At 33.0% G+C, this 285,145-nt stretch overlaps 12 protein-coding genes and 1 long non-coding RNA gene across 25 annotated transcripts; 6 read left to right on the top strand and 7 right to left on the bottom strand.

Annotated features, from left to right (window-relative positions):
• Window positions 1-16,047: 16,047 nt before the first annotated feature.
• LOC123704088 (dihydrofolate reductase) lies at window positions 16,048-26,611 on the top strand. Its single transcript, XM_045652356.1, has 4 exons — window positions 16,048-16,310; window positions 17,320-17,491; window positions 25,144-25,254; window positions 26,367-26,611. The coding sequence occupies exons 1-4, from the start codon at window positions 16,225-16,227 to the stop codon at window positions 26,556-26,558; spliced, it is 561 nt and encodes a 186-aa protein (XP_045508312.1). The 5' UTR covers window positions 16,048-16,224; the 3' UTR covers window positions 26,559-26,611.
• A 1,212-nt stretch (window positions 26,612-27,823) lies between these two features.
• LOC123704087 lies at window positions 27,824-29,370 on the bottom strand. The gene is made up of 3 exons (XM_045652355.1): window positions 29,212-29,370; window positions 28,276-29,134; window positions 27,824-28,100 (listed from the first exon to the last, which is right to left on the bottom strand). The coding sequence occupies exons 1-2, from the start codon at window positions 29,346-29,348 to the stop codon at window positions 28,363-28,365; spliced, it is 909 nt and encodes a 302-aa protein (XP_045508311.1). The 5' UTR covers window positions 29,349-29,370; the 3' UTR covers window positions 27,824-28,100; window positions 28,276-28,362.
• A 12,880-nt stretch (window positions 29,371-42,250) lies between these two features.
• Window positions 42,251-59,716, bottom strand: LOC123704086 (3-hydroxy-3-methylglutaryl-coenzyme A reductase). Its single transcript, XM_045652354.1, has 2 exons — window positions 59,489-59,716; window positions 42,251-48,242 (listed from the first exon to the last, which is right to left on the bottom strand). The coding sequence occupies exon 2, from the start codon at window positions 48,233-48,235 to the stop codon at window positions 45,740-45,742; it is 2,496 nt and encodes an 831-aa protein (XP_045508310.1). The 5' UTR covers window positions 48,236-48,242; window positions 59,489-59,716; the 3' UTR covers window positions 42,251-45,739.
• Window positions 59,717-61,348: 1,632 nt separating this feature from the next.
• LOC123704044 (chaoptin-like) lies at window positions 61,349-79,973 on the top strand. The gene is made up of 19 exons (XM_045652300.1): window positions 61,349-61,505; window positions 64,389-64,653; window positions 65,052-65,221; window positions 65,975-66,127; window positions 67,210-67,313; window positions 67,748-67,846; window positions 68,353-68,454; window positions 68,743-68,887; window positions 70,170-70,424; window positions 71,236-71,408; window positions 71,718-71,921; window positions 72,574-72,808; window positions 73,632-73,831; window positions 74,454-74,538; window positions 75,179-75,374; window positions 76,118-76,195; window positions 76,834-77,031; window positions 78,197-78,461; window positions 79,002-79,973. The coding sequence occupies exons 2-19, from the start codon at window positions 64,395-64,397 to the stop codon at window positions 79,441-79,443; spliced, it is 3,363 nt and encodes a 1,120-aa protein (XP_045508256.1). The 5' UTR covers window positions 61,349-61,505; window positions 64,389-64,394; the 3' UTR covers window positions 79,444-79,973.
• Window positions 79,974-93,286: 13,313 nt separating this feature from the next.
• Window positions 93,287-112,882, bottom strand: LOC123704135 (angiotensin-converting enzyme-like). 2 transcript variants are annotated; one of them, XM_045652429.1, is made up of 16 exons: window positions 112,618-112,882; window positions 109,526-109,602; window positions 106,673-106,892; window positions 105,593-105,950; window positions 104,836-105,024; window positions 104,004-104,118; window positions 103,323-103,472; window positions 101,618-101,742; window positions 100,602-100,686; window positions 99,760-99,853; window positions 99,379-99,453; window positions 97,775-97,849; window positions 96,905-97,038; window positions 96,324-96,422; window positions 94,005-94,084; window positions 93,287-93,402 (listed from the first exon to the last, which is right to left on the bottom strand). In XM_045652429.1, exons 1-16 carry the CDS (start codon window positions 112,693-112,695, stop codon window positions 93,302-93,304), a joined length of 2,055 nt encoding a protein of 684 aa, XP_045508385.1. In that variant the 5' UTR covers window positions 112,696-112,882; the 3' UTR covers window positions 93,287-93,301. The 2 variants fall into 2 exon arrangements, with proteins under 2 accessions (XP_045508385.1, XP_045508384.1); XM_045652428.1 differs by lacking the exon at window positions 93,287-93,402 and having other exon boundaries at window positions 93,890-94,084.
• Window positions 112,883-116,420: 3,538 nt separating this feature from the next.
• On the bottom strand, window positions 116,421-118,190 carry LOC123704138 (zinc finger protein 714-like). Its single transcript, XM_045652430.1, has one exon. The coding sequence runs from the start codon at window positions 118,107-118,109 to the stop codon at window positions 116,514-116,516; it is 1,596 nt and encodes a 531-aa protein (XP_045508386.1). The 5' UTR covers window positions 118,110-118,190; the 3' UTR covers window positions 116,421-116,513.
• Window positions 118,191-128,025: 9,835 nt separating this feature from the next.
• LOC123704092 lies at window positions 128,026-131,042 on the top strand. The gene is made up of 4 exons (XM_045652359.1): window positions 128,026-128,122; window positions 128,620-128,705; window positions 129,289-129,436; window positions 130,545-131,042. Exons 1-4 carry the CDS (start codon window positions 128,036-128,038, stop codon window positions 131,016-131,018), a joined length of 795 nt encoding a protein of 264 aa, XP_045508315.1. The 5' UTR covers window positions 128,026-128,035; the 3' UTR covers window positions 131,019-131,042.
• A 1,664-nt stretch (window positions 131,043-132,706) lies between these two features.
• Window positions 132,707-135,998, top strand: LOC123704157. Its single transcript, XM_045652456.1, has 4 exons — window positions 132,707-132,938; window positions 133,316-134,222; window positions 134,783-135,107; window positions 135,698-135,998. The coding sequence occupies exons 1-4, from the start codon at window positions 132,794-132,796 to the stop codon at window positions 135,986-135,988; spliced, it is 1,668 nt and encodes a 555-aa protein (XP_045508412.1). The 5' UTR covers window positions 132,707-132,793; the 3' UTR covers window positions 135,989-135,998.
• Window positions 135,999-137,029: 1,031 nt separating this feature from the next.
• Window positions 137,030-150,966, bottom strand: LOC123704024. Its single transcript, XM_045652270.1, has 6 exons — window positions 150,794-150,966; window positions 145,921-146,018; window positions 140,689-140,791; window positions 139,919-140,156; window positions 138,031-138,116; window positions 137,030-137,287 (listed from the first exon to the last, which is right to left on the bottom strand). The coding sequence occupies exons 2-6, from the start codon at window positions 145,972-145,974 to the stop codon at window positions 137,193-137,195; spliced, it is 576 nt and encodes a 191-aa protein (XP_045508226.1). The 5' UTR covers window positions 145,975-146,018; window positions 150,794-150,966; the 3' UTR covers window positions 137,030-137,192.
• A 12,049-nt stretch (window positions 150,967-163,015) lies between these two features.
• On the top strand, window positions 163,016-179,599 carry LOC123704130 (U-scoloptoxin(01)-Cw1a-like). The gene is made up of 5 exons (XM_045652424.1): window positions 163,016-163,108; window positions 175,025-175,131; window positions 176,185-176,307; window positions 177,260-177,370; window positions 178,543-179,599. Exons 2-5 carry the CDS (start codon window positions 175,045-175,047, stop codon window positions 178,630-178,632), a joined length of 411 nt encoding a protein of 136 aa, XP_045508380.1. The 5' UTR covers window positions 163,016-163,108; window positions 175,025-175,044; the 3' UTR covers window positions 178,633-179,599.
• A 3,152-nt stretch (window positions 179,600-182,751) lies between these two features.
• On the top strand, window positions 182,752-248,149 carry LOC123704171 (zinc finger CCCH domain-containing protein 13-like). 5 transcript variants are annotated; one of them, XM_045652472.1, is made up of 9 exons: window positions 182,752-182,847; window positions 205,822-206,055; window positions 232,857-232,910; window positions 239,558-239,685; window positions 242,760-242,978; window positions 243,694-243,827; window positions 244,598-244,786; window positions 245,242-245,313; window positions 245,660-248,149. In XM_045652472.1, the coding sequence occupies exons 3-9, from the start codon at window positions 232,868-232,870 to the stop codon at window positions 247,959-247,961; spliced, it is 3,087 nt and encodes a 1,028-aa protein (XP_045508428.1). In that variant the 5' UTR covers window positions 182,752-182,847; window positions 205,822-206,055; window positions 232,857-232,867; the 3' UTR covers window positions 247,962-248,149. The 5 variants fall into 5 exon arrangements, with proteins under 5 accessions (XP_045508428.1, XP_045508431.1, XP_045508430.1 ...); XM_045652475.1 differs by having other exon boundaries at window positions 182,832-182,847; window positions 205,973-206,055; XM_045652474.1 differs by lacking the exon at window positions 182,752-182,847 and adding an exon at window positions 202,185-202,244.
• LOC123704173 lies at window positions 211,973-217,314 on the bottom strand. Of its 6 annotated transcripts, none has more exons than XR_006753094.1 (2): window positions 216,928-217,314; window positions 211,973-212,337 (listed from the first exon to the last, which is right to left on the bottom strand). It is a non-coding gene; the product is annotated as an uncharacterized LOC123704173 (long non-coding RNA). The 6 variants fall into 6 exon arrangements; XR_006753095.1 differs by having other exon boundaries at window positions 211,973-212,334; XR_006753090.1 differs by lacking the exon at window positions 216,928-217,314 and adding an exon at window positions 216,832-216,900.
• A 2,295-nt stretch (window positions 248,150-250,444) lies between the features above and the next one.
• LOC123703991 (androgen-dependent TFPI-regulating protein-like) lies at window positions 250,445-281,841 on the bottom strand. 3 transcript variants are annotated; one of them, XM_045652220.1, is made up of 4 exons: window positions 281,652-281,841; window positions 253,674-253,814; window positions 252,891-253,111; window positions 250,445-251,651 (listed from the first exon to the last, which is right to left on the bottom strand). In XM_045652220.1, the coding sequence occupies exons 1-4, from the start codon at window positions 281,790-281,792 to the stop codon at window positions 251,306-251,308; spliced, it is 849 nt and encodes a 282-aa protein (XP_045508176.1). In that variant the 5' UTR covers window positions 281,793-281,841; the 3' UTR covers window positions 250,445-251,305. The 3 variants fall into 3 exon arrangements, with proteins under 3 accessions (XP_045508176.1, XP_045508174.1, XP_045508173.1); XM_045652218.1 differs by lacking the exon at window positions 281,652-281,841 and adding an exon at window positions 278,564-278,975 and having other exon boundaries at window positions 250,446-251,651; XM_045652217.1 differs by lacking the exon at window positions 281,652-281,841 and adding an exon at window positions 258,230-258,539 and having other exon boundaries at window positions 250,446-251,651.
• Between the last annotated feature and the right edge of the window lie 3,304 nt (window positions 281,842-285,145).

The raw sequence follows: 285,145 nt of genomic DNA, 5'->3' as shown, positions 1-285,145 counted from the left end.
AATCGCAAAATGTGTTGGTAAGCGCATAACTCGAGAACGGCTGAACCGATTTCGATGATTCTTTTTTATTATATTCCTTGAAGTACGAGGATGGTTCTTATGGAGAGAAAACGTAAACATGTACCTACCACGGGCGAAGCCGGGGCGGACCGCTAGTTTTCAATATTAATAGATATACGTCAAATTTCATTTAAAAAATACCTACGACTACGAGCAACTTACGAGACATTAGAAAAATTGTGTGAACGCGGTACCGCAATATTTTCAAATTAAATTGAATAAAAATTATTTTTGCATTTATTTTGTTTTGCATGTTTTATATTTTCACTTATTAATACGTTGGAATAAACACCTATGACGTCACAACATGGCGCTGATTCGATACTATTCCTAGTTGAATCGCATAGGATCGTAAAGAATCTTAATGATTTAAGTAAAGAATACATGTACCTACATAATATTACACACACACACACACTTACACAAACACACGCACACACATACACATACACACACAAATATATATATTCATAAGATACAGTTTCATTCGCCACACCCGCATTCTCTTATACTCCTTAAATTTTACACATATTTTTTTTTTTTTCTCTTACTCCCTATTGTAACCAATTTTAATTTATAATAATTAAGTACTTGCTAAGAGGCTTTTTGTGTATTTATTTTAGAGGCAAGCTGTTTCTCCTAAACACAGGTTGCCCAGTAACCTAGCTAGGGAAACATTGGCTTGTATAAATAATTGTTTTGGTAGCCTTTTTATTTATATACTTTTACATGAATTTTAATTGTATACCTATTGTAATAAATTGTAATTGTAATTATTGTATGTATGTATGTTTAATAATAATAAATAAATTTGAATTTGAAAAAAAAAAAAAAAAATATTGTAGTCTTACCACAATATGATATATTAATAAGTCCATTTATAATAATAGCCCCGAAAAATAGCGGAGCCACGCGGGTGAAACCGTGGAGCGTAGCTAGTTTATAATAATAGTAGGATTTTCAGACAGACATACAAACACGTACCTACATACATTCACCATATGGCTAATTTATGGGTTAATGACGGTACCAGCTTCGTGGGTCATTAACAAAATTTACGAGAACATTGTATTAGAGATTTTACGTACGGTGGGGGTTAATAAAACCTTTTATTGTGCCCGAAGGAGACATCAACTTGAACATAGATTTACTAGTGGATTATTGATTAAACCAACTTTACAAATGATGCGTTTTACTAGTCACTAGATATCATAAATAAAACAAAGTCATTTCCCGCTGCCTGTCTGTCTCGTATGTAATACATAGAGACAGACAGATATACTATGTATGTAACCAACGTAGGTAACTACCATCTTTGCAACTACGCAATGGATTTTGATGCGATTTTTTAAATAGATAGTTGTTGTCGAGCATAATTATATTTTTCGTACGACTGTTTATTTTTTTATCATTCCCTTTAACAGATTAATATTGGTACATTTATTTTCCTGTTATCATAAGCATATATGTATTATAAATTAAAGAAAGCGTATTCAAACGAATGTTAATCTATACATCTATACATATATATATTATTAATTAATAATATAATAAATCTGTAGAAGGGTCAATTCTGTACATTGAAAATATTGAAAAAATAAATAGCAGGGGGTGTTTAACTGGAACGATACCAAACCCAAATATGTGATTAAAAAAATTTTTGTCTGTTTGTCTGTCTGTATGTTCAGGCATCACGTGAAAACTAACGGTTCGATTTCGATGAAACTTGGTATAATTATACCTTATTATCCTGGGCATAAAATAGGATACTTTTTATCCCGCAAAAATACATAGAAAAAATAAATCTTCATTTTTCCGCGCGGACGGAGTCGCGGGTGGAAGCTAGTAAAAAAATAATTTATTTGATATTTTTGAAATGAAACTTCTATAACGGGGTTGGAAAAAAATTTAGTGTAACATTTTTTCGTTACGCGTGACATTTTTCCGTTACGCGCCATCTTTTTCTTATCCCTACCACGCGCGATTGTGTTTCTGTAAAGTTGCTTATATGTATAGTAAATAATTTTTTGAAAAATAAGGTCGTAAAGAAGTTTCAAGTCTTATGTGTGTACACTAGTACACGCACACATTTTTTTGTTATCTTTTAACAGTACACAATACACAAAATTTCAAACTCCGACAGGAAATATTATTCAAATTCTATTGTTCTCGTAAATTACACAACAAAGACAAAGCTACGATACAATACAAATGTAATTTATCAGTAGATATTAAAGCAACAATAACTTTCCGTATTTTATAATCAGTTCAACAACTCAGATGAATTTGATCAAGTGATAGATAAGGAACTTTTGTAATTATAATTCTTGGGAACTCAGAATAATAGCATATTTTATAAAACCTCTCAATGTTGAGCGCCTTACAAGGAAACAATTATACTTTTTTAATCGTTTTTGCTATTAAAATTTTATAGGCGTAATTTTTTTATTTGCTGTATTATAAATAATTTTCCACTTTTTTTATTAATGCAATGAAAATTTTTATACACTTGAAAGATATTATTTTAATTATTACTACGTAAGAGATTTAATCGCGTATCCATCGGGATATACTTTAATTTGAATAGGCTTTTATGGTAATTTTCAGATGCTTTTACAGACAGCATGTACATCTATTAGCTATGCTCCGTGATTTTACCCACATTATTCTGTTCTTTTTGGTCTTAGTGGTAATATTTTATAGATTATAGGCTATAGCTTTCCTCGATAAATAGGCTATCTAGCTTTATAACATTAGTAATTAGAGCTTGACAATAATTATTATTTTTTTATTTTTTATTTACTCCTTTACTTGAAAGGGATACTCATTACACGCGGGCCTAGGCCAAGCGTGCAACGGAATACTTTATATTGTGTATGTTGATGATATAGTGGATGATGTTAAGAACTTCCGCGTTATTCGGCATGTGTTAAGGATGGTTGCTTTCTGTAGCATGTTTAATGTGTGTGATGGTAATTCTAGAGTATTTAAATTGTGTATAAGTGTTTTAGGGATTATACCGGTGGCTGATAGAACTATCGGTACTATGTGAACTGTTTTCACATTCCATTGTGTTTTGATTTCTATGGCTAGATCCTGATACTTTCTTAATTTTTCTGATATAGTGGATTGTATATTATGTGTGTTAGGTATAGCTATATCTATTAAGTAAACATTTTGTTGAAATTTATCGTGTACAGTGATATCCGGTCTATTGTAATGAATTGTTTTATCGGTTATGATTGTCCTATCCCAGTATATTTTATAATTACTATTGTCTAATATGATTTCGGGTTTATATTTATAGTATGGCTCTATTTTTTTGATGAAATTGTACTTATGAGCTAAGAATTGATGAATAATTGCTGCTACTTGGTCATGACGATGCTTATAATCAGTTTGCGCTAATGATTTACATGCTCCGGTAATGTGTTGAATATTTTCTATGCCTGCATTACAATGTCTGCACTGGTCTGAAGTCTGATGAGAATCCTTTATGATGTGTTTAATGTAATTTCGTGTGGCAATAACCTCATCCTGGATGGCTAGCATAAAACCCTCAGTTTCTGGGAATAAATCTCCTCTTCTTATCCATTCATTCGACTTTTCTTTATCAACATGAGCCTGGCACAAATGAGATCGATGTCTACCATGTAGGGCCTTACTAGACCATTCCAAGAGCTTCTGCTGTATGCTTACGCTGTGTTCGTTTTGCTGAGGGTTAGTGTCGTGAAGGTTGAGTGGAGTTAGTTTTTTGTCTAGCTGGGTTGCGTGTTTGTGTAGTAGTGAGTGTTCCGATTTCGTGTGGAAATAGCTTCTAAGTGACCGGATCTGTTGATTGTGAAGGTTTTGTATATCTATCAATCCTCTCCCTCCTTCTGAGCGCGGCAACGTTAATCTCTGTACGCAAGATTTCGGGTGGTGTTTCCTGTATTTTGTTAAATTTGTATTTACGGTCCTCTGTAAGCTTTGTAAATCTGTTCTCGACCAATTTATAATACCAAATGAATACGTCAAAATAGGTATGGCAAAAGTATTAATGGCTTTGATTGTATTTTTAGAATTAAGATGGGTTTTTAATATTAGTCTTAGGCGGTGTGTGAATTTTGTTTTTAAATCTAATATGGTTTCCTTATGAGCTATCTGTTTTAATTGTTTAAATCCTAGATATTTATAGCTATTATGTTCTGTCATCGGTTCAATAACTTCTCCATTTTCTAATTTATAGTTATCCTCCATTATTTTACCTTTAGATATGGATAATATTTTACATTTATCCACTCCGAATTGCATTCTTATATCTTGTGAAAAAGTTTGTGTGATATCTGCTAATTTAAATAATGTTCTCTTATCTGCTGCGAATAACTTTATGTCATCCATATACATAAGGTGACTTAATTTATAATGGGTATTGCTGTTTTCTAATAAAAACCCTTCATTTGATTTGTCTAATAGTTGGGAAAGGGGGTTCAGGGCTAAACAAAACCACAAAGGACTAAGGGCATCCCCTTGAAAGATGCCACGTTGAATTTGAATAGGTTCAGTAGTTAGAGTTTCACAAGAAGATTTTATTTTAAGTGCAGTTTGCCAATTTTTCATAGATGTTTTTAGAAAATTTGTGAGTACTGGATGTATTTTATATAAATTTAAGACTTCTAATAACCAGCTATGTGGTACGGAATCAAAGGCTTTCTGGTAATCAATAAACATAGAATATATATCTTTTTTTTGGTTTGTTGCAGTCTTCATAGCAATAGCATCGATTGTTAATTGCTCCTTACACCCTTGACTATCCTTTCTGCAACCCTTCTGTTGCTCTGCCAGAATATTATATTTAGTTAAATGTTGGTTAATAACTCGGCTTATGCACGCGGTTAATATTTTGTAGAATGTTTGCAGACAAGTGATTGGTCGATACTTGGCTGGGTTACAAGTGTCATCAGGATCTTTGGGCAGCATGTATGTAATTCCGTGTGTTATAAATGTTGGTAATGTATGTGGTGACTGGATGAATGCATTTATATGATTGTGTATATAAGGGTATAAGCAAGTAAACTTTTTGTACCAATAATTATGTATGTGATCTGTACCGGGTGCTTTCCAATTGTGTGTTCCTTGGATAACGTCTATGAATATATCTGCTGGTATGAATTCAAACTCCATGTCGCAAATCCCACTAGTTTCTTGTTGCAGTTCTTTAATCCATTCTGCATTGTCGCTATGTTGTTCAGGATTCTCCCAGATATTCGCCCAAAATTCACGTAATGCTTCTTGAGAAGGTATATTATTATTACGATTTATTGTGTTATTTTCCGATGAATTCAAAGTTCTATAGAAGCCTTTTTCATTACTTATAAATATTGCGTTTTGTTTTTTACGTGCTGTACATTTAAGATATCGTTTAAGTCTAGCTGATTTTGCGCTTAATTTTTGTTTTAGTGTATCCAAGAAGTGTTTAGGATCTGAGTTGCTATTTTCGTGCTGAGCGTGTGTTGCATATTTCAATTTAATTGTTTCTACTGTTGATATTATTCTTCGGTTTCTATTGCCATTTATAAATTGTGTAACTCTACCTATACTTGCCCGCAAATCTGCAATCTGTTTTTCAAGTCTTTTTTGCCATGATGGGATTTTTTTAGTTTGTGTGTGCTGAATCTCTTGCAACTGCTGTCCTATTTTTGTCCCGTTACATTTAGCCGCAGTCCACGCCGCACAGTACAGTATGTTGTGCAAAGTGTTAAACTCTATATCTGGGTGCAATTTCGTGGGTAATATCGTTGTATTAATGTATTGTACTATAGTTGAGAACTTTTTGGTTAGCTTTTGTCGTCGGATGAAGGGTCTACTTGTAGGGTCAGTGTTAGCAAAGAGTTGTTCTGCTTCATGAAAGGTGCTTTCTATTTTTTGGTTCAGGTCAACAGTAGTTTCAGTAGTATTATAAATCGGGGCAGTAAGTTCCTGTAAAGTATTGTCCCCAGACAAGGCTTGTTCTTCGGTGTGAATGTTTTCTTCCTCGTGGCTCGTGTATGTATTGTTTATATTTGCTGCTTCTAATTGTTGCTGTGGCTGTGTACCTAATGACTGTGAGTGATTGTTTTCTCTATTTTGGATCTTTAATTCATTGGAGATTTCTTGTTTGATTTCTGCTATTCTGTTGTCCGTTATATACTTATTGTTAATGATGGCTCTTCTTTGATCCGCTATTCGTTGTTCTGATAAGTGACCTAATTCCGGGTGTGTAGCTATAAATTCTTCATGTAGTAATTTTCTATACGCTGTCTTATTAGATTCCAATTGTGTAATTCTTAAGTATATTTTCAATATTGACTCGTTGTACTCCTTCGTCCATTTCATGCGTTGCCCTATTTGTGTACCCGTGTTCGATAATAGTTGCGCGGAGTGATAATTATTGTTCGTTTGTAGTTCTATTCTAACTTCTTCGTAAATCCTATCTATAGTAGTTTTTGGTAATAAATTTTTTTGAATGATTGCTCTTCGCTGATCTCCAATTCTCTGTCTGCTTACTTCCATATAAGGATACTTTTCTAAAAATTTAGTGTGTAGTGGTGGTAAGTATGCATTGGTGTCCGATTCCATATTTGTGAGTAGAAGATATGTGCGCAAGATGAACTCATTCATTTCTTTACTCCATCTTTTACGCACCTCTGCAGCACTAACGTTGGGCACAGGTACTTGGACAGATTCTGTCTCCTGTGCAACATCCGTTAGCCCTAAGTTGGATGATGATGATGATGATGATATGGTTGGAGATCGGAAGTATGATGATGATGATGATGAATACAATGATAATTGTGATTTTGATGATGAAGAAGATGGGGATGTAACGTGTTTATATCCAGCATCTTCACTTTCTATTCTTTGCGCGGTCCTTTTTGATTTGGACCTGGTTATCATGTTGTATTTTTAGAAGCTAGGGACATAATCGTCAACCGCGGCAGAGCCCTGCGTTCACCGCGGTAAGGGTAATTAAAACGGAAGATTCCCTGGTATTCCGAGTTCGCATACTAACGACTAAACACTCCTTTAGCCATGCAGCCATTGGCGTATGCTGTTCCACCGTGGCTTGGGTGAATGGATGAAGAAGAGAATCATACAGTAATAGAGTATGTTGGGAAGATAGAAAGAAATATGATATAAGGAAAGAGTTAAGTAGTAACTAAAAATGGTTAAAGAGGAAGAAGGAAGAAATACCTTTGGCCTGTGACTGGGTCAAAGGCATTGGTGTATCCTTCTTGGTCTGTCCTTTCACCCTAAACCTGTCCGGCATGAGTAACTCTACCGGCGTAGCTCTAGCGCTCATTAAGGCTCACAAGCCCCACCACGACGGCAACGTAAGGATACGACGGGGGGTAATTATTATTATTATTATAAAACTTATTAGTTATTATTTATTACCTATTTAGAAAATAAGACGTACATTAACAATATTAAAAATATTTCGATTATTTTTTTGCTCTTTTAAGTTTTAGGTATTTAAGGTGAAAATCCCGTCAAAATCGGTTCAGCCGTTCCTGAGATTAGCCGGAACAAACTGACAGACAAATTTGTAAAAAATGCTATTTTGGTACCTTTACATTGTACACTGTACAGTACATAACTACATCTATAATAAGCATAGTAGAAGTCGGTTATTTGAATATTAAAAACAGACACCCCAAATTTTATTATTGGTTATAGATGAAATTATCGAATCTTGTACCTAAATATAATAGAATTAACTGTAACTCCATTAACCCCTTACCTCATGCCTTACCAATTTTCATAGAGTGAACAATTTTATAAGTTGTTACCAATAATAAAACACATAATATATTTCTCGTTTATACCACAAATTCCCCATGGAAATATTTCAAATGGCAATTAGATTAGAGTGCTTTTCTATGAAATATCTTTTTAACAATTAAAGTTGCCATTTTTATAAATTGAGTGGAATATGGTTATTTTATTCGTATCAAACGAACGACCTTTGACCCACCTTATCAAAGCCCTTGAGACCTTTTAAGTTTATTCTACTGTTATATCTATTATATTATAAACTAGCTTCCCATCGTCGGCTTCATCCGCTGTTTCATTTAATAAATTATAAACACTATATCCATTATTAGAAAGAATGAAAATCGATGCAGTAGTTTTTGAGTTTTTTGTTTTATAAGATGTAATAACAAAAAACCTATAAAAAGTTATTCTTATAGTATACAGTGCATCGGTAAAAAAGATTACTGTGTTCATATTAAAATAAAGACTGATGCGAAACAGACTTCAATAGTCTGTAAGTCAGTAATTAATTTCTACTAATTAAGTAAAATTTAAGGTGCTAGCGTCCAGGCTTCTGAGCAAAAACACCAAATTGCGTATATACAAAACGGTCATAAGACCAATACTTATGTATGGGTGTGAAGCCTGGACCCTGACCCAGAATGAAGAACGCAAGCTTTTAGTCACCGAAAGAAGGCTTCTTCACAAGATCTATAATAATAAGATCTATAATTATGCACCACAGAATAAGCGAATTTCTAAAAAAATTTAACATCATTAAAACTGAACAATGTGGCTTTCAAAAAAATAAAACTACCACACTAGCTGCATTTTCTTTGGTGAAATCCATTGTGGAACAGGTGGATAAACATAATCGGGTAACTGCTGTATTTTTTGACATGACCCGGGCTTTCGATTTTGTAAATCATGACTTACTTCTCTACAAATGCAACCATTACGGTATACGAGGTCTCGCCTTAGAGTGGTTAGAAAGTTACTTACGAAATCGTAAACAAAGAGTTGAAATTTCTCATACCTCAGGTCACAACACAGAGATTTATAAGTCAGATTATAAATATAATGGGAATTGAGTACCGCAAGGGAGCATATTTGGGACCTCTTTTGTTCCTATTATATATCAATGACCTACCTAATGTAATTGTGAATGAGTCTGTTTTATATGCTGATGACGTTTCGGTTATTATTTCGGAAAAGAATGGAGTTGACTTTGAATTTTCAATAAATCATACTATAATAAAGGTAATCCAATGGTTAGAGGATAATGGTTTAAACGTAAACCTAGCAAAAACAAACTACATCCAATTTTATAATAAAAACAAAAACAATATGACTCATCTTAATATACACTATGATGGTAAAACGATTCAAGAAGTTAGGCTTAGTTCTCGACTAAAGATGTAGTTGGAAGTCACAGGTTGAATGTGTTAGCACGCGTTTGAATAAATTCGTGTTTGCACTACGGCGTATCCGTAAGACTGTATCTGAAAAAGCTGCTATAGTGGCATATCACGGTTACGTAGCATCAATATTGCGATACGGAATACTCTTAAAAATACTCTTTGTTTCCACCAGACGAGAGGACGGAAGCTGGAAAGTCCGAACAAATTTATTTATTTATTTATTTATTCAGGGCCACTTACAAAACATACACCAATAAAATAACAGATATACAAGATACCAATATATATAGCTAAGTGTTGTTTTACTTAAAAGTTGCCACGGCTTGTTAACGGACAAAAATAAAAGAAAAATATACAATTTATTCAAATGACTAAATGACTATTTTGATAATTAACAAAATAAATCTTAGTAATGCTAATGCCGAACTAGAAAAACTAATGGCTGAGCCAAATATACTTGGAGAAATCAAAGCACAACGGCTCCGTTGGCTCGGTCATGTAGAAAGAATGGGTGAGGAACGAGGACTGAAGAGGGCATACTTGGGGCGACCCCTGGGCCGACGCGCGACGGCCGGTTGGACGACCTAAGTATCGCTGGCGCGATCGAGTAGAGGCGGACCTGCGCGTGCTACGAGCCAATAATAATTGGCAAGAGACCGCTCAGGACCGGGGAAGATGGAGAGTTCTCGTCTCAGAGGCCAAGACCCACTTTGGGGTTTCAGCGCCAGAGGAGTAAGTAAGTAAGTAGTAAGTAAAATTATTTGCAGCCGATTAATTATAACATACACAGGCCTATCAGGCATAATAAGTTAATCCTACTGTTGAAATATCATTACATTTATCCAAAGTAAACTTAGAGTAAAATAATAAACAGTCATTTATTTATTTTTTTATTTATTTATGTACAGGTACCTTACAGCTAATCTTACACTAGATATAACATTAACATTTCAATACGCCAATTAAAAGGTACACCAATAACAATCATAATACTGTGAGTGAGCAAAGTAAAGAAAGATATATAAACGATTACAAACCCTATATTATATCTATAATTATAGCTAAATAAAAGGTAACAATTGGTAACAATATATGAGTACAAGTGTGAGTGAAAGTGTGTGTGTGTGAGTGTGTGCGTGTTGTTTGTGATTTTCTTTACAATTTTTGGTCAATAAGCTGCAGTATTACTTTTTTAAACTTAGAGCGAGATAATTGAAAGGGATCTGCAAAGGAGAATTTATTATTATAATTATTCGGAATTCTCAGAAAGGGTGAATGTTTGAGATAATTGGTAGAGGTTGCTGGCACACTAAAGAGAGGCGTATGACGAGTACGTTGTGATGGCACACGATATTGTAAGTATTCTAAAGCAACAGGAAAATCAAAGTTATTATTGACAATATCATACAATAACATAAGGTCGATTACGTCTCTACGATCCTCCAAGGTATTGATTTTATAGTAAGAGCAAGCTTGTGAATAGGTTAAATCATATTGTTTATTTTTATATTTCATTCTATTCACAAATAATTTTTGAAGCTTTTCCAATTTAGTTATATGACATTTATAACTTGGACGCCAAATGACGCTGGCGAACTCTAGAATACTACGTACATACGCGTAGTACAAAACTTTCAAACATGCCGAATCATCAAAGGGTTCCGCCTGCCTCAAAACAAATCCTAAATTTTTATAGGCTTTTTGAGATATTAATTCAATGTGCATGCGGTAACTAAGCTTGTCATCGAGGATCACACCTAGGTCCCTTACTGACGTAACGGATGGAATAATTTCGTTGCTAATTTTATAGTCAAAACATATAATTTTATTGGCCTTATTTCGAGAAAAAGTTATTTTTTGGCATTTATTTGTGTTTACTGATATTTTGTTTAATTTATAATAATTGGTAAGCCTATTAAGATCGTCCTGAAGCAAGAGGCAGTCCTGAGGGGTTGAGATTTTTCTAAAAATTTTCTTGTCATCTGCATAAAGCAGAAAATATGAATTTTTAAAACAAGTATCGATATCAAATAAATAAATATTGTACAATAAGGGACCGAGGTGCGAGCCTTGGGGGACTCCGGAAGTAACATCAACAAAGTCAGATCTATAGCCTCCCAAGATAACAGACTGACTACGATTTCGAATGTACGACTCTAACCACCTAAGAAGATTCCCTCTGATGCCAACCGCGTATAGCTTGCGAATTAATATATTATAACTGACTCTATCGAACGCCTTCTCAAAATCCGTATAAAGCACGTCCACCTGCACACCTTCATTCATGCTACGATTCACAAATTGTGTTAACTCTAATAAATTCGTTGTGACATTACGTGACTTAACAAAACCATGTTGGTTGGAAGGGATGCAATTAATCGTTGAGCTATATAGGTGTTTATGTACAATTTTTTCTAACATTTTCGCAAATATGTTAAGTAAAGATATACCTCTATAATTCGTTATTTCATTTTTAGATTCTTTTTTGTGTATAGGTATGATTAAAGCTTCCTTCCAGCATTTAGGAAAGACTCCTTCGTTTAAAGAACGCTGGAAGAGTAAACGTAAGGGTATAACTAAACTAGACTGACATTTTTTGACAAAAATTGCAGGTATTCCATCAGACCCGGCACCCTTCTGACCATCAAGCTCTCTAAATAATGCTTTTATTTCCTTGTCAGTAATCAAGATAGAACATATACAGTCGGCCAGGTTTGACTCAACAATAGGATTCACAAGATCAGAAGAAACGTCTGATCGAAAAACAGATTGAAAGAAATCGCTAAATGCCGAGCACATATCTTTTCCCGAAGTTAACATATGACCACGATAAGACATACAACATGGATAGCTAGAATTCATACGTTTGTTATTGATATAAGTCCAAAATTCCTTAGGAGAAGATTTAATAGAATTTTGACATCGTAAGAGATAATTTGAGTGTGCTTCTACTTTTAATTCTTTTACTCTAGCTCTGAGTAGTGAAAAGGTTGAATAATCGATAGGATTCTTGTATTTTTTCCATTTAGAGTGAAATTTAAATTTTTCTTTTATGATATTTATCAAAGCCGGAGTGTACCATTTAGGATAACGCCGACGCGAAGAAATACGAACTGAAGGCACATATCTATCTATTAATGAGCTTATAATAGCATAAAAACTACTGGTAGCATCATCAACTGAGCCAGAATTTAAAATTTCATCCCAGTTAAATTTCCTTAATTCTAAGTTGATAGCATCGTAATCCGCTTTAAAAAACTTTTTTATTCTACCAAACTGCGGTCGTAACTGCTTATTATTAATGTCGTAAATTGTAATGAATAGTGGACTATGAAATCTATCCATGTTGATTAAGAAATTAGAGGTAATGTCCTGACAGTTAATACTTAAATTAGAAAAAACTAGATCTAAAATATTTCCACAAAAGTTTGGTGTATGGTTAAACTGACCCATACCCATTAAATTAGTTAGATTTAAAAAACCCAAAGTGGCTTCTAAAAGATCTGGATTGCAATAATTGTTAATGCTATAGTTAAATTTATCCACCCAAGAAATAAAGGGTAAATTAAAATCACCAATAACTAAATAATTATTATTGGGGTAATTGTCATAAATTGAAAGCAACGTAGAACTGAGAGATCTTAAGAGATTAGGCAGATCTGACGAAGGAGGCAGGTAAGCGGCAATAATGTGAAGATCCACCTTACCCTCAAACATCTCACCTGACATTGAGAGCCATAAACTTTCTACATTACCACACTGAACATTTTGAGTGATGAGAGCATTGTAATTTTTTTTAATGCAGATCAATACGCCACCGCCTTTCCTATTGTGTTTTCTATCGCATCTAAAAACCTCGTAGCGGGAATCGCAAATTTCCGAGTCTAAAATACCGTCACATAACCAACTTTCTGTGATAATAATTAAATCATAATTGTTCAACAAAATGTTTCTGTGCAACTCCGGTAATTTAGTACGTAAACCGCGAGCGTTTTGATAATAAATAATTATATCCTTATTTCTGGAAGCCATTGAAATATAATGAAATAAACAAAATAATAAACGATCCTAATAAATGCAACTATAAGAATAACAATATGATAAATGAAAATTTTAATTACAATAGAAACAAATAACTCGGTAATGCGAAACATATTGATTACTAATACGGCTTTTATTATACTATACGAATTAAAACTAATCAAATATTCGCGACAAAGAAATGCAAGATCGTTACAAAAAATATCAAAATTCTCGCGGGCAGTTCTAAAAAATGTCGTCAAGGTCAATGTCCATTGCGCACGAACATTGTAAATCAGGGGAGAGGAACCATTTAAAGATCGTAAGTAAACATGGTTATGCAAAATTATGTATTTACACAGAAAATCCAAATATTTCTACATCAAATTATGGGCAAGTACACACATTATATAATATCACAATAATAGAACATACTACAAATAAACATATATACAAACATAATAATTATATTCTAAAGAATAATTATCATACCTAGATAAGCGTAATATTTAATAAATATGTGTAATTCGCATTGAGATAATATTAATATGGAGCAGACACCACGAACAAAATCTGTGCGCCAAGCGCGGCGGCGCGGGGCGCGCGAATGACGGCTAGACAGTCATAGATTATGCGATGTCACTGACTCACCGCTATAGAGGCGACACTTTGTTTCATTCTGTCTATTTTATTGGGTGCCACTCCTTACATGCACGTTGACTTGAAATTTTCTTTGTACTTACTTAATATTTATTTTAGGTATAAACTGGCTTTACTACGCGGGGCTAACAATATCTGGCATATAATATAGGATGATGTAAATAGTGACGTCATATGGAATAATTTAATTTTTTTCGTGTTTTAGGTTCAGTCAGGGCTATGGGAAGTTTTATTCCTTACAAATTGAGCCTTTTTTAGAAAAAAAATAATTTTTCCCTTTCTTCACGGCCCAGACATGGAAACCTTGAATAGAAAAAATATTAATTACTTATCTCTGAACTAGCGGTCCGCCCCGGCTTCGCCCGTGGCACATATTTCGCAATAAAAAGTAGCCTATGTTCTTTCTCAGGGTCTTAAGATTGTCTGTGCCAAAGGAGAATGCCCATGAAAGTATGGACCACAGTACAGTGTTGCGTCAATGCCAGAGTGGTTTTGGAGGGTTCTTCGATATTCAAAAGATTTTTACCAATTGATTTTTTTGTGATAAAAACAGGGGTTTTCAAGATATTGAGAAAAATGTGAAATAACCTCAAAACTTAAGTAACCCCGATTTAGTTAGGTTTATGTGTGATTTAGGTAACATTTTATCGTCCAAAGGTTATTTTTCGATTAACATATTTAATCTATGCGTAGAGCTTATGCTTTCAGACAAAGTCTATCTGTTCATCGGCTAGTGTAGGTAGGCACCAGAAATCTTCCGGGACGGATTTCAAGAAAACCTAAATATATACTTAAAAAATGCCAATTGAGTTTTTATTCGGTTTACATGTTGTTGTTGTTGTTGTTGTTGTTTGAATCATTTTTTCACTACATATTCGAAGAAAGAAACAAATAAGAAATAACTGGTTACCTACCAAGCTATGTCATAATATTTTTTTTTTTATATATATACATATTTATATTATTTTACTTCACTATCTTTGTTAAAACAACCTACAGTGTATAAACAATACCTTAAAGAGTGATTTTATGTTAATTGATTTTTTTTGTAATTCAATGAAAGCAATAATCGATATTAATACATTTAGCTATTTACTATAGTAAATGTAATAACCAATAAGTTACCGCTTGGTTACCGTGGTAACCGGTAATGGTCACTAAATCTATATTAACGGATCTAAACAATTACATGTCTTATTAGATTTTACAAAACATTCCCTGTTCAAAATATATTTTCCGATGGTAAGAAGGCCTCTAAATTGCCGAGATTTTTTTTAATAGTATTGTTGTCTTGATGCATGAGAAAAACCAGTACCAAAAATTGGCATTCTCCTTTCATCAAAATCGGTCCAGTAGTTTATGAGCCTATTAATTACAATCAAACAAACAAACAAAGTTTTCCTCTTTATAATATTAGTGCAGATAAATAAATAATAATTCAATTATACGTTCAAGTCAGTAGCTTATACAATATCAATTAAAAACTTGATTAAAATCAATTAACAAAAAAAATTGGTGATTGAGTAATTGATTTTCATATTTCATGATTTCACCTTTTTTCAATTAACAACCAGTCTATGCTTTTCTAAATATTATGTAAAATTATTATTTTATACTATAAAAATATACGCCAGCAAATATTACTAACAACACTTATTTCATGCCCAATGTCATATCTTAAATTTTTAATCTATGACAAAATGTCGCCCGCCAAAAATTTTGCTCTAACTAAGTTTTAAAAATTATTATCTAGTTACTTACTGATGAAAAGTTATTCCTTTGCACTTTTCCGTATTCTTTGTATTATTTGTGCAATATCGTAACACACACGTAGGCATATTTGATGCGTTTCACTTTAAAACAAATAAAAAATGAGCGTGACGTTCGCGCCAATGAGCGAGCAAGCGACTGAGTGCAGTTACGCCACATGACGTATGTTGAGTGGAACATAAGTGATGTAGGCGGTATCGTCTCCATATTAATATTATCTCAATGGTAATTCGTTATCATTTCGCGACGAATCAGTATAAATAAGAGTGCTAGCAACATTTCTGAATTGTCATTGTGGATTGACAGCGCCTAATGCATTTTTTTTTTTTTTTTTTATTTCTTTATTTGCATGTTTTGCCGGGAAAGTTTCAAGTTGCGTTATTCATTGCGATTTCACTATAAATTACTGTAAAGTGTAAAGTAATAAATAAATAATGTAAAGTGATTAAACCTCATTGTAAACTAGTTAAGAACGGAATATTTTGTAGTATTATTTGCCTAAAAGTTTATTGTTACGATGTCAAAGGTTAAATTGAACTTAATAGCTGCCGCCTGCGATAATATGGGGATTGGAGTAAACGGGACCCTTCCTTGGAGATTAAAGTAGGTAACCACATCTATGAATATTAAATTTTAACTATTTTTACACTTTATTAATATTTGATAAGATTTTTTCCGTTTTTCCGTCCAGCGAGTATTATAAACTAAATGCGTCCTTGGAATTGAACAACTTTCTAATGTGTTTCTATTTTCTAATCAGGATTCAGGACAACGTGAACGACAAGTTTAAAATAAGAACTGCAGGCTTAAAAAAAAATCTTAACAAATTCCTAAGTTTTGTAGTTACATTTTATTGTTAATGAATATAATTAAGTCACAGAATAATAGTAGCTAATAATACCATGAATAAATGTGTATACTATATAATAATATGAAGCTAAAGAGTGTTTGTTTCACCATGCTAAGGCATAAAATAATCCATCCAGGATTTCAAAAATTATTTCATCATTGGATATTTACATGATTCCTGAGTGACATTTATATATTATGTACTCAAATTAATAACTCAGGCCCCGGAATCACAGACACAATAGAAAATCTATTGTGTCGTGGACCAATCGGGCCGCTCGGGCTCTATGGGTTAAAATCAATGCCACTTGCCATTGTTATTTTATTACTCAAGAAGTGGCTCACCTATCCATATCAAATGTTAAGTCTTTGTTTGGAATATTTAATAATGGTTTATGTGAAGTTTGTACAAAATCGGTAGAGTAGTTCATTTATCACATGTTTATTAAATACTAGCGGTCCGCCCCAGCTACGCCCGTAGTACATATTTCGCAATAAAAGGTAGCTTATGTTCTTTCTCAGGGTCAAAAGATTGTCTGTGCCAAATTTCATCAAAATCGGTCTTGTAGTTTATGCCTGAAAACCATACATACATACAAACCTTTCCTCTTTATAATATTAGTGTAGATTTCACTTTATAAGTAGCGAAGCACATACCGGGGCTCTTAGTAGGCTATAATTAATATGTCTCATGGTGAAGCCAGGCAGACTGCTAGTATCAACTAATATACCATGGCTAAAGTTCTACAATTTCTCTTTCCAGAAATGAAATGGCCTACTTCACCTCCATGACTTCAAATGTTGAAGACAACGCTAAAAAGAATGCAGTAATCATGGGACGAGTGACATGGGACTGTATACCTCTGAAATACAGGCCTCTGGTTGGCAGAATCAATATTGTACTTACAAGCAATGTGGATAAGTTGAAAACGCAAGTAATGTTTATTTTGTGTGACTTTTATGGACTTGTAATTACTAGTGATGTGCCGATTATGACTTTTGCCGACTAGCCGACTAGCCGATTAGTCGGTTGTAATAATACCGACTAGTCGGCTAAGCCGATTACGGTTTCGGGGATTTCCGTAACGCTTCGTTTACGGCTGATTCGCGCACAATCGCATACACCGCCTGCGAGCGTGTCGGAACATGTTTTGTTTACTTCGCATTTTTCCTTCATTTTTGCTTGTGTAATGGTCGAGAGCGGTGTTTTAGGGTAAAAAAATATTTTCTTGCTTTAATACATATAACTGAGTTTGTTAATTTATTAAATCTACTTTTTATTTAAATAATAAGAAAAACTTATAAATGTTCATTGAAGATAAGAAGATATTATGTTGTTTTTTATGTTAATTAGGATAGGAACTAATTTTGTTCAATAAATGTCATAATTATGTTTTTTTTTACAAGCAAGTAATTTTAAAAACTGATTACCAAAGGAAAGATTGCTTTACATTTTATAATGTATAAGACTGATTATAAAATAAAAATAAAATAATATATAATTAAGGTTTTTATTTCATGTAGTTATTTTTCATTGAGAAATACATACTACGTAAAAAGCCGGATAGTCGGCGCTCTTTGCCAATTAGTCGCCGACTAATCGACGACTACAATAGTGGCCGGATAGTCGGCTTTACCGACTAGTCGCCGACTAGTCGGGACATCTCTAGTAATTACCAATCTATAGGGCTTTTTTTGTTAATTTTTTTTTTTTTTTTTTTTTTTCTTTTTCATTTTATCTGCAATCAGCGGTTTTCGCTATGAGCGGATGTGTTGTCAGGCAAGGTTTGGCATTTAGAGCGAGCCCTCCAGTGAGGACAACTTCTCTTCAAGTAAGTAGTAAAGCTAGATTATATCTTTTCTTTTCAGTCGATTGTGGTAGGACTTTTTTATCAGTTGGCTAGCTAGTTTGTTCGGATGTTTCTCCAGTCTGGCAACATAAGACTTAGTATGTGTATTAATTTCCTCTTTTATGGAACATATGTTAGTGTGGCTATGAATTTCAGCATTAGTAGTAAACCAGGGGGCATTGCTGAGAGTTCGCAGTATAGTATTTTGCTGTCGTTGCAGTAGCGAGATAGATGAATTACTGGCACTACCCCATAGTTGAATGCCGTATGTCCAAATAGGTTTTATTACACTTTTATATATCAGTAGTTTGTTGTCCAGTGACAGGCGACTTTTCCGGCCCAGTATCCAGTACAAGCTGCGGTAGCGAATGTTTATTTCTTCTCTTTTTGCTTTGATGTGGTAGTTCCAGGTCAAACGTCGATCCAAGTGTAGCCCGAGGTAGCGGACTCTGTCAGTGTGTGGTAGTGTAGAATCTTTAAGCTTTACAGGCGGGCAATCTTCTTTTCGAAGCGTAAAGGTGACGTGTACCGATTTTGAGGGGCTCGGTTTAATTTTCCACCTCTCCATCCAGTCCGTGATCGCGTTGAGACCTTTTTGTAGGTTTTTTGGTGCAATTGCCGGATCCTTACTACTTGCTAGTATTGCTGTGTCATCAGCGAATGTTGCTGTAGTAACGTTTTCAGTAAGCGGTAAGTCAGCTGTAAAAAGTGTCTATAGTACTGGTCCAAGCACTGAACCTTGTGGCACACCTGCTCTGATGCTGTAGATGTTTGATGTCTTTCCACTTTCCAGAATTTGAAAGCGACGTTCACTAAGATAGGATTTTATAAGTGGATAAAAGCTGTGAGGTAGATTTTTCCTTAATTTGTATAGCAAACCTTCGTGCCACACTTTGTCAAAAGCTTGCTGGATATCCAAAAACACCGATGAACAGTATTCCCTTTCTTCTAGTGACTTCCGGACTCTTTCAACTACTCTATGAACTTGTTCAATAGTGGAATGTTCCTGTCTGAAGCCAAATTGATGATCTGGAATAGCATTGTTCACTGTAAGGCAGGTAAGCATTCTGGATAACAAAATCTTTTCGAAAACTTTTGACAGTATCGGTAATAGGCTAATGGGTCTATATTATGATGATACTTCATTAGCCGGTTTGCCAGGCTTATGTATCATCTGGATGTTTGATAATTTCCAGACATTAGGAAAATGTTGAACCCTTATAATTCCATTATAAAGGACTGTCAGGAATACTATAACCTTGCGGGGCATCTGCTTTAAAATTTCCTTGGTTATAAGATCTAAACCAGGCGCTTTTTTATCTTTAAGATCTTTTATCTTCCTCCATACTTCGGCGGTAGTTACTGGTTTTGGCGGGAGAGACATTTGCATATCCTCTTTGAGGGCATTGATGATTTCTTCGTCGTGTCCAGTGAATGTCTCTTTGTTGGGACGGAAAACTTTTTCTAGATGTTCGGCAAAGCAGGTTGCTTTTTCCTCTAGTGTCCTCGCCCAGCCTTGCGTTCCTTTTATTGGCGGTTTAGCATTCTGTGGACGGTCATAATTTTTTGTAAACCAGAGCGAGTAATTCGTCGAGGCATTTGCAGTCAGCGATTGGAGCTGTGTTTCGAGAGTTTTATTTCGCCAGTTATGAAGCATATCTTTCAGTTTTCTTGCCTCTCTGTTGAATTTTGTTTTATCTGTACTCAACCTGCTGTCGTGCCAGATGCGCCTTGCTCTTCTTTTATTTACTATAGCCCTTTTTATATCGCGAGGATAATTATCAGGTATTTTTAAGGTCCTACTTTCTAGAGTGTTTAGGATACAGGCTTTTTGAATAAGCGATGTTACATATTTTGTAGATTCTTCTATGTCATCGGGCGTCTTCAGGGAAACTTTTAGGTCAATATTGTTATTCAGATATTCTCTAACGGAATCCCAATCTGTAGATTTATTATGAAGTGTCTTTATGTTTTCTTCTTCTATTAGTAGGGTGCTAGCTGTTAGTAGAACTGGAGTGTGATCGGAAGAACCATCGTAGCAAGATTCTATTTTAAAGTAATATGTTGACATACCCTTTGCAATGAAAAAGTCGAGTAGATCCGGGATTTTATTCTTATCTGAAGGCCAATACGTTGGCTCGCAAGTAGTAATGACACGCATGTTATTATTGTCTATACAAGTTTTTAGTTGCCTGCCCCTTGTAGTTGTTAACCGTGATCCCCAGTGAATGTTCTTTGCATTCCAATCGCCTCCTGTAATAAAGCGACTTCCTAGACTGCTGAAGAATTCGGAGAACATTTCACAGCTAATTTTATGTCTTATTAGTAGTGATGTGCCGATTATGACTTTTGCCGACTAGCCGACTAGCCGATTAGTCGGTTGTAATAATACCGACTAGTCGGCTAAGCCGATTACGGTTTCGGGGATTTCCGTAACGCTTCGTTTACGGCTGATTCGCGCACAATCGCATACACCGCCTGCGAGCGTGTCGGAACATGTTTTGTTTACTTCGCATTTTTCCTTCATTTTTGCTTGTGTAATGGTCGAGAGCGGTGTTTTAGGGTAAAAAAATATTTTCTTGCTTTAATACATATAACTGAGTTTGTTAATTTATTAAATCTACTTTTTATTTAAATAATAAGAAAAACTTATAAATGTTCATTGAAGATAAGAAGATATTATGTTGTTTTTTATGTTAATTAGGATAGGAACTAATTTTGTTCAATAAATGTCATAATTATGTTTTTTTTTACAAGCAAGTAATTTTAAAAACTGATTACCAAAGGAAAGATTGCTTTACATTTTATAATGTATAAGACTGATTATAAAATAAAAATAAAATAATATATAATTAAGGTTTTTATTTCATGTAGTTATTTTTCATTGAGAAATACATACTACGTAAAAAGCCGGATAGTCGGCGCTCTTTGCCAATTAGTCGCCGACTAATCGACGACTACAATAGTGGCCGGATAGTCGGCTTTACCGACTAGTCGCCGACTAGTCGGGACATCTCTACTTATTAGTAATTTTAGGGCAATATACCGCCGAGACTTTGATATAGCCGGTCCTATCTTCTATAGCTATTGTAGTAGCTTGGATGTAGTCGGTTTTAAATTCTGGTAAGATATGATGTTTAACTGTCTTTCTCACAACAATTGCAGACCCAGCGTGGCCAGTTCCGTCGAGGTGGAGTGTAACATAGCATTGATATTTATTAAATTTTATGTTTGAAGCTGAGGTACAGTGTGCTTCAGATACCAGCAGTAAGTCTAAATTATGTTCGTTAAGAATCAGTTCAATTTCATTTCTATTAGGCGCTAAACCATTTGTGTTCCAGGCTAGCTTCAAAGCTGTCATTTTGACATTTTTTCGACTAGCTTTGTTATGAGTACAATTATAGTCGAGCCAATTTAATAGGCAACATTTGACGTCTATCAATTTTATCTTCGAAGAGAGGTAACCTGCTTAAAAACATCGATTAAAGTTGTGATTAAAGTGTATTAATCGATACGGATTTGAAACATTTGTCAATCGAATTTATTAATTTATGATGATTTTTATTCACAAGTAATCAATGCATTCGATTCTAGATGTCAGATTTCGATTTTTAGAGTAACGTCTCTAGTATTTAAAAAGAAAAAAGGTTTATTGACACAAAATTGTAGCGACGTCAGTTCTTCAATTCAGAAATTGTTTATTATGTTTAGGATGGTTTATCAGTAAAATGAAATCTTAAAATAACTTGTATCGGTCATTATTATTATAAATATGTAATCGTAATTGTAAAAAGTTAAGCAAATGTGCAGTTCTAACAAAACGAAATATCATGTTATTCTATGTCGTCGTTACTAGGTTACGTTGTTGAATTTTGTTGAACTGTCAAATGTTGCCTATTAAAATGGCTCTACTATAGATTACTCATTTGTTGTAAGATTTGATCGAACTTTTCGTTTTGTTTTATAACTATTTGTTCAAGTAGAGAGTTATCCGCTTGCTTTGTTTCAGTCTTCTGTTCATTATTCTTCTGTCTTAGTATATCTGAGTAAATAAGATAAAGAGAGTTTTTGTCTTAGATTACAAAATAAAGTACAGATGGAGCATGACAACCGCCCGTCGCCCTTGTCAAAGAAAATACGAAATCAAAAACAAATACGTCGCTGCACCAGTGCTATAGCGCATAAAGTGTCATGCAATACGTCAAAAAGGGTTTGCAATTTTAGTAAAAAAATGCCGTCTTGTGATAATAAAACGCTGTAAAATTTGTTCCCGAAAACAAAAAAAAAGATAAAACATCGTTTCACAGGTTTTCTGTAGATTATTTGGCTGATTTATTTCTTTAATACGAATAATAATTTTACAGATATGAAGGAATACAAAACTTCAACGTATGTTGCCAGTATTTTGAAAATGAATTTGCCATTTTTATTGGTAAAACGGTAAAATGGTTAAAAGATCTTCTGTGTCTTCAGGGTAATGCTGTTGGATTTTTCGATCGTGAATGTGATTATTTGTATAGTGCACTAAAGGTTCATGATAATTATTAGATTATTTTAATAAGCATAATACATTATTTTGTTACTTTTATAAAGCTTCAAAACGTCATAGTCGTTTTCGCAAGCGATTTAATTTATGTGAACTCCATGATGGATATATGATGAAAATAAAATGTCCCGTATTCTCGACTAAAAACTACCGCTATTCGTATTCATATATTATGAAAAATAAAAAATAATATAATTATTATAGTTAATATTGAAACTTTTTTTTTTTTGTAATTTATTTAATAAAAAATTGAATACAATTATTTTGTCCATATATAACTTTAGTAGGCAGGTACTTTATTTAATAAAAGAATTTAAATAAAAATTAAAACTTGACTTCTCATTTATGTATATAGCCTACGTCACTACCGCCAATAACATAATAATTCAGATCATTGCAATGAAACCTCACAACTCAAAATCGGTCCAACGGTTTATACTGCAGGGCGTGTCAAACAAATATTATACATACATCCATAAACGAAAAACATCACCCTCTTTTTTCCGTAGTCGGGGAAAAATTTAGGAAATTTTTCAATATCTGGCAGCATTACACGCACACAGAAGCACCATGTACGTACAGTGCAGCGGCGAAATGACAGCACACATAGCTTTATTGAAAATGACGATAAATTATTCGGTTTAGTTCGGCAACGCTCCATCTGTCTTTTATTTTGTAATCTAAGGTTTTTGTTAAATTGAAAAGGAAAGTTATGTGTATAGTTTTTTAATTTTGCTATTGCATAGCTTCTGTCGCGGGCCTTGAGCGCGGGGACCGAATCGAGAAATTCCGTAACGAAAAAACCTCACGCTTCCCACTCCGACGGGCTCGGAGGTGTGGCTTGAGGGCATGCTATGCAATAGCTTTACCGCGGCAGTCCCCGAGTGGCACATGTCTTTTTAATTTAGTTGAGAATATTTGGTTATTAATACACTATTACATATTGTTATTATATATGCACATGCATACACTATACATATATTCTTATTTAGTTTAGAATATTTAGTTAATATACTTTTGAATATGCACAGTGCTCATATCCTAATAGCTAATCCTTTAGATAGTAATAAGTATTACAAAATACAATTTTTGAAGAAATGTTTTCACTCCGAACAATTTAGTGCTTTATTATATTAAAGCAACTAGCTTACCGCCCGCGGCTTCGCCCGCTTTGTCTAAAACCTATAAAATTATATACTAAAATCTTCCTTTTGAATCACTCTATCTATTAAAAAAAAACCGCATCAAAATCCGTTGCGTAGTTTTAAAGATTTAAGCATACTAAGGGACATAGGGACAGAGAAAGCGACTTTGTTTTATACTATGTAGTGATGATAGATTTTGAATGCAAGACATAATGGCTAACATTTATTTATTAAATTAGACTTATTTTTTATGCTTTTGAATTAAATTTAACGGACACATAAGTAAAGAACACAATATCTGGAAAATGATGAATTCAGAAACATCATAAATGTTTGTATTTTGCACAAACTTGATATCCTAGTACTTTGTTTTCTCTGTGAAATGAATAGGCTCTAGATTTCACTTTTATAGAAATACTCGCTGTGCCCCGCGGTTTCACCCGCGTGGCTCTGCTCCTGTTGGTCTCAAACTCAAACTCAAACATTTATTTATTCAATTCGACTTTTTATAAAAAAAATTTATGACTTTTTAACATTGAGGTCTTGTCATGATGATATATATTATAGCCTTCCTTGATAAATGGGCTCTCTAACACCGAAAGAATTTTTCAAATCGGTCCAGGAGTTCCTGAGATTGGTATTAGATAGTCCATTTATTAAGGAAGGCTATACGCTAAGACTAGCATGAGCGAAGCAATGCGGCTAAAACCGCGGGGCACAGCTAGTTAATAAGACAATAATCACTTTCATATTAAAACTAAGGAAAAGGAAAGAAAAAGTCAGTTTGATTGTTTTAAAAAGTTTAATAGATTTTGATAGATTACAATCTATACTAATATTATAAAGCTGAAGAGTTTGTTTGTTTGAACGCGCTAATATCGGGTCTACTGGTCCGATTTGAAAAATTCTTTCAGTGTTAGATAGCCCATTTATCGAGGAAGGCTATATAGACTATATATAATCACGCTAAGACCAACAGGCGCGGAGCAATGCGGGTGAAACCGCGTAGCACAACTAGTAATAACTAAAATCCAATTCGTTTCCAGGTGCCAGATGGTGTTGAAGTAGTAAGAAATCTCGATAAAGCGATCGAACTTATTGAGAGTCGATCAGATATTGAATCTGCCTGGGTTATAGGCGGCTCTTCTATATATAAGGTAATATTTAAAAATCGAAAAAAGGTAAGATTAAGTTTTTTGTTTCCGGACCGATTTTTATGAGTTTTTCACTAATAGAAAGCTAACATTATCAGGAAGTGACATCACTACATCCATACTTAATATCATAAATACGAAAGTAACTCTGTCTGTCTGTCTGTAACTCAATCACGCCTTAACTACTGAACCAATTTGCATGAAATTTGGTATAGAGATATTTTGATACCCAAGAAAGGACATAGCAACACGCAAAACCCATAGTTCCCGTTCCCGTGGGATTTCCGGGACACAACCTATTTATTTTTTATATTAATTTACCCTCAATATGTGTGATAAATTTTATTGTAATCGGTTCATTAGTATTTGCGTGAAAGAGTAACAAACATACATACACACACATACATCCATACTCACAAACTTTCGCATTTATAATATTAGTAGGATATTACTAGCTGTCCCTGCCTCACTCATCACTTATGGGTATGAAAAATAGATGTTGTCCTATTCCTACCTGATATGCACACACAATTTCATGAGAATCGGTCCAGTCGTTTCGGAGGAGTATGGTACCTAACAATGTGACCCAAGAATTGTGTATATATAGAAAAAGAGCCAAGAATTTTATATATATGCTGAAATAATCCTTACTAATGTTGTGTGTTTGTCTTTCACGTGGCAACGGAGAGATTTTTTGGTATGAATTTTGAGTCTATTGATAGTTGGGAGGCTAGAGAATGATATAGGCTACTTTTTAGTGCGGGAAAACATTTCATTTCCAATATTATTGTGAAGCGTTTATATGCTATATAGTTTGAATTTGTGTGTTCGAAAACTTTCGTTTTTGTATTTATATTAATTGTCTGTTAATAAAACTAGATGGCGCTGTATCTGCTAATATTTATTTAATAAAATTTGTTAAATCTAGTAGGTAGGTATATTTAAAAAAAAACAAAGTTTAATTTTAACTTCTTTTTATCAAAATCCGTTCTGTAGTTCTGGCGTGCTAGATCTTTCGTATAATAATAGAGTGTAGGAATTTAGATTTATAAGAAATAATAGATAAATAGAGATAATTATTTGTCATAACTTGGTATACAATTTGTTTTTTCCAGGCCGCCATAGAGCATCCGAACTGTGACAAGATATATTTGACAGAAATACAGAAATCTTTTATCTGTGACACGTTTTTTCCCGCCTTCGACAAGAAGCAGTTCAAGCAAATACAAGAAGATGGCGTTAATAATGAAAAACAATCTGAAAATGGCATAGATTATTACACTAGAGTTTATAAGAAAGTTTTATAATAAAATGTTTTGGTTGTATAACGTTGCACAAATATATAATAAGGTTTAATGGATCATTTTTTTTATTGCTTAGACAGCTGCTGTACCTCAAATTTTCGATTTATTTTAATTAGTAATTACTAATTAGTGACTATAAATTATTACATTTAAATCCTATCTGGCATTTTTTCACCTCATAGTTATTATGTATTATGTACTTAGAGCGTTTGATAGCAGATATTATAATGCTGAAATAAAAAAAAAGTTTGCAGTTACTAACCAGTTATGTACTTGAATCGAAATTTAGTATTACAATAAATATTTATCTAACAAGAATTCGCATTTTGTTTATCTATGTTGTATATTAAAGGGCTGATAGACGTACGAACTTTAAAGTCGCGGTTTTAAAGTTCGCGTACTTACTCGGCTCGCGGCGGTGACAGACGTGCGAGCCAAGGCGGGCTTCGAGTAAGATTTCAAACATGTTGGATCGTCAACGAACTTACTCGACGGTTTTTAAGTACGCGTACTTGGGGTGACACACGAGCGAAAAAGGTCGTCGAGCCACAAGTTCGCGTACTTACTCGTACGTCTGTCACCCCTTTTACGCTCTGTCACGTTTCCCGCTAGCTAGCGCACTGACTTGGCACTGACAAAGAGTAAAGTAATATAGGGGGCGCACTGACATGCTCGCCTAGTGGAAACGCGTCTCATATTCTTATCAAATCGATCTGTGATAGGCAATAAATAAAACGAGCGGCGGATTTTACAATATTTTTTTTATTCTGGCAATTGGTGAAAAATTTGCCACCAAAGAAGTCCCGTAGATCTTATGACGGGACTTCTTTATTGGCAAATCTTTGCACCTGAAATCTAAGCTTTGATGCTGCAAATATTAATTCATTAAAATGCCCCAAGAGCTAGAGAAATTGGTATTTTATTGAAACCTTCAAATAAACTTTATATGCAATTTAATACAAATCCATACTAATATTATAAATGCGAAAGTCTGTCTGTTACTCAATCACGCCTTAACTAGGTACTGAACCAATTTGCATGAAATTTGGTATAGAGATATTTTGATACCCGAGAAAGGACATAGGATAGGTTTTATCCCGGAAATCCCACGGGAACTATACGGGTTTTTCTTTGACTGCGCGGACGATGCCGCGGGTGGAAAGCTAGTATTATTATAATGTATGTTTTATTAGCGTAGTGGTTATTCTCTGGAATAAAAGGTTTGGTAGGTAAGATCTTTTGGTTACGATTTAAATAAAAACTTCTAGACTGGTTTTACAATTTATTTTACATAGCTACTAAACTACTACTACCTACTAACTACTACCAAAGAGTTTTGATTGACTTTTTACAAACAGATATAAGGCCGCGTTTCCATCTGCAAGAAAACTTCCGCAAGAAATGTCCAACAGTCTGTCTGACAGCAGCTTGCAAGTCTACTTGCAGGTGGAAACCCGGCCTTACGACTTGCAAGCTGCTGTCAGACAGATAAGAGACATCAGACACAGACAGTAGTATTTAATACCAATTTAATACTATAGCATACTAGCGGTCCGCCCCGGCTTCGCCCGTGGTACATATTAACGTTTTCTCTACATAAGAACCATCCTCGTACTTCAAGGAATATAATAAAAAAAGAATTATCGAAATCGGTTCAGCCGTTCTCGAGTTATGGAATTACAACGAAAAGTGGCATTGATTTTTATATTACTATAGCATATAAGTCCATGATACTATTTACTAATATGTATTATATTCCTGAAGAGTTTGTATTTTTTTTTTGGTTTAATTAATGATTAAACAATGTTCAATTATTTAATTTTAGATCTTGTAGAATATGATAAAATATTCTTGAGATTGTGGTTCTATGTATGCCAAACAATACACTTAATGCTGAAAATGACAGTCCAGTTTTGAATTTCATCAAAAAAATTAAAAGCCGGTCCTTTTTGGAAACTGCATATTTCCCATTTGTCATTCTTCTTAATAAAATATCAAAACTTTTGAATGACACACCAGCGAGATCTAGTAGTTGTTGGTCATTCTTAATTGATGAAATACCAACAAAATCTTGACTACTTGTAGATGTTGATTGGGTACTATATGTTACTTTAGTAGTGCAACAACCTATATCTTTAGTTTTTGGAGTATTTGTGGTGACAATTTTGGAAATAGTTGGTATTTCTACTTGGATCTCAGCATCACAGTTATTATTTTGAATGTACCTATTACAAATAAATGTTGTTTCTTTCAACTTGAACTGATTATAAATATCTGCTTGGCATCCTTTATCGGCCATCATAGTAAATTCCCTTTCATTTACTTTAGTAACTGTTTCGATTGGTAACTGATTGTGTTCGTATTTTCCAATAAATTGTTGATCCTGATATCTTCGTGTCATAAAACGATTATATCTGGCAGCGACCTGAGAATGGTCAATTTTCTTACACCGATACTTTGACGGGAATATTGTTGGAATATAGCTAGGGCTCGCCTCTGCGTCTGACTTTTTGCCTCCAATAAAATGTTCACTGCATATTGTATCATGTCGTTTTGGCTGCCATGGGGACCCATCAGCACTAAAACAAATAAAAAAGGACTGTAATTTTGGAACGCTTATTATTGTTATTATAGTGTACTAGGTTACATTTCTTACTTTTTTCTCTTCACAGCAGCTATCCATTTTTGTCTTTGCTGTATTGTCCACTTTGATGTTGGAAACGAATAAAACTTGCATGAACTGTTTTTCCCATTGTTTTTACAATTTACGACACAGCATGTACTATGACCCATATCGCAAATTTTTACGCTTTTCCATAAGAAATTTATAAAGAAAGTTCAATTCAATTCAATATTATGATTTATGAAAATAAAGGAATTTGACATAATATGACAATTGACAGCCCAGAATTAATTCACATTTCTGCCACGTCATGCGCTACGATCGATTTGCCATTCCCCACCACCCACTTCGCACATAGACAATGGATTTTATAGAAGAACTAGCTGCGCTCGGCGGTTTCACCCGCGCGGCTCCGCTCCTGTTGGTCTTAAGCTGGGTATCGACTTCGCGCTCCTGGCGCGCGCGCCATGAATGACCGCGCCGAGAGTGCGTTCCGCGGAGCGCGTTCCAAATAATTGAAGTATATCAACTAAGCGCGCCTGGCGCGCGTGGCAACCGTTCCAGTGTTTGACCGTTCATCATGGAAGCTAGTCGTGTACGAGCAGCAGCAGCTTTTGTAATTATACACAGCATAATAAGAAAGAAAAAACAGAAACGAAAAGTGCGTTGGTGGATTAAAGAGTTGTACCGAAAAAGAATGCAGTATGGAGTGACACTTATAAGAGATATGCAGTTCGAAGTGATAGAAGACACAATAAAAAACTTCACTTCACTTTGGTTATCCATAATTATTACTCGGAGCGCAAAAACACAAAAAATACGACAAACCCGTCTCCATTGGCGCGCGCGCCACGATTGATGCGCGGTAAAAAACCGACACCCGACGGAACGGACCGCTCCGCGTTCGACCGCTCCAACTAACATTTTGGCGCGCGTTCCAAACAGGTATCCATTTCACGCGGCTGGAGCGCGCGCCAATGTTCGATCTCTTGGAGCGCGAAGTCGATACTCACCTGCATTCCTCGGTGAATGGGCTATCTAACACCGAAAGAATTTTTTAAATCGGACCAGTAGTTCCTGAGATTAGCGCGTTCAAACAAACAAACAAACTCTTCAGCTTTATTATATTAGTATAGATTACGTCATAATAATATTATAGTATTAATTTTCAATATTAGTTCAAGTAATTTTACATAATGTAGACCGTACTTACCTTAGGTTTTTTACAGACATTTTCATATCACGTAAAATGACATTACAAAGATTTAAAAAACATTTATATAAAATTTAGGTAGGTACACAATTTTATATTAAAAAAGCCTTTTCCAAGAAAGAGATAGGATAGGATAGAAAGGGATATTTCCTAGTTTAAGAAAGATAATATTAGGAAATAATATTGTAATGCTGCGATTTAGTGTAGGCTGATATTATTAACTAGGTGATTTAATTTTTCGTTCGTTAGTGTGTTCTGGTTTAACGCTAAAACGCTCGATTTAAAGAATACTTAACCATTACCATAGGAAACCTCAGAGCATACATCTTTAACCTGAGTAACATACAGAACAACACAACAGCATTTTATTGTATTATTTCTATGTGCATATACATATACCTAATACCTACTCGCATATATACAGGTGTCCCAACGTCGGTATACTAAGCTTAAAGGAGGTTGTAGTTTTGCATACGCTGAGTACCTACTTACTACCTATCTACCTACGTAAAAATACTTATAAAATTCCATTCGCATTTTTTTTCAAATAGATGAATTCTTAAAACTATGTGTACATGATGTGTACAGTCACTGTACAGTTTTTAAAATGTTAAAAACACAGATCACAGAATATGGTTAAAAATAAAAGGATCTTATAATTTTAATTGTTGTTCTTGCATAACTAACGACTATAGTTATTTCAAAATTAAAAATACCAATAATTTATATGATTACAATTTTCTTTATTATTTATTTATTTAATAATTATTAACACGATTTTAACTTCTGGCTCAGTATATTTTATTGCACAGAAATGACGACGTTTATTTTTTTTTTGAAATATTATATTAAAAAATTTAATGCAAAATTTCATACTTATTCATTGTAAATAGTTATAGTTACCTACATAAACAATTTTTTTTAAAATTTGCATTTGCAAGAGCATTGGTCGTTATTTTATGGTATTTTCTAAACATTTTAGCTAGATTGAATTAGCGTCCCTGAAACCCCATTCTAAATTTCATGAAAATCGTTGCAGCCGTTTACGAAATTCTGATTGCTCAAATAGGTACCTAGGTACCTATTATCAACTATGGTTAAGTTGAGAATGAATTTATGACTCTCACGTGAAAGCAGCTGAAGATGGTAAATGTAAACTTTTGTTTCTGATATTTAAACTTTGTCTTTGTCGTGTCTAAATTACATTTTTTACACTATCTAATGTAAAGAAAAGAACATTTGCCAATTGCTATGCTTGCAGCTTTCTTGTAAGTTTATGTTCAACTAGCTTTCCGCCCGCGGCTTCGCCGGCGTTTTCTAAGAAAATCCCCCATACTTCCCGTTCCCGTGGGATTTCCGGAATAAAACCTATCCTATGTGTTAATCCAAGTTACCCTCTATATGTGTGATTAATTTCATTGTAATCGGTTCAGTAGTATTTGCGTGAAAGAGTAACAAACACACACATCCGCACAAACTTTCGCATTTATAATTTTGGTAAGATAGGATAGGATAGGACTACTTGTGCCAAGGCCTGGCTGTTAACCCCTGCCGCCGAAGGTGATCGGTGGCCACCGTTGGGTTTTAGTGGGTATGGCTTTTGCGAGTCCCACATACCTCCTCACGCAGGAAAACTGCAGAGGGGGATGCGTAAATGCATTTCCCAACGTTAAAAAAAAAAAAAAAAAAAGGACTACTTGTGTGAAATGTGAATGAAGTTCGTTGAATTCTGATTGACAAAAGATTATTTTTTCAAATCAATGTAGATTGAATAAAATAGATACTTAGTGAATTTCCTTGCTTTCTTGTGGTATTATGGACTTCGTAAAATTATGGAAACAATAAATGTAGTTGAAATGGAACCTGTGAATACCTAATTTTTTTTTTTTATATCTAACTAGCTGCTCCGCGCGGTTTCACACGCGTGGCTCCGCTCCTGTTGGTCGTAGCGTGATGATATATAGCCTATAACCTTCCTCGATAAATGGGCTATCTAACACCGAAAGAATTTTTCAAATCGGACCAGTAGTTCCCGAGATTAGCACGTTCAAACAAACAAACAAACTCTTCAGCTTTATAATATTAGATGATATTAGTATAGAATATAGATGCAAGCAAAAATAGGCAATACATAATTATTGTATTCTGTTAATTAATGTATTCTCTATAAAAAAGTTAAACAAGTTTGGGGGCCGAGTCACCTTCGTCCGTAGGAGTTTACCCGGAGTATGGATACCCTACACGTGGCCCCTGGGTGGTGCTAAACAGGTGACATGGTGGGAGACAGTCGTCGCGGCTATAATGACCACCCATCAGCTGAAGACGTGTCGCCAAGCGTCCGTGTTCCGACACGATGAAGCTGATGTAGCCTTGGTGAAGACGGGTCGAATCAGTTGCGCCTATACAACCTCGACGATTTGATGCACACTTACGTTGTTGCGCCTGGGGACTAGTCATGGAGGGTAGCGGGATCCGAGGCACGGTTCACCGCTGGCCGACCGCTAGTCAGTAGGGGGCCCAAGTAGCGTGCTAGCCACATGTGAAAGGCTGCCCCGCCAACTAGCGAAAAATCCCAAGATGCGCCTTAGTGCCGGTTGGCGACCGGACGAGAGGGCCCTATGGACATCCTTGGGGGGGCTCGGGCGTCCCCGCAGTCTCCAGACTAGTCCCCATAAGTGTAGCTTCTGAATGTGCGTCTCAGGTCTAGAAGTATAGCGCCTCGATTCACTGCCGTCTTCACACCTACTTCACTCTCCATTAAAATAATGAAAAAGACAAGGTACAAGAAAAACGTTGTACAGCGGCAGCACTCCCTCTCGCTGAAAGTAGACCTCACTAACATCAGAGGTCTACACTCCAACCTCGTTGCAGTCCACTTCCATCTAGAGACTAGCAAGCCTTGTATCTTGTTCCTCACGGAGACGCAGATTAGATGTCCGTCTGATCAGGCGTACCTATCGTATCCCGGCTACACCCTGGAGCATAACTTTAAAGCTCGGTCAGGTGTGTGCGCGTACGTACGTGACGACATCTGCTGTCGGCGTCTCCGTTACCTTGAAGACCCCCATTTCTCTGTACTTTGGATGCTGGTGGACACAGGCCTAGAGAAACTCATCTATGCTTGTGTCTACCGAGCGCACAGCGGAGACCAGGAGACGATCAGGCTCACAGAGTACCTAAGTGAGGCAGCGGATGCTGCTCAACACAAATACCCTTCCGCTCAGCTAGTGCTTCTGGGGGATTTTAATGCCCACCACCAGGAGTGGCTATACCCATACCAGTGCACTGACCTCGCTGGGAGAGAGACGCGTAAACTCGCTATAGCGTTAAATCTCACCCAGCTGGTTCAAGGAGCGACGCGGGTTCCTGATGTTGAGAGCCATACAGCCAATTGCTTGGATCTTCTGCTGACAACCGATCCAGACCGTTACTCGGTAGCGATTTCATCGCCGCTTGGCAGCTCCGACCACTGTCTGGTGAAATCTGTATCTGTCTACTCGCCGCCCGACCCCAGTCCCAGGGGCTCGCGGCGCGTGTGGCGATACAAGTCAGCAGATTGGGACGAGATGCGTTCTTTCTTTGCATCTTATCCCTGGCGGCCTGTTTGCTTTTCTTCTGAAGACCCTTCAACCTGTGCGGATGCTGTGACTGATGTGCTGCGGCAGGGAATGGAATACTACATTCCATTCTCCGATGTAGCCACGTCCAGCAAAGCTCAACCCTGGTTCAGAGCTGAATGTAGACGCGCTGAAGCGTTTAAACATGAGGCATATCTAGCCTGGGCTGATGCTCGACACCGCAAGGCCAAGGACGTATCTGAGAAGAAGAAAGCCTTCAACCGGGCCGCCAAGTCCTGCAAAAAGGCTCTACGGAAAGCACGATTTGACCACGTCAGCCGTATAGGGAACAAACTGGCTTCTTACCCTTCTGGTAGCAAAGCGTTTTGGTCCCTGGCAAAGTCGGTTGAATCGAATTTCTGCCGCCCCTCACTTCCTCCACTGCTGAAACCAGATGGGTCGCTAGCTCACACTGCCACGGAGAAAGCAAACCTACTAGCTACTCTGTTCGCAGAAAATTCACGTCTGGATCCCGCAAGCGCCAAACCTCCCAGTCTACCTGGATGCGAGGTGAGCATGCCAGAAATTCGCATCCGTCAGACTGAGGTTCTGAAAACGCTGCGAAATCTTGACGTGAACAAAGCTAGTGGCCCTGATGGAATACCAGCCATAGTGCTTAAAACCTGTGCGCCTGAGCTCGCTCCTGTCTTGACACGCCTCTTTCGCCTTTCGATGATGACTGGAAAAGTACCGAAATCATGGAAACTTGCCAACGTGCAGCCTGTGCCCAAAAAAGGCAGTCGTGCCGACCCCTCCAATTATAGGCCAATTTCAGTCACGTCCATACTCTGCAAGACTATGGAGCGTGTACTGAACAGCAGGCTAATGGCACACCTAGAAGCGAACGATCTACTCAGTGACCGCCAATACGGATTTCGCCGAAATCGGTGCACTGGGGATCTTCTAGCGTGTGCCACCTATATCTGGAGTGAGGCCATCGAGAATCATGGTGAGGCACTCGCAGTCTCCCTCGATATCTCGAAGGCCTTCGATAGGGTCTGGCATGATAGTCTTATCGGCAAGCTTCCATCGTACGGTCTGCCTACTGGTTTTTGCGCATGGATCTCAGATTTCTTGAGAGACCGGTCGATTCGAGTAGTCGTCGACGGTTGCTCGTCCGACCAATTGGCTATTAATGCCGGGGTCCCTCAGGGATCAGTTCTCTCCGCAACACTATTCCTGCTACACATTAACGATCTGCTGAAACCCGGTATCTATGGGTACGCAGACGATAGCACCGTTGTGGATAGATACGCATCCAGCGCGCGAGCCAGTACGGCACAAATCCAGTCTCTACGAGAGGCGATGGTCGAACGCATGAACTTGTCCTTACAGGCAGTCTCCGAATGGGGCGAGGCCAATCTGGTCAAGTTCAATGCGACCAAGACCCAGGCGTGTCTATTCACCGCTAAACGGAGTCCATTCAACCTAACTCCGTCCTTCCAAAGTGTATCCATACCGATAACTGACCACCTCGAGCTTCTTGGTATCACCTTAACGCCTACTCTCAACTTTGGTTCATACATCGAATCAAAAGCCCAAGTAGCCTCAAAAAAGCTTGGTATACTGGCAAAGGTGAGGCAGTATTTCAGCCCGGGACAGTTGCTCAACCTCTATCAAGCACAGGTCCGTTCGTGCATGGAATACTGCTCTCACCTCTGGGATGGATCTGCCAAATACCAGCTGGAGACACTTGAGGCGATAGAGAGGCGTGCCAAGAGGCTAATAAACGACGATGAGCTAGTAGGCAAAAAACTCCAGAGCCTCGCCCACCGTCGCAGAGTGGCAAGTTTATCGGTTTTTTACCGGATACACTTTGGAGAGTGCGCTGCGGAATTGCACGACCTAATTCCGCCATCCCCATTTTTCCATCGTTCGTCGAGGCGCACAGATTCCAGGCATCGCCACATGGTTGACGTTCCATGTACCCGGACAAAGCGGTTCGGATCGTCATTCTTTATTCGAACCGCTAGGGACTGGAACATGCTTCCTGAATCTGTGTTCCCCGACGAGTACAATTTGGAGGTCTTCAAGAGGAGAGTGAACAGGTACATTTTAGGGAAGCGCGCTCCATCTTAGGCCACATCTCAGCTTACCATCAGGCGAGATTGTGGCCAAGCGCTCCCCTATTATACAATAAAAAAAAAAAAAAAAAAAAAAAAAAAAAACAATTGAATTCATAAGTTAATTACAGAAATAATTTAAATATACACAATTAATTATATGTATTAAATTATTCTATTGTTGATTTGTCATATGTTTTAATTAGTTATTATGCTAATCAAGGTAGATAAATCAAACAAATTAAATACTTATCACAAAACCGGTTCAGCCGTTCTTGAGTAAAAGATGGTGTAACTATAAATGCGATTACGATATTTTATATATATATATATTTTTTTATAGATAAGAAAGTCGTATTATGTGGTAGGTTTATATCACTTATCACTTAAGAATTGCTGAACTGATTTTAATGTTTTTTGATTTGTCGGATTCGTGTCTACTTAATTGTATATAAACTTGATATTATTTTAAACTAGGTTTCCGTCCGCGGCTTCGCCCGCGTTTTCAAAGGAAAACACGCATAGTTCCCGTTACCGTGGGATTTCCGGGGTAAAACCTATTCTATGTGATAATCCGAGTTACCCTCAATATGTGTGCTAAATTTCATTGTAATCGGTTCAGTAGTATTTGCTTGAAAGAGTAACAAACACACACACATCCTCACAAACTTTCGCATTTATAATATTAAGTAGGATCCTAGTAGGATAAATCTGAAGGAATTCAAAACGTTGCAGTAGTTTAGGATATCAAGATTTATTTATTTTTTTATTTTTTATACACCTTTTTACTGTCATTTGAGAATATATGGAGTTATTATCTATACTAATATTATGAAGCTGAAGAGTTTGTTTGTTTGAACGCGCTAATCTCAGGAACTACTGGTCCGATTTGAAAAATTATTTCGGTGTCAGATAGCCCATTTATCGAGTAAGGTTATAGGCTATATATCATCACGCTACGACCAACAGGAGTGGAGCCACGGGGGTGAAACCGCGCGGAGCAGCTAGTATCTGATATGACTAGTTTTAATTGACCATTTTCGATAATTATTATGTTATTAATCCAACTGTGAAATACTTTTATTGGTTCAGGCGTTTCTGACAGTAGTTCGTTTTACTATAATAGTACTTAGTAGGTTAGTATAGATCTACTTAATCTTGAATAGGTTTCATTTTTTTATGTCAGAGCAAGCAAAGGAGACCTGCCCCTGATGTTATATGGACACTACCGCCAATGATTTTGCATAGAAATAAAATACAAATTATTAAAATATTCTTTATTATAATAATTTAAGTTTAATGACTGCCTCACCCGTTTACACAAGGATACAATAAAATAAATTACAACAACCATATTATAATCTTAAAACAGCTTTAACTAAAACATATCAGTCTACATTGATTAAATTTTAAAACATTTTTAGTGTTTTGGGCTAATTTCGAAATTATTAATTTTTCAAAAATTAACTTAAGTAACTAAGGCAGAAATCACTGCATAGTGATAAGGCCGCCTTCTGTGGTTTTGTTTATTGTAAATTGTTATTTTATGTGTCTGATTTATTGCACAATAAAGAGTTAAATAAATAAAATTTTTTTTCTTGTTAACATTACGTATATAGTTTTAATTTAAAGAAAGTCTTCTTATTCATTAAAAAACCAGAAACTACTTCAAAATTATCCCAAAACACTAATTTTCAAACAAATGTCTCTAAATGCTATACATAAGTTTCCCTTTAACAGATTTTTCCCATCTTAGTTTCAAAATTATACATAAAAAGGGCTTAGATTTACTCGTTGTACATAATACAGAAAAAATTAAACTAGGTTCAAATAACAATATCTAGTTTTTTATTTAGAAAGTGGGAAAAAGGCATGCTGTTTAAAAACAAAAAAATACATAGAAAACAGACAAAAAAACACATTACAATTTTTTTAAGATAAATTTCACCTTATTTTATTTAAAAAAACGCTTCCACATTAAATATTCTGATAATACATAAACAGACAGTACATTTCATAAACTTGCATTTTTAATTTATACAAAAAATATGCTAACAGCTTAGTCTAAAATATCTTGTGACCTCATTTCATTCATAATTTCCGAATTTTCATTCGCGTAAAAATCATTTGCTTTCTTCATAATATTTATTGAAATGTATAATTTATTTAAATTAACTTTACGCTCTACAAATATATGGAAAGGAAAAGTTAATTAATTTGGTTTAAAACCCGAACATGTGATCTTATAAAAAAAAACTGTAAAGGTGTCATTATTTTTCTAAAAAACACTGTTATTTGGTTGAGCATTTGATTTTTTAAAGAATATAACTTGAAAACAATTGGTCCTTTTTTACAATTACAATAAAACAGGCTACATTTTTAATGTTGGGTTAGTTAAATAATTCATACAGAAATCTATGTGTTACTACATACAAGAATAAATTTTAATTTAGAAACGAAATACGCAACCTTTATTGGCCAGCTGCATACAGATACAAAATTAATTTATAATACATTTAAAACCTTCTTTGTCAGTTGACGTCTATGATTTTACAAAATGTCAAAAGTTCAATGTCAAATCGTTTGGTTCACATGTCATGTGTCAAGGTCAATGCATGAATGGTGTTATATATAGAAAGTTTTTTTTTCAGCGCCTCCTAAATTAGTACAAATCTTGTTGGAAACTAAATATATTATGTATTATATCGACTATAATATTTAAGCCGAGTCATTAGAGTCCAATGTATGTTTTAAAAAAGGCGGCATATTAAAAAAAATGTGCGCGTGTACTAGTCTACAGTCTACACACGAAAGAAGTGAAACTTCTTTATGACCCTATTTTTCAAAAAATAATTTACTATATGCAACTTTACAGAAATACGTCGAATCACGCGTGGTATGGATAAGAAAAAGATGGCTCGTAACGGAAAAATGTCACGCGTAACGAAAAAATGTTACACTAAATTTTTTCCAACCCCGATTAAGAAGTTTCACTTCAAAAATCTGGGTCTTATTTTCGGTTTTCGTTATATTTTTTTAATAACTAACAACATAAGTAACATGACAAATATCGAATTTGCCGCCTTTTCTACGAACTTATACCGAAAAGCCACCATTATACTTTTTAATCTGTCCTCAAGCCTACCCATTTCCTACTATAAAAACGATTTTCCTTATTCATTACTTCGATATACGGAACGTGTTAATCAAGTGTTAATGATGAATACCATAAACAAAAATAATTGTTATTTACGGCATGAACGTTTACGCATCCTTAGTCAGATAATTATTTATAACTTCAACATCAACAAGTAGCTTTCTGGACCACATCGATGTTTGTATTTCTTAACACGCGTTTAATAGCTCCACCTAGGTAGGTATATGCTGTTTGTATGTGTGTGAAATCCCATGTCCCGTAGTGGGGTAAGGAGCAGATGCATTATTCATACATCTGTTTCACTGATCGATTTTATTTAGGGACAAGTAGGTGATCAGCCTTCTGTGTCCTACCAGATCGAGACATTTTTTTTTCTTCGTCTCCACCGGGAATCGAACCCGGTGTCCCTTCGTCCAGCATACTCACCATGGAATCCTGATATTTCATGAATGTCAAAATCCTGTTCTGAAATAGTGCTAAATAGTGCCCAAAGGAAAAAAATAGTGCTCTTGTACTTGCGAAGTTATAGCCATAGTTCGATGAGTATGCTGGACGAAGGTTTCGCCCAGCATACTCACCTCCGTCCGGAGAATCTGTATACGCTTCAAACATAATTCATACTTCAAAAAATAGTTCCCAAATAGTGCCAAACGGTGCCCAAAAAGAAAAAACAGTGCTCGAATAACTTCGGAGTTATAGGCTTCGTTCAGTGAGTATGCTGGGCGTAGGTTCTACGCCCAGCATACTCACCTCAGTGCGCGAATATCGAACGAGCTATAGGTATAATTTACGTCTCAAAAAATTGTGCTTGAAATAGTGCCCAATATCAGTCCAATTTTTGCTTGACTTTTGACTTAGAAAACCATTAAATTTTAATGTAAACTTCTACATACTAACGTAAAATGGGGTACAGTCGTCGACACATGTTTTTGGACAAAAATATTAAACTTTCTAATTGTAGACTTCATGTTATTGGAAATAATTATGGTATTTTCTCACATGTCAAAAACTTTCGATTAAATGCATTATTATATATTTTATAAATAATAATAAATGAATGAAACTTTAAGCGTAAATGAAGTCTATTACTTCATTGCATTGTGTGTTTGTCTGAATAAAAACAGTCATTTGCAGCCAATAAAATTAATATCTTGAAAAATCCGGATGACAATCGGTAATAGTCTTCACTTCACGTCATATTATCTAAAAAATACATCTGTGTTAATTCTATAGTTACGTTTATACTTACTACCGACGCTCGCGCTGACTGATTCTACCTATTTCGATATTGAAATGTAACTAACGTGAACTTAAGACGAGAACAGATCCTGACGGGTAACGAGGACAAGCTTGTAATAAAAAAATTGAAGAAAAGTAAATTATATCCTAGCAAATAAGACAGTGTTTCATTTCCAGTAGAATTGGAGGATAAAACCAGGCCTCCGCAGAAGTAGGTATATAAATAGGTATTTGAGATCCAATTAGATAAACAAACAAGTTACATTACGTTATTATGTGTGTACCTACCTACATCAAACCTTTAAAAAAGTAACTAAGTAGGTACCCATTTTTAAAACTTCTTAAGCATGTCCTTAATTTTAAGTGTACAGTGTCATATTCAACGAAAAAATGAACGTGTTTTTGTAAAAAACAACTCGCTTGCTACCTAGTTTTACAGTGCAATTAATGAATGAGTGTAAAATCAATTTAGTTGAATGCCACTATTATAAATTGAAATATACTTACTGATTTGGGTGCAGCTCCTATATTGATTACGTACTAGATACACAATTTTATATAGGTAAATAATGACATCACCAACACATTGTTTGGTTTTGCAACCCACTATGTAGTCAAACTCAAAAGCCGGCGTTATTATAATGATGTGCGACGAAGTAAACAAACAAAGAAACTGAGAAGCGCTTGTTCGTTTCGATTGCTTTGTGACACAAAATGGACCCTTATCACCTTCAAAATACAGATCAGTCTTGTCTAATAATCGTAAGATGTTAGGGCAGCGCCATCTAGTATTTAAACATAAACATATATTCATTTGCGTCGCGGGCGCCGCGCGTCGTAAGCCCCATACCTATTGACCGTACGTGCATCCATTACTGCCACACTATATTGAACTTTATCACATGAGGAATACAGGTCAATTCCGTAAACGTTGTGGTACCGTCCTTGATCCGGAAAATGATTATTTTGAATAATTTTGTCAGTTGTAATGTAAGCATTAATAACAGCAACTTTATTTTTCATGCATGATTTACTTCATTTGATATCTTAATCCTTCAAGCGCCGTGATCTAGACAAAATATATAAAATCATTGTTCCTAGCTACCGGGGTCCCATGCGACGCGCGAAGGCTTAATCATATTATTATAAAGTATTATTAAAATAATGTGTAATTAATAATATTGCGATTCTAAAGTAAATACTCCCTTACATAGACAATTAATAATTTACACAAGACAAAAATTGTTAGAAAGAAAGTTAATAATATTGTATTCGACTGTACTCAATGTAACGTATGTAGAAGTTTACAATCAAATTTAATGGTTTTCTAGGTCAAAAGTCAAGCAAAAATTGGACTGATATTGGGCACTATTTCAAGCACAATTTTTTGAGACGTAAATTGTACCTATAGCTCGTTCGATATTCGCGCACTGAGGTGAGTATGCTGGGCGTAGAACCTACGCCCAGCATACTCACTGAACGAAGCCTGTAACTCCGAAGTTATTCGAGCACTGTTTTTTCTTTTTGGGCACCGTTTGGCACTATTTGGGAACTATTTTTTGAAGTATGAATTATGTTTGAAGCGTATACAGATTCTCCGGACGGAGGTGAGTATGCTGGGCGAAACCTTCGTCCAGCATACTCATCGAACTATGGCTATAACTTCGCAAGTACAAGAGCACTATTTTTTTCCTTTGGGCACTATTTAGCACTATTTCAGAACAGTTTTTTGACATTCATGAAATATCAGGATTCCATGGTGAGTATGCTGGACGAAGGGACACCGAACCCGGCCAGGACCCATCGGTACTACGCTAGCGCGTCAACCACTGTACCAAGGAGGCGGTCTGTTTGTATGTCCAACTCCTATAGATTTTGACCCACTTCAAACGGACAGATTTAATTTAAACTTTGTCTACTCATCAAGGATCGGGGACAATACAATTATGAGTTTTTTTCACATCTTATTAGTTATTGAATCGAATTTCTATTCTTAATAATTATAAATATCTAGAAAGGTTAAAACCTTCACCGTGAAAACTTTTTAACGTCATAAATTGCCATAAATTTTACCACCATGTCACGCATTGGTAACATTAATTTAAATTATCTTAATGCTTTCGCCATTAACTTTATATTGTCTTTTTATGTTCAAGTCATTTTACACGTTCATGCTAGATATAAATATGCATAAAATGCATAAAAGCATAAAAATGATTATAAACCGTGCTTTCCAAGTATAATTTTCGATGATAATAACAGACGTCAGATAAACTTGTCATAAAAAAAAGATCACAAAAAAAAATTAAGGATTATATTTTATCTGTTAATTAATCACCGTAAAACCTCTTTCACTGTCGCATTTAGTTTAAGGGCCTGTATCAAAAAAAAAAACAAAAACTGAAATGTCACCTTTCCCGCCAGAATGATTAAAAAGCCATTGTAAATTGTAGGTTTTTCGTAAGAGACCTTGTGCTTAACTGCAGTAGGAATACGCAATCTTAGCAATGATTTTCAAGGTTTGATGTTTCGAAAGATACACATATTAATATGTGACGTATTTCCAAGATCTACAATCTATTGGACGAGTCGAACAATAAAATTTGTAACATCCTCTTTTGACGGTCGAGCTTTCGCGCCAAAATTGCACAGATAAAAAATCACATTCCGTTCTAAAATAAAAATGTTCTCAGGCAAAATATCAAAGTACATTTTTGCACTTTGTTTATACATTTACTAGCTTACCGCCCGCGGCTTCGCCCGCTTTGTCTAAAACCTAATAAATTATACCTATACTAAAACCTTCCTCTTGAATCACTCTATCTATTAAAAAAACCGCATCAAAATCCGTTGCGTAGTTTTAAAGATTTAAGCATACAAAGGGACATAGGGACAGAGAAAGCGACTTTGTTCTAAACTATGTAGTGATTGACGAATTACAGATTAGTAACAAGTCAAGTACTTAAATGCAGCGTTGAGTCATGTTAGAATGTATCACAGGATATAATTAAGGTCTACATCATCTCATTAAGTAAATAAGTTACGATTTTATTTGCGTATATTTTAAATCATCGCATGAAAGCCGTTGAACCCACATTTTAACTTTAACAAAAATTATCAAAACAAAACTAGTTTTTTTATCGAGTTTAAAATCCGTTCGATAATGGCGTTTAAGTTTAACAAAATATATAGTAATTAGTATTAGTACTTCAAGTATTGATTATACTAACGCATTCTAAAAGTCCGAACTATAAAGCCAAATGCTGTCAGTGATAAACCTACGAAACGGGTGAATTTATTTTTATTAGATATAGTAGTATAGTATATAGTAGCTGGAGATAGAAAGCCAGGTACTTTATGTAAATTAATTTAGTAATATTCAATGTAAATCAATGCGAATGTCACGGAAGAATACTTTATTCCAACAATCCACAAGAAATTTCAACAAAATATAATATTGTATGCAAGAATGTTTTTCAAAATAAACGACGGTACAATGAAAACATTCTCGGGTATTATTTGAAAACATGACCTTGCTACACGTTGTGCGTTACAAAAATAGACTTTCATTCATATTTATTTTAATAATTTCAACTCTTGTTACCATACAGAGGCAGACATTGGTGCTCAGACGGGAAACCATTTTGAAAGATGTGCGTATCATTTTATTTACCTACATTTTATCGACGATTTCATTATAATACATTTATTGATACTAGCATAGACAATAGACGTTTCAACAAGGAACTGTCATTGAAAAATCCCGCTAAAAATTCAAATTATTATGACATTTAATGACTAAAGACAACGGTCACGTCAAATGAACGATATCAGAATACATATGAAGTGATAATTGACAATACATTGTTATGTATTGCTGACGTAATAACGCATATTTACGCAAGGCTAACCTTATTAGATGTTATATAAACCAACGTGATTTGGATACTAACGAATCGAAGATTTATATGGCTGGGAATTCGAGATTCTTAATTAGTTTTCGTAGTCGATTAGAATTATAATTCTGAATTATAATAATCTATGTATAATCCTTTTTTACATAAGAACTATGAATACTGAGAAAGGCTCTTGGTTATTTGACGATGTGTACTTGTTTAAAAATTGTACACAGATTATTATTAATCTTCATTTTTACGTCAGTTATATTAATAGAATTTTTTATCGACTTATCTACAGAAGCATCCAAACCACACTGAACTTGATAATAACTTGAAGATTCATAAAAAAATTCATTCCATATCATATTAAAATGGTCGACGATTTGGCCAGCGTGGATTGGCTTGAACCCTCATTGTCAACTCGTGTCCCAGCAGTGGGATCATATAATAATGATCATAGAGTAAGTCAAGTCAAAAGCAACAATGTCTGTTCTCTGCATTTATCATGCTGCATGTAAAACCCTATATATAATAAACTACATCCCTTGATGATTGCATAATCTAGTTCCTTCTTTGTATGCCTTCAGCAGATAATTGGGTTATAAAAACTAAGGTTGATATTTAAGAATACGCTGATGCTGTTAACATGAGGTAAAGCCGGATTTAAAAATATTCATTCATGCATAGATAAAACAAATACCCACTCGTTCGTTCGTTTATCCTGTTAAATATTTAACGATTTGTGCGTATTTGACTGCCAGTCCTTTGTTGGTTCAATAATTATTGAATGAATTACGCAACACTTCAACTCGAATGTTTTTTGGTACATATTCTATTTCTAGTATTAATTAACAAGTGCGATGCAAGTGGCAGAACTTAACCTTGTTTTACAAGTTTCGCTTTGAAGCCAAACCATTGCATACTTGTTTCGATGATAAGAGGTAATCGCCATGACGATAGGAAAGTATTAAGTTATACTTATTTATTGTAATAATACCCTTAATCCCACTGTCCCTAATATAATTGGTCTGCCTTAAAACAAATAGAAATGGAAGCACACATTTAAGTCTTATTATAATAAATTAGAAACACTGGGATGCCACAGGGAGCTATGCTGAGCCTCTAATCATTGTTAAGCTATAACACTGCTCTTTTACAGCGTTGAATGTAAAATTTTCCTAAGTTAAATTAAACTGCTAATAAAGCTTAATCGACGTATAAAAGTTCTACTTAATACTATGCCTAATAAATTTCTTCGTAGCTAAACGTATTTTGAAACACTTAACAACGTAACATTTATAATTCGCGGACTACATCTAACATTCGAGCTCCAAGGCGTTCTCTACAGCTAATATCTCAAACAAGAGGTTACGTTATAATTTCGGCACTTTTAATGTCATATCGTTTGCGGAGCCTTGCACGTTAACTGTGGATCTATTGTGTCGCATGTGTGATTTCACCAAATCGGAATTAACGAGTGCAGCCATGAGACTTAATTCACCCGCTAAAACAGTCGCACAGATCAAGGATGCTAGTCTAGCCGAGTTTTCTGCCGGTCTGGCACCCGCGCCTTTCACCCCGAGAATCTCTAAGCAAGCGCTTTGTCCGGTCAATACTGTTCCACCACCGACCGTACCAACTTCTAGACAAGGCATGGTACATGTGACGTATAACTCGTCTCTATTCTCTCCGCACACTTCCATGCTTGTAGAACAATTGCTACTCGTGACGTTCTGAGCAGGATCTTGTCCTGTAGCAATGAAAATAGCAGTGACCATGTTAGCTGCATGAGCATTATTACCACCGATCGAACCAGCCAATGCTGAACCGGAGAGATTTTTGATCTTGTTACAACGTGCTAGCGTTTTTGCATCAGATTTTAAAACCGTTCTTAAGCTCTCCGCTGATAAAGTCGTTTCGCAAACAACACGCTTACCGCGACCTTTGACCCAGTTAATAGATGCAGCTTTCTTATCCGAACAGTAATTACCAGAGAGACTGATCACTTCCATGTCTGGGAAGAAGTTTTTGAGGATTTTAAGCGCGTTTTCTGCGCCCTTTGATACCATGTTCATTCCCATAGCGTCACCGGTGGTTGCTCTGAATCTCAAATATAAAGTGGCTCCATCAACACCTATATGTACTTCTTGAAGACGAGCGAACCTTGAAGTCGAATCAAACGCTTCTTTGATAAGCGCGTAATTATCTTTATTGTCCATCCATTGGCGGCATTCGAGTGCTCGAACGACATTTGGAAGTTTAACAGCCGGTGCTCTTGTCATACCGATATCTTCTACAACACTGGTCACTCCTCTTGTACCGATCGCTTTAGCACCTCTGTTTGTAGAAGCAACAAGCGCGCCTTCAGTCGTTGCCATGGGTATCATATACGCTTTACCATCAACAACTAAGGGACCAGCGTAACCAACTGGAATACCTACAAATCCAATAACATTTTCGCAGCACGCATTCATAACTCTGCTGTAATCGTAGTTCAAGTATGGCAACGATTTGATTGCGGATTCAGTTTGGAATCTGGAAGAAATAATTTTTCTGCGCAGTCTCACACCGCGTACTGGATCGCATAATACAGTTTCCAGTCTATGCATCGGTATATGAGATTGTTCTACAAGCATTATGACTTCTTCGTCACTTAACGACGTACAGTCGCCTTCCGAACGGTATATTTCCAAACATTCAGCCATCGGTCGTTTCTTAGCATTCATTCTAGCAACTGATGAACTGGGCGATAGTGTTGGCCACTCGGCTTCATCATAACCATCTGTCTGCATTATAGCATCAGTTTTAGTGTCTTCTCCGAGTGTAAACACGGGTTTCTCGTTATGCACTACTTCTTTTACAGTTAAATCGTTCATATCGATAACCCAATTCCTTGTTTCTTCAAAGAAAACGAACTTGATTATCAGAGCGCATAATAGCGTTGCTATCACGATATAATCGGCAGATACCGAAAACCATTTTACGTAAGAGTGTAACAGAACGTTATCTTGCGATGACGGTTTGAAATTGTGACTCAAAGATCCATCTATCATGCCACTATCTCTCGCCCAAGGCCACCGGCTCGTGAGATGAACGCACAACAGTCCAGCCGCCATAATCATCTTAACTCTTTGCACCACTGGGTTAGGTTTCAAATCAGCTTCCATAAACGGGTTGTCAGTCGAAATCTCCTTCTTGCCAGATGCAAAATCTGACACTAGAGACAGGCAAGCAGGGTAAAACGTGACGAAAACTAGATAGTCGACCATCAGGGCCAAACAGGCGAAAGTGCACATGTGTTCCAGTCTAGGCACACCAGACACGCCACCAACACCGACCAGGAGAACCGCTAGAAGTGTATCTAACGTTGCTGTCGGTCCGAGCAGGGACAGCGCCCTGCCTACTCTTTTCCCTTGATCTTCACCCGCACACCAACCGGCTTTAGCCATACGCGCGCCTCTAGCGACATCCGCAACCAACAAAAACAGGAACGGCGCGTCTTTGATACTTGCCAATTCCGTCCAGAACAAACTAGCCAACGCGGACGTGAAAATAAAGCTAGCGAACGTCGAAAACACGCCGGCTATTATCAACAAATACTTCGACGCGATCTTCTGCAGGTTGGAGACTTGGTAATACGCGTAGAGTAGAGCTGAACAGCGAACTATGGTCATGATGACGGCATCTGCTGCTTGGTATTCTGCTTCTAAGCCAGGGCATGCTCTAGCCCAGCCGGCACAGCGTTCAGAGCGCTGGCCCGTAGCGTGGCGCTCCACGCTCGCGGCGCACGCTAGGAGAGCTAGCGTGGCCACTATCACCTCCCATTGGTGCCTCGCGCAGAACTCCCCGTGTGCTCCCCAAACCTTCATGGTGTACCTGCAAAGATAGAAATTTAAATTAGCTTTATTATATTCCAAACGATAGATAATAAACTTATGTTTTCTTAGTACATATTTAACATTTAATTAAAGAAAATAGTAACTGAAACATATTTTTTAATGGTAAGATGACTTTCCTGTTGATATTATAATTTTTAAATTAAATGCAAGGAGTAATCATAATTCTTATAAAATTATAAAACATTCATTCATTGACGCGTGAGAAATATACATCACAGATAATGAAAGCAATAAACAAGGTACTTCCGATTCCTATAAAGAGCTGTAAACACAATAAGTATCTAAAAAATAAGTAATAAAGTGATTTTAATATCACTTACGTGATAAGTATAAAACAATTGATAAATGTTTCTTGTGATTGTTTAGTTATGCAACGTTATATCCACGTGTATTTCATATTTCCACAAAAAAAGGACATTGCATAACACAACTTTTTTTGTACAAATTAAAACCATTCTCTTTAAACGATAAATAATAATACTTACGTAAAAAATAACACGATCAATTATTATTATTAAGAATTTACTAGAAGAGCTTAACGCGAGTTTTATAATGCTCTTAAGTATGTATATGATTAACTGCACCGGCCGAGGCCTGTTGCTAGACGGACGTTTCGCTTATTTTTTTTCGCCAGAAATGTTTGTTTTTGTTGTAGAATCAATGAAAAATGAAAATGAAGCAAAATAAATGTAAAATTAAATTAAGGTAAATTCATCAGGAAATAGACGTTTATCTAATGCAAAGATTGAAAATTCATTGTTTCTGTTATTGTTAATTTTAATTGTTAGCATTTATAACGTTTAGGGCTGATTTTTCAATACTTGATTAAAACTTATTCATCGAATAACGTATTAAACTACCATTTCAAAAATGTATTCTAATTTTCCGTATTTGACAGTTTACAGGTGACATTTTAAAATGTTCGTGTAGTTATTTAACTTATTGGACGGATAAATTTTAACCAAGGATTGAACAATCGGCCCTTAGTAATAGAAATGTAATTTATATGTTCGATAATTATATTACTTCTAGAAAATAATTGTGAAATGTATTGCTAATAAATAATTATTAATGGTGAAACAACATTGCTAAATGGTAATTCATAATATAATATTATGTTATCTAGATTCTAGAGTATTCGTATCCTACTAATTATATTATCCTAATAATTATAAATGCGAAAGTTTGTGTGTGTGTGTTCGTTACTCTTTCACGCAAATTCTACTGAACAGATTTTTGTCTGTTATTCCTAATTTTTAGCAATAAATAAAATATTCAATTCAATTAAGTAGGTTAATGACCTTAACCTACACATAGTACCGTTTCGTCTATGTAAATGAACAAAAAAATCATAATTTCTATGTGCTATCAAAACCTACATTCAAAAACAGGTTACGAACGGGCCAGGCCGTTAATCGAAAACGAAATTTATTGAGAAAAACCTATACATATATGTGTATTACATAATAGAACCTTGAAATAAGTTTCACAAAAATTTACACATACCATAACTATGTTAACTCGACCATTTTGTATTGACATATTCATGGGATATTTACCAATTGTCATCTATACTAATATTATAAAGCTGAAGAGTTTGTTTGTTTGTTTGAACGCGCTAATCTCGGGAATTACTGGTCCGATTTGAAAAAATATTTCGGTTTAAGTTAGCCCATTTATCGAGGAATGCCATAAGGGTATAATATATTATCATCTCGCTAAGACCAACACGAGCGGAGCACTGCGGATAAAACCACGGGACACAGCTTGTTAGTAAATATACTTAAATTAAAATGAAGGTCGATTCATCCTACTAATATTATAAATACAAAAGTTTGTGAGTATGTTTATTACTCTTTCACGAAATACATATTATGAACCGATTGCTTTGGTATAGGTAGCTGAAGACCCAGAATATGACATAGGCTACCTTTTATCCCGGAAATTCCAAAGGAACGGGAACTATGTCTGGTTTTCTTTGACAACGCGTGCGAAGCTGCGAGCGCAAATCTAGTAAAGAAATGGATAAATTATTATTTACGCCCATTTAGGGCTGATTTTTCAATCGTTGGTTAAAACTTATTAGTCAAATAACGTATTAAACTACCATATCAAAAATGTTTTCTAATTGTCCGTATTTGACAGTTTACAGGTGACATTTTAAAATGTTCGTGTTAATACTTTATTGGACGGACAAATTTTAACCAAGGATTGAAAAATCGGCCCTTAGTCCAAAAAAATTGCCATGGAAATGAGATGTTTCATCAGGGTAAATAATTTATTTAGATTGCATAAAAAGACCGAGCACACGTGTCCGAAGTGAAACTTCTTTGACAAGACACCAAAATCGTCGCGTTACTCCATGACGAGACGGTAGGTATTGCCATGACGCGACCTTGAAATTTTACTCTCAACGTGCCTAAAAGAAGTTTCACTTAAAAAAATCTTTTACCATTGGGAAGCTTTACCTAGGTTACATTTTTTTCTTTTCTAGGTCTTTCCGTGCGGAGCCGAGGCAAGCGTCTAGATGCATAATGACACTGTACAGACAATCTACATGTATTATATTTGTCAATTTCTTATAGATAACTTTTTGAAGTGAAACTTCTTTAGGCGCGTTGAGAGTAAAATTTCAATCATGGCAATACCGTCACGTCATGGAGTAAGACGACGATTTTGGTATCTTCGAATCTTACCAAAGAAGTTTCAGTTCTGATACGTGTGCTCGGCACACGCTCTTTAGTCTTTATTGATAAATTTATTTTGTACTAGCTTCCGCCCGCGACTCCGTCCGCGCGGATGTCGGTCTTCGCGTGGATGGTTTATTTCTCCATTTTGAGTAATTCTGACAATGACATCTTTTATATAATTATCTATTGGACCCAAATACGGCTAGGCCTATAATAATACACGTGTGTTCACGGTTCTACAGAACGTCTATGAATAAAACTGAAAAATTAAGATAATTTTTTTTCTACGTATTTTTCCAGGATAAAAAGTATCCTATTTTACGCCCAGGATAATAAGGTATAATTATACCAAGTTTCATCGAAATCGAACCGTTAGTTTTCACGTGATGCCTTCACATACAGACAGACAGACAGACAGACAGACAGACAGACAAAAATTTTTTAAATCACATATTTGGGTTTGGTATCGATCCAGTAACACCCCCTGCTATTTATTTTTTCAATATTTTCAATGTACAGAATTGACCCTTCTACAGATTTATTATATGTATAGATAGAATCATTCTTACGTGAAGTATGTTCACTTCTGTTTTTTTATATTAATAAAGTTTAATTTTGACATTTGCTGTGTGTTTCATTTTTAATTACCACTGTTTAATTAGAGCTATGAACGGTACATTGTTTTTTATTTTAACTGTATCACCCACAAAACAATAGCTGACCTACTGAACTACAAATTAAAAAAAAAAATCTTTTTGCGAAGGTTTTTTTCTCATACATATCGAGAAAACCTTTTTAATATTATTTTAATGCATGTATCATATACAGGTAAATTATTAAAAAAGAATACTTATTTAAGGAAATAATCCAGTTTCGAAAGGTATCTAACATTCTGATGAGATAATTATATTTATATACATCTTCTTAATATATATAAATCTCGTGTCACAATGTTTGTCCTCAATGGACTCCTAAACCACTAAACCGATTATAATAAAATTCGCACACCATGTGCAGTTCGATCCAACTTGAGAGATAGGATAGGTTTTATCCCGGAAATCCCTCGGGAACGGGAACTATGCGGATTTTTCGAAAACGCGGGCGAAGCCGCGGGCGGAAAGCTAGTATAGGTATATATAGGTATAATGTACGATATATATAAATCTCGTGTCACAATGTTTGTCCTCAATGGACTCCTAAACCACTAAACCGATTATAATAAAATTCGCACACCATGTGCAGTTCGATCCAACTTGAGAGATAGGATAGGTTTTATCCCGGAAATCCCTCGGGAACGGGAACTATGCGGATTTTTCGAAAACGCGGGCGAAGCCGCGGGCGGAAAGCTAGTATAGGTATATATAGGTATAATGTACGATATATATAAATCTCGTGTCACAATGTTTGTCCTCAATGGACTCCTAAACCACTAAACCGATTATAATAAAATTCGCACACCATGTGCAGTTCGATCCAACTTGAGAGATAGGATAGGTTTTATCCCGGAAATCCCTCGGGAACGGGAACTATGCGGGTTTTTCTTTGAAAACGCGGGCGAAGCCGCGGGCGGAAAGCTAGTATAGGTATATATAGGTATAATGTACGAATATAAATTAAGTAGACCAATTGTTTTGTTTATCCTCATTTAAAATTATATTTAAATCACGTCGCGTGTACCATTGTGTGCTCTACCAAGAATCTGTCACAATGAGGAAAATCGCTCCAAAAATATACAGCAATTTGTGCGGTACATTCACCTTTATTTGTTTTATATTTGGATCAAACAAAAATAGTGATTAATACATGCAAAAATTAATATGTCTGTATGTTTATTGCTCTTGAAGTTCAAGACTTGAACTATCGAACCGATTTCGCACGCATTTTTTTACAATTTTTTTAACATTGGATAACAACATTTTTTACATTGGATAACAATCATATAAATTATTTAGGTAATAAGCTACGTATGCACAAAATATTCATCGTAAGTAATAATTAAAATAAGGTACTTAAATCCACTATTTAAAATTTTTCCTATTTGTATAACAAAAATGAATCGCCAAATGAGTTGCTAAGCGTAAAACTCGAGAACGGCTCGACCAATTCGGAAATTTTTTAACATTTATTGTTTTTATGGAGATGAAACACGAAAAGTAGAAATAGTACTTTATATTTTCAACTAGCTTTCCACCCGCGGCATCGCCCGCGCAGTCAAAGAAAAACCCGCATAGTTCCCGTTCCCGTGGGATTTCCGGAATAGAACCTATCCTATGTCCCGGGGATCAAAATATCTCTACAAAACCAAATTTTATGCAAATTGGTTCAGTAGTTAGGAGTTACTTTCGCATTTATAATATAAGTATTGATATATTCTATGTAACTCTCACTCATATAACCGTACAAACATACACAAGTACACAAAAAACATTACCCTCATTGCCACAGTCGGTTAAAACACATACAAACTTCCCACTAATCATCCTTACAGGAAACATATCATGATTCAGTTGATCTTTAAGATCCTCTCGGTTTTTCCCAGACCAGTGCGTGTTGGTATTCCGAATACATGAATATTAAGCTTAAGATTCATCCAAGTTTTATCTATTACTTTTTGAAGTGAAACTTCTTTATCGGGGTTGGAAAAAAAATTAAGTGTAATATTTTTGATTTTTTCGTTACACGTGACATTTTGCCGTTACGCGCCATCCTTTATTTATCCCAACCACGCGTGATTCGACGTATTTCTGTAAAGTTGCATATTATAGTAAATTATTTTAGAAAGAAAAAGAAGTTTCACTTCTTACGTGTGTACACTAGTACACGCACACATTTTTTTATATTTTATATTTTGACTGTAAGATAAATTAAATGCAAAGTTATATCAAAATACTAGCTTACCGCCCGCTTTGTCTAAATCCTAATAAATTATATACTAAAACCTTCCTCTTGAATAACTATCTATTGAAAAAAAACCGCATCAAAATCCATTGCGTAGTTTTATAGATTTAAGCATACAAAGGGACATAGGGACAGAGAAAGCGACTTTGTTTTATAATATTATGTAGTGATAGTGATTACAGTTGTTAAAAATAACTTGGGTGAAGACGTTCTCAGCTTCAATATTACATTAATTACATACCTAGTTATATGTATTTTAAATCAAAATTTAATTAGTTAAAATTAAAATCTATATCTACTAATATTATAAAGCTGAAAGTTAGTTAGTTTGAACGCGCTAATCGCGGGAACTACTGGTCCGATTTGAAAAATTCTTTCGGTGTTAGATAGCCCATTTATCGAGGAAGGTTATAAGGCTATATATCATCACGCTACGACCAACAGGAGTGAAGCCACGAGGGTGAAACCGCGCGGAGCAGCTAGTAGTTAATAAACTAAAATATTAAGTGGAACTTAGAATACCCTCCTATTTTGTTTGAAGTCTCATAGTAATTGTTTTTATAACAATACATAAATACTACACCACAATCCTATCCTCCTACTAATATTATAAAGCGATGGTTTGTATGTATGTTTGTTACTCTTTCACGCCAATACTACTGAACAGATTGCAATGACATTTGGCACACACATCGAAGGATAGCTTGAATTAACACGTAGGGTAGCATTTATCCCGGAAATACGGGAATAACGGGAACTTAAAAACGCGGGCGAAGCCGCGGGCGGCAAGCTAGTTCCTAATATTTTCGTATATTTTAATGTAAACCTTGATTCACGACAGATTTATTTACGATGTAGTCTTGCGGTTGTATCAATTACTCAATAAGAATGCAGCCGCAAATAAATTTATGTTTGTGTAACGGTGCATTTACATCAAACGATCATAGAGCTAGAGCAAGAGCATTCTTTCGTGATATTTTAGTGTACACGAAAACTCGTATTCAGTGTTGTTCAGTATTAGAACTTCGCATAGAATTTTTCCGAACGCACTAATGAACAACGAAAGAATGCTCTACGCGCGCCTGTTCCCGTCCGATTAGGGCCCTTCTGGCCTCCTCCACTCAAGCGACAGCTCAAGCCGAGGTTCGTGGTCCCCGTCAAGGGGGGACGCCCTTGTGCATGTCGCTACCAGGGTGAACCTTCAGTTCACCCCCGCGTCCGCGTTAAAATGTAGAAGCCCTTCTGGCTAACATTGAGAAACACCTTACAAAAAAAAAAAAAAAGCGCGCCTGTTTACACTAAAACAATTTGACATAGTGGGGTTAGAATGAGCAATCGCATGTTTGCAGTTTGATGTAAATGCACCGTAACATGTTTCTGAGCGCTACGCTTTTACGCAAAAAAGATGATTGGGTAGACCCACCCAAATCTGCTTTGCGTGAATAAAAAACAGCTGATCGAATCTGTATGAAATTTGGTACGATAGATATTATACGAATATTATAAATCATTTTTCAAATCGGACCAGTAGTTCTTGAGAAACGCGCATTCAAACAAACAAACAAACTCTTTAGCTTTATAATATTAGTATAGATACTGAACCGAATTGGTCAAGCCGTTCTCGAGTAGCAACACATTTGGCGATAAATTTTTTATTATATAGATCGTATAGGCACAGGCCACAGTATACTCCAATGGAACCCCAAAAAGCGACACCACAACCCATTGTCACCGAAGTTATTTATAACCAGCTCAGCGTAGATGACGCAAAACATTATTATTCGAAGTATTGACGGCGTATCAAACGATCTATATGCAACAGGAAACTGTTTTTAAAACGATTTAATATTATGAGAGGCGAAACGAAAATATTTGAGGTAAGAAGGGTAAGTATTAGGTAGGTATGTATTTATATATTTATAAGAAAGACTAGCTTTCCACCCGCAGCTTCGCCCGCGCAGTCAAAGAAAAATCCGCATAGTTCCCGTTCCCGTGGGATTTCCGGGATAAAACCTATCCTATTTCCAGGGGTAAAAAGTAGCCTATGTCCTTTCTCGGGTATCGAAATATCTCTATACCAAATTTCAAGCGAATTGGTTCAGTAGTTAAGGCGTGATTGAGTAACAGACAGACAGACAGACAGAGTTACTTTCGCATTTATAATATTAGTATGGATTAATGTTTGTAAAACATCTTATAGCTCACTAGATTTCCGCCCGCGGCTTCGCCCGCGTTTTCAAAGGAAAACCCGCGTAGTTCCCGTTCCCTTGGGATTTCCAGGATAAAACCTACATACATAGGATATTATGTGTTTATACCCATCCTTGAAAATATTCAATGCTATCCTATTTTCTTACCTATCCACAGTTTGAAAATCAATTGATTTCGCTATGTAAAATCCACCCAATCGAAAGTTCTCGAGGTAACAAACTAAAAAAAAAATCTAATTGAGAACCTCTCTCTTTCGATTTATTACGACTGACTAGTTGGCTTGGTTGGTAGTGGCCCTGCCTTCCAAGCCAGAGGTCGTGGGTTCGATTCCCACCCGGGGCAAATATTTGTGTGATGAACATAGATGTTTGCTCTGTGTCTGGGTGTTAATTATCTATATAAGTATTTATTTAAAATTATATATTTATGTTTATCAGCCATCTGGATTCCATAACACAAGCGAAAGCTTAGTATGGGATCAGATCGTGCCGTGTGTGAAAATTGTCCCGAAATATTTATTTATTTATTTATTTATTTATTTATTTATTAAAATGCCTGAAAACTTAAAACGATATTTCTAGGCTTTCTTTTGAAACGTACCAACACATTCGAAATCGATTTGAATTAATATCACATAAAATGCAGGAAGACAATATTTACGTATTATTTTATGCGTCGTCTTTCATCATGCCAACTTCATGCAAAGACCGAATTCTTCTGTAAACAACATTGCTAAATAATAACAATATGGATACATTCCTAAATTTGATATTCAAAAACAAATAGGAACAAAAAAAGAGAACTATTTCAATTATTTTGTGGATAATACACACACACACATATTATGCAAACACAAACGCACGTAGACTCATACGCGCACGCACACCCACACACACACTCTCTCTCTCTCACACTCACCTGTGTATGTTTTTTAATTTCGATGTCGTTTTCTTAATATAAAAAGAAAAAACCTAGGTACACAATAACTATCCTTAACTATAACAGAAGTTATCTATTTAGTTATTGTTGAATTTAAAATAATTTCAATAAATAAAACAACATGCTTCCTATTGTGAAACATCGCAATAATAATAATTATTATAAGAATTCTATAACAATTCTAGAATATCCTACTAAAATAATCTATACTAATATTATAAAGCTGAAGAGTTTGTTTGTTTGCACGCGTTAATCTCAGGAGCTTCTGTTCGGATTTGAAAAATTCTTTCGATAAATATATATTATAAATATAGAGTAGATAGCCCATTTATCGAGGAAGGTATATATGTATCTATATATCATTACACTAAGACCAACAGGAGCGGAATCACGCGGGTGAAACCGCGAAGCGCAGCTAGTTACAAATAAATTATTCTACTAGTTGCCTGATCTAGATACCTAGATTCAAAAATTCTTCCTCTTCCTGTCCTATATATTATAATGATCCTATATCCCAGTTTAAACATCCCCATCCAATATTTTAAACAACAATTGACCTACTCCAAATCATTCAAGATACAAATTGTTTATATTATCAATCATAAAAACAAAAAGATTGCTATAACAGGTCAATTGTCAGTTTAAAATGGGATTCAGGAAGTTATTATGGTATAAAGAAAGCACACACAGACAAGCACATGTGTCAGAAGTGAAACTTCTTTGGCAACATTCAGAGATCCCAAAATCGTAGCCTTACTCCATGATATGACGGTATTGCCATGACACGACCTTGAATATTACTCTCAACGCACATAAAGTTTCACTTCAAAAAAATTATTACCTACATAACTATAATCAATAAGGCTTAGTTTGTTTGATTGTGCTAATCTCAGGAACAACTAGTTCAAACTGATGAATTGTTTGTGTTAAATAATCCATTGCTGTCACAAATATTGGACCAAATCTTGCAAAAAACAGCAATGGCAATCTCTAGACTGGGCATGGATCAATATTAAATTATCCCTTACCTGTATCTGTGCCCTGGCAAGGCTATTGTAAACGCCAAAAAAAATATTATTTTTTATTTTATTCATTTAGTTAACTCAAACCCAAACATTATTTATTCAATTAAGAAACACTTTTTAATTGTCATAATATAATATAATCACTTGTTTGGAAAGCAGTTTCGACAAAAAACTAATGGTGAAAGAATTTTTGAAATCGGTCCAGTACTTTATGCGTGAAAACCATACATACATACATAATTACAAACCTTTCCTCTTTATTAGTATAGATAATTGGTCACATGAATATTACAGTTACATTTTCCAATTATTTTCATAATATCCATTTAATTGCATTCAACATTGTACGAAGATAATTTTAATATTCATTTATCATGCAATTGTTGGTGTAAGAAACGAATGTATTGAATTATAGTTGTTAACACAAACCCATACATTTATTTATTCAATTAGACTTCTTCTAGAAGTACTTGTAGTGTACTTGTAGTGACACTACATAGTATAAAACAAAGTCGCTTTCTCTGTCCCTATGTCCCTTTGTATGCTTAAATCTTCAAAACTATGCATCGGATTTAGATGCGGTTTTTTTAATAGATAGAGTGATTCAATAGGAAGGTTTTAGTACATATATAACTTATTAGATTTTAGATATAGCTGGCGAAGCCAAAACACAACAAAAATTACTTTGTTTTCATAACAACATAGTTATCATAAATGAGTGACTTTTTTTTTGTTGTGATACACATCCTTTAAATAATGACACAAACTTGACTAATAATAATAATCATAAATATCTAAAATTAATAATGATGAAATGATAAACTATGCGATGAAACCAAAACTGTCATCTAACATGTAACATATTAAATATTGCCTGCTGTTTGAAAACCATGCATAAGCAAGGAATAATATTTTGTATGAATTTTATACTTTCTTTTTCATTTTATTTTGTTTTAAACTACTAAAGCATAGAATTATGTCTTTGGAATTATTTTCAGCAAGGAGATACAAAAACGATGCAGATTTTTCTAATTTCCAATTGGAATTTCTATACATACCTATATTTATTTTTCGCACAAAAAAGTTATGAGTAAAAATATTATATCAATAAGCCACGCATCTTTCGTTCAAAAATCGGTGCCAAAAAAATCAAGGTCACTAAGAGAGAGTGGAATGACATAGAAAGTTTACGTACGTATATAGGAATTTCACTTTTATAAACGGAAGTATTAAAACAATACAATTGAAAATAAAACTGATTAACACGCAACTTTATTAGATAATATATTGAATTTTATATTATTTTATTGGAATTGAACAAATTTATCAACGTATACACACTAGGTTAGATTTAGTTTATTTTTCAAATATATCAATTTATATTCGATCAATTGTAATTTAATTCTTATTTGAAATTTCTCCTGCGTTACGTGAAATTCTCACATAAATAGTTTACTTACCAATTGACTTTCCTGAATTATTATGTGGTAGCGAACTATATTATCAACTTGTCACAACTGTTTTAAACACCAGATTTAAATTGCGCTATTAAATCTGATAATAAATCGTTGAATTCGTAAATTGTGAAATAAAAATTACTTTGACACACTTTCCGACATTTTTCTGACGTCCGTCGCACACAGATTATTAATTTTATCTGTTTGATGAGCGACGTTTCGCTATCACGTCTAAATTCCGACTGACGCAGAAATCAGAATTCAGAATTGAAAAACGGAAAACCGTGAACCCAATGTTATAGGTACCAAGAGCTAATCACGTATGCGAATAAAATTGCTATAAATTAAATCATGAAAATTTTAATTTTACCATAAGTAATATATTATGTAATGTATATTTTAATATGTAATATATTTAATTATACCAACACATTGCAATAATAACTAAGTTAAGTTTTGTAATAAACTTTTAATACTTTGTTGATAAACATTTTTGCCGTAAAGTAGAAGCAAATTATTATTAAATATTGATATTATTCATAAATAAATGAATTACAAAAGTGAATATCGATGTATGATAATTGAAATTCAAATTAGCTGAACTATCCATAGAGCTGTCAAATATTTCACTTTTCCTGAAGCAATATCTTCTAAATGATAACCTTGAAGTGTTTGCCACAGGTGCGTCTTCGTCTTCAGTGATAGCAACATAAAAAGCATGAAAATAAGGTATAATAATGCTTTTCCCGAACCAAATCCAAAGCATAATAAAAAATAGAGTGAGTAGTACAACCTGGCAGAACATATAAAAATAATAAGGAAACATAATGGGATCTGGGGTCGTGATTCTCGTTATTTTACATACAACCCATTGTATCATCATCCAGTACACTAGACATTGGTTAGTGCCTGAGCAGAGAGCTACAAAGCAGTCCCATAGCCTTCCACAGAGTATATATGGGAAACAAAAGACTTCCCACCAGTTATGCTGGAAAACCTCCTCAGTTGGCGCGTGGAATCTTTCCCCTTGGACTTCATCGCAACGAAATTTTGGCGGCGGTTTTCGTATTTTCTTTTTCGGCGACATTGTGATTTAATGCGATTGTAATTATTTATATTAGGTACAATTTTATCATTAAAATTTTACATAATTTACCTATCTAGTGTATATTCTTTAAATTAAATATAACGATTGATTATTGTATAGAAAATGTTATCAAATATTATTTAGAATGTCACTTCTGAAAAAGTCATAGCAAAGTTTATGATAACGTAGATAATAAAGTAACAATGCCAAAAAAAAATTAAAGATAAATTAATCTAATAAAAAACTCACTTTGTTGAATACATAGTCGAAATAATGTTAAATCCCTTGCTCTTAGAGCAAATGCCCCTATCTTTTTTTTCTCAGCTATATTCACGGAATACAGGTATAAAAAATCAGGCGCACAAAAAGTCGAAATCATATTTACAGTTTACACGTTTAGGTACTAAGATTTTATTACAAGTCAAATTATAAGTTGATTCATAAAATATCATAATTTTTAAAGTACATATATTTATAAACTGTGCGTTTATTGATTAAACGTCTCAATTCAAATAAAATTTATGTGAATTATTAATTTTAGAACGTAGAATTGAAATAAACTAGACTATAATTCTCAATCTTTTCTCAATATATTGTTAAGTTTTGGATTTAAATTGAATGAAAAACGTTTCGTTTTTAGGAGGGTTTTCACGACTAAAATGACTTGTATTCGTTCGATACTTTTTTAAATAGACATATGTCACTGTCAAATTTGACAATCATCGAATTCGTGATTGACGGTGTGCGTCAAAAAAGTTTTCTTGCAAAGTTTTTTTTTTAGTGATCTGATAGAAGCTATGGAGAGGGGTATTTAGTTTTGTGATCTAATTATTATTGATAAAATACGAATTAATATTATGTCTGGTGATTAAGAAATAATAAAATTAGTTCAAAGATTTATAAAACCACCGAAACGTCAAAGGATTTCCACTGGTAAGTTTATTTTTACGTAAAAACCAGAAGTGAAAGTTTTTTCAAGTACATGCGAAGTTAGAAACTTGCATTATGACATATTATTTATTTCTTTGTCATAGAATCTAGGAATTTACAAGCAATGCCATTAGTAAATTGCATGGATATCGACAAATGGTATTTCAAATTATACTAGTATATAAACAGGTTTTTTAGCCTTGTAATAATAATATTTTCGATTTATACTTCCTATTCTGTGGTGTAGCCTTCGACTTGTTATTTACCTGCGAGCTTTATTTATGTTACTTATAATATTTTTATTTTTTTTCATATTATTCGGTAATGCCCAAGGTCACTTGCAAGATCTTGATAGTGGGAGAAGTAGGGGTTTTCCTTAGACGCAAAATATTTTGTAACTGCATCGTAAGGAAAGTGATATAATATTGGACTTTCCTAAGTTGTCCAAATAATGTGAAAGGTCATTTGTCCGACTTTTGGAAATTCCTACAAACCAATATTATTGATTGAAATTATCTTATGAAAGTAAAAGCTTTTTTTTGTTTAACTTTTACAAATATTTATGTGCATGATAATTAAAATTAAAAATAATATGATTGGTTTGTACACATCATCATCTAAAGGTGATCATGGAAGCTATTAAAATAGTGAAAGTAAATTTGAGAATGATTAATGATTTGATGTGTTTTGATTGTCATTTTTTTTATGGGTTTATGATTTATATTAATTAGGAAATATATTTTACTATCTTACCGCCCGCGTCTTCGCCCACTTTGTATAAAACCTAATAAATTATATACTAAAACCTTCCTCTTGATTCACTCTATCTATTAAAAAAAACCACATCAAAATCCGTTGCATAGTTATAAAGCATACAAAGGGACATAGGGACAGAGAAAGCGACTTTGTTTTATACTATGTAGTAATTTGTTGGGCATAAATAATGTTAAAAATATTATATGTGTTAAGCTTTTTATGTAGTACTAGCTGTGCCCCGTGGTTTTACCCATATTGCTCTGCTTCTGTTGGTCGTATCGTGATAATATAATTATAGCCTATAGCCTTCCTCATAAATGGACTATCTAACAGTAAAATAACTTTTCAAATCGGTCCCATGTTTCCTGATATTAGCACATTCAAGCAAACAAACTCTTCAGCTTTATAATATCATATAGATTTCTTAAGGAAAAATAAATACATACATACCCTGAAATTACATAACTCTTTTTATGTCGCAGTTGAGTAATGCTTAAACAAATCCTTTGTTATTAATAACTTAAGCTTCCTTACATAATGTAGTTACATAATGTAATAACAATGACACTATAATTATACTGTTTATCTTTTTAAATAATAATCTTTAATAATTAGAACTTAATAAATAATCTTGTATTATTAATAAAAAAAAAACATTAATATGCTATTTGACTAATCCATACTATATTAATATTATAAATGCGAAAGTAACTCTGTCTGTCTGTCTGTTACTCAATCAAGCCTAAACTACTGAACCAATTTTAATGAAATTTGGTATGGAATATTTTGATAACCGAGATTAAGGACATAGGCTTCTTTTTATCCCGGGAAAATGACGCAATCCCGGAAATCCCACGGGAACGGGAACTATGCGGGTTTTTCTTTGACTGCGCGGGTGAAGCTGCGGGCGGAAACTAGTTTTTTGTAAAATTTTGATGTTAATTAATTATTAATGTTGCAGTCAAATAGTATTATATACTCAGCATTTTACAAAATGCCGATTAATTTGCCTGTGATATTAATACAGCCGCCGCGGCCGCCGCGTTGTCTAAACCCTAATCCTACTAATATTATAAATGCGAAAGTTTGTGAGGATGTGTGTGTGTGTGTGTTTGTTTTCACGCAATGACTACTGAACCGATTACAATGACATTTAGCACACATATAGAGGGTAACTTGGATTAACACATAGGATAGGTGTTATGCCGGAAATCCCACGGGAACGGGAACTATGCGGGTTTTCCTTTGAAAACGCGGTCGAAGCCGCGGGCGGAAAGCTAGTAAATAATCAACCAAAACCTTCATTCTATTAAAAAAAAAACACTATAATATCTTGTAAACTTTGGTCGTTTATTTATTAATTCACTAGCTTCGGCTTTGGCTTCGCCCGCTTTGTCTAAAACCCTTATAATTTGTATACCAAAAGCTTCTTCAAGAATCTATCTATTAAAAAAAACAGCATCAAAATCTGTTGCGTAGTTTTAAATATTAAAGCATACATAGGGAGAGACAGACAGCAACTTTGTTTTATACTATGTAGTGATTATTAAAAACGTAAAATAATAAAAGAACAAGTGGGTAGTTGAATTTTAAGTACTTTAAACATTAAAAAGTTTTACTTTTGTCAAACTAAGTTAAACTAAGTAGGTAACTTTAGATTGTGACAAATCATAACATGAATCATTTAGTTACAAAGTATACCTTGACCAATTTATTGCTAAACCTGTCCCAGATGATTTTTCTTTATGTATAGTAAAACTTCATACCGCGTCATTATCAAGGATTATTATTATTCTAAGCTTTCATCAAAATTGTTGTAATTTTTTTTACTTCAAAACTAGTAACTATGTACCCTTATCACTATCACTATCACTACATAGTGTAAAACAAAGTCGCTTTCTCTGTCCCTATGTCCCTTTGTATGCTTAAATCTTTAAAACTACGCAATGGATTTGTATGCGGTTTTTTTTAAATAGATAGAGTGATTCAAGAGATATCATTACGCTAAGACCAACAGGAGCGGAGTCGCGCGGGTGAAACCGCGAAGCGCAGCTAGCTACCTACATAATACATTCCTACAGTTGCGTATTTTTCTTCAAGATTTTTTTTCACAATTTTTTTTTCTTCCAGGTCACAATGATAGTCACACTACTATTCCTGTCTAGTTTAGTTCCGATCCTAAATTCAGAATACATTCCCCCGGGACCAGCGTACACATGTCCGAAAGAGACAGAAAGCCACTTGCTGTATCCCTGCGTGTGCGAGAAAGGGACGGATGATGGATTGTTTATCAAATGTTCGAACACAGGGCTGTCTGTGATGAGCGTTGGTTTGGGGAATCTAGCTGGATTAGGGTTGCCGATTGAACGATTGTTGTTGCAGGAATGTAAAATATGTGAGTTAATTTTATTATATGGAAAAATCATAACGTATTTTATAACTTAGGTAGTTTTCTAAATTGTCTAATTTTGCTGAAGTATAGGGTAGATGGTTGAACTATTTTCATCGAATATAATTTATAAATACATATTTAAGAGAACTTTATACTAATTTTTGAGGAATATAAAAATTGTTTAATATATAAAAAAAGACGTGAGGCACTCGGGGATTGGGGCGGTAAAGCTATTGCATGCTATGCCTTCAAGCCACACCTCCGCCCGTCGGAGTGGGGAGCGTGAGGTTTTTTCGTTATGGAATTTCTCGATTCGGTCCCCGCGCTCAAGGCCCGCGATAGAAGCTATGCAATAGCTTAAAAAATAACCTTAATAACTAAATAAAAATATTGAATTCCAGCCCATCTCTTCGGACCCCTGCTCCATAGGTCTTCTGTTAGAGTACTGCAAATTATCGATACGCCCATAAAGTCGATAGACGAATATGCATTTGCCGGAGTTAATAGAACGCTGCAAGAATTGTATATGGTCAATACTAGGATTGACGAGTTTCCTAAAGAGGCTTTTAGGGTAAGTTTCAATGAACATTTGATTAATAAAACAAATTATCCATACTAATATTATAAATGCGAAAGTAACTCTGTCTGTCTGTCTGTCTGTTACTCAATCACGCCTAAACTACTGAACCAATTTGCATGAAATTTGGTATGGAGATATTTTGATACCCGAGAAAGGACATAGGCTACCTTTTATTGCGAAATATGTACCACGGGCGAAGCCGGGGTGGACCTCTAGTATCTCTATATATGAAACACTAGCTGCGGTTTCACCCCCGTGGCTCCGCTCCTGTTGGTCGTAGCATGATGATATATAGCCTATAGCCTTCCTCGATAAATGGGCTATCTAACACTGAAAGAATTTTTCAAATTGGTCCACTAGTTCCCGAGATTAGCGCGTTCAAACAAACAAACAAACTCTTCAGCTTTATAATATTAGTATAGATTATTTTAATGAGAATTTGTAAAACCACATTTATGCAAATAAAGATTATTATATTTATTTTAATGATAACAGCGTATCGATGGAACGCGGCCTATGTTGAATTTAATAATTATGTAGATAGCATGCATTTGCAAAAAAAAAAAAAAATAAATGGAAAAAGTCGATCACGAGGTGGGATTCGAACCCGCGTCTTTTTGCCAAACCGGAGCAACGCCTAGCTTCTCTGCTCTCGGCCACCCTTATTCTCTTCTCATCTCTTCCAATGTCTTATTCTCTTCTCTTTTTAATAACATTATTAAATTTATTGTTTTACAATTCCAGATTCTAGGCAACCTATCAATTCTGTCGATAGACGGGCACAAAATGAAGACTTTGAATAAAGATATATTTGCGGGTAGTTTGGCGGTTGGTAAATTGGAAAGGGTGCATTTGATAAATGGCCTCATTTCTGATATATCCCCTGATGCTTTTATGGTAAGTCAGTATATACCAATAATAAAATTGGAGTGTCTGTTTTTAATATAGAAATGATTTAAACTTAATGCACATGGATGTATATACTGTACATATACCATAATTGAAATTTTTGTCTGTCTGTTTGTTCCGGATAATCTAAAGAACGGCTGGACCGATTTTGACAGGAATTTCACTGACAGATAGCTGGAGCTATTTTTTATATCGATATTCCCGCAGTAGTATATCATTTAAAAACTCCTTCACGCGCGCGGGTAAAGCCGCGGGGCGCAGCTAGTATAATAATAAATTTTTATGTCAAGGAAATTATTAAGGAAGTTGCCATTTTACAGAATAAAATGATATGATCTATGGGATATGAATCACTAATACTTATTAATTTCACTTAAAAAAAGAGCTTGTGTGCCGAGCAAACACACGTGTCAGAAGTGAAACCTCTTTGGCAAGATACAAAAATACCAAAATCGTCGCTTTACTCCATGACGTGATGGTATTGCCATGACGCGACTGAAAGAAGTTACACTTCAAAAATATTAAATAATAGATTTGTCTTTACAAATTGAACATAACTGTAATTTAAGATACTTACAAACTTATTTTATATATAAGTTTTCATACTTGCTTAGCCTTGTGCTGCTTACAACCACACAATAATGTATTTAGTTACATAATAGTAAAACAATCCTACTTCACTACATAGTATAAAACAAAGTCGCTGTCTCTGTCCCTATGTCCCTTTGTATGCTTAAATCTTTAAAACTACGCAACGGATTTTGATGCGGTTTTTTTAAATACATAAAGTGATTCAAGAGGAAGGTTTTAGTATATAATAAATAAAGGTTTTAGGCAAAGCGGGCGAAGCCGCGGGCGGTAAGCTAGTATATTATAAATGCGAAAGTTTGTATGTTTGTTTGTTACTATTTCACTCAAAAACTGGAATTAACACATGGGACAGTCTTTATCCCGGAAATCCCACGGGAACGGGAACTATGCGGGTTTTTCTTTGATTGCGGGGGCGAAGCCGCGGGCGGAAAGCTAGTATATAATATTATTGTTACCTATATATATCTATTTTTTTGCAGAATTTGAAAAAACTACGCACATTAGATTTACATGGTAACAGACTGGTCACATTGAAAAGGAGTCAATTCAAAGGTCTCAGAGAAACTGAGGTTTTAGATCTTAGGTATGTATACTTTTAATTATTTTTTGTAGTACAAAGCTAAAGAGTTTGTTTGTTTGTCTCTCTCGTATCACGTTACTAGTGTATTTGAATAATAATTTTAAATTATTAACGTTATTATAATATTATGTATCTACCTACCTAATATTATTATGTCTAAAGGTAAAATTGTATTTATTTTTCGGTGAACCTTGTGTTTATAGTATTGTTTCCTTATATGTCAAATTTAAAATTTAATAAAAGAGTTGAATATAATCATAATAACATATTATATTAAAAAAAATCGAAATTCTCAAAATGGCGACATTTCGAAGTAGCTTGTTGTTCCCCACTTGGACATATTTTATGAAACTTTTTTTTAGTTTGGTTTTTTATTTTAAAAGACAATTTTGTTTATTGATATAAAGCATTTTTAAGTATTTTCTTATTTATTACAGTTACAATAACCTAACAAAATTAGACGGCAGTCATATAGGAGATCTGACTAAATTGGGTTGGTGTAACGCGAGCCATAATCAATTGCCTGATATTCCAAGGTGAGTTTATTTAACCGACTTAGAAAAGGGTTATTTTAAGCTATTGCATAGCTTCTATCGCGGGCCTTGAGCGCGGGGGCCAAATCGAGAAATTCCGTAACGATAAAACCTCACGCTCCCCACTCCTTGGGGCGGAGGTGTGGCTTGCAGGCATGTCATGCAATAGCGCAACCGCCCCAGTCCCCGAGTGACATACGACTTTTTTTTGTAATTTATGTGTGTTTACGTGAGTTTTTATATATTATCTATACTTAATATAATAAAGCTGAAGAGTTTGTTTGTTTGAACGCGCTAATCTCAGGAACTACTGGTCCGATTTGAAAATTTTTTTCAGTGTTAGATAGCACATTTATCGAGGAAGGCTATATATCATCACGCTAAGACCAACAGGAGCAGAGCAATGCGGGTGAAACCGCGGAGAGCAGCTAGTGATGAATAAATCGCGTTTAAAATCCGTTAAAAATGTGCAAGTTATTAGTGCTGTAATATCTTATTTATTATTTCAGAGGTATGTTCGCAAGAAATACAGTTATAAAAGTGGTTCATTTGGACAATAATAAAATAAAGAAATTGGACACGAACAGTTTTAGAGGGATGCGGTTTTTGAGGTAAGGATGTTTTAAAATATTTTTGTAATATATTTGTGTGATGTTTATACATCTTTATATATAAAAATGAAACCCGTTTCGCGTTGTCACGGCATAACGCGTGAACGGGTGGACCGACTTCGATATTCTTTTTTTATTAAACTCCTTGAAGTACGAGGATGGTTCTTATGAAGAGAAAACGTAAACATGTACCACGAGCGAAGCTGGGGCCGATCGCTAGTTTAAAATATAAATATAAAAATAATTAATTTTACTACCAATGATATAACCTATAATATTATTTTTCAGGCGTCTCTACCTCCAAGATAATCAAATATCCGATATTGGTCGTGGAACATTCTCAGCGGTGACCAGAATTGGCACGGTCGATTTGGCCCGGAATAAAATCACTAAAGTCGACTTTCAAATGTTCCAAGCTGTTAAATATGCTGAGGTGAGTTTAAGATAAACAAAGAAAGATAGATAAAAAGATAGGTTTATTGTTTACTAGCTTTCCTCCTGCGGCTTCACCCGCTTTGTCTAAAACCTAATAAATTATATACTAAAACCTTCCTCGAGACCCATTCTATCTATTGAAAAAAACCGCATCAAAATCCGTTGCGTAGTTTTAAAGATTTAAGCATACATAGGGACATAGGGACAGAGAAAGTGACTTTGTTTTATACTATGTAGTGATTTATTATGTAGATATTTTGTACAATTAAATTATGAGACTGAGTTAGTAAGGGAGAGTTCTAAGAAAGATCAAGAAACTGACAATCATGATCAAAATTGTCCGAAGCAAAACTATGCCTTCGCCTATTGGGCAGAGTTTTCTAATGAGCGATAAAATATACTGTGAACATTACGATTATCGTTTCGTCACTTTTTTGTCGACCTTTTAGTGGGTAAATATATATAGAGTCTACACTTAAGCGTAGTGTAAAAAGATAACATTTGGAAAACATTAAAATATGTATATACTTAGCATTTTTTTTAATTTAATTCTTTTCTTAAGGCGACTACACCACCGAAACTAGCGCCCCCCCAACATTTTATTTTTTTACTCCTAAACCAGATCAAATTTAAAAAATCTAGCTCGGTACTTTGCTAGTATATTACTTGTAGTATTTTTGGTATTACTTTTCATTATTTTGCATTCGGTAAATTAGGAGAACTTTTGATTACCGCCAAAAGTGGCCACTTTTGGCGGTAATCAAAAGTTCTCTAGAATAATGAACAGTTAGAATAGTGAAAAGTAATACCAAAAATACTACAAGTAATATACTAGCAAAGTACCGAGCTAGATTTTTTAAATTTGATCTGGTTAAGGAGTAAAAAAATAAAATGTTCGGTGGCGCTAGTTTCGGTGGTGTAGGCCTCTTAAATTGTATGTTTAAAAAGGGATGAAAATTCTTACAACTATTATTTCCTTCTATTATATTAATTTGGTTTAACTATAACCTATATATCCTATCCTACTAATATTATTAATGCGAAAAATTGTGAGGATGTGTATGTGTGTGTTTGTTACTCTTTCACGCAAATACTACTGAACCGATTACAATGAAATTAGGCACACTTATAGAGGGTAACTTGGATTAACACATAGGATAGGTTTTATCCCGGAAATCCCACGGGAACGGGAACTATGCGGGTAAAGCTAAAACGGGAAAAGCTAGTGTTTATCTAAAATATAGATTCTATATGGTGTATATTGTATTTTTTAATTACAGATAATAAATCTAGCAGAAAACAAGATAACATTAATAGAAAAACAGGCGTTCACAGATCTCTATCTAGCCACAGTGAATATATCACACAATCAACTCACTAAAATAGAATCTGGAGCTTTCCAAAATTGTAATAACATGACGTTATTGGATCTTAGTTATAATAACTTAACCGACATTGAAAAAAGTGCGTTCGATGAGAACACGTACGCGTCAGAGTTTCAAGTTTCATACAATGCGTTCACGGATTTTGGTCAGGTGAGTTTTTTTTTTATTTATTGAAGTGAAACTTCTTTATCGGAGTTGGAAAAAAATTTAGTGTAACATTTTTTCGTTACGCGTGACATTTTTCCGTTACGCGCCATCTTTTTCTTATCCCTACCACGCGTGATTCGACGTATTTCTGTATAGTAAATTATTTTTTGAAAAATAAGGTCATAAAGAAGTTTCACTTCTTATGTGTGTGTGTACACTAGTACACGCACACATTTTTTTTTGTTATTTTAGTTTTTATAGTGTTAAATGCTTTATATTATTTTTTATTAACCTTAATTAATCTTTTGAACTACTTACCTACTCAAAATATTATCGAAACTGAACTTATTAAAGCGTGTTTTATTTTAAATATATAAATATATTTATATTATTGACTGACCGGTTGGGTTGGTTGGTAGTGGCCCTGCCTTCCAAGCCAGAGGTCGTGGGTTCGATTCCCACCCGGGGCAAATATTTGTGTGATGAACATAGATGTTTGCTCTGTGTCTGGGTGTTGATTATCTATATGAGTATTTATTTTTACATGTATGTTTATGAGCGATCTGGTTTCCATAACACAAGCGAAAGCTTAGTATGGGATCAGATCGTGCCGTGTGTGAAAATTACCCTGAAATATTAATACTACTTGAGGGTAACTTGGATTAACACATAGGATAGTTTTTATCCCGGAAATCCCACGGGAACTGGAACTATGCGGGTTTTCCGTGGCAAACCCGAGCGAAGCCGCGGGCGGAAATCTAGTATATAATACTCGCGTAAAATGAAACACTAGATAATACTATATTTATTTCAGATACCAATCCAAAACATGACAGGCATACGTGTTTTAAACGCGTCGCACAATCAAATAACTGTTATACCAAAGAATGCGTTCCCGAAGTTATACGAATTGCATACAGTCGATGTATCTTATAATAAATTGGTGGAAATATCAAGTGCTGTGTTCCAGAATCTGTTTTCTTTGAGGTGAGTTGGTTAGTGAGTGTGTGGGTTAGTGAGTGAGTTGGTTAGTGAGTGTGTAAGTTAGTAAGTCAGTTAGTGAGTGCGAAAGTTAGTTTATGTAGGAGTTTAATGAGTGAATTGGTGATTGAACTAGTAAAGTACCTAGATAATTAAAAAAAAATGCATTTTCTAAACTTTAATTTTAAAATAAATTCATTAAAAACTAGCAAAGCAATTCTGTTTTTTTTCTTAAGGTGTAAAATTGCAAAGTATGGTGTTTTAATATAATTTTCAGTTTTATGTGTATAGATAAAATATTATTATATCTTCCAGATACCTAAATCTAAGCCACAATTCGCTAGAACAAATAAAAACATCAACTTTCGGCACGATACCGACAGTGTTGGAACTCGACTTGTCGCACAACAAGTTGACCGATGTGTCGCGCGGGAGTCTGGCGAAGTTGGCCAGTTGTCGCTTATTGGATATAAGCTTTAATAGCTTGGAGAAGATCTTTCAAATACCTATTAGTTTGGGGTGAGTAATCGATATTAATAATTGTAAAACTGTTTAGATTTTTTGTGCTTACAATTACTAATAGATTAGATTTTTTAGTTGTTCCTTAAATTTTAACTCTAAATTTCAATTTAAAAAAAATATTTCGATAAAGATTTTCCAAGTAACTTAGGCTACAAAATATGTAATAGTTAATATTAGCAAAACACGAATTTTATAATCATCCACATTTTTCTTATTCTATTTGTAAAATTTTTAATAAAAATGTAGTTAGTTACTTTACAGACTAATACCTATATATAATATGATATAATATTATGTATTTTAATTCCAACATTATCATTATTGTAAATAAATTAACAAAAAATCATAGATAATACAAAAAAAATGTGTGCGTGTACTAGTGTAAACACGTAAGAAGTGAAACTTCTTTATGACCTTATTTTTAATAAAATAATTTACTATATGAAACTTTACAGAAATACATCGAATCACGCGTGGTAGGGATAAGAAAAAGATGGCGCGTAACGGAAAAATGTCACGCGTAACGAAAAAATGTTACACTAAATTCTTTTCCAACCCCGATAAAGAAGTTTCACTTCAAAAACGAAACATCATGTATCTCTATATTTATTAATATTGATCCAATCTAAAAAATACCTTACATTTTCAGCGAATTAAACATAGCCTACAACAATCTAACCGAATTACGCGCGAACACGTGGCCGTCCATGAACGCGCTACTCCGTCTCAACTTGTCGCACAACATGTTGGCCGATCAGTTGACCGATTCGTCCTTTAGTGGGTTACTAACGCTACAAGTGTTGGATTTGTCGGCCAACATGTTGACGAGATCACCCTGGGAGGCGTTGAATACGTTGACAAGCTTGCAGTATCTGTATTTACAGGTTAGTTTTTTTAAAGGAATCGTTTATCTATATATATAAAACTCAAAGGTGACTGATATAGTGATCTATCAACGCACACCCTAAACCACTGGACGTATCGGGCTGAAATTTGGCATGCAGGTAGATGTCATAACGTAGGCGTCCTCTAAGAAAGGATTTCCCGAAATTCTTGCGGGAACTGGGAAAAACAGGGATGCACGTACAAAGTCGTGGGCGGAAGCTAGTTTAATAATAAATTTGCAGGTGAGATTTTTGTTTAATAATTAGTTGAGCAACTTATCGCGCAATATGTTGGTCGATCAGTTGACGGATTCGTCTATATGTCGGTCAACATGTTGACAAGCTTGCTGTATCTGTATTTGCTGATGAGATTTTTAAAGGATTTAGATGGAGTACGGACGAGAAAAATATGTAGATATTCATTTATTTTCATTTAATCGAAATGTTAACATCACGTAGGTATATTCAGTTTTTCAGTACAACAAATAAAGTAAACCTTAATATAATATCATATTGTTAGACGTAACTTTTGATTTAATATTTTTGTGGATGAATAGTTGTCAATGTAGTTGTCAATGTACCTTGTCGTTGACTTGCTGCGATTTATTATCAACTGTCTACATCAATTAGGTAGCTGTGTAGAATCGCAGTACATTCTTATATAACTTATTACATTCAAACTAATATTTAACCCGGCCTCGCGTGTAATTTCTTATATTATAGAATTTAAATTCTATGAATATAATAAAATGATTATTACTTTAAATTTCCCAGTCTACATTCTACATCATTACACAATCTCATCTAAATTTTTCCCTCACAGAACAACGAACTAACATCCCTCACTAAATCCGCGTTCGGAAACCTGCCAACAACATTCACGCTCGATCTATCGCACAACAAGTTGGCCAACATCGAGCGACGCTCGTTCGAGGGCATGCAACAGTTGCTCGACTTGTCGCTAAGGGGTAATGAGTTAAAGAGGATACCGAATGAAGCGTTTAAAGGATTGGTCGCTTTGAGGTGAGATTTTTCAGAGAAAAATTAAAAAAAAAGGAATAATAACCTCCAGGGCCCATCGAAAATTTCCACATTGTATTATATAGTGTATGTATTAAATTTTTATGTATTCAGGTTTTGTAGAATTTTTGTTTTTGTTTGTCTGTAGGCGCAGCAAAATATATATATACAGGGTGTCCCACTATTGGTATACTAAGCGCGAAGGGACTTGTAGTTTTGCACACACTGATCATGAAAAAAATACTTAAACAACAAAATTACGTCAAAAATTTTTTGCTAATTTTTTCTGAAAATACATGTTTTCTTCTCTAGCTTCGCGCAGCCGGCATATACCGCTTCTCTAATGTGAGCATTTTGTATATGAAAACATAATCTTAAACGATAGCTCACGTGCCGGTGGCAAAGTTGGGTGGGTTGCTTGTTATGGGTGTACACATAGTTTTAAGAATTCATCTATTTGAAAAAAAAAATGCGTCTGCAATTTTATAAGTATTTTTCCTTACTTAGCGTATGCAAAACTATAACCTCCTTTGAGCTTAGTATACCAACAGTGGGACACCCTGTATATTTAAAAAAAATAAGCAATAAATGAAAACATATTATAAAATGTATTATTTTGTTACAGACGTCTGGATCTTTCTCATAACTTTTTGGAAAAGATCGACAATAAAACTAATGGGCTGTTGGATGATTGTCTTTCACTTGAAATGGTAAGTCTATAATATGTATTATTACTAGTTGTGCCCCGCGGTTTCACCCGCATTGCTCCGCTCCTGTTAGTCTTAGCGTGATGATATACTAAGCCTTCCTCGATAAATGGACTATCTAACACCGAAATAATTTTTCAAATCGGACAAGTAGTTCCTGAGATTAGCGCGTTCAAACAAACAAACTATTCAGCTTTATAATATTAGTATAGATATTAAATGTATTAATAAATTATTAATAAATTGAAATGTTAAGTGTTCTAAAATGTGTTTGTTATTTCATATTTCTATCATCAGGAATTCACCATCACTACATAGTATAAAACAAAGTCGCTTTCTCTGTCCCTATGTCCCTTTGTACGCTTAAATCTTTAAATGTACGCAACGGATTTTGATGCGTTTTTTTAATAGATAGAGTGATTCAAGAGGAAGGTTTTAGTATATAATTTATTAGGTTTTAGACAAAGCGGGCGAAGCCGCGGGCGGTAAGCTAGTGAAAATATATTTGAATTATGTACGCCTTATCGTATTTTCTGCTATGGATGTTAAAATGGAATTTAATTCATCATAAAAAAAATAAAAATAATCACAATAAAACAAATATTTGTGTCTCAATGCTCAATAATATTAATTTTATTTACAGGTGAACCTAAGTCACAATCGCATAGGGTTCCTAACGAAAAAAATGTTCCCCGCCAGTCCGTGGATACCGTACAGACTGATGGAGATCGACCTGAGTCACAACGAGATACCCGTTGTGACGTTCGATTTGACGTATGGCGCGAAAGAAGTGAAAAAGTTAAATTTGGCGGCAAATTACATAAATGACATTAGGAGCAGTGAGTGATGTTTTTTATTTTGTGCATTGAGTTAATATTACTACGTATGGAGGAGACACCAACAAAATCTGTGCGCCATTTTATTGCTCTAATTAAGTTTTAAAAATTATTATCTAGTTAGGTACTTACCGATGAAAGTTATTCCTTTGCACTTTTCCGTATTATTTGTATTATTTGTGCAATATCGTAACACACACGAAGGCTTATTTGATGCGTTGGCGTATGTTGAGCGGAACATAAGTGATGTAGGCGGTGTCGTCTCCATATGTATATCTCAATGATTTTGTGTTAGATTTTTGGTTTTGGTGTAAAAATGATGTTTTTGTGAATTAAAAAAAATAGGTATATTTTAATATAGTTCATTTCACAGAATTAGAAATATTATTGTTTTCGATTTTGGAATTATTTTGACATTCGAAGATTTAAACAGATCTGTTCAATCACTCCATACTAATATTATAAATGCGAAAGTAACTTTGTCTGTCTGTCTGTTACTCAATCACGCCTAAATTACTGAACCAATTTGCATGAAATTTGGTATGGAGATATTTTGATGCCCGAGAAAGGACATAGGCTACCTTTTATTGCGAAATATGTACCACAGGCGTAGCCGGGGTGGACCACTAGTAAATAATAAATAATGTGAATATTTGTTTGAAAATTGATCTTTTCTTATACATGCTTTATTTGAAAAATTGACAGTTTATACATGAAACATTATATTATGTGTTAATTTATTCCAGATGTCCTAGGTAACCTGACATCTTTAGAAGTTTTGGATCTATCGAACAATCAAATAAAAGACTTGGTGTCTAGAAATGGTAAGTGTAAATTGTAATTATACTTTACTTATATAGTTTATTTAAGACTAGTTGTGCGACGCGGTTTTACCCGCATTACTCCGCTCCTGTTGGTCTTAGCGTGATGATATTATAAGCCTTCCTCGATAAATGGGCTATCTAACACCGAAAAATTTTTTCAAATCGGACCGGGAGTTCTTGGTATTAGCGCGTTGAAACAAACAAACACTTCATCTTTACAATATTGGTATATAGATTTTTTTTAAATTAATGGATTTCAAGAAATTGACCAATTTCCCACAAAGTAACTATTCTAATTGAAATTTACACTTTATTTGATCATCCTATCCTATCCTACTAATATTATAAATGCGAAAGTTTGTGAGGATGTGTGTGTGTTTGTTACTCTTTCACGCAAATACTACTGAACCGATTACAATGAAATTTAGCACACATATATAGGGTAACTTGGATGAACACATAGGATAGTTGTTATCCCGGAAATCCCACGGAAACGGGAATTTTGCGAGTTATTCTTTGAAAACACGAGCGAAGCCGCGTGCGGAAATCTAGTTATTAATCATAAATAATTTAAATAAATCTATCTTCTCTTTATCAAACGAAGCAAAGAAATATTAATTTTACGATTTCTTTTCTAGCGGACACAAAATTCAATCTACCAGAGAATATAACACATCTATACTTACAAAATAACTCTTTGGAAGTGTTGCCAATTGAGAATATAGAGAAATCAAAATATTTAAAAGTATTAGACGTAAGGCATAATGTGTTGAATAGTTTCTACCCGCAATTGGTGAAGAAAATCATGGATCAGGGATTGGAAGTTTATTTTGAAGGTATTTTTTTTATTTAATTTAATTTTTGGAGTAAAATGTATTATATTATTAACCGACTTCAAAAATAGGAGGAGGTAATATCAATTCGGCCGGTATGTTTTTTTTTTATTAATTCTTTACTCCGAGGTTTCTGAACCGATTTACGTGATTCTTTTTTTGTTCGATGCGGGATGGTGTCGAATTGGTCCCATAAAAATTTTATTCGGATAGGCCCAGTAGTTTTTGTTTTATGAGCATTTTTGTCTGTATTTGTAAATGTTGCAAGTGCAAGTTTGAAGTCGGTTGTTTTTAACGCAGTTATCACTTGTGTAATACTAGCTTTAATCTCGCTTCGTCTAAAACCTAATAAATTGTATACTAAAAGTTTCCTCTTGAATCATTCTATCTATTAAAAAAACGCATCAAAATCCGTTGCGTAGTTTTAAAGATTTAAACATACAAAGGGACATAGGGACAGAGAAAGCGACTTTGTTTTATAGTTTATACTATGTACTTTTAGTAGATAAGTAGGTGAATTAAATATGTGAAAAATTGTATCGAAATGTGTGTAGCTGTTTTTGTGAGACTAAAAGTCTCTGTTGTATTGTATTTACAAGATATTCTTATAGATTTAAATCGCGATTTATTCATCCATTTATTTTTGACTTATGTATTAGTGTTTACTTGAACCCAGAATCTTCTAAATCGAAGTTATAAAAATGTGAATTTTTGCAGTAAAATAGAATATGTACTAGGTATCAATTCCTGTGTTTTTTTTTTTATTTAATAATCACTTTTTACATAATATAAAAAACAATAAGAATAAACTTGAATAAATCCAAAGGCTTCTTTCAATCCATTATAAATTATTTATATATAATTATTATGTATTTGTATTATCAAGCCATTTCTCTCAAATATTCAAATTAATTATATATTGTTATATTACTTGACCTTAATATACTTTGACCGCCTCCCTTGTACAGTGGGGTCCTGGGTTCGATTCCCGGTGGAGACGAAGAAAAAAAATGTCTCGGTCTGGCAGGACACAGAAGGCTGAATCGATCGACGACAATCGATCAGTGAAACAAATGTATGCATAATGCATCTGCCCCTTACCCCACTAGGGGACATGGGACTTCACTTATATTACCTTGTGCTCCTTTAATTTTATCATTTTTTTCAGATAACAAACTAACATGCGATTGTTTCACACGTCCTTTAAAACACTACATCAATAAATTGCCCAAGCAACAGCAAATGGATATAAAATATAATAAATTGATTTGTTCTGAACCCCCCACTTTATTCAATACGTCGTTTATTGATATTGATGAAGAGAGATTATTGTGTGCTGGCAACATTGGGTTGGAAGATAAAATTAAGGAATATGGCAATACTGAGTATATGTTCACAGCGGAACCGGATTTGGCGTTTAGGGATATACAGTTGTGAGTTTTTTTTGTATTTTAATACTTGACTAGACTTAAATAGATTTAGAATGTTAGTTTTTAACTTCAAATAGCTGAAAAGTGTATTAGCGTAAGATAGACTTAGGCTGGTTGCAGAGCTTGACCGACCATCAGTGCGTACGTCAGTCGCGCTTGTCATATGTATGGAAATTCATAAAACCGTTCATAGCTAGACCGACCATACGCACGCGTATTGTCATGCGCATTAGTGTCATATCATACACATTGTTGATGCGTATCGTCAGGACCGACGGTTCGCACTGACGGTCGGTCAAGCTCTGCAACCAGCCATATTAATATTAGAATTTTTTTTCAAAAGTAACATTTCATTTTTGTCTATGAGATATAAATAATTTTCTACTGGTTAAACACTTTCAAAATTGGTTCGGTAACTTGAGTTTATTTATTACAAATTATATTCCCTCAGTTTACACTTTACACTTGTATTGGAAAATATATTTTGCCTATTAATAAAAACAGGCAACTCCATTCTAACTTAATTTTTATTTCATTTTTCAGCTCCCAACCAGCAATCTACGTTCACTGGTACATACTTACCATAGAAGATTTAGCCGATTTCTACATTTACATACGCGACAAAAACAACACACTTTATTATAGCAAAGACGTCTCATACAATTTACGATCCCTAACAATACAAGTCGATACGAGTATCCGAACGGCATTGCAAAATGGCGTCCAACTTGACATTTGTGTTCAAGCGAAAACGTCAAACGGATTCGCGCGGAAATATTTTGACAGTCAGTGTAAAAACGTAATTTCTAATTACGAGTCGTGGCCGAAAAAATTGAATGTTGATAAACGCAGATTGTCGCGGAAAAAAGTTAATTATGGCTGGTTTTCTAATAGTGTGCTGGGTTTAGTTAGTGACTCCATATTGATTACGTTGTGTATATTCCTCGGTGTATGTTTTAGGAGATTCGCGGATTTAGATATATGAAGTGTTTTGTTTTTGTTTAGTGGTTCTTGTTTGCCAAAGGCGAGACGTGAGATGAAATTAGTTACGGTGAAAAAGATACATAGAAGAAGTGATTTTTTGAAGTGAAACTTCTTTATCGGGGTTGGAAAAAAATTTAGTGTAACATTTTTTTTTACGTTACGTGTGACATTTTCCCGTTACGCGCGATCTTTTTCTTATCCCTACCACGCGTAATTCGACGTATTTCTGTACAGTTGCATATAGTAAATTATTTTTTTGAAAAATAAGGTCATAATGAAGTTTCACTTCTTACGTGTACTAGTACACGCACACAATTTTTTTTCTTATTTTTGTAATTTTTTTGATAAATCAATCCGCCTATAAAATTTTCCTGCATATAGCAATGAATATTGAAAAGGGAATAAATAATATTATGTGATGTTAAATTTGTTCCTTTTACTATTAACTTGTCTTTTACAAGCTTAGATAGCAACACAAGAAAAAGCTGTGTCATTTTTGAGTAGTTGATGGTGTTGACGAAATAACAAAATTGAGGGTAGATATGTTTTTTTTTAATATTGACGAAAGGTTCAGTGTGGACATACCATTTTTATATTCTTAAATACATTCCGTCCTATATGTGATACTCATATTTTTATAATAAATATATAATAACATATTTTTGTATATAATAATTATGTTCTATTTATCAATTTTATACAATATAGTGATGAAAAGTAATATGTTACCATTTTTTTACTTGTACGAAAAACTACTAAAAATGCGGGTAGTTTGACATTTCGGAAATTTTGAAATAACCATATCTTTGTTTTTATAATAATGTTCTATGTGATAAAAATAATAAATATAGAGAACCTCATGCACAATGTAGAAAAGAAAAATGGAAATAAGTCAAACATATTGTGATATAGTCTTGGTTTTAATTTTATGCTCTGTTTATTATAAAAAATTTTACGACAACAAATTGTACAAATTATTGTCGAAATTATTGAAGTTATACTTCTTTTGGCGCGATGGAGAAAAATGATGAGAGTGAATTGTTACGATGCGCGCGCACACCGACACCTAAATTTAACAGCATGAAGTTAGTTCTAGGTGGTATGGAAATTGATAACTATGTTCAAGTTGTATAGAAGTATAACTTCTAACGCGTGTACATAAGTACACACACTCTTTTTTTAAGACAACAAATTGTACAAATTATTGTCGAAATTATTTTTTTAACACAGTGCCAATTTTATTATATATGCTTGAAAATATTTGATCTGATTTTTTTTTATCTATGTCTGTATATTGTATAAAAACATGTGTTAACGTTTTAGAATAAAAAACTACACATTGTAAACAATATTTATTTATTTGTAATGTTTTTTATGTTCTAAAATCTAAATATTTAATCAAACAAAATACTCTGTTATTTATCCATAATTAAGGAAAATGTTTTTTGAAGTGAAACTTCTTTGAGAGTTAAATTTCAAGGTCGCGTCACGGCAATACCGTCACATCATGGAGCCAGGCGACGATTTTGGTATCTTTGAATCTTGCCAAAGAAGTTTCACTTCTGACACATGTGTGACACACACTGTTTATATTTATATTTATTTTATTTTTGTTTATATTTATTTTATTTAAATACAAATGACTGTAAGGCTAAATGAAATCCGTCCATATTATGTAAAAATTTATTAATTAAATTATACAAAATTCATTTATGCATTTTTATTTACCTTTTTATATTTAAAAATAAGACTATTGACTCATAATCCCTACTTAATATTATAAATGCGTAAGTACTGTCTGTCTGTCTGTTACGCTTTCCCGCTTAAACCTCTCAACCGGTTTTGATGAAACTTGGCACAGACCTTTGCGAAATATGTACCACGGGCGAAGTTATACAAAAGATAAACAGGAAAAGATAATATTTTCAAAATAAATCTTTCTTTACAATTATTAAGAAAAGAAAAGTAATAGACTAATTAAAAGGTACTTGGACCTACGTTCTTATTAAAATATCTGGCCATTATATATTTAAAATATTGTTATTATAATAAAGTAAATAAACAATATGCTAAATATATTTTTATTTTTTGAGGGCCTGTTAAACTTAGTTAATTCTTATAGTTACTTACTAAAATAAATTCCTAACTTAAAATTAATTGTTACATTATCTATACTAATATTATAAAGCTGAAGAGTTTGTTTGTTTGAACGCGCTAATCTCACGAACTAGGTACTGATCTAATCTCCGATTTGAAAAGTTCTTTCGGTGTTAGCTGATAGAGTTGATAGCACATTTACCAAGGAAGGCTATCACTACGCTAAGACCAACAGCAGCGGAGCATTGCGGGTAAAACCGCAGGGCACAGCTAGTATTATAATATATAAATGCAGTTGTAAGTCTTATAATAAAAATAAACAGCTTAAAACTAAAAATTTTAACGTATAAATCATCGCGTTTTCAAAGATTTTTCAATGTTCGCTTCACTGTGCTCGTGTTCTATGTTATATTCTAGGGTTTTGTAAGAACTCTCTGGACTCCAAGAGTAGGAGAGTTCGTAAGAAGGTCCTGGACCTGAAACAAAATAATAATTATAATTACTAATAAAGCAAACAGTTTGTATTATCATTTTATACCTGAAAATATACCGGCCGAATTGAGAACCTCCTTGTTTTTGAAGTCGGTTAAAAATACGATTAATTACTACAGTTAAATTACTTATATGAAATATATTTTTTACGATTTTTTAAAGTAGGTAACTAGGTACTTACTACTTAGTGAGTAGTGACCTGTCAATAAAAGACGTAACTTAAAAGAAAACTGATCGTGCTTTAAATCCGTTAAAATGTTATTTGAATACTTTAACTAAAACCGTAGTATATTATTATTAGTCTGTGCTAAAACGAAACGTTTTATCAAGACTTTTTCAATATTATTGCATTACTGCTTTTAGTAGGTAGGTAGGTAAGTAAACTTTTTGATAATATTGAAAAAATATTAAAGTAAAGAGATTTAGGTATTCTTACCCTTATTCGAGAGACTTCTTCGGTAACCTGTAACAATGCAGATTACTGAATATTAATATTTATTTATTTATCTACATACATTTTATAGATAGTAGTTCAGGATACATCGCCCATTTTTGCAAGTGACTACTATCAAGCTAATTTTCCGTTTGTAGCTTTATTTTGATGAGACACCGAATAATTTCGTGTACGAAACTCTCGATTGTGGTAGCTAACAGAGATAACAAGGATAAAATTTTTTGATTTGATGGTTCTCAAATATAGGTAGGTAAGTATCAACATACACAAGTGATAACTGCGTTAAAAACAACCGACTTCAAACTTGCACTTGCAAAATTTACAAATACCTACAGACAAAAATGCTCATAAAATAAAAACTACTAGGCCTATCCGAATAAAATTTTTATGGGACCAATTCGACACCATCCCGCATCGAATAAAAAAAGAATCACGTAAATCGGTTTAGAAACCTCGGAGTAATCGGTGTACATACATAAAAAAAAATAAAAAAATATATACCGGCCGAATTGATAACCTCCTCCTTTTTTTTGAAGTCGGTTAAAAATGAAAGGAAATCGTATTTTTAAATTTTAATACCTACAGACAACCTACAGATTAACATTGTAAAAATATACTTACAAAGTCCAAAATCTGTTGTCCTTAAAAAAGCTAAGGCTAATTAATTAATTATTATTAATTACTGGACTGAATTTATTTTATAACTACTATTATGTATTTCAAAAATAATTATTATTATTAAAATAATTAAAATTATTAAAATAATTTAATTATAATTTTAACGGATTTAAAACACATTCAATGATAACATTTTTTTTAATTAGTGCATTTTCTTTCGCAATTTTAATTCACAAAACGATAACCAAAATCATTTCTTTAGCGCTTATTTATTTATTTAGCATACATAGATATAATAAATCTGTAGAAGGGTCAATTCTGTACATTGAAAATATTAAAAAAATAAATAGCAGGGGGTGTGCTAGCAATGGATCGATACCAAACCCAAATATGTGATTAAAAATTTTTTTGTCTGTCTGTCTGTCTCTATGTGAAGGCATCACGTGAAAACTAACGGTTCGATTTCGATGAAACTTGGTATAATTATACCTTATTATCCTGGGCATAAAATAGAATACTTTTTATCCCGGAAAAATACGTAGAAAAAAAAATCTTAATTTTTCTTAATTTTTCCGCGCGGACGTAGTCGCGGGTGGAAGCTAGTTTAGCATAAATATTCGGATATCGCATATCCATTTGTTAGTAAAAAATAAAAAAAAAACCTAAGTATTAAATGTTAGTAGGGTAAACGCAGGTATTAACGACCCCTCTAAGGCAATTTCAAAATCAACCATATTTTTTAAGTATACTGGTTCTTCTAAAGATTTATAATTTCATTTTATATGCTAGTGTTATGTATAAAAAATGTATTTATTGAAGCAAATACATTCTAATAAAGGATTATCTTGTAAAAAATAATTTACAATGTGACTTAGTCGATTGTTGCTATTACCGACCCATAAAAACGGCTGTGAAGCTATTAACGATTTTTATGCAGCTATTCCCGATCGTATGTGAGAGGAAGCCTTTTTCCAGCAATGGAATGTATAGAAGCTAGTGATGATGATGATTACCGATCTTAATAAAATGAAATAAAAATGCAAATATATTCGTATTTTTTTATTGTAGTTATTTTTAATAAAACAAATGAGTACTTTTTAGTAATGAACTAAATAATTACAAACTTTTAAATTAATCAACATAATACTATTAATATATGTACATATATTAAATTAAGGATTTCAAACTCTAGGATATTTCGTTATGCTATTTGATTGATTGCTTCGGCGAGTTGTGTTTTACTGAATACTTTTCGCCGCTTTCGTGGCTCCATATTTCTGGAAAAAATATACCTAATTATATGTTTTATGTTAATTGAACCTAAAAAAAATATAATTTTTAATAGGCACCTATTATGTCATAAAAGTAATAAAAATATATTTGCACGCTCAATTACGAGCGGAATGTTTAAGGATCAATATTATCTGTATATACAAACATCTTTATTCTACATTCTGCAAATAAAGCAATTTGAATTTGAATTTGTAGATGAGAAACTAAACAATCTATATTCGATCGGTAATAGCTTCCTATAGTTGCTATTGCCGACCCACATGGGTCGGTATTAAAGTATGTAAGTATAAACCTAAATTGTATTACCGACCCATAAAAAAATGGTTATTTTAATTCATTTGACCATCAGACTATAAAATAGATTATAATTGATTAATGTCATACAAAATATGAACAAATGCATATTGTTTAAACAAAAAAAAACAATGATTTACTACTGTAACTATTCGATAGGGATCCTCGAAAATATCATAACTTTGTATAAATTGACAACGCTAAAAGACACAACACTAGACAAAAAAGTTTAGTCGCTAATAGATTTTTATGAAGACTCATAGCTTAGATTTAAACTGGTCCATAAGACCACTTGTGTTAGTGTGATATAATAACATAAAAGAAAATAAAACAAAAAGTTACGTTGCTGCCATTGCCGACTTACGGGTCGTTGATACCTGCCACGACTTAAACTGGTGAAGCTAACACCGTCCCATTTTAATTTTAAGTTTTATCGTTTCAAATTACTTTTTATTAATAAAATGTTGTAAGAAATGAAAAGTTGACACTTAAATGCATTGACATTTAGTAATATAAATTAAAGTATAGATGTCATTTGTTTGTAAATGTCTTAAAAAGATACTCACAGTACCTACCCGAAGGAACAACGGAACAGTACGACACGTCCTGCTTCCACGCTACCCCGCAGCAACTTACGCATTTTAACTCTTTTTTGCTCAGTTACTCACTCTAACGTTAAAGTATACGATGCTCAATTAATACATTCGTGTATAACTTTGCCTACCTATAGCTAGAATAGTTCTGGAAACGTTTAAATTTCGAATTACTTTTATAGGTCGGTAATACCTTCAGATTTTCGATGGGTCGTTGATAGCTGCGTTTACCTTAATTACATCTAAGAACTAAAAAACTAAGAACTAAAAACTAAGTCCACCATAGGACACGTAGACATAATGTCGCTTTGATGCAACAAGTGTGCGCACAAAGTGTCCCATGATGGGCGCACTTACATCCTCCGCAATGGTCCTTATAATACTGCTCAACAGCTTAGACCTTAGTAGGATACTAAGATTTCCTAAGTAGTTATGTATTTTTCTGTGTATTTTTCTATAAAAAATGCTTACCATGATGTTCAGCGTGAGGGGACCACGACCAATCGTGATGATGTTTTGATTGACCTTTCAATGCTGTGAAAAATGATGCTACCTAAGAAAAAAACACAAAAAATATCAATAAGTAAATGAATAAGGTTTTGTAGTTTGCTATCAAACAAACAAAAAATGCTGACCCTTAAAATATTGTGACCTTAGAAGATAGAGTCATTTAGTTCTCTGAAATTTTCTTAATTTTCCGGCTGATTTTTTCACAATATAGCTTTCAGTAAAGAACCTTTCCTCGTTACCTATTCCTGATGAAAACAGTTGCTTCGACTTTGAGATATACTTGTTTAAATGATACATAGACAAACATTTAAATTAAGTAAGTATATCTATTACTAGCTGCGCCCCGCGGTTTCACCCGCGTGAATCCGCATCTATTGATCCTAGCGTGATGATATATTATAGCCTATAGCCTTCCTCGATAAATGGGCTATCTAATATCGAAATAATTTTCAAATCGGACCAGTAGTTCCTGAGATTAGCGCGTTCAAACAAACTACAGCTTTATAATATTATAGTATAGATTCATAGGCTATTTGAAAAATTTAAAGGTTCTGAAGCATATAAATACATAAATCAATAATTATTACAAACCTTAGCAGAACTGACTGCAATCTTAAACACCAATAAAATGATACCAATGAACACAGCCTTCGCAGCCAGTATCGTGGTCAGAGCCATCCACGTTGAAGTCGCTCCTACGTGGAAGACCAGCGGCATTAAACCCATCGCCATTTTCTTCATGCCACGAGATTCTGGACAAAAAAACATATTTAAATTAAGAAATATATCAGGAAAATATGGTATGGTATTACCACAAAACAATTTAAACACAGTCTAACTTTAAACCAGGGATCTGTCACTGTCTATGTGAAATGCGACAAAACCAGATTAAAGAGATCCCGCGCTTAAAGTTAAACCCTGTCTAAAGTTTTTTGTGGTAAGACATACATATAATGTACTAGCTTTCCGCCTGCGGCTTCCCCCGCGTTTTCAAAGAAAAACCCGCATAGTTCCCGTTCCCGTGGGATTTCCGGGATAAAACCTAGCCTATGTTACTCGTGGATAATGTAGCTTTCGAATGGTGAAAGAATTTTTAAAATTGGTCCAGTAGTTTATGAGCCTATTCATTACAATCAAACAAACAAACAAAGTTTTCCTCTTTATAATATTAGTGTAGATAACACAATGTTAAAATTCAATTTACAGTAATGTAGAGCCGCTATCATATATTTTTTTCTATTGTATAATTTTCATTCAGTTTGGAGAGAATTATGGTAGTTATGTTATTTTGTGAAGATAGTAATGAGGCATTTTTACTGCAGTGCAACCTAACAGAGGAATTTCCTTCGATAACACAAGCGAAGACGCGGTAGAAAGCGAGTTTAAAATATACCTTCCGATATATTTCTCAATAAGAAGCATTAGCCAAGGCCAGACTATACTTAATTATTTTTTCTTTTTAAAATTATAATGGAAAGGCGCGTAGCGAGCGCTACAAAAAACTATGATATTTTTTCACATCTTCACGGTTGAATTACGTACAGAAATACAATATGTATCTTTTGGATGTTACAATTGATTTTTTGTATCAATTCGTTACTTTCTATGTCGATAACAAGGTTCTTTGTAGTCTTAATAACCGCACGTGGAGCTGCGTGTTTTAATACCTAAACTTATGTTTTAAAATATGCGTAACTAAGTAATTATAATTTTATTTTGCATACATTAATAAATTCTTTAATTGGTTCCCAATTGTCGAAAATATTATATAGGTAGTAAAAAACAAAACATACAGACGAACATAACATCCATTTTTTGCAATTCGGTTAAAAAGAGATTAGTTTTTTAAATTGATAAGCCATTAAGGTGTGCAATAAGGTTAAATTATTCTTGATATAAAAACCTTTAAACTTACTAGGAGGACTCATCCATTTTCTGTATTTGAAAATTGTGTGTATGAAATAAATATATTTTTCATTTTCATAAACTAAAATCTTTGTGAAATTTCGTAAACTTCCGATTCATCATCCAGTACTTTTGGAGCCTATTCAATACAAAAAAATAACAATAAAAACAAATCTACCCTGTTTATAATATTATAGTTAGGTAAACTAGCTTTGCCTCGCCGCGGCCGTACGCGGTTATTTATAATATATACCTATAGGTACCTGCAGATAAAACTACAGGTAGAAGCAATTATTTTTACAGATAAAGTGTTATCCTGGGGGCTGGAACATAAGGTAGAATACTGCTAAGTATCATCAAAATTCATTCAATCGTTTCTACATAATAGAGTAACAATATTTAATATACCTACCTCACAAATTTTTGCGTTTATTATAAAAGGTAGTAGAAATTTATACAGTGGTTACTGAAGCGTAATTCCTTCGTTTTGATACGCAATTTTTTTTAGCTTTTGTCAAAATGTATGGTGATTATAATGATGTTAAATTAGGCACTATAAAACCGCAATTCGGCACTCGTTTGCTCCTAAAATGGTGAATTTATTCATTATGTTGACCACAACAATGGTTAAAGCTTTTTGGAGCAGTTTTGCTTCGATTCCCGTTCAAAATGACAAAAAATTGAAAAACAACTGTAAAATAATGTTCTCTGATATTTTATGTTGCATCCATAACTGTCAAGGTCTTTGGGTATTAACTTTTTTATAATAAATTTGATAGTTTGCAAATTTGTGAAGATGGTTATCGCTTTTTCATGAAAAACGTATGATCTACTTAGTTGTAAATTGCTTTCTTCCGATGCGACATTGAAAGTTTTCAGCAGACTAAGACAGACAGACAGACGGACAACAAAGATTCGGTCTACTATTTTTTTTTTGAAAATTTTGTATTTGACCGGCTCTTCCGTATAGAAAGAAAGAAATATAATATGAAAAAGAAGAGCCTGTGTGCCGAGCACACGTTTCAGAAGTGAAACTTCTTTGGCAAGATACAAAGATACCAAAAGCATCGCCTTACTCCATGACGTGATGGTATTGCCATGACGTGATCTTGAAATTTTACTCTCAACTCGCCTAAAGAAGTTCAAAATGAAAATTTCGATTTTTTTAAACGATCTGTTTTTATGTATTAGCATTGTTAGCTGCAATTTTTTCAGGCATGTTCGTATTTTTTTATATTTAATTTTATTTCATCATAATAAATTTATTTATTACTCACCCTCTAACTCAGCGGTATCCAATTTAGGTTTAATTTTCTCATAATTAATATATTTCCCAAAATCACTCTTCCCAAAACGTTCATCATTAAAACCCTCCAAGTATTTAGTAACATATACAACCAAGTCGCCAACACGATTCTCAATATTATTTGGCATTATAAAACCTCCTTTGACTTCGTTTCCCGCGCGCGCCAACGCGAGCCGAATTAAAAAAAATAACGTCAATGTCAAATTTCGCGCCATTTCGTGCTGTCACTTCGAATACGGTTCAAAGACTGAATATTAGAATGACCGGTGGCCGAAAGTTGATGCTCATTATCGACTTTGAAAGTATTCAGTAAAGGTTTTATGAACTTTTTCTATAGAGCTTGATGAGATTCAAAATTGAGGTGACGGAAATATAAAATCGCTTTTTGACGAGTTTTGAATTTCCACCATCGATTGTCGTTAAGTTTTAGGGTCCCGTAGAGCATGTGTGAATTTAGAAATATATTTGTATCGCTGTTTCTTTGAAGAACATTCGTACGTATAAAACTGCTGAACAAGTTTGATTGAAATTATAAAGGAGGATAAACTGGCTATTTTATTTATTTAAAACAAAAAACGTCAATCATTGTTTTCATTGCCACTGTACCCTTTCAATGAAATAAAATGTATAGCGACTAGCGAGTATCTACGCGCCCCGCCTCCTGAAATACGTGGATAGGTAGGTATATAATATTATATGAATACATATCATATTATAGAATACAAAATAATAAATATACTCTACTCTACATAAAAAAGCTTCCTGTTGAATAACTCTATCTATTAAAAACCCGCATCATCATCATCCGTAAATTTAATAAAAATTTGACAGCAGGCATCGGGAAGCGTCTTCACTACATAGTATAAAACAAAGTCGCTTTCTCTGTCCCTATGTCCCTTTGTACGCTTAAATCTTTAAAACTAGGCAACGGAATTTGATGCGGTTTTTTTAATAGATAGAGTTATTCAAGAGGAAAGTTTCAGTATATTATTTTTTAGGTTATAGACAAAGCGGGCGAAGCCGCGGGCGGAAAGCTAGTTGTTTTATATAGTTTAAGATAAAGTACAAACTTACTAACTAAATGAAATAAAAATATTTCAATACCTTAAAAAATACTCTATTTTCAACCATAACTGTTTTTTTTTCAAAAAAATCAATCATCAAATGTAATGAATCAATATACAATATTCGCACTCGCATAAAATTTGATATCTCACAAAAAAGCGGCAAAAAACATCTAATGTTTCAGAGAAAGTAAGTAGGTACGTCAAAAATAAAAAATAAAAGTAATGTAGTCTAGAAAAGATCTTATAACTTAACTAGTGCTGTTTCGCTTCATTGCAAGTTACAATTTACTTATACTTAACTAGCTTTCCGCCCGCGGCTTCGTTTGCTTCGTCTAAAACCTAAATTATACTTTTACTAAAACCTTCCTCTTGAATAATTACTCTATCTATTAAAAAAAACGGCATCAAAATCCGTTGCGTAGTTTTAAAGATTAAAGCATACGTCATAGGGATGGTACTACTTATATGTAGTAGAAAATCTTGTTCAACAAGCATTTATTTCTTGTTTTATTTCTATGCTCTTTACTTGTAACATAATCAGGCGATAAAAACTATACATTTTGCTTCGTTTGAAGCGAAAGTTAATCTCAAATCCACCAAAAACAGTTAACGCCGTTATTTCAAATGAACGAGCTTACAAAACAATATCCCTACGTGACGCTTTATCTGTAGACTCTTTGTGTGCATAGTTAGTTCTACCACAGAACATAATTATTATAATCTCTCTTTATAGGTTCTGTGAGTTCTACCATTGTATAGAATATCATAAAATACCTAAAGATTAGTTTAGCCTAAACTATTCATGCAGAGATGTTGAAATATTTATTAATTAACACTGTTTATGAGAATATTTCGATTTTTGTTAAATATTTTAATTTCTCTCCAATTTTCGAAATTCGTATTATGTGTGTGTGTAATATTTTTTTTTTAATTTGTAAACCGAAATAATAAATTTATGAACTTTTGCAATAAAGTTTCTATAAAAGTTTCTGTACTTAAATGTTACTATGTACCTAAGTAGGAACTACGTAGTTAGTAGTGTACATAGTAACTCAATGAGTGAAAAGAAATGTTTCTGTCAAAGTTGTATATAATATGTATATGGGAGTGTTTAATGTAACTTTTTTGGATATTTCCCGTTTTATTTTTTAAAAGTTATTATTGTCATTTTACTCATTAGGCTTTCGATATCAGTATAAAGTTTTTTGATATCTGCAATAGTTACGGAATAATCGCATGTGCACACTTAACGATTACACCCTGTATAGCCTATAGCTTTCCTCGATAAAATGGATATCTAAAAATGAAATAATTTTTCAAATCGGACCTCTAGTTTAAATAAGTTCTTTCAATATTTATATTTTCCTGTAGGTAGGTACAGATAGATTGAAATCTAAACATCTCAAATCTAGCTTACTAAAGTTAGTTTCTATAATTAGCATAGCGTAATGACTACCTATGCATTCGATTCTAAGTAGGTAAGTATCTTGAAGCATCTCTTTTTACTCTTTTCTTATACAGACGGCATAATTTTCGTAGCTAAATAAAGAGCTTTGAATACAGAGATGAAAAAAACTCTTCAGACCATTTGCGTGGCCTGTATTTAGTTTTTTAGAAAAATTAAAAATGAAAGTGCTAGCACGGCCTATCGTTAATTTTTTGTATTGAAAAGTAAAAGTGCTTAGCAATTTTATTACTGTGTCATTATTGATAGAGTTTTGTGCTCTACATTTTAAACAAGTAACTAGTTAATAATATAATCTATATTGATTATTGTAATGGTATTCAAATGGAAGATTAGTTTTTTGTGATTGTAATTAAACTTAGAAACTAGGTATTTAATGTAACTTTTAATAGGAATTGAAAATAATTAATGAAACAATATTATGTAATCAACAGATAGAGTTTATATTATAAAGGGAGACTTTTTTAAGTGAAACTTCTTTATCGGGGTTGGAAAAAAAAATTATTGTAACATTTTTCCGTTACGCGCGACATTTTTCCGTTACGCGCTATCTTATTCGTATCCCTACCACGCGTGATTCGACATACTTATTTCTGTAAAGTTGCATATAGTAAATTATTTTTTGAAAAATAAGGTCATAAAGAAGTTTCACTTCTTACGTGAGTACATTAATACACGCACACATTTTTTTTCTGTTTCTCATCAATGAAAATTATTTCGCTATGGGAAATTTAGCATTAGCTGAGTCATCGGCTTAGAAGTTTTAATCGATTTATAAATCACTAGCAGTTCCGCACGGTTTCACCCGCATTGTTCCATTCCTGTTGGTTACGGTGATGATATATAGCATATAACCATCCTCGATAAATGGGCTATCTAACACCGAAATAATTTTTCAAATCGGACCAGTAGTCCCTGAGATTAGCGCGTTCAAACAAACAAACAAACTCTTCAGCTTTATAATATTAGTTGATTTTAATTCTCACGCATTTAGCACTGAACTAAGACGGTCAGTGATACATACCTATTCTATTACGAATAATACAATGGATATCATTTACGATTTTTTTTATCGATTCGATTGCGAATTTTCAATTATCTTATTTCTTTGTGCTAAATTAATTGGCAAGGGAAAGTTAATAGTTTCAGTTTTGTATGTTCCCTTGGCCTCTGGTATCATAATACAAAATACAAATTAAAATTTAAATCTGTTTTCCTTGTGGTTTTCCTGATTGACTTTCGATTTTCTTTATAAATAAGTTGGTTGTTGTATTGTGCCAAGTCTCATTGTTTTCAGTCCCCTGAGGAATAAAACATTTATGATCCTAATAGTTAGGTAGATACTATGTTTATTCAGGTTTACTTTCGTTATTCGTACATAATATAGCGTAAAATCTAATATATAAAAATCAATGCCACTTTTCGTTGTAATTCCATAACTCGAGAACGGCTGAACCGATTTCGATAATTCTTTTTTTATTATATTCCTTGAAGTACGAGGATGGTTCTTATGTAGAGAAAACGTAAACATGTACCACGGGCGAAGCCGGGGCGGACCGCTAGTAATATCATATTTTTGACAAGTCTACTAATAATTTAGAAATAAGTTGACTTGAAATCAAATACCTAAGGTAATTTTTTTTTAATTTGTTATTTTACAACCGTGTGGAATAAAAATAATTCTTTATTTCTAATATGCAATATTTCCTCTCTGTATGTATTCATTATAAATAAATAAATAAAACACAACCAACAATAAACCTCTTTATAAAACAAGCCACAAACAAATTAAAAAAACAAAAACGAAAACATTTGACATTCCATTTGAAATTCCCGCGCTTTTCTGCGGCGCGAACATAGCCACATCTAGATGATTCGTATGAAATGTATGGAAATATCGACTTTATTTAGTATGGGTAAAGTCGATTTTTGAACGATTTATTGTATGTCTTATGTTAGCTTGTTCGAGAGATTTGAATGATTAAAGAAAACTAAATGTAAAGAATAATGAATATCGACTTTATTAGTATGGAGCGAAGTTCGAAAATCGAACGAATTCATTAAAGTGTTGTATGTAATTCAATCCATACTAATATTATAAATGCGAAAGTAACTCTGTCTGTCTGTCTGTCTGTTACTCAATCAAGCCTTAACTACTGAACCAATTTGCATGAAATTTGGTATAGAGATATTTTGATACCCGAGAAAGGACATAGGCTATTTTTTACCCCGGGAAATAGGATAGGTTTTATCCCAGAAATCCCACGGGAACGGGAACTATGCGGGTTTTTCTTTGACTGCGCGGGCGAAGCTGCGGGTGGAAAGCTAGTTTTGTAATAAATAAAACACAACCAACAATAAACCTTTTTATTTAACAAGCCACAAACAAATTAAAAAAACAAGAACGAAAACATTTGGCATTCCATTTGAAATTCCCGCGCTTTTCTGCGGCGCGAACAGAGCCACATCTAGATGATTCGAATTCCAACCGATGAGTCTTTCGTCGCGGTTCTGTACTCGCAGCCATAGTTCTAAAGGACGGAAGTACCTGGAAAGTGTATGGGAATACAGACTTTATTTAGTATAGCCTCGTAACGCCCAGATACCTATTAAAAGGCATGCAGCTCGATAGTGGTACCGGCCCAAGCTGTTATCCAACTTTATGACATAAACGCCCACGGTACCTTTTTAAAGGTATCTGACAGTATCTGATTTGAAAACGCCGTAACATTTTAAAATACGCGCCAAATCTAATTACTGTTTTTTATCCGGCTACTGGAAAGTATGTTTTTGTCTATGGTTAAGCAATAGTGCCAATAGAAAAATAATATATATGTAATTTCCGGCGAAAAGTTTGGCCATCTTGACTGACTAGAGGACGTGGTAAGTTCAATCCATGATTATTGATGCAATCTTAGGTTTTTAACTGAGAGTATCTTACTCTACTTGTTGACAAATAAGTAAATATTATAATTACATTTAGATTTACGCGAAAATAAAGAATATGCGTGTAAAATAACCTCGTAAAATCTGGATACCTTTTAGAAGGTATAAGAGTATTAACATATTATTGGATTTTAAAAGGTATAAGGGAATAAACCACTAATCAATTTGATTTGCTTTTGCAACTTATGATTTAGACCGTTTTCTCTTTCATAATATAAAGTAAATTATTTAGTCTGTTACAGAATATTTTAGTACCTATCCTTTTCAGGTAACCCAATGAGAGATGAGCAAATCGATGAAGCTTAAATCAGTCAGATATAGAAGAGTATGAACTATTTGGAGATGAGGATTACAACATAAATCAAAACCAAGAAAGCTCTTCCAGTTCTGAAGAATCTGAAAATAATAGTTTTTTTAATAAAAACCAACTCTTATTTGCAAAATTTAGTATTTAAAAGTTCTATAGAAATATTATATCAATTTACCTACTATCATTCTGATTTTAAAAGGTATATGGGTTGCTATTATATAGTGTTTTTGGGTCCAATTAAGAAACTTGTTAATTTTTGCTTCTGTCATCTGTTGGAAGTGGATTTCTTCTGATAGAAATCCTAAGACACGTGATAAACTAGCCTTTAAAAATAATAAGTACAGAAAATAATGATCATATTGTTCAAAAAATGATATTTTTTTCACAGATTGTAAGTGTGAGATATGTTTTTGGTCATTAAAATTTTGGAAGGCATGTATTAATCCAAATATTTATGTTCATTGTTTTTTGTAATATAAAATAAACCCTATATTATCTACCGCTAATCAATAATTTCAAAAATACGAATTTTGTGAAATCGGGTTTTGTAATACATTAAAGCCCATATTATGCCTAAATAAAGAATAACGAATTTGAGGTTATTTAGTGTCTCAGAACCTTCCACTGACATACATTTACATGCAGAAAAAATCCCACGCTCACGGAAATAATAAGGCACTTTTTTAGATTTCATCACCTCTGGGTCCGCACCATGTGAACCTTTTAAAAGGTTGGGCTGCAAGCCAATGTTTGGTAAAAATAGCCTGGGCGTTACGAGGATAGGATAAGGTTGATTTTTGCACGATGTGAGGTGTGTCTTATGTAAGGAAATATCGACTTTATTTAGTAAAGGATAAGGTTGATTTTTGCACGATGTGAGGTGTGTCTTATGTAAGGAAATATCGACTTTATTTAGTATAGGATAAGGTTGATTTTTGAACGATTTGAGGTGAGTCTTATGTAAGGAAATATCGACTTTATTTAGTAAAGGATAAGGTTGATTTTTGCACGATGTGAGGTGTGTCTTATGTAAGGAAATATCGACTTTATTTAGTATGGAGTAAGGTTGAATTTTGAACGATTTGAGGTGTGTCTTATGTAAGGAAATATCGACTTTATTTAGTATGGGGTTAGGTCTATTTTTGAACGATTTGAGGTGTGTCTTATGTAAGGAAATATCGACTTTATTTAGTATGGGGTTAGGTCTATTTTTGAACGATTTGAGGTGTGTCTTATGTAAGGAAATATCGACTTTATTTAGTATGCGGTAAGGTCGATTTTTAAACGATTTGAGGTGTGTCTTATGTAAGGAAATATCGACTTTATTTAGTATGGGGTTAGGTCTATTTTTGAACGATTTGAGGTTTGTCTTATGTAAGGAAATATCGACTTTATTTAATATGGGGTAAGGTCGATTTTTGAGCGATTTGATGTATTTGTCTTATGTTAAAAATATTCGATAAAATAATGTAAATGATGTGAGGAGGAATTTTTTTTGTATATTTTCCTAAAAAAATAAATAAATACATACTTAACAAGTGCTTCTGGTGATATTCTGTTGGTCCGTCCGCGCGTCATACTTCTTATTATTTCAGATGCTGGTTTCGAAGATCCCGGCTGCATTATTTCACTAAAAATAAGTTTTATTAAGTATTATAATTATTAAATATTTTTAAAGTGAAACTTCTTTAGGCGTTGAGTGTAAAATTTCAAGGTCGCGTCATGGCAATACCGTCACGTCATGATATAAGGCGACGATTATGTTATCTTTGAATCTTGGAAGTTTCACTTCTGACACGTGTGCTCGGCACGCACGCTCCTTTATAACAATTTTTTGTTTTCTTTAGTATAAGTGACAACTGACTGTAATCTGTTTAGATTTAAGTCTAAGTTTTTCAATATACAATTAAAAAAGAGCGTGTGATCCCAGCACACGTGTCAGAAGTGAAACTTCCAAGATTCAAAGATACCAAAATCTTCGCTTTACTCCTTGACGTGACGGTATTGCCATGACGCTACCTTGAAATTTTACTCTCAACGCGCCTACACTTCAAAACTGTAAAAATATACATTTTTTTATATTTTTTCGTATTTTTCCCCATTTTTCCTCACCTCAAAAGCCTCCCAGCATCTCTACTCCTGTAGACATCACACTCATGCAAATGGCCGATATGTCCCGAAGCGATACACAGTTGTTCGAATATTTGGAACTCTAGTATTGTAGCTAGAAAGTATTTTATGTATTCCTGGAAAGAAAAATATTTGTAACTAGCCGTCCGCCCCGGCTTCGCCCGTGGTATTTCGCAATAAAAGGTAGCCTATGTTCTTTTTCAGGGTCTAAAGATTGTCTGTGCCAAATTTCATCAAAATCGGTTGAGTGGTTTAAGCGGGAAAGCGTTACAGACAGACAGAGTTACTTTCGCATTTATAATATTATAGTAGGGATTAAAAACTTATTTAGTCTTAAAAAAATATTTATAATAAAAAAAATATTACAATAGGAAAGTATAGATTTGTTACTAGCTGCGCCCGGCGGTTTCACCCGCATTGCTCCGCTCATGTTGGTCTTAGCTTAGCGTGATGATATATAGCCTACTAGCTTTCCACCCGCGGCATCGCCCGCGCAGAAGAAAGAAAAACCCGCATAGTTCCCGTTCCCGTGGGATTTCCGGGATAAAACCTATCCTATGTCCTTTCTCGGGTATCAAAATATCTCTATACCAAATTTCATGCAAATTGGTTCAGTAGTTAAGGCGGGATTGAGTAACAGACAGACAGACAGAGTTACTTTCGCATTTATAATATTAGTATGGATAGCCCTCCTCGATAAATGGGATTGGATGGGAAAGAATTTTTCAAATCGGACCAGTAGTTCCTGAGATTAGCGCGTTCAAACAAACAAACTCTTCAGCTTTATTATATTAAGTATAGATTTAAACTGTCAAAAAATATTAAATGTTGTTATTATAAAAATAAAAATACCTGATCAGAAATGATATGATATTTGGATCCGGGATCGAAATCAGCTTCTGTTCTTGGTATTGGTGGAGTTACACCCTGGAATGAGAAATATGAAATTTACTTTATTTAAGGGATGTTTAAGGGGTGTGTGAATTCAGCTACCTAAGGCCTGAGCCCTGAGGTAAGGGGTGAGGTAAAGGTAAGGTCCGCGTTTAGTATGGAATCAACGTGCTCGAAACTAAAAATCGTAAGCGCCATTCACATTTTTATCAAAAGTGAATGAAAATATTTAGTATTTTCTAAATCTAAAACAGTCACGAAATCGAGAAGGTAAATATAACCTATGTATTTGTGATTTTATACGAATTAAATTAATAAATAAATAGATTTGACAATAGAAAAAATATACATGTACATGCAATTATGGGATAACTTACATTATAAGTAAAACATAAACCGTAGGTCTATGATATATAAAAGAGCTAGATACGTTACCCGCTCTCTATTTTGGCAAGAAAAAACTCAGGTAAGTGCCCGAGTTTCACTTAGTCACGCACCATTCAGCGTCGTGGCTGGACGTTCTTTTTGTATTTTAATCGGCAGTTGTTATTACGAAGTACATGAGTGAGACATGTATTATGTCTCGTGCGTGAGAGTGAAAGAGAGAACAACTGTATTGGTGATAATGCGTTAGTAAGTATTAATACGCTGTTTTTAGTGCAATGATGTTGGCGTATGCCGCGTCTACTAGTATAATAGGTCATTGCCGTAGGTACAGTTAATTGCGCTATTTAAACAATGTCTCCTATACTAGGGAATGTCCTGTGTTACAGGAGACATTTATCCATCCGTTGGTACCAGTTATATACCTGAATATTATAACAATCATACAACAACAAATAAAATTACGTAAAAGTTAGTCTCTCCCATCAATTCTTTTATTTATTTTTATTTATAACACTTTTGTACAAAACAATATAGGAAATGTGATACAAATTAATGAGGTACAAAAATTTTGCACAATAGGCGGCCTTATTGTTACACAGCAATCTCTGCCAGGCAACCTGGTAGGAAATAAGGAAATGTGAGAAGAATAAGAGAAGAACAACTCTATGGGTCGCTACGTCTGCGCACTTTCTTACTAGCCCATAGAGTTGATAAGTGAAGTCCCATGTCCCCTAGTGGGGTAAGGGGCAGATGCATTATACATCTGTTTCACTGATCGATTTTCATTAGGGCCAAGTAGGTGATCAGCCTTCTGTGTCCTGCCAGACCGAGACATTATTTTTTCGTCTCCACCGGGAATCGAACCCAGGACCCCTCGGTATTACGCTCACACGTCAACCACTGTACCAAGGAGGCGGTCACGAAGAGTTGATAGGAATAAATAGTTGCGGAGACAAAAGTTGCTCTTGCGTGTTAGCTCTTATATGATACTAGCTGTGTCCCGCGGTTTCACCCGCAGTACTCCGCTCCTGTTGGTCTATAATATAGTCTATAGCCTTCCTCGATAAATGGGCTATCTAACACCGAAATAATTTTTCAAATCGGACCAGTAGTTCCTGAGATTAGCGCGTTCAAACAAATAAACTCTTCAGGTTTATAATATTAGTATAGATATTTACCTGATATCTTAATTTCATTTGCCACCATCTTGCGTTCATATTTTCGACGCCATCTTCAAATACTGACCAACGCCACTTGAAAAAATAAATGTAATTACTTTAATAAGTTACCTAATTCGATTTTTTTTATTTCTCAGTGTGTGATAATAATTTGATCTTAAATATTTTTAGTGCTAATAATTTGAAATTTCGCGTAAATAATTTCAAATAATCAGTATAAAATATATTATAATAAACTCTGTTATGATTTCAAAAAACTCATTATCCAGATTATCTGCAAAACAGCTTTACCGATTTTGATGAGATTTTTATTAGATGATAGATTAGTTGAAAATTAATCACCGAGAACAGAAAACATGGTGCAAAATAAATATATATTACCTGATCAACCATGAAAGCGAATGGTAAATAAGCAACTTTCTCAAGAGCCATCGCCATCAGAAAATTCATTGTCACTTCATAAGGGTCGTGGGTTCTGAAAAATTGTTATTTATTATGAAAAAAGCATTTTTTAATTAAATATATAAATATTTCAGGACAATTTTCACACACGGCACGATCTGATCCCATACTAAGCTTTCGCTTGTGTTATGGAAACCAGATGGCTGATAAACATACATATATAATTTTAAATAAATACTTATATAGATAATTAACACCCAGACACAGAGCAAACATCTATGTTCATCACACAAATATTTGCCCCGGGTGGGAATCGAACCCGCGACCTCCGGCTTGGAAGGCAGGGCCAACCAAGCCAACCGGTCAGTCGAATAATATAGAATTTAAAGAAAAGAAAAAAGAACAATCACGAGGCGGGATTCGAACCCTCTTCTTTCGCCTATTACCTAATAGACTTTAAAAAATTTGAATATTATAAAATTCAACATTAAAATCAATTAACATTCGCGTTTCTTTTCATTTCATAACCTAACTAGCTTACCGCCCGCGGCTTTGCCCGCTTTCTCTATAACGATTTGAGATTTAAACTATCCTATCTCTCAAGTTGGATCGAACTGCACATGGTGTGCGAATTTTATTATAATCGGTTAAGTGGTTTAGGAGTCTATTGAGGACAAACATTGTGACACGAGATTTATATATATTAAGATTAAATTAAAAAAAATCATTTCATTCATTTTAAAGAAAAATTCGATCACTCAGCGGGAATCGAACCCGCGTCTTTAAAAAAACCCACTAAGTTTATAAGTTGAAGTACTAACTTATTCTGGTATAAACCCACTCGTTGCAAATGTGGTAAGTTGTAAACTGACAGTGTTGCCGCATTAGCTACAGCTTCGTGGAATGCTGAAAAATAAAAAAATAAAAAATACTAATCCATACTATAATCACTACATAGTATAAAACAAAGTCGCTTTCTCTGTCCCTATATCCCTATGTATGCTTAAATCTTTAAAACTACGCAACGGATTTTGATGCGGTTTTTTAATAGATAGAGTGATTCAAGAGGAAGGTTTTAGTATATAATTTATTAGGTTTTTGACAAAGCGGGCGAAGCCGCGGGCGAGAAGCTAGTATAATATTATAAATGCGAAAGTAACTCTGTCTGTCTGTCTGTTACTCAATCACGCCTAAACTACTTAACCAATTTTCATGAAATTTGGTATGGAGATATTTTGATACCCGAGAAAGGACATAGGCTAATTTTATCCCGGGAAAATGACGCAATTCCGGAAATCCCAGGCAAACGGGAACTATGCGGGTTTTTCTTTGACTGCGCGGGCGAAGCCGCGGGCGGAAACCTAGTAATAAATAAAAGTAAATAATAAAGTATTTAAATTTAAAAAATAAAAAAGAGCGTGTGTGCTGAGCACACGTGTCAGAAGTGAAACTTTGCCACATTCAAAGATACCAAATTCTTTTACTCCATGACGTGACGGTATTGCCATGACGCGACCTTGAAATTTTACTCTCAACGTTTGATATTATAATATTTAAACTATATTCTACGTTTAAAAAATATGATTTGAAAATATGTTTTTAATTCGAGAATTTTTATAAATCGGTTATTTTTTTGATAAAAAATAATTATTATTAACTAAGTAGGTGCGCCCCGCGGTTTTACCCGCATAGTCTATTGCCTATAATTAAATAGCCTTCCTCGATAAATGGGCTATCTAACACCGAAATAATTTTTCAAATCGGACCAGTAGTTCTTGAGATAAGCGCGTTCAAACAAACAAACTCTTCAGCTTTATTATATAGAATAGTAACTCACCCGGATTCGCTCCATCCCTAAACAATTGCGGTTGGTCGGAATATTGTAAGTAATATTGTATGTGCGCCATTTCGTGATGGGTTGAAATTAGATCTTGCATCGTCACTTCTGTGCATTGTTTTATTCTGTAATTTAATAATTATAAATTATTAAAAATAAAGAAACAAAAATAACAGAACTATATAACTTTTTGCGTGGAAACATGTCTTGATTTGTGTGTGTGTGTATGTTTGTTAAATTTATTACATAATATACATACCTATGTACATTGTACGTGTTTGTTTCTGTACATCTAGGTATATGTTTGTGTGTGTGCACAGAACAGTAAAAACTAATAGAAGTGTGATGTGGGCGTGGCCCACGTGTCACTAGTAAGGTAAGATCACCTAACTTGCTCTCAGTTGTGCGCAGAAAAATATTCGAGTCGGTTGTCAGCTGTCAAACCTTTTTTCCATATTTATTCATTAATAAGGACGTGTTGTTTTGTATTAGAGACCAAAAATGATAGCAGACACAATAATATCAGCAATGGAGGCATTTCATACCATCGGTAAGTCTTATTTTAATTTATTTTAAATATATTTTATGTTATAAATTCGCTTGTCGTAATTTGTCAAAAATTTATAAAAATATTAAGTCAAAATGAACCTTAATCCATAAGAAATTAGTACTAATATAGATTGAACAGCAAACAAGACTTTCTGGAATATTATTGCAATAAACAAACGAATGTCGGATTAGTGATGCATGTGGCGCATATCGACAGTATCGATACTTTAGAAAAGACAATCACTATAAAATATTAAATTTTATTTTATTTTTCCTTAGCTTTCATTAGTCCTATTTATTTATAGATTTTCCAAAGAGGCTAATTTAAAAGAGAAATGGATAAATGCAACGTGACGAGTTAACTGGATGCCGTACAGCACTAAGCAGTCTAACAAAGGCCACCGATACATCAAACCTACGGCAGTTCCAAGATTTAAAATAATGCATAATTTCTGTTTGTATTTTGTAAATATAGATTTATACTATTCTATTCCGTTTTTTATTAAAATATAATAATATGAAAAGACGTACTTAGTAGTTATAAACATACTCCAAAATGTGACACACTCATATAATAGAAAGCAAAAAAAATGCACAAAAAAATATTTATTTGTGAATTATCGATAACAAGGCTGACATCCCTTAGAGCATAGCATCAAGTTAATGTCATTAATGTAGAGTGATACAAATTTCAACCTTATCTTTATGTGTTTAGGTTCAAAGTCATATGTATCGAAAACTAACGCCCTCTGTTGTGGAGTAGCTGAATGTTTTCGAATTTGGAATTTCTGAGCAAAGAGAAACAAAACAGCTAATATGCCTAGAGATGTTATATTAAAATAAACCGTAACAGGGTGCGTTAGGGTACATATTGAAATGCTGAATTTATAACCTAAGTCAGTTTTTACTCAAATTAAGCTGTCCAATCAAAGGCATAGTTTACTTGTAGTGTTCTGTATAACTATCGATTTAAATGTGTGGGTTTGGCGACACTGGTTTTCATACTAATTATGACATTATAGCACTTCTATTAGTTTTTACTGTTCTGTGTGTGTGTGTGTGTATATATAGTGAGTATGCATATTTGTCTCTGTATGTGTAATGTGTATGTGTGTGTATCTACACATGCGTATATACACAGTGTGTGTGTGTATACCTATAATCAATCCGATTACAAAAGTCCCAAGCGCTAGCAGTACACTGAGCAGCTCGTGTAGGTCGAGCTAGTAAAGATCCGCGCCAGAACTCAGGTGGTACTGGTTTTAGACCCATAGAGGTGTAGAATTCTTCAGCCATTTGGAACATTCTGGAATTTAAAACATCTATTTTCAACAATTTGGAAAATATAACGCGAAATAATCATCCTTATATTGACTGAACGGTTGGCTTGATTGGTAGTGAACCTGCCTTCCAAGCCAGAGGTCGTGGGTTCGATTCCCACCCAGGACAAATCATTGTATGATGAACATAGAAATTAAAGACTTTTTAACGTTTTAAACGCGATTTATTCATTATATTATTTTCCCGACGTTTCGAACACTTTACAGCGAGCGTGGTCACGAACATAGAACATAGAAGTTAGCTCTGTGTCTGGGTGTTAATTATCTATATGAGTATTTATTTAAAATTATATATGTATGTTTATCAGCCATCTGGTTTCCATAACACAAGCGAAAGCTTAGTATTGGATCAGATCGTGCCGTGTATGAAAATTGTCCTGAAATATTTATTTATTTAATAACTCAGCCCCCGGAATCACCGACACAATAGAAAATCTTATTGTGTCGTGGACCGATCGGGCCGCTCGGGGCTCAATGGATTAAATAATAAACCTCACCTCAATGGAGTGAAGCCTTGTCTTAACATTTCAGCAGTAACATCAACATTGGGAGATTGTGGAAACGGCATCACTAAATCCATGATTGACTTCCAATTTTGAGCCCACATGTTACCTGGAAAGTTTAAGTTTTTTTTAAAGAAAATAGCTAGCTTATTGTTTATTTGACTTATTTATTTTACTTTTCATTTTAAAAGAAAATTTTTATTATTTTTGAAGTGAAACTACTTTATCGGGGTTGGAAAAAAAAATAGTGTAACATTTTTTCTTTACGCACGACATTCTTCCGTTACGCGCCATCTTTTTCTTACCTACCACGCGTGATTCGACGTATTTCTGTAAAGTTGCATATAGTAATTTTTTTTTTGAAAAAGAAGGTCATAAAGAAGTTTCACTTCTTACGTACACTAGTACACGCACACATGTTTTTTTTTCATTATTATTGGCAAGAAATAAAGAGCCTGGACGACGAAGCGTGGGACGACCACCCACAAGATGGACATACGACCTGGTCCGAGTGGCTGGATGCAGGCCGCCGGTGACCGGTCGTACTGAAAATCCTTGAGGGAGGCCTTTGTCCAGCAGTGGACGTCCCACGGCTGACACGACGAAAGAGCCTTTGAATGCCTTTTAATAAAATAGCAACTATTTACCTTATCTTAAGCAACTATGGCACCTTACTACTTACCCAACAATACGCAGCTATCACAGGACGCTCACTACTTACCCATTACTTTTTATGTCTCACCAACTTCTGACCAACTACTTGCCAACTTCTTACCAACTTCTTACCCACATCTTAAGACCTACTTACCAACTTCTAACTACTTACCCAACAAATGCGCAGGTATAGGCCCATCACTTCTCACACTACCCCCATATCTTTGCACTAAACGTTTTCTCACATAAGTGAATAATTGCTTGTAAAGTGGGGCCACTTGGTTGTATATCTCTTCAACGCTAGTGCGGAAGGAGGGATCGTCGTACGGAGCACGCATTTGGTCACCTGCGTCTTTGTATCCTGGTTGTAAATGTATGAATATTTAGCTTAATATATAATGTTAATTTTAATATCTTTACTTAATATTATAAAGCTGAAGAGTTTGTTTATTTGTATGTTTTTTTGAACGCGCTAATCTCAGGAACTACTGAACCGAGGCTGAAAATTGGTGACAGGCAAAAACAAGAGATGGAAATAGGATAAATGTTAAAAATATGTAATGACGATTCAAAAATGCTTCTAGAAGAAGTCTAATTGAATAAATAAATGTTTGAGTTTCATACTTTTTACCCCAAAAATTTTGAAAGGTAATTACCGGGGCGAGCAGGCAGTTTTAATAAAAAAATGACAGACCCAATCTTAGACCGAACCGGATAATGCCCAGTAAATATTTTAGGTAAAAACAGTAAAAATTACAGAATTATCTTAGATGAAATGTTTGATGTTTCCTAATTAATATTCTAATTGCTTATCATAATTGCAATACAAAACATTAAAAAATACTTACCTTATTGCAACAATCAATCAATAATTAATTAATACAATCAAAACATCAATCAATCAATCAATCAACTAATAATTAACTCACCAGTACTAACAGCCGCTTGGTTCGCCAACATCACATATCTCATAAACCGATTCCTCACTTTAGGCCCGGTTTTTTCCCTAAAACTTTTCCACACGTACAGCAGTTCACTTTCAATCCGGGAATGCGCTAGAATCCTGGATATCTCCGGGTCTAACTGCATGTCACAGTAGTTAGGGAAGTCCTGGGTCTCCTGGACTTCGTAATGTTGGTACGGTCCACTTGCTAAGTGGAATTGTTGGTGCTTTTCTTGGTATGTTTCAGAAGGTTTTGGTATGTGTGGGTCATACGGTTTTTGGCCAAAGGGACATATTTTGGCTGAATTGTAGATTTCCTTCATTTCTGTTATTAGGGATTGTAGCTGCAATGTTATTTACGTTATTTGAAATAATGTGTATAATAGTGATATTTTTATGCCGTAAGTAGTTAGTAGTAGGCAATTAAAATAAAACTGAACTACTGACATTTAATTTGATCATTAAAATCATTGGTTTTCTTTGATTATCGAAAAGCTCTATGGACACGAAAAATAGAAAACTACTTAATAATATGAATGCGACTGTCAATCTGTTTTTATAGTGTATTCTTCATGCATAGACCACTGAACCAATTCAGATGAAATTTGTTACAGAGAAAGGAATTAGAATAGGTTTTATATTGGCAATCCCGCGGGAAAAATACCTATGCAGGGTTTTTCTTTGATAACGTGGGCGAAGTCGAGGGCGAAAATAATATAATAAAAATGAATCGCCAAATGTATTGCTAAGCATAAAATTCGAGAACGGCTCCACCAAAACGGCTAATTTTTTAACGTTATTGTTCTGGCACAAGGAGAGTTCTTATGGAGACAACACGAAAAAGAGGCAATAGAAGAAATCTAGGCGGGACTCGAACCCGCATCCTTTCACGCCAATCCGGGGCGGATGCTTGACCAACTCAGCCACCAGAGCCATCAGAGCGATCGTATGTATTCTATGCTCTCAGTTTTATATGTTAAATTTATATTTATAAAGCATTTGAATGCCATAAAACCAAAAATATCAAATGGGCAGAACAACGTCAGGGCAGCTGGTCAATACATACCTCAATAAACTTATCATCTGGCAGCGCAGCCCTGCTACTTTGTATGATCTTCATCAATTGTCTCCTCCCCAGGGGGTCAGAGACCCTGGTCGCGTCATACGCGGCTGCCTTCCTCCAGGAGAGCCTTTCGAACTTGGAGCTGATCCCTAGCTCTTCCAGCATCTTGTGCCGGTTGTATTCCGTTATGTTTGTGACGAACTTCCATTGGGACATCGTCACTCTATAAATATATTTAGAACTTTACTTCAGAAGAAGTAAATAGGTCAAAAGTAAAAAGGAAATAAGATGGCTGTTTGTAAGTGTATCAAAGGGAAAGAAAACTTATTAATCATTAAATTTTTAGATAGTTACTCACTAAATAAACATTTTTTTTTAATTCACAGTCCAACATTTTTTTTTTAATTATATACCTACCTAGGTAAAAAATAAATAATAACGTACGAATTAGATCAGAAAGGTAGGATATCTCGAGCACGAAAACTACCATCAGAGTATTCGTATCTTCATCGAGAGCATTTATACGGGTAATTGAATAGCGCCCCGTTTGTGCGTAAAAGGAACTAATTTTTATCGTATTAATAATATGTTTTATAAATGCGAAACTTTGTGATGATATTAATTGTTACTGTTTCACGGGTAAACCACTGAACGGATTTTCATAATATTTACCAGTTAAGTAGCTTACGTTCTAGAATAATACTTTAGATATAGAAATACTTGATTTTTGCCCCAATTTTTGAAAACGCGCGGCACAGTTATGCCACAGATTAGGTACTAGTTACGTATGTTATGCTCTCGATGACAATACAAAATCTAGACACGCGGCAGCGTGTCAAGCCGAGTTCAAGCGAAGAGAACTGGCGAGCAGCTGCCGTGTGTATATTTACACGAACCATTTCGAGCCACTTTTCACCCCTTTATAACTCGAAAACTATTTAAGTTAAATAAACCAAATTTGGTACATATCAAGAGGACCTCAAGATAAACAAGAAGCTTAAATTTCATAAATACAGATTAAACAGTTGCGTAGATATTAATATCCAAAAATCGCAATTTTTAAGACTGACTGACTTATAGACATATACAAAACCTAACCCACTTCCAGATGACCTAGAAAGTTCAAATTTTGTAATCAGCTAGGTAATAGTGAGTGTACAAAGGAAAAAATCAGAAAATACTGAATTTATTTGTATTTAATTTTTTTTTCAATGACATAAATTTTGTTTGTATGGAAAAATGGAAAAGTTTAAAAAAAAAGAAAATAGTATATTCACCTTACTAGTCTTAAAAAATAGATCAAAACTAATCAGTGGCCGAAAAAAATTTTGAAATCCATCAATAAATGACTGAGATATAGATTATTGAAGTTTACATATTTTAGGACGAAACATCTGTAGATTCGAAGCGCCTCTGACATCACACTCACTCGCGCTAGTATCGCTAGGGCGGATTACTTCGATTGCATGATTTCTTTATTCAAAACTGTTATTAAACGTAAAATAAAATAAAATTGTAATAAAAATATTGCTCATACAGTTAAAAATAATATATAATTTTACATATTCACATTTATTTATTCTTTATTTATGAGTGTTTACTGTTTAGTTTAGTTTTAATTTCAGTGTAAATAAATAAATAAAATCTTTATTTTACTTTAAACATGGTATTCAATGGTGAATGGTGATACAATTATATTAATAAAGCACAAACATGTTCAGCCAATACAAGCATGCAAAAATAATTACCATAAATGGTGTAATGGAAGAAGGCTTCGTCGAAGGTCGAAATGATTTAATTTGCGTAAAATAATATGAGTGAAACATGCGCGTTTAGAGTAAAATTTTAAGATCGCGTCATGGCAATACCGTAACGTCATGGAGTAAGGCGACGATTCTTCTACAACGATCTTTGCATCTTGGTAATAGTGTGTGTACAAATTCACGCTGGATGTTTAGAAAATCATGTAAGTAATCTTTTAAACAGGAAACGAGTTTAAAAAATTGCAGATAATGACGGGGCAATGTGCGCTGATATTCATAAAATATAAGAAAATATATAAAATAATACTAAACAAACCATACAGAGAAACCGCAAGAAAAAAAAAATCGTATATAAAAAGTATTATATTCATAAAGTAAATCAAATTTGCAGAGTAATTTTCTGTGCAAAAAGTAATGATATCCCACCAAAAACATAAATGTAAAATTTGGAGCCGAGTTCAATCGTTGACTTAATTTGCCAAAAAAAGAAATGAGATCTAAATGTGTGCCAAGTTCTGCAGACAGTCCAGAAATTTATTTACAAAGATGTATTAAGTTCTTAGGTTGACTGAAAACTCAATTGTTTTATTTTCCCTTAGAGAACAATGTTTATTCCAAAATATAACTTTTTAAATTTGAATATTATAATTATTTTCACAAAGCAAACAACTAATGACCTATTGAACCCCATAATTTGATGAGGCTAGTTTTACATACTGTTTATATTTTGTGAGGTTCTAAAAACTAGCCTCATCAAATTATGGGGTTCAATAGGTCATTAGTTGTTTGCTTTGTGAAAATAATTATAATATTCAAATTTAAAAAGTTATATTTTGGAATAAACATTGTTCTCTAAGGGAAAATAAAACAATTGAGTTTTCAGTCAACCTAAGAACTTAATACATCTTTGTAAATAAATTTCTGGACTGTCTGCAGAACTTGGCACACATTTAGATCTCATTTCTTTTTTTGGCAAATTAAGTCAACGATTGAACTCGGCTCCAAATTTTACATTTATGTTTTTGGTGGGATATACTTTAACGATATTTTTGTGCTCGCTCATGCTAAATTAATAAAAATAAGTCTACGTTACCTGTAGCACATTCCAGAAGCTTCCCTGTCATATTCTCGAAGGAATTGCATCGCTTCAGCGGCGTTTGTGTTGGTGCCCTATAAAATTATAATTTTCATTTATTATAAGACGATGGTCACCAAATCAAAGTAGCTTAAGAAAGCCCTATAAAATTATAGTTTTCATAATATATTAACGTTTTTAAAGGTATTGATTTTATTAGCTGGAATTTTAGTGTACGAAGAAGCTTTTGTATAAATTACATGTTTAATAATATTACGTTCTATGTGTACATAGATATTTTTTCTAAGGACTAGGTATTTAAACTTCTTTCTTCTATTAGTAATAAACTACATAATATAACGGTAGGGACGGTTTCGCATCGCTGCCGAAAGGGCGTGTCATATTGTCTTTATAGAAAGTGAAATCACTATTGTAAAGCTTTATTTGAATTTTCCTTTTAATAAGTATTAAACATCCCTACTAATATTATAAATGCGAAAGTAACTCTGTCTGTCTTTCTGTTACACTTTCCCGCTTATACCTCTCAACCGATTTTGATGAAATTTGGCACAGACAATCTTTAGACCCTGAGAAAGAACATAGGCCACCTTTTATTGCGAAATATGTACCACGGGCGAAGCCGGGGCGGACCGCTAGTTTATACATAAATCCATTTGTTACGATTTATTTTATAAATGCGTCTTATTCTCGAAGATAAATTAGTCCTTCGAACCAGCCATTTTGGATTACCCGACTGTGACAGATTTAATTCGGTCACAGTGAATTAAATAAACATAATACCCTTGTTGTGATCTGTTGAAACTTAATTGTTCGCTTGTGTTTGTCACCCGTGTCTCCTTCAAGGACATGATTAAGTTTGAAGCTTCCTTTGAAGGTTTAATTAGTATAGTTTAAAAAACTTAAAAATACGCTTGTACTTATGAAATTATTACATAATATATTGTCATTGATCCTTGATAAGTATAAAGTTTGAATGAAATCTGTCCGTATACCTATGTGGGTCAAATTTGAATCTAAGGGAGTCGGTTTAAGCTAATAAAAGCGTGTTGAAAATATTTATTTTGCCACTTAAACTGGTGTAGTTTTCTATGGTGAATTATTTTTAGAATCTAGTGATTTTAGAGCTTTTAAGTACAAACAAATAAACTTAATCAAATGAAAGCTTCAAACTATGCGATTTGGGAATAAATATTTTCTTTTGATCAAAGAGCATTGAGCAATAATCCAAATTTTGTACAGGACAAAGATCCATACTTTTTCTAGTGAAATATCGCGAAAGGGTATTTGAATATGTGCAGTTTATGCAACATTTTTATTGTCAACAATGAACGTGAGTCGTGTATAACTAGGGGATGGAAATTTGTATGGAAAATAACTGCTAATGCATAATCATATCATTCCTACTAATTACTATAATATTATAAATGCGAAAGTTTACGTAAGGATGGATGTAGGTATTTGTGTACCTATGTGAATGTATGTTTGTTACACTTTCACGCAAATACTACTGAACCGATAACAATAAAATTTAGTACATATACATAGGTTTTATCCTGGAAATCCCACGGGAACGGGAACAATGCGTTTTTTTCTTTGAAAACGCGGCTAAAATATTTTCTTTTACGAAATTTTAAATTAGGCTCAATTTCAGTGTTCTTACTCAAATGAAAGTTAAACAAATTGAAGCTATTGTTTTTAAAAAGACAATACTTTACCGGTATTTATTTATTATGTAATACTTATTCTGATATTAGTTACTATAGAATCGATGTTGCAAAAACAACACAAACTAGGTACATTATTTATATTGTATATAAGAATGAGGGTAAGTAGGTATTAAAACTACCTACTAAAAAACTTGGACGTATTTATTTTTACTTCATTCTAAAATGTGATTTGAGTTAACATACATAATATAAAATAAGCATATTTTAAAGAAGAATTTATTTGTTTATTTGCTTGAACGCGCTAATCTCGGGAATCACGAGGCCGATTTGAAATATTAATTCACTGTGATCTATGATATATAAAAGAGCTAGATACGTTACCCGCTCTCTATTTTGGCAAGAAAAAACTCAGGTAAGTGCCCGAGTTTCACTTAGTCACGCACCATTCAGCGTCGTGGCTGGACGTTCTTTTTGTATTTTAATCGGCAGTTGTTATTACGAAGTACATGAGTGAGACATGTATTATGTCTCGTGCGTGAGAGTGAAAGAGAGAACAACTGTATTGGTGATAATGCGTTAGTAAGTAGGTATGTATTAATTACGCTGTTTTTTAGTGCAATGATGTTGGCGTATGCCGCGTCTACTAGTATAATAGGTCATTGACTGTGATAGTCCATTTATCGAGGAAGGCTATAGGCATATCATCACGCTAAGACTAACAGGAGCAATGCGGGTAAAACCGTAGGGCAAAGCTAGTAATAAATAAACGAATTAACACCTTCATTAAATGGTTTAATTGTATTACATTATAATCAGTTGGTCAAAGAATGAAAAGTAATTGATCTCTGTTTAAAATGATGAATGATTAAAAACAATTTAAACATACTTATGACAAAACTTTCGTTTATTTATTTATTTGTTTCAAAGTACACATGCGTGACTACATTATATTGAACGGGTTCCGTTGAAAATTATTTCATCTTGTCATTTTTATAGTTAGTTTATAAGAGAGGTAATATATGTAGGTATTTATAAGCTTTTCGAACCATGTTTTGAAAAGAAAATTATTGAAATGAAATAAATAAATGAAATATATAATATTTACTACTACCATGAACCAATATGAGTATATTGGTCCATGCTACTACTAACTACTAACTACTTGCTTTTACCTTTTCTACGCATTGTTTACTTTGTGTGTAATATGCAATTTTTTCTTTTCTTTTCTTACCTATTCTTTATTTATATAATATTTAATGTAAAAACAGTTTCATTAAAAATTGGATAATCATTGAACCAGATTATTGCGTATCGTATTTGTTCTAGTATATTTTTTACGGAACCCTAAAATAACAATACCAAGACGTAACATTGTTAAACACCTAATAAGATTTCTCTATGATTTATATAAATTGCACTTACCATTCGATAATAATCTTGCGAACACGCGAACCGTGTGTAGAAAGCAAATAGAATAAGCGCGCCTTTTTGAACGTCCATTTTGATTTTTTTTTTATAACAGCAACACACTCATAATCCAAAATTTTAATTATCTGTATCCACGCTTCGAATGTCAGACGCGTTCCATTTTTGAATTTATATTTTGTTTTTTTTTTTCGAGTTTCTGTCAAAGATAAATATGATAGATGCAGAAGACGACTTGGTAGTGTACGATGTCGTCGGCTAATGTTTCCGTTGCTTTGTTTTCGGCACGGTCGGTGCACATGGCACAGATTGGGAACGGTACGGTAGGTACTGAGATATGTGTGGAGATTTTAACCGCTTTGGGAAAGAGGAGTGCTGTGTAAGGTGCTATTAGATGCTTTATAATTTATAGATATACATAAGTTAAGTTAAGTTAAAATAGTTAATTGATGAGGAAAATATGGAAAATTAAGTTATCAAATAACAACCAAAAGTAAACCTTTGAAGGTTAATTTAATTGCATATCTACTTATCATAATATCGATAAGTTATGTTATGTACTACTTATGTTTTTATGTTATGTACATAAGTTTATAGTATAAAAGATAAAAAACAAAACTAAAAGTGACATTTTTTAAGTCTTAAATATAATTAGCATCTCAATAACATAATCCTATGTGTAGCAGACCTTATTTTAAGACGGACGATCGCGTGCCACTCTTTGTCATAGATTATTTAGATAGAAAGTACAAAGATAATGTTGAGTCTATCTATTAAAACATTTTTTAATTAACATTCAAATATTTAAGTAAGTTATATGTATATGTTGAAGAATATTTCGTTAATTACGTAGAGTAAAAATGTCTTTTCGGAGATTTTTTATCCATTATTATTTTCGACCTTTTAATTAATAAAAAATATAAATGAATTCACATGTCCTCTAGTGGGGCAGATGTATTATGCAAATATGTTTCATTGGTCGATTTTCTTTACGGACAATTAGGTGATCAACCTTCAGTGTCCTGCCAGACCGAGATTTTGGTTTGTTAGTTGGTTCTAATCGAGAAGCGAGAATCGAACCCAGAATTAATGTGAAAATTACTAATTTGGATGCCTCTGAATTGGATTAATTTCAATCATTAAATCATTGTTATCGTCTCGTTTCCATAGCACAAGCGAAAAGTTTAGAATGGGATGAGATCGTGCCGTGTGTGAAAAATGGCCTAAAATATTTTTTTTTATTATTCATTAATTTAATGTGATTTATTTACTGAAGAAACTTGGCAGTATATAAAATTAAACATCTGTTTTTTATTCTATGATGAGTTTAATAAGTTTGCTCATACATCTCATAGTCAACAGTGTAGTCTGATACGTAAAATAAATTGTATGCAAATATTATGTTAATAATCCATACTAATATTATAAATGCGAAAGTAACTCTGTCTGTCTGTCTGTTACATATTTTGGTATAGAGATATTTTGATACCCGAGAAAGGACATAGGCTACTTTTTATCCCGGGAAAATGACGCAATCCCGGAAATCCCACGGGAACGGGAACTATGCGGGTTTTTCTTTGACTGCGCGGGCGAAGCGGCGGGCGGAAACCAAGTAATTAATAGACACGCTTTTCTGTAATTTTTAACAATGATAAAAATATCATAGACAAAATAAGTTAGTAATTCGATTGAATAGGTTTATATTTCAAAATAAAATAAAGTTGATTACGTCAAAAAGTAGGTACCTCTTAGAGTAATAATGGTTTAATGCTCTAAGAGGTACCTAGTTAGTTACTTTAAACTTCTATAAAATATCATAAAAGTTGTTAAAAAAGATACAATAGCTGGGTTAAAAGTAGCCTGTGTGCTATACTAGACTGTAATGTCTCTTACTCTGCACAAATTTAATAGTACATCCCTTTACATGAAGGAGTAATAGGTACACAATACACATACATTTAAACTTCCATAATAGGTATATCCTTACAAGTTTTTGCCCTGTACATAATATTTATTAACTAAAGATAATTATACTTAGGTAAATACTACTTACTAGCTGTGCCATGCGGTTTTACCCGCGGATTAAAACGTATAGTATTATTATCCCTAATAAAACAAACAAAATATATAAGAAGTATATAAACCTATTTAATTTATCGAACATCCCTACTTTTCGCATTGATAAAAACATATCAATAAACACATTTATGAAAACATCCATCTAAGCATATTATCAAACTTGCAGTTTTTAATGTAATGATGAACCCATTAAGCCCCCAGTACACAATGGCCTGTGATGGGCCACGCTTTACAATGCACAACTGCAGGCCACGATCAATTGCTGTTCACACAATGGCCCATGTCTGATGTCTCATTGCTGCCTGGCAAACCACTTGCGATGGACGTACAGGGCTCAGACTGTGATTGATATAAATCAATAAAACTGAAAGTTTCTTCAATGCTCCACGATACTGACATTTTAAGCGATCAAATCCTATATTACCCCGTGTACACAATGGCAATGGCCTGCAATGGGTCAGCATGGGCCATTGTGTACTGGGGCCTTTATATTACAGTACTGTAACAAAGGGTCACTTGAGATGATACGCTCCGAATACGTCTTATTGTGACGAATTATAAGAAAATTATATTTGCATTTTATTATGAAATTGTGTATTTACAATAATTATTTCACCGACAGTGTCGTTGTAGACCTGTGTCCTTATAAATATAGATAAAAAAACACACACACACATAAACAAGATAGTTACATAAATAGATAGCTGATAGTTAACTAATATTGTGTTGTCACCGACCCTTGGTATTCCTTGGTATAATATTGTCATGTTCGTTAAAAATCAAATCAGTCAGTAACATTAAAAAAATATACCTAAAGGCTGAATTGAGATAACGTAGGACCTACTCCTTTTTTTAAAAGTCGGTTAACATATTACCTAATACCTACTATCATAATTATAATATCGTAGCAAAAGCGTGCTCATATGGGAGCTAAATATGCTTCATTTCATCATATTATTATTAATAAAGAAAATATTCGTTTTTTATGCGAACTCGTATTTTAAATGCATAATGCATAAATGAAGCCTCCATAGTTATCAAAACCAAATTTTGTTATTCTGGCAATTATACGGTCTAGTATGTTTATACTTGTGTAGTATATTATTATTAGTCTGTGTTTATACTATGCGCCAAGATACCTATGCGCCCTCCAATGACTAAGGTGTGATTCCTTCATTGGCGCCCTCAGAGCAATAAATGCGCCTCAGAGATAGGCGCGAATGGAATTATAGCTGTCAAAACTTGTTCAGTCTGTAGTAGTTCGAATACTATCTCATAGATGTCACTATAACAAAATGCAGTAAACTTAACACAATAGGTATTGCAAGTTGTCGTATCGGTAGAACCGGGATTAGAATAAATAATAAAATAAAAAAGGATATTCTGGCACTTAAAAATAATATTCAAAATCGATAAGGTGTAATTATTATGGATAGGTAGGTTTACTAAAAACCATAGATCTACCATGATCTACTTACCTATTACTTACCATCAGGTACCTATGTAATTTTAGTACACCGATGTAGTACACTGAGTAAGGAACTAACAATTTCATCTATAATTATTCACTTTTCTTGTTATTGTTTTTATGTTATTTATTGAATAATAACAGTTAAGTAGTTTAGACAAGACAGATAGACCGATAGACAAACAAACAGTTACTTTAGCATTAATAATATTTTAGGGATTATACAATACATTAATATAAAAAAATAAACAAATTGATTTAAATATGTACATTTAATACAATACTTGCCTATACAATATACAATTAGAAATAATTATTTAAAAATCCAGTACATTATTCAAATACATTATAACATTTTCTCTGGTTCGCTAGTAACTCTAACGTCTTTTAACTCTACTCGCTGTTCAAATTTCCTCGATGTATCTATCCCATGTCGTCGTTTCATGTGTTTCTTAAAGTTAGACCCATTTGTGAAGTCTCGCTGGCAGAATAAACACTTATAAGGCTTAGCGCCTGTGTGCTGCCGTAGATGTAGGTTTAAACGAGTCTTAAATCTGAAGCTTTTGTTACAGTACTCACATACAAATGGCATTAGATCTGTATGTACAATAGAATGCGATTTCAAGTGTCGCTTCACTCTAAAACTCTTTCCACACTGCTCACAGACAAACGGCTTGACTCCAGAGTGCAAACTTATGTGTGACGTTAAATTACCTCTTGCTCGGAACGCTAACGGACAGTACGGGCATTTAAACGGCTTACTATCCTCGTGGGTGAGCATGTGCGTTCCTAGTGTACCTTTTGTAAAGAACATTTTACCGCACACATGACATGAAAAGTCTCTCGTTCGTTCTTTATGCACTTGCCTGTGTTGCTGTAGGTTGCTTCGAGACTTAAATTCCTTGTTACAGTCTTTACATTTCAGATCGAATTCTATTTCTCGCTGACTCGATAACCGTTTATGCCGTTTATTGTATAGTATTGTGTGTTCTTGTAACTGTTCTGGTGTGTCGAACTCCGCGCCACAATTCCGACATTTTGTTAAGAATGCTCCGTTGTGAACTTTTGCCTTATGTATTTGAACGTTGGACGTTAACGTGAAGAGATGGTTGCAAAACTCGCAGCAGTATCGCAGGTACTCCTTATGAGTGCGGACATGTTTGACAAACGCTTTAAATCGATGTACCACTTTATCGCAGTCGAGGCATTTGTAGGCACAGCATCGGTTGTGAATTTGTAACGAATGTACTTGTAGAGAGGCTATATTTTCACACTGAGCGTCGCATTTCGCACACCTGCACATCTGATTGTCCCAAGTTATGCTGTCTGGTAGAGGATCTATTGGTTTTTCATTGGCCAAACTCAACGAGTCCTCGTACTTTTTGTTCTTTCGTTTCAATCGCTTTCGTTTCGCTGTTACGTCAAGTGGCACGTCGCTGTCGGTGGAATTTGCACTATCTATGTTATCACAGTCTACTCGTGCCACTAATAGATCCTGATCACTGTCATGTTCGATTTTAACGTCCTCTTTACTTTGAACGTCATTTCCGTCAACAACTTCGATCTTAATCTCTTGTTTTAGCTGCTGGAACGCCTCCCAGTTCTCGTCTACCGGTCTTCCGATCAGGGACAGGGGGATATCTTCATTTTTTAATACAGAATCAGCGGAATTTAACGTTTGTTTTGAGGGAAATATTACTGAGAGTTTTAGCTGTGCGGTTCGCGCGTTGTGAAGGAAAAACCAAGTTCTTTCTAGCAGATCGAAGCAAGAGAAACATATCGTTTTAGGTAGTGTATTAGAAGGCGAAACATCGATGTTTATCCATTGTAATTTAGTGGCCACTTTAGAACTAATTGCTACATCTTCGTCCGGTGATATCAATTGAGTTTTCGGAGTCGGTTCGGCACATAATCGACAATACGTGTCTTCCTCTTCACTCATTTTTATATTAATTGTTACAAATTAAACATTTAATACATAATGTTTATCTTTTTTCCGAAAAAAAAAAAACAGTAAAATATTTCTAGGACTGTCATACTTTGACATTTAGACGCTATGGTGTTGTCAACTGTAAAAACATTGCAATCGAATAGTCATACCGTAAAATGTTTAACAATTTTTAAGAATCACCGAGACGTTTATAAGGTGATTACTATGGTCACAAAATACATAATAGTAGCTAAACGCTACAGAACGGACACTCTCCGCCTCCCGCCAAAATTAAACACTTACCTCACCCCGCACGATCAGACATAAAATGGTCCATATTTTTCTACAGGGACGATACGCAACGAAGAATGACAACATTAATCAAATTGACTTAAAGTAATTTTATTATTTTGGATTTGTAATTATCGTTTTTCATAGAAAATGGTTAGATATTGTGCTGTTTTCGGATGTATTTCATCAGAAAAACGCGAATTTTTTTTTACGCTAGTCAAAAATGTGCCAACCATAAAGCGTTAACACACACATTTGCAGTCTCTACAGTGTGACTGTCAAAACGATAATTTTGTATGGAGTGTCCGGGGTGTGCTATGGTCAAGCTATGGTCAAAACCGAAAAACACCTTATACATATTGAATTTTGTTGAGGAAACTGTTGGTACGATTGTCTTAAAAAAAATATTATATGTGATACTCAAGGATATAATCAACAAAGTGTATTATTTACTTTTCATTTTAGAACGGCCTAAACATAAAAAAATGAATGAAATGAACTAAATGAAATTAATAAACCTTTAATAAACATAATATACATATTATAAGGATTTACTAATAAATGTAAATTTACTAGTATTCTAGAAAAATGAAATTTTATGTGTGATTTATGAATACAAGTTGAATGCCGTTGATATTATTAAATGCCGGGCTGTGTCGGGCACTATAATAAAACGCAATGTTAATGTAGGTCTGTATCAATAATTGCAAATGTTTTTTTTCATGAGCGTAATAAGCAAACAATGTCACAAATGAATGACCCGGCAACAGCAAGCATCTATTTAAAATTATGACCAATGATTGGTAATATACTATTACTTACATTGTAGAAATGTATTCTCTAATTCTTTAATTCATTTTGTAGAGCAGACGCAGCTTGCATTATTCGATCCTGATTCGATACTAATATAATAAAACTGAAGAGTTCGTTTGTTTGATTGCTCAAACGAATTCAATCAATAATGAATCTCAGGAATTAATGTGAAAATTTCTTTCAGTGTTAGATAGGCAATTTATTGAGGAAGGTTTTAGGCTATGTTAATATTATCACGATAAGACCAATAATTATAGGAGCGGAGCCATGCGGGTAAAACCGCGGGGCAGAGCTAGTCGAAAAATGTGCGTATTTCTTACACAATTTTTATTTTAAAATCTTCACGTTCACACATAAGTTTGTTTTGTTGCAAATAAATTTGTCACCTCCATGATATCGGCCAGGTGGTTCAGATTTTGTTTCGTGACTTGATTTTTAAGGAGTTAAATCTGAATCCTTTGGTTTTGTAAAGGATTTTTTTAAAACTATTTTATCAGTATCAATACCGTTAATACCAGGCGTAATGCAAGGTTTAATTCGAAATTAGACCAATTAATTATACAATAATTAATTATGCAACGCCATTTAGTTCATACTTGTAATCTGTTCTAAAAAACTGTATTCAAAACTGGTGGTAAATAAATTATATGTATACTAAAACCTTCCTCTTGAATCACTCTATCTATTAAAAAAACCGCATCGAAATCAGATGCGTAGTTTTAAAGATTTAAGCATACAAAGGGTCATACTAGGGACAGAAAAAAGCGACTTTGTTTTATACTATGTAGTGAAGACGGTTGGAAGGGTTTCTAAGAGAAGTAAGTATGTATTTCTTGGTTCTTGGTTTTGATGTTAGGCGAATACAATTGGTATTTAGAAATACAAGACTAGGTATTTATCGGATTTTAAACGCGATTTATTATTATTTATATTATTTAATATTTACCCGACTATTTGAACAGTTTAACAGCGAGCGTGATCACGATAAGACTGAGTCTATAATGAAAATATCGTGTTCAAAATCCGTTAAATCGTCTTTAATTTCTCTAATATGAATATTATATGAATAAATGTTTCCGTTTCACTATACATCTTATTTTCAAATTTTATTCTTTTGTTTGGTGACAGAATGTTAAAATTAAATTTAATATTCAGCCTCAGAACCTAAAACACGGAACTGGGCAAGTACATAATACCTATATTAGGTATTGTAAAGTTCATTGCACTAAATACTTTAAATTCTAAATGCGTAGAGATAGGCATTCCACGGGAATCTCTGCGATTATCATAGAACGATTCTTAGATGTTTGGACTTTTTACTGAGACGCTGCCAAGATTCGATGATAAAGTATAAATATAGGATTCGTTTTAAAGATCGATTATTTAATCGATTTTGTTTTGTCTGATTGAACAGTTTTAAATTGCAATACACTTTTTTGTATTTTCTTCTTTTTTCAAATGGCAACTCCCGATCCTAGTGAATTTTTTGTATATTTTACTATGATCAACTGAAGTAACTGGCAACACTGGTGTCAAATGTCATTAACTGTATTTCGCGGGTTACCGTTTTAACTTTTAACCGGGTTAACTTGTTATTCATATTTTTCGTACGTTCCGAAAACTTCCTAATTTTTATCTTATAAAAATGGACAAGTCGTTGTTAAGTGATATATTTTTTAATATTTACGTAACTACCTACATTTGATTCAGGCATTGCCAGCGTACGCCCAAGATACGAGTTCGAATCCCGTAATCGATTTTGTAAAGTACCTTTAAAATTTTCTCAACGATGATTGAACGATTGAAGTTTTCATTGGAAATAATAATTATTATTACATTAGTTATTTTTCAGAAAATGTTTTTAAATTATTAGGGTGTTGTTATATTAATAAATAATCATAATATGTATATTTTGAATTTTCTTCACACGAGGTCAAGTACCTCTTAGTAAAAAACTATGGAGTCGCTTGTTTCTCATATTATTTAAGGTCCCAAAACGATGGAGCTCCTATTTCGTAACTTATTTTTTTAGTTCCACTACAATAAAATATAATATTACAGCGCTGAATATCTTACAGGAACGATGAAATTGTAGGACAAACGTATTGTAAACATTATTGTATGGCTACACATTTTAATTAGTTTTTAATGTAGACTGACATAAAATAGACGTGAATAAAAAATATTTTTGTTATTATTTGTTAATTTCTTAAATGTAAAGGTTATGCTGTAATTTGGTACCTTAAATACAAAAAAAGATACTAGATTGGCTTATTTTGCGTAAAGTGGGAAAAAATATTCCTTTTCAGAGCAAACCATGGTGTGATCTGCTAGTATGTAGATCAAATAACTTGAATGCTGTCTTGATTTATCCTTTTTTTGATTAACCATGTCACTGACCGATAGAATTTTTCTGGTTTTCGTATAAAATAAAAAGATAAACGCCAGACGCTATTCCAAGTATTTCCCTGTCTTATCATGGATGTCATCATAGTTGCACCGTGATGTGATTGTATCAATATGTTACAGCATTTTTTGGGGTTCGTGCGGACGGATAAACAATTTTGTGATGGGAGAAATGGCTTTGTTATTTATGTGATTGTATTTATTTACAATAACAATACAAACTATAAACAATATTGCTCGTGTTCTGAACTATCTCGATTTTAGCAGTATCTAAGCTAGAGTTTTAAATTTATCTTTCTTTCTTTTCTTAGATGTAAAAACATAAAATGTCAATTTAATAAGTAGTTAGATATGAAATAAGTATTTAAGTTGAAATTTAGACTACTTACTTAATAACGTTTTGTCGTTATTGTATTTTTAAAATTACGTTTTATTTTCACAGTAACACTGCTGAATACGATTTTTACACCAAAACCATTAAATTACTTTATAAAGCTTTTTAGGTATATGTATAATTAATCTATTAATTATACATATACCTAAAAAGCTCCTGTTTTGAAGTCGGTTAAAAAGGCAAATAAAATTACATACAGCATATATATACATACAGAACCACGTAAACAAAATTGTATTATGAATCCAAGATCACGTACTTAGCGTCGCGAATTTTTGTGTCGAGTTGAACAGTTAGCTTTGTCCCGTTAATGTCATTCGCTTTTTGGGATTAACATTATAAGGGATTATCTTATTATTAAATAAATTATTATTTAAAATATAGATTACTAGCGTTTCGCCCGTGGCACATGTTTACGTTTTCTCTCCATATCGAAATAATTATTATTATCGAAATCGGTCCACCCGCGTTCACGCGTGATGCCGTGACCAAGGGTACCTAATAACTTAATAAGCATTCATTTTTATATATAGACATATTATATAGATTATTAAATACATTCTGAAAATATAGAAGGAATTGGGGTAAAGATATTGTCTAAATTGAAACGGAGCCGTCGTAATTATCAACTATATTTAACTTGGAATAGGTATATGACGAATTTATTGAAGGAGGCATTTGATAGTAAATAATATTTATATTGCATTTTATTCACAAACTCAAAATAATGAAGATGTTAAATGATTCAATATTCCGTCGATGATATTTTTTTAAAGCCAACGAGGATTAAGACGTATCGTAAAAATGTAAGAAAAATCTATCCTCTCGTGTTCTTTACACACCACTCATTTAACTCAACAACAAGAAGGCTTTTCCAGATTTTTGGGTTTTTAGATTTATCTCCTTTTGGATTAGGATTTAATAACTTAACTTACCTACTCTTTACTTATATTACTAGTAATTTTTAAAAAACTTACAAAACTAAACTTACTTGGGCAGAGCCGGGAAGCATAGCGAGTGCAAGGGGCAGCAGCATCAATTAAAAATATAAATTATTAATTTTGTAAAATACAATCACAATGTACAATTAAAACATCTCACAAATACGTTATTACCGGAACAACACATAAAAATACTGTATAATATTAATTAATAAGCTTGTTGAGAATATTAATTTATGTCTCGATAGAAAAAGAAAAATATCGAACATCATTTTTAAATTTTAATTTAAAATTTACGAATAAAACGAAAAAAGAGCGCCAAAGCTCTTATTTCTAAGATCCACAGATTAAAAAAAGAACATCGTCACGTTTAGGAATGTGAAATATTTTAACCGACCTAAATTGTAAATATTGTGTTTTCGTTTGCAAATCACGTAACAAATTCGTAATACAGTTCAATACTCCGTCGATGATATTTTTTTTAGAGGCAATGACTGAATAAACGGGATTGTTTTAGATTATCATAACATCATTGAAAATCGTATCATACGCATAGTGAAAGGAATATGGCGGGTTTTTTTACCAATTGAAAATATATTTTAAGTAGTTAGCTAAATGTGACCATAAATCGATTTATATGCAATGACTCTATTATGCTAGCTTAATGACTCTATTATATTATATAAGCTTTTTATATATCATAGTTTATATGATTTTAATTTTTATAGCTTTTTTACATGTTCAAATATAATTTATTATTTATCCATAAACGTAGGTATGACTTATTTACCTATGAAATAAAAAAATAATAATCTGTATTTCTAAATACTTCAAGCCATTCGCCGACTATGTACATTGTACATGTTTATAAATATTTTCAAAATATAAAATACACATTCGAATTGAAGTAATTATATTATTTTACAAGTTAATTCTTCAATACTGTAGCACAGTATTACAATATTTTAATTATTGTAATACTATGATTGTAGCACGTAGCAGGCGCCATTTAACGCGCGTAGCGCGTAGATATTACATAATTAGTCATTCCACAGATCACAGAAACTAAAGGAGTCATTCAATGTCTTATTTAAATTTTGATAATCTGAATGTAGAGATTGATTATAGTTCTTCGTCTTCTTGGTATTGTATTTCTTTCCTGTATGGAGTACAAAATTAATAGACACATTTTGCTTATAATCGGAGTTTCTCAAACTAAGTTTAAGATTTTAGTTAAGTTTAAGATTTTAGTTTTAAATAGTTTGGGACATCACTGGTATTAATTGTGTTAAATACATACATTAATGTTTGGAATCATATATAAATATAACCATACTTTAAAACTCGACCAAAGCACGCGCAATAAATATTATTGCGCCTACTAATATTATATTAGCAATATAGATTACTATATTTACACTACAATATATTAAAAACTATGTTCTTTATTAGTCAAAACTTCCTAAAAACAATTTTTAACAGTTACATAAAACAAGGATGTAGGTGTTGAAACGTAAACCATGAAATGCTTTATACTATCGTGAGCGAATTTAAGAACATAGGTGATGAAGTCACGAATTATTTGTAACTAGCTTAATTTTTACTGCTATTATGTAAAAGTAACGAAAAAAATTGTATACTGGCAACATTTTACGTAATTAAAAAAAAGTGCGGAATCGAATCGTAAACGTACGAAATTCGAATTTAATCTGTGGTGGTTAGACTGTGCGCGGGAAAATAGGAAAATATAAAAAAATATATATAAAAAAAAAATAGATTTAATGCAGCTAGATTAAAAAAAATATTGATGTTTATTCCGAATTTAAATGAAATAATTAAAGGATGTATATTGTATACATTGATCTATTATTATCTCAATGGATGTATATTGTATTTTAATGTTTATAATTATTATTGTGTTACCATTGTGCTAAGCCATTGTGTTACATAATGCTGTTATACTTTACGTTCGATTTAGTTTTTTGGTACAAATGAAAAGGAGTTATATTACTATTTGAAGGGACTAGAGAAAATTGGATGCGTATAAAGATTAATATAAGGTAAATAATACGGTAAGAGCTTTTATTTTACTGTGTATGTAACTATATAACTTTCGCATTTATTATTGTTTTTGAGTGGTTTATTTCGTTCTTGCAACCTCCATACTATAAAAGATAATACTAATAAAGATAAATGTAAAAAACTAGTCTCATCGAAGTTAAAAATATAGGTATTAAACGATTTAACCAATATGTATAAATCTTAAAATGAAACCATTCTGATATTGATAAAATTTTTCGATGTTATTATCGTATTTTACTCACATAATAATTTTAATATCCCAGGAAATATATTATTTCTTGAAATGAAAAGAATAAAATATAAAGGTCGTAATTAATACCGCGGGGTCGTGTCATAGATATTACCATATATTACTAATGAACTTGTAATAATATGTTGTAGATATGACAAAGAAATTGACATTTTAAAAATTTCTAGTCTTAGTTATTAATTGTCCTAAGACCTAAGATAGGTTTTACTGTAGTAATCAGATACTCTGAATTCAGAATAGGTTATTAGAATATACATCAGATTATCATGTAAATTTAAAGTATATAATATAATGTTTGTACCTACATTATGAGATGCACACACAGTAAATGAAAAGTGTATCCATAGATAATATTATAATATATATAACAAGTGATAACTGCGTTAAAAACAACCGACTTCAAACTTGCACTTGCAAAATTTACAAATACCTACAGACAAAAATGCTCATTAAATAAAAACTACTGGGCCTATCCGAATAAAATTTTTATGGGACCAATTCGACACCATCCCGCATCGAACAAAAAAAGAATCACGTAAATCGGTTCAGAAACCTCGGAGTAATCGGTGTACATACATAAAAAAAAAAAAAAAAATATACCGGCCGAATTGATAACCTCCTCCTTTTTTTTGAAGTCGGTTAAAAATGAAGGATTTGAACCCACCTGATCAATTTAAAAATATTTTTCTGAAAGCTTATGTAAGCTTTACCTACCGAATTATATAGGCTATAATATTATTATTTTTTTTTTATCGCGGGACAAACTATGTAGTATAAATAAATTCACAAAAATACAGTATTCTCAATTTAACTGTAACATGAAATCCATATCAATATATTACTTACGAAGGTGAAGCGACGATTGCCGTTTTCAGTGACTGGATGGGTTCCCTTTTCCGGTGATTTTTTTGAATCATGATAAAAAGATGGCTTCGATTGATAGATATGCAAAGTCAAGGTTGTTTTGTATTTCGATCTTATTAAATTTCGCATCACATCTGTCGCGGTGAGATTGTAGCGTCAGCAAAAAAAAACAATGGAAATAAAATTATTCGAAATTAGTTTGTGAGGATGTGTGTGTGTTTGTTACTCTTTCACGCAAATACTACAGAACCGATTATAATGAAAATTAGCACACATATTATTCTATAGGTTAATTTGGATTAACACATAGGATAGGTTTTATCCCGGAAATCCCACGGGAACGGGAACTATGCGGGTTTTACCTTTGAAAAATTTTTATTTTTTAATATTATTGCTTGATATAATATTAAAGTTCGTTATGAATTGCTTAAAACTGAGCACTTAACGAAATACAAAGTTACCTTTTTATTTTAACGTAGTTTTTCTTAAATGTAATATTATTAGGTATTATGGTAGATATATCGCTATTGTGTTTTAATAATATAATGCCTTTAGTTAAGTGTATAAAAGAAAACATTTTTAATTCCTTTAAAATCTTGATATACAGTAAAAAATAATAATTGAACATAAAAATTAAATAAAAATCAATTACACTATAAAAATTTGTTATTTAAAAACGACTCAATCGATTGTACATATTGTTCAACTAGCTGTACACCGCGGTGATACCCAATTTGCTCTGCTCCTTTTGGTCTTAGCCTAATGATATACTATAGCCAATCGCACCAGTAGTAAAGAATTATTCAAGTCGGACCAGTAGTTCCCGCGATTAGCGTGTTCAAACAAACAAACAACTTCAGCTTTATAATATTAGTAAAGATTTGTTATCATAATAATAATATAGCAACGCAACAATAGCAGTTTAAAAATTGCATTTTACTTTATTTGCTGACGCTACCTAATCCTTATTGCGGATTCCGCGAATCTCCCCTGTGCTTTATAAAAGACCGTATATGGATAAAATATTTCGCATTCTAGTGCTGTACTGTGTTCCGTGTGTGTCTGTCTGTCTGTCTGTATATATAAAAAAGATTAACTGTATTTTATTAAAACGTGAGTAGATTGTAGAATTTTTTTAATCTTGGGTTATACATTGTGAGAATTTATTTTCTTTTTTATAATAGTTTTGTGTATATTTATCGTTTACAAATTTATTTTAGTGTATTGTTAAATTTAGACCATAAAAATAAATTTAGTAAAAAATAGATTAATATTATCTTTTAATTCAGAAAATCCGCGAGAAGAAAATTTGCTTATATACATATATGAAGTTATTTTTTAGACTCGGTAGCATTTCTAATCTCTATGTATTTTTTTATATTATGCAGTAAATTCTATAATGATGTAGAAAAAATTATAATATTTTTATTACAATCTCGTTCTTAGATTTCGTTTAGAAGAAATTCTTTATAATTTTAATTTAGTAGGATTATTTTTCAGTACATATTTTATTGTATAAATTCACTTTGATCTACTCATTTTAACAATCGATGGGTAGAATGTATTAGCCACCATCATCATCAGCCCATATACGTTCCCACTGCTGGGACACGGGCCTCCTATGAGGGTACAGGCCATAATCCACCACGCTGGCCAAGTGCGGGTTGGCACATAATATTGTAATTGAAACGTCTGTAATTTGTAACTACATTCTTACAAATAAATATAATTTGAATTTGAATTTGAATAATTTCCTTTCAATGTATGTATCAAGTAATGGTAGTATATAGTAGGTATATACGTATTTACTAGTTTTCCTTTACTTATTTATTTTTTTTTAATTTTCATTTATTTCTTTTCAGTTTAATTATAAAAAATGGCGGCTCTGTTAAGGTGTATGTTTATATGTTTGTGTGTTTTATACGTGAAAGCTGATGAGATTGAATTGGAAGCTACTAGTGGGGTAGTTTTGAAAATGCTTAGAGTGAGTCTAAAGTTAATTTTTTGTTTATTTTTATTAGTAGTGAAAAATAATAAAATTATTACTAGGCATTTTTTGTAAATTATGAGTTATTGTTGTAATATTGCGTTTTTTTCTATAAAATTATAATAAATAAATTAATTAATCTTTTCCCTCAAAGAACTAGTTTTCGTTTAAACTTTAAATTGTTTAAATAATTAATAATAAGATCTGACGATAAGTCTGTTTGATGTTGTTATCTATCTGTATGCAAAAATGTTACCAAAATCGGTTTAATAATTTTCTCTTGAAGAGAAAAGACCTTCTTATTGTATTATGATCTAATAACCCAAATATAGAGAAAAGTTTGATTTGTTTGTTTGTTAACATTTAACTCATGCTCGAACGATTTAAAAAAATATAATTGCACAATAAAAATAACTAAAACGGAAAAAAAACAAAAAGTTACGATTCTAATGTGGTGTTGCATGAGTTTTAATATAAAATATATGAATTTACAGGAAATGGTAAATGAAACAAAAGCAGACTCGTTAAATCTACCAGCAAACGCTACATCAATTCGAGAAAATATTACAGATACGTTCAGGTAAGAATTATAATTTTTTGAATTAATTTTTTGTCTTACTATTTTATTACGTTAAAAAATGCGTTTGAATTTGAGTTTAAACAGTTAATGTTTATGTTAATGCTACTAATATTATAAATGCGACAGTTTGTGATGATGGCTGTTTGTCACCACTGAACCGATTACAATGAAATTTGGTATGCAGGTAGCCGAACACCCAGAGGCCAGAAACAGAATAAAACATAGGCTACTTTTTATTCCGGAAATACCACAGGAACAAGAAATATGCGGGATATCTTTGAAAACGGGGGCGAAGCTGCGGGTGGATATCTAGTTAGCAAAAAATTAAGAGTTTAAGCGTGTTTTTTCATGTGTTTTTCATAAATTTATTACTAGCTCCGCCTTGTTGGTCTTAGCGTGATGATATATATATATAACCTATAGCCTTCCTCGATGAATATGGGCTATCTAACACCGAAAGAATTTTTCAAATCGGAACAGTTGTTCCTGAGATTAGCGTGTTCAAACAAACAAACAAACTTTTCGGCTTTATAATATTATTAGTATTAGTATAGTTAGGTAACCATAAAATAATTTATTACAGTTGCGAAAACCGCGTATACGGCTATTACGCAGACGTCGACAACGACTGTCAAATATTCCACGTCTGCTTACCGTCACAGACACCGACTGGCAGAAACGTTACGTATAGATGGAGCTTTATTTGCCCCAGTGAAACGGTTTTCAATCAGGTTAGTGCCTTATTTCTATGAGAATAGAGTATTTTATGTGTATAGTGCCTATTATTTAAGGGACACTTATAGACACCGACTGGCAGAAACGTTACGTACAGATGGAGCTTTATTTGCCCCAGTAAAACGGTTTTCAATCAGGTTTGTACCTTATTTCTATGAAATAGAGTATATTATTGTGCCTTATTTCTGTGAGATAGAGTATATTATTGTGCCTTATTTCTATGAGATAGAGTATATTATTGTGCCTTATTTCTATGAGATATAGTATATTATTGTGCCTTATTTCTATGAGATATAGTATATTATTGTGCCTTATTTATATGAGATATAGTATATTATTGTGCCTTATTTCTATGAGATATAGTATATTATTGTGCCTTATTTCTATGAGATAGAGTACATTATTGTGCCTTATTTCTATGTATTTAGAGCTTATAATGCAGCATATATAAATTACCCGTGGAGCTTAATATAGTGAGGCAGTGTTCTATCAGGTTTGTATATTATTGCAATGTGTTTAGGGTTTATTATTGACAGAAATTATAGACAAACTGGCAGAAACGTTACGTATAGTTAGAGCTTTATTTGTCCCAGTGAAACGTTTTCAATCAGGCTTATACCTTATTTTTACGTAAATAGAGTATATTATTGAATATAATAAGATTATTGAATAGAAGTAAGACCTACTGAAGCTGTCAAACAGGTTTGTATCTTATTTCTATAGGAATAGAGGTCACTTTTGATATAACGTGACTCTTAATGAGATTGTATTTAATCAAGTTTGAGTCTAATTACAAGAAACTTAGAGCTTATTATTGACAAACACCAATAAGGCTATTCACAATTTTTTTAATTTAAACTAATGATAATAATTTTGGTACGCATAAAGACACATAGTGTACACAAAAACAGAAATTATAAACATATTTTTTTATTTATATTTTGTTGTGAACTGTCATGGGCGGCGACCATCACCTACCATCAAGTGGGTCGCCTGCTCCATTGCCGGGGTTGCAATAAAAAAAAATATATTTCTATCCGAATTCACTTGGTTTATAACGAATTCAATACAAATTGCTTAAGATAACCATGTTTCAATTTTCAGGAAGTACTTGTCTGCACAAGATCCCGTGACTCCATACCTTGCGAAGACTCACCATCCTACTACGACCTGAACATGGAAATCGGCAAAATATCCGAAGACAAAAAGGAACAACCGGAAACAGATAATAAAATAGAAAACGAACAGACAGACAAACCAAAGCAACCAGAAGCACAGAAAGAAACAGAAACTGTGACTGTTAAGAATCAAAAGCGTTTTCCCAGCCGTAAGCAAAACATGGTGGAAAAACTAGTACAGGCAGCGGTGGAAGAGATGAATTTAATGGAAGAAGGTGTAGAAGTTATCGAACCAGAAGAGAAGACAGAAGAGAAGACAGAAGAGAAGGCAGAAGAGAAAGAAGAACTTCAAAAAGCAGAAACAGAAAGTGATAAATTCGAAGATTCTAGATTAGGTGCTGAAAGAAGTATTAGAACTGGCAGGAAATGGAGGGGCTCTTATAGATATAACAGGCAATAGATATTAGTTTAGTAGATTTGTAAATAGTTTTTAATTATCAAGTGATAATAAAGTTAATAAAATTTATATGAATTTTTATTTATCACCCTGTTTTCATATCATTTAATTGGATAAATAATCAGGTTAAATTAGATTTTATTTGCACTTTAAACTAAATAGTATGTTTATTTATAGTCTTATGATAAAAAAGTAATCGAAAATAACATAAAACTAACTCATAATTTTATGTTTTCTAAATGTTAACAATACATGTTTCTCGCATAAATGCATTTTGACCTTAAAACTTCTTACATCAATAAAATACTAGGTTTCTTATCAGCAAATCATTTTCTTGTAGATGCAATTAATTTTTCGTACGCTTGATTTAATTAGAGAACAAGATTTGCAATCAAAAGGATCGTGTAACTAATCCGTTCTTTCTATCTAGCGATGAAACAAAAATGACTTGATGTTTGGTTAAAATGCGTGTAACACTGGTAATATTAGTTCTATTAAAAAGTGTAATCTCCAATGAAGAAAGTGATGAAAAATATATAGATCTATTACCTGAAGAGGAAAAGAGACAATTCTTAGAAAAGATTGCCAGACGCATACTTGAGGATTATCAAAATAATAATGAACCGAATGCATCTCATGTAGAAATATCAGATGATGAGCTTGACGCACATTCTGCGTATGTACAGGGCTTACTTCAAGAGGAAACACAAAATTTACGAAAGAATAACGAACCGCAAAGACGTGATGATAAACAAGACACTGCTAAAGTCGAAGATAATAGAAAAATTAGTGCAGAAAATGATAAGAATTTTGTAGATTTAACATTACGAGCTGGCAAAAGAGATAAGCGTGGAAACACAAGTAAGGAACACAACATTCAAGACCATATGATTCCAGTTATACCAGTTTATGATGAAATACACGCCAAAAATAAACCAATTATTACTTCATCAGAAAACAGTCATAAGAAAAATACCACAAAAAATATCATTAGAAGTGAAGATCCAACCACACGTAAAAACAATTCAAATGTATTAAGAAATTCTTATACTTACGATGACGAGGACAGTAAAAACGAAAATGACCATGAAAGTAATGAACGTTTAAGATCAACCGTTATTGATAATTTTGAACCTAGTAAAGAGAGTGACGATGACTCTTCTAAGCAAAAAACTATCGAAGAAACCACAACGGATTTAATTTTGAACGATACAGTTAGGTCAGCTGAATCTTCGCGGTACGGCGTTCGAGAAAGAGACCTAACACGCAAAGAAAACGTGCAAAGACATGAGTATAACAATAATATAGAAACAACTAGTGATAAAGAACTAATTTCAAAGGACATGACATCAACAACTCCAGTCATATTAAGTACTTCAAGTTCTACAGAATTGAGCACCACAGATAAACAAGAAATACTTACTAAAAGTGATAATACTTCTAGCACTATAAAAAATAATACAACAACTGGTGGTTTGAAACTCATTGATCTGGATATTAATAATTTTAATGTTACCAGAATAACTAATACTGATTCCACAAGGAGTGACGTAACAGAAACAACTACAAGTGTAGAAATATCTTCTACAACTGAAACAGTAATACAATCAACAACTAATGAATCGAATTTATCTACAACAGAAAATTTAAATAACATTAGTACTACTTCAGCTCAAGAAATAAATAAACAAAATGTTACAATTAATTGCAATGAAACAGACAAAAATAAAAATGAAAATCGTTTCAACAATGAATCTAAACGTACGATTTTTGACGATATGGATTTATTTGAAGCCAGACAAGAGAGTAACATAGCAAATTTTGTGAAATCGGAAGGAACAATTATAAAAAGCATTGAAAGAATAGAGTCTGTTGCTGATGGTGTGAAAGAGAATAGTAATGAATATTACGTGTATGAAATATGTAAGTATTCATTAACATTATTATGGCTTTGATTGCAGATAAGAATGTTTTAACGGTTAGTAAGTTTTTTTTCGTTAGAGGCTCACTACAATAGCTAATTCAGTAAGAATCTTGATTTTCTTTTTTATTTATATCAATCGGAGCCAAAAATTGATTTTAGAATTTTAGTCTGTTTGTGTGCATGTCTGTCCGGGCTAAATTCAAAAATTACTGAATGGGTTTACTTGAAAAGTAACACGAATATTATTAACAGGTCGGGTTAACATAATATTATCTTCATGCTAGGACCGCTATAAGGAGCGGAGCAATGCTGGTAAATGCGAGGGTCACAGCTAGTTAATAATATAATTAGATAAACGATGTATTCTCTTTAATAGCTGCAGAAAAACCTCCATTTAAATCGCGAAACGACGATGAAGAGCAAGTTTATTACGCACCAGTGTATAATTATGCACCAGAATTCGCTTACTACGACCCTCACAACCGTTTCGGACCTAATACCGATGACTTATCTAAAGATTCATACGAAAAACCACGCAACAAAAACGAAAGAAGAAATAAAATAAAGAATCAAGGAAACAATTATGACAATAGAGACAAATTTAACAATATATTCAATATTTTGAAGCAACATAAATATAATAATGTTGTAGATCCTCAGACTAGTGTACAAAACAGTGCGATTTTCAACCCTAATGATTATATAGATATGGACTACTTTTTTGGAAGAAATGATGACGCAAATCTTAGAAGTAAACATAAAAATGGAAAAGCAAAATATTATTTCCCTGATACTGATGAAGACGACCATCCCTATCAAAGTATGAAGAACAGTCTACAAGAACATATAAGAACTATTAGAAAACTTTTATATGCACATAAGCAATTTGGGTATATACCTGAACGACCTAAATTATCTAATAAAGACGAGACAAGACTTCGCAGTAGACTAAAACTTTCTGATGCTAATGACTTTGGACAAAATAAAGATGACATAACAATAGATTATTATTTTGGTAGAAAAAATTCACATGAAGTTGATTCTGAACACAATAAGTTGTTTAAATTACACTTGGCACAGTTGAAAGAAGGTTCTGTTACTCCAAAACCTGTTAAAGAAAAGAGATTAGATCTAAAAGAAATAAATGAAAAAGACGATTTTGATGTTTATGTTAATGTATTAAGAGATATGATTGAAATGGACAATGAAGCGTTAATCAAATATGATTGGTTGAGATCGGCTGTTGATATTAGAACAGCGTTAAGCAAATTAAAGAATTTAACGTAAGTTACAGTTAAATTAATCACTTCTACTTTAAATTATACGAAATCCGAATATTTATAACATACTAGCTTTCCACCCGCGGTATCGCCCGCGCAGTAAAAGAAAAACCCGCATAGTTCCCGTTCCCGTGGGATTTCCGGGATAAAACCTATCCTATGTCCTTTCGCGGGTATCAATATATCTCTATACCAAATTTCATGCAAAATGGTTCAGTAGTTAAGGCGTGATTGAGTAACAGAGAGACAGAGTTACTTTCGCATTTATAATATTAGTATTATATTAGGATTCCATTTTTATAGATTGATTGATTTGGTATTTTGTTGCCTATATTGAAGAGAACGATTTGATATTTTGTTTGCTTGTTTCTTATGATAACTCAAAAACTGCAAGACCGATTTTAATAATTATTTTACCAGTAGAAAGCTACTTCTTCATCACATGTTTTTATTTCTGGTTAATCCGCTGTCGTAACTAGTAGCTAGAAAAATATAATTGTTCTTCACTTAAGCGTATAACAATTCATGGAAACAATGTCTTAAAAGTATATATTTATTTTTAGCAAGAAATTAAAAAACAACGATCACATACACCCAAATGATTTAGAGTTATTAAAATACGTGATCTACCTATACAAGTCAGCGAACGAATCACACCAATTGACGCTCAGTGTAGAACTATTGAAGACAATAACACAATTGAGAAAGAATAAAAAGAAGAGTGTGATGCCGCAAATAAAGAAGAAACAGAAGTTTCGTTCGGCAATCAAGTTGTGGAGGGACTTCAGAACGTTTTTGAGGAGCTTGATCAATGGGGAGAGAGATAAAAGGGATACGGTGGGACAATTTGAGAGGTTTTTGACTGATTTGGAGGATCATTTGTATGGGGTGAGTTAAATATTGCGATTAATTTTAACAATTACTAGCTTTCCACTCGCAGCTTCGCCCGTTTAGTTAAAGAAAACCCGCATAGTTCCCGTTCCCGTGGGATTTCTCGGATAAAACCTATCCTATTTCCGGGGGTAAAAAGTAGCCTATGTCCTTTCTCGGGTATCAAAATATCTCTATACCAAATTTCATGCAAATTGGTTCAGTAGTTAGGGCATGATTGAGTAACAGACAGACAGACAGTCATAGTTACTTTCGCATTTATAATATTAAGTATGGATTAGGCAAGATAGAGATAAATGTTATTAGAGAAGAAAATTAACGTTTTTCAAGGTGTGTGTGTGGATACCTACGTGTGTTGTCTAATTGAGTTGACTTTTGAGTGTGTTAAGAAATTACTGAAATTATTTCTTAGTGCTAATCTAAACTATAAAAAAGCAACCAAAGTGCAAAACTACATGTTTTTGATTCTTGGTGTGGTAATATTATATCCGATCGGCAGTCAGGTTATGTTATTAGGTTATGTAAATTATCTTGTTATAAGTATATTTTCATACGTATATAAACCATTTTTTTTATTTTTTTTTCAGTTACACAACGCCATAAAAAGCATAGCTTCCATAACGAAATTCAAGAAACAGAACTGGTATGCTGATCTCAAAGAGATTTACTTGAAAAACGCAACCAAAAGGGAACTTTTAGAAGTAATACTACACTTGGGTTTATCTAGACTCCTGGCTTTGATAGAAGATAGTTCAGAAAGTGGTTTGGAAGAAAATTTCTCTAATTTTGTTTACAATAATGGAAAAGAAGTTAATGTAACAAGACAAGATTTTATATTTGTGTTGAGATTGTTAAATGCCATTAAGGAAATAAATTAATTTATGTTTGTGTTTTTCTCTAGTTGTTACATCCTACTACAGTTTACGTCAAGCTTTGCCATTATAACAAACTAGCTCACCGCCCGCGGCTTCGCTGCTTTTAAAACCTAATAAATTATATACTAAAACCTTCATCATGAAGCACTCTATCTATTTAAAAAAAGCGCATCACTATCCGTTGCGTAGAAAGATTTCAGCATACAAAGGGACATAGGGACAGAGAAAGCGACTTTGTTTCATACTATGTAGTGAAGTAGCCGATGTCTTTTAAAATAATGTAACAAAAATCGAATCAGCAGCTTTTAAAAATCATAAAAAATTCAACCTAACTACAAAGTACAAATTTTCTCAAACAGTACAAAATAAAATTGTACCCATGCTTAATTTCATCGTACTCTGTGTTTTGTCACTAAAATGGAACTTATGCATAGATAGACATAATAATTGGAATAGTACGGTCTAATCTTTATTGTAACTATGCTAAATTTTATCCTAATCGGTTGTTTTTTTGTCACGTAAATGGAACTCTCGAACGGTGAAGGAAAACATCGTGAGGAAACCGACGTGTCAAAGAATTAAAAGTTCGACGACATGTGTCATCCGCCAACACGCACTTGGCTAACGTGGTGGATTATAGCCTGTAGGCTGTACCCTCATAGGAGGCCCGTGTCCCAGCAGTGGGAATGTATATGGGCTGATGATGATGAAATGGAACTTGCATATGGATATAAATTTGAATAGTTATCCATAGTTTATTATCAAACTAGACTTCCGCCCGTGGCTTCGCCCGCGTTTGCTAAGGAAAACCCGCATAGTTCCCGTTCCCGTGGGATTTCCGGGATAAAAACTATCCTATGTGTTAATCCAAGTTACCCTCTATATGTGTGCTAAATTTCATTGTAATCGGTTCAGTAGTTTTTACGTGAAAGAGTAACAAACATCCATACATCCATACTTACCAACTTTCGCCTTTAATAGCTGTAGTAGGATTAATATATTGATTCTCCAATAGAGATAGAGGATACAATAAAACAAATAACATAAAACACAAATATTTATTACTACAGCTTTGGAATGCGTTATTTACACTAACTTAACAATAAATAGAACAACAATTATAAATATTATGCGTTAACTCTGGGCCAAGTGTGGCCAAGTGTGGCCAAGTTGGGCCAAGTTTGGCCAAGTTGGGCCAAGCATTGGTTTATGCCTCTGTCTCTAAATCAGCTTCGATTTCTTCAGGTGTTCTAAGATCGATTGCAAATCGTTTCTTGAAGCTTGGCGGTCTTTCATCGAGTTCTGAAAAAATACAATAGGAAATTTATTTATTGTCACAGGCTTAATCATCATTAGTTGTGGTCGAGTAAACTTCAATATATGTGACGTGTGCTGGTGTGCAAAGTTTTTAAATTTGAAATGTGTATAGAATATTCAGTAGGTTCTATTTTAATACTTTCCACCATTTCATACATTAATTAAGGGGATGATACAGGATAAAATGGAAAACTTATGTCCATGTCCATCTTACATTCAAAATGGATTCATATTTGTTTTCAAAACAGACTCGTTCTTGGGATAATTAGCGTGAATTTCGTTAATTATATGACCACATTACATTTATGTAATGTAATAATTTCAATTCGTCTATCTACACACATTTATATCCAAAAAAATGTGTGCGTGTACTAGTGTACACACGTAAGAAGTGAAACTTCTTTATGACCTTATTTTTCAAAAAATAATTTACTATAATATGCAACTTTACAGAAATACGTTGAATCACGCGTGGTAGGGATAAGAAAAAATTAGCGCGTAACGGAAAAATGTCACGCGTAACGAAAAAATGTTACACAAAATTTTTTTCCAACCCCGATAAAGAAGTTTCACTTCAAAAAACCATCGAATTGATTTTAATACCGTTTCTTTTTAGTCTTTCTCCTAAAAATGGTATTAATTAAATGATTTTCCATCATGCCATAACCAATAGATATAGAGACAGATAAAGCTAGCATTAGATTAGTAACAAAATAGTTCGGTCTCACCTGGCGTTGCTTGCATCTCTTTCACTCGTCTGGAATAATCTTGGAAAGCTGCCGCCAAGGAATATGTCAATCTTCTAGCAGAATTCCTGAAAAAATACAAGTTTTTTAATTATTAAAAGTATAGAAAGATTTTATTTACTACCGGTTTGGAGAGCAGTTTACATAGAGTAGAGTCGAGTAAACCTGTGTCTCTACAATGGGAACAAATATTATGAGCTGATGATGACATATTTAAGTGTGTATAGATAGTTATATTTATTAAACTATCACTAAATCTAAAAGTGTGTGATATACTACTGAGAATATATTAACTCTTATATTATTAATAATAACACACAAATTATATATTTTTGTTTTAAAAATATAATTTAGTCCTATTAATAAAAAGTTTATTTCTGACACGCCTCATACAAGCAAGCAAAACCGCGGGTGAAACTAGTTAGTTTGTAAGTTTGTATGAGCAATAGATTGTAGCTATTGACATGATTCTCACAACTTGACCAAATCTTATCTAAGCATAATCAGATAAATTCGTGAGAACTTGGTTATTGGAACATGGATTTCGAAATCTCAACTAATATTGTAAGAATAAATATTTTATTCGTTTATATTTCAATCAAAAACTATTAGACGGATTGTAAAAATTATTTTACCATCTGTATCTATATACATATATTAAATCTGTAGAAGGGTCAATTCTGTACATTGAAAATATTGAAAAAATAAATAGCAGGGGGTGTTATTGGATCGATACCAAACCCAAATATGTGATTAAAAAATTTTTGTCTGTCTGTCTGTCTGTATGTATATTGTATGTTCAGGCATCACGTGAAAACTAACGGTTCGATTTCGGTGAAACTTGGTATAATTATACCTTATTATCCTGGGCATAAAAAAGGATACTTTTTATCCCGGAAAAATACGTAGAAAAAAAGTAAAGTACATAATAACTAATAAGTGTTCCATTTCTTTCTTTTCTTTTATATTAAAAAAATATTTTTACGGTTTTCATATCCATAAAAGACTCTACATAACAAAAACAATATTTAAAAAAATAAAACGCATTAAAATTTTTTGCACGTAAATGCATCCAGCGTGACGTCACAGGTGTGAATTACTGGCTTGGAACTAAGGGTTGAGGGTGCATGGGAACTTGACATTTGTTTTTGTGTCTCTACATAATATTAGCACAATAGGAAATATTCGTCCAATTTAATAAATAAATGTTTTATTCTAAGTAAAACAAAAAAAATGTGTGCGTGTACTAGTGTACACACTTAAGACGTGAAACTTCTATTATGATATATGTATTATGTCCTTATTTTTAAAAAAATAATTTACTATATGCAACTTTACAGACATACGTCGAATCACGCGTGGTAGGGATAAGAAAAAGAGGGCGCGTAACGGAAAAATGTCACGCGTAACGAAAAAATGTGACACTAAATTTTTTTCCAACCCCGATAAAGAAGTTTCACTTCAATAATTCCTGTTAACATAATATTAATATTATGTGTATAGGTGTTGTCCATTGCCTAAAGATTGCCTGGCAGAGATGGCTTAAAGTCATAAGGCCGCTATTTGTACATATCACTAAGATATTGACTGATAAGATAATTATACAGTAAATCCAAACTTTTAAGTTTTAATATTATAAATGCGAAAGTAACTCTGTCTATCTGTTACTTAATCACGCCTTAACTACTGAATCAATTTGTATGAATTTTGGTATAGAGATATTTTGATAAAGGACATAGGCTACTTTTTACCCCGGGAAATAGGATAGCTTTTATCCTGGAAATCCCACGGGAACGGGAACTATGCGGGTTTTTCTTTGACTGCGCGGGCGAAGCTCGGGTAGAAAGATAGTAACAAATAAATCACATACCTGCTTTCACAAACGAACGCGTGACATTCAAACGGGTTCAAGCCTTTAGCATCAGCGTTGTCCTTAACAATTATCATCGAGAACACCCTCGTGTACACCAAATCCTGTACTCCATAAGATATTGACTCTATGTTGAAGAACACAGACATATGCTCAAATTCCTTGTTGCCATGGTGAACCGTTTCAACATGGACGCCTTCTACGGTTATTGTTAGCTTCACGATGGGCAGGATTTGTCCTGAAATGGTTAAGTAATATGTATTAAGTATTTTGAAAGTAAGTAGGTAGTTTTATAGAGATTGTGTTTTTCTTTGTTTGGTGGGATTTAACTCGAAATTCTATTGATCTATTTGTTTGATTAAGTTACATTATATTTAGCTGCATCTTTGCCTAGTTGTGGATTTACTCAATATTATCAATTATGTATTCTTCTATCAATTTTTAAAAATAACAGATTGAAAAATTATCACAATGATATTTTACTAAGAGTTCCATGGAAAATAATGATGTTTTAATGATGTGTAAGTATCAATTACTTTTCGAATTATTTGATAATAATACTATAAATAGTTGGAGAATATATTAAACAAATCATAAATTAGAATTGTAACCAAATAAATGTTTTAATCAATAAATAAGGCTTAGGAACAATTCCAAAACATTTTCCCCATATTTTTAGTTTCACTAGTGGAATAGAAGACTATTCCACTGATCTTTAATTAATTATTTCCAATAAATCAATAAATAGTATTATTTCTGTTATTATGTACCTGGTGGTAAAGCTTTGGCAGCAGCTACCATCAAATCGACAGGCTTCCTCGTATGTTTGATACCCCATAGCCCTCTCGCGTCGCTCTGACCAAGATATTTTACCTGAAAATTAATAAAAAGAATTCATTATTTACTGCAAATAAACAAAAATGTCAGATGATGTATTTATCCATACTATAAATATCATAAATGCGAAAGTAACTCTGACTGTCTGTCTGTTACTCAATCACGCCTTAACTACTGAACCAATTTGCATGAAATTTGGTATAGAGATATTTTGATACCCGAGAAAGGATATAGGCTACTTTTTACCCCGGGACATAGGATAGGTTTTATCCCGGAAATCCCACGGGAACGGGAACTATGCGGGTTTTTCTTTGAATGCGCGGGCGAAGCCGCGGTTGGAAAGCTAGTAGCAAGATAATTATCACTAATATTAAGTAATATTATGTTTGCGGTACGTTTCTTTAACAGCATATAAAATAAAATATAAACAATAAACATATTATATTTAAAATGTAATAAAGAACTTCCTCCATCCATGAAGTCGTTTATAATAATTTATGTACATATTTATTGAAACTAAACCTTTCTTTATACATATATTTCTTCATAATATTTATGATATTGTATTCATTGTTTAGATTCTAATGTACCTATAGCTTTTTGGAGTGAAACTTCTTTATCGGGGTTGAAAAAAAAAATTTAGTGTAACATTTTTTCGTTACGCGTGACATTTTTCCGTTACGCGCCATCTTTTTCTTATCCCTACCTCGCGTGATACGACGTATTTCTGTAAAGTTGCATATAGTAAATTATTTTTTGAAAAATAAGGTCATAAAGAAGTTTCACTTCTTACGTGTGTACACTAGTAAGTACACGCACACATTTTTTTTTTAATGTATGGTGTTTGTGTAAAATGTTTATGTTTAGAGAAAATACTTCGCTTCCATAAACTTGCATTCAAAACATAATTCCTTAAAATGTTCATAAAATAATTCAACATCAAAAGTAATAATGTACATAAATAATAAAACAATAGGAATTTAAATTCCATTTCATCAAAAAAACAAATTGTGTTAATTTAGTTTTCCAACATGGCGACGTGACGTCACATCCGTCATGGCTGCCATGCTCCAATTATTCAGGATATCTAGATCATTCTACATTAATTATATATTTAATCGTTTAACCTTACATGTTAAGTGGGTCTGTGTTTGTATGCGCGGTTAGTATCCTAACGGTGCATTTACATCAAACGAGTGAATGCTCATTCTAACCCCACTATGTCAAATTATTTTAATGTAAACAGGCGTAGAGCATTCTTTCGTTGTTCTAAGTGAGTTCTAAAAGATTCTGTGCAATGTTCTAATACTGAACAACACTGAATACGAGTTTTCGTTTACACTAAAAGATCACGATATAATGCTCTTGCTCCAGCTCTAGCTCTATGTTCGTTTGATGTAAATGCACCGTGACGTAGTCCATACTGTCTATACTAATATTGTAAAGTTGAAGAGTTTGTTTGTTTGTTTGAACGCGCTAATCTCAAAAACTACTGGTCCGATTTGAAAAATTCTTTTGGTGTTAGATAGCCCATTCATCGAGCAAGGCATAAGGCTATGTATCATCACGCTAAGACCAACAGGAGCGGAGCCACGCGGGTGAAATCGCGAAGCGCAGCTAGTATAGAGTAAAGTCGCTCTCTGTCAATTATTTGGGACTTATTTATAGTGTATTCATGGCGATGAATAATTAATAATTATAAACACTTTTACTAAATTTAAATGATGAAAGTGAACATAATTATTATTTTAAAGACACATACCATTAAAGTATTTGTGTTTTAATTGCCAATTTGTAAGCTTTCACTTGATTTGAATACAAAAACCCATAATGAATCTTAGCGCCTTTTTATGATCATTTAGATATCTATGATGGCGACGGAAAATTTTTTTAGCCAAAAAAACGAATAAGCGTCTAGCGATATCGATTCATGAGTAAATAAGGTAAATATATAATAGGTATTAACTACTTTTATATAGATATTTAAATAAAACCAACTGGTTATAAATAGTCAGAATCCATACTTCTGGATGCGTTCTTTAGTTTATCTTTCATTTGAAATTTAAAAAAAATGTGTTAAAACTGTTAGATAACCTATCGGTGATTTTATCAGCGCGCCGTAAATTAGGTAAAAGAAAAATACGTTAAACTTTTCTTCTATTACCTACAATAAACTATAGTGACTAAAACTCAGTCAAATGTAATCCAATTAAACGGTGACGTCATAAAGTGACACATTTGCTTAATTGCTTGATTAAAGTGAGGTCAAAAGGGCTTAAGTGATCGTTAGTATTAAGAATGCAAGTTGATGATCATTTATTAAAACTTTGTAGGGTTTTCTGTGATGCATACTTTTTAATATTTTGTGTCATAGACATAGGTTTAAAAATTATAAATGGGAAAGTTTGTGAGGATGTGTGTGTGTTTGTTACTCTTTCACGCAAATACGACTGAACTGATTACAATGAAATTAAGCACACATATAGAGGGTAACTTGGATTAACACACAGGATAGCTTTTATCCCGGAAATCCCACGGGAACGGGAACTATGCGAGTTTTTAAAAAGGCGGGCGAAACTGCGGGCGGAAATCTAGTAGTTTATAGATAGGAAACCTATATTGATTACCTATTTGTATTACACGATTTAACTCAATAACTACTCGACCAATTTTAATTTAAATTCATTGTAGCTAATATTTGCCGAAGCCTATACATAGGATAAGCAACTTTTTCTTACATAAGAGAAGCTGGAAACACTAGTTTTTAACTTTTTAAGTTATTACTTTTACTTCTTTGTTACAGTTATTTTATGCAGCGGGGACTAATAATTTGGCATTAATTTTTTCATTGACTAACTAGCAAACCGGGCGAATTCCGTTTCGCCACCAGAGACACCTTTTCTTTGCTATAAACTCGGAACCCGAGACCTTTCCAACAAGTGCAAAACCGTGGAAATTGGTTCGTGCGTTCTGGAGTTATAGCGTCAGGAAGGAAAACCCGACTTATTTTTATATTGACTAATAAACTGAAAATATATAAAAGTACCGGTTAGTTCGTAATACGCTAACCATTGTATTCAATAACAAAAGTAAATAAGAATTAATCTAATAAAATTCGTAAAACATGATTATTTGTACACCATTATCAATGATTGAAAAAATTAATCAATACATTCTGGAAAATTTATCAGTTACAGTAGTTATCCAAAATGTTTATCAGAACTAAAGATTATAATTATGTTTTTCATAATACATGTGGTTTATGCCCAAAATAATATATTTTGTTCTTTTATTATGTACTAGCTTTCCTAGTCAAAGAAAAACCCGCATAGTTCCCGTTCCCGTGGGATTTCCGGGATAAAACCTATCCTTTGTGTTAATCCAAGTTACCCACTATATGTGTGCTAAATTTCATTGTAATCGGTTCAGTAGTATTTGCGTGAAAGAGTAACAAACACACACACACACATCCTCACAAACTTTCGCATTTATAATATTAGTAGGATGTAGTAGATTACAATATGAAAGGAATAAGTATAGAAAGCTTCTGCCTTCTAATGAAAGTATTATAAAAATATATATTTACATGAAATATGTGAAAACGTAGGATAGGTGAGCCTAATTTGTTTGCCATTATTTGCACCTTTTATTGTGAACTAGCTGTGCTCCGCGGTTTTACCCGCAGTGCTTCGCTCCTGTTGGTCTTAGCGAGATGATATATATATATAAGGCCTATAGCCTTCCTCGATAAATGGGCTATCTAACACAGAAAGAATTCAAATCGGACTAGTAGTTCCTGAGATTAGCTCGTTCAAACAAACTCTTAGTTTTTTAATATTAGTATAGATTTATAATTTGGAAAATCGCCTTCGCTTAAAAGGCGTTTCTGTACTCTTTTTTTTTTTTTTTGTGTGTGGTGTCTCTCAATGTTAGCCAGAAGGGCTTCTACATTTTAACGCGGACGCGGTGGTGAACTGAAGGTTCACCCTGGTAGCGACATGCACAAGGGCGTCCCCCCTTGACGGGGATCTCGAACCTCGGCTTGGGCTGTCGCTTGAGTGGAGGAGGCCAGAAGGGCCCTAATCGGACGGGTTAAAAGGCGTTTCTGTACTCAATAGCGGCTCATATTATAAAGCTGAAGAATTTGTTTATATTATGTTTTAGTACTATATTTTATGTACATAGATAATAATATGTGCCAAACGGTTACTATTTAGCTAGTAAATATATAGTAAATGTTCTGGCTTTATAAGCTGCCACGTTTCATCAAAAGGGCGATTTAGTAACAAATATACAAACACACAACCATCAAACATTTACCTTTGTATTATTATAGATAATTACAGATATATCCTGTATAAAATTAGATTTGTTAACGGCCTTTCGCGATGGTTTAACACGCATTGTTTTCAATTTAGCAACGGTTTTACAGAGCGGAACGGATTACCAATAGCTTAAGCGAAGTATATACAATAAAGCATTTAACCGACTGTGTAGGAAAGAGGGTTATGTTTTAAGGACCTTGTGTTTGGGAATCGAATCGAGTTGCGCTAAAAGGTATATCCTTTTGGTTTAGTTTATTTATTTATTTATACTTTATTGCTCTGAATAAATTACACATTGAGACTTAATCTAGGATACTTTGTAACAAACGGCGGCCTTATCGCCGCCGGCTTAAGGCCGCCGTTTTGTCCCCCCACAGAATATCACATATTGCATTTTTTTTTTTTTTATTGGTTATAGGGAAGCGCTTGACCACAATCTCGCCTGATGTTAAGCTGAGATGTGGTCTAAGATGGAGCGCGCTTCCCTAGAAGGTACCTGTTCACTCTACGCTTGAAGACCCCCATATTGTACTCGTCGGGGAACACAGACTCAGGAAGCATGTTCCAGTCCCTCGCGGTTCGGATAAAGAATGAGGAACCGAACCGCTTAGTCCGGGTACATGGAACGTCCACCTTATGGCGATGCCTAGAATCTGTGCGCCTCGACCATATATTACCACATATTACCATAGTATAAAAAATACGTAATTACCTACGTAGGTAAATAAAAAACAATACTTGAAAATACATAAATATAATATCTTTATACATAATATATACTATAGTCAGGAATAATTAAAAAAAATCAATAATTAAAATTTGGATTTGTGTTGAACTCACTTGAAACGTAATCGGTAAGTCACTAACTGTGACAGGTCCTTCTTGATCCGCCATCTTTTTTTTTCATACTCTTTTTTTCTCACGACATATCTATGAACCTGTAATGAAAAAAAAAAACATTTAGATATTTATATTATACACATTTATTTAATAATTTTACACATTTCTTAACGATTTTCAACTTCTAGATATGTTCTGTTTAGCTTATCTTCCAGTTAAAATGACGGAAAATTATTAATTAATGAAAATATGCGTCAGAACGTGTAAATAGGTCAAATCGGTTGGAAAGTACCTATTGATCGGATTTTGTGAATTTTACATTTGTCTGTTAATTTGCTCTACTAAAATTTATCCCTAAAAATCTGCGAAACAGCTGAAAATCCATCTTTGTACCTATCACTACATAGTTTTGTTTTATTTGTTTTATTTATTATTATTAAACATACATACATACAATAATTACAATTACAATTTATTACAATAGGTATACAATTAATATACATGTAAAAGTATATAAATAAAAAGGCTACCAAAACAATTATTTATACAAGCCAATGTTTCCCTAGCTAGGTTACTGGGCAACCTGTGTTTAGGAGAAACAGCTTGCCTCTAATATAAATACACAAAAAGTATAAAACAAAGTCGCTTTCTCTGTCCCTATGTCCCTTTGTATGTTTAAATCTTTAAATGTACGCAACGGATTGATGCGGTTTTTTAAATAGATAGAGTGATTCAAGAGGATGGTTTTAGTATTTATATTAGTTTTTAGACAAAGCGGGCGAAGCCGCGGGCGGTAAGCTAGTAAGATAAATGTATAAGATGAGAAATTTTTAACGAAAAGAAAAAAAATGATCACACCGTTAAAGCGAAAGACCCGGGTTCGAATCTCTCGTAATCGAATATTTTATTCCTTTTAAAAATTCTCATTTATATAGCACTAGCTTCCGCCCGCGGCTTCGCATAGTTCTCGTTCCCGTGGGATTTCCGGGATGAAACCTATCCTATGTGTTAATCCAAGTTATCTATATGTGTGCTTAATTTCATTGTAATAGGTTCAGTAGTATTAACGTGAAAGAGTAACAAACACACACACATCCTCACAAACTTTCGTAAGTATTTATAATATTAGTAAAATTTGCATGCTATGAAACTAGTTAATAAAAATGTAAAAAGTTGTTTGATACGTAGTAAATGAAGTAAAAACCCTACATTTAAAGTTACATTTTCCATTATTTTACCAACCATCATTAAACTGATAAGGTAACCTTGGCGATGCTATTTGCGAAAATTATCACTAATAGAGAAAATGCATTGTAATAAAAAAACAACGATTGCTTATATCTTATATATAAAAATGAATCCCAAAATGTGTTGGTAAGCGCATATCTTGAGAACGGCTTAACTGATTTCGTTAATTCTTTTTTTATAATATTCCTTGAAGTTCGAGGATGATCCTTAACTCCTTATGTAGAGAAAACGTGAATATGTACCACGGGCGAAGCCGGGGCGGACCGCTAGTTTTAAAATAAAATAGATATTCAAAATAAAAAAGAGCGTGTCTGCCGAGCACACGTGTCAGAAGTGAAACTTCTTTGGCAAGATTCAAAGCTACCAAAATCATCGCTTTATTCCATGACGCGACCTTAAAATTTTACTCTCAACGCGCTTAAAGAAATTTCACTTCAAAAGTCATAAATTATTGTTTAAAGAAGTTTTTACCCCCTATTCCGAATTTCATAAATGTTACCTAACTAACCTATTAAAGCGTTTTCCCTTGAGATTAAAAATATTATTACGTATTTAAAATGTCAAGTTCCCATGCACCCTCAACCCTTAGTTCCGAGCCAGTAATTCACACCTGTGACGTCACGCTGGATGCATTTACGTGCAAAAATGCATTAAAACGACGTAATTAATACATTTTCTAAATATTTACTAATAAGAAAGAAATAATTAATAAGATAAACTCATGAAATAGTATTATCACCGATCCTTGATAAGTGTACAAAGTTTGAATTAAATCGACTGGTTTTGACTCCGTTTAAAGTCAAAAGGAGTTGGTTACAAACATACAGGTGAAGCTAAGAAATTTGTGCAAAAACTGCACAATTATAAAAATGTTTGTTTCAAGATAATATTGTGTCCTTTCTGCTCAGGTTTGCGTTATCAGCTGATAATATATCACCACATGACTGATAATATTATGTGCCTGGGTAAATGTTTAATTTATAAATATTTATATTTTTGAATCACGGGATTCCATCCTGATCTTTTTATTATATTCTAGCGGTCGGCCCCGGCTTCGCCCATGGTACATGTTTACGTTTTCTCTCCATAAGAACCAAGAGGTGCTTCAAGAAATCTATACTTATATTATAAGGCTGAAGAGTTTGTTTGTTTGTTTGTTTGAACGCGTAAATCTCAGGAACTACTGGTCCGATTTGAAAAATTAATTTGGTGTTAGATAGCTTATCGAGGAAGGCTATAGGCTATATATTATCATCACGCTAAGAACAACAGGAGCGGAGCAATGCGGTTAAAACCACGGGACACAGCTAGTAAATAATAATTATAATTTTTATAGTACTGTTCTTTTAACTGACTTCCAAAAAAGGTAGAGATACTATAGTAAGATTTCAATGTACGAGAAACATACCCCTCTTTTTATAGGTTGGTTAAAACCACCTGCCAAATATAATTCGGGGAACAGATGTAGAGATCGTTATAACAGGTGACTGACGGCAGACGATTTTATCTGCCTTCAAATAGGAAGGGGACTGAGTTTGAACTTTTTTTTCGCAAATTTAGTAATACCATCACTACATAGTATAAAACAAACTCGCTTTCTCTGTCACTATGTCCCTTTGTATGCTTAAATCTTTAAAACTACGCAACGGATTGTGTTGCGGTTTTTTTTAATAGATAGAGTGATTCAAGAGGAAGGTTTTAGTATATAATTTATTAGGTTTTAGACAAAGCGGGCGAAGCCGCGGGCGGTAAGCTAGTAAATAATATAAGTTAATACGAAATTTTTGTTTATTGTGATTAAATGATAGTATAGCTTTTGGTACATATTTATTATGTATAATATAATACAATTAATTGGTTTTATGTATTAAACTAATTTTAAAATTAATTAAACTAATTTAGTAGGTAATGAATCTATTTCGTTCAATACAAAACAAACAATTTTTAATTAATAAATATGAAGCTATATGAATTTTTCTTGATATTTTTTGGTTTGTTATTAAAGAGGACATATAGCTCAAGAACGGATGAACAGATTTTGAAACCTCTACCACTAAGCATAACTCTACATTTTCTCTTCTTTTACTACAACGAAAAATAAATAAATACAGCGTAATATTAAGCTTTTAATACAAACAATAAGACAGACATTTTTGATTACCTTCCGTCTGTTCGTCACGGTACGCTCACTATAAATTATTGTAGAGTCACATAATTATGTACAATGCTCTCAAAATCGCATTGTTTCCCGTCATTCAAATATACATACATGTGTATGTGTGACTAATAATATATAAGAAAAGTTTTTTTGTTTGTTTGTTTTAATGAAAAACATTGATTGCTGGATTACCTAGTGTATAATATAATACACGAAAGTTTGGATGTTTGTTACTCTATCACGCAAAAACAGCTGATTGTAGTATATTTATAGAATCCATACTAATATTATAAATGCGAAAGTAACTCTGTCTGCCTGTCTGTTACTCAAGCACGCCTAAACTAGTGAACCAATTTTCATGAAATTTGGTATGGAGATATTTTGATACCCGAGAAAGGACATAGGCTACTTTTTATCCCGGGAAAATGACGCAATCCCGAAAATCCCACGGGAATGGGAACTATGCGGGTTTTTCTTCGATTGCGCGGGCGAAGACGCGGGCGGGAACCTAGATTGTCAGCTATGGGGTTTTTATACTATTACTACCTACTAATATTATAAATGCTAAAGTTCGCGAGGATGGATGTATGTGTATGTATGTATGTTTGTTACTCTTTCACGCAAATACTACTAACGATTACAATGAAATTTGGCACACATATAGAAGGTAACTTGGATAGGTTTTATCCCGGAAATCCCACAAGCACGAGAACTATGCGGGTTTTTCTTTGGAAACACGGGCGAAGCCACGGGCGGAAAGGTACCTAGTTAAAATATAATGCGAGTGAAACCGAGTGCTTAGGTATATTAGCATAATAAGTAATAACATATTATTTTAATGTATAGGTAGAGATTGGCTGACTCATACTGTAGGCTGGCTATCTAATCGAAATCATTAGATTTTTGACCACCTTCTAAAACTGTAAAATTTTTAAAGGTTTTAATTTTACACATAATAATATGACTGTAATATTCAAAATAATGTTACAATAAAATTACATAAACAAAAAATTGTATTTTATTTTTGTCTCTACATTTGAAACTACTAAACCGATTTTGATTGTTATAGCATTGTTCTATACATGAGGTACCATAATAACAAAAACAAGAATGGTCACAATTCGTTTCGATTGTTTCGGAGAAATGCGTGGACAAACATACATATTTATGATAACCCATATACCTATAAACTTTATATAAAGGAACTGAACAACCGTTAAATATGTATATTTAAAAATGTAACAGTCATGTAACAGTCTAATAATTTGTCATTGCAATAGAAAAACTAAACCGTTTTTGATTGAACATGTACTATCTAGTAAGGCTTCATATCAAAGGATTACATGCTGATAAGTAAACTATACATATAAAATCTATATCTACCTTTTTATGACAAATACATAAATAACGTTATCTACCTGTTACTATAATTAAGCCTCTTAATATGATTATTACATAAGTACTTACAAGCACAACACAAAATCACAACACAATATATAAAACCTTTTTTAAACTCAAATTAAAACTGGCTGAATAGAAACGTCAAAACACAATTGAAAAAAAAAATAAAAACAAAATCAAAATGGCCGCGTCCGTCACGCGCCGCGTCGAAGCAGTATTGTGAATACGAATTCTATATTCAAAATCGGAGTATATGACCACCGGTATGTGTTGACCTATATGGTAGAATGCGTTCTCCCTTTCTACATACAATTATCACGTACAACGGGGGGCGGGGGAGGTCTTTATAAATTGGTCATCGCGTACACACATGCACGTATACTAATACATTAGATTATTGAATTTTCAACCTTATTACTTTACACATAGGGTTGTATTTAACTGTGTAGATAAGTTTGTAGATTACATATAGGCTGAGGTAACCAAGTGATAAGAGATACAGGCTGTTAGCTTTATCAAGATTTCATTATTTATTATCTAGAATTGGATAGATTTTCTGTAAATTTTCTTTTAAATCACGTTATTTTGTGATAAAGACGTGCCTTTGTGCAATTCTATGAAATATGTATTGAGAAAATAAGCATTGTAAGTAGGCTCGACATTATGTAAATTAAATGAGTTTCTTAATAAATATCATAATTTATTAAATTTGAATACATTCAAATGTCTAATATGGTGTCGTAATTACAGATGCAGTTATATAAATTACAAATACTATGGTAACCTGGTATAATGCCATTCGGTATTATTACGCAAATGTAGTTGTAAAATAAAACTTCAATTTCTCCGTTAATAAATTAACGTTAAATGTTAAATTTACAAAATCTAAATCGTAATAGATAATAATATAATCTAAACTACGACTTTTATATTTTAGTAGAGCGCTCTACCAGACATACATATTAAAAATAAGATTTAAATTTACCATACGATATATTTATAAATAAGTTAAGTAATACGTTCTTTGGCATATTATGATATATTATGTAGTTAGATATAAGTTACATATTATGTAATATTGACATGATTTTAAAAGAGCAACTATGGAGTTTCTTGCCGATTCTAATCCATAGATACTGCTTTCTGAATCGGTGGTAAATGTTAAAAATACCTACTTATGTAATGACGATTCGAAAGTGCTACTAAAATAATAGCAGTCTAATTGAATAAATGAATGTTTGAGTTTGAGTTTAACATTATTCTTTCATCTAGTAATCAACTAACGTCTTACTAATTTACTATATAATTAATTGTCCGTCTCTACCACAAAAAAAATTACCAAAATTTCGGCTATAATTTGCAACAGCCTGTAGTTACACTTATATGTGTGCGTGTGTGTGCCCACCACAGGTGCCCACCTGTTGTAATTGGGTTAGTGTGCGTTTATTTGATATTGTGTTTAATTTGCAAGTTGAAAACGGGAATGATGCTCTACTTTTGTTTATATTTTTAATGTAGAGTTTTAAAAATATTTTTTAAGCTTTTATAGATTAAGTTTACTTTCATCCCAATGCCTTGATGACTAGATAATTTTTTGCCAGATCTTATATGTAGAAGCTGTTAAGATTATTTACGGATAATAAGGACAAGTAAAGATAAAATAAACTGGCCTCATACATATTAAATCAGCTGCTTATGTTTGGTAGAGGAACACACAATATTTATAGACACAAAACTTCACAATTAAATGATTAGGTAGAGGCATTTTATACTATATTTCATAGGACAGGGTTACATGTAATAAAAATACAAAACACATTATTACCTATACTACTTTATATTTTACTTTGAAGGTACTAACTACAACCCTAACAGACAGATAAAAAATTTAATTACATAATGAATAAAAATTTACTTTCACAAACAACAATTTGACACCTACACAGCTAAAATATAAATCACACAAAATAATTTATTGTACAAGTAGAGTATTCTTCACCCCACTGCACTACACCGGTAGCGCCTCTCGCTGTACACGGTTCACGGGACAGCGGGTGCCGGTTCGATGCCCGTCGTAGGGATTCGTTGTACTATTTGATAGTTTTATTTCATGTGTTTGATCGTTTTATTTAGGCTGTTTAGTTTTAATTTAGTGCCAAGAGTAACTGATAAGTTGCTGATAGACTATCTGATATTTCGTTAGTTTTAGCTAGAGGAGACAGTTTCGGCGACGTGTTGTTTAGTGGCTGATAGGCTATCTGACACTTTTTAACATTCGTTTTTCTTGTCGTTCGTTTTAGCTAATGAAATAAATGAAGATTTTATCACCTGTTTTCCATTGCAAGAAATCACCACCTTGTTACTATACAGTAGTTATGAAAATAAATTTAAATCTCATCTTAAATGTGTAACGCCAGCTTGATACAATAGCAAAATTGAATCCATGCGTAATAAGACTTCTTTATAGAAGGCGCAATAGATTATAAACAACTAGCTTTTACTCACGGCTTCGCTCGCGTGGTTAAATGAATAATAATATTTATAAAGTTGAAAGTGATTCATATACAAATCATAATGGTTCTTCTGTTTGGAATTGAGCTATTTCCAGACCAGACCCGACTCCCGAGTCACACATAAAAATCGCGGCTAAAGAAACTAATACTTGCATTTATAATGTTAATTCTGACGTAAAGAAGAAAATAATTATTGTACATCTACTGTTAAGATCACTACATAATATAAAATAAAATCACTTTCCCTGTCCCTATTTATTCTAAAATCTTTAAAACTACGCAACCAATTTTGATGCGTTTTTTAAATAGATAGAGTGATTTAAGAGGAAGGTCTTAGTACCTACTTATACATATAATTTATTAGGTTTTAGACAGAGGAGCGAGCGGAAAGCTAGTTATTTATTATAGATTTACTTAGCTATGTTGAATTAGTTAAATGTATGAAAAATTATCACGACGAAGTTCCTTTCCTCACAAACATACGGACAAACTACCACCATTAATATGAATTACAAGCCCAATTGAAGGATTACAAGTTTTGTATACAATAAGACAAAAGGTAAATGAGAACAGATATAAATGAACATATTTTTTAGTTTTTTTTATTAAAAAAAACTAAACTATTCCTTGTGTTTATTTTAACAAAAATTCCATACACGCAACACAATTTCTATAAGAATCGATACATCAATTGGACATTAATTTCCGATCTACATGTCAATCCATGATCACGTTCATAAAATTATTGCGTGAAAAAAACATTTCTAACAGTAATTATGCCATCATAAAAACATAGTACTTGCGTGAGGTTTTCCCTCTCTATAGTGACTTTTCCTTTCAAACTGTTTTAAAAATAGACGTTAAAATTAACTTGGTACTATTACTAGTATAGTATTATATTATTTGTAGGACTATTATAATATACTAGCGGTCCGCCCCGGCTTCGCCCGTGGTACATATTTACGTTTTCTCTACATGAGAACCATTCTCGTACATCAAGGAATAAAAAAAGAATTATCAAAATCGGTTCAGCCGTTCACACGTGATGCCGTGACAACGCGAAACGAGTTTCACTTTTATAGTATTATATTATCTGTGGCACTATCATGATATTATATTCTCCATCATAACTACATTTAATTAGAAAATCAAAGTCTCTTTCACGCAAATAATACTGAACCGATTACAATGAAATTTAGCACACATATAGAGGGTAACTTGGATTAACACATAGGATAGGTTTTATCCCGGAAATCCCACGGAAACGGGAACTATACGGGATTTTCTTTCCTCTTCATTATAAACTAGTTGGAGACTGCGGTTTTACTCGGTAAAAAGGAGCCTATATGCTAATGCAGTAATCTATCTCTATATAACATTATGCATGTCTATAGGTATGTCTTGTATATGCTTAGATCTTTAAACGCATCGAATATTGATTCGGTTTTATAAATTATTTTATTAATTAATTATTTATTTTATTTTATTTTTTATTTATTTATTTTATTTTATTTTATTTTATTTTATTTATTTTTTTTTAAATAAAGAGCTTTTTAATAGCTAGAGTTTCCCTCGAGGAAAGTTTAATATTTGAAATTTTGGCTAAGTAATCCTACTAATATTATAAATGCGAAAGTTTGTGAGTATGTGTGTGTGTGTGTTTGTTACTCTTTCACGCAAATTCTACTGAATCGATAACAATGAAATTTAGCACACATATAGAGGGTAAATTGGATTAACACTTAGGATAAGTTTTATTCGGGAAATCCCACGGGTAGGGGAACTATGCCGGTTTTCCTTTGAAAACGCGGGCGAAGCCGCGGGCGGCTTGTAAATAGTAAAGGAATATACTTGAAAACCATTACTCTCCGTGACACAGTCAGTTAAAAAGCGTGCACACGACCACTTCCACATATTTATAACTAGCTTTCCACCCGCAGCTGCACCCGCGCAGTCAAAGAAAAACCCGCCTATAAACCTATCCTATTTCCTGGGGCAAAAAGTAGCCTATGTCCTTTCTCGGTTTCAAAATATCTCTATACCAAATTTCATGCAAATTGGTTCACTAGTTAAGGCGTGATTGAGTAACAGACAGACAGACAGAGTTACTTTCGCATTTATAATATTAGTATGGAATTCATTGTTTCTCCGATAGCTAAATGAATGAAATGACAAGTATTACATTTATTTACTGAGAATCTCATTATTATTAAACTATTCAGTAATTTGATGTAATGATTGATAATAAATATTATTTAATATTTCCCTGTTACGTGTGTATCCGACTACCGTGAAAAAAGAGAATATTGTTTTTAGCTAAAAATAATATCGTTAAAATTTATGAGTTTAGGTGTTAGGTGTTTTCTACGGAGTTTCTTGCCGGTTCTTCTCCATAGATACTGCTTTCCGAATCGGTGGTACACTATGTTACACTATGTTATGATTTTCACACCCAGAGAAATAAAAAAAAAATTGACAGGCAACGGGAAGCGTCTTCACTACATAGTATAAAACAAAAGTCGCTTTCTCTGTCCCTATGTCCCTTTGTATGCTTAAATCTTTAAAACTACGCAACGGATTTTGATGCGGTTTTTTTTCAATAGATAGAGCGATTCAAGAGGAAGGTTTTAGTATATAATTTATTAGGTTTTAGACAAAGCGGGCGATAAGCTAGTGTATTATATAGTAATACATTGTAATATTAACACTTATTTTTGTAACTATATAGTCTTACAAATGAATGTAATTTTAATTTGACGAAGCGAAGCGAAGCAAAGCGAAGCGAAGTGCTGAAGCGCTTTTGAAACGTTTATAAGAAGTTTAATTGAATGAATAAATGTTTGAGTTTGAATAGTATAGACTATAGAGTATATAAGTGTTCTTTAAGTTTTAAGTGAATATGTCGATGTCAAGTGATAGTAAATCAAAGTCCAATTCAGGTTGAAAATGTAATTCATTTCACATTATATATTACATTTCCTATTACATTACTTACATAATTAAATATTATGTGGAGGTAAACGTTGTTTTGCCATACTTTTATCCATATAAATCTAAATAACAAGACACTATTCGATTTCTATTTGACCTTCTATTTGATTATATTTGACCGCCTCCTTGGTGCAGTGGTTAACGCGTGAGCGTAGAACCGAGGGGTCCTGGGTTCGATTCCCGGTGGAGACGAAGAAAAAAAAAATGTCTCGGTCTGGCAGGACACAGAAGGCTGATCACCTACTTGTCCTTAAAGAAAATCGATCAGTGAAACAGATGTATAATGCATCTGCCCCTTACCCCACTAGGGGACATGGGACTTCACTTATTCGATTTCTATGCTCTTATCACTTATGTGTATGTCAAATGTGTGCGTGAATGATGGAAATGGGAAAATTATTAAGATCTTCCATCTTAATAATTTTCGTAAAATTAATGAATAATTTCTAAAATTTAAATAGAGTATCTTTATGCCCGCAACTTCCTTTTCAAAGTCACAAGCCATGCTTAATTTGTAACGAAATAGTAAAATGTCAATTTTAATAGTTGTTACTTCAAACACTTGTTGAAAACTGACCTTAAAGAGGGCGGGATAATAATATGTTATTTTGGTCATCTACGAGCTACAGGATGTTGTGTAAATAAAAAAATAGAAACAAATAATATTCAACGCATTAAGCCCATATCTATACTAAAATATATATATCTTCTTTAACTATTTATTATCTTCACTAATATTATAAAGCGGAAGAGTTTGTTTTTTTGTTTGAACACGCTAATCTCGGAAACTACTGGTCTTGTTTGAAAAATTATTTGGTGTTAGATAGCCCATTTTTCGAGCAAGGCTATAGCTATATTATAATATCATCGCGCACGCTGAGCAAAAAGGGGTAAAACCGTGGGGCACAGCTAGTGTAACATATAAATAACAATCCCGTCTCCTATAATATTTATTCACTTATACAGGAGGTTATTAAAATGAGAGCAAACGCAGACAAAAATAATGTCAAGTAGTGTAAAAACAAAACATTACACCGTTCTCCATATTTCGTCACTTATACAGGGTGTTATAAAAATCTGAACGATTGACACAAAAATTAGATCTAGTTATATGTCGTCTAAAAACTAAACATAGATCCCTTCTGACAGCCTATTTCAAACAAAACATCAATCTACCCTCTATATTTGGCAATTCGGTTTACACAGGGTGCTTTTTATATTTATACAGAATGTTAATTATATAAACACAGTCGCCAATATTCAGTATATACAAACTCAAACTCATCAAAGGTGGCACAATATTCAATACTAGCTTTCCGACCGCGGCTTCACCCGCTTTGTCTGAAATCAAATAAATTATAAACAAGTACCTTCCCCGAGAACCACACTAGCTTTAAAAAAAACCGCAGCAAAATCATAGGGACAGAAAAAGCGACTTTGTAATATAGGATGTAGGTATTTTACTAAATAGTGATTCAGTATATACAGGGGGTACAAACGAAACATCACCCCGCCCCCTATTTAGTGTATACCGATATACAGGATGTTATATAAACACATTCGAAGACAATGTGCCAAGGTCGCACAATCACCAGTTCAGTTCCCACAGCGATTTGTCCAGCGCGTCTGCAACTGCGAGCGATGGGAGCGTCTTGATACTTTACTTTTTATAGTGTGATTATTTGTGATGAAATATGTGGAATTTTGGTTTTTTTATTTACTCTAAATTCTGTGTTTTTAATTAAGAATATGTGCTCGAGCATAAAATAATATAAGTGTCATATTATACACATTTCTTAGTTATGTAATTGTCAGTGCACTTAGATTAAAATAATTATATACAAACTGTAAAAAATCTAAAGGTATTCCACTTTATATATTTTTTTCTCATTAAAATATGAATTATAATTGTATATTAGTTATGTCCCACATCTTCGCTCAAATTAGGAATATTTGATAGATTTTGCTTGTTTTTATGTAAATAGCCTATACTTATATATATATTACTTTAATTCGTTCCTGAGATAAGCGCATTCTACCAAATAATAGCTTCATAAAATTAATAAGTACGATATAATACCTATTAATAATTTGAATATATATGCGTGTTTCAACTTTCAAGTATCAAAACCGTTCACACACTCACAATATTGCTACGATTAAGTTACGTCAATGTGGCCGCAACAAGATTCTCAGATATACTTCATAATATTTATTAACCTTTCCCATCGCAGTACTTTGTGCGAAATTAGGCCATTTTTATGTTTAACCGACTGTGGAGAAGAGGGTATTGATTGTAGTGTGAATACATATCTAATCATCTGTGTATATTTTTGGAAACTAATAAATTGAATTAAAGCTTTAAAAATGTAAGAGTTGAAATTTTTATCCTACTAATATTATAAATATGAAAGTTTGTTACTCTTTCACGAAAATTATACTGAACCGATTACAATGAAATTAGGCATGTAGGTAGCTGAAGACCCAGAATAAAACATAGGCAACTTTTTATCCCCGAAATCCCATAGGAATGGCAACTATGGTTTTTCTTTGAAAACGCGGGCGAAGCCGCGGGCGGAAAGCTAGTGTAATATAGTATTGAAACAGTAGGTATTTTATGGATGTTATGGTATTTTGTAGAAATTAATGTAAAAGGGAGTATATATTATGAGTCTAAGGTTCTGAAACCTGAATCTATTAATTCTAATAGGTACGATATTTTTTATTGATTTTCAATTAAATTTGTTAGAATTAATATTTAATAATTCCAAAAGATAAAAACCCATAGAGGGTTGTCGCGTAAAAACCACAGGACAGTTCTTTGGCATATTATGATAATATACAGTTACATATTTGAAAAATTATTTCGGTGTTAGATAGATCATTTATCGAGGAAGGCTATAGGATATTTAATATCATCACGCTACGGCCAACAGGAGTGGAGCCACGGGGGTGAAACCGCGCGGAGCAGCTAGTAAATAATATACTGAATCCCAAAAAAATGTTTTGCACGACGTGTCGTGCTTAAAATGCTTAAATGAGTCGTGACTTATTTAAGCTTTTTTGAATAATAGTATAACGACAGATTACTTAATAGTAAATATGTAGTTACATCTGCTATTAGATAGAAATTATTTCTTATGCCATAATCCACCACGCTGGCCAAGTGCGTGTTGGCAGATGTCACATGTCGTTGAACTTTTGATTCTTTGACATGCCGGTTTCTTGATAATAATTTTCTTAAGCTTAATTTTCTGAAGGTACTATAATATTTTATGTTAAGATTCTCTAATATAAAATATTACAGTATCTTAAGGTATCCAGTATCAGCGTTCTGACCATCATTTTTCTTTTTGTCATTGCGTACTAAGACCCCTGTAGAACCGCCATCCTGTTACAAATGACCCGAAATTTTGTGTCAGTGTTTCGGGTTAGCCTATTTCAAGTAAAAAACTTATTTTTGTATTTTAATTGAATCTGAAAACTCTCTTACCTATTTACATTAATCTCTTGATATATTTTATTTCATACTAGCTATCCGCCCGCGGCTTCACCCGCGCAGTCAAAGAAAAACCCGCATAATTCCCGTTCCCGTGGGATTTCCGGGATAAAACCTATCCTATGTCCCGGGGTAAAAAGTAGCCTATGTCCTTTCTCGGGTATCAAAATATCTCCATACCAAATTTCATGAAAATTGGTTCAGTAGTTTAGGCGTGATTGAGTAACAGACAGACAGACAGACAGAGTTACTTTCGCATTTATAATATTAGTATGGATTTACCGAAGAAATCATTAGAAGTCGAAATAATAAAACTTACATTTACTGTTTGTATGTTTGCGTAATTTTCATTAATATAAATAATAAAGCTATTGGTATCTATATACAAAAAATACGCTCCATAGGTAAATCTATACTAATATTATAAAGCTGAAGAGTTTGTTTGAACGCGCTAATCTCAAGAACTACTGGTCCGATTTGACAAATTCTTTTGGTGTTAGATAGCCCATTTATCGAGAAAGGCTATCATCACGCTAAGACCAAAAGGAGCGGAGCACTGCGGGTAAAAACACGGGGCACAGCTAGTTGATAAATTGTAACAGTAAAAATGAAAATATTCTGCAAACTCTTCCATTTCAATTTTAGCATAAAACCTATAGGTAGGTACTCTTTACTTTTGACGGTCATCCTTATTACGAAAGGAAATGTTAAGACAACAATCTCCTTTTATAATAACCATTTTATATTTTAGAAGTTGACCTTTTAGAATCATCGAAAAATGTATCGTCCATATTACTCTATACACTACAATTACTATACACAACTACTACAATTTTAAATATCAATTAAGTATACAAAGTACATACATGCGACAAATTAATATTTTTTAACGGATATAAAGCGAGATTTATTGTAAACTAGCGGTCCGCCCCGGCTTCGCCCGTGGTACATATTTCGCAATAAAAAGTAGCCTATGTACTTTCTCGGGTATCAATATATCTCTATACTAAATTTCATGCAAAATGCAAATGAAAATTGGTTCAGTAGTTTAGGGGTGATTGAGTAACAGACAGACAGAGTTACTTTCACATTTATAATATTAGTATGGATGAGCAAAGGCTCTACCCCTGACTATGCTCGCTGTTAAATTTCCAAACTACATAGGTAAAATTTTTTAATAAATTGTGTTTATAATTAATTAAAATGTGTTTTATTTGATTTAATAAAGATCACTGACAAAATTATACACAGCAAAAAGTGTAATTTCTGTTTGTTTTCGACGCTAGAGGAAAAAATAAAGAAACACATACTTATATTTTTCTTTATTTACTTAATAGATTAATTATTGAAAATAAATAAAAGCTTGCAGGAAATACAACTGAAGAGTCAATTAAAAAAATTTGAAACTCCAGTTATAGGGATCACCGTGGTAAGGCTTATAACTATTCCATTTACTATGTTTCAAAACACGATACACGTATGAAACTTGCAAAATGCGCCATATTGTTTTTTATTACTTCACTTTCCCGCCAAAATGGATCATTGCCTCGCTTCTGTTTTTAATTGTTTTCAATGTGTAAAAATACTTAAATCATATTAATATAGTGTAAGCCGATATAATATAAGGATTTAGGATATCTGACTGTAATTTTCGTTATAACATAGATACATATTTACTTTTGTAAGCTTCGATTTGCTATAACTAAACTGAATATAGTCAAATGATTTCGTTGCTTTCTTATCAATAATCAAATCTATACTACTATAGTCTGTGCTAATATTATAAAGCTGAAGAGTTTGCTTGTTTGAACGCGCTAATCTCAGGAACTACTGGTCCGATTTGAAAAATTCTTTCAGTGTTAGATAGCCCATTCATCGAGCAAGGCATAAGGTAATAGGCTATGTATCATCACGCTAAGAGCAATAGGAGCGGAGCAATGCGGGTGAAACCGCAGGGAACAGCTATCTAATAAACATCCGTGTGACTCGAGTACAAAATAATAGTTTAAATTTCAAATAAATGTTATAAAAACAATATAATTAAGAACAATGCGAATTGACACACCCGAATTGCTAAAGGTCGTACAGTTACGAATTTTTGTAATAATTATTATGTTTATTTACAAATCGTCCAGATTCACAACGCGTTTGTCGTGAGAGAATTGATAGCGTAGTGTGGATACGACTAATATTATAAATGCGAAAGTTTGTGAAGATGTATGTAGGTGTATGTGTAATGTGTATGTGTGTTTGTTACTCTTTCATGCAAATACTACTGAACCGATTACAATGAAATTTAGCACACATATAGAGGATAACTTGGATTAACACATAGGATAGGTTTTATCCCGGAAATCCCACAGGAACTGGAACTATGCGAGTTTTTTCTGTGTAAGTTTAGTAGATTATAATTTTTTTTAATTTGGTAGTCAACATTTTATCTTTCATTCAAAATCATGTAACATTTATATTTTAACTATATTTCTAAACTAGCGGTCCGCCCCAGCTTCGCCCGTGGTACATGTTTACGTATTCTCTTCATTAGAACCACCCTCGTACTTCGAGGAATATTATAAAAAAAGAATTATCGAAATCGTAACCAAGGGTAATAAGGATTTATCTATATACATGGAGATTTATAATGATGTAGAGATTTCGATTTTTTGGGTTTGGACTCTTAAAAAGAAGTCATTTACTTATTCGTAAAATAATTTCTGCATTTGTAAATTATTTTTTTTTCAAGTATTTTGTATCTAACATATATTAGCAAATATAATGTATCTAACATTCCACAAAACATAATTCTAAAACTGGGATAATCCAGCTAACTCTACATAGAGATCAAATTCTGTTCAGATATTTAGAAGTAACGGTGGAATAAAGAAACACACATACATGTAAACTGCTCATATCAGTTTTATGTTATATTGTAAAAGAGAGTATTTTTAAAAGATTATCATGTTTATCATGTGTCTGTAGTATCAAGTAAAATAAGAATTGTTTTATTTTATTGTAATATTGTTATTCATTGTATTAATACTTAACTATCTTACTTCTACTGATAAAAATAACTCGAAACTGGAACTGTTTGAAGTCTTTCTGAAGAATTTCCTCCATACAATACATTTAACTAAACAAATTCAGATGTAAAAGAATATTAAAAAAAATAACTAAACTGCTTTAAGAACTGCCAACTTGAAATTATTATACCTAAATCCACTTTAAGTTGAATATTAAACCAAAATATTAAATTATAATAAAAACAAATAAAGCCATGTCCACACAAATCGAGCAATGATTATAAAACATGTAAGTGTAGTACACAATAGTTCAGTTGTTGTCTAGTTGTACCGGAGTGTGGTGTGTACTGTGCATAACGTATGTATATCTTTTTATTGATTATAGATTAAAAAATAAAAAATATTTATTGTTATCGAAAAATAAGGAGTCCAATGTGAAAAACGCGTAAAAAATTTAATCGACTCATTGACTATTATAATTATATTAAAATAAAAAAAAAAATACGATGAGTACCTATCGTATTTTGAGATGAGGTCTCGAAATATTTGGAGTTTTAATTTTAAGAACGTAATCAAATTTTTCAAAAACGTTATACATACAGACTATGTTTACTTACAGATAAAAAAATAATTATAAAAACATGCATAATCTGGTTTTTAAAAATTAGGTTTTCCAATTTTAAAATCGCAGTTTATAGTTCATGTTTGTTACATTTTTTTGTGATTTAATATTAAAATAATTAACATATAATAAAAATATACTTGCATGGGGTAAAACGAAGCCTTACAAATGATATAAATTACGAAGCTGATTTGCGTGAAGCTTAACCCATCATGATTAGGTTCGTAATAACTTATCCTATAATCTCATTAATTAAATAGTGCAATATTACATTGTTAGCATTTTATTGTGTTTGAGTATTATACATTTAGAAATAAATTAATAATGTAACGGATAACTCGCTGCAAAGTGTGCGATACGTCGGGATAATGTGAATAAATCGTGTTTAAAATACGTTAAAATATTATATTTTTTATCTAAAGATTGTCCCAGACTGTGTAGCTCTCCTTGAATATTGTTTTGTCTCTATTATAATTTTTAACACGCTTTTATTAGGATAACCTGTATGTTTGTATGTAATCGACTCCTGTAGAGTCAGATTTAATTCATTCTTTGTACATTTTTGAAGTGTCGGTGACAATACATTTTATGAGTTTGTCTCATTCAAGCGTGTTATTAGTTGATTTTAACGTTAAACTATATTATTATTAGAAATACAAGTATTTATCCCTTCAAGTTATATCGAAGTTAAAAGGTACTTGACAATAAACTTTTAAAATAATATTCAACTAATAGCTGCCCCAGCATATGTTGTTCTGCTCTATTTCCCTTCTTTCGTGTTTTCTATCCATAAGAACCTTCCTAGTGCCTTAACAAAAACGTTAAAAACTAGCCAAATTTGTAGAGCCGTTCTCGAGGTTTGCGCTTAGCAACACATTTAGCGATTTATTATTCATACAAACAACGATAATACTTTATTGTGCACCACAGAGAGAAGTACAAATAAGGACACAATCATTGAGATAATATTACTTCGTATGGAGGAGACACCACGAACAGAATCTGTGCGCCATTTTTTTGCTCTAAGTTTTAAAAATTATTATATCTAGTTAGGTACTTACCGATGAAAGTAATTCCTTTGCACTTTTCCGTATTACATATTTGTATTATTTGTGGAATATCGTAACACACACGAAGGCATATTTGATGAGTTTCACTTGCAGTTACGCCATATGGCGTATGTTGAGCGGAACATAAGTAATGTAGGCGGTGTCGTCTCCATATGTCCATATGTCCATATGTCCTCAATGGACACAATACATTAATTTATAAAAGAGCACAACAGGTGGTCTTATCGCTCAGACAGCGATCTCTTCCTGACAACCTGGTGGACAAGGAGACGCAGTGCAAAAGTAATATAAAACAGGGCAAAGTGCACTAAAAATTATAATTATAAAGAAGTTGGAAGAACAATCCAGTTTCTTCTTTTGACCTATTTTTTACTGTAAAGATGTTAATCTACATAATATAATTAGGACATAGTTTATATGCCAAGGTTATAAAAATAACAATTATTCTGACTGAAGTGTACAAAAAGTACTGTATTATGTACGTATGTAAATCATTCGCTAAAATTTTATTCTTTAATTACTCTGTTTTAGCTGTTATATTTTTTCACCGTATATGTATGTGAGATTGTTTATACCATAACTAGCTTCCGCCCACGACTTTGTACGTGCATCCTCGTTTTTCCCCGTTCCCGCAAGAATTTCGGGAAATCCTTTCTTAGCGGATGCCTACGTCCTAACATCTACCTGCATGCCAAATTTCAGCCCGATACGTCCAGTGGTTTGGGCTGTGCGTTGATAGATCACTATATCAGTCACAGTCAGTTTGAGTTTTATATATATAGATAACATCGAAAGAAGGCTATTTTTCCGCTTCATTTTTGGAAATGAAACTTCGTTATCGGGTTTGGAAAAAATTTAGTATAACATTTTTTCGTTACGCGCCATTTTTTTCTTATTTCTACCACGCGTGATTCGACGTATTTCAGTAAAGTTGCATATAGTATTTTTTTTTTTAAATACGGTCATAAAGATGTTTCACTTCTAACGTGTGTACACTAGTACACACACACATTTTTTTATTTGTAGAATTACTAGGTTAAATTTGAACTTTTAACTGTATTTGAATAATTCAACTGACCGGTTGGCTTGGTTGGTAGTGGCCCTGCCTTCCAAGCCGAGCAAGTTCGATTCCCACCGGGGCAAATATTTGTGTGATGAACATAGATATTTGCTCTTAGTCTGGGTGTTAATTATCTATATACGTATCTATGTATTTATAATTATATATGTATGATTATCAGCCGCAGCAGGTTTCCATAACACAAGCGAAAGCTTAGTATGGGATCAGATCGTGCCGTGTGTGAAAATTGCCCTGAAATATTTATTTATTTTATTTTTATTCAGTAGTTTAATACGTCATGTGGAACATACAAACGGATAAAAATTCTAATTTATTTAAGGGACGATTTTTCAATGCTTGGATAAAACTTATCCGTCCAATAAAGTATTACGCGATAATATTAAAATGTCACGTAAACTGTCAAATACGGGCAATTAGAATACGTTTTTAAAGTGGTAGTTTTATACATTATTCGACGAATAAGTTTTATCCAAGCATTGAAAAATCGGCCCTAAATTTTAGCTCTTGCTCTAATTAACTCTGTATTAGGTTGTTTTATGTTCAATACTAGCTTACCACCCACGGCTTCGCCCGCTTTGTCTAAAACCTAATAAATAATATACTAAAACCTTCCTCTTGAATCACTCTATCTATTAAAAAAGTAAAAGTAAAAGTAGTTTTAAAGATTTAAGCATACAGGACATAGGGACAGAAAAAGCGACTTTGTTTTATACTATGTAGTGATAATAAAAACAATACTAAATTAAAGACCAGTCCCCAAACGATTTTCTTTTTATTTTCAAACTTGCTGTGCCCCGCGGTTTTACCCGCAGTGCTCCACTCCTGTTGGTCTTAGCGTGATGATAATATAGCCTATAGCCTTCCTCGATAAATGGGCTATCTAACACCGAAAGAATTTTTCCAAATCGGACCAGTAGTTCCCGAGATAAGCGCGTTCAAACAAACAAACTCTTCAGCTTTATAATATTAGCATAGATTATTGACAGCCCTAAAACTATAAATTTATAAAGGATAGAAAAAATTCGATCACGAGGCGGGACTTGAACCCGCATCCTTCGCGCCATTCCGGGGCGGATGCCTAACCAACTCAGCCACTCGTGACCCGCCCGAGTAATCGAATTTATTCTATCCTTTCAGTTTTATGTGTCTTAAGGGACACACCGCGCGCCATCAATTGAGATGATTTAACAACCATTTCAACCAATATGAAGCACTTTTCAGTGAATACAATATTGTAACGATGGAACACGACCTTTTCTTGAATTTATATTTTTTTTTTTTGTTTTTATGGCATTCAAATGCTTTATAAATATAAATTTATAAATTTTTTCTATCCTTTATAAATTTATATTTATAAAGCATTTGAATGCCATAAAAACAAAAAAAAAAAAAATATAAGCCCTAAAACTTCTCTCCACGGGGTTAAGAACCGAAACTTTCACAGACTATACAACAATTCAGAACTATTACAAAAATGTATTTGACATATTTATTTCCGACATTATACACATATCACAAAATAATTGCGTATAATTTAAATTAATTGAGCTACATTTTGCACTCGGGTTCTCTCGTGTTCGCGTGATTTTCACTTCCTAGCGATATTTCCTAGTTACGTATATTCAAATATGTATCTTTATGTAACTCTGTGTCAAATATATTTAGGCTTTCTTTTTGTGCATTTAATCCTCTTTCACGCAAATACTACTGAACCGATTACAATGAAATTTAGCACGCATATAGAGGGTAACTTGGATTAATACATAGAATAGGGTTTATCCCGGAAATCCCACGGGAACGGGAGCTATGTAAGTTTTTCTTCGAAAACGCGGGCGAAGCCGCGGGCGTAAATCTAGTTAGGAATAATTTAAAAATAGGTTAGGTAAGTCTATGTTAGTCTATACGTAGCAAAGAATACGAAATTTTCTTGTCTAGGGACCAGAGAATATATTTTTTTAATTAATTTGTTTAAAACATTCTTTTTACGACATTCTTTTATGATATTAGTATTTGAATCTTCTCTGTAGGGTATAGACTAATAATTCCTATGTAATATTATGATTCACACAAAATTTCATGAGAATCGGTCAAGCCGTTTCGAAGGCGTATACTAATATTGTGACAAGATAATTTTATATATTTATACAAAATCATATATATATAGAGATGGAGAAGATATTAGTAAGTAATGTCTATAAAAATTATGTTCATGAACAAATATAAAGACAAGTCAAATAAACCATTCAATATACATCTATAGTCTATACTAATATTATAAAGCTGAAGAGTTTGTTTGTTTGAACGCGCTAATCTCAGGAACTACTGAACCGATTTGAAAAATTCTTTCGGTATTACCAGCACGCTAAGACCAACAAGAGCGGAGCACTGCGGGTGAAACCGCGGGGCACAGCTAGTGAACAAATATAAAGACTTAATTATACTATTCAATATACATAGTATTATAACCTCATTTTTGGAGTCAGTCAAAAATACAGGTATTGCGGTCTGTGGTCTAGACAATTGTTAAACCCTACACTTGATCTGTGATTACTAGATTGTGTTACATTTGACAATACTATTAATTTAATTTGGGTCTGGTAATTTCGTAAGGTATTACGTAATTTGCTATTACTGCAATCCAAATTAACAAATATATACAATTTATTTACAAAAATCATCGAAAGATTTACAGGACTGGTGTTTAAGATTATAAGATAACTAGCTGTTGCCCGCGACTTCGTCCGCGATTACGTCGTTTTAGGTCATTCGTCGTTTAAAAAAAATACGTGACACTTTATTTTTGAATGTTCTTAATTGTCTCTTATAAAATTTAACTACATTAAAATTGAAAACTCTGATAAGAAAATCTTAAAATCGGAGAAAATCGAAAATCTGAGGAAAACATGAATGAATGTGATTTAAATTCTACATTACTTAGTATTTCAAATAATAATCTAAATTAAATGTAGATTAACAGTTTGAGCGTACCGTTATAGAATATGTACCTAAGTATTAAATCGAATTTTTTCTATTCTTTATATAAAACACGAAGATTTTAAAAATGTAACCAATGAACACAATCAATGTTAGATTAATTGTAATGGTGTCTAGTTTGACTTAAAATAATAAACATCTACCTACCCTCACTTTTAAAAATGCAGTATATTCACACGAAATATAAGCGCACCTTATAGGGAATGGAAGATATGGGCTAAAGAGATAAATAAATAATATGATTATATTTAAATTATTAATTTTCAACAGTGTATTCAGTAGTGTTAACATGTAAATTGATTTGATTTTTACGAAATCTTATAGATGGCGCTGTTTCAAATTTGTCTTTATACTACTAAATTCATTAAACTGTTTCTCTGCCCAAATTACGTAAATGACATAGTTTTTATTTTGTAAAGCTAGATAATAGTATGGCTTACTCGAAACCAACATTTAAACATGAGTCTTTAGATTGTACGCTGTCGTAGTACACGGAATATGTAAGAAAAATAAAGGTTCACAGCTCCTCCCCCGAAGGTGATATCATGATAATATGTTTAAACTATCCTCACCCGACCTCTAAGGAATATTCATGCAAAATTTGAAGTAAATCTATGCAGTACTTTCTGAGATTAGCTCGGTCAAACATACAGACAAACAGACAAACAGACAAACAGATAAACAGACAAACAGACAAAAATTCTAAAAACTGTGTTTTTGGCTTCTATATCGATTATAGATCATGGATTATGTATTCTTTTAAAAAAATATTCAATGTACAGTTTTGACTTTCCTACGATTTTATTATATGTATAGATAATAATCTATTGCCGTAATTCGAATTCATTTTTTTATTTATTTATTGTAGTTATTTGAAAGATTTACAGGTGTTATTACATTTAAATTTTGAAGTGAAACTTCTTTAGGCGCGTTGAGAGTAAAATGTAAATTTCGCGTCATGGCAATACCGTTAGCACACTCGCTCTTATTTTTCAACACAATTAATCATCAATTGATCGGCATGAAATTATTTGTTTTAACTACCTTTCTGTCTGCAGGTTCTCTCGACATATTTATATTCCATCCTTTATTTCAATTCTTACTTTTACAGTCGACAGAATTCATGATCTAATATCATATGAATAAATTCATTAAAATCTATTTAGTTATTGAGCTTTAAATTAAACCAACATACAAACACATATACTGCTTATAATTAATAGGAAGAATAAATAGGTTTTTTTTATATAAACACAGCTCTATCTTTTTTCAAATTAGAACTTAGTCGACATCCTTATAATCTAAAATCAGAGCCTACTTATAGATACATCCTAATAGATATCTATTCTGAATTTCTCATATATTTAAATTGATTTATGAGCTAACTGGACAATAAATTTCATCCGAATATGTTCAGCAATTATTTAGGTATTGCGTGAAAGGGCAACAAACGTACAAACTAACGACCTCAATGTAAATAAAATACCATAGAATGCACGCGATGAAAATAGCAATTGCTTTATTAATAGAAGCGTAGTTATATTTTTAATTATATATAAAGATGCCATTTAAGTCATTTTTCTTTATTATAAATAGGAAAGATACGTTCGTTTGTAACAATTTAACTACAGAACTACTCGATTTATTTAAACACGCTTTCATTAGCTTCCGAACCCTTAGTAACCGACTCCTTTAGACTCGATTTTGACTTTAGCACACTTTAGGATAGATTTAATTCAAACTTTGTACACTTATCAAGGATCGGTGACAAGACAATAATTTAATTCCTCTTGGATCACTATAAAAAACCGCATCAAAATCCGTGGCGTAGTTTTAAAGATTTAAGCATACATAGGAACATAGGGTCAGAAAATTGTTTTATACTATAATATGTATTGATTACTTCACTACATATAGTATAAAACAAAGTCGCTTTTTCTGTCCCTATATCCCTTTGTAAGCTTAAATCTTTAATACTACACATTGGATTTTGATGCGGTTTTTTTAATGGATACAATGGTTCTCGAGGAAGGTTTTTGTATATAATTTATAAGGTTTTAGACAAAGCGGGCGAAGCCGCGGACGGAAAGCTAGTATTTTAAAAAAGCTACATAGTAACCGCGTAATTTTACGGATAAAACAGGCGGGAAACGAAATGTCATTTAAAGCCACAGATTATAACGTGAAGAAATCCCAAGCATTATTGATTGCCACAAACAAAAAGACATTAACGTGGAAATAATAGAAACTGCATTTGTTAAGAATTTCCTGTTCGTGTGAAGTTAAGAATACGTTTGACTTAGGACAATATGGTAGATTTTTTGAAGTGAAACTTCTTTAGGCGCGTTGAGAGCTAAATTTCAAGGTCGCGTCATGGCAATACCGTCACGTTATGGAAGACGACCATTTTGGTATCTTTGAATCTTGCCAAAGAAGTTTCACTTCTTACACGTGTGCGTCGGTTTAAAAGTCTGGTCTTTGGAGTAATCACTACATAGTATAAAACAAAGTCGCTTTCTCTGTCCCTATGTCCCTATGTATGTTTAAATCTTTTAAACTACGCAACGGATTTTGATGCGGATTTTTTAATAGATAGAGTGATTCAAGAGGAAGGTTTTAGTATATAATTTATTATGTTTTAGACAAAGCGGGCGAAGCCGCGGGTGGAAAGCTAGTATTATACAAACTAGCGGTACATGTTTACGTTTCTCTTCATAAGAACCATCCTCGTTACGTATATCAAGGAATACTATAAAAATGAATTAACGAAATCGGTTCAGCCTTTCTCGTGTTATGCGCTTACCAACACATTTCGCGATTTTTATATTATAGATACCTATATGTATATTGTATACCCATAATATTATATTATCTACTCACGACAAGTGATAACTGCGTTAAAAACAACCGACTTCAAACTTGCATTTGCAAAAATGCCCATAAAATAAAAACTACTGGGCCTATCCGAATAAAATTTTTATGGGACCAATTCGACACCATCCCGCATCGAACAAAAAAAGAATCACGTAAATCGGTTCAGAAACCTCGGAGTAAACGGTGTACATACATAAAAAAAAAAAAACATACCAGCCGAATTGATAACCTCCTCCTTTTTTTGAAGTCGGTTAAAAAGTCGCAGGCTGTAGGTAGTCTATTAAATTATCATTTTTAATGAAAGTACGTCTTACATAATGTAAATGTATTGATTTAAAAACATAATTATTAATTTTGTTCATTAATACCGCAGGCGGGAAAAACTCTTGAGGAAAAATTATTATTTAACAATGGAAATAGGTTTATTTGTAGCCATTTTCTTATTATGAGAAATTAAAATCTAGAAGGTAATTACAATTACCTTTATTAGATAACAGTTATTTCAATATAATTGACATTAATTAAAATTATGTCATGAGAATCAAATTAATAGCCTTGACTTGTAGAATGATTTCTGCTGTTATAAATTAATTGTTTTAGAATTTCTTGTGTTTGTTTTACGCGAGTATTATGCACTAGCTGTGCCTCGCGGTTTTACCCGCGTTGCGCTTCTCCTATTGGTCTTCGTGTGATGATATATAGCCTATAGCCTTCCTCGATGAATGGGCTATCTAACACCGAAAGAATTTTTCAAATCGGACAGTAGTTCCAGAGATTAGCGCGTTCAAACAAACAAACAAACTCTTCAGCCTTATAATATTAGTATAGATTTAGAAATTACTTCACCGCGGCCGGCTAAATTATATACCTAATTTACTAGCTTTCCGCCCGCGGCTTTGTCCGCGCCCGCTTTGACTCAAACCTTTAAAATAATATACTAAAACCTAGCACTCTATTTATTAAAACCACATCAAAATCCGTTGCGTAGTTTTAAAGATTTAAGCATACAAAGGGACATAGAGAAAGCGACTTTGTTTTATACTATGGAGTGATCTACACCTTTTTATTTAGATATAATATAATTATAATTATATTTTTTCGTAAAAAATAAAATCCTTGACACCCATGCCTTGCTACAGTTTGCAATATTAACAACCGGGTCATAGATATTATCTAAATTCACACGGACACGGCTATCGCTGCGGAAAGATCTGATGTGGTCAAGCGTGTGCTTGCTAGTGGGTTCCGTAGCTTTAAGTACCTATTAAATGAAATTAACATAAAAAATGGATAATTGTTTTTGTTTTAAATCATTTTGTTTTTATATTTTTTGGTTTTTATGGCATTCAAATGCTTTATAAATATAAATTTATACATAAAACTGAAAGAATAGAATAAATTCGATTGCTGAGGCGGGTCACGAGTGGCTGAGTTGGTTAGGCATCCGCCCCGGAATGGCGCGAAGGATGCGGGTTCGAGTCCCGCCTCGTGATCGAATTTTTTCTATTCTTTATAAATTTATATCATTTTGTTTTGGGAAAAGTGAATAAATAATTACCTATCTGTGTTCTAAAGATACTCGAGTACGGTTTTATTGTTTGTTGTTGTTAAATGTTCGCAATCTATACTTAATAGTATAAAGCTGAAGAGTTTGTTTGTTTGAACACGCTAATCGCAGGAACTACTGGTCCGATTTGAAAAATTATTTCGGTGTTAGATAGCCCATTTATTGAGGAAGGCTATATTATATCATCACGCTAATATTAACAGGAACGGAGTAATGCGGGTAAAACCAGCACACAACTAGTTTATATTAGTCAGAAAAACTCAACATTGAGACGGTACGTTACGTTATTAGAAATGACATAAAAACAACTTTTAGAGCTAGCGCACAAGAGCAACTTTTGTCTCCGCAACTATTTTGTCTCTCCCATCAACTCTATGGGGAGTTGCGTCGCTACGTGCGCGCACTTTCTTACTAGCCCATAGAGTTGATGGGAGAGACAAAATAGTTGCAGAGACAAAGTTGCTCTTGCGCGCTAGCTCTCGCTTGAGTGAAAATGTTACTAAATCAGGCTAGAACTAAACAATTAGAATGAAATTCAGACAAATTAGCCTAGATTAAAAACTATTGTTTTTTTTTTTTTTGTTGAATGTAGATCAACAAATAGGCTCTTTATACGACTAATTTAATTTTAAATCTGAATATAGTATGTAAATGCTTTGGATTCAGTTATAAATAGGGATCTTTAACATAATGCATCTACCTACCCCAACAATGCTTAAATCCCGCCCTGCAAATAATTATTAAGTTTTAGAAACTCATTCGTCAGTATATTTTATACAATTTATATTTGACTAGCTGATTATTGCGATTAAAAAAAACTAACAAAAGCTGAAAATAATCCAACATACCGAAAATACGGTACGGTATTCCCGAATGGTTACAATCTGGGGACCTTTAAGAAGAGAGCGTATTCTTTCTTAAAAGGCCGGCAACACACTCCCAATGTCCCTGCCGTTGTGGGTGCTTATGGGCGACGCTGAACGCTTACCATCAGGCGTCGCGTCTGCTCTGTTGCCTCCTCTCTCATAAAAAAAAATCATTAAAAGCTTTTCTTTAAATACATTATTAATAATGATTTATTGTACACTAGCTTTCCACCCGCGGCTTCGCCCGCGCAGTCAAAGAAAAACCCGCATAGTTCCCGTTCCCGTGGGATTTCCGGGATAAAACCTATCCTATGTCCTTTCTCGGGTATCAAAATATCTCTATACCAAATTTCATGCAAATTGGTTCAGTAGTTAAGGCGTGATTGAGTAACAGACAGACAGACAGACAGAGTTACTTTCGCATTATTATATTTATATTTTTCGCATTCGGATTATTAACGAATACATAACAAGACTATTATGCCAAATCGGCCTTATAACTAAACAGCAACATCTTCCAGACAAGCGTTTTTTCACATTCTTTTTAAACATGACATTACCATGTTAAGTTTCGCGGTCATGACCAAAAAAATGCCCCAAATTTTGACCCTGACATATATCCATTTCCGCTAGGCTAGCCAAACAATTCTACATGTTTTTGTATAAAACCTATGTGGTCTCACAATTTTGCATAACGACACAAAACCATTGCCCATTGCGTTACAATTGTTCAAAACAATACGCTGTCACATAATTAAAAATTGACTTTTAATTAGCCTTTTTATTATATTCTCATGGGCTAAATTGGTGTAATGGGCAAAGACATGGGATATGTATTGTGTATGTAGTTTTAAAATATGGATTATATATTAGGAAAATACCTTTGTTATGCTATTTTATATAGAAATTCGTTTTGAGAGATGAAGTTTGAATATTATGATCATATTTAATTAAATTGAACTAATAATTTATTTATGGGTATATAATTTGTTTATATTGTACCTATATATTTATTTATACATATTCAATAGTAAAATAAAACATTGAAATAAAAATAAGTCTGCTTCTGCTATGTATATGCTCGCTATAAGACGATAAAAAAAATCGTAAACTTAATTTGGATACTTACTAAATTAAAATAAAACACTAAACGATTATATATTTTATTTGACATTAAAAAAATATTTTTGTTTGTTTCAGATTCATAAAAAAACGAAAAAATGAAGCCATCACGATTTTGCAGTTTACAAGTCGGATCTGTAGGTGTCCTAGCCCTATTTCTATACCTGATTGATTATTCTATAGCTGTAAGTATTATTTTCTTACTAAATTTGAGTGTATAAAATAGTAGAAATAATAAAAACAATTCATTAAAATCAACCTACTTTAAATTTCTTTACAGAACGAATCACTTTACTAAAATTTGCAATATTATAATTGTGAAACTAACTTAGAATTGAAAAGTTAATATTAAATTTCTATTAGACAAATCAATTATATAAGAAAACTATATTAATCCTTCCTTATATTATACATGCGAAAGTACAGACAGACAGATTAAAAAAACCTATAAAAATACTACCTATTTGAGTTTCATTTCATAATTATGTATATTTGCAATACTTTCCTAAGACACTGCCTGCTTTTTACAATGGTTAAAACATCAGATCATACAGACACAAATAGCTGATCACATACTTGTCCCTAAAGAAAATGAATTAGTGAAACAGATGTAGGTATAATCGTGCCCCATATAGGGAACACGGATAAACAGATATACAGACACAAAAATACACGTGTCTAGACTAATAGCTTTCGTCAGGGAATAATCGTAAATCTTCATTAAGAATTAATAAAGGTTATTATTCTATTAAGTAATTAAATTAATTGGATCCTATGTAAACATAATTCCGATTTTCTAATTAAATCATCAGCTAGTAGAGAACAATAAAATTGTTCATATACATTGTATTTATATAATCTACATTCTATATACCTACATAAAAGACATAGGTACTTAATTCCTAACTCACATAATATTGACTAGCGACCCGCCCGCGGCTTCGCCCGCTTTGTTTAAATCCAATAAATGATATAGATATACATATTATATACGTAAGTCCAATACATAAATCTTTAAAACTACGCAATGGATTTTGATTCGTTTTTTTAATAGATATAGAGTAGTTCTGAAGCAAGTATGCAGGAAGGTTAGTAGGTACAAAATTTGTTCAGATTTTTAACAAATCGGGCGAAGCCGCGGGCGGAAAGCTAGTAAACAAATAAAATAAAAATACACAATACAACTATTACATCATTTTACATGTTTATCTACTAATTAATATATATTTTGTTTCCAGTCCTTAGACGGCTACATACCAGGCGAAGACTATCCAGCATTCGAGGAGGTGCCTAATGGCCTGGCTTTCACCTGCGATGACAAGATACCTGGATATTATGCTGACCCGGAGACACAGTGCCAAGTATGTATTGAATAAAATATTAGGGTAAAAATGTTGTTAAATTTATAGGTTAAACCAAATTCGAAATATTGATTTTAATCAGTTGTCAAAGATAAGGATCCATAGTTGAACATGAGTTCGTGAAATTAACTTTTGCATATTAAAATCATCCTATAACATAACTCAAAACCATTTAACAACAATACCGACTGATGAGTCAACAAGTAATTATTGTTACCACTGCAGTAAAATAGTGTGTTCCTCTTGGTAGGAATATAATAATTGTGAGGAATACTATACATATACAGGGTGTCCCAGCAACGGTATACTAAGCCCCAAGGAGGAAAATTCTAGACGAATTTTTTTTACAAATAGATGAATTCTTAAAACTCTATGTGTACACCCCTAACAAGCAACCCGCTCAACTTTGCCACCCGCACGTGAGCTATCGTTTAAGATTATGTTTTCATAGACAAAATGCTCACATTAGAGAAGCGTTATAAGCCGGTAGCGCGAAGCTAGAGACGAAAACATGGACATTAAGGAAAAATTAAGCAAACAATTTTTGGCTTAATTTTGTCTAAGTGTTTTTTACGTGATCAGTGTTTGCAAGACTACAATTTCCTTCGCGCTTAGTATACCAATAGTGGGACACCCTGTATATGTATAAGTATTGTGAGCAATTTATAAGTATTGTGAGCATATTTATATAGGTATTGTGAGCAATTACATTGTATAATCGAAATTAACAGATCTAGTTTTATTTATAATTTTGATCACTTAGCAAAATTTGTTATAATAGCATTGAATTCACTATTCTATTCATAATTTATAATTACTACTTAATAATAAAATGAGGAAACATTTCCTCTTGTTTGTTACGATTCATCAATTTTTATTTTACCGCTGCAAGGTTATATCTTCATTCAGGCTATAATTATTTATATTTGAAATACATCAAATAATGTTTCAGGTATGGCATTGGTGCGTACCAACGATCGGTGGTAACATACAATACTCGTTCCTGTGTAACGCTGGCACTGTGTTCAACCAGAGGACGAGGGTCTGCGATTGGTTCTTTAATGTGAGTTTCTTGATTTACTTATAAAAGCTTAATAAAGTTTATAATGAGCTTATCTGAGGGATATGATAAGAGGGGATTCCCGCGTTTCGAAATATTATGCTCTAATGCTATTGGCACAGATTAGAGAATAGTTACTTCTATTGGTATGCCTGCCTAATTAAATTCCTTAGTTGTCATTATTTTTTATCACGAATTTAAGCCTGCTAACTTCTTGAACTCAAATAACTCGTATCCCTCTAACCAGACAAAATCCTAGTTCTTATGCCAAATCTCTTTTCGTATATTTTAAATAAATAATAATAAATAATAAATAAAAATCTTTATTAACCAAAATATTCAATCATTACATTGTTAAATGTGATAACAGTAGGATTATTTTACAAGGTTGCTAGTACAGTGATATCCAAACTAGGCTACTGCCTGTATCTTGGATATCAGAAACGGAGTACAGGTTACTTTATTAACACGAATTATACAGTACATCAATAATTATGTTTAAATAATTTATAATTAATAATAATGAGTGTACTTAATACAAGAACTTACAACATTTTCCATTTAACATAGGGTGTGTGATTGTGTGTGTGTGTGTGTGTCTGTGTAAGTGTGTGTTGTGGGAAGGCGAGTGTGGATGAAGGTGATAGTGTAAATATGTGTGTGTTTGTGTTCATGTGTGAATGCGTTCAGGGATCCAATAATATTAATTAAAGTAGCTTTTTAGCATAAGTAAATTGTTCAAGTTTTATTTCTCACCAACAGATTTCTATTAAAATTAAAGTTTATTCTTATATTTAGACCAGATCTTCGGTATCGCTGTATGAAAGTTCATGCAGCCAAGATTTCATTATTTTATTGCATTTATACATATTGCAGTTTTTCAGATGTTTTGATTTACAAACATTATTGTACGTATGAATGAGTGAGTAAGCTGGGCTACGTCTAGCTATTTTTGAGTTGAAATCAGGATGAAATCAGGATATTTTTGATTTTAATCAAGTTTCACGTAGTTATAATACAAATTACAAATTATAACTAACTTAATCTGAGTATATAGTATAAAATTCTAAACCTACATAAATATTAGAGACGATTACCGCTAACCTAACTTAATTTGGAAATCCTGAATACTTAATTTTAATAGTTTAAAAATAAATTTAATTATTATTTTCCAGGTGGATTGTCCCAGCGCGCCAGCTTTCTATGGAATTAACGAGGACCTGTACAAAGACGAGGCTGGAAACTTGATCGCTGGCAAAAAGTAGTATTAGTTTATAATGTTTAGTATTATGTTAAGTTTCATAGTTACCACGATTTGCTCATCAAAGTTTTAAAATAAAACGCCTGACACAATTTATTAGCAATCACGCCGATCGTAATGATTGAGTTTATTTTCTGTCAGGCGCTTCAAATTTAACATATTAACCCAATTACACCAATATTCATACAATTATTTATATATCACCCATATATTTACATAAGTATATTATTTACTAACAATTTATATATTTCAGGACATATAAAACTGACAATACATTCGACAAAAGACGACTATTAGCACGGCTTAGGCATAACGTTCAACAGAATAACATATTGACAACGTGAAAAACAAGTGACGACTAATTTATTAACCTGAATTTATTGGTACAATGATAATCTTATTCTGGCAAAGTTATTATGGCGAGGGTCTATTTCAACAATCCTTTTCGACAAATTGAAATAATTTGACAAAATTATTAGTGACATAATTTTTGGGTCATATAGTTGGCTCGCTATAATAGCTTTGTTGAATTATTATTGCGCTCATTTCTCAATTATCAAAGAAAGATAAGACAGTTAATCTTTCTTTCGGTTTAAATAACATGAGAAAGCATTTTACTTTGAGTAGATTTGAATGTTTATTATAGAAATAGATCGATAATTGTATATTCTGTAAATAACGATTTTAACGAATGTCTGTTTGTTTGTGTCAAAAACTACTGAACTGCTTGTTGTGATGTTTTAATAACACCATGAAAATCATAGCTAATCAATCTCAAAACTTCTATGTAACTCTTTTAAATAAAACCATAACACACAAGCTCTAGGCTAAGATATTGGTATTCAATAGGTTTACTAATATGACTAACACACTAAACTGTAAACTCTTATCACATACTATCATCAGAAATTCATTAATAACACAAAATAAATTAAATTTATTGATTTAAAAAAAATGAATACAAATCTAAACATATAAAGAATAAGTCTGAATAACTGACGGACGCAAAATGAAATTAAGCACTTTGCTTCATTTTATTCTCGATGAGTAAAAAGGGGAAGGTTAATTTGGATTTTGGAGCTAAAAACGAACGAAGCCGCAGGCAAAAAGCTAATACCATTATAAATCACGTCAATACAAATATTATATCTCTTTGTGTGTATGTTCTGTGTGTGTTTGAATTGAGAAATATAAGATAATGCGAAATTAGATTTTGGTATATCAGTAACTATAAAATGTTAATCTTTTCATAAAATATTGTATAGAAGTATGTCTTGAAATATTTTTAAATACATATTGTATTTTGTATTGTACAGTTTTTTTACCCAGTTATTGTATTTATATACTGTTATCTGTATAGTATATTTTCCTTATTATAGGAATATTTGTATATTTTATCTGTACTGTTAAAGAAATTGTGTTATAGATAGAAACCAAAAGTTACAGGTTACCAAAATGAATTACTTTTTACTTTTATAAAATAAACATTGAATGTATATTATATTGTTTTATTTTTAATGAATAAATTATTTTCCCTAAATTATTTATTTTTGACGACGCGGTTGGCGCAGTGGTAAAGTGCTGCCTACTGAGCCGACGGTCCCGGGTTCGATCCCCGGTCAGGGCAAATATTTGTGTGATGAACTCAATTATTTGTTCTTGGGTCTGGGTGTTATTATCTATATATGTATTTATTAAATATTATATTTATCGTCGCCTAGTACCCACAACACAAGCCTTAATTGAGCTTACTGTGGGACTAGGTCGATTTGTGTAATAATGTCCTATAATATTTATTTATTCCCTACCTTCCTGACAAATCCATTCCTTATACTTTATGTCGAAGATGAAATTAAATATCATGCATAATCATAGAACGAAAGCACGAAAGAATATTTATTGGAATTTAATTTAACACTACTGACAATTGTTATTATAACATAAATATTATTATCTACTAGATTTCCGCCCGCGGCTTCACCCGCGTTTGCAAAGGAAAACCCGCTTAGTTCCCGTTCCCGTGGGATTTCCGGGATAAAAACTATCCTATGTGTTAATCCAAGTTATATGTGTGCTAAATTTCATTGTAATCGGTTCAGTAGTTTTTACGTGAAAGAGTAACAAACATCCATACATCCATACAAACTTTCGCCTTTATAATATATATTAGTTATTAGATTCTACCTCTAACGTTTGTTTTTTTGAACGCGCTAATCTCAGGAACTTCTATTCCGATTTGAAAAATTATTTCGGTGTTAGATAGCCCATTTATCGAGGAAGGTTATAGGCTATATATCATCACCCTAAGACCAACGGAGAAGTACGGGTGAAACTGAGGGACACAGCTAGTTATTATATATGCAGGGTGGTATTTTGTAATTTTACCTAAACAGGCAGTATTCTTAATATAGATTTTAGCATAGATAGCAATTTGTTTTTCAAAAATATTTGAAAACTGCTTTCAAAGTTTTACGAAAAGTTACTTTCCTCATCTAGGAATAAAACTGATTCATTTTTTTTAATGTCACCCTTTACTGTTATTGTATCGAAAGTTAGGGGCAATAATTAGAATGACGATACATTTTCTCTAATATTCTAGATAAATCAAATGAATTTCCCTTCAGGTAGCATTGCCGAAATTCCATCCTGTAAATAATATAGATAACTAACTAAGTCCCGCGGTTTTACCCGCAGTCCATATAGCCTATAAGCCTTCCTTGATAAATGGGCTATAGCCTATAGTCTTCTTCGATAAATGGGCTATCTAATGATAGATAGAATTTTTTAAATCGGACCAGTTGTTCCTGATATTAGCGCGTTCAAACAAATTCTTCAGCTTTATAATATTAGTTGTATATTTTAAAACACACCCTCTGACCGTATTATCTGTACTGAAATATCGTCATATTACTATATTATAGACTCTATAATATAGTAATATGGAGGGGATACCCTCTATAATATAGAGGGTAGAGGTAAGGAAAATTATCTGTGTACATGAAAAAGTATCTGTCAAAATTATTTAAATAGGGTGGCGTATTAGCATCAGCGTGAATTTATAAGTGAAGCGAACTTAATTATTTTGTACTAAGCAAGTAGTTAATTTTTTCAATAAGTAACAACTTCAGTCGACATAATTATTTTTTTAGCTCGATAAACTTCAATTCGCTTACAAAGTTACAATTGCTACATTCATACCATACCGTTTGTCTATACCAGCGCTTTTCTGGAAGCTTTTGAAATGTTATTTCCAACTTAAATTACTGAGCAATTTTTTTTTTTTAAACCTTATGAGATGACTCTCCTTCCCTTTATCCTCCATGTACCTATATATCAATATCAAAATTTATATTATATTACATAGAACACCTAAATTAATGCAATAGCTTTTATATCTTTCATTTATTAAGCTATTGCATAGCTTCTATCGCGGGCCTTGAGCGCGTAACGAAAAAACCTCACGCTCCCCACTCCGACGGGCGGTGGTGTGGCTTGAAGGCATAGCATGCAATAGCTTTACCGCGGCAGTCCCCGAGTGCCACACGTCGTTTTTTTTTATTTATTTCAATGCTGTTGTTAATAAAATAAATGATTACTGTATATGAAATTTAATTTTTAACTTAATTCATGAAAATTAACATTAATGTGAAATGTTGCTCCTAGCAGTTTCAGATAAGCAATTCATTCTATCATAAAATGCAATATTTTGCTAGGAGTTAACTTTTTGATGATTGGAATAGCAGGTATTGTAGTTTATGCTATAGTGTAGGTATGCACTTCCTTAATAAACAAAATTGGAAGTCACTTTTGTATTGTGTATGTGGTTTATATTGTGAATTGTGATCCACGAGCAAATGCATAAAATAATGCTTGATTTTTCAAACATATGCTCTCAGTTTTCATTTATAAAGTGCGTTTATCACAGTTCGTGTTACATCTAAAACGGAAAAACTACATAAACTACCTATTTCCAATCCATTTAATTCCTCTGTAGTGCAGACAGAATAAAACTAGTACACTATTTAAAATTCATAGCAATATTTCAAGCCCCGCTTTGGTAGCCCGACTGGACACTGACTGCACACCACAGTCAGTAATAAACTACAACCGCGAAGCAAGCACGTCAACTCGTGCATTGAACCAAATTTAAAAACTAAAAAAAAAGAATAACCAATTCCCGCCAAGACTGTGAAATAGTACAGATAACAAATCGCGTGTGGTACGTTCAGTGTTCTGTCAATTTGACAGCTGTTTTTTTTTTGGTATTTTTTTTTAATTCGTAACGAGGTAGCAATGGTCACAATTTTTGGTTGCGTAACTGTGTTGTAACTTTTTTTTCGGCGATGCAAGCGTGGAACCTGTTTTTTTATTCGGGTCGTTTTGTCGTTGGGACCTCAGCTGCATTATAATTGAAAATTAAGGTTTCTTTATTTGTTAATTATTATTTATTGGAGGATGTTGTAAGTATTTGGTGAATAGAAAGTTATGCGGACATGAACTGATGAAAATATATTTTTAGGTGTGAGCTGATATTATTGAAGTTTTGAATTTATATTTTTGTTTTTTATATTCTACGTTTTCAATGTGAATATTCGACTAAAAATAAAATGAAAGTTTTAAAAACATATCTATAACTCCAATCTTTGGCTTTATCGCTAATAATATAGATGGAAAGTTTCAGTTTACATGCTTAGGTATTACAATCATGCCAAAATGGCTGAACCGTTTTTGATGAAATTTACGAGAAATTTGTAACTTGGATTTACATAAGCCAAGGCGAGCTTCTAGCATTTAAATTTAACTTTGACTTACTTACTTACTTACTTCAACGGCGCAACGACCCAAAGAGGATCTTGGCCTCCGACACCAAAAGTTTCCAGGTTTCGCGCCTTAGCGCCCTGGTGTTGAGGTCTTCTACTTGAAGGATGTCCAGATCTTTTTGGACTTCGTCTCTCCAACGGTGACGAGGGCGGCCGACGGGGCGCCTACCGATCGGCTTGCTCATGTACACCCTCTTCGCAGCGCGATCGTTTGGCATCCTTTCTAGGTGACCGATCCATCGAAGGCGGGCAGCTTTTGTCTCACCAATAATGTTGGGTTCACGGATGAGATCTTCGATGTCTAAATTTTTCCTCATTCTCCAAGTTCCCTCATCAGTTTTTGTAGGTCCTAAGATTTTCCGATGTATTTTCCTTTCCGCAACTAAGAGCTTCTGTTCTTCTTTCTGGCTTAGTGTCCACGATTCGCACCCATACATTAGGATTGGTCTAATAATGGTTTTATAGATTTTGACCTTTGTTTTCCTGCTTATAATCTTGGACACAAGGATTTTATGGAGCGCTGCTGAGCATCTTAGTGCGTTTTGGATGCGGATATCTATTTCGGCTTCTCGGCGGTTAGTGTCCGTAACTGTGCAACCTAGATATTTAAAGGAGTCTGTTCCTAGGTATGTAGTATCTCCGGTTACCAGATTTTTCCTACACACTCTAGTATCTTTGTACCTTTTCATATGTAGGTATTCCGTTTTTTCCCCGCTTATCTTAAGGCCAATCTTAAGACCTTCCGATTCTAGTGTCTTAGCCATTAACGTAAGATCTTGTTCACGTTGTCCTAGAAGCGCTAGATCGTCAGCGTATCCAATAACTTTGTGATTGCCGTTGAGCTCAATCCCGCCCTCAAGTATCAGGATTTTTCTAATAAGGTATTCTAGGGCAAGATTGAACAGAATTGGTGAAAGTGCATCTCCTTGTTTTAGCCCAGTGGTGACTTCAAATACATCAGTAAAGCCTCGACAAGCCTTGACTTTCATTTTACTGGTTTCAGTAGCTACTTTTACCATTCTTACCAGTTTTTCAGGGATTTGGAAAAGTCTCAAGATGTTATAGAGTGAATCCCTGTCGACGCTGTCATATGCTTTGATAAAGTCCACGAATAGGATGTGAAGGCTCTGTGCATACTCCCACCTTTTCTCCATAATCTGTCTCAAGAGAAAGATTTGGTCTGTTGTGCTGCGGTTTTTTCGAAAGCCGCATTGATAATCTCCCAAGATTTTCTCTGTGTAAGGTTCTAGGCGACCCAGTATAATATACGAGAGTACTTTATACGCCGTGGGCAATATCGCTATTCCTCTGTAGTTGGAACATTTTCTTCGGGAGCCTTTTTTGTGAACTGGGCATATCACACCTAGGTTCCATTCATCCGGTTGTTTTTCTTCCTTCCATATCTTAGTAATGAGCTCGTACATTTTGGAGGTTGTTATATCTTCGCCGTACTTCCACAGTTCACCTGGTATACCGTCAGCTCCAGGGGCTTTGTTGTTTTTAAGTTTTGATATTGCCTTTCGTACTTCTATTGGGCTTATCTCGTTTATAAAAGTGTCATTATTTTCTATCACTTCAGTGATGGGGCTCCCTGCTACTGGACAATTCAGTAAGGTCTTAAAGTATTGTTTCCACTCTTCTTTGATATCATCTGGGTTCGATAGGAGCATCCCATTCTCATTTTCCAGAAGCTGAGACGAGGGCTTGAAGGCTTTCCTGAATAGCTTTATCTCTTTATAAAACTTTCGGCTATGGCCAGCTTTACTAAGAGTTTCGACTTCATGCAATATATTATCAAGATGTTCCCTTTTAGCGTGTTTCATGAGATTTCTGAGTCGATTCCGAGCTACCCGGTGTTTCTCTTTCCATCCTTCGTCCTGTTCCATGAGAATTTTATACTTTCGCCTCTCTTCATAGGCCTGTTCGCATGCAGTATTCCACCATTTTCTGATCCCCGTTCTCTTTTTCCTTCCCAAGACTTTCAATCCGACCTCTTCCATAATACCCTTGGTTTCAACCCACATTTTATTTATATCTTCTATGTTATCTAATTCCTGAAATCTATTTTTTAATTCTAATTGGAATGACTTTCTTATATCTATATCTTTCAGTTTTTCGGTATCTAGATTTACTATTCCTTCACTGCCACCACTGCGTTGTATTCGGATTTTTGCTTTAATTTTTATGAGTAGTAGGAAATGATCAGAGTCGCAATCTGCTCCGCGATAGGTTCTCACGTCCTCTAAGTTACTTCCATGTCTGCTGTCAACAAGCACGTGATCAATTTGGTTCACAGTGGTACCATCAGGTGATTTCCAGGTGCCTTTGTGAATATCTTTATGATCGAACATTGTGCTTTTTACTAGCATGGATTTGGAAGCCGCAAAACTTATCAGTCGTAGACCATTGTCATTTGTGTGTTGGTGCTTGCTGTATTTTCCAATAGTAGGAATGAACGTGTCTTCGCGTCCAACTTGCGCGTTTAAGTCACCCACAACAATTTTTACATCATAGTCTGCTATTTGATCATACACAAGCTCTAGGTCTTCATAGAATAAATCCTTTTGACTATCGTCTGTAATCTCAGTTGGTGCATAGACATTAACAATAGTAATGTGGGAGAATCTACTTTTTATCCGAATCACACATATTCTGTCTGATACTGCAACAAATTTTATTACGTAATAAACGTAAAATATAACTTTGACAAGTGCAATTAATTGATGCCATATGTTTTGTATTATCACAGATAATATAATACTATAGGTACTAGTAGTATTATAAACTAGCTCTACCCCGCAGTTTTACCTGCATTTCTCCGCTCCTATTGATCTAAGCGTGATAATATAGAGATAGACTATAGATTTGCTCTATAAATGGTCTACTAACAATGAAATATTGTTTCAAAACAGGCATGGTTCTCGATATTAGCGAGTTTAAGCAAACAAACAAACAAACTCTTCATCTTTGTATTATAGATTACCTAGATGATGAAAAATGTTCCTACGTGACATTATCAACGTTGCATAAATTTCAAAGGTCATCGAAAATTATATAATTTTAAGGGCCGATTTTTCAATGCTTGGATAAAACTTATCCGTCCAATAAAGTATTACACAATAATATTAAAATGTCACGTAAACTGTCAAATACGGGCAATTAGAATACGTTTTTAAAATGGTAGTTTTATACATTATTCGACGGATAAGTTTTATCCAAGCATTGAAAAATCGGCCCTAAGAAGAATATCGATTTAACCTTTTGACAAGTAGGTCAAGAGTACAATTAAAATGAAACCTATTTCTAAATAAATTAGCTGTCAAATTTTAGTTCTTTTTCGACGAAGCAATTGTCTTCGAGTAGACCATTCTAAATAATTTTTAGCTTAGTAGGTAAGGGCCGATTTTTCAATGCTTGGATAAAACTTATCCGTCCAATAAAGTATTACACGATAATATTAAAATGTCTCGTAAACTGTCAAATACGGGCAATTAGAATACGTTTTTAAAATGGTAGTTTTATACATTATTCGACGAATATGTTTTATCCAAGCATTGAAAAATCGGCCCTTAATCTATTTAGATTTTAAGAAGTGAATTAAAATTTCAAATAGATACTGTTCTTATATTAGAATTCATAAAATATATGCAAATATAGGGAATAGGTAATTAGTGATATTTTCCATACTGTTAAAACTTTCCTATTTAATACATACAAAAACATAATTTTCCGCGTGACCTCTCACTAAGTATAATGATGATAAAATTATAATTAATTTGCCATTCACCATACATTAAGAAAAAAAATAAGAATAATTACTGATTGTGGCCAGGCCGGAAAATAACTGAAAATTACATAAGGAAACAGTAGGAATTAGTACAAAACTAATATAATTAACTTTTTAATATAACAAAACTTATCTGCGAACACTTAAAAACTATAAAACTTACATGCAATCGAAGTGAGAAACCTCCGCCTTTTTTAAATCGGCTAAAAATATACAAAACTAGCGGTCCGCCCCGGCTTCGCCCGTGGTACATTTTTACGTTTTCTCTCCATAAGAACCATCCTCGTACTTCAAGAAATGTAATAAAAAAAGAATTAACGAAATCGGTTCTGTTGTTCTCGAGTTATGCGCTTACCAACACATTTTGCGATTCATTTTTATATTATAGACAAAATATAGAGCTTTAAACAAATTTTTATTCCACTTATTCTCTCAAAACAAATAAAAACTAAACACATACAATTCTCACAATTATTATTCACATTATATATTTTTTTTTGTTTCATACGCATTGGCAACCTATTATCGTTAGTAGATAAATAGCTGTACCCTACTCCCTACTTACCTTATAAAACTATGTACCCTATAACTAAATACCCAATAGATATTTATTGCAATACACAGTCACTTTCTCAGGGTACATTACATAAAATGTTGTGTAAGCATGTCGAAATTATGAGCCAAGGTTAACGCCTTGTTGGTTATGTTGTCCTGGTACTTTTGGTACAGTATAGTATTACAAATATATTAAACTAGCTTACCGCCCGCGATTTCGCCCGCTTTGACTAAAACCTAATAAATTATATACTAAAACCTTCCTCTTGAATTACTTTATCTATTAAAAAAAACCGCATCAAAATCCGTTGCGTAGTTTAGAAGATTTAAGCATACAAAGGGACATAGGGACAGAGAAAGCGACTTTGTTACTATGTAGTGATAAAGAGTAAAATTATTATTTATACTAAGCTTAAATACATAAATAAAAAATACTACATCTTTTAATAATAAACAATGAATGCAAAACATTCAAAATTTACCTACAAATATTTTATCTACGCAAACTTCTGTAAGACTAGCTTTTGCATCGTGATAGTACATAGTCAATAGTCATATTTAATTATGATATTCGATATAAGATACAACATTATTACGCTCGCTCTATCTTCCAAATTTCATAGTAAACTTAAGCCCTTTTTACATATTATAACAGAGTATTAAATTAACATTGCTCAAACTTCCTTGAAAAATGCAATATGACTTCACAAACATACCGTTATTGACCCGTTGCTTCGTGCAACGGTTTTTTAGAACAATAACGTTACTGTCAAATTCTTATAAGCATAAGTTACGTATAAAGGTTCTTAAAATTATTACTTTGTGCTTCGATAAAGCTGTTTTTATTCCTTGAATTTCATGACGTACCTAACTCCTGACCTGTATGTATGTAATCGACTCCTTTGGACTCGATTTTGACTTAAAACGGACGAATTTAATTCATACTTTGTACACTTATCAAGGATCGGTGATATAAATAAATAAATAAATAAATAAATAAATATTATAGGACATTATTACACAAATCGACCTAGTCCCACAGTAAGCTCAATTAAGGCTTGTGTTGTGAGTACTAGGCGACGATAAATATAATATTTAATAAATACATATATAGATAATAACACCCAGACCCAAAAACAAATAAATGAGTTCATCACACAAATATTTGCCCTAACCGGGGATCGAACCCGGGACCGTCGGCTCAGTAGGCTTTACCACTGCGCCAACCGCGTCGTCAATATGACAATAATTTTGAAATACAAAGTTTACGCTTTTTTTAAAGACAGTTTAAAATTTATTTTTAAATTTTATAGACTTGTAGATGAGAGAATAGGTCATACATTATTTTAATGTATTATTGCAAAACATCTTCTTTTGTTACGATAGTCATCTTTTTTAATAATAAACAATTCAACAATTCAAAACTATTATTTACTAGCTGTGCTCCGCGGTTATACCCGCAGTGCTCCGCTCCTGTTGGTCTTAGCGAGATGATATTATAAGCCTTTCTTGATAAATGGGCTATCTAACACCGAAAGAATTTTTCAAATCGGACCAGTAGTTCCTGAGATTAGCGCGTTCAAACAAACAAACTCTTCAGCTTTATAATACATATTTAATAACAAAAAAAATATTAATTTGATATTATAAACAGACACTCAAAATTAATTAGATTTTTATACATTTCCTAAATAAATAAACACCTTACATAACAGAGCAGGTACCAGGATATCATAACAACATAGGAGTTTCCGTAGAGAATGTAACAACCTTCATTGCATACTTTGAATATTAACAAAGACTAAGAATACTAATAAATATGTAGGAAATTCTTATACTTGTAGAAGAGAATGTATGGAAATACTGGTCCAATTTTGAAAATACTTTTGCTTTATGATAAGCTTCTTCAACGGAATACCTAATTTTGATTGTTAACGCGTGAATTTACAAGATTTTCGTAATAATCAATTTAATTTTTAAGTCATTATATAAAATATAACAGACAAAAACAGACAAACAAACAATTTCCACTTCCAAATAAGTTTAATATACTTATACTTTAAAGTTAAAAATGTTTGTTACTCTTTCGTACAAAAGGGCTTATCAAATCTGAATAAAACTCGCTACAGAGATAGATTACCGTCTGGATAAGCATATACTCAAACTCAAACATTTATTTATTCAATTAGACTTCTTCGCACGCACTTTTGAATCGTCATTAGTCATTACATATTTTTAACATTTACCAGCGATTCGGAAAGCAGTATCTATGGAGAAGAACCGGCAAGAAACTCCATATTTGCTGTTTTAAAATCATGTCAATACAATTTAATTTAACATAATATGTAACTACACAATATATATCATAACTAGATTTCCGCCCGCGGCTTGGCCCGCGTTTTCAAAGGAAAACCCGCATAGTTCCCGTTCCCGTTGGATTTCCGGGATAAAACCTATTCTATGTGTTAATCCAAGTTATCCTATATATGTGTGCTAAATTTTATTGTAATCGGTTCAGTAGAATTTGCGTGAAAGAGTAACAAACACACACACACACATATCCTCACAAACTTTCGCATTTATAATATTAGTAGGATGTTAAGGAACTGATATAGGCTGCTTTTGAACTAAATACCACGCAAGTGAAGCCTGATCCTAATTGTGTTAAAAATTAAATGAACCAATATTTTTTTTACAATTTCGTCATATAAAATACCAATCATCCGTAATGATTTACAAATATATTGCAAAAACACTGCAATGTTGTTCATCTCAAGTACAAAAAACTGCGGTTTTGACATTTTCTGCTGTGATCCAATGATGATGGTTTCAACAAAGATTCGTTAACGGTGCATTTACATCAAACAAACTAAAGAGCTAGAGCAAGAGCATTCTTTCGTGATCTTTTAGTGTACACGAAAACTCGTATTCAGTGTTGTTCAGTATTAGAACATAGCATAGAATGTTTTTGAACGATCTAAGAACATCGAAAGAATGTTCTACGCCGGTTTACATTATTTGACTTAGGGTCGATTTTTCAATCCTTGGTTAAAATTTATCCGTCCAATAAAGTATTACACGAACATTTTAAAATGTCACCTGTAAATTGTCATATACGAACAATTAGAATACATTTTTGAAATGGTAGTTTAATAAGTTATTCGATGAATAAGTTTTAACCAAGGATTGAAAAATCAGCCCTTATTGGGGTAAGAATGAGCATTCGCTCGTTTGATGTAAATGCACCGTCAGGGAAAGCATTTTGTTGTATATCTATACTAATATTATAAAGCTGTAGAATTTGTTTGTTTGAACACGCTAAGCTCAGGAACCACGGGTCTGATTTGAAAAATTATTTCACTGCAGTTAGATAGTCCTTTTATCGAGTAAGTTAATAAATAAAATGCATTTGCTTATGCGACCTTCAAAAATATTACAAAGATGTTTTCTTAGTATAAACGGATAAACCCACACATTTTTCTTATTATCCTCAAAAACATATTATCAAACACTTAAAAATGACATAAGTCATATTATTACAAAATCGCTAACAACCCGAACCATACTTACTGCAAAATTCAACGACGCTTACTCAATATTTTAGTCTGTGCCAAATTTCATCAAAATCGGTCCAGTAGTTTATGAGCCTATTCATTACAATCAAACAAAGTTTTCCTGTTTATAATATTAGTGTAGACAAACAATAATTTTCGAAAAAATACTTATTAGTTCAAAAATTTCTGACCCATCCCAATCCATCCGCCCGCACCGACGCTTAACCTCAGCAAATAACTTAATGAAACAGACATTTACGAAAACACTACTTTCACTATATTACGCAAAAGTAAAGCGGCGCGTGCGCAAGCCGAATGCTAAGTTACAGATATATTTCTATTACCTACTAACTTATTATTCCAAGCTAGTTAGTGAACGCGACGTTACCTGCATTTGACACTAGGTTTTAGATAATATCGAAACTAATATTATAAAGCTGAAGAGTTTGTTTGAACGCGCTTATCTCAGGAAATACGGGTCCGATTTGAAAAATTCTTTCAGTGTTAGATAGCCCATTTATCGAGGAATCTAGGAAGGAGGATCGGCGTGAGTGCCGAGCACGCGTGTCAGAAGTGAAACTGCCAAGATTCAAAGATACCAAAATCGTTGCCTTACTCCATGACGCGACCTTGAAATTTTACTCTCAACGCGCATAAAGAAGCTTCAATTCAAAAAAAGTAAAAAAAATCGTCCTTCCATCAAAGAACAGCATTGAAATTCGATTAAGTGAAAATCTCTAAAATTGCTTACTTAACTTAACAATTCCTCAAGGTGCTTAAGTAATACTTAGCTATATATCCGTCCATTGTCTTAATACTTAGATATTATCACATTGAATGATAGATTTTTAGGGTTCCGCAAAGGATAAAACGGGACCCTATTATCACAAATTATAATCTATACTACATATATATTACTTCATATTACTAAACTAGCTTACCGCCTGCGGCTTCGCCCGCTTTGTCTTAAACCTAATAAATTATATACTAAAACATTCCTCTTGAATCACTCTATCTATTAAAAGATGAAAGCAGACCAAGGGACCGAGAAAGCGACTTTGTTTTATACTATGTAGTGATAGTTACTACTTAACTGACTTTGCTGTTTGTGCTCGTCTGTCACCAAGCCGTATCTCATGAACCGTGATAGTAAGCCAGTTGAAAATGTCAGAATATATTTGTTATTTCAGCTATAGCAACAAATAACAAAAAATCGAGGTTAAGCAACGTTTGAACCCAAATTTTTGGAATTGCTCCTTAGTTTATTCATACGGAACTCTGTCTCGCGAGCCCGACTCGCACTTGGCCAATTTTTTAGTGTATTATTATGAACAATACTGCATAAGAAACGTTATTGTAGTGTAGTTCGATTATTCTAATAAATGGCAATCAATTTCTATGGCGTTTTAGTTTGAAAGGTTATAATAAAAGAGAATATTATACTCTATCTATATTATGTATAAAAAAAATGAAACCCGTTTCACGTTGTCACGGCATCACATGCGAAAGGCTGAACCGATTTCGATAATTATTTTTTTATTATATTCCTTGAAGAACGAGTATGGTTCTTATGTAGAGAAAACGTATTTACGTTTAAACGTATTTTACATATTTATGTACCACGGGCGAAGCCGGGGCGGACCGCTAGTATTCAATAATAATGTAGCTTTCCATTGAAGAAGTGAATTCCGTATACAGCATAATTGATACAAACTGACAAATCCTTTACTCTTTATTATATTACCTAAAACTAGCTGTCCCGGCAAACGTTGTTCTGCCTTACTCATATCAGTTAGGGGTATGAAAAATAGATATTGGTAGATTCTCAGACCTACCCGATATGCACAGAAAATTTCATGAGAATCGGTCCAGCCGTTTTGGAGGAGTATGGTAACTAACATTGTGACACGGGAATTTTATATATTAGAATTTGTATAAAATTACTAATTATATGTTTCAGTAAAGATATTTCCATATGTTTATTATGATATATATGTATATTTTTTACGGGGAAAAAGTTGATTTAAAAATAAAATAAATAAAAACACCTTAAATGAAATTTATTAAATAATACAAGTCTTATGTAACAAATCCTTTAATATCAAATTACGTTTCTAACTACGCCAATTACAGACATAAATAGCATTTAGTAGGTTATTAATATTGCTCGATAATTATTACGAAGAATTTGTGAAATTCACTGAATTCTACAATAATAAGAAATGCATTATACTGACACAATTAAACTTTACACAGATATTTATTCAATAAACTTATTTTACAAGCGTGTTTAAATTTTAAAGTTGTAAATTAAATACAACATACAGTTGTATTTAATGTATATGTATTCGTCTATTTTTAATTGTTTCCACATTATAGAACAAATGTTATTAATACCTATTATGGTAGACTAGCTGCTCCGCGCGGTTTCACCCCTGTTGCTCCACTCCTGTAGGTCGTAGCATGATGATATGATGATATATAGCCTATAGCCTTCCTCGATAAATTGGCTATCTAACCACATCTAACAATGAAATCATTTTTCAAATCGGATCCGTGGTTCCTGAGATTAACGCGTTTAAGCATACAAACACACTCAACAGCTTTATAATACCTATTTGTACATATAGATATTATGTTTCGATAAAAATTGAGAAATTATATGATAAATTGAAACACTGAGTTAGTTGTGAGTGACCTAGTTGTCTGACTAATAAATTTGATCAATAAGTTAGATTACTGAGTGGCCTAAAGCAACTCAAGAAAATAATATGAAAGTTAGGTATAGCGGTCCGCCCCGGCTTCGCCCGTGGTGCATATTTCGCAATAAAAGGTAGCTTAAGTTCTTTCTCAAGGTCTAAAGATTATCTGTGCCAAATTTCATCAAAATCGGTGCAGTAGTGCGTGAAAACCATACATACATACATACAAACCTTTCCTCTTTATATTATTAGTATAGATATTAAAATGTCAATGTTTGCTAGGATGAAAGAGCAAGTATGGAGTTTCTTGCCGGTTCTCCTCCATAGATACTGCTTTCCGAATCGGTGGTAAATGAAGACTGTGACGATTCAAAAGTGCTTCTAGAAGAAGTAATTGAACAAATAAATGTTTGACTTTGATGGATATTTGTGAACCTATCACGCAAAAACAGCTGATCGAATCTGTATGAAATTTTGTACAAAGATAGATTGTAGTCTGAATTAGGTTATTGGCTTTTTATACATTTTCCTATTTTTAAAAGAAATAGCTATACTGAACCCCAATCTATTGTAACATTGTATGAATTCAAATAAAGATTTTATGACATTTATTTATTTACTAGCTTCCGCCCGCGACTCCGTCCGCGCGGATGTCGGTCTTCGCGTGGATGGTTTATTTCTTCATTTTGAGTAACTCTGACAATGATATCTTATAAATATCTATTGGACCCAAATACGGCTAGGCCTATAATAATACGCAACGTGTGTTCGCGGTTCTACAGAACAACGTCTATGGATAAAACTGAAAAATTAAGATTAATTTTTTTCTACGTTTTTTTTCCAGGATAAAAAGTATCCTATTTTACGCCCAGGATAATAAGGTTTAATTTTACCAAGTTTCATCGAAATCGAACCGTTAGTTTTCACGTGATGTCTTCACATACAGACAGACAGACAGACAGACAGACAGACAAAATTTTTTTTAATCGCATATTTGGGTTTGGTATCGATCCAGTGTCACCCCCTGCTATTTATTTTTTCAATATTTTCAATGTACAGAATTGACCCTTCTACAGATTTATTATATGTATATGTATAGATATTAAAATGTCAATGTTTGCTAGGATGAAAGAGCAAGTATGGAGTTTCTTGCCGGTTCTCCTCCATAGATACTGCTTTCCGAATCGGTGGTAAATGAAGACTGTGACGATTCAAAAGTGCTTCTAGAAGAAGTCTAATTGAATAAATAAATGTTTGACTTTGATGGATATTTGTGAACCTATCACGCAAAAACAGCTGATCGAATCTGTATGAAATTTTGTACAAAGACAGATTGTAGTCTGAATTAGCTTATTGGCTTTTTATACATTTTCCTATTTTTAAAAGAAATAGCTATACTACAATTTACGAGTATTTAATCATTAGTTAAAACTTTCATCCGCTATTTCAACACCACAGCGATACCTACATATTTTAAAGATGTAACCTATGTTTGACCCAGTCTATAATTATTTTCATTTCAAATTTCATCAAAATCGGCGCTGTCGTTCAGTCGTGAAAGAATAGCAGACAAACAGACAATCTTTCGCATTTAATATAAATATAGATAATATTTTAAAATAACCTACTTTTGATGCACTGATTTCCTTCCGTGATACATAGACAATTCCTCATATTTCGTAATTCAAACTCAAACTCAATTATACGTGTTTTTCTAACGACCTTGAAAAAGTATGTTTTACGTAATATAGTAGTAATTATTTAGTGAAAGCGGTTATACACCGCTGCCCGTGTTAGTGACAATACTGTTTTAAGAGGGCTTATTCAATTTAACGCAAGTCAAAATCTCCGCGATCTATTACGATAGATCGCGGCTTGCGCTATCCTTTTACTATGAACAGCATAGGTCCACAGGAGAGCGCCGAGCAACATGTCCTCTCTCTGGGAAGGCTCGCTGCCGACTGATTTTAATCGGGTCGCGCGCAGTGTTTTATAGTACTTTAAAAAAAATTGTAGAAAAATAATAGAGGTACCTTAGTTGATTTTTTAAATTTTATCTTATAAGTAATACGTTCTTTTATTGCAATATGTATAAATTATATTCAACTAAGTCAAATATCTTGGTGAAAATAATCATTTTGTCGACTATAATTTCTAAAAAAATTCACATTGTTCGGATTTTAATTTCGTAAGTTAGGAGTCCAAATTAAAAAAATCTTTTAACTAACTATTTAAATAAGGATTTTTGCAGTTAGTTAAAAAAAATGTGTGTTAGATCTGTCAGCAATTTCAGATATTTTTAGCTTCGAAATTGACACTAAAAGTGAAATCAAGTAATCATCGGCTCAGTTATCTTGATGGTATTCACAAATACTGTATTAATTGAAAAAAACTCTTAACTAACTATATAGACAATAAAATTCCCTAAAATTATTAGTAATTCATATGTTTGTAAGATAAGTGGTTGATGGACAATCTGGTTTGAAAAATCACATATTTGAGCCAAACAGCGCACGGACCGCGTACACGGCCTTAAGGCGACTACACCACCGAAACTAGCGCCCCCCAACATTTTATTTTTTTACTCCTAAACCAGATCAAATTTAAAAAATCTAGCTCGGTACTTTGCTAGTATATTACTTGTAGTATTTTTGGTATTACTTTTCATTATTTTGCATTCGGTAAATTAGGAGAACTTTTGATTACCGCCAAAAGTGGCCACTTTTGGCGGTAATCAAAAGTTCTCTAGAATAATGAACAGTTAGAATAGTGAAAAGTAATACCAAAAATACTACAAGTAATATACTAGCAAAGTACCGAGCTAGATTTTTCAAATTTGATCTGGTTAAGGAGTAAAAAAATAAAATGTTCGGTGGCGCTAGTTTCGGTGGTGTAGGCCTCTTAATATGATTTGTATTTAACCGTCTTTAAAAAAGGAGGTTCCTAATTTTATTACATACTAGCTGCGCCCTCTGGTTTCACCCGCGAATACCTGTGGGAATATCGGTATAAAAATAGTTACTTACTCCTTATAACAACATGGGATGGGACTTTTACTGACAGCTATCTGTCAGTAAAAGTCCCATCAAAATCATACCGAAGTAAATAACGTTCAAACAAACAAACTTTTCGGCTTTATAATATTAGTACTTACAGATTAAACCCATATTGATAAGCAAAAAAGGTTGCCAAGTGTCTCGTACTTTTGAAATTATATTTGACACAAAGCTATCATTGACATCATTTATTTTTCAAACATTTTACTACTTTTTATAAATAAATAGCTTTCCACCCGCGGCAACGCCCGCGCCCGCGCAATCAAAGAAAAACCCGCTTAGTTCCCGTTCCCGTGATAAAATTTCCGGGTCATTTCCGGGATAAAACCTATCGTATGTCCTTTCTTGGGTATCAAAATATCTCTATACCAAATTTCATGCAAATTGGTTCAGTAGTTAAGGCGTGATTGAGTAACAGACAGACAGACAGAGTTACTTTCGCATTTATAATATTAGTATGGATTGTTACATTGTAGAGTTTCATGCTACAGACTATAAAAATGATATTAACCTAATTCGGATCTATATCACACTTTTTGTCTAGGTTTGTCTGTATGTTCGTCCAAGCTTGAACCATGCGTTATATATTTCCTGCTTCCTTCCTTGATCATATTTCCTTTATTAATTCAAACTATATTGTCTAATTAGTGTCACGCAATGTTTAGTAAAAACATGTTTCCGATTTTGTTTAAGTTGAAAATGGCTGTATTAGATTTGATAAACTGATAATTTTACAATGGGTTTCTTCAAAACAATTTTTCATTGACAATCAGAAATAGACAAGACTCAATTTCATTTTTATTCAATAAGGTATACTTGCATTTCAAAATTATATGATACTAGCAGTCCACCCCGGCTTCGCCCATGGTACATATTTACGTTTTCTCTACATAAGCACCATCCTCGTACTTCAAGGAATACAATAAAAAAATAACTATCGAAATCGGTTCAGCCGTTCACACGTGATGCCGTGACAACACGAAACGGGTTTCATTAATATACAGGGTGTCCCACTGTTGGTATACTAAGCTCAAAGGAGGTTATAGTTTTGCATACGCTGTATATGAATAGATGAATTCTTAAAACTATATGTGTACACCCATAACAAGCAACCCGCCCAGCTTTGCCACCAGCACGTTAGCTATCGTTTAAGATTATGTTTTCATACACAAAATGCTCACATTAGAGAAGCGGTATATGCCGGCTGCGCTAAGCTAGAGAAGAAAACATGGATTTTCAGGAAAAATTAAGCAAAATATTTTTGACGTAATTTTGTTGTTTAAGAATTTTTTACGTGATCAGCGTATGCAAAACTACAAGTCCCTTCGCGCTTAGTATACCAATAGTGGGACACCCTGTATATAGATTATCCAAATCACCTAACTTTTCGTTTCTAATATATTCGTCTACATACAAATGCTTCGATAAAATTCATAGAATTGATCAAATAAAAAGCTTGTCTACCAAATCATGTATTTCATACAGTATTGTTAAAGGTCATTTACACGCTGACTAAGCAGAATTTCGGAAAAAACCTGTCATTGATGTAGATATACATAGTATTATAATACGGTCAAACGGCAAACAGCCTGGCAAGCCCGGTAAGTGGCCTGGCAACCAGCTCGTGCGCTCGCAAACAACCAAACATGAGCGCATGCACAAACAACCCCGTCCGATTAGGGCCCTTCTGGCCTCCTACACTCAAGCGACAGCCCAAGCCGAGGTTCGAGATCCCCATCAAGGGGGGACGCCCTTGTGCATGTCGCTACCAGGGTGAACCTTCAGTTCACCCCCGCGTCCGCGTTAAAATGTAGAAGCCCTTCTGGCTAACATTGAGAGACACCTTACAAAAAAAAAAAAAGCACAAACAATATGTTGAGGTGCTTGTGCCCGTGCTTGTGCTCGTTGTATGTCACTTTGAACGCAAGCGTCTGAACCCACCATTAAACTTCAATAAAGAAGAGAGAAAGAAGAAATCCTGTTAAAAATAATCATCCATAATTAGGTCATCCATTGCATCGGACATTTTATTAGGATATATTTTAACATTATTTAGCAGTGCTATTAATCCATACTAATATTATAAATGCGAAAGTAACTCTGTCTGTCTGTCTGTCTGTTACTCAATCACGCCTAAACTACTGAACCAATAAGCATGAAATTTGGTATGGGGATATTTTGATACCCGAGAAAGGACATAGGCTACTTTTTATTGCGAAATATGTACCACGGGCGAAGCCGGGCCGGACCGCTAGTATGACATAATTTTTATGCATAATACTTATGTATTATGATATTAATATGTTCTAACAATATGGATATATACAATATTGATACAATTTCATCACTTAGTATATTATGTAAACTTAAAAATTTTACGTTAGTAGTATTTTTTTTTTAATTGTGTGGTCCGTAAAATTATAGACGTAAAAGTTTGTAAGAATGTTTGTTACTCTTTCATTAGGAACCTACTAAACAGATTTAGACGATATTTGGCTTGATTTTGTAGTTTTATATATTTCCCCGTTCCCGTTCCCGTGGGATTTCCGGGATAAAACCTATCCTATGTATTAATCCAAGCTACCCTCTATATGTGTGCTTAATTTCATTGTAATCGGTTCAGTAGTATTTGCATGAAAGAGTAACAAACACACACATCCTCACAGACGTTCGCATTTATAATATTAATAGGATGTGTAGGATAACCACAAGTTTTTATTACTTACTTTCATCCCTATTGCGTGGTGTGTCAATAAAGATGTTGATCAAGCATTCAATAATATTATAGCCAGCGTCTCGTTTATGTAAATTCGAATGGTTTCTCAACTGCGCTATGTATTGTGAGGCACGCAACCGCTAGGGTGGTCGCGGGTTCTGATCTTGCGGGACTGTACAACTTTCGTTGTTTGATGTTGATGATGCATTGAGTTTTATTTGGTAAGTCGTTAACGAAAAATTAAAAAAAAAATTATGTGCATTAAAATATAATTATTAAATTGATAGTTTTGTATCACATGTTTGTCACATGTGTTTTTAAATCAGGTTGTGATTTTCACGGATAAATTAAATCTATTATTAATTATATTAAAATACAAATGTTAATAAACACCGTGCAATAAATAAAAAATAACGATAACAACAAAGTAAATATTCTTGTTTAGTTGTTTTGTGTATGTTTACTTACGCATATACTAATCTAGCTGCGCTTTGCACTTTCACCCGCATTGCTCCGCTCCTGTTGGTCTGAGCGTAATGATATATAGCCTTTAGCCTTCCTCGATAAATGGGCTATCTAACACCGAAAGAATTTTGCACATCGGAACAGAAACTCTTGAGATTAGCGCGTTCAAACAAAAAAAAAAACAAACAAACTCTTCAGTTTTATAATATTAGTATAGATTGGGTAATTCAAATTCTAAATTATTTATTTGCATAGAAGATGGTGCAACAATATTTTACTGATTTATCAATTTGATATGTTTCCTTCCTTTCCCAAATTAATGACATAAATGACATTCACAGTTCATTAAAAAACTAGTTTTAATTTAAACCAATATTTATAATACTGTAAAATTAAACTAAACATTTTTCGGTTGCAAAATACTCATTACCTGTGAACGTTATTACGATATCTCATTAAATAAATTTATAACACTAATAATAATTAATTAAAAACTACATTTTTAGCATATCTTGCAACTGTGCTTTTTATTACACTTTATAATTAAACTAGAGGTCCGCCCCGGCTTCGCCCGTGGTACATATTTCGCAATAAAAGGTAGCCTATGTCCTTTCTCGGGTATCAAAATATGGAGATATTTTTTTACCAAATTTCATGCAAATTGGTTCAGTAGTTTAGGCGTGATGGAGTAACAGACAGACAGACAGAGTTACTTAAGTATGGATTTAAAATAGTTGTTTTTAATTGTTTAAAGTATTTTCTCATGATACTTTGACAGGTCAAGTTAGTATGTTTACGTAAAGGTTTTTGAAGTGAAACTTATTTCAAGGTCTCATAAATTAGACCTAATTCGAATTAAAATTTCATGGCAATACCGTCACGTCATAGAGTAAGGCGACGACGATTTTGGTTTCTCTGAATCTTGCCAAAGAAGTTTCATTTCTCATACGCTATTTTTTATAGATACTATATTTGACTTACTCTTGGTTTGTGATAATCTATTTCTTTTCTACTAAACATAGACTAAATTGTTTGGATAAATTGTAAAAAAATTCCATTATATATATAATTCGTCAATTACAGTCCTTCAAATTACCAAAATCAACCTCTTAAAATAACATTAAATGATTACGCAAGACATTCATTGCTACGCAAAACTAATGTTTCCCGTGTAATAAACAAAATATTTATTTATTTATTTATTTAATTATTTATTGCACACACAAAAGAAATAGAGACACATAAAGTACAGATAAGATTAAAATAATGTGTACAAACGGTGGCCTTATCGCTAGATAGCGATCTCTTCCAGGCCACCGTAAGTAATAATATGTAACGAGAGACATTAAAAGGATGGAAAGGATACATTAAAATATGTATGTTTGCCAATTTAAATATCCCATAAGAACAGCCATTCTAATTTCTAATTACACAATTGAGAAAATTTTAAGAAAAGTCTGCCTAAAAAATTTGCCTATAAAGCAAATTAACGTAGTTAATAAGTATTAAAAGTAAAAGAAAAGGATTTAACTTGTACACACATACTGCACTGCACTTAATATTAAAGTTTAACTTATAATATTAACACGTAGGTATTTTTCAGATATTCTTATTTAAAATACAAACGTATAGAATTGATAGACTCTCTACATTAAAATTATGGCCTAAAACAATTTAATTTTAGCACTATGCTATAAAAAGCAAATTAAATTTCAAGTACACAACTGCAATACTATTGATAGTGTTGTTGACACGATACAACAACACTATCAAACCTTCCACAAAACACACATATTTTCACCAAACCAAACGACCTTCAAGAAAAACAATATCCCATATTATCACAATTGATTGTCACCCTACACCCCCTCTCCAGTCCGCCACTCTACAGCAAGTTTGTTCACCAGTTCACTATTTGAAAGTGCTTTAGTGTGGTAGTGTGTGGATTTTAATCGCTTCAGGTATATTAATATGTGCAAAACATTATTATAATACATACGCAATAGTAAGAAGTTTAAATTCAAATTCCAATTCATTTATTACTTGCTTGAACACCTACATTAGTTGTTATCAAATTTATAGCTAAAATACCTATATTCAAAAACATATTATTAATTGAATGTGTGCAAGAATAGGGTCTTGGAGTTTTAAAATCAAACCATTTATAGGTTCAAAATGTATATTATATTGATAGTTAATCGTCCAAAATATTTGGTTTAAAATTTAAACAATGACAATAACAAATCATGATTTTCAAGCTGTATTACATGACTTTTTGGTAATTCGACACAAATAAATCAATGTTCAATACTTAAAAAGCTGTGTTTTAAATTGACATTGACTAACTTTAAAGTGATTTTTTGTATGTTTTAAAGTTATTTTTATATTTATATGCTATTTGTAATACGATTTCACTTAAACACGAACACGTATTAGTAGGTATAATTAAAAAATAACAATCTTTAAATATAGTTCAAGGTTATTTAATTTATGGATAAAAATACATAATATTCACTAGTGTTAGATTTTACGCGAGTGTTATACATTTAGAAATTAAAGACGTTTTAACGGATTATTCATTTTATTTCCCAACGTTTCGAACACTTTACAGCGAGCGTGGTCATCCTCGTGACCAATACATATTTAAAAACAAAAATGATTAATAAAATGAGCAAATACTTAATAAAATAAAAAGTCGATACGTTTAATGTTTTATATATAAACCAGTGTAACAAGAAAGACAGACTAACATATTTATATAATAATATGTTTAATGTATAAATTACATAATAATATGTGTAACCTACATTTCTTGTTTTATAATAAAATCGAGTTTGAAGATGCTTTAAAACATTACAATACTAGATTTCCGCCCGCGGCTTCGCCCGCGTTTGCAAAAGAAAACCCGCATAGTTCCCGTTCCCGAGGGATTTCCGGGATAAAAACTATCCTATGTGTTAATCCAAGTTACCCTCTATATGTGTGCTAAATTTCATTCAAATCGGTTCAGTAGTTTTTACGTGAAAGAGTAACAAACATCCATACATCCATACAAACTTTCGCCTTTATAATATATAAGTTAGATGTTAGATATCCCATGAAATCTCTCTCAATGTATATAGTTTTAATAAATGAAGGAGGCAATGAGATATTTAATAAATAAAATGTATTTTTAATAAAGATATACTTATAAACAATGTCAAATCCTCTGCTATGTATTTAATTTATGTGATAATTATTATGAATAAATAAATAAAAATACGTGTGGCACTCGAGGACTGCCGCGGTAAAGCTATTGCATATCATCGCATCGCTGTGCCGGTTGGAGTGGGGGGTGTTAGGTTTTTTCGTTACGGAATTTTTACATTCAGTCGCCACGCTCAAGGCCCACGATAGAAGCTATGCAATAGCTTAATAAAATAAATTGTAATGTTTCATCAAAATCCGTCCAGTACTTTTTGAGCCAAGTCGTTACAAACATACTTACAAATCTTCATAATATTAGTATAGATGACACCTAACATTTACAAATAAAATACCAAAGTTTATATTTGTATATTTCCATCCGCCATTTTTGTTATATCATAACTACGGCATATATTTATTATATATTAAATCAGTCGACTGGTCTCTGAGAATATATTAAACGGTTGTAAACATATAGATTTGATAACTTTTATTGCTTTTTGATAGCGCGTGACTTCGTCTGTGTTAAATAATGTTTTGTATAGAGTTTTTTCAAGAAGGAATTATAAAAATAGATATTTTTTGTGGTGGAAACTATAACTTCAATCTAAACTAATATAATAAAGCTGAAGCTGTTTGTTTGTTTGTTTGAACGCGCTAATCTCAGGAACCAGGACCGATTTGAAAAATTCTTTCGGTGTTAGATAGCCCATTTATCGAGGAAGGCTAGGCTATATATATGATCTCGCTAAGACCAACAGGAGCGGAGCAATACGGGTTAAACCGCGGAGCAAAGCTAGTTAAAAATATAATGCTTAGGTATATTGTCATCTCCATTATTGAAGAAATCTTTTTCTGCTTTTATGATAATAAAAACAAAAGGGTACGAAATAGATCACATGTCAAGGTCACAATTATTTAGCTTTTTATACCAAAACATTCACTTTCAGTCAAATTTACTTTATTCACCACAAATAACAAAATTATGGTTGAAATGAAAATGAATACCAAAAATGTTATTGAAGTGAAAATTCTTTACGCGCGTTGAGAGTAAAATTTCAAGTTCGCGTCATGGCAATACCGTCACGTCATGGAGTTAGCGACGATTGCGGTATCTTCGAATCTTGAAAAAGAAGTTTAACTTCTGACATGTGTGCTCGGCACACACACACTTTTTTTTTGTTTTATTTTGCGGTGTTCGAATAAGCTTTTTTTAATAAATTAAAATTTGTATAGATTTGAAGTAGGACATAAAAATCCATACTAATATTATAATTAATGCGAAAGTAACTCTGTCTGTCTGTCTGTTACTCAATCACGGCTAAACTACTGAACCAATTTGCATGAAATTTGGTATAGAGATATTTTGATACCCGAGAAAGGACATAGGCTTCTTTTTACCCCGGGAAATAGGATGGGTTTTATCCCGGAAATCCCACGGGAACGGGAACTATGCGAGTTTTTCTTTGACTGCGCGGGCGAAGCTGCGGGTGGAAAACTAGTCTTATATATTTTGAAATAATAATATTTATGTAAAAAAGAGCGTCTGTGCCGAGCACACGTTTCAAAAGTGAAACTTTTTCAAGATTTAAAGATACAAAAATCGTCGCCCTCTCCATGACGTGACGATATTGCCTGCGACCTTGAAATTTTACTCTCAACGCGCCTGAAGAACACATCAAAAATCGATCAATAAGACATTTTAAATGCATTTGCCCCATAGGAACCTAATTAAAAGGCAAATCGGAAAAACCGGTTTTTGGACTTATTGCTTATTATGTAACCGGTTATTACATGAAGATATTTTGATTGCATATCATATTTTGAAGTATTAGTAGTCAGTTCATGTTGTTGTTTGAACGTCTTTAAGTTATTACTTTTAAGGTGATTATTTATTTAAATAATATCTATTACAAGTCTAATATTTAAAATAATTGTGGTAAAGTTAAATCGGTTGTTAATCACATATCTAAAATTGTTTACGTGTGGATAAAATTTTGTATAGAGATGAATCTTTAAAAATAAATAAAATATAGTCTGAATTACTTTTCATAATATCGTATTTTAACCGACTTGAAAAAAAGGAGGAGGTTCTCAATTCGGCCGGTATTTTTTATAATACATTATATATATAACTTAAACAATGATTTTTATGTGTTCCAAAATTATTCTGATTACAAGCCGGAATTCAAACGTATTATATAATCTAAAATAATAACGATTAAAAAAACAGGACACGCTTTTTAACACGGGAAGTACCAATTGCCACAGATTATCGCAAACAAAAATTACCATTAAAAAAGTTACATCCGTTACCTACGTAGTTATGAGAAAAAAAAATATTTTTTACAGTTTTTAAATGCACGTTGAGACACGTAACGACAGTGTTTCTCAAACTATAATAAAATTTCTCAAGGACTTTATTTATTTGTATTTAAAATTCGCGTTTTACGCAATAATAATATATTTTATTTTCTATTATTTTGATTATTATTTGTCTTAGTGTGTTTATAGATATGTGAAGTGACGTGAAAGTGGGAAATTGAACAAAGTGTTATTTTGTGTTGAACGAGCGGACAATTATTGGTAAGTTTTTAATTATTATGGCATTAAAAATTATAAATTAAATAAAATATATAATTAAGCGATCTTTGGTTTGAAGTTTTTTTTTTTTTATAAATCTTCTATAAAAAAGAGCGAGTGTGGCAAGCACACATGTCAGAAGTTAATCTTCTTTGGCAAGATCCACAGATACTAAATCGTCGCCTTACTCCATGACGTGACGATAATGCCATGACCTCGAAATTTTACTCACAACGCGCCTAAAGAAGTTTCACTTCAATAAATTTATGAACAACGAACATACATCCTCACCAGTTTTGAAGTTATATTAGTAGGATGGGTTTTGGGATAGTGGGATAGATAGTATGGGATTCGAATCTCAAACGGATCTAGAAGCGACTCTCTATTTAAATGATAATTTAAATGTAAAAGTTTAGTGATGTAACCGAAACGTTGAAATCGATTCGACGTAGTTGCATCGATTATTCGGTAGCCGTCCTATGGTTAATTTTTAATCAAGATATTTTTGAATTTTACTTTTCCTTTTTTAATGAGATTTTTGATAATTACCAATACTTTACTTTAATTTTTAAAAATCTGTGTGATGGTAACGTAATTACACTTAAATAAAATCTCTGTGACTGTAAAATTGTCACACATAAACTGCTGAACCAATTTTGATGAATTTTGCTAGTCAATTAAATCTTGGTGTAAATATAGGTTTCTTTTTTTTTTAATTGTAAAAATAAAACGTGAAAGAGCTAAAATAGAGGCAAAAAATTTCTTAAATTTTGTATAAGTACATACATATAATTCATATAATTTAATTTTAAATATTTAAATACAGTAGCAAACAAGTTATTATTAGACTAAAGCTGTTGTTATCAAATCACGAAAACAGTCACGCGCGTTGAATTCTATTGTATGGAAACATTTTCTCAAGTATTTTACGTGTATTCCCTTTGTTTTTAACAAGTGTTAATATTACTGTTTATATTATGTATTATCAAACATGAAAACAGACGAATATTCAATAATACAAAAAATTGTTAAAAATTAGTTCTACTGATAATTTTCAACAACATTAAAGACGGGCACATTAAATTAATCTATACTAATATTATAAAGCTGAAGAGTTTGTTTGAACGCGCTAATCTCAGGAACTACTGGTCTGATTTGAATAATTCGTTCAGTTTTGGATAGCTCATTTATTGAGAAAGGCTATAGGCTATATATCATCTCGCTAAGACCAATAGGAGCAGAGCAATGCGGGTGAAACCACGTGGAACAGCTAGTTTAGTCATATAAGTAAATATCATACTCAAAGTTTTATCTTTATAAAGAAAAACAGTTAGGTAACAATGTATTATTAGATATTTATATAAAAAAACATAGAATTAGGTTTTATATAATAATAGAAATAACATATTATGACTCACAAATTAAACACCTATATAATAAATTATGCAAATAAACAACCATTTCCACACTGAGACCATCAAATTACAATCAAAAGAAATAAATCTTGTTTATTTTGCTATAAATGTCAACATTTAAACCTTGTGTTGTGGAAAAGTTTGTCTATTTGTCAAGGCTAAGGTATGGAACAACTTGATCGATAGAGGAGAGTTATATAAAAGTAGTATGTAGTAAGAATACCTGTATTCTCTAAATGTATATAACTCTAGGGTGACTGACAGACTGACATAGTTATTTATCAACGCACAGCCCAAACCACTGAACGGATCGGGCTGAAATTTGGCATGCAGGAAACGTATGCATTCTTTAAGAGCGCTTATTCAATTTAACGCAAGTCAAAATCTCCGCGATCTATTACGATAGATCGCGGCTGGCGCTATCCTTTTACTATGAACAGCATAGGTCCACAGGAGAGCGCCGAGCAACATGTCCTCTCTCTGGGAAGGCTCGCTGCCGACTGATTTTAATCGGGTCGCGCGCAGTGTTTTATAGTACTTTAAAAAAAATTGTAGAAAAATAATAGAGGTACCTTAGTTGATTTTTTAAATTTTATCTTATAAGTAATACGTTCTTTTATTGCAATATGTATAAATTATATTCAACTAAGTCAAATATCTTGGTGAAAATAATCATTTTGTCGACTATAATTTCTAAAAAAATTCACATTGTTCGGATTTTAATTTCGTAAGTTAGGAGTCCAAATTAAAAAAATCTTTTAACTAACTATTTTAATAAGGATTTTTGCAGTTAGTTAAAAAAAATGTGTGTTAGATCTGTCAGCAATTTCAGATATTTTTAGCTTCGAAATTGACACTAAAAGTGAAATCAAGTAATCATCGGCTCAGTTATCTTGATGGTATTCACAAATACTGTATTAATTGAAAAAAACTCTTAACTAACTATATAGACAATAAAATTCCCTAAAATTATTAGTAATTCATATGTTTGTAAGAGAAGTGGTTGATGGACAATCTGGTTTGAAAAATCACATATTTGAGCCAAACAGCGCACGGACCGCGTACACGGCCTTAAGAAAGGATTTTGATCAATTTTACCCCCAAAGGGATAAAATAGGGGATGAAAGTTTATACCATTAATGAATTGATATTTTCCACGCAAGCGAAGCTGCGAGCAACAGCTAGTATATTTATATATGTAGAATATTAAAATACATATATAAGACCAGACATTAGACGGACAGACTTGCCTACTTATGCCTACTTATTTGTCAATTTATTATTAAATATATTTTAGCCAAACTGCATTTTAATCTTCACTTCTGCTTTGGGTTTGCGGATAAAGTAAAAAAATAAACAAATAAAAATGGCATATTATTTATTCAAGTAAATAATTTTCAAGTAATCTTTCTATACTAATATTATAAAGAGGAAAGGTTTGTAATTATGTATGTATACGTATGGTTTTCACGCATAAACTAATGGACCGATTTCAAAAATTCTTTCACCATTAGTAAGCTGCATCTTTATTCTTTACTGAACAACATAGGCTATTGAAATTGATATTTTTGGTTTTATAGCATTCAAATGCTTTATAAATATCAACATAGGCTATATTACATTTTCAAAAAAATTAGAGAACCTTCCCAAAAATGCAATAATGTAACCTAAGGTGAAAATAAATCTACTCCTTGAAGTACATGAATACAAACGTAAACAAGTAGGTATCACGGGCGAAGCCGGGGCGGACCGCTAGTAGTCTATAAAAGCAAAGTTTACGTAAATTCGTAACTCTATCAGTTCCTATTATATATTTGTTGACATTTTCCAAAATTTAAATTAAACCATTAACCTTGGCCCACAAAAGGCTATAAAATATATGTCAATATAACTGCCTACGCTAACTTAGGAACACTTAACATTGCATTATGTCATTTCTAAGTATATTCCAACTTATTATGTAACATAAGTTTAAAGTTGTAGAAGTCAAGACATTTTAAAAGTTTTGATAAAAATAATGGCATTTTGTAACACTTATGTAAACGATTTTTATCAATACATATACAATTTTATATGTCTGTTTGTAATTGCATAACTATAAAATCTTATTATATTCATAAAGATGTCAGTTTGTTCCGGCATATCTACGAAGCAGCTTGATTGCTTTAAAAAGTAAGTCACGGATGGAAAAGCCTGTACGCCTGTAAGCCTGCCTGTGTGGTTGGCCTTCACTTATTACAGTAATAAATTTCTTTGCATTCGTCCATCTTTCTTTCGTAATATATTTTGATAAATGATCCATACTAATATTATAAATGCGAAAGTATGTCTGTCTGTCTGTCTGTTACTCAATCACGCCTAAACTACTAAACCAATTTTCATGAAATTTGGTATGGAGATATTTTGATAACCGAGAAAGGACATAGGCTACTTTTTATCCCGGAAAAATGACGCAATCCCGGAAATCCCACGGGAACGGGCATAGTTCGGGTTTTTCTTTGACTGCGCGGGCGAAGCCGCGGGCGGAAACCTAGTATGACATAAAATGTAGGTATAAATTTGGTAGTGGATAAGTAGGCTACACGAAAACTAAATTTGGAACGTCCTAAGCCGACGTCTCAAATCTGAAATGAGAGATATGTATGTTTTTTTTTATTTTGTGTATGTTTGGTCTGAGAAGAAATCGCGGATTATTTTAATATGCCTAAATGAATAGGATGTCCTGTAAAAACAATTTATGCTATCTAATTTGTCTCACGGTAATATCACAGACTAAACACATTAAACCAGTAAGCCAATTACATAATAAAACATAACATTAAACTAATATTATATTACTTACGGAAACTATAATCGCAAAAATATGTTGATATTTAATCAAAAAGTCACGCATATATGTTACCTACTTTTGTGGTTGGCCTTCACTTAACGAGGTTATATAGGACATACAGACAAACCCGGATATCGTCTGTGTAGAATTTCAAGTTGCATACTATAGCTTTAACTCGATGATATTATAAGAAGAAAATACCAGACGATTTTAAAGACTTACCTGTACATATATTCCGGACGAGGTTAATAACCTGGCTAATCACAAAGCAATTTTATGATTTAAATGACTTGACAAATCAAAAATAGAAATTTAAAATTAATGGATATCATATCTGGACATAAATTAATAATATATATTTTTTTATATAAGTGTATCTATAGTGTGCTGTGGTATATAATATTGTATAATGTAGTTTATAATATACTAGCTTCCGCCCGCGACTCCGTCCGCGCGGATGTCGGTCTTCGCGTGGATGGTTTATTTCTCCATTTTGAGTAGGTACCTCTGACAATAAAATCTTATAAATATCTATTGGACCCAATTCCCAAATACGGCTAGGCCTATAATAATACGCAACGTGTGTTCGCGGTTCTACGGAACAACGTCTATGGATAAAACTGAAAAATTAAGATTAATTTTTTTCTACGTATTTTTCCAGGATAAAAAGTATCCTATTTTACGCCCAGGATAATAAGGTATAATTATACCAAGTTTCATCGAAATCGAACCATTAGTTTTCACGTGATGTCTTCACATACAGACAGACAGACAGACAGACAGACAGACAGACAGACAAAAATTTTTTTTATCACATATTTGGGTTTGGTATCGATCCAGTAACACCCCCTGCTATTTATTTTTTCAATATTTTCAATGTACAGAATTGACCCTTCTACAGATTTATTATATGTATAGATTTGCACACTCAACTACGAGCAGAATGTTTAAGGATTTATATTATCTGTATCTACAAACATCTGTATTCTACATTCTGCAAATAAAGCAATTTGAATTTGAAGGTGTGTAGATAGGTCACCAACACAACATTCGATATTCCAACACGGCACACTAACGCACACACGATTAGACGTATAATAAACAGGGACATGATTCAACTACAACGTCTCTTTTAACAATTCATTAAATTTTCATTAACACTATACTATATTTTAAGCTATTGCATAGCTTCTATCGCGGGCCTTGAGCGCGGGGACCGAATCGAGAAATTCCGTAACGAAAAACCTCACGCTCCACACTCCGACGGGCGGAGATGTGGCTTGAAGGCATAGCATGCAATAGCTTTACCGCGGCAGTCCCCGAGTGCCACACGTCGTTTTTTATACTATAGGCTATATATCATCACGCTAAGACCAACAAGAGCGGAGCAATGCGGGTGAAACTGCGGGGCACAGCTATAAGTATATTATATTTTAATAAATCATTATACAACTCTATACAACAATACATTTATCTCTTATCTAAAGATAAAAGAGGAAAGAAATTGTTATATAATATAAGAATAACATTTAAAACTGAACAGCGCTTCTATTTTTATTACACACATTGAATTAATTTCCGCTCTGAATAGCAGACTACTAAAAAAGACGTCAATTGTATGCTTATTAAAGTATTATTTGACCTCTTGACTATAATTATAAGGGTGTTTTTTCACCAATAATATTGATGTTTTGCATTAAAACAAAACATGTATTATGTGTCGAATAAAACACACAGCGTTGGATGAAGAAAGCAGTCTATGAATCCTATATATCTCTATGCAAATTGGGTCACCTTACCAAATATCGATGGATCTTTCACCTCACTAGCAAGAGCGCGTCCCTAGTATGGCATCTGTCATCATCGCCTTTGACGCGCTGTCATCTTCCAAGCTCCATAGCATCTTCATCAGCAAGCAGTAAACTGCAACGCTGTGTGTTTTATTCGACACATAATACATGTTTTGTTTTAATGCAAAACATCAATATTATGTGTCTTTCTAAAACACACAGCGTTGGATGAAGATGTGTTTGATATCTGCTGGTGAAGAAAGACATACAAACGCTATGTTGAAAATAAATTATCTTGTTAATATTGTAATACCTAAGTGCTGTATTAACAACTTAAATTTCATTCCTTACAGAATGTTAAATGAACCTGTTGTATTGTAAAATAAAGTTATATTTTAAATTCTAAAAACAATACAAGGGGGTTATGTAATAACAACAAAAATTGTTTTTCTTTCATATTGTGAGAACTAACCATATAGGTATCCTCTAAACTTTAAATTATTCTCCTCAGATAATCTTCTCAATAAGCCAATACTAATGAACTAAGTCTTAGAACCTAAGAACTGCTTAATTATTTCTCTATATCTTTGATACAAATCAAAGTTCAAATAATAACATAAAAATAAAATTTTAAAAATTATAACTCAAAGGAAGATCAATGTCACCAAGGATAAACAATGGAGCCTCTAAGGCTAAATACTACAGTAAATAACATCTGTATATAAAATAACTATAATAAGCAATGTTAACACAACTGTACCTTAAGCATTAAGCATGTTTGTTACACATTGATCATTACTATGATCTTAAATTAATTACACTGAATTAAATAATAAATTAAACAGTTTCAGGTTACCTTAAAGTAAACCAGACTCACTGGCACTGGCTAAATTGACTGATTGACAGTAAAACTTTTATAATTGACTGTATGGTCCTTCCACTGCCTCCACGGGTTGGTGCCCTTACCACATTCTTGAAGCCACTGCTGGACAGGGCTGCTATGTTTACTGTCTTTAAGATCTGGAGGGACCTTAACTAGCCAGAGATAAAGGTTTGTGTTGCAAGGTTAAAGGGTCCGCCCCTTTATATAATTTAGATAAGAATCAATTATCTACTTTTAAGATTGAAAATCAGTCCTTTGTTACTTGAACCAACCTTTCCACATGGGTCACTGGGCATATCTATGTGTCTGAGTTTCCTCACAACCGACCACCTGATGGATAATGTGTTGTTGTATCCATTTAGTATCCAAATTCTGGTCAGGTTATAATCTTATCTTGCTGTGATAAAAAAAACTGTATTTTGAGGTTTTCAGAAGTCATGTTCATGTCATGAACAGGTTGAGCTTGCTTATGATAGACTTAAGCCAATTAAATAGAATCCCTGTGTTTTCTGTGTGTGTGTGTTTTCTTTTTTTTTTTTTTTTTTTAGCATTGCATTATGAAAGTCACCTCCTGCTTGGAGGGTCATATGTTGGCACTGTGGAGGGGCACCACTACTTAACTGCTCTTTCTCCTTTGCTTTACAATGGGCTGTTTTCTCCCCTCCCCCCCCCCCCCTTTTTCTGACTGAGCAGTTGGGGGGCCATAAGGCCGTAAGGCCATTCACCAATGGTCTGAGTGCTCATGACTTCCGGGTCAATAACCATATATAACCATAATAGTCAATAACCATAAGCCATCTTTAGGCGCTTGACATTGAGTTGCGGAGAAATGCCCGTATATTATTATTATTTATTATATCAACCATAAGCCACCCTTGGGTGCTATGTATCTGCCCCGGTCCCGGGGTGCGAGGTGCGCTAGTGCACTTGGAGGATTACCCTTGAAAGGGAATATTCAGTCTAGGCGTCAGCTCCATCAACGACTGCAGATGTCGCAAAATTCGGAGCAGGCTTTGGCAAATATGCCTTGGCACTAAAGCATTCCTTTGGGTAGCGAAATGGTCCATATCAGGAGCTTCCGAAATATTATATTTCCTGTTGTACAAGGTAGGAGAAGCCACTCCGGTACAGGTTGATTTCTTGAGAGGCAATCTAAATCAAAGGCCACTTAGGCGTCCTGGAAGCGTGCCAAGAGTTATTCTCAACTTTTCAGCTAGGTACAGTTACTCAGTTGTAAGAGCTAAGAGAGTCAGCAACCTTTGTATGTGGGCGACCAAAGTCTGATTGATAGCTTGGGCTACAGGATGTGCACCCCTTGCAATTTACTCAGAAGCACTTTTATTGCATATCTGGTACACGACATCTAAGTCAGAAGTTCTAATGCCAAGTCCCCTGCTTCCCTCTTCATTTCTCTGACAGGTAAGTACTGTTCAGATGTCCTACTCAGCCCGCATCCGCGGTATCTGTAGTTAGGAAGTGAGAAACTTGTTCTTTTACAAAGACTATTACATTTCTGTCTATGTTTCTTTTCCACAACTCTTAAGTCTTGTATAGCATGTAGAGGGAAAGCCTTTCTCTCTTGGTCTGCTGTGCGCGAAACTCTAGAGAAATACCTGGAGGCGACAACTGTACAGTCCTCTCAGTGTTAGATGTCTAGAACTGTCTGCAACTCTTATTTAGTGCAAGACATGGTCCTTTTAATGACTACCACAGTATGCTCTATCTTTGAGGCTTTTGGGACTGGCAATAACACAGACATTTCTATAGTATTACACATGAGGCACAAGTATCCAGGCTTACAATGTACACTTTGTAATTGATGTGCCAAACCTGCCTTCCCAAAATCTCTATGGTCTCCGGGACCTGTAGAGTTAATTGGAACAATCCTTGTAGACGAAAAGATAATTGTCTAACTAGAAGGCTGTAGCTCATTCTGTGGCTTTACTAAAATCTCCATGGTCTCCGAGACCTGTGAAGTTAAATTATTAGAATAATCCTGATAGTTTAACTAAATCAGAGGGCTGTGGCCCTTTTTATGATTGGAGTGCCAATCAAGCTCTACCAATATCTCCATGGTCTCCGCGACCTGTGAAGTTGAATTGGAATAGTCTTGTCAATCAGGCTTTACCAAAACCCCCATGGTCTCCGCGACCTGTGAAGTTGAATTGGAATAGTCCTGCCAATCAGGCTTTACCAAAACCTCCATGGTCTCCGCGACCTGTGAAGTTAAATTGGATTAGTCATGGTAGACCCAAAAGATAATTGTCCAACTAAATCAGAAGGCACTTTATGTGGCTGTAGTGCCAATTAAGCTTTTCCAAAATCCTCACAGTCTACAAGACCTGTGAAGTTAATTTTGCAACGGTCTCAATAGACCAAAACTTAATAGCTTAAATAAAACAGAAGGAGGGCACCTCCAGCCTGTAGGGTCTCCGCGACCATTTGAAATGGCTGCCATATGCAGGCAGAAAATAGGCCAATGATGCCTGATTGTACAAGCCAATCCTGACCTTGTGAGAATCTCATTACTGTTACCAATGATGTCTAATTTTACAAGACAATCCTGGCTTTGTAAAATGATAAAATGTTTAATTACCGTTATAATCTGTGATCTGTATCAAAATTACCTGGTTAATACCTAGGTGTTTAGGTGTCTCAGGTTGAATATCAACCTGGCGGAGCCATCAGCTCTTATTGCCAGAAGCATATCTGAATGTAAGTATGGCATATATTTTTCTGGGTCTTTCTGGACACAGTTCTTTCAGCATAACCATACTAAGCTAATCATGGCTAAGGACGCCTTGTACATATTTTCAGTACATATTTTTGTAGAAGATACAAATAAAAAATACAAAGATTTTGGTTACTTTACTGTTGATATTATAGAATTGTTATCACACCTGAGTGTTAATTTTAAGGCAAGCTCTTTCACTTAAGTAAGAAAGGAACTAGATAAACAACATTATCATCAGTAACATTATAACCAAGAATGATCTCATTCAACTGTTCGGGGATACAGTAAATATGGGTCCTTGATGATGATAATGTATATAAACATATCTACCTCTTATAATCTGCAATGTCTATTTCTTATGATTTTTCACTACTATTCAAATAAGTACCCATAGAATCAAAGCTTATTCTGGTATCAATTGGCTATGAAAATAAGCTCCTTATGTTAAGAATTATTTACCATAAGATAAATTAGGTAATCTCAACTTGCAGTAATAAGTAGCTCTTACTGAATATTGTGTGAGACTGTTGCTCATATTATACACTCTATATCATATCCTATAATAAGTAATGTAAAATCTATATGTGACATGTATCAATATTGAAATAATATTAAAATAGTTAATTAACAATTTCTTCTCTTTAGAATATTGTGATAGACAGGTTTTGTAACTAACTATCTAAAATCTAAGTACATCTTAATTGTCTTGAATTATTTATGTAGTCAGTGGGCACTAAGTAGTAGGTACTCACTTTTGTTGAGGTAGTTACAATTGAATGGTCTAAGTGATTGAGATGCCTCACTACCTGCTGAGTGCTGGGGCTCGTTAGCCAGAGGGGATCACGGTGGATTCCTTATACCTAAGTACCTTCTACCTAGGTAGCCTAACGCTATTTCACAAGTCTGGTTAAAAGCAATACTTGACACAGTAACCAATGTGCCTGTGTATGATAAAGAAACCCGATGATAATGTAGTGATCTCATTATAGGCATGCATTGTGTTTTATTAATTACCTACATCTAAATATTGATGTATTTGTGTCAAATACTGTGAAATGTATGCCACGTGCTGGATGAAAATCTATGCACGAGTCCGGACATGTTCTGACAAGTTTGATTGTACTTACGGAATTTCTCGTCTCCCGGTCTCTTGGGCAGTGACGAACCATTACTTCTTTCGTCCTCCGAGGACGAAAAAGAGTTCCCGCCACTATTATACATACCAAAGCACCGGTTTTCGAATTTCCTTCCGACAACGTGGTCTTTTGTGTTTCGTATTGGAACTAATTCCGTTTTTCACTAGAAAAACACTAAAATTTAACGCGTGTGTGTTTTATCACACTTAATATTCGAGAATTATAATTATATATATTCGAATTCGAGAATTATATTCTGCGCGATGTTATTGCGCACGAATTCATAAACGCTATGGAGCTTGGAAGATGACAGCGCGTCAAAGGCGATGATGACAGATGCCATACTAGGGACGCGCTCTTGCTAGTGAGGTGAAAGATCCATCGATATTTGGTAAGGTGACCCAATTTGCATAGAGATATATAGGATTCATAGACTGCTTTCTTCATCCAACGCTGTGTGTTTTAGAAAGACACATAATATGCGAAGATGTGTAGCGAGGAATGTCTGTAAATAACCAATCATATCGCTTCATTTAGTTTGAAGTTTGAAGTGTTTAGCGTTCGAAGCGATAACTATTGGTTATTTACAAACACATTCCTCGCTACACATTATTGGTGGAAAAACACAATAACTAGCTTTCCGCCTGACTTCGTCCGCATGGTCAAAATAAATTCACATTGGAATGACATGATTCACGCACGGTCGAAGAAAATTCCTTTGAAACAAGTGATAACTGCGTTAAAAACAACCGACTTCAAACTTGCACTTGCAAAATTTACAAATACCTACAGACAAAAATGCTCATAAAATAAAAACTACTGGGCCTATCCGAATAAAATTTTTATGGGACCAATTCGACACCATCCCGCATCGAACAAAAAAAGAATCACGTAAATCGGTTCAGAAACCTCGGAGTAATCGGTGTACATACATAAAAAAAAAAAAAAATATACCGTCCGAATTGATAACCTCCTCCTTTTTTTTGAAGTCGGTTAAAAAAGATGCTACACCGCGGTAAAAGCTTGTATATAATATTACTCTCTATCTATCTCCAGTCACAAATGACACAATATGGTCGTTAATGAAATATAATTGAATAAATGTTTAAGTGTATAGTTTGAAATACTTCTTCTGCACCTACTTATTGTCGAATCAGTCAGTCAGTCAGTAAGTATAAATGAAACGTAATGAATTCAATATGTATTATTCGAGTGACCCACGATTTCTAGCCAGAGAGCTTTGTTGGCCAATACAATAGTGTTATGTAACATTGAGTAAGACATTGTATAATACTGTTATAAACTAAGTTATGACTGCGAATGTAATGAAATAAACCTTGGGTTACAATTCGATTCCTGACAAATCTCTATTATCTTTACTTAAAAGTATAAGTATGGCTAAAAATAGAGATAAAACGTATGAAAACGTAAAGTTAAATTTATCTGCTAGCATTGCTCCGCTCCTGTTGGTCTTAGCGTGATGATATATAGCCTATAGCCTTCCTCAATAAATGGACTATCTAACACCGAAAGAATTTTTCAAATTAGCCCAGTAGTTCCTGAGATTGGTGCGTTCAAACAAACGAACAAACTCTTCAGCTTTATAATATTAGTATAGATTAAATGTAAAGTAGAGCTAAAAATAAAGATAGAAAAATACAAAAAGGTAAATATGAAATAAGTTAAATAAATGTGATAAACGTATGACAGGTTGATTAGGATCTTTTTATTATATTTATTATGGGATTGATGAACTTAAACACCGCCCCGGCTTCGCCCGTGGTACATATTTACGTTTTCTCTACTTATGAACCATCCTCGTACTTCAAGGAATATAATGAAATTATCGAAATCGGCCCACCCGTTCACGTGTGATGCCGTGACCAAGGAAAACGGGTTTCATTTATATATATATAGATAGGAAAACAAAGACATTAAGACTTAAATTAATGCAATAGAATTAAATAAGCCTCTACTTCATACCTAGGAGATTTGTGTTGTAGACTTTTACTGATTGATTTCCTATAATTACAGAAAACCAGTATAACAAGACCCTCGATTGTATGTAACCTTGAGTTTAATATAGGTATGAACCTCTGGATGTCAAGATAATCCATACTAATATTATAAATGCGAAAGTAACTCTGTCTATCTGTCTGTCTGTAACCCAATCACGCCTAAACTACTGAACCAATTTTAATAAAATTTGGTATGGAGATATTTTGATACCCGAGAAAGGACATAGGCTTCTTTTTATCCCGGGAAAATGACGCAATCCCGCAAATCCCACGGGAACGGGAACTATGCGGGTTTTTCTTTGACTGCGCGGGCGAAGCCGCGGGCGGAAATCTAGTTTAAGATATATTCTGCTGTAGTTTATTGGTGAACACACACAATCGTCTTTATATCAGACTAGCTTTCCACCCGCGGCTTCGACTGCGTTTTCAAAGAAAAGCCGCATAGTTACCGTTCCCGTGGGATTTCCAGGATAAAACCTATCCTATGTGTTAATCCAAGTTACCCTCTATATGTGAGCTTAATTTTATTGCAATCGGTTCAGTAGTATTTGCGTGAAATAGTAACAAACACACGCATACACATCCATTCTCACAAACTTTCGTATTTATAATATTAGTAGGACAATATTGTAGGTAAAAAATACAAACTTTGTTGTGTTTATTTTAGTTATTGCATGTGTTCACTAACCAAAGAAAAAGTTAAAATTATAAGGTACTATAAGAAATTACACGCGAGGCCGGGTTAAATATTAGTTTGAATGAAATAAGAATGTACTGCGATTTTACACAGCTACCTAATTGATGTAGACAGTTGATAACAAATCGCAGCAAGTCAACGACTATTAGCAAAGTGAGGGTAGTTGGGTCGAACGTCATATAACCAACGTCCGAGCCCCTACGATTTGTACGAATACGCCACGAGTCAAAGGAAAGTGGCAATTTAAAGTTTTCGACAGCATACATGTTTTGGCAGGAAATAGTGACAACTATTCATCCACAAAAATATTCATTCAAAAGTTACGTCTAACAGTACCTACTTCATTTAGAAATGAAGAAAAACATTACTTGAGATTATTTCCTACAAACATACATACAAACCTCTTTATATGAATTGGTATATAAATATAAAACAGCTAAACAATAGCTAATAAAACTTACATAATGATTATCATATTCGCTAACAAAATAGACAAACCAAATAATACGAGAAGTAGGAATTGAGGCCAAATAACCACTTATATATTACGTGAATTTATGTTTGTTTGTGTTATTTTGCTAACTTATTATTAGCTTAAATTGACTTAAGTTGAATGTAAAAGTGATATGGAACGAAAACTTGAAATTTGGAATCCATTACAATCATAGAAATATTTTATAACAAGTGATAACTGCGTTAAAAACAACCGACTTCAAACTTGCACTTGCAAAAATGCCCATAAAATAAAAACTACTGGGCCTATCCAAATAAAATTTTTATGGGACCAATTCGACACCATCCCGCATCGAACAAAAAAAGAATCATGTAAATCGGTTCAGAATCTCAGAATGTAATCGGTATATATACATAATTCAGAATGTAATCGGTATATATACATAAAAAAAAACATACCGGCCGAATTGATAACCTCCTCCTTTTTTTGAAGTCGGTTAAAAAGTATTTGCTGTCTTTTGTCGATATAGAGTTACATATTTTTCTCTATAAAAAGATATTGTTTGTGATATATAAGTTAATAACAAGGGTTTTGCAATCTTTAATTGTGTTTAACTAATGTCTATTTTAAACTGAATAATTTTGAATCCCTTTAGAAATTAGTGTGTCTATTATTTGTAAATAAAGTTGTAAATTGTTTCTTCCTAAAGATAAATAAATATCTTTATATATAAAAATGAATCGCAAAATGTGTTGGTAAGCGCATAACTCGAGAACGGCTGGACCGATTTCGATAATTCTTTTTTTATTATATTTCTTGAAGTACGAGGATGGATCTTATGTAGAGAAAACGTAAACATGTACCACGGGCGAAGCCGGGGCGGACCGCTAGTATAAATATAAAAGAAAAGAATTGTATTTTAGAGCCGTATAACTGATCCTCAATATTCAGGTACAAATATTATTATTTTATATAATATTATAATCCATACTAATATTATAAATGCGAAAGTAACTCTGTCTGTCTGTCTGTCTGTTACTCAATCACGCCTAAACTACTCAACCAATTTGCATGAAATTTGGTATGGAGATATTTTGATACCCGAGAAAGGACATAGGCTAAGCGGCGGCGAAGCCGGGGCCGACCACTAGTGATGTTATATGTCTAGCTTACTCCCAAATCTGTCTTTTAGAAGTAATATTGGAATACATAAACATGCACATTGCACACCCTTTACGTTCCGTTGGTATGTCGAATAAAAACTTGAAGCAATTATTTCGAAGTCAACTAAGTTGTTTACAATTACTGTAATCAGTATTATAACAGAGGACCTTTAATATTTATAATAGACTCAATGATATATTATATAAAATAACTTCATTAACTACCTTCTAGCCCGCGACTTTACTTAATCGATGACCTACTTAAAAAATCTCATAATCAGCTGTTGGCCATTAGACAAACATAGATTGAGTAGAAATAGAAATACTTTTGCAGTGAAACTTCTTTAGGCGAGTTGAGAGTATAATTTCAAGGTCACGTCATGGCAATACCGTCACGTCATGGTGTATGGCGACGACTAAAGAAGTTTCGCTTCTGACACGTGTGCTCGGCATTTAGGCTTTTTTATTTATTTAAAATAACTTATCTTAAAGATCTATAAAATAGTACAAAACAATACGTCCTTCATCTGTATTATAACTTTATTATTAGAACTGAGTTTGTTTGTTTGAACGCGCTAATCTCAAGAACTACTGCACCGTTTTCTTATAATCTTACGGATAGGTACGTCATACCTGAATTCTATAGGGTATATATTTATTATGTACCGCGAGTTCAGGTTCTATTATCATACATACATATAAAAAAGTACTATATATTTATAAAGTTACCAACTAGCCCAGTACGATTTCCAGTTAGAAACAAGTTTCCAATTCAATTAGGAAGCCAGTCGTGAGTCCACCTTCACTTAAACTCAAACTCAAACATTTATTTAACAAGACATATATTACAATCGCTTTTGTTAATCATATCAATTAATTATGTACTACTCTTTTGTCTATAAAATTCAGACATTTATTTATTCAATTAGACTTCTAGAAGCACTTCTTCTTCTTCTACTACTACTTCGTTCGGAAAGCAGTTTCTACAGAGAAGAACCGGCAAAAAGCTCTGTGTACTCTGTATATATTATATTAAATGTTTTCAATGCCTTATATAATTTTTAGCTTATTTATTATTTAATAGGTTACCTCAACACTGCATTAGGTTAGTCCTGTACTGTGTAATAAATAACACTAAAACCAACTAACTAATACTTCTTTTTTTTACTGAATAAGAGCCTGTTTAATACTTTATCATTTAAAATTTCACATTGATTTCTAAAAACTATTCCTAAAATAGAACTTACTACTTTTCAAAATATGTAATATACAACCACATTTATATTGAATTAAAAATAATTTAAGAGGCCTACACCACCGAAACTAGCGCCACCGAACATTTTATTTTTTTACTCCTTAACCAGATCAAATTTAAAAAATCTAGCTCGGTACTTTGCTAGTATATTACTTGTAGTATTTTTGGTATTACTTTTCACTATTCTAACTGTTCATTATTCTAGAGAACTTTTGATTACCGCCAAAAGTGGCCACTTTTGGCGGTAATCAAAAGTTCTCCTAATTTACCGAATGCAAAATAATGAAAAGTAATACCAAAAATACTACAAGTAATATACTAGCAAAGTAGCGAGCTAGATTTTTTAAATTTGATCTGGTTTAGGAGTAAAAAAATAAAATGTTGGGGGGGCGCTAGTTTCGGTGGTGTAGTCGCCTTAACTACTAAAGTTAAATAACTTTATATTCTTAGCAAATCTACGTTTGATATTATCTAACCGACCATCCGGTTTTCTCAGAGACCCGTTCGTTATATGGGTGAAGAGACAAATCATTTATTCATATGTAATTTAATTTTATATATATGTATATTGTATAGTCATAATAATCTATACTAATATTATAAAGCTGAAAGGTTTGTTTGTTTGAACGCGCTAAAATCAGGAACTACTGTTCCGATTTGAAAAATTCTTTAGGTGTTAGATAGCCCATTTATCGAGGATGATTATAGGCTATATATCATCACGTATAAGACCAACAGGAGTGGAGCAATGCGGGTAAAACCACAGGGCACAGCAAGTAATTAATAAATAAGTAAATAAATCACACTATGGATGAACTTGAATATTTACTATACATATATACAGGTTGTAATTATAACTTTTCTTCTATTTAAAACGACTACAGCACATTTGTTCATATTTATATTAATCATGTGTTATTCTGGTATATAAGCTGCATTCCAGCCAAGTATCATCAAAATCCGTTCAGTAGTTTTGTCGTGATGGACTAACAAACAGTCACACTAAATAGCGAAAATTTAAGTAACAGTATACTTAGAATATTCGTATCAAATATTTTGTATGTTTATCTAGCAACAATATCGGAATAAACAATTAAAAAGTTATTAAATTTCTAACCAACTTACTTACTTACTTACCTTACTTAGTTACAACTTAACTACCTTTCATTAAAAGAGTCAATACAACGCTTGCAAAACGCAACCTTCAGTTTTATTTATTCATCTATTGAGGTCAGTGTATTTCATAATTTGTCACTATAACTTAATAGAACCGTTCACTTGTGTATCTTTAAGCACTAACTTTCACTTAGGTGTTGTCTAGGTAACATAGTACACTGTCTTTTTTTTTTTTGTAAGGTGTTTCTCAATGTTAGCCAGAAGGGCTTCTACATTTTAACGCGGACGCGGGGGTGAACTGAAGGTTCACCCTGGTATAGCGACATGCACAAGGGCGTCCCCCCTTGACGGGGATCTCGAACCTCGGCTTGGGCTGTCGCTTGAGTGGAGGAGGCCAGAAGGGCCCTAATCGGACGGGTGTACAATGTCGCTTCCCCCTGTCCGTATATAACTCAAACTCAAACATTTATTTATTCAATTAGACTTCTTCTAGATCTAGAAGCACTTTTGAATCGTCATTACATATTTTAACATTTACCACCGATTCGGAAAGCAGTATCTATGGAGAAGAACCGGCAAGAAACTCCATAGTCTGTCTGTCCCTACTCCCTATGTATGCTTCGATATTCGAAATTATGCACACGGTTTTTTATGCGGTTTATTGTAATAGAAAGAGTAGTTCTCGAGAAAAGCTTGTGTATTATTGTTAACTTTTAGATAAATAGAGCGAAGCTGCGGACCGAATGCTATAGTCTAATATATACTGTAACAATATATATATATATATTTTTTATATATTTTGTTGTAGGTAAATGCGTAAAAATGTAAGTTGATAATATTTTCAACAGTTTTTACGCAGAATTTGTAACTATACACTTAAAAACATTCATCTGTTAAAAGTATACGATGACACAATTAATATACACATAATGACACAAATAATTCAGATTTGTAAACTGAATAGTTTGTTTGACCGCGCTTATCTCAGGAATTATTGAACCGATTTTATACATATTTCACCGTTCCATATGTATTGAACCAATTTCAAAAATTCTTTCACGTTGGATTGTTGGATGTACATGATCCCTGAAGGCTATATATGTACTATGGACGAAGACAGGGCGAGTTACTATATGTCTTGTACACACGCTTATAGCTTCATTTTTGCCTATATATAACCATTTGTGTTATATGCAAGGTTATAAAACCTTTTTCGTCTAGATGTAACACTAGAAATATCAAATAGGAAGTGAATTTCTAATTTCTAGTTCAATTAGTGTCGAGAAAAAGTACATTATGACAAATTATCGGAAAAACAATGCCCGTGTCACGCAGTAAATTGCACTTTCTCTGTTATTTTATACATTATTATTTATTTATATACGTTTTATGTATAGATTGACACTTCAGGCATACGACTTCAAAAATCAGGTAGTACATTTAAAAAATATGAAAAATATGAATCATTTACCAAGTGACTTCATTACTATTTATTAATATATTTTTAATAATATTTGCAATAACAACTCAACATAATATTATGTTAAACTTTTAAGTTTTAGCACAGTTTTACTTAGATTAAATGTAAATCAACAGTAAAAGTGAACTCGTAAAATTAACATGATCATTTGTCAGGTTTAAAGTATGTATAAATAATATCTAATAAAAATAAAATATAAACAAAAATTACTAAGAAAATATATTAATCACTACATAGTATAAAACAAAGTCACTTTCTCTGTCCCTATGTCCCTACGTCTTTCCCTTTGTATGCTTAAATCTTTCAAACTACGCAACGGATTTTGATGCGGTTTTTTTTAATGGATAGAGTGATTCAAGAGGAAGGTTTTAGTATATAATTTATTAGGTTTAAGTCAAAGCGGGCGAAGCCACGGGCGGTAAGTTAGTTATTTTATAAACAACTGTATGCATTGCACAGTCGAGTAAATTTAATGATCATTTTGAGTACATTTAAGAAATAAATTTAAAAATGTAGGTCCAAACTATTTAACCTAGGGATATTAACCTACATGCCCATATAGTTTAAAGGCCAGTAGGTAACCAACTTTGCCCTAAAAGGAGTACTGCGTCTTCCTTTTGTATGCGATGCATTCGATAATAATTATTGCTACAATCTTGTACTAAAATTTTATTAAATATACTATTTTAAAAAATGTTTACTTTACGTCTTAAACAGAATTCATAATAAAATATCTAAAAATGTATTCTAAGATTCTTAAAATAAGTTTTAATCATAAAGAAACAGTAAGTAAACTATTTTGAACATGCTTGTAGTTTTTAACTGTACCTATGTCATAGTCTTTAGATTCGATTTTGACCCACTTTAAACGGACAGATTTAATTTAAACTTTGTACACATTATGAAGGATCGGTAATAATACAATAATTTCATGAGCTCATCTTAAATAGTGTTTATTTATTTATTTTTTAAACTTTTTATTCATTACTTCTACCAGTGTGAACTCTATCTTCTTATCTTTCTGAAGAATCTTGAAATTTCGTCAGATTTCTTTTGGTTGAAACCATTTTTTCTTTAATTGTGTTTCTAAACACATATTTAACAATTTATAAAATTATTTACAACATCGTTATTGCGCATTTATTTACAAATAATATATAAATGGCGGATATTACGAATTGTCATTAAAATGTCATTAGGTATATCTACTAGCTAGTAACTAGCTAACTAACTACTACTAACTAGCTTTCCGCCAGCGGCTTCGCCCGCGTTTTGAAAGAAAAACCCGCATCCGATTTTCGGGAAAAAACTAACCTACGTGTTACTTCAAGTTACCCTCTATGTGTTTGCTAAATTTAATTGCAATCGGTTCAGTAGTATTTGCGTGAAAGAGTAACAAACACACACACACACACACACACACACACACACACACACACATCCTCAAAACTTTCGCATTTATAATATTAGTAGGAAGAATAGAATTAGCAGCATTGTTACCAACATAAACATCTATAACGTAATGACGATTCAAAAGTACTTTTAGAAGAAGTCTAATTAAATAAATAAATGTATGAAATTGAGTTGAAAAATTATGTTTAAAAAAAAGCCTCACACACATTTTCTCGGTCGGTTAAAATTTGCCAACAGTTACAGTTATGCAACGGACAGACAGTATGACGTGATACACATACAGAATACAACCTACATGCATATATATGTAAATTTGTTACGTTGGTGAAAATATGGGACCGTTTTTAATGTACATAGAATGAAAAATTAGTTGGTAATAGACCCGTATGTTTTGAACTATATTTAGTATGTTGACATTATAATAGTATGCTCAAATAACACAGGTCCTTATTTTATAAGATACTAGCTTTCCACCCGCGGCATCGCCCGCGCAGTCAAAGAAAAACCCGCATAGTTCCCGTTCCCGTGGGATTTCCGGGATAAAACCTATCCTATGTCCTTTCTCGGGTATCAAAATATCTCCACACCAAATTTCATGAAAATAGGTTCAGTAGTTTAGGCGTGATTGAGTAACAGACAGACAGACAGTTACTTTCGCATTTATAATATTAGTATGGACTAGCCGCGCCCCGCGGTTTCACCCGCGTGGCAACGCTCCTGTTGGTCTTGGTTTGATGTTACATAGCCTATAGTCTTCCTCGGTAAATCCGAAGAGTTTGTATGTCTGTTTGAACGCGCTAATCTCAAAACCTACTGGTCCGATTTGAAAAGATTCTTTCGGTGTTGGATAGCCCATTTATTATCTATATTTAACGAGGAACGCTGTATATCATCACGTTCAGATACTTAATTTTAAATCTTTTATCTTCATAACGAACAGATAAACAAAAAGTATAGATATTATATATGTATACTATTATATTTAAAGTAGCAATTTGTTGTTTATGTTTAAACATATAAAAAAATAAGTATGTTAATAAATTAAGTTAATCGCCTGTTACTTTAAAATTACGAGCTATTACTTAAACATCATCTTAACTTATCCCCACAAACTTGTAATAAAAAAGGTCGAAATTATCATATGAATTTAACCGATTGTAAAAACAAGAGTATTGTCTCTATCACGCATTCGTTCTACCTCGCAGAGCACTTTCACTGCACATAAATCTTATATAAGAGGCCTGCGGTTCGAATCCCGGCGGTAACAAAAAAATATATAGTCTAACTAGCTGTGCCCCGCGGTTTTACCCGCATTTCTCCGCTCGTATTAGCGTAATGATATGTGGCCTAAAGCCTCGATAAGTGGGCTATTTAACATTGATTGAAAGATTTTTTTCAATTTAGATCGGTAGTTCCTGAGATTAGCAAGTTCAAGCAAGCACACAAACAAACAATTGTTTGTGAATTTAACAATGTAGAGTCTTATATTGTGTATTTCTACATTTACTTTAATTTAGGTACTCTGTTACTCATTCTGTTACTGGTCGAACCCTGAAATGACTAAGCCAATTTTAATGCAACTTTCACTGATAGATAGAGCAGGATATAAAATGGTTTATATAACTCTTTCTCACGGAATTCCCACGAGGTTAGGATTTTCGCGAATGAAACTGCGATATCTAAAAAAGATCTCACACGAATTTTATGAGATAAGAGACGATTAAATTTGGTCCATCCTAAAGTGTAAGTTTGGATGCTGCTGTTATTCACGAAAGCTCCGTCTATCGCTTTATTAAAATACATACAAATCCGTTCAGCGGTTTAGTCCGAAATACCTAACAGACAAACAGTTAAATTCGAATTTATATTAGCTATATTAATCTATCAATAAAGTAACAAAATTATTTTTGATAGACAATAATAAAAAAAACTACTGTAACGATCTTCGATGCACTATATAAATCACTACATAGGATTAAAACAAAGTCGCTTTTTCTGTCCCTATGTCCCTTTGTATGCTTAAATCTTTAAAACAACGCAACGGATTTTGATGCGGTTTTTTTAATAGATAGAGTGATTCGAGTGGAAGGTTTTAGTATATAATTTATTAGGTTTTAGACAAAGCGGGCGAAGCCGCGGGGGGTAAGCTAAGAAATATACTTAGTTCAATATTATTTACATATATACTAGTATCTATGTATTTTGACTGTGTGTAGAGAATATACTTTTTTCATTGATAACATTTCTGAAATATTTATCGCCATGATAATTATATCTCCATACAAAAAAAAATCATAAAATTCCGCCAAGCCGTTTCCAAGTTGTTTGGTCATAAACACTGTGACACAAGAATCTACACTAATATTATAAAGAGGAAAACTTTGTTTGTTTGTTTGAAATGAATAGGCTCATAAACTACTGGACCGATTTTGATGAAATTTGGCACAGACAATCTTGAGAAAGAACATAGGCCTTTTATTGCGAAATATGTACCACGGGCGAAGCTGGGGCGGACCGCTAGTATTTTAATATAATAGATTGAAGTTGAAACTTAGTCTTATATTTTCAACTAAAACTTTTTAATTTATTTATTTACGTAGAGGTACACTTCTTTTTAACCGACTTCAAAAATAAGGAGGAGGTTATCAATTCGGCCGGTATGTTTTTTTTGTTCGGTGCGGGATGGTGTCGAATTGGTCCTATAAAAATTTTATTCGGATAGGCCCAGTAGTTTTTATTTTATGAGCATATTTGTCTGTATTTGTAAATGTTGCAAGTGTAAGTTTGAAGTCGGTTGTTTTTAACGCAGTTATCACTTGTAGCTCTTTTAAATCATCATAAATAGATTGATATTTACCATTTACCTTTAGACCCATAAACACACAAACAACATGCTTAAGGTCTCGTATTTATACGCTATATAAGTCTGGGAATTCAAAATGGCGGACTAGCTTAACAACAATATAAGTAAAAGTTAAGCAAGGACGGAACAACTTAACAAGGTGAACGACCCACGAGTTATAAATACGAGCGAATACGGTGCATTTTATATGTTTTATTTTTAATGCAACCTTTGGATGCAACTACTATTAAAGTCTGTTTGTGGTTATTTTTACCTTAAAATGGTTTTAGCATTTATGTAAAATAAGATATAAGTTTAATTCTGACGTATTTGTAGTTGTTTTGGCAAATTAATTAAGGGCTGATTTTTCAATCCTCGGTTAAAACTTATTCGTCGAATAACGTAACTACCATTTCAAAATGTATTCCTATTGCATAAAATTGACAGTTTACAAGTGACATTTTAATATTATCGTGTAATACTTTATTGGACGGGTAAGTTTTAACCAATGATTGCAAAAATCGGCCCTAAATGATTTTTTCGATCTTAAAGAATCATATAGAGATAGATAGCGAAAGTTTTTATATAAGTAACTGTTAAAATACCCGCATAGTCCCCGTTCCCGTGGGATTTCCGGGATAAAACCTATCCTTTCTCGGGTATCAAAATATATCTATACCAAATTTCATGCAAATTGGTTCAGTTATTAAGGCGTGATTGAGTAACACACAGACAGACAGAGTTACTTTCGCATTTATAATATTAAGTATGGATTTAGTGTAAAAGAAAATATATTAAAAACTATACTAAAATTTGACTTAAGTTAAAACCGAGATAGAGAAAAAATATGAACATTCAATGTAGAGAATTCTCTACAAATAGTTTAACAGCACCAATATCATAGAATTCGTTTACAAATATTCATATCTGCATCATATTAAACTTCAACTACTCTATTTCATCTATCTATACTAATACTATGAGCTGAAGAGTTTTTCTGTTTGTTTGATTGAACGCCCTAAACTAAGGAACAATATGAAAAATTATTTCACTGTTAGGAGGAAGGCTATCATCACGTTAAGACTTAAGACCAATAGGAGCAGAGTAATGCGGGTAAAACCGCGGGGCACAGCTAGTTACTAATAAAGTTTATGTTATGAGTTATTAATATTGAAAACATACATTTTAAATGCAGCTTCCAACTCAAAGCCAAGATTCTAGACCTATAAATTAGTGTCAAAATCTCAAAACAATATAAACTAAATCGTGATAGGTTTGTGTTTAGCCTTGAGACGAAGGATTCACTTTAAATATCGAGTTTTGAAAGGCAGATGCATCCATAATAATGTAATAAAATATACATCTGATGTTCTACACTTAGAGCTAGCGCGCACGAGCAACTTTGTCTCCGCAACTATTTTGTCTCTCCCACCCATGGGCTAGTATGAAAGTGCGCGCACGTAGCGACGCAACTCCCCATACAAATTGATGGGAGAGACAAAATAGTTGCGGAGACAAAGTTGCTCGTGCGCGCTAACTCTTATAATGTGTTCAATCTAAACACTACTTGTCAGAATTAAACCAAATTTAATAAGGTACATATATGCTCTATCAAATAAGTAAAAAATTATCAAAACCGTTCATTCAGTCGTAAGTAGTGTGTAATCGGACCAGTAGTTTCTGAGATTAGCGCTCAAACAAACAAACTCTTCAGCTTTTTAATATTAGTATAGATGTAAACGACTCCTTTTATCAAGGTTCGACAATACAATAATTTCATGATTTTAAAAGTGTTTTTAGTTTTAACTATATCCATTAATATTATCTCGGGCACAACGTAAGCGAAGCCGGAAGAAGCGGCTATAGTAAAATATATTTAGCCAGTATAATAACATATAAATGAAGAAAGACTATGAATTCACTTATAACTACATAGTATAAAACAAAGTCGCATTCTATGTCCATATGTATGCTTATATCTCTAAAACTAGGCAAATGGATAATGATGCGGTTTTTTTTAATAGATAGAGGAAGGTTTCAGTCTATCATTTATTTAGTTTCGACAAAGCAGGCGAAGCCGCGGGCGGGTCGCTAGTAATCTATATCTTGAGAAATGTCTTGTGTGTAATAATAATCATCGATTAATTTTAAACGAAATCAAATCAATTATTATCAAATCAAATCAAGTAACAATCAAACTGTTATTATGTACCTATTATTTGACATAATAAGAGCGTTTCTAACAGATAAATTATAGTTTCTCTTTTGTAATAGACTTAAATATATATCTAGATACACTAGATAAAGATACTTCTAATAAGATGTATTGCTTTAATAATAAGGTTTAAAATAACCATCAGTTTGGTAGTTGTCTATAATCATAATTAGATAACCTATAGGCTATATCCAATAGTATTTTTTCTATATTTGAGGACAATATTCACACACGGCACAATCTGATCCCATACTAAGCTTTCGCTTGTGTTATGGAAACCAGATGGCTGATAAACATACATAATATATAATTAAAAAATAAATACATATATAATTATATAGATAATTAACACCCAGACACAGAGCAAACATCGATTTTCATCACTCAAATATTTGCCCTAGGTGGAAATCGAATTCACGACTGGCTTGGAAGGCAGGGCCACTACCAACCAAGACAACCGATCAGTCTAAATAAATAATGTAATAAATATTTATATTTGAAGAAAAACAAAGAAAACAACATAAATTGTAGTAACCTCATTATTTAAACATTAATCGGGGTGTGATATAGATAGCTATATATAAAGAAAATGCCATTCCATGGTAAATACATATACATACAAGGTTATCGACTTTCGTCCTTTGTCCGCAAAACCGCGGTATGCGAATATATTTAAATACAAAATCATCCACTTGACTATTACATGGTATTTAACCTTCTGCCAACAATGCAACTTGCATGCAATTGATTGAAACTAGCTTTACACCTGACTTCGCAAATAGAATGATATTATACTAGCGGTCTGCCCCGGCTTCGCCCGTGGTACATGTTTACGTTTTCTATCCATAAGAAGTATTATAAAAAAAGTATTTTTGTACTTCAAGGAATATTACCTATACACAAATAATTAACGAAAATGGTTCAGCCGTTCTCGAGTTTTGCGCCTAGCAACACATTTGGCGATTTCTTGTTCTGCCTTACTCCTATCACTTAGGGGAATGAAAAATAGATGTTGTACGATTCTCAGACCTACCCGTGCACACAAAATTTCATGAGAATTTGTCAAGCCGTTTCGGAGGGGCTTAACTTCAACGAGATATATAAATTTATTTTCTATCAAAAATGTACACAATAAATAAATAGTCAAACATAACTTATCTCTTTTACCTATCTCAAATTATTATATACTTACCATAATAATAATAATTGTTGTTTTTAAAATGCTATTTTTCATACATGGGTGCTAATTAGAATATGTAACGAATTTTAACATAAAATTTATTATGAATAGAACGTGATGAATAAAACAAATAAATTATAATAATTATAATAAATAAATAAATTTGTTTTTCTTTGTTCTCAGGTGAACACAACATGAAGCGATCACGGCACAGATGGCTGGGGTTAAGTTTATTTTGTAAGTATAAATAATAAAAAAAAAACATATTTCAAACAAATATAAAATATTTTTTGTTCACGTAGTCTTGCAATGTAAAGATGAATTTACATCAAACGAACATAGATCTAGAGCCAGTAAAAGAGCATTATTTGGTGATATTTTAGTGTAAACAAAAACTCGTATTAAAAAACTTAGCGTGATCATATATAGCCTATAGCCTTCCTCGATAAATGGGCTATCTAACAACGAAAGAATTTTTCAGATCGGACCACTAGTTCCTGGGATTAGCGCGTTCAAACAAACAAACTCCTCAACTTTAGGTATAATATTATATTGAGTAATTATATTAAGTACTAGCTTCCGCCCGCGACTCCGTCCGCGCGGAAAAATTAAGAAAAATAGACATTTATTTTTTTTCTACGTCTTTTTCCGGGATAAAAAGTATCCTATATTATGCCCAGGATAATAAGGTATAATTATACCAAGTTTCATCGAAATCAAACCGTTAGTTTTTACGTGATGCCTTCACATACAGACAGACAGACAGAAAGACAGACAGACAAAAATTGATTTAATCACATATTTGGGTTTGGTATCGATCCAGTAACACCCCCTGGTATTTATTTTTTCAATACTTTTAATGTACAGAATTGACCCTTCTACAGATTTGTTATATAACTAGCTTCCGCCCGCGACTCCGTCCGCGCGAATGTCGGTATTCGCGTGGATGGTTTATTTCTCCATTTTGATTAACTCTGACAATGACATCTTATAAATATCTATTGGACCCAAATACGGCTAGGCCTATAATAATACGCAACGTGTGTTCGCGGTTCTGCATAACGTCTATGGATAAAACTGAAAAATTAAGATTAATTTTTTTCTACGTATTTTTCCAGGATAAAAAGTATCCTATTTTACACCCAGGATAATAAAGTATAATTATACCAAGTTTCATGGAAATCGAACCATTAGTTTTCACGTGATGCCTTCACATACAGACAGACAGACAGACAGACAGACAGACAGACAGACAGACAGACAGACAAAATTTTTTTTAATCACATATTTGGGTTTGGTGTCGATCCAGTAACACCCCCTGCTATTTATTTTTTCAATATTTTCAATGTACAGAATTGACCCTTCTACAGATTTATTATATGTATAGACTAGCTGCGGCAGCGGTTTCACCCGCGTGGCTCTGCTCCCGTTGGTCTTAACGTGATGATACATAGCCTTTAACCTTTCTCGATAAATGGGCTATCTAACACCGAAATAATTTTTCAAATCGGACTAGTAGTTCCTGAGATTAGCGCGTTCAAACAAACAAACTCTTCAGCTTTATAATATTAGTATAGATATAATATATTAAGTATAGATTTTTGTTACTTTGAATAAACTGGAAGCTTTTTAAGCCACTTCTCTTAGCTTAAAAGTAATTCGTTTTAAATGCAATAAAATCTCCAATCGCCTAATTCAGTGAAACCTCAATACTTAAATCTTTATTTCTTTGAATCGGTTGTTTTTAAAACGTCTAACCTTGGCCAATGCAAATGTTGGTTCTTTGACATTTTAAGTAAATCTACGAATAATCAACTTGAGTTGCTTATGCATGAAGTAACTTAGTCATGACGAAGGATTATTAGTTTTTCACAAAATGCATTAAAATCTGTTTAGCATTTTAGACACAATTTTGTATTAGATTGACAGAATTTAACAATAAAACAGATGCAATAGGCTCTATTTATTTCGTAAATTTATGCAATGAAAATAAAACTAATTAATTTAGTTATTTTAAAACATAATAATTTTAAGTGACCCGGAATTACTTCGAAGTTTCTATCCCACGTTACAATCAGTCTACCCACGACATCGCTACAGCGCGCACGCAAGAAATATCGCACGTAAAAATCATAGTGTTTATTTACTGTTCTTACGACTAAAGTTATAATAAATAAGTGTGAAAGATGCCGACAAAAAAATGTGCAAACTGTAATAAAAATATAACTTTAAAGCAACCAGGTCTAGAGTGTAGTAGATGTAACAAATCAGTCCACGCGTCAACCGTTTGTGCAAAGTTAACCGGCAAGCAACTGGCTGCACTTCGTAACTCTGACGGTTTGGAATGGAGCTGCGATCACTGCCTCAGTAATGTGTCTAGTCGTTCTTCTTTCTTCGTAACGCCAGACGAAAGCTCAGACGACGAGGATGCCCGCTCCAGCTCGACCCTCGATCAAAAAAAACTAGTGGCGAGTATTACACGAGAAATGCAAAAAATCATCAAGGCCGAACTCGGCGATCTAACAACCGCAATGGAACATATGAATGGACAGATGACCGATCTCGAAGAATTAGTAAAAAGGCAGGAAAATACCATCAAAACATTACTTAACAAAAACACCGACCTAATTAACAAAAATAAAAATCTAGAACTTCGGATTGCGGCTGCTGAACAGCATATTAATGAAATTGATCAAAAATTGCTAGCCTGTACTATTGAAATTGCAGGAGTTCCAGAAGCTACCAATCAAAATCTAAATAGTGTGTTGGAAAGTGTGTCCCAGAACCTACAAGTTAACATATGTGATGTACTATCATCCCGCCGCATGCCAAAACCCCAGAATCGTCCCCAACCAGGAAACATCATCGTGGAGGTCAAATCAAATGTGGTGCGTAATCAATGGCTTGCATCAGCTAAACAAAAAGAAATCACGGTTGGTGATATCTTGCCCCGATTGCCCTCAGATCAAGCGACACGTCGTGTGTTTGTCCGCGAAGCATTAACCCACCGTACAAAAACCCTCCTCTACAATGCTCAACAAAAATTAAAAGACAGTTACAAGTTTGTGTGGTGCAAGGCTGGTGTTGTGTACGCTAAAAAACTTGATGATAAAAGTCGGCCATTTATAATAAGATCTTTGTCCGATATAGAATCCTTGTTATCTAAGTAAGTAGGTAATACATTGTGTCATATTACCTATATATCTTGTATTCTACATCTAATATTAATAAGTAATAGGTATAACAAATAAAGCCTTAATTTTTTAAAATTTCTTTTTCAAGCATTAATGGCCAAAATAAATACATATAATCACTGTTTAGAAATATTTGATTGTACAACAGTCAATTCATTTATTAATTGTGTACCCTTTAACCAAATAAATTTTTTATGCTTGCATGTGAATATCAGATCTTTAATAAAGAATTATTCTAAACTACTAGTACTCATAAATTCTTGTAAGTGTCCGATTGATGTTATTGTTTTAACAGAAGTAGGTATCTCTCATTCAATTTGTAATTTATATAACATACCTGGTTATAAAATGCACACTGAGCTACGATCCAAACAAAAAGGAGGTGGAATAATAGTTTATGTTAAAACTTATCTTAAATTTACTACAATACCCATCAAAAATACTAGCTTTGAATCAATTATTGGTACTTTAATTACAGCCGATAACTACTCCGTAACACTATGTGCATTTTATAGACCACCTCAAACAAATAAGAACACTTTTGTGAACGAGCTATCTAATGTATTAGATAACATTAAGACATCCAATGTAATCATACTCGGGGACGCAAATATAGACTTAAAATCATACACTGCTATTAAAAACACTTATTTTGATATGTTGTCCGAGCACGGATTCTCAATGGGAATTTCAGATTATACTCGAATCGAAATGAAGTTAGACAAAATAACAAAGTCTTGTATCGACCATTTATTTACACGATTAACCACTATGAATCCGTGCACGGCCGTGGTCGATACCGTTCTGGCAGATCACCGAGTTCTTTTGTTAGCTTGTGAAAGTATTCGTACGCATCTTATACAGCGTGATTCCATAATTTGTAATAAAATGTTTTATGATAGTAAAATATTATTTGAGGAACTAAATAACATAGATTGGTCTGTAACAAAAAATATGTCCTGCCCTACAAACATTTACAATTTTATTCGATCCAACTTTAAATCTGCTTATGATAAATCTTGTAAATATAAAAAACAAATTAATATCAAAAAAGTTAAACAACCGTGGATTAAACAATATATGATAAAAATGTGCGATGAACGCGATAAATTATTTAATAAATGGAAAAAAGACACATCAAATAAATGCCTCAGAGTAAAATATAATAAAATCCGCAATAAAATTAATAAAATATTTGAAATTAAACGAAATAAATATTATGAAAACGAAATAAAAATGAATACAAAAAATCCCCGCAAACTCTGGCAAATCATAAATTCAATATGTGGTAGGGCTGCTCTGTCAATTGATGAATTTATTACCAATGCTTTTGATACAGAAAAAGAGACGTGCGCTGTCATCGCCAATAAATTTGCGAATGAATTCAGAAATGCAGTTAAAAAAATTTTACCTTCCTGTCCGAATAATCTTCTATATGATAAACATTACATCAGACCAACCAACGTTAGCTTCTATTTTAAAAAAGCCAACCCTAAAACTATAAAAAAGATTATTTTGAATCTTAATAGCCGAAAGGCGCCTGGTAGCGATGGCATTAGAGTAATAGACGTTAAAAGTATCTCAAGTAAAATAGCAACTGCCATTTCACATCTTATCAACACTAGTTTTCTGTCAGGAATATATCCTAATGAGTTGAAGCAAAGCTGCGTTCGTCCTATATATAAAAAAGGAAAACAAGCCAACGTAACCAACTATCGACCAATATCCCTTTTGTCGTCTATAGATAAAATCATTGAGAAATTTATAAGTGATCAAATACACTTGTTCTATTCTAAAAATAACGTAATCTGTAATAATCAATATGGTTTTCAACCACGTAAAAGCACCACTTCTCTTCTTTCAGATTTTTCGGACACCGTGAACATTCACCTGGATAACAAAAAACATGTTTTAGCTCTTTTCATAGACTTTTCTAGGGCTTTTGACACCTTAAATCATAAGTGCCTTATGACAAAGTTAGAGTCCTCTGGGATCAGGGGTCCTATGTTAAAATGGTGCGAAAACTACGTCAATGATCGATCTTTCTACGTAAAAATCGACGATTCTGTGAGTCGTGTGTTACCTGTCACTGAAGGAACAGCCCAAGGGTCGGTGATCGGTCCCCTCCATTTTATCACTTACGTAAATGACATGAATAACGTTCTTAAGCACTGCACTTCCTACCAATATGCGGATGATACTTGTTTGCTAGTTGCAAATCATAATGTTGAAAATGCGCTTGTTAATCTACAACAGGATTTTGATCGTATAAATAAATGGTGCCACGATAATGGTCTTGTTCTTAATGCAGATAAAACCAAATTAGTACATATTCGCTCTCCGTACAATAAAACATTGTTCGATGCAAACAATGTGATAGTAGCTCATAATCATTATTGTTTGCATCAACATAATGTGCGTAATTGTAATTGTCCTAAAATCGAAACTGTAAGTAGTCACACGTATCTGGGACTTATAATTGACAGTAAGTTTAACTGGCAGCCACATATCAGCTCTGTTTGTGATCGACTCCGAGCTATTTTAGCTAATATAAAAATTATTAAAAATAAAATGCCTTTCAAAATTTTGCTATTGATATATAACGCCCTAGTCAATAATGTTATAAGCTACGGTATAAGTAGCTACGCCCGAACCTTTAAAAGCTATTTGAAGAACATTGAATCACTACAACTAAGAATATTAAAACAAATAGTATCTCCTAAGATAAAAACATTATGTAAAGATAGTAATGAAAATCTCTTTCACCATTGTAAAGTTTTGCCGGTAGAATCTTTGTTCCATTACACTATATTAAAAGAACAATTCTTTAACTTTGACCTGCAGAAAAAACTTGATAACGTAATCATTACCCGTCAACAAACCAACCAACGCTTAATCATTCCAAAAATAACTAACATTTACGGTAAAAGAACAACTCGTTATTTAGTTCCTCAATTATTAAATAATCTTGATTTGAACTTTAAAAAAACCATAAATAATAATAATGTTAAATCTAAATTAAAATTGCATTTTGTAAACAACCTGTATAATGTGGCATAATTATTGTATCTAACTTGTCGCGAGCACACGAGCACGCTGTGCATTGAATTTTGTCGTGGATGGATTGCTTTGCATGCCGGACAAATCTTCGTGGTTTTTGGCATGTTCAACTAAAATGTATTTTTTCTTTTATTGATAAATAAATTTAAAAAAAAAAAAAAAAAATTTAGTTGTGTATAACAATGAATAATAAAATATAGTCGTGAGTTCCTTAGCTGAAAATAATATACAGAAACGCAATATTTCAGAACAATTTTTTCATTTTTCATTTCACACACGGCACGATCTGATCCCATACTAAGCTTTCGCTTGTGTTATGGAAACCAGATGGCTGATAAACATACATGTATAATTTTTAATAAATACTTATATAGATAATTAACACCCAGACACAATGGAAATCTATACTTAATAATATTATAAAGCTGAAGAGTTTGTTTTAACGCGCATCTCAGGAACTACTGGTCCGATTTGAAAAATTATTTTGGTGTTAGATAGCCTATATTTATCGAGGAAGGCTATAGGCACTAGGCTAGAGCACTGCGGGTGAAACCGCGGAGCACAGCTATAGTGTATATGTTTAACTTATTTTATTTTAATTCGTTACTAAAGTTAAAATATATATTGCAGGTATAGCAATAATAGCCCTGTCCAGTGTACCTAACACATCAGCTGCCAGGGCCACCTCCCTCTTCAAGACCACATCCACAACTGCTGCCCCTGAGGAGGAATCTCCAGTCCCTGATGATGAAGCACAAGTAAGGAATAAGTTCGAATATTAATAAAAAGTTTATTTTGTAATTGTTATTATATTGATATTATATTAATATCTAATAGTAGACGCATTTTTTAATAACGATGCAAAACTATCTTAAATATTACAAATTGAATACAATATTATCAAACTACGTCATGTAAGAATTTAAAATACCTAAATTGACTATTGAGCGAAGTCACAAATACTGTATATGTTACAGTCAAAACCCTTAACCAGTCAAAAACCTTATTGACCGGTAAAATTAGGCAATAAGGTTATTGACTAAAGGTGTCGGTCAAAACCCTTATTGACGAATTTTACCGGCCAATAAGGTTATTGACTGGTTTAGGGTTTTGACTGTAACATATACACATTTAACACAATAAAATACAACACGCCACCATAAGTATTACTAATAGATAGGGAGGCGAGGTAGCTAAATGGCGTAATTAAACGGCGCCGTCGAGACTTATCAAAATCGATAGATAAAATAATTTCGAAAAGAAAAGCTTCTATGGTAAAAACCATTTTAGCGGTGGGTTTGGCGTGTACGGATTTTCAAAAATGTAAAAAAAAATAGTTACTTGGGCATTCTCGAGCGCGTCAGATATTCATACTACGTATGCCCCAAGTGCCTCTGATAACAACGGTATACTAATCTGCCGGTTTGCGTGGTGGGGCTAGGCATATTAATTCGTCAAAAATGCACAAAAAAAAAATTTACTCGAGCGCGTCAGATTTTCGGAAGGGGTGTTAAGTAGGCCCCAAGGAAGCTCCCCTTAAAAAAACTGACGATTTCGGCGTGACGATAAGTTACGATGAATTTTTGAAAATGCAGAAAAAAAAAGTCCTTTTGAAATACTCGAGTGCGTCAGATTTTCGTAGGGGAGGTTTATCTCGGTCTCCTGAAAGCATATTTTCTTAATCTGACAAAAATGTTGGTGGGTTCTCTTAATCTGACCGAAAAAGGTTTGAGAGTTTCTTTTTTTTAATCATCGTTATTTCATATCAATTTTTCTTAACACCCTCAGTTTTCGAGATATACTCAAAAAACCGGGAGTTTGAGTTTTTATGATGCTTCAAGTCAAAAAGTTTTAACTTTGGACAAAAATGTAAAGAGACATTTTTTGTGTAAAATAAAATTACCTTTTTTGTTTATTCAAACTTTTTTTTTTTTGTAAAATGTATCGTTCGCGACTTATACACTGCAACGCGTTTTTCGGAAGACGAAATGGCTCCTCGAGACTTCCGGTCACGCGGAAACCGGCAGATTTTGTATTTTTAGTAAGTTTTAGATTATATTCTTCAAAATAAAAATAAAAACAATCGCGCTCGAGAATGCCGGATTAACGTTTTTTTTTTTACAAGTTCGCGACCCTATAACTTGGCGGCGTCAAGGACTTATCGTCAGATCAGTTAAATTTAATCTTAAAACACTAAAATCAACCCCCAATATCTTAATCTGACGCGCTCGAGTATTTCAGACTATCGATTTTTTTTTACTAATCTGATCGTCTATCCTGGGCGCGCGTCACTACTTAAAGAGCTAAATAGTTAACAAGGTTGTTCTATTAGGTCTAAGGTATCTCTCATATCTTAAAGTGCCACGCTCGAGTATTACAGAAAATTCCCCTCTTCGCCTCCCTATCTATAACATAGTTTCTAAGATTTATGTATACTAACACAAATATGGATGTATATATCTGAAAATAAAAAAATATTTATTATTATAAAACACAATAAAACGCAACTAACCCGCATAAATCCTAAAAAAACGAATGTATAACAAACGTTAATGAATTCCGTGTAACTCCACAATTATTTAACATCCTCAAGTAAAGGTTTCCTATCGGAAATGCTCAGCAATACGGGAAATCATTCGATGTATGCGAAAGGTGATCTACTTTTTCATTTCCTATAATACATCAACCTTGACTAGTTTGTGGAATTTGATTTATATAAGGATTATTGTATATTTTTTGCGTATTTGTGTCCTCTTGTACATAAAAATATGTTTATTCATATAAGAACCTTTTTTGTAAATTGTCTTTTATAATAACATACAATACATCTAGAATAGGTACAATTTTTTAAATTACACTGCCAATACATTATGATACAATTAAATACTTTACACTATATCCACCAAAATCGTCGCCATACTCCATGACGTGACGGCATTGCCATGATGCGACCTTGAAATTTTACTCTCGACGCGCCGAAAGAAGTTTCACTTAAAAATAGAAAACATACATAACTATTAACTACACACATTTTCCGTGTTAAATAGGCCATATCCCTATAATATCTACCCGGCATTATTTTCTAATAATATTTGAATATAATATATTTTGACTTAATAAATGATTGAATAATGTATACGGTATTCACTTTTTATTTTATTGTATCAATTTAAATGTTGTGTTCAGTTGTAACTGTATAATTTTAATGTTAATTAATTTAGTAAGTTGATGTAAATTGGCTAAAATTGACTGACCGGTTGGCTTGGTAGGTAGTGGCCCTGCCTTCCAAGCCTGAGGTTCGTGGGTTCGATTCCCACCCGGGGCAAATATTTGTGTGATGAACATAGATGTTTACTCTGTGTCTGGGTGTTAATTATCTATATAAGTATTTATTTACAAATATATATATATGTTTATCAGCCATCTGGTTTCCATAACACAAGCGAAAGCTTAGTATGGGATCAGATCGTGCCGTGTGTGAAAATTGTCCTGAAATATTTATTGAAGTGAAACTTCTTTGTCGGGGTTGGAAAAAATTTTAATGTAACATTTTTTCGTTACGCGTAACATTTTTCCGTTACGCGCCATCTTTTTCTTATCCCTACGCGTGATTCGACTTACGCGTGGTAGGGATAAGGTTGTATCTACTTATTTAAGGTTGCATAATATTATAGTCAATTATTTTTTGAAAAATAAGTTCACAAAGAAGTTTCACTTCTTACGTGTGCACACTAATACACGCACACATTTTTTATTATTTATTTATTAAATGTTTTTAGATTATATTCTGTAACTGGGCCTTCTATAAATAAATACCATTTTATCCCACCAGGTGGAACCCACGACGGAAGCAGAGACCAACACCACAAGCAAGCTATCTGGTAAACCCCAGATTGACTATATCTATGACCCTAACCTGCCTCGAGAACTAAATGGGTACAATTTATCGGAATACCCATTCTATGAAGCTGTTCCACCCCCGGAGACTATGGACTTCAAGTGTGATGGTCTACATGATGGGTTTTATGCGTCCATTCCTCATAAGTGTCAGGTAAAGTGTTCAGAAAAAAATATGTTATAAGTAGGCCCTTATAAAACTAAAAATAGGATAATACTTACTTACTTACTCCTGTGACGCAATAGAATAATAGGGATAATGAAAATATGGAATTTTTCTCTCAGGAAAAGTTCTTAAAAATATGTAGTAGGAACTAGGAAGCATATTTAAAATGTAGTTTTGAACGATATTTAGTCATAATTGTTGCTGTAACCTTACCTTAACCATGTTCGCTTTTCTTTTTGTCAAAGAGATTATACCAGTCTAATCTCGACTACCAAGTTATTCTTTAAACATAAAACAACTTGAAATATAAATGGGTATACAATATACATAAATAGGAGAAGCCAAGTAGCTCCACGATAAGAAAATTAATTTGAGCTAACTTATTTATTGAAAGCTAAAACTTATACCTATATGTAAATTAAGCACACTAGCTATGCTCCGCGGTTTTACCCGCATTTCTCCGCTCCTGTTGGTCTTAGCGTGATAATATATATCCTATAGCCTTCCTCGATAAATGAACTATCGAACACTGAAAGAATTTTTCAAATCGGACCAGTAGTACCTGAGATCAGCGTGTTCAAACAAACAAACTCCTCAGCTTTATAATATTAGTATAGATTGTATGTATAATAATAGATTTATGGTTTGTTACTATTATAAATCTCAACAAACATATATTTATTTCCTATTTTGTCCTTTCCAGGTCTACCATCACTGTTTATTCGGTACGAGATACGACTTCCTCTGCGCGAACTATACAGCTTTTGACCAGAAAACATTCATTTGTCAATTCGTGTCTGAAGTTGACTGCAAGAACTCAGCGAATTATTTTAGCAGGTATTTTATTATTTAATAGATTTTAATTGATATGATTGAAATAATATAATAATAATTCATTCATTTATTCAAGTAACCAGGACTCATTTTGTAAGTAACAATTAATAACTTAAAAATTATGTTAGTAAAAATAATACAATTTATTATGACTGCTAGAAATGCACTCCACTGCTACAGTACTATCAATGAAGCAGACAGTTTGCAGCAGTGGTTTATATACCAGCAGTCGAGCCGACTCGCTATACAGTCGACTGACCGGTTGGCTTGGTTGATAGTGGCCCTATGCCTTCCAAGCCAGAGGTCGTGGGTTGATTCCCACCCGGGGCAAATATTTTTGTGATGAACATAGGTCATAGATGTTTGCTCTGTGTCTGGTCAATTTTCTAAAACTTCTCGTAAAATCTCTTAAAAATACAAATATCATGGAATCGAACATTTTTATTATAATAATTTTTATTAAATATTTTTATTATAATAAATAACATAAAGGAAGTTATTAATTTTAACACATTAACAAATAACTCATAAAATAAAATTATGTCTAAACTCAAACTCAAAAATTCATTTATTCAATTAGACTACTATTAAGTAGCACTTTCGAATCGTCATTACATAAGTATTTTTAACATTTACCACCGATTCGGAAAGCAGTATCTATGGAGAAGAATCGGCAAGAAACTCCATAGTTGCTCTTTTAAAATCATGTCAATATTATTACATAATGTAACTTATATCTAACTACATAACTACATTATATACATCTATTCCAGAAACGAAGCGCTCTACAAACAAGACAGTACTACAACCCCCGCTCCCCCCTCCACCACGACCACAACTACCACGACCACTCCCCGCCCGCCCAGACCGGGTCGTCGACGCCCCTACCATAGATACGAGTATTATGACGATGATGAATATTATTATCCACGGGATCGAGATGAATATGATTATGAAGAAAGGTGAATATGAGAAATTTTGGTTTTGCTTCGCCCTATTCAAAAAAAACCCGCATAGTTCCCGTTCCCGTGGGATTTCCGGGATAAAACCTATCCTATGTGATAATGAAAGTTACCCTCTATATGTGTGCTAAGTTTCATTGTAATCGGTTCAGTAGTATTTGCGTGAAGATAACAAACATACATACATACATAACTGTCTTTAGTATTAATTTTTCTCTCGATATTTGTTTATCTTCTGCGTTTTCTTTTTAATCGATTTATAGGTTATTTTATTGTACATGGTACAAATATTTACTGATATACAATACTTGACTTTCTTTTATAATAATGCTATGTTAAAATTTTATTATTGGTGATGAATCGTAATGAAGTAAACCATATATTATATAGTGCAGGTGAAGTATTTATTATTATCTATGCAATCCATTTTAACCTGCTTGATTATGATTTTTCAGAGGAGGTAGACGACAAAGACCCAGACCTGCCAGACCTGGTAAAAGAAGGCCACAAGATGATTATGATGACAGGTAAGGAAACATTAATTTATAGTACGTAGTAATGTATGCTGGTAGGTTAAACTGAAACTTAGAATAACTAATACTGAATAGAAACATTTAGAATTGTATATAAACGATTTTTCAAATTTTATCAGTTACCAAAAAATCCAAATCAACCTAAAATTTTAATACATAAGTACACTACTATAAAACAACTTATGAATTTTTAAATGAATGAAATTTTGAATGCCCTAAAACGTAAATATTAAAATAAAACGACTTTCTTAAAGTATGGCTTCAAATATTGGTATGTCTAATTATTGAATTCCATACATTTTCTTGTGAAATTTATTATTAATTCGTCAAAACATTACAGATACGAAACCCGAACAAGACCACGGGACGAAGCAGAAGAAGAATACGAAGATAGAAGACCGTATGACAGACCGAGAACCAAAAGACCGTACACAGATTACAGAAGACCATATGATGATGAGGAAATACGACCCTACAAAGGTGGAAGACGGCAAAGACCACGAGATGAAGAGGATGAAAGATATAGAGCTGAAGATGAAGATAGGCCAAGACCAAGTGCACGACCAAAACAAAGACCGAGAGACGAATTTAGATCCAGGGATGATGTTGAAAATGATAAACTGGATAGACCAAGAGATGATGAACGATTAAGAGATGAACGTCCTAGAGATGAAATGAGACCTCGTGATGAAGTTAGGCCAAGGGATGAAGTCAGACCAAGGGATGAAATCAGACCTAGGGATGAAATGAGGCCTCGTGATGAGGTAAGGCCTAGGGATGAAATCAGACCAAGGGATGAAATTAGGCCAAGGGATGAAATCAGACCTAGAGATGAAGTAAGACCTAGAGACGAAATAAGACCTAGAGATGAAAAAAGGCCACGGGATGAACCCGAAATAATTGATGATATTAAGCCGCGAGATGAAGTCAGACCTCGCGACGAAATTCGTCCACGTTATGAATTTCGTTCGAGAGACGACAAGAGACCCGATAGGAGACCGTTAAGAGATGAAATAGCTGACGTTAAGCCCACAGAAAGACCTTCAGGCGAAGGACGTGGACAGTTCCGGCCATTCAAGGGTAGAGAAAGAGAAGAAAGACCGTATGTAAAACCAGAGAGAAACTACGATGATGAAGATAAAATAGAAGAAGAAAAGCGCCAAGTATCCACGGCTCCAGATCCATCACAGCCTTTAGTTAAGCCAAATGGTCACGGTATTTTCAGCAAACCGAGAATGCCGCCAAAAATTAAACGTCCAGTCCCTTTGAGTGAAAAGGACAAGTACGATTACGTTCCTGTATCTACCACGAAATTACCAGCGAAAGCGGCTGACGATGATTATTATGATGATTATGAAGAAGACGATATAAGTAGACCGATGCCATCAGCTAAAACTAGTACATTTCAGCAGAGGCCTAAACCAGAACCTGTCGAAAGAGAAAAATTTAAACCGTCCAGACCAACAGGCCCCGCTAATTTAAAAGTGAAAAAGCCTAAAAGACCGATAGATTACGATGACGACGAATACTATTACGAGCCTACGCCTAAAACTGCGAAATACACATACGCGCAAAGAGGCAAAGAGGACAGACCATTAAAAGTAAAAGATGATGACTATTACGATGAGGAAAAAGAAAAAGAAGCGTCGCCTAGAAAAAGGTTAGATGACGACATAGTCGACAAGGTAAAAGACGTGAGGACGAACGTGAAAGTTGTTAAGCGTCCTTTTTTACCGTCTAGGGGTGGGAGTCCCTACCTACCAAGAGGATTACAACCGGTAGGTGGGAAAAACTTGAACTCAGCACCAAATACCACCCCTAAACCGACTACCACTTCCTCTACTACTACCACTAGCACTACTACCACTACTACCACCACTACCACTACTACACCTAAACCTACAACCACTAGACAAACAACAACAACAACACGCACAACAACCGTTCCTACCGCGGCAACAACACCAAAGCTTGAAGAAGAATATGAATACTACGATGAAGATGAAGAAGATTATGAGAGCAAAAAAGAACCAGAAACAACAACAAAAGCCGCAGAAGTCAAAACCAACCCGCCTACAACAACACAAGCGAACAGAGCGAAAGATCTAGCTACAAAAGTCCTACGAACATTTAACGATAATTACGAAGCAATAAAAGAACAATTAGAATCAACACTCAAACCAGGCGCATATCTAAAACCTTACATTTCCCAGATCAACAAAGAAGACAAGAAAATAGAACCAAAACCAGAAATATCAAAACCCTACACAGCAACGGGCAAACCGTTAAAACTAGATGTATCTATCAAGCAGAATTTAGCGGATTCAATTGAAAATGAGTACGACGAGCGATTTAATGATGCTCTAGCTCCAGCATTGCCTAATATACGTGCTCCTAGCGGTTTCATCGTTCCTACAAATCGAGATTATACCTTCAGTAGATTTAGGAATAGTCTCCAACCAGATCCACAATACGCAGCTTCAGAATTATCCCAGTACCAAGTTAGAAAATTGCCCCAAATTTCCGGAGTTAGTATCCGAACTCCTACATCATATTACTTAAAACCACAGGGCTATAAGGACGGCCTCACACGGCCGGTTAGACAACTTGTGTATAGACCATATTATGGGGATTTCTTTTAAATAGCTAAGGGTAACCTTTGAAAGATGGAAGCGTTGTGATTTAGGTTGTAAGAATCCGATGCTTTGACACACTATATTAAACAGTTGAACAATAACTGATAGGATTGCTGTAAAAAAATAAGTTCAGTTTTAACTGTTTTAACAACTAATCTATATCTCTGTAATATGTTTTATATGTATATTTTCTAGACAAGTGATAACTGCGTTAAAAACAACCGACTTCAAACTTGCACTTGCAAAATTTACAAATACCTACAGACAAAAATGCTCATAAAATAAAAACTACTGGGCCTATCCGAATAAAATTTTTATGGGACCAATTCGACACCATCCCGCATCGAACAAAAAAAGAATCACGTAAATCGGTTCAGAAACCTCGGAGTAATCGGTGTACATACATAAAAAAAAATATATACCGGCCGAATTGATAACCTCCTCCTTTTTTTTGAAGTCGGTTAAAAATAATAACATTTTATTAACTTTTATTCAAACAATTTTCATGTTATGCATAGTTAGTTGGAAAATTGGAGTTACCCAAGAAAGATATCTTAGCAAATTTAAAATACTTTATTAAAACCGATTTAGTTAATGTAGTTTAGTACTGTGTAAATAAAATACACTGTAAAAAATATATTGGCACAGATAATAAAATATTTTTTATCTAGGGATAAGCCAAAATAATAATTATTTATATGTATAAAATATCAATAGGTAAGATACAAAATACACAAATTTATTTATTAGTAAGCACATTTATTTTCATCATTTATGTCTATGTATAGTCTGTGTATATTTTTATTTTTTTATAAGATATTTTTCTTTTTAATCTTACGCGTAAATCAACCTCACAATATCCAATTCTAACATAAATATAACGGATTTAAAACGCGATTTATTCAAAATTTAAGTCTAAATATTAACCGATTTAATATTATATGCAAGTACCTACACAGTAATAAAAATCATCAATTTTTTTTAATCGAATATGTACTTGTAAATAACGCGGTTCAAATCCGTAAAAAACATACTAATATTATAAGAAAATCTATCACTGCCAATAAATATCGAATTTAAAATACTCTTTAGTTACCTATTTTTTAGTAAATCGCTATTTTTCAAAGGTTACCTAGTTATAATGAAATCGTTACGTCTTAGTTCTGTATTATATTTGTCTAATATCAATGATATTATAAGTAATATATAAAAGAAAGTCGTGTTAGTTACTCCACTTATAACTCGAGAACGGCTGAACCGATTTAGCTAAAAATTGGCAGGGAGGTAGTTTAAAGCCAGGAGAAGGACATAGGATACTAAATATGTACCACGGGCGAAGCCGGGGCGGACCACTAGTAAGTAATAAAAATAACTGCGTTAAAAACAACCGACTTCAAAAACGGAAAAGTAAAATATAAAAAAGATTTGATATCATTAATTACTACATATTATTTAGATGTGCTATTTTAATAAATAGGTTTAATGTCGGTGCATGGGCTTAATAGTTAATACTAAGTGCTTAGTGCTTGGCACCGACTTCAAAACTATTTAATAAATAGCACATCTAAATAATATGTAGTAATTAATAATATCAAATCTTTTTTATTTTTTACTCCTCCTTTTTCAGTCGGTTTAAAAGGCTAATTAGCCACATTTAACTTCATTTGTCTCTTTCGCACATGACTGAATCATGCCATCTCACTGTGACGTCAAATCGTGAGCGTCAGGGATCGAATGTTGTCTTGGTAACCTATCTATATTTTACTTATAATATTATTGACTGTAATCTTTAAAATTAGGACATGTACGATTTCGTCTAAGCACTGATGTATTGGTAATAAAACAAGTTTGTAATTATTTGTAAACATTATTTTTAAGTTTGTAAAAACAATAAAATTTTTAAAAATATTTTTCTCTTTTATTTTTATATATCTACTACTTACCCTTAGTACTTACCATATAAAATGCTACATATCTCCTATTTCAAATGTTTAGAAATTATTAATAAAAAATGTATCCTATGTTTGACCTGAAGTAACTATTTTCATTGCAAATTTCACCCATATCGGTGCTGTGGTTTAGCCGTAAAAGCGAACAGACAGGTTGCAATTTCGTATTTGTTTTATTTTTTTTATGAATAGTATTAGTTACTTAATCTAAACATATATCTACTATAAAGCTGAAGAGTTTGTTTGTTTAATTATTTGTTTGAACACGCTAATCTCGGGAACTACTGGTCCGATTTGTACTGTATTTGCTGAATGTACAAGCAATTATATGAAAGCTTTCAATAAAAATACTACCTACGCAGTCACCCATCCATATACTGACCGCGCATAATGTTGCTTAACTTACACCATATCTATTATTAAAAATAACAGGGGTAGTGACGGAAAATAAAAACAATCAATAATTATTGTAAATATTTATTAATCTATCACCAATTAATTACAAAAAGCCCATATATATAATGTAAAACAATTCCTTTTGCTTACAAATATTTTTTTTTGACATTTTTAATGTATTGTAAGGAAAAAGAATAATTTAACATTATTGGCAAGGGCATAAATAGAAATTCTTACTATCTATACATTCAAATACTATGATTATTCATTGATACAACAAATACATTTTTATTACCATAATCCTTGTATTAATATAGCGTTTAAACGCGGCGTTTTTATCATTTTACATACTTAATATTTATTTATTTTCTGTTATTTTATAATAAAATTCAATCCATGATTTATTCGTTATTACATGTAAAAAATGTCTCAAAATTTATAAAAATACGATCTTTAGATACATTTGATAAAACTCTCTTTATGTAAATATAAAAAAGCTTCTGAAATTCACAAATAAAATTGATATGAAGGTCAATATTATGATAACAATTATCGCGACAGTATTGCCAGTTTCAATTCTTTTTTTGTTGTATGTTGTTATGTAGTAAATAATTATATATACATTCTCTATAATAGTTTTTCAATAGATACACAGCCTTTTATTATTATAAAAATACATTGTTGATGAAGAATTGATCGAATTCTTACAAAAAAATTAAAAACAACAGTTTTTACACAAATATAATCAGTAACATTTTCATTTGATTCCAGGGTGAATTACTTTTGACCAAATAATATTAAATATAAGACATAGATTTCGTTTATTAGTAACTTCCTTATTTAATTATCCTGTATAAAGGAAAAAGAACTAAAAATTTCACCTTTTTTATTAACTATCCTTCAATATTGACTTTTCCAGAGACCAAATCTTTTGCTTCTCAAATATGAACCTAGTAAAATCTACAACAATACCCTAAAACGGAAAAAAACGCCGCGTTTTTTAACCTACAATCGCGACGTTTCAAACTGATTTCGCAAACTGCGAAACTTCAAACTCCATGACCTCGTCGAAAAAGGCGGCGTCTTCAAATCCGTAATTACCTTACCTGTATCATTATCTTTTATCTTTTCTTCCACGTTCGTTTCTTTTTGTTCTACATTATCTTTTTCTTGTTCTACATTTTCCTCAGTTTCCTGGCCATGGACCAATCTATTTATCGGGAATTGTAGTTTATAGAACACGTAAGATATGCCCCAAATGAATATTTGGTAAATGCACACTTGCCACCAAGTCATTACGCCGAAAACTTGGTATAACCATCTGTGTGTCGCGAAGTATATTGTGTAGTACCTGTTGAATTAAACAACATTAGTAAAGAATATATAGAAGCATAAAGTACAGAAATGATTCATAAAATACTTTTAATACACTTTCAGTAGAACTGTTGCATGAGTTAATAATACATTAAAATATTGAAGAGAATGCAAAAGTAAAAAAATGTCGCAAAATACGCAAATAAGTATTTCCTCAGTAATGTAAAAATAGATTAATTAAATGTATGAATCCTTCTTTCTTTGTCATAAAAGGTCATAAATCGATATATTTCAATAAAAAACTAATTATGAATAAATTGAGTTCGGCATAAGTTAGATAATATAGGCATTTTAATTCAATGCTAGTGAAGCTAGTTTAACATAGAAAAAATTCGAAATTAGAAAAAAATAGGAAAAGTTCGATCACTGGGCGGGATTCGAACCCACATCTTTTTGCCGCACCGTGGCAACGCCTAAGCTCTCGGACAACTATTATTTGGAATCACGGTTAGACGTAGATTGTTGTTGTTTAAAAATTTATCTATAAACTATAACTACATATGGATATATATTTTTTGGTTTTTATGGCATTCAAATGCTTTATAAATATAAATTTATTTTTAATTATTAATTTTTTTTTTTTTTTCTATTCTTTATAAATTTATATTTATAAAGCATTTGAATGCCATAAAAACCAAAAAATATAAATTCAAGAAAAGGTCGTGTTCCATCGTTACAATATTGTATTCACTGAAAAGTGCTTCATATTGGTTGAGATGGTTGTTAAATCATCTCAGTAGATGGCGCGCGGTGTGTCCCTTAAGACACATAAAACTGAAAGGATAGAATAAATTCGATTACTCAGGCGGGTCACGAGTGGCTGAGTTGGTTAGGCATCCGCCCCGGAATGGCACGAAGGATGCGGGTTCGAGTCCCGCCTCGTGATCGAATTTTTTCTATTCTTTATAAATTTATATACATATGGATAATCAAATCGTAGGAAAGTCAAAACTGTACATTGAATTTTTTTTTAAAGAATACTTGGGACGTGATCTAAAATCGATATCGCAGCCAAAAATACAGTTTTAAGAATTCTTGTCTGTGTTCTGTATTCATTGATTTGTTTAAAAAATGAATATATGTTATTACTAAGAGGTCAGGTCAATAATAAGCAATTTCTCATCACGCTAAGACCAATCGGAGCGAAGTAATGCGGGTAAAACAGGCACAGCTATAATGTTGAATGCTATAAAACTAAAATCAAATCAATACTCACACAACAGCATACGCAAACGCGACCCCCCAGTATATAGTCTGTTCCACCTTCTCATCCGTGGGTTTCCTCCTTGCCTGGAGCAGTGTCTCCAATACCAACACCACCACGATGTTCGTGTGGACGCAGTGGTTGAACCACCAGGGCACCACTTCGTCGTATATCGTGGGGAATACCAGTTCTCGGTCTATCGCATATACTGACCAGAACATTGAGGTGACGAACTGGAAGATTTTAGTAGAAATTAAAATGAATAAGTAGTAGTTTTTGTAATGATAGGATTTGGTTGGAAATTCTTAAAACATATACATTTTTTATACGATTTAGAATGTCCTTTCTAACAAGAAGAATCGGCAAGAAACGACTGTTACTCCTTTTAATGTAATTTACAATACAAATGCTTACAATAAAACAGAATCTGAATTTATTGGCTGCTTAACAACTGTCCTGTTGTTGATTTGGGAATCATATTTTACCATATTTTACCCATTTTTACATTCATTCAGTGGGATGCAGCCACAGAAAGGTCTTTTGAATGCGAAGGTAAAGTGAACAACGACGTAAATCATACCATAAAATAAAAATAAATGCAGATTATTGTAAACAAATTCTAAATATTCATAGGATATTATTATAGTATGTGGCCCCGTCGTTGATGCGGCTTGACGGAACACAGTGGGGTTTTGGTCGGTAGAAATCCGACATAACTCACGGCCTCTTTCCCGGAGGCCTATGTAAGATTTCCCATCTTATAAAAAAAAAGGATATTATAGTATTCTTACTCACCAGAGTAAAAGGCACCACGGCACTGCAGAACAGCACATCTCTCCAATACTTGATTTTGACAGCCACGTTGCTATTCTGTTTATCGAACCATTCTAATAGATCGTACAGTAGGGACAGGCCGAGGAAGAATGTCTGGAAGGACTGGAAAAAAATATATTATTAGTTATTATTAGTATAACAACACACACACAAGTAGTTTATAGGTACCCAAAGGATTACAATTTACGAGACAATTATATGTTTTTGAAGTGAAACTTCTTTAGGCACGTTCAGAGTAAAATTTCAAGATTTTCATGACAATAACGTCACGTCATGGAGTAAGATGACGATTTTAGTGACGATCTTTGAATCTAGCCAAAAAAGTTTCATTTCTGACACGTGTGCACGGCACACACGCTTTTTTTTTTCTTTTAATTAATTTAATATATATGTTCAATTCATTACAATAGCTTTGGTCAGGTACCTAATAGTAACAATAACTTTTGAAAATGATTTATTATAAAGTATTTTTTTTAATAAATACATAACTATAGTTACACACAAAAAAATCGCATTTTTTTATATAATTATTTCATTTTTAATATAATTATAAGTAAGTAACAGGGCATTAAAAAGCGTATAATTCATAGTTAATCAACTGTAAAATTGTGACGCACAGTAGGACAGTGTTTATAAAATTATCAGTAAGGGCAAATGTTATCTCATAGACTTTGAACATCTGTCTGCCGCATGTCTCTTTACGGATTTTAAACCGGATTTTCTCACTGTTATATCTATATGTAGGTATGCGGTGATAAAATTACAATTTCCTATATATTTCCTATAATTATATACAAGTAAAAAAAATTACTATTAATTCGACTGACCGGTTGGCTTAGGTAGTGGCCCTGCCTTCCAAGCCAGAGGTCGTGGGTTCGATTCCCACCTGGGGCAACTATTTGTGTGATGAACATAGAAGTTTGCTCTGGGTATTAATTATCTATATAAGTATTTATTTAAAATTATATATGTATGTTTATCCAATTTATCAGCCATCTGGTTTCCATAACACAAGCAAAAGCTTAGTATGGGATCAGATCGTGCCGTGTGTGAAAATTGTCCTGAAATATTTATTTATATTTATATTTACTGTACTATTATAGTTTCTAACACCTAAATACGTTATCTAGAAGGTCATTGACTCGGTCAAAGGGCTGATCACGTGTCCCTATCACATATTTCGACACGTCTCGTGATATTAATATGAGGTTTTGGTGTCACCAAATCCTATTTTATGAGTACCTATGTATGTATGTACGGATATTTGTTTCTTGAAAAATGTATGAATTTATATAGATTATAATTTAATATAATTTATATTATGGACTAGCTTCCGCCCGCGACTCCGTCCGCGCGGAAAAATTAAGATTTATTTTTTTTCTACGGGATAAAAAGTATCCTATTTTATGCCCAGGATAACAAGGTATAATTATACCAAGTTTCATCGAAATCGAATCGTTAGTTTTCACGTGATGCCTGAACATACAGACAGACAGACAGACAGAAAGACAGACAGACAGACAAAAAAATTTTTAATCACATATCTGGGCTTGGTATCGATCCAGTAACACCCCTGCTATTTATTTTTTCAATATTTTCAATGTACAGAATTGACCCTTCTACAGGTTTATTATACCTATGTATAGATTAGCACATAGGCAACTGACTAAGCAGTAAGCAGGTGCCACGCGAGAGAAGCCACGAGCTGAAAATATTTATTTTTCTAAAAGATGAATAGTTATTTTATAATGAATAATTTACACTTTTAAAACAAAGCATAAAAGTAAATAAAACAACTTAAAACTGTTCAATTAATAGCCTAGCCGTTTTATTAATTGGTGTTGTTCAAAGAACTACCGGTGTGTTTGTTACGTTCAAAACATCAGTACCGATTTTAATGGCATTTTCACAGATATACTTAGTTATTATTGTTTTATAAACAATAGGTGTATCCCATAAAAATTAACTTTAAAAGCGAACAAACTCACGGGTCCAACTTGTATGCGAATAAATATGTATAATTAGAATTTGTTTGAATATTTCAAGCAGTTCCTGATATATCTATCAATAAACAAACAAACAACGACTTATCAATGATTTTATGAATTAGGGGTCAAGTTTGATGTTGTAGGAAATAGTTTAAAATGTCCAATTAGATAACGTCTGAAGAATAAGTAGTTAATGATTGTAGTAGCACTTTTAGTTAGAATTCACTATACTAATTACTAATCTATACTTAATATTTTAAAGCTGAAGAGTTTGTTTGTTTGAACGCGCTAATCTCAGGTACAACTGGTCCGATTTGAAAAATTCTATCGGTTTTAGATAGGCCATTTATCGAGGAATGCTATTATTTTATGATTACGGAGCAATGCGGTTAAAACCGCGGAGCACAAGTACATATAAACATTCATACTAGTAATGCTGCATGTTTATTATTGTAATTACTAAACTTTTTAAAATCTTAATATATATAAATCTCGTGTCACAATGTTTGTCCTCAATGGACTCTTAAACCACTTAACCGATTATAATAAAATTCGCACACCATGTGCAGTTCGATCCAACTTGAGAGATAGGATAGTTTAAACATGTAGGTACCACGGGCGAAGCCGGGGCGGACCACTAGTAATTTATAAAATACTAGCTTACCGCCCGCAGCTTCGCCCGCTTCCTCTAAAAACGATTTGAGATTTAAAGTATCCTATCTCTCAAGTTGGATCGAATTGCACAATTGCGAATTTTATTATAATCGGTTAAGTAGTTTAGGAGTCCATTGAGGACAAACATTGTGACACGAGATTTATTTAATATATTATATGTATATATTTATATTTATATTATATATATTTATATTATATATATTTATATTATGTATATTTATATTAAGATTACGGTTTCGAGTTATTAAATGCCTAGACTTATTAATGTTGACAAATATTTTACACTTAGCTGCAACACACGCATTGAAATCATGATCGATATATTATTTATTATTTATACGTAATGAATGAACGTAATTGTTCATTAGATATGTTTAAAATATAAACATTACAAATTTCCTAGTATATTAATTACTAGCTGTTCCCCGCGGTTTCACCCGCATTGCTCCGCTCCTGTTGGTCTTAGCGTGATGATAATTATATGCCTATTATAGCCTTCCTCGATAAATGGGCTATCTAACACTGAAAGAATTTTTCAAGTTGGACCAGTAGTTCCCGAGATTAGCGCGTTCAAACAAACAATCAAATAAACTCTTCAGCTTTATAATATTAGTATAGATTAAGTTTAAACGTACCTAGTTGCCTATTCGAGTTTCTTTGTTCCAACCATAGTTCCAACACAACTTTGAAATGTCGCTTTTAATGTATGAGGTATCCCTACACAATTATCACAGATTTTGTGATTAATTTTCATATGACAAATGAAACAAGAAATTGCAGTTGTATTTTGAAGTAAGATAGTTTTTTGTTTACACTGTTTTAGATATCGCAGCAGTCCAATCTACCCTCTTTCTAAATAATAAATATTTACAAATGACAATAACTACATAGTTTTCAGTTCAAAAATTGTAACATTTTTAAAAGATCTATTATAAAATATATTGACATACCTATAAACCAAAGTCGACTATTTTAAAAATAATTCAGTTTAAGTAGGTATTATATTTTTAGAATTCACTTCGGATTGAAAACACGAGCCATGCGCTATATATAACTTACTTTAGGGCGCTTGTGCACTACAAGGAATTTTACCGTCCGGCATTCCGATTTTTTACGGTCCGGTGTGGCATGAAAAAACCTATGAATTGCTTGTGCACCTGTCCGTCTTTACTCGGATCAGTGCGGTACAGTTCAAGGAAGTTTGGCGGTATAATGCTATCATAAATGATTGTTTTTGCATTTTACAAGAAACAAGTAAAGAATATATAGAAGGTGAAATATTATATTACTTCGTTATAATAAAAAGTAAAGTTCCGTAAGAGATTTAAAATGCGTGTTTCACTAATTTATTTTAATCGGTGACGAGGAGCTTAAGCTATTCCCACTTGAACTTTAACTTACCAACACTTACTTAGATAATAATTATTATAGGTCAATGCTTGGTCAATGTATATAAAATAACAATACCGACTTCTCAAATCTCATTGCCAACTAAAAGAAAGTAAAACAAGAGCTTGCTTTCAATTGGCATATGCAGTAAAAAGAGTAAAATCCAAGCAAGTGGGCATTCGAAAACAATAATTATACCTACAGCGGCTCGTAGACACAAAAAACCATCCGGAATTATTACGTATAGTGCACAAGCTAGTATTTAGATTAATGGCGTGCCATGCCGGACCGTAAAAAATCGGAATGCCGGACCGTAAAATTCCTTGTAGTGGATAAACGCCCTTAGTCTTAAATTTAATGAATTTTCTCGCATAATTAACAAAAACACATTAACATTATACACAGACAAAAACAGAACCCTTTTCTTTAAAAAAATAGGTTAAAATAAGTATATAAAGTACTTACAAAGTTCCATCCAGTGAGATAAGCAAGTCGGTAAGTATACAGGCATTTGATATCCGGATTAGGATTTAACTCTAAGCCTAGGCCATTCGCAAATAATGCTATATAGGCATGGTGTAGAATCCCCATAATATGAAAAACTGTTCGCCAATACAAAACTGCATCGTTTCTATTAAATAATTTCTCGTTTTCAGTAATCAAGAAACACAGTACATTGTAAAATATATTATTTTCTCTGAATAGTATGAAATCTTCCATTATAACTAAAAACTTAACAATAAGAAGCCCGGTTTACGGGCGACTAATTGAGAAAGAGGGTATGGGTATACATTTGAATATGTTGCCATGTGTAAGTTCGATTTTCCCCGATTTTTTTAAATGTAATCTATATAAAATCTTATTTTTAAGTTTTGACGTGATAACGTCTTTAAAATCGTTTTAGTCGGGTGATATGTTCAGAAACTTGTGTCACACCAAAACCTCACGAGCGCGATCGCAGGTATAACGAGAGAGAGACGGACCGATCTCCCGTCTCATCTCGAGCGCTGCCACTGCATTATGTTATCACGTAAACATCTTGATCGTAAACCTACTTTACAGACAACCAATTTTTTTTATCTATATTATTTATTTACACATTTTAACGATTATTCTAATATGTATTTATTGTATTTACACTGTCAGAATTACTCCACAGATTACACATCAATAACATTATATTTTATCGTAAAGAGTCAATTAGATAATGCCTACTTAACTAACAAACAGTTTAACTAATGATGATAATATATTATTAAACTAATCCCTTCGTGATTATAATTAATATAGATATTTAGTTTTAATTTTTTAATAACACAGCCATCTTTTATAAAATAAATATTTCGGGACAATTTTCACACACGGCACGATCTGATCCTATACTAAGCTTTGGCTTCTGTTATGCAAACCAGATGACCAAAATACTAGCTGTGTCTCGCGGTTTTACCCACATTGCTTCACTCCTATTGATCTAAGCGTGATATTACTCGATAAATCTAACCATGGACTACCTATATTCTATAACAGCGAAATAAATTTCGAATCGGACCCGTGGTTTTTGAGATAAGCACGTTCAAGCAAATAGACAAACAAACTCTTCCGCTTTATAATATTAGTATATAGTATAAATTACAAAAATAACTTATGAAGGGACAGTCCTTGTAAAGAGAATGGAAAAAATAGTAAAAATGACTTGTTGTAATGAGATACATATTAGTAAAATAAAAAGAGTGTTATCTTACCTCAAAAAATAATAATTGTTTTAAGTATGCATTATTTTAAAGGTCGTAAACATTAATAATTGCCTATAGTCTATACCTATTATGATGTAATAATTTTTAATTCTATTAAAATTTAAAATAAATCTATACGAAATAGTGTTATTTTAATATCTGAATATTTTTAGTTGGAATTTGACGAATATTTGCTACTTTTCTTCGTATACATTAAACTTTATTAAAACTTTTTTGTACGCATACAGTAAAAATCTTACAAAATAACAATGCAATTTGTCTTTCTTAATACCTTATACATAGTTATATATTATAAAACGTCTTTTTTAATGATTAATTATACAGAAAAATTTCTAGCCGCGCCCCGGGGTTTCACCCGTGTGGCTCCGCTCCTGTTAGTCTTAGCGTGATGGTATATAGCCTATAATATAATAGCCTTCCTCGATAAATGGGCTATCTAACACCGAAAGAATTTTTCAAATCGGACCAGTAATTCCTGAGATTAGCGCGTTCAAACAAACTCTTCAGCTTTATAATATTAGTATAGATTAAATAGGTACATCAAGCAGATTTCTCGTAATCATCATCATCATCAGCCCCTATTTAATAACCTTGCTTACTTTCACATGCCGGGAAACTTTTTTTCCCATAATTTAGGGAGATTTCCCTAAACTGGCAATCCTACAATCAATTCTAGGCAAACCGTTCAATCATATCATACTACTTATTGTTTAGCCGTTATCGTGATATTTAACTATTTGTTAATATTTTTGTGATAATATTTATCACTGACATTGATTGTATGGATATTTCAAAGATCCCTACTGATTTAAGAGTATAGATTTTAATAGTTTCTTAGATATTTTATCTAGTTATTTTTGGAACAAAATAAAACTACCCTCATACAATTAAATATCAATAAAAACTATTTTCTATAAGGTAGATTCAATATATTTTACCCAAATATTGCTATTGCGTACAAATGAGATTTTCCTTTTAATCCTAATGTTCCCTGAGCCCTAGTTTCTCCTTACTACATTAGGGCAGTAACCTAGTAACGACTTCTGTCAATGGAAGTATCATCAAAATCGGTCCAGCCGTTCCACAGAGAAAAGTTAAAAAATATATATATTTTGGTATATTATGTGTCGTGGCCATATCGTAGATTTGCTCATTTCATGAAATGGCCAATTCAATTTGGCCAGATCGTTAAATCGTCAATGTTTCACGATATGGTCATCCACATTTGGCCAGATCGTCGATCTGGCCAAACGTGGATGGCCATTTCACGAAATTCGACCATTTTTGTTTCTTTTTTAAAAAGCGATTCGCTTCTGGCACTCGCTGGCCGCTGCCGCGGCACGCTCGCTTTGCTCGCTCGGCTAGTGCGTTGTTTATTAAAGTCTAACCTAACCTAACCTAACATTTATTTTATACGATCTGGCCAAATGTCGATGACCAAATCGTGAAACGTTGACGATTTAACGATCTGATCAAACTATGTTGGCCATTTCATGAAATGAGCAAATCTACGATATGGCCACGACATATGTACCGTGTATCTATACCCACATCCATATGCATTATAGTAAAAAGCAGTTATTTTAATATTACAAACAGACACTCAAATTTTATTTTTGCTATAATATTATTATAATACCTATTAACTTTGTAATTGCTAATTAACAAACGTAGGCGTAGGAAAGTTTTAAATTAATACAAAACTGCTATGTGCCGCTACTGTTCTTCTTTACTGTTTTTTTTTGAGTCCAAATCATTTTGGACGTGTGGTCACCTCAGTCACAGCAAAAATACTTACCTAAAATAATATAGCCTCATGTAAACAGAACTAGCATAATATCCCAAGCAAGGTCATCTAGCCAAGAATAAATAATAAATATTCAGGACAATAATTATTTTTCACACACGGCACGATTCGCTTGTGTTATGGAAACCAGATGGCTGATAAACATACATATGGGTCATTATACAAAAATGGGGTAACTCAATGTCACCAGCCAATTTATACAAAGTCTTATTATATTTTAATCAAATAACAATCTATTTTAAAACAATAAAGCGTCCTTTATTTGGTCACTCACTTTCACTTCTTTATTTAAAATACAAATTGATGAAAAAACAAAATTAATACTTAAATAATCAGTACTTTGGCATGTCACAACTCCGAAAACCAACAATCAAGTGACTATTTTATAAACATTATCATTGATTAGAGAAAACTTACTAACTCAGGACAATCTTTGATATACATAGTATTATATAGTATAACTTTCATAACGAAATGTTTAACATTTTATTTAAAAAATAAAAATAAACTTTGTCATCGTTTTTATTGGTCAGTCCGTTGTGTGTTTTTTAAATTTGAAATTCTCGCTAAATATCACCAAGTCGAGGTCAAATCCCTGTCTAAATATTAATGTTGGTAATGAAGTTACTTGTGCATCCCATATTTTGATGGTCATCATAACTGTACCAGCGCTAGGGTTGTGTTTGTCCTCTAAATTCGTGCTGCGCCAGTCAACATTTCAGTCCTATGGTGAGTCGTTATTTTATTGTTAAACTGATTTTTATTTTCATTCATACATGGTTAAGTATGATTTGTAAAAATATAGTTTGTTGATATAAGAAATAAGGCAAAAAAACATAATTTGTGATTATAATCTCATATTAAGTCCCTTTTTATCAATCCGCTGGCATCAGTCCTATGTCAGATATCGCGCCAGTGGACTGACGCGACCCCATAGTACTGATGATTCTATAGTTTTTGAGAACTTTTATCTTGATTGCTATTGATATAAGCATTTCTATTTGATATTTCAGTTTAAAACATCATGCGCCACGCTAAAAGAAACTGAATTTGACTAGGGAAGAAACATTTAAAAAAGAGTAGAAAAGAAAAGAGCTATTGAAACAAACTACTAATAATCTTATTTAAAAGATCTTATTTTATTTTAATTATTGATTTTGATGCTTTCAGGGCATAGCTTGTTATATGTATTTATTAGATAAATACGTAAACGTATAATATTGTGAAGTAAAATTACCTCAAAATAACATAAAAGTTAATTATTTTAATAACATTATAAAAATGTCAAAAGGCTCTTATGAAAACTCAGATGAGACTTTCATTCAAGCCTTTGGTTAAAAACCCTGAACCATTTTATGAAAATTAGTACTTTTAACATAAATAATGTTAGATTTTTAGGGCTCCGAACCTCAAAAGGAAAAAACAGAACCCTTATAGGATTACTTTGTTGACCGTTTGTCTGTTAAGACGTTTTTTTGAAGCGCGTGGAGGTATCAATTTGAAATTTATATTGAATACTCAACATTAAGAACCCTTGGGGCTGTAAAAAAATTAAACTTATAACGAAACGCAATTAAAAGATACCTACATCCGTTAATACTGCAAATTTCCGCAAATTTAAATATTCGCAAGGGAATAAAAAATACACAGGATGCTTGCCGTGTATACAGTCTTAAAATATGGTAAAAAGCAACGTCTTATAACACAGATAAAGAAAAATTGCTAAAAGTGTGAATTTTAAGTTACAAACATAATAAAAATAGGTTTGTTAGGAGTCCAACTCGCACTTGGCCGTTTTTTTTTGTTTCTATTGTTTGTGAATTACTTAAAATATTAAGTAAAACTAAGTCAAAGTAGTAAGTTAAGTAAGAGAGTAAGAATATTCACGTTGCGTTAAATGTCAGAAGGCTGTTTTGAAAATTGAGACATTGTTTTTTCCCAGTATCACAATATATTATCAATTATCATTTTTAAATGTAACTAAGTGATTTAATACTTAAAAGACATGTGCCATTATTAAAACTGAGAGATTTGTAGTAATTTTCATTGAATTTCTTTAAGAATATTACAAAATTGTGTTTTTTATCAGTACTATGTTAGCCTTGTCAGTCCCCTGGAGGCCAAATCCAGAAAATTTAAAATATCTCACAATCTACTTAAAAAAGTGGCTGGCCCGATTTGGAACAATATATTCATTAGATTAGCTATCACATACACCCTAATTTGTAATAATCTGATATAAAAAATATAGTAAACAAAATATCCTTAAAAGTTACCCCATTTTTGTATAATCACCCATATATATAATTTTAAATAAATACTTATATAGATAATCAACACCCAGACACAGAGCAAATATCTTGTCTAGTATAAAATATCTATGTATGTGGGAATCGAACCCACGACCTCTGGCTTGGAAGGTAGGGCCTCTACCAACCAAGCCAAATAAGAAAGTTTCAAAAAGAACTAACTTGCTATCCTAGCTGGGAATATCTAGCCTCATGTATCCCGGGCATAAACCTATGAGTTCTACTAATATTATAAATGCGAAAATTTGAGAGGATGGATTATGTTTATGTGTATGTGTATGTTTGTTACTCTTTCACGCAAATACTACCGAACCGATTACAATAAAATTTAGCGCACATATAGAGGGTAACTTGGATTAATACATAGGATAGGTTTTATCCCGGAAATCTCAAGGGAACGGGAACTATGCGGGTTTTTTCTTTGAAAACGCGGGCGAAGCCGAAAAAGCTAGTGTTTTATATGTATAGGTACCTAATACAGAGAATGGAGCTAAATAAACGTATAATTTTAAGTTATTTGTATAAATTTATGCTAATTGCTACAAAATTATAGTCGCATAGACGTACGTACGTACGCGGTAATGCTTTTTTTATCTCAGATTTTAGATTCTTGTCATAATTCAAGCCCGTTTTTTGCTTATTATGCGATATGTTCATTTAAAAATATGTTTAATTATATAAAATACTTTTCCGATCAAAACCACTTTTATCTGCAGAAATCTATAAAAATATATCAAATTCGTTTGACTGCAAAAACCGAGAAAGAACAAGTAAAACACATTGTGGGTTTGGTCTAGTAGTGCAAACAAATGCATCCTGTCATCCTATATATAAATAATACAAATGTACTAAGGGAAAGTTGCTCCACTTAATTTTTAAAAATTAAATCATTCGTATGCATAATTTAATATTCGTAATAAGTACCTAAAATGACAATTTGAAACAATTTTCGTGAAAATTACACCGGGTGATTCTTTTTATCAGTACACAAAATTTGCGAATACGTTCTATCAAATTTTGTATATCATAAAAAAAAATGTAATGTTTGTGTAAAAAATTATAAAATAGAAAAATGCGCAAATGAAAACAAAAGATATTTATTTTTGACTAGCTTCCGCCCGCGACTCCGTCCGCGTGGATGTCGGTGTTCGCGTGGATGGTTTTCTCCATTTTGAACTGGGAAGACGTTTCTCACTAAATTAATATTAGACGATTATGATTCACTCCAGTCCAAACAGCAAATAAGCAGGCTTCTGCTTCTGCAACGTTTAGTTGTCCCTGAATTTGGAAAAAATAGTCATGTTTCTTATCTATGACAAAAGTGTTATTTTTTTGCATTGTATTTCAAATATTAAATTTTTTATTTTTAACCGCATCTTCCGCATTCATGTATTTGGCCGGAATTAGACATTTAACTTCTACTTACTAGTCCCATTTTCCCTTCTTGATATGGGAATGTATAAAGTAATTTTTTTAGATATTTCTCGTTATACTTTTAAAAAGTTATAATTGTCATTTTGCTCATTAGGTAAAGTAATTTCGATATCAGTTTTAAGTTTTTTGATACCTGCAATAATAACGTCATAATCGCCTGCATATACTTATCGATTACACCCTGTATACAATCCACCATCCACATTCATAATGTTTTCCTGTCCTCCTCTCCTTTACATTTTAAATGAGTAAATCTGCTACCACTGAAGGATGTTTCATTGTGATCAGCAAATTTTCACCACTGTTGTCGATTATTTGTTTTTCATTTTAATCAGCAATTGGGAATCATCAGTTTTATTTTTTGCAGATTGGTGATGTACCCTAACAATACGTCGAAAAGGGAAAGCATCAACGAATTATCGTTTTCGTCCTCTTTTTTTATTCTTCGCGTCTCTGTTACTTGTGTTTGTTTAGTTCTCAACACCTATTGAATTTTCTATGTTATTGTGATCTTCCATTACATCTGAGTTTTGATGATGTGATGATAATCCATTCGTTTTAATATTGGTACTTAGAGGTCTAAACTAGAAATGGTAGACTAAATTTGTCAGCGCGTCTGTAAGATCAGAATATAAAACCAACATCCTGTATTTAAGTTACAAAATTAATAATCAAATAACATGCCGCTTCGTTCAAAATGACTAGAAGAAAAAATTAAAACACCTCGACATATTTGGAATTTTGGAGTAAACAAATCATTTTTCCCGTATGTCCCAAGTTCAAGTTCTCAATACAAGTTTATATTATGTTTCGTATTTCTCAAACGAAAAATAAACATTTTTGGAACTTCAAAAAAAAATTATATTATAAGAAAATTTATGAGCTTACTTTAGTTTTAAAGAAATATACATCCCTTTACTGACACCCCGTAAAATAACGAAATTTTTGCCAATCACCTTTGGTTTCATTAACTTTATGTTCGAAGATAATTTTTTTTCTAGTAGTTACACGCATATTTTTTTCGTTTATTTTCCATATCGAAATCAAATGTTTAAAAATACGAATATTTGCACAAAACTAAGATAAAAATAATCAATTAACAAAAATATTAAATTTAATGAAGTAGAGCAACTTTCACTTCGGTATGAAGGAAAATCGAGCGTAGAGCACACGTCAGAACGCTCCGGCCCAAGGAGCGCGACTAAAGAAATTCGCTAGGATTTTTCCTACTTATTTTAAATATTTTTTTAATATTTAAAGAATTATCAAAATTCAAAAAAAATTTTTTTAAAGGTTTAATACTCATTCAACTCGAATAAATTAATGGAAAAAATAACTTTTAGCAGTATTTATCAATAGTTTTTGTAAGGCAAAAAATGGGAAATTTAATGAATTTATAACGTTCTAATTAGGAAAATCATAAGTTATTCGGCAATTGTATTCAGCAGATTTTAATAACGACTATATAAGGATAATAATGCGCTGATCAAATTGTATAAATTGTAATCGGTTGCAACGTAGTGAGTGCACAAACTTAGCTCGAAATGTCTTTGGGGGAAAGAGACTTATCTTGAAGGCCTGATTAAGGTAACATAAAGTAACTTTATAAATGTGAAAAAATTCATGCGCATTGCGTATATTAGGCCTATAACTAAAAAAGGCATTAATAAATTTAGAGATAATATTAATAAAAACCTGCCCGTACTGAATGATCAATCCTGTCATAATAATCCTTGTGAAATGTTTAAAAATCTTTTTAATTTAGTTCATAGTGAATTTGAAAAAATATTTAAAGTTAAATCTTTAAATATTACCAAGGATTTACCATTTAGTAAATGGGCGACACCTAGCATACATAGGTGTAGGATTGTTCTTTATGAGTTATATGGTATGAAGCAATATAATAAAGATCCATCTTTTCTTAGTTATGTTAGAAATTACTCAAAAACTTTTAAAATTGTTTGTTTTACTGCGAAGCGTTTGTATATCAGGGATAAAATACGCGACTCGGATAATAAAGTTAAAACAGTTTGGTCTATTATTAATGGTGAAATGGGTAAAAGCAAATCAAGTAATACCATAAAACTTGTAAATAATGGCATGGTTATTGACAAAAATGCTGATGTTGCGCTTGCTTTTGAAGATTTCTTTAGTAGTGTCCCTGCTAGCATTACTAATAATTTAAATTCGTCTTCAATACTTGCAGAGACCTTTTTGAGGGACCATGTTGCGGGGTGCAGTACATTATTTGAATTGCGTCACGTAACTGCTAATGATATTGTTACAGCATTTAAGACACTTAATTTAAAAAATACTTGTGATCTTTGGGGAATGTCCGTAAATTTAGTTAATAATATAATAGAAAATATTGCAAACAATTTAGCTTTCATATTTAATAGGTGTTGTGACTATGGTACATTTCCTAATTTACTAAAGCTTAGTAAAGTTATACCTCTATTTAAAAAAGGTGATCAAGAAGACTGTAACAACTATAGACCTATCTCGATTTTACCAACATTAAGTAAAGTTTTCGAAAAGTTAATATTAAACCAATTGACTAGTCACTTTGCTTCTAATAGTTTGCTGCACACCAAACAGTTTGGTTTCACAAAGGGGCGCTCAACCACAGATGCTGGAGTTGCACTACTAACACATATATATAAGGCATGGGAAAACTCAAAAAATGCTTTGGGGATATTTTGTGACCTCTCCAAGGCATTTGACTGCGTTGAACATTGTACTTTATTGCGCAAACTTAATCACTATGGGATTAAAGGACAAGCTCAGAACCTCATAGCCTCATACCTTCATGATAGGATACAAACTGTAGTTGTTAATGGAGAACGTTCTAGCGGTGCGTCAATTAACATTGGTGTTCCACAAGGATCTATTTTAGGACCCTTCTTGTTCTTGGTATATATCAATGATCTACCTTATTATTTACAGGATAGGTGTGAAATAGTTCTGTTTGCAGATGATACCTCATTAATATTCAATGTGGATAGGCATGACCCAAATGTTGACGAAGTGAACAGTACTCTTTTACACATATCCGACTGGTTTACTGCTAATAATTTATTATTAAATGCCAAAAAAACAACTTGTGTTGAATTTTTACTACCTAACGTTAAAAAGTTGAGCAGAAATATTACCTTGAACGGGGAGGTATTACACCCTACAGAATCGACTGTATTTCTTGGGTTAACATTGGACGAGAAACTACAGTGGGGAGCCCATGTCAACACCGCTGCAGGTAAGCTCAGTTCAGCAGCATATGCAGTCCGAAAGGTAAGGCATCTCACCGATGAAGATACAGCTAGATTGGTATATTTCAGCTACTTTCATAGTATTATGTCCTATGGAATTCTACTATGGGGCAGGGCAGCAGATATAGAAACTATATTTATCTTACAGAAAAGAGCCATTCGCTCTATATATAATTTACGTGCTCGGGACTCACTAAGAGATCTCTTTAAGAATACTGGTATACTTACTCTACCATCACAGTATATATTTAATAATATTTTGCATGTACACAAAAACGCCGACTTACACACAAGAGTAGGAGATAGACACTGTTATGGCACAAGGAACAGAAATAGAATTGAAATGCCATTTTTCCGATTAGCTAAAGTTAAAAATTCATTTATGGGTCAAGGTATACGCTTTTACAATAGAATTCCTCATAATATTAGAGAGTTTAGTAGTTCTAAATTTAAAACTTATATAAAAAATGTACTAGTTCAGAGAGCGTACTACAGTATTCAGGAATATATGGACGATAAAAACCCATGGAGGGTTGTCGTGTAAAAACCACAGGACAGTTCTTTGTATATTATGATATATTATGTATTTAGATATAATTTACATATTATGTAATATCGACATGATTTTAAAAGAGCAACTATGGAGTTTCTTGCCGATTCTTCTCCATAGATCACTGCTTTCCGAATCGGTGGTAAATGTTAAAATAATTATGTAATGACGATTCGAAAGTGCTACTAAATAGTAGTCTAATTGAATAAATGAATGTTTGAGTTTGAGTTTGAGTTTAACACTAATTGATAAACAAGAAAAAAAAATCAGTTTATCATTTCAATAGCCGGGAAAAAATTGTCAAATAACTTGTTGAAAACGCAATTTTGCTAGACTGCAGCCTTAAATAGATTTTAGTGTTCTTAAATATGTATATACTAGACAACCCGCTTTAATAAATTGAAATTATTGTATTGTCACCGATCCTTGATAAGTGTGCAAAATTTGAATTAAAATTTTAAAGTATGGTATAATCGAGTCTATTGGTACAGTGGTTGACGCGTGAGCGTAGAACAGAGTTGTCCTGGGTTCGATTCCCGGTGGAGACGAAGAAATAATAATGTCTCGGTCTGGCAGGACACAGAAGGCTGACCACCTATAGGTACTTGTCCCTAAAGAAAATCGATCAGTGAAACATGTAAAATGCATCTGCCCCTTACCCCACTTGGGGACATGGGACACACACATAATCGAGTCTATAGCAGTCAACATACAAACATACAGGTGAAGCTAAATGTGTGTTACGTTGACTTTGGACCGCGGACTTTGGTATCAAGTTTAGGGCGTTTCCTTCTCAAAGTTCAAACAGAATGAATATTCAAAAGATGGGATATTAGTTTGAAGTATGAAGATATCTATATATTTTGAGTGTTCATGAATAGGAGCAGTGGTCAATACTAGACTAAACTTCAAAAAAAATTATTCAATAATTTAAAAGTATCCATAATATGAGTTTAACTGGGTGAACCGATTTTGATGATTTTTTCTATGTTCGAAAGCTGCTGTCTTCCGGTTGGTAAATTTTGACATTTTTGACCCTTAAATGGCGATTTAGTTTTTTTTAAAACATACTCAAAAATACATTCAACTCACCACACCGCCAACCGTCGAAAAAACTATTCTCAAATCCACACAATTTTCATTTATCAAGCCAAAATATAACAACATCACAAACAAACTAACACCTAGATTAAAGAATATGGCAGTACTATGAAATAATATTTTTAAATATAATACAATTTTTTTATACATTATAATACGTATATACTGAACAAAGTGTCTTCTTACAATAAAATTCATGTAAATTATTATATAATATCTGTTCAAAGATCAAGGTAATAGTTTTGAGATCTGTAGTAGATATTGAAAAGCTCCTTAAATAATATTTATTAGAAACTAGCTTTCCGCCCGCGGCTTCGCCCGCGTAGTCAAAAAAAACCCGCATAGTTCCCGATCCCGTTGGAATTCCGGGATAAAATCTATTCTATGTCCTTCTTCAGGTCTCAAGCTATCCTTGTACCAAATTTAAAGTAAATTGATGCAGTACTTTTTGAGTTAATACCGAACATACGTACAGACAAACAAACAAAAATTATTCTAATAATTATATTTTTGTTATTTATTCGAGATCACGCTCGAGCTCTAAGTATTCTTTTAAAAAATATTTAATTTAAATTTTCCTAGGATTTTATTATATATGTACCTATTGATTATATTGCAAAACTAGCTTTCCGCACGCGGCTTCGCCCGTTTTCTCTATAACCCTATAAATTATATACTAAAAACTTCCTCGAGAACCCTCTATCTATTAAAAAACACTCCCATCGAAATAAAGTAGATACACACTGACACACAAACATTCATTTTTATAGTAAGTATACATTATACATATTTAGCAAAGCACCGCGTCATCAATATCCCTTTACTTTTGCAAACATTATTGGATGATTCAAGTCATCTATACTAATATTATAAAGCTGAAGAGTTTGTTTTTTTGTTTGAACGCGCTAATCTCAGGAACTAATGGTACGATTTGAAAAAATTAATTCGGTGTTAGATAGCTCATTTATTAAGGAAGGCTATAGGATATATTATATCATCACGCTAAAACCAACAGAAGCGGAGCAATGCGAGTGAAACCGCGGGGAACAGCTAGTTATATTATCAATAGTCTAAATTAATCAAAACTGTTTAACGTAAAAAATGCATTTGTCATAGATAGGTTCTATAGTATTTTCCTTCCTAGTCCAATTAACATAAACAATTCAATTGTTGTTTCTATAAACAAAAGAATAACTATAATTAAGTTATAAACAATGTAAGGTTGTGAGTTTAACCTAGGTTACTGGTTAGATCAAATATGGTAACTACCTACTACCTACTAATAAATTAATAATATCACCTAAAACATAGGTACTTTGAATAGGTATATTCACAGAATCACAGTCATGATTCATGAATATAAAAGTTTTGAAGAGAAACTTCTGGCGCGTTGAGAGTAAATTTCAAGGTCGCGTCATGGCAATAGTGTGACGTCATGGAGTAAGGCGACGATTTTGGTATATTATCTTGCTAAAGAAGTTTCACTTCTGACACGTGTGCCCGGCTTTGTTTTAATTCTATCTTTTACTTAGATATATAAAAATGAACCCTAATTTATTGCCTATGAAGCCGTGACCGTGGATAATAATCTACTTCCGTATTATCAAATTGTTGTTTTATGAATACTTTGTAGATAACTTGTTTAGTAGCCAGAAATATCCAAAAAAAATCTAGTTTCTAAAACAGGTAACTACCTACTGTAGGTAGGATTAGAGCAGTAAAGATTTTTATTTATTTACTAGCGGTCCGCCCCGGCTTCGCCCGTGGTACATGTTTACGTTTTCTCTACCTACATAAGAACCATCCTCATACTTCAAGGAATATAATAAAAAAAGAATTATCGAAATCGGTTCAGCCGTTCTCGAGTTATGCGCTTACCAACACATTTTGCGATTCATTTTTATATATAAGGAGATGTTTAGTTAAAGCAAACCCACATTAAAATGTATTAGCTATTCTTTTAAATTTAAACACATTATTATGAACATTACTTGGTGACTTGTACTCCAGGTTCCTTGGAACCTATTTCAGGCTCCAGTCTCTCACAAGACTAGTTGATAAGCTCACTCACTATGTATTTGCAAGCAATGTATCTATTTACCTAATGTTGTGATGAGACAAATAAAGTTATATTTTATTATTTATTTTTTACTAGCCTTCCACCCGCGACATCGCCCGCGCAGTCAAAGAAAAACCCGCATAGTTCCCGTTCCCGTGAGATTTCCGGGATAAAACCTATCCTCTAATGTCCCGGGGCAAAAAGCAGCCTATGTCCTTTCTCGGGTATCAAAATATCTCTATACCAAATTTCATGCAAATTGGTTCAGTAGTTGAGTAACAGACATACAGACAGAGTTACTTTCGCATTTATAATATTAGTATAGTATGGATTACATTTTTGATAGTAATTAAAATAAATATAGTCAAATAAATATATTTTTTATGTGAATGGTAAATATGCATTCAGAATATAAAACAAGTACCTATGTTGTTTTTGTTATTACAATGACGTAATAAAGTTGTTACAAACTTATAAAATTAACAAATTTAAAAAAAAACCTGTTTTTAGAGTTCCGTGTTTATAAATATGTGAATTATAATAAAAAATGTTAATACTTTCAAGCGACCTTTAAAAGTAGGCTTTTATTTTATTTTTTCGTTAATTTGTAACGATAAGACTGAATAAAGAATGTAAAAAATGTTATTTTATTTTATCTTAATATATATAAATCTCGTGTCACAATGTTTGTCCTCAATGAACTCCTAAACCACTTAACCGATTATAATAAAATTCGCACACCATGTGCAGTTCGATCCAACTTGAGAGATAGGATAGGTTTTATCCCGGAAATCCCACGGGAAAGGGAACTATGCGGGGTTTTCTCTGAAAACGCGGGCGAAGCCGCGGGCGGAAAGCTAGTTTTTTAATAAATACACCAAGTATCTAAAGAGTCTATCTTCATAATACATGGGTACCACCAGAAGGAAGACACCCGGTCCTTTGGAAGGCTTACGTGGGGACACAGGTCCAACACGCAGAGGCCCTTTAGAGAATTTAATGTGTTGTGGGACACCAGCTACATATTATAGTATTTATTTGTGATAGATACCTATAAGGTTGTATTTAAGTTTGTTTTATAGTAGTTAAAATAACTAGGGAATTACCTTTTCCCTTAGTTATTTGAAAGATTTTTCCTCAAAATATATTTTATATTCATTAATTTATTATTAATAACAGCTAAAGATCATGCAATGCTATTACACCCACGTATTTGATAAACATATTTTCCTCCCTTACAGTTTAAAAATAAAACAACATAGCATACCGTATCGGGTCGGAACTCACCGATTCCGAGAATTTGTAAAACTGTAAATGACTACAGTCAGATGTTTGATATATTTGTAGATTCCCCCAACAAGCTCCGCAAAACATTTAATTCACTTTTTAAGGAATAGGATAGATTAAGTACATTATATATTATAATCATTGGTTTTCCTTTTTTTTTCACTAATAAAATTGTTTGGTGTAATTGTATACTTTAAAACTTAAAACTTATTTTTCGCATGCTGTGTTTACCTATAAGTGTTTTTTTAAATTGATCTTATAATTGTGTATGTGTATTTTGATATTTTATATGTAATGTAAACAAACGTTGGGAGACCAAAATAAATAAATAAATACCATACAAACTTTCGCATTTATAATATTAGTATCTAATAATCCATACTAATATTATAAATGCGAAAGTAACTCTGTCTGTCTGTCTGTTACTCAATCACTGAACTGAACTGAACTACTGAACCAATTTTCATGAAATTTGATATGGAAATATTTTGACACCTGAGAAAGGATATAGGCTACTTTTTATCCCGGGAAAATGACGCAATCCCGGAAATCCCACGGGAACGGGAACTATGCGGGTTTTTCTTTGACTGCGCGGGAGAAGCCGCGGGCGGATACCTAGTTAAGAATATAATAATTTTTATACAGAATAAGGCAAAAAAATTAAACACACGCTTGCCAATTTTGTTGAATGAAAAAGTCACATACAAAAACACAGTTTTTGGACAAAAACCCAGGATTTAATTCAACCTTCTTATTTACCTTGAGTTCGTCTTAAACACATTATAATTTATTTTGGTAAGCTGTTATTTTTATAAATTACCTACTCTAAAGCTACTATATATTATCATACTAGCACTCTATCTATTAAAAAAAACCGCATCAAAATCCGTTGCGTAGTTTTAAAGATGGACATAGGGAAATAGTCACATAGGGACAGAGAAAGCGACTTTGTTTTATACTATGTAGTGATGATAGCGCACGTGTTTAATATTAATATAAATCACGTTTGAATGTTATCATTTACATATAAAATATTATCACGCTCTTATTAGATGAAAATAAGATAAAATAATAATGACAATAGAACTTCTTAGTTCTCAGAATATGGAAGGTAATCCATGAAATGTTGTTGCTTAAGAAAAACAGTTTTTTGAAAATCTCAATGTTGAATTGGAATCTGACGAATTTTGCACGCCTCATAAGCGAAGCGTTGAGGTGGGTACTACTGTCACTTCGCGCAAAACATCTGACTTTTCAAACTTAAAATGTCTTTATGTATCATACATTGCACTTGTAAGATAATACATACACACACATATTAAGAAAAAACACTATTTTTAACATTCATGATATTTTTGATGTCATTTTTGTTATTTAAACTAGTTAAAAAACAGTTTAAAAAAGTTCTGTCTTGGACGTCCGTGTGTCTGTATGTGCGGAGGATTTTCTTGTTAACACGATAGCGACCGAAATACTTTACATGTGGTACAACCTAGTAAGTCGTAAAGCATTATAATTATTATCTGTGATACAAACATATAATTACATACATGGTAATTCGTATAAAATTCCAAGTAAGGCTAGAATGAATTTATAGCGGTAAATTCCACATGACCTTGTGTATAAGGAGATTTATCTGAAATTATATCTATACTATTTATTGTCTTTATGTTTACAAATTAATTGTAATAAGCATACAATGTTTATAAACACACAGGTAGAAGGTACAAAAATCATTATATTCCCTCCATATATCCACTTTATACTAATATTATAAGGCTGAAGAATTTGTTTGTTTGAAAGCGCTATATCTAGAACTGACCCATCCGACTAGGGCCTTTCCGGCCTCCTCCACTCAAACGACAGCCCAAGCCGAGGTTCGAGATCCCCGTCAAGGGGGGACGCCCTTGCGCATGTCGCTGCCAGGGTGAACCTTCAGTTCACCCCCGCGTCTGCGTTAAAATGTCGTTGCCCTTCTGGCTAACATTGAGAACACGAAAAAAAATCTAGAACTGCGAATTAGAATTGAAATAAAATATTTTTTATGGTGTCCGTTTATCTAAGAAGGCTATAGAAACTTACACTACTATGTATTTTCATTTATTGGCACAGACAAATATTATCACGACCAATAGGAGCGGAGCAATGCGGATAAAACCGCGGGGCACAGCTAGTAGAACTAACTGTGGTAATTAATGTCCGAGTATATACGTATATACATATATGGTTGTATATTTGTGTGGACGTTAGCCTTGCAATTTGCATATAAAACAAGTTTAATTCATCGCTCATTTTGTTTATAAACAAGTTTTCGTAAAATAATTTATTATGCAAGCTAATTATATAATATTTTTGGTGAAATACTGCTCTGATCCTGTTAGATTAATACATAACCTAACAGCTTTCCGCCTACGGCTTCGTCTGCGTTTTCAAAGAAAAACCCGCATAATCCCCGTTCCCATAAGATTTCCGGGATAAAATCTATCCTATGTGTTAATCCAAGTTACCCTCTATATGTGTGCTAAATTTCATTGTAATCGGTTCAGTAGTTTTTACGTGAATGAGTAACAAATATACATACACATATATACATATTATATCCATCCTCACAAACTTTCGCATTTATAATATTAGTAGGACGAAAAATGGACTATGCAAAACATTTGAAATTTTACAATTATTAAACAAAAAGTAAGTGCCATAGTTACTACATAGTTCCCAAGAAATGCGCGTTCAAACAGACAAACTCTATATAATATTAGTCTTCATTTTGATTGGAATTATTTGACCTTTATAGTATACTTTGATACAGAAAACGGTAATAAAAATTAATATTCCTTAACCTTATTCAGGGTTAAATATTAGCATAAAAATAAGACAAATTAATTATTGATTAACAGCGTGATTTGTACGTATTTCTTATAATTAACTAGCGGTCCGCCCCGGCTTCGCCCGTGGTACATATTCACGTTTTCTCTACATAAGAACCATCCTCGTACTTCAAGGAATATAATAAAAAAAGAATTATCGAAATCGGTTCAGCCGTTCTCGAGTTATGCGCTTACCAACACATTTTGCGATTCATTTTTATATTATAGACTAGCTTCCGCCCGCGACTCCGTCCGCGCGGATGTCGGTCTTTGCGTGGATGGTTTATTTCTCCATTTTGAGTAACTCGGACAATGACATCTTATAAATATCTATTGGACCCAAATACGGCTAAGTCTATAATAATACGCAACGTGTGTTCGCGGTACCTACTACAGAACAACGTCTATGGATACTCAAAAATTGAGATTAATTTTTTTTCTACGTATTTTTCCAGAATAAAAAGTATCCTATTTTACGCCCAGGATAAGGTATAATTATACCAAGTTTCATCGAAATCGAACCGGTAGTTTTCACGTGATGTCTTCACATACAGACAGACAGACAGACAGACAGACAGACAGACAGACAAAAAATTTTTTAATCACATATTTGGGTTTGGTATCGATCCAGTAACACCCCCTGCTAGTTATTTTTTCAATATTTTCAATGTACAGAATTGACCCTTCTACAGATTTATTATATTATGTATAGATTATGCAAGGAACTAAGGATAAAATAAATATATAATATATAATAAGGATAAAAAAGATAAAAAAAAAACCTAAATTTCACATGAAAATCATAAAAAAGGCTCAATAAAATTTAAAATTTGAATAAGACATTTTCATTAATTATTGTTAAAATTAAAAAAATGAAGAACATCTTTCAATTACGCGCGCTTTTTCAAAATTGGGACTTCTTTTGTTTTTATTTCAATCCAGATTTGACTTGCGTTTACTGTGAAGTATTTTTTTGTATTGATGTTACTACATCTCAACATGTATATTTTACTAGCTGTGCCGCACGGTTTCACCCGCATTGCTCCGCTCCTACTGGTCTTAGCGTGATAACATAATATAGCCTATAACCTTTCTCGATAAATGGGCTATCTAGCACCGTAAGAATTTTTCAAATCGGACCAGTAGTTCCTGAGATTAGCGCGTTCAAACAAAAAAACAAACTCTTCAGCTTTATAATATTAGAATAGATTAATTAAAAATCACACTCCTTAAAGAAATAATTAATGTATGACGTCATCAAACTGGTTGTAGTAAATATTTTAAGGTCTTTCAACTAAGTATTGAATAAAGTTTGTGAGAATGTATGTATGTTTGTTACTCATTTACACGAAATGGCTTATCGAATCTGGATGAAATTTGATTCAGACATAGACTAAACTGTTTCATTTATTAATTCTTAATTACCGTAATATTTCCTATGAACCTAGTACAAACTTTTTACCCATGTTTTTCAAAAGGAGGGTTATGTTTCGCAATATATATTATGTATATGTTTGTTACTCTTTCACGCAAATACTACCTACTGAACCGATTACAATGAAATTTAGCATACATATAGAAAGTAACTTGAAATAATGCGTAGTATATATACGTTTTATCCCAGAAATCACGTTACGTAGTAGGTATACGTTTTATCAGGAACGGGAACTTTGCGGGTTTTTCTTTGAAAACGCGGGCGAAGCCGTGGGCGGAAAGCTAGGTGCTTAAAATATGGTTTTTACCAGTTTTTTAATCCCGATCGCATTAAACAAAGTGAAGGACCTTAAAAGGTGACTACAATGTCGTTTTTAAAATCATGAATTATTCACACAGTTAATTTTTTTCCGTACTTATATTATTTTTAAAACGATGATATTTATTTAAAAAAATACGTTATTAATGTCTTTATTATCTATCAATATCTTTAAACCTCAAGTTAATTAATTTATTGTAATTTGTACATAATCAAGATTTGAATCAATTAATTTGTAACTACTGCAGGAAAATATTTATTTTCCCTACTTTACCCTAAGTAAAGAAAACTACTACTTAGAACCTTTATAAGATTTATACATGACTAGCGGTCCGCCCCGGCTTCGCCCGAGGTACATATTTCGCAATAAAAGGTAGCCTATGTTCTTTCTCAGGCTCTAAAGATTGTCTGTGCCAAATTTCATCAAAATCGGCTGAGAGGTTTTAGCGGGAAAGCGTAACAGACAGACAGAGTTACTTTCGCATTTATAATATAAATATTATATATTATAATATTATAAGTAGGGATTAATGCAATAATATCGCATTTAACGTCTTTTATAATTCCAAAATAAATTGCGCAAAATCAATACAAAAAAAAATAACTTACAAAATTCCAATTAGTGAAAAAAGCAGGCGCCAAATATTTAAGATTCTGTATCACAGGATGCTTTGTTGATGCGTCACCAATCTTATACCAAATATACATGGCCCAGCACAATACAGCATTATGTCCCAAAAAGTATAACAAATGATACACTGTCCTAACAAACAAGTAAATACTACACTTCTTTCCACTCGACGCACTAGGCAATCCAGTTTCTATATCCGCCATTATTAAAACACAAATAATTATATTTTATCTACATAAAACACTTATTTGTAAGAGTTATCTATACATCACAATTCGATTTGACATTTCTCGAAAAAAAAAAAGTTATAGAATTTCGCGCCACATTTTGAAATTTAACTTTTTTTTAATGTTGCCATGTTACGTGTATCTGTGTAGAGGTAAACCTCTTTAATGAATTCTGCGCGTGTTTCATTCAATTATAAAAAATAAAACAAGAATATTATTGTATAGGTATCCGTACTTTGGAGTTTATAATTAATATCGTATGGATATAAATAAATTAAAACGATTGTTTTTATTTTTGGATAAAGCGGCGTATACACTGCAGGTAAGTATATTTTATTTTTGTATTGTGTACAGATTTATGTACAATTTACCACTTTTAATAAATGTTTATATGTTTTACGCATTAATTAGTGAAAAATGAAAATTCTTTGTTTTTATTATTTACTTCTGCAGTAGGTAGCTGTTTGTGTGGTGTTTGTAATGAACGAAGGTTTCGTATGCCGATGATCAAATTTTCGCTTGCGTTGACTCCAAAATTACTTTATTCAAACTCAAACTCAAACTCAAACTCAAACTCAAACTCAAACATTTATTTATTCAATTAGACTTCTTCGAGAAGCACTTTTGAAACGTCAATACATATTTTTATCATTTACCACCGATTCGGAAAGCAGTATCTATGGAGAAGAATCGGCAAGAAACTCCATAGTTGCTCTTTTAAATCATTTTAGTATTACAATTTAATTTTACAAAATATGTAAGTAACCGTACGTACATATTATCATAATATGCCAAAGAACTGTCCTGCGGTTCTCACGCGACAACCCTCCATGGGTTTTTATCTTCCATATATTCCTTAATGCTGTAATAGGCTCTCTGAACTAAGACGTTTTTTACATAATTCTTAAATTTAGCACTACTAAACTCTTTAATACTATGAGGAATTTTGTTGTAAAAAAGTATACCTTGACCCATAAATGAATTTTTAACTTTAGCTAACCGGTAAAATGGCATTTCAATTTTATTTCTGTTCCTTGTGCCATAACAGTGTCTATCTCCTACTCTTGTGTGTAAGTCTGCGTTTTTGTGTACATATAAAATATTATTAAATATATACTGTGATGGTACAGTGAGGATACCAGTATTCTTAAAGAGATCTCTTAGTGAGTCCCTAGCACGTAAATTATATATAGAGCGTATGGCTCTTTTCTGTAATATAAATATAGTTTCAATATCTGCAGCCCTGCCCCATAGCAGAATTCCATAGGACATAATGCTATGAAAGTAGCTAAAATAAACCAATCTAGCCGTGTCTACATCGGTGAGATGCCTTATTCTTCGAACTGCATATGCAGCTGAACTAAGCTTAGCAGCGGTGGCGGCAACATGGGCCCCCCATTGTAACTTCTCATCTAGTGTCAATCCAAGAAAAAACAGTAGAATCCACAGGGTATAATACCTCCCCGTTTAAAATAATATCCCTTTTCACCTTTTTTACATTTGGAAGGATAAATTCTACACAATTTGTTTTTTTTGCATTTAATAATAAATTATTAGCAGTGAACCAATTGGATATGCGTAAAAGAGCAGAGTTTACTTCGTCAACGTTTGAGTCATGTCTATCCACATTAAATATTAATGAGGTATCATCTGCAAACAGTACTATTTCACACATATCCTGCAAATAATAAGGTAGGTCATTAATATATACTAAGAACAAAAACGGTCCTAAGATAGATCCCTGCGGAACACCTATGTTAATCGGCGCACCGCGAGATTTCTCTCCATTAACAACAACGGTTTGTACCCTGTTCTGAAGATATGAAGCTATGAGGTCCTGAGATAAACCTTTAATACCATAAAAATTTAGTTTCCGTAATAGAGTGGTATGTTCTACACAGTCAAAAGCCTTAGAAAGGTCACAGAATATCCCTAAAGCATTCTTTGAATTTTCCCATGCTTTATATATATGTGACAAAAGAGCTATTCCAGCATCTATTCTAGCTATTTCAAATAAAACATATCCTTGTCATACCAAATATTCGTCTATCACCTTGTAAAATATTACCAAAATCTACTATGTGGTTTTTACGTGATTGACCACGACTGACGCACCTACAAATTTACAAACAGATAAAAAACTAGCCATTGTTTTGGGGACTAGACAACATCCATATTGGATTCCAAATACTCTGTTTTTAAATACTTAATGTACAGAAATAGCCTTTTTTATTATATTAATAAATGTATGATTATAATAATTAAATGCTAATCGTGAGTGCTTCAACACTTTTTATGTGTTTTTAGTACTTTAATTTAAGATTTTAATTGTTAGTTTTTCTGTTAATGTATTATATATCTTCCGGCTACATCAAAATATAATTATTGTTTTTTTTTATTGTATTTTAAATTGCGTGCTATTTGGAATAAAGTTTTTTGTCATTACATAAAGTATTATTTATGTAATGAGCCCTATGTAACGTCATTATTTATTTTTGTAGCATTTACATGTGATTTTCTAAGCAATTAGGTAGGTATAATAAAAATTCGCATCTTTTTTCACGATCATATTTTGATGGCAATCAGTGATATATATATTATTTAAACTATATCGTATACTTAATTGTTTTTAGGGTTCCGAACCTCAAAAGGAAAAAAATGAACTCTGAAAGGATCCATTTGTTGTCCGTATCGATTTTTTGTCTGTCTTTCAAGACCATTAATTATCTCAAGAACGCGTCGCTGAAATTTATATTAAATGCGTTCCCGTGAAGGTGCGAAAAAAACTCAACTCACAATTTCGTATACAAACATCCTAAAAAAATAGAAAAATACTCACATAATTCCAATTAGTGAAAAACAATAACGTAAAATATTTCACATTCAATATCGCAGGGTCCTCGGTATCCATCGACATTACTTCCCGCCATATAAAATAACCCCAAATTGCCACTCCATTGTTAAAACAATAATATAACATGTGAAATGCTGTCCTTGTTATAAACAATATTGTTCCTTTTCTAGTTCCCTGTGCACTGTATTGGGATTCTACGTCATTCATTCTCACTGTTATTTTTTTTAAACAGCACGATATTTTTTTTTTATTTCTGCTTTTTTTGTCTATGGCCCACCCGGTTATTTTTTTAATTCGTTGCAATATTTAGCACTACTTTACACTTATTTTGACACTGAAAAAATCAACGGGCTCGGAGGAGTTAATTGCTCCGAGTCAACGGGCCACTAAAACATTTTGGCGCGAATTGTAATTTAAAAAGAATTTAAACGACGACATACATGGTATGTCTCCAGATAGGTAATAACTAACTTTGTCGATCGTGACTATTCTTTAGTAGATAATTAAAAGTAGTGTACATGATTTTGTTATAAAAAATTATAATAAAATGTTGATAATGGAATAATATAATTACATGCGTTTTTACTTCGTTCATTTTTAAGCCCCCTAGAGGGCGCCATTTTGAATTTAACATGATAAAGCAGCAAAATTGTAAATAATTTCCAGGGTATTACAGTAAATTTGTTTTAGAATATTTAGCTTATTATGATATAAAACCTACATTGTGCAATCTCTCTTATGAGTGTAACAAGATTGCATTTTTTGCATTTCTATGTCTTCAAGAGTCGCTAACCTAGTCGCTAACCTCTTCTTTGACATAGTTACGGTTTTTCAGAAAATGTATCCACTGTCTATATAGTAGTTATGTAAGTTATTATCCAGTAGTTAGTTATATTTTGACCAAAAGTTTTAATTTAACACTTTTTGCTAATAATTGTCTATATCTCTCTCTCTCTCTCATAGAAGATAACCCAAAGGTAACCCAATTATTTTAGTAACTTGAAACTTCGTTCCATCCGGGTGTTCCTTCACACCTCTCAATGCGTGATTACGTAACAAACATACAAATTTTTGCATTCTTAGGTATAATAACAGGTTTGGCCAGTGATACAGCATTAACAGTGGATGATAGAGTATTTAACATGCAATCATTTTTAAATTATAGAGGAAAAATGGAGGAAAAGGAAATAGATTTTACATGACATAACATCTTCATATTGCTTTTTGCATGTGTGAGCGCTAGCATGGCTAGCATGTATTATCTAGTAAAATTTAATATAATAAACTTACGTATTTCAAATAAAATTACCTATAAGTAACAAGCTGTGCCCCGTGGTTATACCCGCATTGCTCCGTTCTTGGTCTTAGCGTGACGATATGCCACAGAATAGTTAATAAGAGCTAACGTTACTACAGCCTTTCTCGATCAATGGACTATCTAATTGTGAAATAATTTTTCAAATCAGACCTGTGGTTCTTGAGATTAACGCGTTCAAAGAAACAAACTCTCCAGCTTTATAATATGTATAAGTATAGATTAATCCATACTTAGAAATCCATATACTTAACGTGGCTGAAGTCACGTAAGATGTAATTTTATATGTATATCAAGTTAAATTATAAGTAATATTATATTGTACTAAATTAAAATTCCACCAACATGCGACATTGATCTTTCATTAAAGTGACCTTTAAAACCAGTTTCAGTAATTTACGTGGTTTTTAAATGCTATATTTTTCCCGGTACATTCACATTTTTATTGTTAAACAATAAGAAAGAAATAATTAAATAAATAAATCAATAAGTTTAAAATTCTCGTGTTTGTAACCAAACTCCTCCGAAACGGCTTAACCGCGGGGCGCAGCTAGTCAAATTATTTAATTCTAGAGCGGTCCGCCCCGGCTTCGCCCGTGGTACATATTTCGCAATAAAAGGTAGCCTATGTTCTTTCTCAGGGTCTGAAGATTGTCATTGCCAAATTTCATCAAAATCGGTCTAGTACCTAGTTTATGCGTGAATACATACATACCTAATTACAAACGTTTACTCTTTATAATATTACTACCTATAAGTATAGAAATAACAAAGACTCAATTAAATCTGGACAGTCATTCAAACTGCTTGGAATCGAAAAAACCGGTTTTAAAGAAAGTGCAAAGCCGGGCGGGTAGCTAGTTAATTAGTCTTTCCGGTAACTCCATATTAATCCGTAAAGAAATTTCTAAATATACCTAAGTATGTCTAAATTAATTGCGGTAATTTTAACAAAATATACTCAAACTCAAACATTTGTTTATTCAATTGCACTTTTAAATCGTCAATACATATTTTTAACATTTACCACCGATTCGGAAAGCAGTATCTATGGAGAAGAACCGGCAATCTATATACACGAGTTATACCATTTTTAAATTAATAAATAAAATCATTCAATAAGCCGGCTACTTTAATATAAATTACATAAATCATCATAATATAAATTAAATAATTAATTTAACATCGCCTACAAAGACATTATAATACTACATCATTTAAAAAAGATATTACATATTTTACAATGTGTAATTTATGTTCAAGAACTATACTAAAAAAGTTATAACAAAAGACTTCTAAATTTAAAACTAGATGGCGCTATAATAAATCGTCATAGACAATCGCTAAGAGCAATAAACCTATGCTCTGAGGACAATCGTAATAGCACAGGTAATAGTATTAATTATTTTCCTCTTACACCATAACCATAGCGATAGCTACTATTAATTTTATTATTCTGTGCCATAACAGTGATACAATTTTCTTTTTCTCACTTACCACACATGACGTTTAAACACGCAACGTACTCATTTATTTACCAAAATTTCACTTAACTAATTAAGATATCATAATCTTATTTAATTACAATTGACCCTTGTTCTATGAAAGTTAAGTAAATAAAAAATTATAATCAGACCTGTCTGCACTGTCACATTTGCCCTTTTCCCGCGCTAGTGGCAATTAGTCCCTTTTTAAAAAAGTAAATTCGAATTTCGAATCTTTTCTTTTCAAGCTGCGTTTAAAAATGGATTAGACTTAGCCAGGTAATAGTTATATTCTTATATTCGATATTTTTAATAGTGTAATTATTTTTTTTTGTTACTACTAAGTAAAATTAAATTAAATACATAGTTTAGTTTCTAAGGTTTAGTTTTACATTAATCAGAGAAGAATCAGAGAAATTATTTCAGCATTAAAATGACATCAAAAAACATATTTTTTCCCAAAGGCAAAAATGAGGTTTATTTTGAACAATTATTAATTATAATCACGCATGATGAAACATGTTAATCATGTTATTAATTCCATAGAAACTGTGAAAATAATTGTGTACCTACATTTTAAACAACTCTCCATAGATTTCTCTTAAGAAAATTAATGTTATTTTATTTATCTGTGACCGTATAATTATTGTTTCTTAATTTAAAATCAATACCTGCCAAGG

This window comes from Colias croceus, chromosome 28, assembly GCF_905220415.1.
Source record: "Colias croceus chromosome 28, ilColCroc2.1".
NCBI lineage: Eukaryota > Metazoa > Arthropoda > Insecta > Lepidoptera > Pieridae > Colias > Colias croceus.
This window is presented reverse-complemented; position numbering and strand designations above follow the sequence as displayed.

What these genes read in the sequence shown, in the direction of transcription:
- LOC123704088 (XM_045652356.1), top strand. Translation starts at nt 16,225, where the DNA reads ATGTCAAAGGTTAAATTGAACTTAATAGCTGCCGCCTGCGATAATATG. An exon ending in TGGATAAGTTGAAAACGCAA is followed by an intron (nt 17,492 to 25,143) that starts GTAATGTTTATT and finishes ATTCGTTTCCAG; the next exon opens with GTGCCAGATGGTGTTGAAGT. An exon ending in GCGGCTCTTCTATATATAAG is followed by an intron (nt 25,255 to 26,366) that starts GTAATATTTAAA and finishes TGTTTTTTCCAG; the next exon opens with GCCGCCATAGAGCATCCGAA.
- LOC123704087 (XM_045652355.1), bottom strand. Translation starts at nt 29,348, where the DNA reads ATGGGTCATAGTACATGCTGTGTCGTAAATTGTAAAAACAATGGGAAA. An exon ending in GCTGCTGTGAAGAGAAAAAA is followed by an intron (nt 29,135 to 29,211) that starts GTAAGAAATGTA and finishes TATTTGTTTTAG; the next exon opens with TGCTGATGGGTCCCCATGGC.
- LOC123704086 (XM_045652354.1), bottom strand. Translation starts at nt 48,235, where the DNA reads ATGAAGGTTTGGGGAGCACACGGGGAGTTCTGCGCGAGGCACCAATGG.
- LOC123704044 (XM_045652300.1), top strand. Translation starts at nt 64,395, where the DNA reads ATGATAGTCACACTACTATTCCTGTCTAGTTTAGTTCCGATCCTAAAT. An exon ending in ACTGAGGTTTTAGATCTTAG is followed by an intron (nt 67,314 to 67,747) that starts GTATGTATACTT and finishes TATTTATTACAG; the next exon opens with TTACAATAACCTAACAAAAT. An exon ending in ATTGGAAGTTTATTTTGAAG is followed by an intron (nt 77,032 to 78,196) that starts GTATTTTTTTTA and finishes CATTTTTTTCAG; the next exon opens with ATAACAAACTAACATGCGAT.
- LOC123704135 (XM_045652429.1), bottom strand. Translation starts at nt 112,695, where the DNA reads ATGGACGTTCAAAAAGGCGCGCTTATTCTATTTGCTTTCTACACACGG. An exon ending in GCTTCTGGAATGTGCTACAG is followed by an intron (nt 106,893 to 109,525) that starts GTAACGTAGACT and finishes ATATATTTATAG; the next exon opens with AGTGACGATGTCCCAATGGA. An exon ending in GATGCTGGGAGGCTTTTGAG is followed by an intron (nt 96,423 to 96,904) that starts GTGAGGAAAAAT and finishes ACTTATTTTTAG; the next exon opens with TGAAATAATGCAGCCGGGAT.
- LOC123704138 (XM_045652430.1), bottom strand. Translation starts at nt 118,109, where the DNA reads ATGAGTGAAGAGGAAGACACGTATTGTCGATTATGTGCCGAACCGACT.
- LOC123704092 (XM_045652359.1), top strand. Translation starts at nt 128,036, where the DNA reads ATGTTTATATGTTTGTGTGTTTTATACGTGAAAGCTGATGAGATTGAA. An exon ending in TAGTTTTGAAAATGCTTAGA is followed by an intron (nt 128,123 to 128,619) that starts GTGAGTCTAAAG and finishes ATGAATTTACAG; the next exon opens with GAAATGGTAAATGAAACAAA. An exon ending in GTGAAACGGTTTTCAATCAG is followed by an intron (nt 129,437 to 130,544) that starts GTTAGTGCCTTA and finishes TTCAATTTTCAG; the next exon opens with GAAGTACTTGTCTGCACAAG.
- LOC123704157 (XM_045652456.1), top strand. Translation starts at nt 132,794, where the DNA reads ATGGATTTATTTGAAGCCAGACAAGAGAGTAACATAGCAAATTTTGTG. An exon ending in ATATTACGTGTATGAAATAT is followed by an intron (nt 132,939 to 133,315) that starts GTAAGTATTCAT and finishes TCTCTTTAATAG; the next exon opens with CTGCAGAAAAACCTCCATTT. An exon ending in TGGAGGATCATTTGTATGGG is followed by an intron (nt 135,108 to 135,697) that starts GTGAGTTAAATA and finishes TTTTTTTTTCAG; the next exon opens with TTACACAACGCCATAAAAAG.
- LOC123704024 (XM_045652270.1), bottom strand. Translation starts at nt 145,974, where the DNA reads ATGGCGGATCAAGAAGGACCTGTCACAGTTAGTGACTTACCGATTACG. An exon ending in TGCCAAAGCTTTACCACCAG is followed by an intron (nt 140,157 to 140,688) that starts GTACATAATAAC and finishes TAACCATTTCAG; the next exon opens with GACAAATCCTGCCCATCGTG. An exon ending in GCGTTCGTTTGTGAAAGCAG is followed by an intron (nt 138,117 to 139,918) that starts GTATGTGATTTA and finishes GTATTTTTTCAG; the next exon opens with GAATTCTGCTAGAAGATTGA.
- LOC123704130 (XM_045652424.1), top strand. Translation starts at nt 175,045, where the DNA reads ATGAAGCCATCACGATTTTGCAGTTTACAAGTCGGATCTGTAGGTGTC. An exon ending in ACCCGGAGACACAGTGCCAA is followed by an intron (nt 176,308 to 177,259) that starts GTATGTATTGAA and finishes ATAATGTTTCAG; the next exon opens with GTATGGCATTGGTGCGTACC. An exon ending in TCTGCGATTGGTTCTTTAAT is followed by an intron (nt 177,371 to 178,542) that starts GTGAGTTTCTTG and finishes ATTATTTTCCAG; the next exon opens with GTGGATTGTCCCAGCGCGCC.
- LOC123704171 (XM_045652472.1), top strand. Translation starts at nt 232,868, where the DNA reads ATGAAGCGATCACGGCACAGATGGCTGGGGTTAAGTTTATTTT. An exon ending in GCTGGGGTTAAGTTTATTTT is followed by an intron (nt 232,911 to 239,557) that starts GTAAGTATAAAT and finishes TATATATTGCAG; the next exon opens with GTATAGCAATAATAGCCCTG. An exon ending in TCAGCGAATTATTTTAGCAG is followed by an intron (nt 243,828 to 244,597) that starts GTATTTTATTAT and finishes CATCTATTCCAG; the next exon opens with AAACGAAGCGCTCTACAAAC.
- LOC123703991 (XM_045652217.1), bottom strand. Translation starts at nt 258,484, where the DNA reads ATGGAAGATTTCATACTATTCAGAGAAAATAATATATTTTACAATGTA. An exon ending in ATCTCACTGGATGGAACTTT is followed by an intron (nt 253,815 to 258,229) that starts GTAAGTACTTTA and finishes ATTTTTTTCCAG; the next exon opens with TCCTTCCAGACATTCTTCCT. An exon ending in GCGTTTGCGTATGCTGTTGT is followed by an intron (nt 251,652 to 252,890) that starts GTGAGTATTGAT and finishes TTAATTCAACAG; the next exon opens with GTACTACACAATATACTTCG.